Source organism: Dermacentor albipictus, chromosome 9, assembly GCF_038994185.2.
Source record: "Dermacentor albipictus isolate Rhodes 1998 colony chromosome 9, USDA_Dalb.pri_finalv2, whole genome shotgun sequence".
Classification (NCBI taxonomy): Eukaryota; Metazoa; Arthropoda; class Arachnida; order Ixodida; family Ixodidae; genus Dermacentor; species Dermacentor albipictus.
In genome coordinates, this window is record NC_091829.1 from 47,312,000 (window position 1) to 47,589,513 (window position 277,514).

Here is a 277,514-nt window from a genome sequence, read left to right on the forward strand (position 1 = left end):
CTCCGTAGTGCGCGAGGAGTCGGGAAGACGGCGTGACACTTCCATCAGCGAACTCGAGCGCTAGCAACAGCCGTCATCTCATTTAACCCGCAGCTTGGATTGCGAGCTGCAAACATTCATCGCGGACGATCGCAGCAACGAGGAACGAAGTGAACAGCGGCACTGCTCTGCCGATGCGACGCCACGCGAAACACGTGCGCGTTCTCTCTGGGTCACAGCCGCCACGCACGGGACCCTGTGCGTTTCACATCGCGCAAGGCGAACGCGCACCGAGCTGCCGCCACTGCGACTCACCTGCGAGCCTGAGCGCCGACATCCTCTGGAACTCCGGTTCCTCGAGCCACTTGTACATGCGGCGGAAGGTCTCCCTGCCCGACTTGAGCTTGCTCCAGGGCTTCGGGTTGCGCAGCAAGTCCGACAGAGTCCCCTGCGAGCGGCACAACACACGCTGCGCGAAGATGGCCTGCGGAATGCTGTAGCGCTTCAGTTCGGCGCTGATGCGCTGCGCCAGTTCCTTGGTGTTGATCTCCTCCGCCTCGTCGGCGGGACTGGACGCACCGCCGGCGCTCACTTGGGCCGCGTGTTGCTGCTGCTGTTGTTGTTGCTGCTGCTGCTGTTGCTGCTGTTGCTGGTGGGTGACCTGCTGAGTGATCACCGCGGCAGGGTGGATCGCCTTGGTCGGACTGAGCACCAGGCTCGACGACACCACGGACGCCTTGGCTCCGCACACGACCACCTGTCCCAGCGCGTTGCTGCTCACCACTGGCAGCAGTATCCGCGCCGGTTTCGGTTCCGGTTGCGGCGCGGGCGGCGGCTGCGGCGGTTGCGGCGGTGTGGCAGGTGCCGCGAGGTGCGCCTGGGGAGGCGTGTGCGGTGACAGGCCGTTGAGGGCCGGTAGCATGGGCGAGTGCAGGCTCGTCGGCGACTGGGGCGATCCGAGCCGTGTCAGCTCTCTCTGTGGCGCAGAGGATCCACCGTAGGATGCCGCTGCTGCCGCTTCGTATCCGTTCAGTCCCTTGTCGACGCTCAGGCCGTTCTGCGAGTAAGGAGGCGGCGACGGCAGAGCGGAGCCGGCGCCCAGCATGGGCGCTGTGCCGTGCGGCGGGCTCATGTTCATCGCACCGGACATGGTGGCACCAAGTTTGTCGTATTGCGAATAGCCTCCCATGCCCATGGCGAGCGGCGCGAAGCCACCGTTGGCACCTGGATGGTGTTGATGGTGGTGGCCGTAGTGGGAGAACTTGTCCGACATGGTCGAGATCGGAGGCAGCGGCTGCAGCGGCGTCAGCGTCGCGTAACTGCTGCTCGAGAAACCGCCGGGCGACATGCGACCCGGGTAAGAACCCGGGTCGAGCCCGCGGAACTCGGAAGCGTCGATCATGCCCGTCGACGAGGCGGGACTCACGGGGTCGTCGAGGTCGTCTTCGTCGGCGCCGACTTCGCCACACGGCGAGTCGTCGCGCACCGAGAGGTCGGCCGCCTGCAGCAGCTCGGGCGACTGCTCGGAGCCGGCGTCGAGCGGCGAGCGCACTGCATGCCGCTCTGAGTCCTCCTCGCCCTCTTCTATGTCGTCATCCTCCTCCTCGGCGACCACCACGGCCGCCGCTTCTTGGGGGCTGACGGGGGACGCCGCCACCACCACGGCCACCGGGGGAGAGGGGGGCGCCACCTCCTCTTCGCCATGAACCGCCTCCTCCGCGCCCTCCTCCTCATCGGCCCCAGCAGCCGCGGCTGCCGCCTCCTCCGGCGACAGGCAACCGCCGCTGTTTTCGTCCATGCTCTTCGCCTCTCGCGGTGGGCCCGGGCCCGCTGCCAATCAGACCGCCATCGACGCCGCTGGTAGCTCACTCACTTCGCGTCCCTCCCACGGTGCTGCCGGTCGCCGGTGGAAGCCCGGTGTACAGCGATTCCGGAACGTCTCACTCGTGTCCCCGAGCGACGGGTGGCCTGAGCACCGGCGCCATCTTGCCTCTGTGTTCCGCCGCGACGCCGAGCGCAGCGCCGCGGCGCAGCGCTCCCCGTCTGCGCATGCGCCGCAGGGGTGCAACCCGTGCGGTGCTGCCACTGCTGGCATCGCCACCCTTGAACGCAGGCAGGCGCGAGTCCCCCGACCGCCGCCGCCACGGTACGTGTCCGTCCAAACATCGCGCGCTGTGATGGGGATCCCCGAGAACGCCGGCGCTGTGTTTACGCGCGACACGCGGTCTTCCGAAACCACGCGGTCGCCGATCCCTCCTACTCTTCGAACGGCCATCGATCTCCTAATTATGAGCGCCCCGCGCCCGCCGATCTGCCGCGGACAACCTCGCTCACATCCCCCCTTTCACTTCGAACCAAGGCAAGGTCAGGGACGCACGTCAATACACGGAGCGAGAGCCGCCCCTGTAAAGCGTGCACCGCCGCAGAAGGACGCGAGCGACGGGCGAGGCGACTTCTCAAGACGCGCGCCGCGGCAACGGCGCCGCGCTTCCGGAAGAAGCCGACCTTCCAGGAGCCCTAGCTGCGGCGACGCTGGCGCTAGGCCTGCGGCCCCAGCCCCGGCGCGCTCAGAGCTCCAGAAATACCGTCCTCGTCGCTGAATGTGTTTTCTTTCATCGTTTAAACTTTCCTTCTCATTTTGCCTTCGTCCCCGCACCCAAGTGCTGCCCGTCGGAGATCTTGCTTTGTCTGCGGCCGTTATAAAAGTGGTATGTGACTCTCTGCAACTAGAGGATACGAATCATTTTGTCGAACCGGCTACATTTAAGTCCATTCTATTATTCCATAAGCATTATGCCTTTCCTCCTCAAGCATTGCTATTAAACCGTCCAAGGAACAACAAACCGAACTCAAGTTTTCTCAAGAACCAACGCAGAGCCTCCTCGTGCTGAGATGGTGAACTAATGTCGAATCGCTTACAACGGTGGCGCCATCTAGGTGCGGCGGCGCGAAACGAATGGGCATTTCTCCAGCCTGAAGCGTGATAGTCGCTTTTCCCGGTCGCCTCCTCGCCCTCCCAGTCTCGGGATCCGCTTGGCCGGGTTACCGGAGCGACGGCCTTTGCGACCCAAACAATGAACGTCTCCCTCGCTCTCCCGTTTTTCGCCCTTCTCCGGGGGGAAGAAAGGGAGCTGTGTGCCCTCGACGTCTCTGAGGGCGTTCGCGGATGCTGGCAACGTTGCGCTGTTCTACTCTAAACACTGCTGGGACGAGTGGCTTTCCCTGGGCGCGATATTGCAGTATCGTTTTCGCGGAAAAAACCCGCTGTACGTTTGCGCAGTCCAGAACGAAAAACAACATGTGCGCCCCCATATGACTCACCGCAAGTCATGAAGACGCGTGAGAAAGAACTATCCGGGCTTATCACTGAGAGAGAGCGAAAGACATCACCTTTATTGTACAATCGGCTGACTGTTTAAGCCGTCGTCGCTGTTAGTACATCACGATGTTGCCTTGAGGTAGGAAAATTCCCCGAATAGGCTGAATGTGCTGCACGAGAAGTCGTCAGACCATGAGGCGGAATTGTTCAGGTGGAGCGGTCCAACAAAATTGTGCCACTCCAATTCTTCCCTTCGAGTGGGGAGGTCATTATTATTTTTTTTTTTTTACTCTCAGTCAAACATTGGTTCGTCTGCCTTGGATCGTAAGTAGCAACATGCCTATTTAGACAGCAAAGGAAATCGGAAAAATCTGGCTATGTAACATGGTACATTGTTTGCACGATGGCGGGAGGGAGAGAATGAGTGTGCGACGTTGCTGCTCGCAATAGCGGCCTTGCATTGTGTTAAATAGCTACAGTAAGCGTTATGTTTGATTTGATTTATGAGGCAGCCGCGTGTGTTATAAGACAAGTTTCTTTCAAGCTGCGAGTTCATTATTGGCATGCCCTTCTGTCCTAAACCTGGTACGTGCTGAAGGGCGTAAAATATGTCTGCCCCTCCTACCGTTCTACCTCCCGTCAAACCGTATTACTAACATTTGCTCGAAGCTGATAGCATCTTATGTGACGTGCACAGCTTTAATTCAAGTCACTAAAGCTAGCCTACTGCTTTACATATTTTCTGTGATGCCTTTGACGACAGTCGCACTCACAATACCTCGAACACTGAAAAACCAACAGCTTCAAAGCACTCATTCTTGAAGACCTAACCTTTAAAAAAATAAGACACTAAATCTTCAGAAAACAAAATCACCGATCATTTGTCACACAGAATTTGGAGTCACTGGCAAAGTTGAAAACGATAGAAGCGTCTTTTGAGAAATAAGTGCAACCTCCCTAACTTTATTCTTGCACGTGGTAACACCTAATGTGAAAACTATAATGTACACATTATTATTAGCAATGGACAATTCTCTGAAGTGAGAGAGCTTGTCTCGTGAGAAAGCTTCGGTAGCGTTACGCTGCACACAATTAGCTATTCACTCATCCCTTAGGGACACCAACTCGTCACTTCTTGCAGAGTCGTTAATGATGCCGCGTGCGGTTAGTTCCGGGCAGAATCAGGCCCCTTGAGCATTCCTAGGATACTGTCGTCGATTTTGCGCGACGCAGTACTGTTGAATACATGCACGGTTAAGGCAATGCCATCTCGATACACGTCGCTACGAAGCAGGCAGCCGACTGCTAAAAACTGACCCACTTTCCAACCCGTCTTTTTTTTTTCGGTTATCATAACCGAACACCTCGTGACTGTCTCAAAGTTTTCCAATTCTGTTGACATTGTCTACACTTCTACAAATATTCTCATGGGCAACGTGGTGCATGGCACAATATTCAGAATGCCATGTCTGGCCCGGCGAGATGTATAGTCGCAACGCAACCGCACGTAAGATGTTGCCCGATGGTTGCGTGACACGCTGACACACCAATAGGCCCAGCAATGCACGCTACTCAATTGCCACGAGCAGCCGCACATAAGCGCGTTTTGCCTTCTACGTTGCGCGAAAGTTTTTGTATCGAATCAGCCTCGCAGAATTTAGCCGGTCGCAGCCTGTTGTTCTACTTTCAGAGAGCAAGCTCCCACTTCGATTTTAGGCGCACGCTTTCTTGGCATTTGTCACAAGGTGTGACGGTGTTTCTTTACTCTCAGTCGTCTGAGACGCGACATTTGATGTCATGGCTGCAGCATACGAGCACACACACTTCTCTGGCGCCTCTGTGCGTTCTTGCATATTAGCGTCACGTTGCCTTCGACGATCACGCAAAACTGAACAACCCAGAAACAAGCCTTCACGGTGTCCCCGCTAGTCTAACAGGAAGTCCTCGGCTAAGCTTTTGAAATGGCAGCAGGTTATATTGTTATTCACACTGCATCTCAAAGGAAACGCTCTTTACAAGTTTTCTGTTTTCTTTCTTTACGAGGGAGGGAGGGAGGGAGGGAGGGAGGGAGGGAGGGAGGGAGGGAGGGAGGGAGGGAGGGAGGGAGGGAGGTGGATAGGCAAAATTGGTGACGCAAAAAGAAGTTGTTCTCGCTAATTGCTACGAGAAAGAGACCTACCTAATCTAACGCTTCTCGCTCCTGTAAAGTCTCACTGGTGGCACACTCTGTGACTACAAAACAACCGCGCGCGGATTCGATCTTCCTGCCCTCCGAAGGCTTAATCCCCGTCTCACAATTTCGCTGCGACAGGGCTTGATCGCCTTCTTTTACAACTATAGGCCGAGAAATAGCGCCAAAAATAAACAAAGTTACGTGGTTAGCACGGCCTGCGCTTATACACGGACTCTGCGAATTGAGGCTTCCGTACGGGGAACCTGCTCGGTGCAAGAATGAATACGATGCGGGTGCGCGCAGAGGATCATCTGTCGCGGTTGGTCGCAGCTAATCAACCATTCAGGGCTGGTAAACTTGCAAACTTCTGGTGTTTTCGCAGTGCCGCCCTTCCGGATAATTGTGCGGAGACGGCCTGCGCCCTCCCAGTTCAATCACGACCGCCATCGGCGCTTTCGTTTGTAATCAGCCGCGGGGGCGGAGAAACGCTTCTGTTGCCGACGCCTCCCGACACGTCGCATGCTTCTGCTGTTGTGCCAGTTCAAACCGCTCGGGGCCAACTCCGGTTATTCACGTAAAACGCAGAGACAAGCGCTGCACTGATTTTGTGGAATTTCTTGCGCATTTTAGAGAGAGAAAGTTAAATTTTAAAGACTGAAGGAAGCAGAGTTTTTATTTAGAACTTGTAATGGTTTGTGAAAATTCGCGAAAGTTGATAAGTTGCAAACGAAAAAGTAGAAACACGAAGCTTGCAAATACCTAACTATGCACTGAAAACAGGTATCGCAGCTCTGAAAACTGCATCCATTGGATCATCTAAAGCGGGTAAATCTTATATATGAATTTACAGCTTACGTAAAGGAGTCACAATGTTTACGAGAGTTTTGCAAAAGTGTTACTCAGAAGATAGCGGTATGTTTTATGGTAGTGTATAATACATAAATTTCACCAACGCGATATTGTTTTTTCGTTGCCCAGTTACAGAGCTGTAAATTTAATAGCTCAGTTTTATTAATTTTATTTTATTTTCCTGTTTTCGGTAACATTTCTTTAATTGGCGCACTCTCCCATAGTCACAATATTTTAGCTTTTTTCTTTTAAATTCAGCCACCTTCATCAAAATCGGAGCTGTGGACACTGAGAAAAAAAACTATTTCCATGTATTTAGGTAGGAGCTACCGATGTAAAGCTTCGTCTTAACATTAACGGGCCTACGAATAACCCTAGCGTTGTAAGCTCACAGCTGGGTTTTCCTACCACCGCAGGAACTCAAGGCGGTGAACTGCTTGAACAGGCTACAAGGGAGGCGTGAATGTCGCCTAGGAGGCGACAACGTCTTGCTGCAATACCTGCGCCAAACGGGCTGGGGCGGCTGATGCGTCCCGCCTCGTTTGTCCCGCCTCTCAATTTTGCGCTATTGCTCCGTTGTCTGTGGCGCTTGACACATTCCGTACACGGATTTAGGGTCCAACACCTGGAGATCCGCTGAACTGTCCAGAGTGTGCTCCTCCAGCTTCTCCAGCGGACATTCACCACCTGTTGCGGTTCTGCCCTGGTATACGAGCGCTACTTAAGAGAGGACGCTAAGAGCGGCCAAGCAATGAACGAATCAGACAGACTGCAATACAGGCGTTGGCTCATGGGCGATAAGTTCGCTAAGCCACTACTGCAATTTCTGCAGGAGGAAGGCATCAGAGAATTTATCTAAGTACACACCTAGGCCACAGGGCACGCTGAGCGAGAGAAAAAAACAATGGTAGGCTACCCTAATCTTTGACTTGGGTGTCTCTTAATGGCACTCGCACCATGGCGTTGGTGTTCTTTAGGTTAACTTTAGGCCAACGCAATGCACGAACCGAACTCGGAGGCAACTGTTTTCCATTGATTAACCGCTTAATTAACATGCCACCTTCTTCTGTGTGACGTCATCGGTGACGTCATTACTTCCGCTTTCTACTTCCGGGTTTCCAGGATTTTCGCCAAAGTCGTGCTCATGTAGCGGCCGCGTCTCTAAAGTCCACGATTCTGTGCTTTGGTGTGCGGTAATCGGTGATTTATAATTAATCCTAATTATTCCAGACACTTCAGTAACTCAGATTGTAACTAATCTTATGCTCTGATATCATATCCGTAACGAAACCCACAAGTCTTATACTGTACTATTGTTTTCTTCTATTTATGTGTGATTTATTTTGAATTTTCTCCCCGGTCGTCTCAGGAGGTGAACCGGAAGTGCTGCGCAAGATACAAGCGTGTCACTCGATGCTCGTGCCACTAAAAACTGCGCACCTTCGGGGACCATCCAGACAGCTATACAGTAAGACACAGGAGCACACTGAGCAAGTCGAATAGCACGGTGATGCCGAACCGTTCGACCAAGGACAGAGAGCCCTGAAAGAAGTTTTGTCGTTGTCAACCGTCTTGCGCTTTGCTTCTGAATTCCTACAGTTATTCCTATAGTTATTCCTATAGGTATCGCGCCACTTAAGATCTCCTAAATCGAGGTGTTCGGTCGGAGCATTTGCCGGCAAGTCTTGTCTTGTCTTGTCTTGTGTCCCAGACAGTGGCGCATACCCGCCATGGGGGAATGGCCAAGAAGCAGGCGGTTTTTCGTATGCTTAGAAGTAAAGCCAAACTAGATTTAAATAGTGGAGCGTGGGACTAGAACTGTAATTTAGACGTGTGACGAGAATATTGTCAAGAATTTTGATAAAATAAGTTAACGTAAGTAAATGAAATAATAGAAAATATTGATAATTTTAGAAATTTAGCAATGTGTTCTTTTTATCTCTCTAATAAAATTGTGCATTGCAAGAAAAGCATCCCTGTGGCTGGATCCCAGTGAGATCGCACCAAAAGAAAGAATGGTTGGCGAGGTTAGCGATAGCCCAAGTTTGGTGAATGAGTATACTAATAGTTTCCTTTGTCTTAGAAAGCGGCGGCAGGAGAGAAAATAATGCTCGATAGTTTCAGGTGCACTGCGAAAAGAACATAGAGGGGACATAGCGAGACCAGACCTGCGTAAATAAAAATTTAGAGGAGGTATACGACATCTCAATTTTGTAAAAGAAACTTCCAATTCTCTTGAAGGACACCAATTATTATTCCATGGGAATCCAAGATGGTGGAAATCAGAAGACGGTGTTAGCATGGATGTTGCAGAGTTTTGAGATATAGCGAAATTTCTGTACCTAGCCGCGGTGACATAAGCTGGTGTCGGCAAAACAAATACGATAGGGCCATTGAGGGGTGCTCATGCGAGTGAATCGGCCATTTCATTCAAGTGTAACCCATGATGTCCCGGTACCCAAAGCAAACATACTTTCCATAAGTACGGAGGTACCATCGAACGAAATGTTCTTTGAATTCTTGTATCTAAAGATGCAGCTAGTGCTGTACATACAGATAGCGAGTCGGTCACAATAACAGCTAATGGGTCGTTTTGGGGGAGTTTTCGTAACGCTAATATAATCGCTAATAATTCTGCTTGAAATATATGTGTGACATCGGGAAGGCGAAGGGAGCAAGACCATTGTAGAGATTCAGAGAAGATCCCCACTCCTGCCTTCTCATTGCACACAGAAGCGTCAGTAGTTATCACATTTTCAGTGGATAGTTGGTGTGGGTGTCGTGTAAGATATTAATTAAATCTCGCCTTGGTAACAGTTTAGCATGATTCGGAAATATGTCCTCGAACTCAATTTTGAAGTCTGTTAAGGCATTATTTGAACGACAAACTTGGCGTACGGACACATCCAATTGTTGTAACTGTGCTTCCACAAATAATATCTTAGGACTGTGGAATCTTGACCACCATGCCTGAAAAAACTCAGATGGTTCAGTGATAAATGCATATTGCGTACCTCTTTTTATAAAGTCATAAATTTGTAAAAATGTCTGAACCATAATCATGCGGAATCTGCAATCTAGGGTGGGTATATGAGCTTCCTGATATAAAACAGAATGAATGAATAGAATTTATTGATAGGAAAGACAGAGAGGTCGGCCTGAGCTAGTGCGCTCTAGTCTGCTACTCTGTACTGGGGAAGAGGGAAGGGGAGTGAAAGTATTGGGATGGATGATGATGATAAGAGAAGTGGTGAGTGCTTATGTACATGAGACAGTTGCCTCGCTAGAGCCGCTCGTCGAGCTTGGTGTCCTGCAGGAACTTCAACAATACTTTTGTGGCACGCAATAAAATTGCAGTGTCAGGCCATGGACCGAGAATAGCTTCCTCCGACAGTAGTTGTCTGCCAACGCTGGCTAGGAAACTGTCTAACGTCCTTCGCTCCAGCATATATGCTGGGCAGTCGCACAGTTGGCAACAAATCTAGGCAGCCCGAGGCATGACCGTAGAGCTTCTCTTTCTAAAAGTATGAGAGGTTTAATTTTGTAGGCGGGGCCATCGGAAAATATTATGCAGCCACATTCTAACGTCTAGCGTGGCTAAATCTGTTGGCAGTTGTTCTTTTCGAGATCAACATCATGATTATCATGATATAATCATGATCATCTCTCATTCTGTCAGACAACACACAAAAAAATGAATGAAGCCAAGAACGCACGCATGCAGCACATACCTCCCCACTTTATCCTTTTTTTTTTCGACTACAGCCACTGCAACGTTTGCCAAGCCGTATACAATTACCTCTGCGAAATAAGATTATCTTGTTAATGTTTCTTTTTATTTTGAGTTGGTCATTCGGTACCATATTTACACGATTTATTTCTGCTTCAAGTAATAGATACTGAAAAAGAAAATCAAGATCTGCGACTTATTTTACCTCATTCATTCGCTTTACCTTACTTTTGTTATTTTTACTTCTTCGTGGTTATACGAGATGGGCAACCACAATATGCATTTTTTTTTACCTTATGGTCATTTTTTGTATTTTTATTTATATTTGTCGCAGTACTCTCTGCTACTTAGCCTTAGTTGACGGAATCATCAACAACACCACTATCACGCCGAATTTGTCAAGAGAGAGAGAGAGAAAAAACATTTATTCGGACCATCGAGGTGGTTGCTCTTGAGGTCGAGCGGGTGGTGTCCTCATTCCAGGACTCCACTGGCCATGGCTGCTCGACGTACTTGCTGGGCCGAATTTGTCAATTCGCCCGAACGCAGAAAACAGCCTGGTAACTGCACATGCGACGTCGACACCGGTACTGGGGACGACTCAATGTGAGACACAAAGCTAGGAATACACACGAGCGAAGTTCTGTGCGTGCACTTATAGGTCTCGTGTTTGTATGAAGTCCGTTATCATGTAAAGCGCCGTTCACTTGCCGATGATGTCAACCACGCATCTAATTTTCTCGAAGTAAGCTAGAGAGCTAACGCTATTAAGAAAGTGTTCCGAAATGATAAGAGGCTCGCACGCTGATGCGGTATTCTGCCAGTCACATTTTTTTTTTTTTACGCAGTGATGTCAGATGTTTTTTAATTAGGCTACAAAGAAAACCATTAAAATTGTTAGGATCCATAGATTAAGCAGTGCAAGAGCCGCTACTGATACTCTCCAAAGGCCCGCCGCTCATCGGGTATTTATTATACACTACCTGCGCTTCGCACTTACGCAAACAATACACCCAACGAAATGAACGAAGTTGATTTATATCCGCAATAGCTGCGGGTGTTGCAATTACATTGCTGAAAGCTACATAGCACAAGTATGAAGCCGTTCTTTCCACTGCGCGTTCGTAGTCAACGCAACAGACTGCCTGTAGAAATAGGCTTCTGCCTCAGCGACTTGTGCGCTGAGACGGGCTACCAGTCGCCACCGAATTCGAATCAAATCCAACGCCCGCAGTAAGTGCGGTGATAGCCTCAGTTAAATGCCGAGTGCTGAAAGAGACACCACTGAACGGCCTTCAATTCTTGGACCAACCCGTTGGACCAACGTTTATAAAACGGCGATGTCAGTCGTGTGCCGGTTTCAGCAAGCACGCTACATAGGTGTCAAGCTGTTCTTTAAACTGGTTTTTCAATAATAAAAAATTTAGCCATGATCGTAACTAAAAGTGGCGCAGTGTAAGGGCACGCATGCTGCTAGACATCCCTCCCTGAACTGTGTCACGCCGACAGATCCGCACAATCGGTGCGCGCAGTCATTATCGTCCGGGGTAAGTAAAACTTGGAATGAACCGCAGGAACAAGAACAATCTCACACACAGTAGACACAGCACAACACAAGGAGGAGTGGCGACCTTAGAAAACACGCTAACTGAAAAAGCCGCACTTCCTCGAAGGATTCATTGGAGAATCAATCTTGCAGCGGTACGTCACTGCGAAGTCGCGAGAGTTTTTCAGAAGCGCGTTGCAGTCCGCGGCCGCTCCCGCCCACGGCATACTGGAACAGGCTATGCGGCACAGCGTCATAAAGAATGTTATCGGCTCGGTGAGCGCGTCGCCGATCTCTAGTCGGAGCGACGACGTCGCCGCGTCCTCGAAGAAGGCTTGCCTGACCACCTCCAGGGCCGGGAGGTAAGGCAGAAGCGCGCGGTTTGTAACGCCCGTCGTAGAGCAGCTCAAGCGGCTCTCCACGACCTTGCGGCTGGTCTCGCTCACCCAGGAAGGCGAAACGATGCGACCGTCCGCGCCGACCCTGAGACCCGTCCAGTCCAGCGACCGCATCACCTGGGCGGTGAAGTAGAACCCAATGCCGCCGTAGAACATGGCGGGAGTGGCGTTGGCGTAGTACAGCGGACCGGTCAGCGACGCCGCGGCAACGTCTACGGCGTTGTCCAGGTAGTCGTACCCGACCACCAGCGGCGACAGCACTGGAGTGTAGCTTGCGAGCGACTCTCGGAAGTGGCCAGAAGCTTGGCGAGCGAGTGCCCTCCTGCTCCTAATCCAGGTCTTCACGAAGGACTCGTCCTCCGCCGTGCCATTGGGGAAGTCGCGATAGACTCGGCCCAGCTTCTGCTGCAGCCGATTCGGCAGCCACAGCCGGACGCTCAACGCTCGAAGCTTATCCACGGCAGCGCGCCTCTCCGGTTGTGCAAGCCACCACTGGGTGTCCACCGTCCGAACCGCCCGGTCGACCAGGCTGCGCAGCTTGGCTTCCAGCAGCTGCCTCTCGGCGTCGCTGGTGCGAAGCTTCCAGTGCAACGTCGCGACGAGCGGAGCGTAGATCCTCTCGACCTGCCTAGCGCAGAACGCCCCGTCCCAGCCGTCCTCGAAGAGGCGTCCGAGACCCGTATCGACCACGGCGCCGTACTCCTGGACGAATTGCCAGGACAGGTGAGCCACGATTTCGCGCTCCGTGTGGCCGCCGAAGATTGTCCCGATGGCCTCTAGCACCGACGCGTCCGCCACGAGGACGGTATCCCCCATGGCAAACGGCGTCGACTCGTCCGCGACGTTGGCGTTTAACTTGTCGAGCCATTCCTTCGAGGATACCTTGCCCGTGTGGAAGCCGAAATCCGAAATCGCCATGTTCATCGGCACTAGAGTCTCCTTGGCTGCGCTGCGCCAGAGCGCCGTAGCGATGGCTTGTTCAGCCTTTACCACGCGTTCGATGCTCTCTCGAGAAGGCGGTGGGTGCCGCAAGGACCCGTTGGAAGTGCTCTGCGTCGAGAGCGCGTCGCGGTGACGCGTCCAGTATGCGACGTAGGCATCCTTCTTCACCAAGTGAGCGTGCCTGGCCGCGAATCGCTGCACGACAAATCTCGGACCGGGGTACAGTGCCAGGCGACGTGCGGTTCCGTTGGACTTCGAGCTCCGCAGTAGCCGCATTCGCAGCCAGAAGCACAGGTCCCACCTGAGGCAGCAAAACGATGTCATCGTATTCGCGACACCAGTGAAACGGGTCTCGAGCGTTATAGTTCGCGTTGAAACAAGCTCATGAAGCCAACCACTTCATGTGGCAAAAAACAAGTATATATTGTATACGACGTCTTGTATAATTAAGCACGGTTAAGATGCACGCTCCCTCGGAGTGTAACGACAACATAACCATTTGGGGTATTTCTACTGTTTATGGCATATCGTAGGCTTACCTATTTGTCAGCAAACCTACGCATTACTTTTTAGCTTGATGAATAATTGTATACGTGTTCCTGACGCCACAGCGGCAGAAGTTGACCACACGCGAACTAGCCTCCAGGTAAACAATATTATTTACGCAAGTGCCCCCCCCTCCCCCTCCAGTCAATTTGTCTTTCTTTTTTTATTATTCTTCCCATTTCGGACTTGTAGATCCATCCGAGCGTTCGCACCCGCCATGCTTGCTTAGTGGTTATGGCGTTAGGCTGCTAAGCACAAGGTCGCGGGATCGAATGCAGGCCACGGCGGCCGCATTTCGATGTGGGCTAAATGCGAAAACACTCGTGTACTCAGATTTAGGCACACGTACAGAACCCCAGGTAGTCCAAAATTTTCGGAGTTCCCCACTACGGCGTGCCTCATAGTCAGATCGAGGTTTCGGCACGTAAAACCCCATTATTTCATTAATTTAATTTTAATCCGAACATTCGTTCGGAAAGTACATTTGCCGAGGACTTGCGCCTCCGGGTCGACAACTTCCATCTCATGCGCATACATTTTGGATATTTTGTTCAGTTTGCCTACTCTGTCCCCATTTCGCACCCCCATTTTCACGTCCATTAAAAAAACTTTTGCAGACTCCACGACACGGTTTGGTAGAGAATAATTGTTATGAATCATGAGTGTTCTGCAGCAAACGGTCAATGCTTTTGCGTCGTGTCTACCCTATGGGCCTCGCACGCGCCCGGAAGGGAACGAGTGCAGTGTGTGTGTCTCGAGCGTTCTGGGAGCAAACCGAGCAGGGCAGGGTCACACTCGAGCAGACCCCCGCACGATTACAAGCTTAGCTGTTCTTTTTTCCATGCAAATCAATCATTATATATGCTGAAATTATTACTCATTCCTGCCGACCGAAATAAGCGATCGGAGTGTATGTGCCCTTAATTAAAAATTAATACGACAGAGCGTGGGTATCAGGCAAGTCAACGTCAGCCGCCCATGCCGAGCGTTCTCGTGCTTCGCTAAACGGGCCTGGATACCCAGTGCAGTGCATTCCCGTTCTTGACGAGCTCTTTTATGACAAAATTTCTTTCATGACACGAGCGGTAACGCGAGCCGCTTGTTCGATCACTTGATGAACTTGATCTGCGACGCGATGAAAAAAAAAACATAAAAAGTCAAGACGGGAATGGAACCAGCCGACCGGCGCTCCCCTAATCGTAAAACTAAATCAATGGCAGACTGCTCTACGACTGCTCATTCGAGTGGCTCTCGACGCAAACATGTTTGCATATACGCTTGTCCTCTAGAATACATATGAGACTGCGCTTAGATGACGGCGACACCGTATGTTCGATAACGTCGATAATGCGCTTTAGAGACCCGTTATTCTAAGGCCCGGCTGGCTGTTCGTACGCAGAATTCTCGCCCTGCGGCCGTTAACCTGACAGCTAACAGAAAACGTAACCTTCTTTCCCTGGAAAAGACGATGTTAACCAGATGCAAGGATTAAGGCTACATATACAAAGGAAAACCGCATCAGCATCCCGCGGTCTGGGCCTCTGGTCGTTGGATCACCCAGTAAACTAAGCACCCGTCTACAACGTTTACCGTGCCCCGAAGCCACAGTATAGAGAGCCGCAACATACACACACCTGTAGACGAGTCCTAGGAGGACGCCCAGGGCGCTGACGTCGCAACAGTTGTCGTCCGGCCAACACAGTCCCAGCAGGACGATGAACTCCCGGAATTCGTCGAGGTCGTCGGCGCTGGCGCGTCGCCCTCGGTTCCGGCAGCTGCGCAGCAGAGCCAGCGGCTTGCTGGCGACCTTCTCCACGTCGAGACCGCTGATGAAGAGGTCCTCCAGGCCTCCCAGCCACGCGATCAGGACGTCGTTCAGCTGCGACTCGAAGGCTCCTTCTGTCGCGCGACCCCGGCGCGAGCGGCTTCCGCCACCGCCGCGGGGCGACCAGGCCGAGCACACGTAGGCGCCGAAGTCGTGACAAGGGTCCGCGCTATGGTTGAGGCCGGCGGTGAGCAGCAGAGCGTGCCGCTGGCAGTCCCGAGTCTCGCAGGTCCTGAGGCTCACCGATGCGAGCTCGGCTGCGGCCCGTTGTCTGGCGACGCTCAGGAAGTACACCGTGCCGAGTGCGACCGCCACCACCACAAATAACCCACAGGCGGCCGCGAAAAATAAGCCTTCGGTGGTGTCTCGACGAGTAGGGGTACTACTCTGCATCGCAAGATGGACGCTGATGGATATATGCGTGCGTACAGGCAAGAAATTGGGGACTTACGCGTTTATTGGAAGTCGCGCGAGGGAATAGTAGGGATCCCCTGCGGTCAGGTTTATGTGCAAATATGAATGGCGCATACATACTTTTATGCATACGTGAAAGGACTTACGTAATCTACCCTCATCCCCCTCTCCTTGTGACGCACTTCTGCCTGCGCGCTAATGGCCGTATAGCGACACGCATTTCTGCGCTTGTTACTTGTCTAGTGCGCGTTCATATTTTTTTTCTCAATTGCTTTATTTTCTTTCATCATTCTTGCCCGAGTAGTTATTTGGGACTTCGGCATAGCCTGCCCTAAATAGGTCTACGTTCCCATTTTTCTACATTTAAGATAAGTATTCAACTGGTCCAATTGACGCACATCTTGTAATCTACGTGAATCGGGCGAACAGACGCCATGACATTGCTCGTTTTCGGCAACGCGTCCTGCAGCACAGAAGGTATACGTGCCTGACCCGGCAGATCGACGAGACGCGGAATCTACCGCCACGCGACCCACGCCATGCACGCGACCGCGCCCTACACCACCTCCCGTATCGCTGCACTTTTATGCGAAGCATATTACTAGAGCTCAACCCAGCTCCTCAGGCGCGGCGGTGTCGCCTTCAATACCACGTGACACCGTGACGTCACGACAGAGGAGAAACGGGGCTCCAACTCGCGCCGTCGCTCGAGAGCTCAACCCACCTCCTCAGGCGCGGCGGTGTCGCCTTCAATACCACGTGACACCGTGACGTCACGACAGAGGAGAAAGGGGGCTCCAACTCGCGCCGTCGCTCGAGAGCTCAACCCAGCTCCTCAGGCGCGGCGGTGTCGCCTTCAATACCACGTGACACCGTGACGTCACGACAGAGGAGAAACGGGGCTCCAACTCGCGCCGTCGCTCGAGAGCTCAACCCAGCTCCTCAGGCGCGGCGGTGTCGCCTTCAATACCACGTGACACCGTGACGTCACGACAGAGGAGAAACGGGGCTCCAACTCGCGCCGTCGCTCGAGAGTTCAACCCACCTCCTCAGGCGCGGCGGTGTCGCCTTCAATACCACGTGACACCGTGACGTCACGACAGAGGAGAAACGGGGCTCCAACTCGCGCCGTCGCTCGAGAGCTCAACCCACCTCCTCAGGCGCGGCGGTGTCGCCTTCAATACCACGTGACACCGTGACGTCACGACAGAGGAGAAAGGGGGCTCCAACTCGCGCCGTCGCTCGAGAGCTCAACCCAGCTCCTCAGGCGCGGCGGTGTCGCCTTCAATACCACGTGACACCGTGACGTCACGACAGAGGAGAAACGGGGCTCCAACTCGCGCCGTCGCTCGAGAGCTCAACCCAGCTCCTCAGGCGCGGCGGTGTCGCCTTCAATACCACGTGACACCGTGACGTCACGACAGAGGAGAAACGGGGCTCCAACTCGCGCCGTCGCTCGAGAGTTCAACCCACCTCCTCAGGCGCGGCGGTGTCGCCTTCAATACCACCTGACACCGTGACGTCACGACAGAGGAGAAACGGGGCTCCAACTCGCGCCGTCGCTCGCGGCGTCGCCCCCCGCATCGGACGCGGTGAGCGTCGAGCAACGCAGCGTTCGGCGCGACAACGAAATGTGCGCCTGAGCAAGCGCCGCACGCCTGAGCCGACGCCGACGACACCGGCTTTTCTGCGACACGAGCTCCTTAACGCTGTCGCGTTAAAATAAAGGCTAGTATGCTTCGCATCCTGGGCTTAACCTTAGCTAAGCCACAGCCATTTTTTTTACCATGCCATCTCCGAGATAATCGCATCTTAATTGCACTATCTCCAGGACTGGCCCAACTTACTCGGCGAGAAGATGACCTAGCAGACATGCTGAACCCCGGCAAAGAAGGCACAGAAATGAATCGCTTTAATAAAGGAATTATGAACTCAAAGGCACACGTTTGTTGCACTACAGGACACTTAAGAGTCTGTTGTTTCACGCGTAATTCAGTAGAGAACGGGGCCAGCAACCGGCCCATCTTTATGGGTGGTACCAAATGGGGTTACATATAAGGCGATTCGGTGAATGAACGCTATCCTGTGTGCGTGCTACTCGGAAAGACTACGACAGCCACGGTCAGCAATGTCTGGGACAGTTCGCTTAGAAAGTTTGGCGTTAAGAAGGCAATAACAACAGCACCCACCGGCGACGAGCCCAACGACGTCATAGCCGGCGACATCTTCGACGTGCCGCAGGACTCGACCATGGCCCCTTCGGCCGGGTACGGCGATGAAGGTCCGCGCAGAGCCGGCGAAGGTAGCGACGGCGACGGCGAAGGCAACACGGGCAGCGCCTCGCGCGAGCTCTCCGTGTAACCCAGCAGCTCGGACGAGCAGCCACGCCGAGGGTGGAGAATCTCGACAACGGCCTTCATTGTCTCTGGTACGTGCGGACGGCAGCCTGCCTTCCCTCTTCCCTTGCTTGCTCCAAACTTAACCACCACGGCCAAGAAGCGGGCGGCGCAGAAGGAACGGGGGGTTACCAGCTGAACAATTGGAATCGACGGATACGATAACTAGAATGGGCTGGTGACCTATAAGTAAAAGGTATACGGCTTGGTCGCGACGCTCCTTTCCCTTATCTTCTTCTTCTTCGCCTCGAGGCTTTCCGCGCGCGTGTAGGGCGAGAGGTGACGATGATGATTTCTTTAACAAATGACACAAACTCGCTGCGTGGGATAGGCCAAGAGAAGCCATCAGCCGAGCACATCAATTGTAGTAGCTTTTCTTTTCTTTTCTTTTCTTTCCTTTTCTTTTCTTTTCTTGTCTTAACGACACCCACGTCAAGTGGGGAGGCCTTCAGGACATGAAAGGAAATGAGGCAGCAACACGCCTCTACTCGCGAGCATACCAGCCGGGCTTTCCTGCCGCCCCACACAAGGCCGGAGACCAACGTTGCTGACATCACCCTAAACTACTCGGAGGTTCCTTAACACCACCGACTAAGCAGAAGAACGTACCCTTCACCACACAAGGACCTGAGCAGAGAGGAAGGAGTCATCCTCCGCCGCCTACAGACAAACACGTATGTACACGGAATAATCATGTACATATTATATCCTACGCAGTACTCGTACACGTGGCCCTACTGCGACGTCCCAGACACCCTGCGTAACACATCCACAGACCCCACCTCACAAGCTCCACAATACGACTCTAAACAACGACACCCCATAGATGCACAAGAATAGCACCCCAAATCAACGCACACGTATACCACCACTGAAAAGTGGGAGGCCAAGCTTTTCTATGACGTCCTGGTCGACCTACACAGTCTGGTCGCCCAGGCCAAGGAGACAGCCCAAGCCAGAGGGTTCTTGCAGTAAGGAATCCTCCCACCTAGGGTGAACCGGGTCCTTACTCGGATTACCGCTTCAGAAAATAAATGTTTATTTCTTTATCTCCTAATGGGGCTGATTTCTACGAGCCATTGAAAACAAAGAACAATTATGTGAAGCGCAGCCTGTTGGATGAAGACCCGTCGAACACACGGGGGGCACGATCAACTGTAAATCCGACAAAGCTCACCTTAGAGGTCCATTGATTTGTGCATTTTCGTGCTGATCTTGTACGCTGATTGATTGATTGATTGATTGATTGATTGATTGATTGATTGATTGATTGATTGATTGATTGATTGATTGATTGATTGATTGATTGATTGATTGATTGATTGATTGATTGATTGTCCTACGGTGGGCATAGATATGGTGATGATGACGATGATGATCATCGTACAAATGTTAGGAAAAGATGAAGTAGACAGAGATGAAAGAAGACAAATTTGAAAGCGTCGCCATTTCAGTAAGGTACAAAAACAAGGTATGGGAGTCGTACCATGGAACAAAAATAAGCTGCGACAAAGAAATGAGCCACGGCTGTATTCCTGAAATTTAACTGGTCGCTTTGGCTTTGAGCCATTTCCGTTGCAAATGGTGGGTTCTCGATGTCGCTTTCGGTTCAGCGCTGTTTTCTAGCATTGTCAACTGTTGCTCAAACTATGGTCTGTCTGACAGATGAGTGTATTAGGGCGCCGATTGAAAACGCCAGGAGTCCTTCGTAGTTGCAGGCAAATACCCTCTGTTCACCCAAATGAGCAGTGCCACGTCAACGGTAAAGTGGGATGTTCAGTAATTTATCTACCTCAGTAGGAACAAAGAGACTTTTCGCTAGAAGCTTATCGTTTTATCCCGAATACTCCGCACACTCCATAAGAGTGTTGAATTGGGCTGGTGGCAACGCTAGAGTAGACAGACAGGACACCAACAACCGAAGGAAGGAAGGAAGGAAGGAAATCAACTTTATTCAGGTCCTGCAGGCCACGAGAGCTTTGGGCTCTCATGGAGTGGGCGTCTCCCACGACGGAACCGGGAGGTTGAGTTTCCTGGCGGCGTCGTGGACTTGCTGGAAGGCCCAGAGTTGGGGAGCGAGTTCTTCGCTCCGGATTGCTTCTTCAAACTTGCGCCAATGTGTGTGTATATGTATATATATTGTAGATATATACACCGGCCCTAACACATGTGCTGGATGTGTACATGACTTAATTGTGGTGTAGTGATCACGCTGACACCATTTGGCACTTTCATTGGTGGAAAGGCTTCAAAAATTTTGCATTCACGTTTCTCGTGGTATCTACCCAAACCTGCACCCTTGTATCGTATACCAGTGCGCAATATACTATTGGGCACTCGAAAATTGCACATAATCTACCGCGAAATTCGCGCAACAAGCTTTCGTGCTATTGTATAAGAGGGTCAACAGAGGCGACCAAAAACAACGCTGCGCAGCGAAAAAAAAAAAGGGAGAGTTTGCAACAATTAGTTGACTGTCTGAGCGCGGTAATGTACCGGATACCACTTTCCTGCAGACATGCGGATTCGATAAAAGCTTCAGTTACCAGCCATCTAGCTGACCACTGCAAGATATGCAACTGTGAACCCACGCTAGCTAAGCGAAACACACTTAAATAGGCCGCAGACATTGCTCAGTTGCGTCTTGGAAGGTGATGTCACAGTATCACGTCCAATTAAGTGTTCTTGATGTCCTATTTAGGTACTACAATAGTACCGGCGTCTCGCGCATACTTACGCGCTCAGCACTCTAGTAACGAGGAGCTTTGCTCGATGTTCAGACCCTGCAACCGGCGACACAGTCAATGTACAGCTTGAAAAAGGCACCGCGTACAGGCCTTGAGCTGGAGCTTCTCTAGCCAGTCTAGCACAGCCCCAAAACCTCCAATAATTTCAACTTGGTCCTTTTCTTTAAAGTTTCTTGCAAACACTTTCCGCAATTTTCTTTTTTAGGGAAAAGGGGGGATGGGATGGAAGATGATCTGACCTCGTGGCTTGGGTGTTGCAATGCGGGTTTGTTAATACGTAATCTTGGAATACTATAGCGTAGCGCACACAGACGAGGACAGTTCAAGACACTTGAACAGACAGAGCGCCGTGTCTGTGTGTTCATGTTCCTTCTATTGCCCCGGTCTGTGTGCGCTACGCTAGTATTCCGATTAAGGCGTATAGATGTGCTCACAGGTGGCTTGGCCATTGACGCTGCGAGAACCAAAGCAACGCGGGAACGGAAGCATGAACAAGTGAGACGAGCCAAAGAAACAACGTCACACAGTCGTCCTCACCATCGTCGCCACGCTATCGTCATTGCCAACGTCTTGTTGTTACACTCCCTCCGTAGCATTATGCACAATTCAACGTGTCAGAAAGTTTACACGGCGCAGCTACCGCTGGACTTAGACGATGATCGCCCAGAATCTCTACCTAATCTCTTTCTTCACAACCGCGAGTAGCTCTGAAGGCACTAAATGTCTTTATGTGGTATGTAAATTTGTCCGCATAACGTGTACGGTTACCCAACTATCGTAAGGTCCTCGTTGTTCCGTCACTCTCTTTTCGGCTTCCAATCTCACCGACCTATAAGCGAGTAATTAATCCTCACCGCGTATGACAGTGAGCGAAACATCGTATTTATTTGCGCAGAAAAGACACGCGGGGAGGGCGGTATACCATGCACTCACGACTGCCTTGAGCCAGGCTTCCTGGATTCCCTTTATCGCGTCTCTTTGTTTTGAACTGCGCGTTCAGCGGGGGCCAAGTTCCGTCTCTTTCCTAGCCACCAGCGTGTGCGGCATGCATGCATAAAGACCAGCGCTACGCAGCGCGGCAAAAACAGACACACAACGATCTGAGGCGGGCCCTCCTTTGACCCTTATCTTCATCGCTGTGCTATACCAAACCCCGGATGTGTGCTATACAGCAAAGAACGTTATTGCTAGCCGTACCGGAAGCTACACGCATTTTGTTGGCAAGTTTCGTTGCTTTTGCAGTTCTCTGGTGAAGCTATAGGCTACGGCAGTTAGTAAATTAAAGCCGCTGGGAAGACACTGGGAGATTTTCCGGTTGGAGGGAAGCCGATGCTTTGCTCTTTGCGATAGCAGAGAGATAGTGCACAAGCAGAACTAAAGGAGAAGAGAAGGGGGGGGGGGGGAGGGTTCTCTCGAGTTCTGTCTAATTGTAAGCGCAATCTGCGCTTCGAGAGCTGGAACGGCAGATGAGCGCTGTGAAGAGACAGAACAGAAGAAACACGGATACTTCCTCATCTCTCTCTAACACACACACACATACATCCCTCGTTCACAAACTTTCCTTTGCACCACGCGCACCAATGCGTTCCACGAAGTGCCAGCACGGCGACGACTGGGGTAATCTCCTTCCTTTCTCCCTGTGCGCTTCCTCGATCTCCCTTTCCTTCGCTGCGCTAGGCCGAAGGCAAAGCCACGATTGAGCGTCGACGAACAGCCCTAAAGCCAGAGAGCGAGAGAGGCAGCGCTTTCAAAAAGCAAGAGATCGTTGTAACACCACCAGCAGCAGCAGCAGATGCAGCAGCAGCACTAAACAGCGCCGCAAACGAGGCTGTTCCATCCCATCTCTCGGAAGCGTGGCGTATCATTTGCGCCGACACCGAACCAACGCAGCCACCCGGCGGCCTTTCGAGCTTGCGCCGTCGGGGCTACACGGCTTTGGCGCCGTAATTAGCGCGCCAAACCCGCCGATTATCGCTCGCTGCAGTAACGGACTATAGCGTATACACACGCGCAAAGCAGCGCCGGGTGGTGGTTTCCTTGTTGGCGGGGCGCGCTTTGTTGACTCCACTGCCGCTACTCCTGCTGCTGTTGATGTTGATGTCGGCGATGGTGTTCTTGCCGCTGCAGCGAGTGGACCCGCGGTCTAAAGTGGCCTTCTGCCACGCAGCCCCATTTTCTTCCTCCTTCAAAGAACCGCTGCACGAGCGAAGATGAACGTAATGCCCTGGACGAGAAGTGTCCGCTTATGTGGGGCTGCCAGGACTGTCACTGGAGAGAGGAAGTCATCCGTGAATTTCTTCTTCGTTGAGCTTTTAAGTGGCAATTAAAAAAATTGTCAGTTTTCTTTTTCTCTCTCGGCCCGAAGTGCGCACGCGAACGGCGTCAGTTTCTCGTCTCTGCGCGCAACGCGTACGTGTGTGTGTTGGTGTGCGTGTGCATGAGAGCGCCCAGGTCCTGTACTTCATCCTTCGCTCTCTATCTTCCTCGTGAGTGTTTTTTTTTACTACGCTTTTTTTTTCTTTCGAGGGTATATCAACCGGAAAAGCGAAGCAGCATGCGAATATATATCCAAACACACACACACACGCATGCGTATGTTGCGAAGCGGTTAGTCGAACAGTGATGCGGACGAGACGACCTCAGTCGCATACATATTAATTAAAGAGCGCTGATGTGGAGGTTCGCGAAGAGGCTATATGGCTGCGACCCGTTCATCCGAAGTATCACTGTCCGCTGTACCAACCTACCCATGTGCAAGTATACCTATGTCCGCTGCCAGCTTCCACACAGGCCGATATTCAGCTCAGGATGTACCTGTCCATGATGTGTAAATAAACGAGGCTGCCATAATCATATTAGGGTTCCAGTGAAAGAAGTAGCCAAGAAAGGAAGCTCCGTTTGGTCCTCGCTCTGTAGTCGATATGTTTCGCGACGCATAGTCGTCCATGTCGCCATTGTCTTGGGTTTTCGGGCGCCACTTCAGTCTATGCTCCAGAGGCAAGCACTTTTTTATCTTTTTTTTTCGTTCTGTCTAGGAGAAGGGAAGTTAGAAAGGACAAGTATGGAAGTCAACCAGTCGCGCGCTCGGTTTGCTACCCTACGTGGGAGAAAGGAATTAGGGATGAAAAGGAAGAAATAAGAAACCGCAGCCACTAGCATTGAGAGCGCGTGGGGCTGCCCGTAATGCTTAATCATCATAGGCCACTGATGTTAGGCGATTGCAGACACTTATATTTGCCTTGCTTTGTGGGCTTGCGACGCACGGGGCCGTGGAGCGAGAATCTGTTTCCGAAAATAGTCTACGATCTAGCAAACTCTTCTCGGTTAACCGAAGCTAAGGGACGATGGACTGACTTAGTCCTAGAGGGAAGATTCAGTTTGAATGATGGTCATGAGTTGTGATTGCACGAAACGGCAGCAGACACCCCAAAAAAAATGTTTTAATGCATATTTCGATGCTCTGCTCCCGAAAATCCTAACACGCTCGGAGTATTATATGTTCATGGGTTATTAATGTTAAGACGAAGTTACGAGTCAGAAACAGAAACAGTACCGAGATATAAGTTTTCAGTGCGACGCTGCCAAGCACGGAAGGAATGGCAAAAACCCTGTGATGACGCTTAACGTACGTGGCTAGGGTTGGGTTGCGGCATTGGTGGTGCAATATTTCGGACTGGTGTTCTAGCGCGGAATATATATTAATGCAAAGGCGCTCACAACAACAGCATTTTTGTTGTGCTTGCATGTGAAGACCTGGCATGCCTTGCACTAGAACACTAGTTTGTTGCATAACAGTTCCAAACGGTCGCTCTTGCATGGTGTAAGAAATGCTGAGAAATGTCTGCCCTGAACAAAATAATAACAGAGGTATGGCGTACGCAATTCAAGTGACCATGTATGCATTTCAGCAACCATGAACGGTCAAATCAGGCGACTGTGTCCGTTGTGACGTCTGATAAATGCTGAGCACACCCCCATGATTCCATGACTAACAGAAAGCACCATCTTCCGATAAGTACCAGAAAAAATGTCGTCGAATACGCTCTCTCCTAGCAGTACTTCGTGCCGGAAGCGAAATGAAGTATGTACACTCTGCCCTATATTTTATTAGGAAAAAGAAGAGCGCCTGCTAAGGAGCTTCGCTGCTAGATAGCTATATAAAACTCGCAGATAAAAAAGAAAGAAAAAATAAACGATCAGGTACAAATTTAGCATGCTTTCTAAAAGAAAAATTGAGCGTTTGGCTCTCAAGCCTTACTATCAAAACAAAGTAGTGTCGCAAGTTTCGAACGAAAGTACGCAACAGCAAATAATGAAGACACGTTCGGCCCTGAGATGGATCGCAGGTACTCTTTATCAGGCAAGTAAACTCAGCAATGACTGATGTGAAACAAGAAAAAAAGTTCGTAAGGCAAAGCACAATTACGCAGGAAAATTGAAAGGCCCCTTTTTACTCGCTTATAACGCAATGAATTATACAGACAGTGGCACGGCATATGGACGAATCGTGAAACCCCTTGAATGACGTCGACAGCGACGTTCCGGTAAATGGAAAGCAAAGCAAGGCCTACACAGCAGTCGCTCTTCTCTCATCGCTGACCGAATCCCAAGCCTTCCGCCAGCGAAGAGTGGAGAAGCTCCTCTCTGCAGTGGCAACGCTAATCGGCAGAGTCACGAGAATTTGCGGCAGAAAGTGTGTCGCAGGAAACAAGTTCTTGTCGCGAGCTGCAAAGGCCTCGAGGGCTGTCGGCGGAAGGTACGCAGCACGTTTCTCTTTCTCGGCGCCACTTCGAAACCCACCAGCCATACTCCATGCGGTGCGCGCCCTTTCAGGACTACACTCATCGATGCATAAATGATTGGCCCGTACTCCTTTGTAACGCTGCTGCAAATTGGGCTATCCTCCGAAGTGTTGGCAGCATTTACTGACAAAGGCAGCAGCAAAGAAAACAGTGTAAGCGTATCCAGCCCCAAGAAACCGTGGGTCAAAACGTCAAGTGCGGGGGGAGAGGAAGGCTGCAGCCGCGGGTCACGACCATGAGGCGTCAAAGACATTCAAGCCATGGGGGGCTGTCGCTTTACTTGTACAATCGTCTCCGATGGTTCTCGCCCAATTATTACTGCGCTGTGCTCTGCAAAATTCAGTAAGCTTGTTGTGCTGCAAGGCTTTTCTTTAATCCGAAAACTCTCGTTCACAGACTCATTTCCGACTTTATTTAACAAATAAAGACGACGTCCGCTGATTCGGACCCGTGTGTCTTGTAGTAAGAGTCATAGTTGAAGCGATTTCGGGGGAGTGGAAAACGCAGATTTCCGACCCTTTCGAGGGAGCCGGTCTTAGCGTCTTGAAGCAGAAGTGAACAAAAGTGAAAAACAGTCAGTGTCATTCAGAAAAGCATTGCTTCTCTCTTGTCCTCACGAGAGCATCACCCACACAAAGCTACGACCATTATGCTCTCGAAAAAAAAATGATACATCGAGTTGGCTCACCTTTCATGCTTTCCAGCGAGCGCACCCTAGCTCGAGTGCATCAGTACTTTAAAAACAAGGATGTTTTGGTTGAAAGCAACTTTCCAGGACAGCCAAACAACGGTTCTTTATGTCTCGAAGAGGGAGGAAGGATTCACCCCTGGATCATATGTGCGACAAAGTCACACAACATAATTGTGACTGTCGCCATCTGATGTTAGTGATTTTAGGTTCGAAGACACTCGCAGTTAGAGAGCTCGTGAGATCTACTCTTATTGGCATATTCTGCTTTTGCATAAGTTTCATATGTGAAAAGTGTAACTTCCATTAAGCTCCACCCGCCTTTCGGATATTTCAACATAACTAATTCACCAGATTACACTTGTCTTGCTGCACTTGTTTTACACACCATCCCCGGGTAGCTCACGTTGTACTTCGCTATAAAACGCTCGTGCGCTTTCAAAGCAGTGCGACGAACGAGAATTTTCTTCCAAACGTGCCACTGCGCATGTAAAATACTATTTTTGGCCAAAAAGCGCTTTCATCGCCAGCCTGTCTAGCTGCAACCTAATGGTGAGGGTTTTTCCGGTAGTATAACCAACCGGTTCTGTTTTACGAATACTATCACATGCCAAACTGCACTAATTCTTAATGTAAACTATCACCCACCATTGTCTTGTTTGATCTCTCAGCTATATTGCGATATTACTATCGCTTACATTACGCTGATGTCACATTCCCTGCCGTCACTCTTTGCGCGGCTCTTAGCTCTCTTTCGAGTATCTCCGTTCATCCTTCTATCCTTAATGTATACTCCATACTAACAAGAATAACAAGAGTGCAATGATTGTGTATTGCATTTCAAGGATATCGGTGAGATGATACATAAGATCCGCTAATCGACGCCTAGATCTACGCTCCGAGTTCGTCTCCGCGCTATGGTTCCGCTTGTTGGAATCTCAGTAGACTATATACATTTCTCTTCTCACGCATCCCAATGCGGCTCCTTCGATGTCGCCGACAAGCTTAGATAGCCCACCGCGGCTTTATAAACTCAAAACTCCCCAAGCCCCGCATCAGCCATGAGACACTGCCGCGGGGCAAGGCACGTGTACCGTGATCGGGGACCCAGTCGGCTTCGAAATGAAGTAGGTAGAGAGAGAGGGAGAGAGATACAGACGGACATATACGCACGCACGCGCAAAACGCGAGTGGCAAAGTATCGAGGTGAGCGAACCTCTTATCTCAACCTATAGCGTCCAGCCACGCCCACTCGGGCGCTGCATATTTCTCATTTGCCGCTGCACGAGTCATCTGCATAAAAACCAAATCCGAGATTACGTTACGCAGACGCGTGCCGGCTGAACTGATGCACTGGCCAAAATTCCCAAGAATAAAAAAAAATGTAGGGGCAGGCAGCCAGGGACGGAGAGAAGAGCGAGCTTCGGTGGATTACTCAGCGCCCGCTCTTTTGTCCGACGCGTTTCTCGCGCGCGCTCACTCACCGGTGTGCATATGCGCGGACGTACGCGATCGCGCAACCCAAAAGATACGACGAAGGGAACGGAGTGCTCGGCGCTCTCAAGCTAGAGCACGGCGAGCGGGCCGCGTTCCGTTGTCGACGACGGTGACGACCGAGTGCGAGGCGACGGCGGTGGCAGTGTAGGCGTTTCCCGAGCGGGGTTGGCTTTTGTGTGCCCGCCGGACACGCCCACTTCGTGCGCTACCCTAGTGTAGTGTGTGTGTGTCCCCCCCCCCCCTCGCCCTTCCCTGAGCTGCCAGATGAGAAAATCGATGCCCGGTGCGACATCACCGGGCAAGAGAGCCCCCCCTCGATGAGACACGCGTCTACGTGTGTGAACACGCAAAAAAAAAAAGGAAAGACGCGATCAGTCGACGTTCGTCTCCACTGCCGCGACGGAAGCTGAAGCCGTATAGATTTACACTGCGAACCAGGCCTACGTAACGTAGGGAAATGAATAGAAGCCAGCAAACACGGTTAGCCCTCTCAAAGCGAGCCCGAATTCGTGGCGCGACGCGTCTAAAATTAGCCCGAGACAAGTTCTTTCGGGGATTTCACAGTTGCATTTGCGGCTTGTCACTGGAGCTCCACGGTTGTGGTCGTCATGACGTCAATGTCCAGGTCGCCGCTAGTACCGCATACGCGGTCACTTGCAGCTCTGAAGCACCGCCAACGAAATTCGACGCACGTACAGCGTGTGTTCCGGCTGAAGTTTACCAAGCTCTTCTAAGCAAAAAAAAATATATTTAACAAAGATACAGTGCAAGATACGATCTTAAGACCTATAGTGTTTGGTCCTCAGACGTCTGACGACCGGGCACTGCATGTCCTCAAACCAAATCTTGTTCTGTGTCCTTTTTTTATCATTTTCTTTTCTTTGAACAGCTTGGTTAACGCTAGCTGGGACACCCCACCCATATATGTCCAAAGGGGTGCGCAACCTCAGAAAAGTAAGAAACGCGCTAGTAGTCAGCTTCATTAGTCCCCTTATTGTGCGCATAAAAAACAATGAAGCTTGAACCCCAGCATCTCGCCTCCAGCTGCCAACCGGCCCCTCCATGAGCGAGACTGTAGCCTTAGCTATCCTCCACGGAAGACACCAAGGTGTCGCTGTAAAGCCAACGCCTGCAAAAACGTTTGCTGGCCGAACGTCAGGTCGAAAAATCGCGGGACTAGTTATGTGTAAGCAGTGGGCCTCGGCGTGAATGAACGCTTCATGAGTTCTAACCTTGGCCATGCAGCCTATGGTAAGTTCTGAGTACGGACGTCTTTTACTGCAACGGAGCGAAGTTGCACACTTCCTACTCACTATGGCTTGAGGCGGTCACGGAGTGACTGAAGAGCTCGTTAGTAATAGGAATCCCAAGAATGTCATGTGGGAAATTTGGTCCGACTTCTGCTTCCACTGATGCAACTGCAAGATCCTATGGCCTTCACCTGCTAACAAGTAGGTCTGACTTTCCTCATTCCAATGAAGCAGAAAAGGTGGCTCGAAGCGGCAAGAAAGTTTTCTCGCAAGCCAGTTACCTCTGCTCTCATAAACTACCGAGACCTCCAACAATTTTAGGACTTCTAATCAACGCCAAAGGCTGTAATGCAGAAGCTCTAAACAAGCTGGGTGCGCAGGCGAAAAACATATTAAGACTCATAACTAGAATCGCAAACAAAAGGGGGGGGACTCAAGCAGGACAACCTACTCAGGGTCTTCCAAGCTTTCTTCATCAGTCACATTACTTACACGGCACCGTACCTCAAATGGAGCAAAATTGAAAAGAACAAACTCGACACGCTCATCAGGTCCGGCATCAAAAGAATACTCGGTATCCCACAATCCGCTAGCAAAGTAAAACTACTTCAACTCGGAATTCACAATACCACAGACGAATTAATTGAAGCGCAGTTTATTGCACAGATCTCCAGGCTTTCGTAAACTAAGCCGGGAATGAAAATTCTCGATGAAGCTGGTGAACTCCCTATACAGGCACCGCTCGACAGACACCCCTTGTCTAAATTAGCCCGCAAAGGTATAAAGGTTGAGCCCGTGCCGAGGAACATCCACCCAATATATAACGAAGGTCGCAGAAGAGCGCGGGCTAGAACCATCCTTCGACGAATCGATCCTTACGGGGCAGACGCATTCTTCGTCGACGCCGCCAAATATGGCAGCGAAGACAGGTTTGCAATCACGGTCGTTGACGCGCGCGGAACACTTATCAGCACCGCATCAATTTACGCTAAACACGCGAATGAGGCGGAGGAAACCGCGATAGCCTTGGCTCTTCAAGCCGCAAAAGGCCCGGCGACCATTTTCTCCGACTCGCGCACGGCGATTAGGGCTTTCTCGTCCGCTCTAGTTTGTAAACACGCAGCCGACATCGTCAACAGATCCTTTCGTATTACTACGCGAGAACACATTGGAGGTCATACTTTAGCGTGGTTCCCGGCGCACATGAACGATATAACTAACCAAGCGGGTTGCAACCCTAACGAGCGGGCCAACTGCCTGGCGCGTGAATTCACGAACCGCGCCCGAGATAACGGTCCGGCTCTCCCGCAGGATTGCCCCTTCAAAGATAATCTTACGACCTTTCATGAAATTACATCACATTACAGACAAAACAGGAGAAAATTCCCTCCCCCCAGCCCGAAACTGAACAGGGCTCAGGCTGTTACTTTCAGACTTTTACAGACGAGATCCTACCTCACCCCGAGAGCGCTGAGTTGGATAGACCCGAACTTCCCGCAATCGTGCTCCAAATGCGGTCACGCGTGCTGCTCCTTCGACCACATGCTCTGGCTGTGCCCGTACAACGCGGGCTCCGACTTTCATAACAAGTCCAAGTGGGACGCCTCGCTGAAGAGCTCGGATTTCACAAGCCAACTACAGGCCGTCCAGAGGGCCCGCGATTTCGCGGAGAGTCACCACCTCCCTGTCCCGTCGTGGGCGGAGCCACCAACTTGATCGGGGAGCCTTCGGTCCCCCCAATCGAGTTCCTCAGGACACTCTTAATAAAGTTCTTGTCACTGTCACTGTCACCTCCAACAACGTGGAGCCAGTGGAACTGGACGTAAGGAACAAAAATTGCGGATCACGTTTGATCACATTTGAGCTCGGCTGTAATTATGACCTGCGAGATCGTGCAGCGCCTGAGCCTGCGCCCCCCAAGATCTTGGAGGCCGTGCTGTGATACTCGAGAGCGTCATCGTGCTCGACAGTTGCTGGCACTGAGATCAGGTGGATTGAACGAGCTTAGTACGCTGTGGTAAACTACTGGGCACTGTGCAAAGCTCAGCTCGGCGCTCAGGATTGTATTGCACGTAAACAGAGAAATACGCGCTGTCATAGCGCAACTGCCGTAACCTCGTATCATTCTCCGGTTCAAATTTGCACAGTATACCTAAAGCCAACCAGTGAGGTAGCGGAACCCTACTGTCCAGCTAAAGGAAATTCGTACTCTGCCAGATCTTACATGGAATCTCGACAAGGAATAAACTGCCTTAACCAGCTACAATATAGAGTAAGATCAGCACCGTGGCAGTAACCATAACCAGCCACGATAGAGTAAAATCGGCACAAACGCAGTTGCTTTAATTAGCTTCCACAGAGTAAAATCACCACAGAGTAAAGTTGAATTACTCCAGTGCTATACTACGCCCTCCGAATGAGGCAGTGTTGGAGTATATGGAGTAAAGTGCTCTACAAAAAAATTATGCGGATGTCACGCACTGTAGGCATCGATGTAAGAGAATCTTTCTGTGCTGCTTGCTATGAATGACGATGATTAGCGGTTACGTCGGCGGCGAATCTTCAATTTCTTCAGCGTTTAGTACAACCACTGCTTTTGTCTGCGCAGTACAGAACACAGGGCGAGACGTGTTTGCTTGAGGCGTTGTTGTGCGCCATTGTTCATAACCTCCGAGAAGGTTAGTACTGCCATTCCCTCGCATGGCACATCGCATCGCGACAGAAGTGCTAAGCTTTAATTGAATTAAGGGGTGTATGTGGCCAAAACCCCAATACCATCAGGCACGCCATTGTGGCCGACTCCGGAATAAGTTTGCCCACCTGGGGTTCTTTAACGTGCATCTAAATGTAAGTACGCGAACGTTTTTGTATTTCGCAACCATCGAAATGCGGCTGCCGTGGTTAGGATCGAACCCGCGAGCTCGAGCAACGCCGAAGCCGTAAGTACTACCGCGGCAGACGCAGGTTTGTTGATTTGACGTTCGGCCGCTTCCGCTGTGTCGCCCTGACGCCATGGTGAAACAATGAAAGGGGCTAGTCGGTACACGTTCGTGATTGGGTTGCGCTGAGTTTTGCAATGGCAAGAGGATGACGAAGAATGGAACAAGGACGCGGACGGACGAAGCGCAGTCGTCACCTTTTCGCCAGTGTAAAACACAGCGCGCCCGCCATGGTTGCTCAGTGGCTATGGTGTTGGGCTGCTGAGCACGAGGTCGCGGGATCGAATCCCGGCCGCGGCGGCCGCATTTCAATGAGGGTGAAATGCGAAAACACCCGTGTACATAGATTTAGGTGCACGTTAAAGAAGGTGGTCTAAATTTCCGGAGTCCTCCACTACGGCGTGCCTCATAATCAGAAAGTGGTTTTGGCACGTTAAACCCCATAATTTAATTTTTTTTAACACAGCGCAACGTAATCACGAACATGCACCATCTTGTGCGGGCTTGCGTCTGCACGTCCTGCGTGAGTTGTCCGCTTGACAAAATTGCAGGGTGTTTATTTTTCAGGAACAGTAGAACCTTAAACTTAAACTTATCCCGTTTGCACTCAACTGCTGTTGTGTTCTTACGTCACCTTTTCCCTCTCCCGCCCTGCATCCATGTACGCGACCTACGAGCGCAGAGTGGCAAGGCTCTTGTTCCTAGCGCGCCTCGATGTCCCCCTCACCCATCGCGGGGAAGGAGGTGCACATTGAGACACCCTATTATACTAAGACTAGTTATTCCCTCGTTCCGTGACTGCGTCAGTTCTACCCATTATTTGCCTCCTCTCTCTACATCCTCTCTATCATTCTATCTACCTCTACTCTGGTCTGTTGCCCGTTAGTGCAAAGGTGAGCGCTACAGCTTCAGCACTGCTTTTTGCGGGGGCTCACGGATAATTGCAGCAGACAAGAGGGCTTTGTGGCGACGCGATGGAAAAGTCCAAGCGAGTTTCTCGCGTCTCCTTTCCTCCCTGCCACGCTCCTGCCATGTATATGCACGCTCTAAATCACCTGCCGACGCAGCGTGCAAGACAGCGACTGCAGCAGCAGCAGCAGCAACAGAAAAGTCGAAGGAAGAGGCAATGTAAGCTTCGCTTTAACAACCTCCGTATATGTGAAAAGCAGCTACTCCATTGGTAGAGTCACTTTTCAACTTTTTTATACCGTTAGTTTTCAGAGTGTGCTGACGACCTCTTCATGCACGCAAGTTATCGCCCCACTTTGCAGATTACTCGGCTGAACTTATTGTTGCATGTTAACGAGTTTCTTTATCCTTGGTGTCCGAAAGGCGGCGACGTCGAAGCCACCCCTGGTTCGTCCTCTTGGTGTGCCTGGTGGGGCCATCTGAATAATGTGAGCTCTTTTATCAGCCAATAAAAGAAACGACTATTTATTCTGGTCCAGAACTGCAGCTCAATCCTGTTGTAGGTTTTGAAACAAAAATCGTGGATGTTTAATAAATATTCCTACGTGAAGGTACCTCACGTATATCACTGTGCGTATCGTAACAGGGGCGGGACCGGCTTCTCGTATACTTTCTCATGAAGGCCATTCACGAAAATGAGGCCGCATACACACAGCACCTTCAGTCTAAGCGTCCTACCAGTAACACGCTCGGTTTAAACACGCGCCAACTCTGACGGCAGCGGAAGACTATAACAAGTCTTGTTACTTTCCCTTTATTATCAGTGGCGCCGTGCAGTACGCCTTACTTACAACCGTGCTATATAACACGAGCAACTAAATTAATAGGCGTAAAGCACTCCTTTAAGCTCGAGCATGTTGTGTTGGCGCTTCACCCATCTGTCACTTGAGCGGGTAGTAATTAACCACGTATGAAGCGGCAGGCAACTTTGACTGCTTAAGAAGAGCATTCACTAATCACAAATGGAAACAGGCAAACTGTATCCCTCTGTCTCGTGTTTCAGTTCAGCTTTCAGAACCCGTCTTATTCACTACTAAGCCGCGAGTTGAGGCGACTCCACAGGACCACCTCCTCCTAGAAAACTAGTCAGTAGCGTTAGGGCACGCCAACCGACACCGGCGTCATGCGCGTTACAGCGCCTACAAGAAAACTGAACTCTATAGCAAATCCGGACGAGAATATCTTCTTTTTTTTTTCCTACATATACATAACACACTAACTAAAGGTATTACGATGACTATAAGCACGAACAGCTGCAAAGTAACATGAATATATAGCCGACATACTCTTATGCCCATCATCCATGCAGTGCATATATTTTTCCGCAGCTCTGTTTGCCGTCAGACTAGCAATATAGTTACAGGCGTCGTACATACCCTTTCTTCATAAATATCACTCTTCCCAACTCTGCGATCTTTTCACGGGTCACGTCACATAGAAACAGTTGATTATTCGTAACTATAAGTTTGTAGGAGGTAAAACGGACGGCTAAGAGAAATACTAAATAAATTTATACCAATGAAGTATTCATTGAAAAAAATTCTGGCAGAACCCATCTCACAATTATTATCGATGTTAATGTAATTAGCATTTAAGGAGTACTAACACGATTCTTTAGACTACTCAGTTATTTCGTTAAATGAAAGTCCTAGACCTTTCAAGCTTAAAAAAAAAATAGTGACAAGCATCATCATCACCACCAGCAGCAGCAGCAGCCTGTTTTATGTCCGCTGAAGGACGAAGGCCTCTCCCTGCGATCTCCAATTACCCCTGTCCTGCCTGCGCCAACCAATTCCAACTATAGTGCCCGCGAATTTCCTAATTTCACCGCTCCACCTAGTCTTCTGCCGTCCTCGGCTGCGTTTCTCTTCTCTTGGTACTCGTTCTGTAACCCTAATGGTCCAACGGTTATCTAAACGGCGCTTTACATGACCTACCCAGCTCCATTTTTTTCTCTTTACGTCAATTAGAATATCGTCTATACCGGTTTGCTCCCTGATCCAAACCGCTCTCTTTCTGTCTCTTAACATTATGCCTAGAAATCTTCGTTCCATCGCTCTTTGCGCGGTCCTTAACTTGTTCTCCAGCTTCTTTGTCAGTCTCCAAGTCTGTGCCCCATACGTCAGCACTGGTAAAATGCACTGATTGTACGCCTTCATTTTCAATGATAATGGTAAGCTTCCAGTAAGGAGCTGACAATGTCTGCCGCATGCGATCCAACCCATTTTTATTCTTCTATGAATTTCCTTCTCATGATCAGGGTTCCCTGTGATTAATTGACCTAGGTAAACGTACTCCTTCACAGACTCTAGAGGCTGACTGGCGATCTTGAACTCTTGTTCCCTTGCCCGGCTATTCATCATTATCTTGGTCTTGTGCATATTAATCTTCAACCCTACTCTTACACTCTCTTAAGGTCCTCTATCATTTGTTGCAACTCGTCTGCATTGTTGCTGAATAGAACAATGTCATCGGCAAACCGAAGGTTGCTGAGACATCCGCCGTCGGTCCTTACTCCTAAGCCTTCCCAGTTTAATAGCTTGAATACTTCTTTCAAGCACGCAGTGAATAGCATTGCAGAGATTGTGTCTCCCTGTCTGACCCCTTTCTTTATAGGTATCTTCCTGCTTTTCTTGTATAGAATTAAGGTAGCTGTAGAACCTCTGTGTATATTTTCCAAGGTATTAACGTAAGCGTTCTGTACTCCTTGATTACGTAATGCCTCTATGACTGCTGCTATCACTACTGAATCAGATGCCTTTTCGCAATCTATGAAAGCCATATAGAGAGGCTTATTGTACTCTGCGGATTTCTCGATAACCTGATTAATGACCTCGATGTGGTCCATTGTAGAGTATCCCTTCCTGAAGCCAGCCTGTTCCCTTGGTTGACTGAAGTCGAGTGTTGCCCTTATTCTATTGGAGATTATTTTGGTAAATATTTTATATTATACTGGGAGTAAGCTAATGGACCTATAATTTTTCAGTTCTTTGACGTCTCCATTATTGTGGATTAGTATAACGCTTGCATTCTTCTAGTTTTTTGGGACCCTTGCAGTCGATAGACACTTCGTATAGAGAGCCGCCAGTTTTTCAAGCACTGTCTCCTCCATCTTTGATTAAATCGACTATTATTCCATCTTTTCCTGCCGCTCTTCCTCGTTTCATGTCTTGCAAGACCCTTCTGACCTCATCGCTGGTTATAGGAGGAGTTTCTGTATCCTGTTCATTACTGTTTCTAATGGAGGTATCCCGATTCCTCTGGGTCAGTATACAATTCTTCCGCTGCTTTTACTTTGCTGATGATATTACCGTCTATCCTTCAATGCATACATATTGGTTTGTCCGTTGTTTAGTTTTTTTTCTCACCGTTTTCAGACTGCGTCCATTTTTTACTGCTTCCTTAGACTTTCTCACATAATTTCGGATATCCCTTATTTTCTCGTTCTTGATTAGTTTTGACAGTTATGTGAATTCTATCTGATCTCTGAGTTGGACATTTTCATTCTTTGTCGTTTCTCTGTTAGGTCCTTCGTTACTTGGGAGAGCTTGCCTACTGGTTGCCACTTCGATTGCTGCCTCTGAAGCCAGCCTATAGTTACGGTTTCATTCATTACCTCTATGCCATCTTCATCTCTCTGCTGTAAGGCTGCATATTTGTTTGCAAGTACCAGCCTGAATTTGCATGCTTTTACCCTTTCTGCCTCTAGGTTGACCTGTTTCTTCTTGACCAATTTTACTCTTCCTCGCTTCAAATTGAGGTGAATACTTGCCCTCCCTAACCTATGACCACTGCACTTTACCCTACCTTTCACTTCTACATCCTGCACTATGCTGGGATCAGCAGAAAGTATGAAATCAATTTCATTTCTTGTTTCACCATTAGGGCTTTTCCAGGTGCACTTTCTGTTGCTACGCTTCCTGAAAAAGGTGTTCATTATTCGAAGCTCATTCCTTTCTGCGAATTCTACCAGCATCTCTCCTCTAGCCTTCCTAGAATCGACGCTGTAGTTGCCAATTGCCCCACTTTTGCATTGAAGTCGCCCATTACCACAGTATACTGGGCTTGCACTTTTCTCATCGCTAATTCACCATCTTCATAAAACTGATCTACTTCCTCATCGTCGTGACTGGATGTTGGAGCTTAGGCTTGTACTACCTTTAATCTATACCTCTTATTACGTTTGATTGCGACTACAGCTACCCTCTCATTAATGCTGCAGAATTCGTCAATGTTGCCCGCTATATCCTTATGGATTAAGAATCCTACACCGTATTGCTTCTTATCTGGCAGACTTCTATAGCAGAGGATATGGCCGTCATCCAGCAATGTATAGCCCTCACCAGTTCTTCTCAGAGCATCGTTAATGACTTAATCATTTTTACAGCCAATTTCGGTTTCGTTTCCAGGAGTAAACTGTGCCGTGACGTCATGACACAGTAGCTATGGGAGCAGAAGACCGCGACGTTTTGACACTATCTCCGACTCGCTCGGTTGTCCGCTATGCTGCACTCTAAAACAAAATTACACCCTTTGGGTTGTATCTTGCCACACAACGATAAACGTCATCTCTCTTGTCCGCATTTACTTTCTTTAACGCTGCGAGCCCGGTACTTTTCAGTAACGAACGACATGCGCGTTATCAGCATGACATAACATTCCCAGACAGGAAAGCAGCGGGCGCGGTGTTTTCAAGAAAGGAAACGAAAGCAAGGCAGATGACGATTATTGTTGTGTGGCATATATACACCCCAAAGGGTGTACCTCTGTCTAAGAGTGTGGTCTATTGCTTTCGCAACGAGCATCAGCATACGAGGCGACTGACCATGCTGGAACGAGTGTCAAAACGTCACAATGTCCTGCTCCTACGTAACCACATGGTATATAGTGACGTCACAACGCAGTGTCCTCCTGGAAACCTAAACCGTAAGTGACTGAAGAAAAGTCCTTTATATTACATTATTTACGTTGCTCTGCACTCTAAGAAAAGTTTACACCCTTTGGAGTGCCCCTTCGGCCGCACAACAATAATCGTCATCTGCCTTGATGCGTTTCCTTTCTTGAAAACGCCGCGCCCGCTACTTTCCTCTCGGGAATGCTATCGTGCTGATAACGCGCATGCCGTTCGTTACTGGAAAGTACCGGGCTCGCAGCGCGTTTAATCGTCAGGCTGCTACGTTCCCCATCACCGGAAAAATTTTAAGCTTTTACGTTTTTAGCGCACGAAGAGGGACGAGAGACAGAAGTACGACGCGGACACAGCGCTATATGTTTGTTTTATAACACGGCCGTACCCCACACATACATACCGCCAATCGGGCGAAATTCCCTGTGAATGATAATCGCATTAACACGTTTTTTTTACCTTCGCGGTTATTATTATATTTAGGCCGATTACTATAGGCGACAAACTGAAACCACGGCAACCTGCGGTAAACGCCCCGTACAGCTGTACAAGACGGCCTCACGCGCAATGGGCCTAACGTATCACGGTACGTAACGTATATGCCATGCGTAGCTAAAACCCTCAACTGTTGACGCAATAAAAATAATAACACGAGCAGCGATGATTGCGAGGATTAGGCGTCAGGAAGAACCTTACCTTGATTAACGCACCGGCCGCAGTTCCACAGATTGGCGGCTGATTCACATCCTCCGAGTGTTCCCACTTTTCGGAATCGAATGTACTACCCGTCCATCATATCCCCAGTTAAATTATTTCCATAAAAGAAACTTCAAACACGCAACACTCGCTTTGCACTAAACCTTAATTAAGCCTTCCACGACACACATCGATAGTGCGTCAATAAAGAGCCGGCAGGAAACAACTCCGCAAACGAGACACGAAGCAAGCGCAACGACGTTGAAGCCCCGTCAAGCTGCTGTCGTGAACTAAAATCACTCCGGTAATGACGCCGCAAATTTGTGCGCAAGCCCGAACGGTCATCTACACTCTAAGAACAGTTTACACCCTTTGGCTTGCCCCTTCTGCCACACAAAAATAATCGTCATCTGCCTTGATGCGTTTCCTTTCTTTATCGCTGCAAGCCCGGAACTTTCCAGTGACGAACGGCACGCGCGTTATCAGAAGAGGCACTCCAAAGGGTGTAAACTGTTCTATGCTGATAACGCGCGTGCCGTTCGTTACTGGAAAGTTCCGGGCTCGCAGCGATAAAGAAAGGAAACGCATCAAGGCAGATGACGATTATTTTTGTGTGGCAGAAGGGGCAAGCCAAAGGGTGTAAACTGTTCTTAGAGTGTATGCGGGAAGTGCATAAGACCGTTTTTTCGTAGGCGCCGCCATATTGTGAACGCAGTGGCGCCGCCTATGAGCAGCGCCATACCGGCTTGAGTGAAAGCCAGTATGGCGCTTTTGCATGGCAGGTATACGCTCGGCGGCAGGTTCTGGCGTTTGTTTTCGCGGTCGTACGGTCTGTTTAGTATCACGTGCGTCTTATACGCGGTAAACGGTTCTGTGAGACGTGCTGAAGTGGTCTAAGGCGTCATGGCCGGAATTTCTGCTGGCGTTGAGGTGGACGGAACACGCAGCGCGATGTGTGCGCGCATATTTGAGCCTACAATCAGATCAAATGTGTATTTCTGAATGTTCCAATCACTAATGTGACCTTATTGCAGCATTATCCTCTATTTCTAAGCTGCGGTTTAGGAGCAATGAAACATACGCGACGATCGTAACAGCGTGGGTACCGTTCTGCTACGATAGAAGCTGTGATGTTATACTTTGACAAGCGTTCAAACTGCTCGCTACAGGTTACATTGCGTAACTACTTGGTTCGATGGATGAGGTTTCCGCCCCTGAATAAAATAGTTTTGGCAAGTAATAGCAGCATACCTTGCAGTCTGAATTAAGCTTGTCCAGCAAAGGGACTGTTTACGAACTGCGCGAGCGTCCTAAGCAGGGGTAGCTAGGTGCCGGATTACAGATATCTTTGTTCTATATATCGCATGGTCCAAGCATACGGCATCAGCGGTTATATATTTATAAACGTTGTGCGGCGTGACTATTCGAGGTCGTATTGCGGCGTTAGCCCGTTTTCTCTTGCTTTTTCGAGAGAGAGGATAATAACCGAATTTTTTTTTTCGGTAATTATGTTCGTTCCGTTCTCTACGACGCACTCACACGTATTACGGAAATTTTGTCCTGAAAGATAAGCATCGCATTTTTTTTATGCGATCCCTCTCACATATATTATGGCTGTACACAGGCCAAAAAGGCAATGACAAGCGCACAGCTTATATATGTATCGTGCCGGTTCGCCAACCGCAGTGATCGCTGTGTTGACCAGCGCCATCGGCCTCATGCAGAAAGGCTAGCGTAGACATATGGTAAATTGAAGCTTACTAGACTTGAAATGCGCGAGAACGATGCCGGTGCATCACAAATATTTGATAGCGCCTGCCGCTTAGATGTTTCGTCGTTGCCAATTAGGTTGGCCGTGCATGACCATGCGCTCTTATGCCTTATGTTTTACTCCCTATGCTAAGCGATAAGGTAGTGAGTAGATTTACCATTTCATGCTGCTAATACAGAGACACCGTTCTTTTTTAATTAAAACCGATATAAGCAAAACAGTTCACAACACATACACACACCGCGACTGATAATGTACGTACACCGCGGCTGATAAAGCGCGTCACATTCTTGCGATCCCAAGAGATATTTCCGCCTACTGTAGTTACCGATGCACCGAAAGGCTTCCCTGACGACCTTATGTGAACGGACATGGCGTAAATTTCACAAAGTACCACCTAAATCATCTCGAAATCGTTCCGCAGCACGCGACAGCAATACTTTCAAGCAGCGCCGCACCGGATCGCCCAAGCCAGATGGAGGCAAGGCTCTCCGCGCGCCCTATCCTCCTCGCCCGATGAAAATGTCTATTGGGAGCATGATTGGGGACGAGGACTTACAGAGTCGCCATATGTCAGAAGCGCCTCCCTTGCGTAGTATGAGGGATCACGCGGCGTGCTCCTCGTAGGTTTCGCTGGCGCTCAATAAAAACACCACGCAGCAGCCCTCCTGGACATTTATGTAAGTACTCTCAAAACGAGGGAAGGTTTTAACTGTCGATATATTAATTTTGGGGAAACCGAAAACACAGAATCGTTCACAGACGCTATCTCTTTACCGAATACATACAGTGAACGCTACTGCGCGTGGTCGCCGCGATGGAGTCTCCCGAACCGGCTTGTTGCGTGAAAGGTAGGCAAACGCTCAGAGTAAACTATGTGAAATATGTTCTTATAGTGGGCTCTCTGTATAACCAAATGGTGCATAACAGAATGAAGCCTCAATGCAGCGATCGCACGGGTTCAAAGCGACTGACTGCGCGTCTGAATGCATGTCCGCGCACAATGTTTTGCTTTCGCTGTAAAAGCGTTCTCGCACCGTGCCGTGAGGTTTAGGTCGCAGCATATGAGCATTTTACAGTACACTAGCAACCATTGTTGCGTTGACGCTATCAGAACTGTTCAAAAATAATTTCGCTATAGAGACTTCGACGCCTACGGCGACTGTGGTGTGCCATCGCGACGATTCAATCTTCTTTTGTCTTCTATAAATTCTTGGACATTTCAATATTATTTCTCAAGCTGCGTCTCACTGTATGTTTATCGGTCTTCTCAACGTGCGATTTCCCTCTGCTTCTTTTTCGTAATCCAGTGCATTAAATCATAACGCAAACATGACCATATGCTATGCCTTTCTTTAATGCGCGTCTTCCAGCTCCCTTTCCGTTCCAGTGAACTTCCCAGTATCTGGCATGAACAAGTTCATAGACCAAACCGTCATGACATTAGCCGGGCAGCGGGCGCAGGCGAGCGTCTCAGTGCGCGTTTTGTGCTACTCACCGAGCATCCCAGTCCCGGCGCCGTAGCAGAAATCTTTCTCGCGTCAGTGCTTGCTGCATACCAGAGTTGTAGCCGATAGCTTTCTGCCGGTTCTACGTTCCGCGAGCCAAACTTCACGCAGCTCCTTGTCCTGCGGCTGCGTGCAAATAAGGCTGACACCGGGCTCCGTTGCGTACGTCCGGCACTGCAGCACCGAGCAGTAGCCTACCATGTTGCACGTTTCCAACGGCAGCCACTACCTATTATAGTACTTCCAAATGTTGTCAAGCAGACACCCAAGGTGTTAAAGCCTCACCACTTAATCAGAACTGCAGCGAAGCTGGGACATTAAACTTTCGTTTTCAGCGCGCTTCGGCGCTTCCGAAGCAGCCGACGCGGCCGCTGTGTCCACGTGATCCCTCATGCCACGTCACGCTGACGGTGGCGCCAGCTTTTCCAGTGGTGGAGCTCGCCCCCAATAGAAGCTTGCGGCGTCAAAGCGCGCCGTACTCCACAGGTCACACTGGCTGTGCCCGTGACACTGCAGTAGAGCGTACACTTTCCGCCGGCCTATATTCGCGCCTTATCACTCGGTTGCTTAGACCGATGACGATACAATCATGCGGATGCATTTACGATTGAGTAGCGGCGATTGTCGCGCTCGTGCTCTCCTCACGCCCTGCTCGGCAGTGTAAAAGCAGATTCAAACAGCCTACGCGGATTAAAACAAAACGAAAATTGACAGAACGACTGACAAACGTGCAAAAACACTTCGTGCCGCGTGTATCTGCGTGCCAAGGCGCCCGACGCATGTACAGTTTTGTTTCTCGCGGGGCTCGCTCAGGTGGCGCCGTCCAAAGAGCATTGCAGGAGTTTTACACATTGTGGATACTACCAGGGAGCTCTTCGTGGAAAGGTCTTGTAGACCCCCTAACGAGGGCATGCTTTCTGACATCACCTTTTCCCTCTTCCGCTCTCCTGCCATGTAGATTATACGCGTTCTCAACCATCCTCCAACGCGGCGCGCAGGAGTCCAGCAGTAGCAGCAGTGGAAAGTCGAAGGAAGAGGCAAGGAAATACAGGAAATATATATTATTTTAAAAATATCAAACATTTAGAGTGCACCGGGGAAGTTATAAAACTGTTTGCCATATTCCTAATGTTGGAAAAATAAATCAGATGATAATCTCCAGACTCCTCCTAACCCCCACTCCCCGCCCCCTCCCATTCTGCTTTGGCATCCGAGGAATGTGGTCACATTACCCTACTCATAAGGATTAATCAGAAAAGCATCCAATCCTCCAATTACTAAGTTTGTTGATCTTGTTGTTGATCAGCATTGGTGAACGCAGTGTTGTAATAGGAAATAGCTCTTCACTCAGCTATTAGCTAAAGGTTAGCCCCGTCAACAAATTGAGCACTTTTCCAATGAATAGCAGTGTCCATTAAGTGGGGTCACCACGACTTCATCCCTTCCTTCAAGACAAAAGGAGTGCCCAGATGTCACACCCATGCGCATACAGTGGAGCCAATGAAGAACACTAAAGTCCCACAAGTATGTCAGTTTACCACAAGTCAACATATTAAAACAAAATATTGATATCAAGAAGCTAAATTAAAAACACTAAAGAATGCGCATGTACACGTGCACCGACTGCATTGTCTTATGCTCCCTACTTCAATCTTTCGCACTGCATTTGCCTTGCTCAGGCACTACTAATAAAGTATTCCTTGGAAACTCCCATGTTCATTGAACTAGAGTTAATGGGTTGGTTATTAGAATAGAAACTGAGAGCTAAAGTTGAATATATTGAATTTCAGTCAGGTATATCAGTGTGACATTATGAATTTCAATATATTTCTTCGTATTTCGGCTCATTTGGCTCAATAGTACACAAAACCTGCTAAGTTCAGTCTCTGGCTCTTTTTGAATACAAGGCACAGTCCATCTTTATCAATAAAAAATTAACAAGGCCTAGGCAAGTGCAACTGAATCCATGACGTCCAGCAAGCTCATGCAGGAACATTGCAGCAATGTTGCCATCTGTCATTCGTTCTTGCATCTTTTCGGGCTTACCAAACCTCTTAGCAGGGTGGCTTTTTTTTGTATTTTAGAACAGCAATTTATTATTATACAGCTCAAATTGCATAATTCTCTTCAGTCTGTAAAAAATTAACCAACTTGCACCTTCTTGGATGCAGTGGCATTCACACTCTTGGGGAGGAAGAGATTCTCTGGACAAAAGGTGAAATAATCTTTCTCCTAGTTCACTTATGATGTATATTACCTCATTTTACAGGGTCTACGTTTCTGCTGTTGGATGTTGGCTGTTCATTGTTGCTAAACAGTGACCTATTCCCTAAAAAAAAAAAATTGTGGTTTTACATGCCAAAATTACGATCTGATTATGAGGTACTACACTGTAGTGGGGGACTCCGAATTAACTTTGACCACCTGGGATTCTTTAATGTACACCTAAACCTAAGTACACAGGCGTTCTTGCATTTCGCCACTATCAAAATGCGGTCACTGTGGCCGGGATTTGATCCCACGACCTCGTGCTTAGCAGCGCAACACCAAAGGCACCAATAAACAACCATGGTGGGTGGCCTATTCTTTGCACTTGTGCAAATGGTAAAGAAACTACAGTTTTGTGGAATTGAGAGCTGGCACGCTATACGCTGTCCAGTAAACAGTAAAATTTTCTGTACAGTATGGAGCCTTTCATGCATTCTTGATCTGTCACTGACTTGATTGAAACGACTCTGCAATCACAGTGCATTCTACAATGCATTCTCATAAGCACAGAAATCACCTGTCAGCAGCAGAAAGTTGTCATGCTATTCGGTTAGTCAAACTTTCAATAATGCGGCATAATACAACTGTTTTGAGGCAATAAAGAGTCCAGACTGAGAACTGGCAGAAATGAGAGATTCAAGTCCACATACAGTGGTCCCCTCTGCACTGCTGCCTTTTATATCCTTCAGAAAAAATGTGATGATGATGAATATGGTAAGCATTAACAGTATGGACAACATGTGAATTAAGTTTCACACACACACACACAAAAAAAATGTCGCATGATAACTGGAAGTTATGTAATGTAAAGTTTGTGTTTTGATGCCTGCTCCATATTTTGCAGACATGCTCCTTTGTTGCCTTTAAAGATTGGAGATCAACAGCTTGAACAGTGATGTTCACCGTCGGTTTACGTGCACTTGGTGATACATCTTGAGAGCTAACTGTTGCCCTGATGATGGTTGCAGCTTGAAAACTTGTCTACTGTGCAGCACTGGGGCAACTAAGTTGCATGTTTAGAATGACACTCACACTGCCACATAGAATTTGCTCACTTTCCTAGAAGCTTCTCACAGCCTAAGGAAGCTCATGATGCCAATGACGAATTGTAGGTAGTCGAATGAAGAGTAGCTGCTTTACTGGTTACATGGCTTTCCAATAGTTTACTGTCGCACTTAGAATGGCTCCTGCCAAGAGAAGGTTGCACGGATCCTTACTGGCTAAGTGGCAGTCTTTCTTGGGCAGGCATTCTTTCAGTGCAATGTTGTACAGGCAGTCCAACTCATCAGCTCAACTGACACTTTCTTTCTGGGAATTTATCGATGCACCGCTGATGCTCGCTGCTTGAGGAGGGCTTGTCGGTCACGCAGTGCTTTTGCAGCCATGTCACGGTCCTTCTTGGATGGGGTCTTCTTGCGTTGCCGTGCCTGAGCCAACCGTCGCCAGGCTTCGAGAAGCTCATGGTCGGCCACCCGTAAGCGCCGGTTCAGTTCTTGCTGTGCCAGGCTCTCACGGGCACGCCTCAGAAGTGCATTAAGCTGAGCTCCATTTCGATTGCTGATACTCCGGAGCTCTGTTTGGCATCTCCGTAGTTCTGTCATGACCTGCAGTATGAGAACGCAGTTCCATGAAGGATTTATGTCAATAGCCAACTGTTTCAGTGCAACATGTATACACGCACGGAAGACAAACAGAACTGACAATAGGGCTTTTAGGCCAAATTATACTGGGAGTAAAAAAAAAATTCTTCACAAAAGTCGGCCCTTTGTTCTACCATAGTGGTCAGCAAAGCTTGTCAACACACTGCTACAAGCACTTGCGTGCGACTTTGTCTGTATTTTTACCAGTGTCATCTTGCCACTACAGACAGATGAAAGCATCATCAATGTATGCACCAGACCTCCATCCCCTGGTAACTCCACCAGTGTTTGACTATGGTCCACTAGTTTAACGAAAGTGAGTTTCGTCGCAACAGTCATGTCCGGCACTTCCCTTGCTTCACTGCTGCCTTTTTTGGCACTTACAGCTAGTCTGGAGCAGGCGTGATTTGAAGCCACCTTCATATTTCTGAGTGACAAAAATTCAGCAGAGACTGGACACACAGGACATACATGAAAAACACACAAATGCAGCCTTAGCAACAAAACACTCTAGCTTGCCCTGCGGCTGGAGCGCAGTCAGTGATTAGTAAATTGACTAGTTCATAGCTATCTATAGTAGTAGCACACTTTGCTACTTTAAATTTCATATAGGCCCGCACAATGTACCAAACAAAAGCATTGCTCTTTCTCTTTGTTTCAGCAGTCAAATTGGCATGCAGTTGTGCACACTTAATGCAAACTACCGAACAGAGCATTGTAATTAAGGTGTCTGAAATTTAGGCCATCCTAATGCATTGCATTACAGTCCTGCAAGGGTGTCTGTATGATTAACAATGTCCAAATTGTGGATCAGCAACTGTATAGTACAGCTAAACCTCAATATAACAAACTTCAGTATAACGAAATATTATACTTTTCATTCCTTCCTATCCAGAGAGCACCAGGTAGTTCGAACCTCGGTATAACGAAGTGTGTTTATACACGACTTCAATATAATGCGACTTCACTGCTGCCGCAAAAGAATACCAAGAATCCTGCATACATCTTGCAGCCCCTTCCATGTAAGATGAATCCATTGGAGACTGTATTTACTTACATGAAAGATAGTATTTCAATATAATGAAATTTCGATACACCTAGACCTCTACATAACAAAATCGGTAAAGTTGGCACTTCACTTCGTTACAGGGAAATTAAATTTTTTATGCGATATTAACAGCCACCAATTGAATTTTAGTGCACTGAAGAGGCTGCAAAATTTTCCAAATTACAGAGCAATTGGGAAAAGTAAATTTGAATGGCGAAAAAAATAATTTTGTCATATTTGAGTCAGTAATGAAAGATACGGTTTCATAACGTGTTAATGACATCTTCATGCCGGCGGTACAAAGCAAAATCAACTACACTTTCGCATCCACTCCATTCCAGTGACTACAGTGAAACCTCGTTAAACCGTAGTAGGCCAGAGCTTGGAAAAAGTATGTACTAAACGGTAGTACTGTTTAACCAAAATAGCATGAGATCGGCCACTTACCAGTCGAAAACGGAACACGAAATTCAGAGAGAGTGCAATGAAAGGGGAAAAAACATGTAGTATTTATTCACTTCGTGCGACAAAAGTGTTATTTTCGTTTGATGGTGTAGCGGCCTAGCACAACAGCGGCCTCAAACTTACTGAAGCTACTATGTGCCATCTTTTCAGCCGGCCCCCTCTTCTCGCAAACACTCACATGGCAGATTACTTGTTGGCGTTACATGTTCTCCATGCACGTGCGCGGTAGTGCTGCAGAAGTCCCGGGGCGCCTTTTTCATTGCTGGGTGCTGTTCTCGTCACGACAATCGCATTCACGAGGCTGATGTAATGCGCAGCTTCTGGCACTGTCAGGCCTGAATTGCCCATGCTGTCGCTTTCCGTGTCGTCCTCGTCACTGTCGCTAGTCAACACTTCGGCAACAACAGAGGCAACAACGGTGAAAAGTCAAACCTCGTAGCCGACATCTCTTCACGGTCGCAACAGCGCTGCCGAACAACTTCTTCGCATTCCAAATGCCACACACCATAGTAAACAGCAGATCCCTGTCGCGTGCCAGCGCCGACTACTTCGTGTCACGTTCAATAGCACGGACGATGTCTAATTTTTCTTCTATACTGAGCACTCGGCACCTTTTTTTTATCTTAGCTTCGGCATGACGCTAGTCCTTGCTTGCACGACACCACAAGGCTCTCTGGCACGACCCCGAAATGATGTTGATGTTGATGTGGCTTCACGCACAAACGCACAGAGCGCTTGGAGGCCATTGTTCCTATCTCTGAGGCATGTCGTTCTGCCAGGCTGCCCGATGGAGACGACACACCGCCGTGTTTGCGCGACGAAAAGTGGAAACGCTATGTTTAACCGATGCGTACACAATAAGCTGGTACGGTTTATGCAGATACAAAACACATTATGTTCAATGGCCGCTGAGTCAGGGATTTGACGTTACTACTTTCAAAATGAAACTACTGTTTAAGCGGGTACGGTTTAACAAGGTTTTACTGTAATAAGTTCGCCCACAGTGGGACAATGCTATCATGGAAAGCACCAGCAGCGAGAATTGAATGCTCCGTCTGCCTCTCACTTCAATGTGCCTCACCAGAAACTCCACTCATCAGAGACTCATCAGTAACTTCCAGTATTAAACATGCAGGAAGACAGCGCACATGGTGGCAAGCCACCTCGGCACACCCACTTTTACACACGTGGCAGATTACCTCTAAAACAGGGCATGTCGGCTGCGTATGTGCTCAGCCACGCTGACAGCCATGCACAGCCACGCTAGACAAGCAGCCGCACACCAACCTGGCTCCCCGCACTCCCCCCCTTCGCACTTGATTCTGTTACCTTGAGCTTGCTCTCCTACCCGTTTTCCCCTTGCTCACGCAAAAAATAGCACTCTTCCTTCACTCAGCATTCAGCATTCTTCAGCAGTTTCAGTGTAATATAACAGGGAATGTCACATGAGGGTTCCTGTTAAACATGAGAAATACATGGTAACTAATGCAGTGCCCTTTCTATATTCACTGCTAATACAGTCACTGTCAGATTTTTCGGACTCCCAAGGAAGCGCAAAAACGTCTTCAAAATCAAATGCATGCAGAAAACACATTATTTTATAGGTATTTCTTGAATGGAGAAGGTCAAGTTTGGAGTGTCGGATTTGCGCAACTCTGCTAATGTATCATTGAGGTGGCTCTGCAGAGTCATTTATAAAAATAAAAAATAATCTGACAGCGGGTGCCATCAATGTCGCCGGCGTTATCTTGAGCTGAGTCAACGGTGCCTGTTAGTGTATTAGCAGCGGGAAAAAATTGTTGATCCCCTTTTGCACGGTCCTCCGCTTACACATGATTATGTTTGCTTCAATTTCAGCCAGGGTCTTATTATCACTGTGTACTGATGACAGCAACATAAGTGCCCACGTCAACCCGGAGCTCGTAAGGCGTGCTGGCTCTTCATTCTTGGTGTCGAGTCATCCAGATCCACCGTCATTTAATGGATGATTTCATCACTGGTTAACTCCGAACAGAGTTCGCTATCTTTGTCGGCATCGACGAATCCTTCAAAAGTTATCCCAGTTGGATTGAAACGCCAGCGGCGCACAGGTCGTCAAATGCAAAGTCCATGGAAGGAGATTGATCCCACACGTTGTCATTTCCTACAGGCGAGTCAGCCGTCTCAGTGCCGAGTGTGAAGCCAGCATGGAGAAAACAGTTGCGAAGTGTCTCTTGTGTAACCGTCTTCCAAGAGTCCGCAAGCATGCCAACAGCAGACCTACAGTCAAAGGTGTAACTTTTGCCGCTGTCTGAGCACAGCACCATGCAGTTGAGCACATATGACCTGTACAGAAGCTTCGGGTAGCAGATCAGGTCTTGGTACATCAGCTGCAGGACTAATGTGGTGTTTAGCGGCAGAAATTTCACCTGTATAGCCTTTAGGTCTTTCATGTGGCCATGTGCACTACAGTTGTCCACAAACAGCAGAATCTCTCAATTCTGCCATTTGAACCTTCTGTCCAACTTGCAAATGTGCACTTTGAATAACTGCTGTGTTATCCAGGCCTTCTTTTTTGCCTTATACAGTCGCCGACCGTTTATTCGGACCTCACAGGGACTGCGGAAATGTCCGAATAAACAGGTGTCCAAAAAAGCAGATTAAGAAAAAAAAATGAAATCCTTTATTTCTATGCACTTATTCGGGCTCGGCAGTAGGCTTGAAGAAATCGTGAATGCGCCATTGCACGCTGTTCCATTTACGTGCAATCAGGTATGCCTGAATCTCGGAGAGGGTCGTACGGTCACTATAGGCGGCTGAAAGCACAGTCACTGCTTGTAACGCTCCGCAGGCGACGGCAGCATAGCACATGGTGCGTCATCTTCCGACTCAAGAGTCATCGTCCGGCGGTGCAGCAGAAACCTCACGAATTATCTCGCCGTCATCAAGTTCTGCGCATGTCAGTACAGCAGCGTGAGCACCTGTGAAACTGTCAAATGAGACGGTGTCCGGAACCGCTGCACAGGTCTTGGCAGAACATTTTCTGCGTCAGTAGCGTGCACATCGGAAGGCGACAAATCCTAGCCTCCCGGCACCCACTTGCCGGCATTCCCCAGCGCAGTCTGCGTGGGCACTGTCGGCACCATTAGAGACTTGACGCGATGTTTCCGTATGCCGCGTTGGATCACCGAAACCTCGACACAGCACACAAAGCAAACACCACCGTGCCAACACCAGTCACACAAACGAAAAACGTGGCCTGCTCGCAGCATCGTGCGCAAAGAAACAAATCAGCTGCTGGATTGTCTTGACATGGCTTACTAAGCTGAAACCGGAACTGCTGCAGAGCCACTCTATCAAACAAGGCAGAAACGATGATGATGACCGGGGATTTCCAGTAGCGCCACTTCGTGGGGCAGCAAGGAAGCTCCGTTCAAAACAAAAATGGCGTTCAGCAAGTCAAACCATGCACCGGTAAGAGTCGGTGCATGGTGCTCTCGACCGAGTTGGCTCAAGGAGTGTCCAAAAATAAGACGAGAGGTTGCAAGGTGTCCGAACTTTCTGCAGTTGTTATACATTATGGTCTATAAGGAGAATGGCGGTGCCGCGAAGCTGATTGAATAATCGGGCATGTCTGAATTTTCGGAGTCCGGAAAATCGGTCGGCGACTGTACTGAACAAGTCAGGTTGCCCCCTTAAAACCCCTTGGATTCTTCGATTTCCCTATGACAAGCAATGGAAGTTTCTCTCTGCATGACATGATGCTACCAACAAGGCCGGCCGGTCAGCCGCTTTTCGCTGTGGTTGTCACCATGGCAGGGGTCACCAGCAAATGCAAACATTTTCTCCATGAGCATTTTGTAGAACAATCCAGTTTCATCAGAGTTGAAAATGTTCTCAGGCATGAACTGCTGCAACAAAGACTGTAGCTTTCCATTCCGATACTGCGCGACAGCTGAGTCGTCGACAGCACCGCTTTCCCTGCCCATGTTCTTGAACTTCAGGTCATAAAGATTCTTGAATTTTCTGAGCCACCCATTGCTGAACTTGAAGTCCTCGACATTCATTTGAAGCGCGGAAGCTTCCGCCTTTTGCTTCAAGACATAACCTGAGACTGGGATTCGCTTTACGGTCATGGTATTTACCTACAGAAGGAGCGCTTCCTCAAGCTTTGGATAAACACCCTGACTCATTCTTTTTTCGAGCCTCGGTTGACTTTCTGGCCACTTCCAAGATTTTCAACTTGCTTTTCATGAAATCCAAAACTGTTTGCTTCAAAAGTCCGAACTCCTTTCTCACGCTGGCTTGTGACTGGCTGCTTTCAACTTTCTTGAAGATGGTGGCTTTTATTTCCACTATCAGCCTACAGTAAGGATTTGCGTGCTTCGAAGCCATAGGCGAAGATGAGAATGGCATAGTTGGCGCCATTGCTGTCAGCAGCGAATCCGCTCCATGAAAAGCGCAGCACCAAACAGTGGGAAGCTTCAAAGCAAACGTCGAAGAGAGCACAAAGCAGCACAACACTATCACATGATCTATCACAAAGCTAACCAAAATACATGTGGATAAATACAAAAAGCTATGGCCATAGCAATGGCTGGCTATGGCTACCAATGGATTGACTTGTGAGAGCACTGGTTTGAGGTGTCAATACGATATGGTGGCCGTGGTGCTGTGGCTGGCTATGGTTAGCGGTTCAGTGTGCGAGAGTGGGAGGTCGAGGCTACGAGATAATTAAAATAGCTGCTATGGGTGCCGCCTTGGACTTGTGGTTAGGGGTAAAAAGTCAGATAAATCGGATGGCGAAGGGTTTGAACGTCCGAAATTTCCGAGGTTTTTATGCAATGGTTCTATGGGGCACCTGACGGTGCTGTGAAGGAGTCCGAATTATCACGCATGTCCGAATAATTCGGCATCCGGAAAACAGGATGTTGACTGTACTCCCAAAACAGTGCTCACTGGCAGTAATCATGTCAGGGTTGCATTTCTCAAATTCACGACGCTAAGCAGTGTCCGCTTTGATTGCAGCTGAAAATACTCATGCAGAATTCAATGAAAGACAATTTCACTGCCCATTAATTCAATGAGCATTAAATCTTCTCATGCTGTAAGCAGCTGCTGCCACAATGAAGTATAAACCTTACAACATGGCTAGCCAGCAAGGGCTCCTGTGTCAGTGTGTGAAATGTCTGGCACGTCTTTGCAATATGTTAAAAAGGGGCCACAAATATTGATCTCATCAGTGGTACTTCAGCAGTGTCCATGTAGTGCTCCAGAAAGTGCAGCTTACAGTGGACATGGGCTTTATTTTTAGTTCACAAGTGACACGGGCAGCAGCAGACCAACATACATTTGGCCAATCAACAAGCAGCAGTTTTGAAATGAAGAGACAGTCAGAAATTTCGCAAGTGTGATGACTTAGGAAAACCTAATTGGGCTGGTGATTATGAAATATCTGATGCCAACCTGGTCATCTGGGTTGTCAGTCTCGGTCAGGAGGCCGTGCTCACGAAGCTCTCGTCGCACGCGTCGCTCCAACTGCTGCGCGAGGCCGGGGTTCGGACCAAGTGGGGGTCCCAGCTGGTTTTCCTCCAGGGGAGGGCACAAGAGGTTTTCCTCCAGCAGGCAGGAGACAAGCCGTTGTGTCAGGCTTCCCAGGGGCTCCCCGCCGCTGCCTCCCTTGCTGTTGTTGCCGCCCGATGATGGCGTGTCACAGTTGAGGCTGCCCTTTGTCTGCTGTGGCGACCTGGGTACAACCCACCAGAAGTGCAATTTCAAGCATCAGTATCGACCTTTCTGAACATGGAACAAACAGTAACAATTCAAGATGTTTACGTGTGTGTAATTTTGTTATTGTCACGCATTGCTGAAGAACTTTTGCATGTGCATAACTAGGGCACGAGTTAATCAGGATTCACGCAAATTTGTCTTAGGCACAACCACTTTGGTTTTGGCAGTAGACAGCTCTGTTTGGAATTGATATCTTAGGGCAAAAACCTGAACAGTCGGCTATAAATTAAGGAGGTACTGATACTAATGAGAAGCTGGAGAGGGTATAAAGGTTGCCACAGTGCAAGGCTGTAGAATATTTGTGACAATCTAGAGTTCCTCAACCACTAGTGGAATACAGCTCTGGCTGCCAGGAATAAAAAATTACAACCTCGTACTAAGCAGAACAGCCATAGCTAGTGATTCATAACTACATGCATTTGTAGATTGTAAGCCCTGTATAAAAAACCTAAAATGTAATTCTGGCAACTGCAAATGGTATTTCGGTTGTAAGAGGCTTAAATCGGTTCATTTTATATTCATGATTTTACATTAATGCATACTTAAGAGGAAGCTCTAACTTGAGAGCTCCTATATAGCTAGCTACACGGAGACAAATACATTGTTTTCATCAGCAACCATTGCATCAATTCTGAATATGTTTGTCAAATCTGAAAAAAAAAAGAATATGATATCCAGTGCCTGTAGGAAGCAGATTCTTTCATTTAGGCCACACATTTATTCTGAAATATTTAAGAAAATCTTCAAAAAGCTCTACTATTCTGTTTTCAACGCTGTAACTCACGAATAAAAGGCAATATTTAGCAATCTGTAAACTGCACCTAATAATACATCTAAAGGTGACAAAATTCATGCATATACACCACTCTAAAATATACTAACAATAATTTCTGAGTAAGACACATGCAAAACCCTCATAAATGTAACAATTTTACGTAAGCTGTAAATTCACATATCAAATCTGTTTGCTTTAAATGCTCTAACGGATGTAGTTTACAGAATTGGTGATATCTGTTTTTGGTGCAGAGTTACAAATTTGTAAACTTCGCACTTTAATTTTTTTAAGGTACCAATTTTTGGCGATTTCTGTAAAGGTATTCCCAGCACCAAATAAAATTTTGTTTCCTTTTTCTCACAAATGCAACAATTTCATTCAAAGTGGTCAAGTGGTTGTTTCATAAAAGCAAAATAGGTATTATTCACACCTGTGCACTGAAGCAAGACACCTTTATTCAATAAGCTTGGAATTCCACAATGAATTGTGTTTGTGCTGAATGCTAGGCACTCAATCACATTAAGGGCACACTGCTATACAAGAAAACTTAAAGGGGCCCTGAAACACTTCTTAAACATAGTAACAAAACATTGCCAATCTGTTAACAAGACTTCTGGCAACGTGTGAGCCAAACATTGCACTGCATGCAGCAGGGAAATTAGACTTGTGTAAAAACCAGTGAACAGACGCTTGCTCTCATATACGCAAATGGGCATCTGCGATTATGCAGTCCCAGACTGTCTGCAAAGCAACCACAGCTTCCGGTCCGACTAGGCCTGACAGAAGGGTATGCCACAGTTATGTAATTCAGCTGTCGGGGACTGTCCCAAGGTTTCACTTGAAAGCACCATGACTGGAAGTAATTCTCCAGCATGCCGTCGTCTGCTCGTAGCTACTCGTACTTGGCACTACTCAACAAAATCGCAATCTTGCCGAGGTGCTGTTCACGCATAAAGCGCCCGCCGATAATCTCAAAGCTCACGACGCAGTCTGCAAAACACACAAGTATCTAAGACAGAGCGTGTGTACACCATCTACTAATCCCGCATGTCAAAACACAAATGCTCAAACTAGGAGGCAGAAGGAATAATTGGCGAAGCTTCGATTGTGTACCAACCCAGCTGCCAGCGTGAAATAGCCACATGCGACATATGCTTCCTTGCACACCAGCTTCACTCACCTGAAAAGCGGAATCCATCAGCTCTTCCTGGACTGTCAGGCACATAATGTATAGCAATGAGCATAACAGATTTAGCGAGACGTGCAAAGAAAGCAAGCAAGTGTGCTTGATTACTGTGATTCTCTCTTAAAGAAATATGAAGACCTAAAGCTGCAGGATTTTCCTGTCTCATGAAAAGCTCACATGATGGCTCACAAAGCACTGATGTAACAGACATGATAGCTGAGTGCAAAATATCTGTCGTCTAGAATCCACAAAGTACACAAAAGCACACAGCATCTTTCACAACATGGCGGCAAGCACCATGTGCATCTTTTTCAGACAGCTGTCGTCTGCTAGCTGCTTGCGCTGGTCCAAACAAAAGTCTGCTGACAGCTACGGGAGTGTGCGGACAGTCCGTGACTTCGGCTCCGCGAAAAACGAATGCAATTCTTGCAGCTCTTGGACTGGTGGGCAGAGCTTCTAAAGCGGTCCAAGCAAACTGGAATGTGGCACAGCAGTCCCATGCAGTCCAGGACTGTCAGGGACTGATAATCAGAGAGACCCAATGTTGTAATTGAAAGCTGCTCGAAAGCAGTTGGTTGTCCAATGCTATTGGCTGATTTCGTGATCACAAAACCATTCTGTAATGCATAATTGCCAATTAATAGTGTGCAATCTCAAAAAGACAACAAAATCATTTTATCTTCGCACTGCGTGTACCTGCATCTGCTGCGCGTGGCCTCCTAGATGGCAGCGGAATTCTCCATAGTGTAGTGTACCACAGCCACCGCAGGGTGCCGCAACAAGCTTTTTTGCCACCGCAACACTCAACTTTTGCTTCTTGGCTATGTATCTTCCAACGTATTAGCAAAGCCAAAAAAGAGAGACGAAGCCAGGTATCTGTGAGATAACTCCGCTTATAGCTAAAGTATTTGAAAAATTTTTGCGGCTGAGATTCGTGGGACGACGTACTTTAATAGTGAGGCCATTCTAAGGTTTGATAAGAAAGCGTTTCAGAGCCCCTTTAACATGCCTCAAAGAATGAAAAAAAGTGACAATGTGCATTCTTAAAGAATCTCACGGCCACAACAAGAAAAATGTATGTAAATTAGAACAGTATTGATATGTTCCTTGTTCATACGTTTCCCCAGGTATAACGTCACTGAAGCCTGGTCCCAGTAAAGGGTTCATAGATACCTGTATACCAGAATTACCTCTGACATGTCGTCATTCCCGCAACATTCCCACATTATAGGTCAGGATTTTGGCATATAATTAAAAGAAATATATGAAGCGTACCGTCTACACCACCAACATACGCTTTTTATGCATGGCCTTGGTGGGTGTATCTTGGCAGAAATTTCAGACACCTTATAGCGTGCCTATCAATATCGGAGGAATGTTCGGGATATTCAATATAATTAGGGTATTTTCGTGTCGGATGCAACAATATGACAACATTTCACTGCCTATTCTTATGACTGCAAAGGGTCAAAGAGCAAGCGCCGCACAGCACCTCGCTCCCTGGGCTCCACCGCCCGCGGCTCGTGCCCCCTGTGTTTGTTCCTCCTGAAGGTCCTCCTGCGCCCACCGCTGGGCATAGTGACGGCCAAGGGCTGGCACCTTCAGGTACTCCGAGGCCTCTTCCTCACGGGCACGCATCAGCTCTTCCAAGGCACGCACGTCCTCAGCTGTCACCTGCCGAGTGGCCCAAGATGAGAAACAACATAGTGCTGGAATGTGTAAGCCAGACCAATTGGTTTTCCATATCAGGGCTTTTTTTCACCCCATTATCACTGTTATCAATTTGACACTCAGCACAAGTCCCGCCTGCCGTGCTGTCACGTCCCTTGGATACGCAGTTTCTACACGTGCTAGTATTCCAAGATGGCTGCGACGATGATGTCAATACAACAAATGTATGGTCTTAACAGTATACAAGGAACACTTTATGAAAAGGTTCCAGCTTTTTGTAATGCTCTTGGAAGGCCTCGAAGGCAAGGATGTCCTCCAATAAACAGACGCCTTCTTTTAAAAGCCTCAGTCATATTACGAAGACCCACCACGATAGCTTAGCGGCTAATACTCTTGCCACAAGGGCACAGAAAATGACATTAACTTGCTAATGCCTTAAGATTTAATGCCATTCACAGGGCGCCACACGGACATGCTTAGTGTCATTAAAACTTAATTCTATTCATGACGTAGTGTGCACTTGTAACTCACTTGGCCATCAAATGGGTACTCTCATTCCCAATGTCTCCACATTCTGACAATACAAAATGAATTTGTAGCGAAAAGCAATTACTATATTCTTAACTTCCCTTAAGAAACAGCTTTTTTTTTTTTTTTGCAGCACAGTGTGTTCTCACAACCATCACTGCTCACTTGGCCATCGAATGCATCGAAAGTTTTAGCTTCAAATAGTTTGCGGCTGGGTGCAAAAAGGACATTCCTGAAGTAAACGACATAAAATATATCTAGTACTAATGTTTTTCATGCCATTTCTTAAATGTTTGCTCCCGAAATAATTTTTAAATCTGTATTACAATTGGCAAGCAACCTTAACCATTTCACTGCAGCTATTGCCATTGCAACGTTTAATGTCATTAAATATGCACACATAGCAGCGAACAAGGTATAATGGCATTAGGAAACTTAAGGCCTTAGATTTTTAATGACATTAACCTCTCCCATGTGGCATGGGTATAACCCGTTGCACCGTTGAGCTAAAGATTGTGGGTGCAGCAGTTGCAATTTGATGGGGCTGAAATGCAACAAAAAGCTTGTGTACTTAGATTAAGGTGCATGTAAAGGAACACCAGCTGATCAAAATTAATCCAGAGTACTTCCTCATTATGGCATGAATCGCAATCAGATCACGGTTTTGAGATGTAAAAGCCAGGAATTTAGCTAATTAGTCCCATTATGCATTGCAATGCATTTTGCCTAGAGCTGAAGATTGCAACAATAGGGTATCTGAACCTATGACTGTTTATACAACAAAGAAAGATTGCAACAAACACAGGTGAATAATTCTCAGGGTTGGACAAAATTTGAGCACACACGGGCAAAAGTGACAGTTTCTCATATGACTGCTCACTCAAACAAAGACTAGCAACAGTACACGTGATTATATAATGACAAGTAATGAGAACGATTTGTGGCATTTTACAAACTTCCTTTCGTTGCATCCAGCATGGGCTATTAAGTCCTCAGTATGAGTCAACAGCAAGTGCAGACTATAAGATATGATCCAGACAGGATGTATTGAGGCTTGAAATTCTTAGCCTTGTGCAATTCGATGGTGCCATGGCGCATGCAAATGCGCACTCTCATGCACACCCCTATTTAAATAGCAAACGCATCTTTCCCAGAATTGTACAGAATGAATGTTACGTGGAGCCCATACATATGTAACATGTACAGAAGCTTATCTTCGCATTATATTTAGAGCATTTTTATTTTAATATAACATTATATTAACAATTGTAAGAGTAGTAATTACATTTGGCACAACGAAAATGGCATCATGGGAATGTTTTTGCAGTTGTCACTATTTTGCCTTATTTTATATCCATAGAGTTAGTTATACTGACACCATGATAGCAGAAGTCTGCAATAGAATGACTGGCAACTATGCTTGGTTAAATCTGATTTGCCAAATACCAAAGAAAAAAGTTTTTTTGTGTGTGTGTGCATCCACCAAGAAAATGCAAGAAAAGATTACCCTACAGAGCTCTAAAGCTCAAGCGGTGACACACTATCAAAATTCCAAACTATATCAGCCTTAGCACGCCTCTCAAGATAACCTTTCATCGTCCAGACATAGCGGCGAGGTAGCAGGACTAAATAGAAGCATCATAAACTGTACCCAATCATTGAAAGTCTCACGAGAACAATCTATTATGATGGTAGGCACCTAACAGAAAAAAAGCTGGCTTACTTGACCACAGTAGGGCTCCAGGGAAGCCCAAAAACGGTTTGGTGCGTCATTACGTGCTACTGATGGCCCTTCTTCAGAAGTGACACCAGTAGCCAATGTAGACGAGCTCGATGCCACCTGCTTGCGCGGCGGCCGCCCACCTGTGAAAACCTGCAGCATACAATACCAAATTAAGTTCACACTTCATTTCAGCGAAGATGCACACAAAGCAAAAACCCACATTCTGTATCTGATAGTTCGTTCAAAACATTGAATGCCATTGGCACAAATAAGAACACAATCTGGAAGACCTCCTTGCCTTTCCTTTGTTTCTCTCTCTCTCTCTTTCCTGCACAGTCAATAGAGTTATTCAGGCATTCGGCTGCACTTGGCAGGTACATAAAGGCAGGGAGCTGGTACTAGCGTTTCATTTGTGCTGCACAAGCTAAGCACTGCAAACAGTCTAAACTAACTCTCTGATAGCAATAGTTCATAGTGGAATGACTGGCAACTATGATTAGATAACACAAAAACCGGCTTTGATTGGTGCAAACACGAATGCAATCTTATGTGTGCAAACAACAGTAAAAAATTTACTCTATGTCTAGGAGCAGTTTTCGGTTGACCAAGTAAAATACAACAGTCTCCCGATAAACGAAGCTTATTTATATAGGACTGGAACAGGAACTGCCATAGCTTTCACTAGCTCTTGCATAGCCTTTGAAACTGTGGCAGTCCAACGGCCATGTGGTAAAGTAATAATAAACTAACCAAGAAAATCAAATCCGCCTGGAAACTGCCGCTTTTACGTCAACGGATCCTCTGCAACATTCATGTTCCTCAGTATCGAGTCGTGTCTGTTATTGAGTGACTGCACTAGGCACTTACGAAAGTGATTCCATCCATGTAATCATGCGAGATAACAAAAAAAAAAATACTTCGTTTTCTGACTGGTCCATGCACTAAATTTGAAATGAGAGACAACGTTTACCTGCATTATTACTATTTTTTAAAGTCAGATTTCGCCGACCTTCTTTCTTTACCGACGTAAAATGTTCGGTAAATTAGACAAATTAACTGATTTAAACCCCTGTTAACGAGACAGGCATTCCCCAAAATCTGCCACACATTTCCGTCCCCAGTGTGCAAGGAATGAAAGCCCGCACACCATAATCACTGAAACCACCCTCAAATGTACACAATCGCCGCACAGCCGAAACGTGCTTTTGAACGTGCCGCCCTTAGGCCGCCGGTCATTCCCTATATATCCCTAAAAGCGCACTGCTTACCTTTCCACCGTCCCTGAACTTTTTCGACGGCTTGCCATCAGGCGACACTCGACTACGTTTTCCCGGTGCCGACGGTGTGCCACTACCGCCGACAGGAATCTTCTTCTCCTGCCACGAAAGTAGCAGCTGCGTCTCGTGCGCCAACCGCCGGCGCCTCTCGCACACCGACACCAGAAGCGTCTCGAGCTCGAGCTGCAGTGGCTCCAAGTCCTCGAGAGAGAGCGCCGCGTCGCCCTGGGCGATTGCCGTGTAGCGCGGGCATTCCTGTACGTGGTCCACCGGACTCACGTCTGGAAACTGCAGCGGACACTCCTCGGAACCTTTGCCTTTGCCCTTCATGAGTGCACTTCCACCGTCACAACAGTGTCGCTTAGGAGAGAACGCGGAAGCAGTGCTTCGTTCACGGCGTCCCCGCACCGCTCACAAAAATTAAACAAAAAGGAAAAGCGCGGGTGCCGCTGCAACGCACTGTGTGAACCCAGCTCACGGATCTCCTCCTCCTACGTTGGCCATTTGTGCGCTTCTGAACTGGTAGCAGGTCGAAACTGTTAGCGGTGTCAAACTTTCTAATGGCAAGTTGGTCAGTGAGAGAGAAAACGAAGCGCGATACCACACGCAGCAGCCCGAAAACGACTAACGTCCGCCATGACAGGTAGGAAAAAACGTAAGCGCTATATGCTCTGTCAATATACGCGTATTGAAGTAGAAATGTAGGCAGCGCCACCTGTGAGACCTCCGCTCCCATTAATACTTCAAGATGGCGTAATTTTTTTATTTATTTTATTTTAGACCGACAATAGCGTTTGCTGTTGCATTAGTTCGTAAACAAGCGCAGCGCAGACTAAACCAACGCAGCAGTACGCAAAATCTTAGCTTTCGAGATCGCGTCTGCACTTCGGCATTCGTGTTGAGGGCCGCATTGTAACAGGCACAATGCGGCCCTCGACAAGATAAGCCCCAAAGGGTGTAAAATTTTCTAAGAGTGCACTCTTAAAACTGTTGCACCCTTTGGGGTGTGAATTTGTCCCACAACAATAATCGTCATCTGCCTTGCTTGCGTTTCCTTTCCTGAAAACTCGGCGCTCGCTACTTTCCTGTCGAGAATGCTGCGTCACACTGATAACGCGCATGCCGTTCGTCACTGGGAAGTACCGGGCTCGCCGCGTTAGAGAAAGGAAACGCGGGGAAGACGGATGACGATTATCGTTGTGGGACAAGATAAGCCCCAAAGGGTGTAACATTTTCTAAGAGTGTGTACACTCCACTCTTATAGAAAAATTTACACCCTTTGGAGCGTATCTTTCTTTAACGCTGCGAGCCCGGTACTTCCCAGTCACGAACGGCATGCGCGTTATCAATGTGACGCAGCATTAATTGTCGACAGGAAAGTAGCGAGCGCCGAGTTTTCAGGAAAGGAAACGCAAGCAAGGCAGATGACGATTATTGTTGTTGCCACAGAACGATAATCGTCATCTGCCTTGATGCGTTTCCTTTCTTGAAAACGCTGCGTCCGCTACTTTTCTGTCAGGAATGCTATCATGCTGATACCGTTCGTTACTGGAAAGTACCGGGCTCGCAGCGTTAAAGAAAGGAAACGCATCAAGGCAGATGACGATTATCGTTGTGTGGCAGAAGGGGCTGCAGTAACGAACGGCCCGCGCGTTATCAGCACACTCTAAGAAAACGTTTACACCCTTTGGAGTGCTCCTTCTGCCACACAGCGATAATCGTCATCTGCCTTGATGCGTTCCCTTTCTGCGAGCCCGGTACTTTCCACACTTTAAAACAGTTTGCACCCTTTGGGGTGTATATTTGTCCCCCAACAATAATAATCTGCCTTGCTTGCGTTTCCTTTCTGGAAAACTCGGCGCTCGCTACTTTCCTGTCGAGAATTGTGCGTCACACTGATAACGCGCATGCCGTTTGTGACTGGGAAGTGCCGGGCTCGCAGCGTTAAAGAAAGGAAACGCGGGCAAGACAGATGACGATTATTGTTGTGGGACAAGATACGCCCCAAAGGGTGTAAATTATTCTACACCCTTAAAACGGTTGCATCCTTTGGGGTGTATATTTGTCCCTCTACAATAATCGTCATAGTGCAGAACATTTGATGCAAAATTCAAGGACGGTTCAAGAGTCCATGCTGCTGGATTCAGTCAGTCATACACATAAAGTAAAGAAAAAATATATTCAGATATTTTTAGCTGCAGTTCTTCTCAGCTAAGCATTACATGCACGCTGCAACCTCTTCTTGGCATATTTTCAATGTCGGCTTTCTCACTGTAACAATGTCGATCGCATTGCGGCACATCAGTGATCGTGCAATTCGCTCGAAAGTATGTATCTAGCTTCTCAAAGATACTCCTCAGGTTAAAGCTGAATGGCTGAAACTTGCTTTGCCCGACAAAGCCCCGTATAATTTTTGATATGCTGAATATTTGATGCCTAAAAACTGATTTAAGTGGTGGAAAGCCAATGTAGAGCCCACACTACCGTTTTTGATATGCTGGAGGAAGTTTTCAGTTGTGGACAGTTCAAGTTGATCACTGCAATATTAATTACCATGCTAAATTTTAATCAATTGTAATTTCACTGTTTTCTCCATACCAATATTCTCTCTTTTGTGAGAAACAAATGTGAATGAGCTACTTTATTTAATGGGAAATGGTGTTAGTGCTTTGTGAGAGTTAAGCACAATCATTTCTAGAGTCCGAGCCTCAGAAAGGAAGCCATGATGGCTGCAATGTAAACCAACTAGGAGAAAGCAGTTGTAGCAGCACGATGGCTATTTAAAACAACTTGGTGCCTACATGTGAACATGTTGGACTGCAATCGCTTAGAGAAACTCTGAAAAGATCATACTATATAGGATTGTTTCCCGATAGACAACGTCCACAGCATGCCACCTATGTGGAGTTTGCTACTTTGAATGGTCAGAAGCCACACTCAACCACAGTTTTCCAGGAAACGAAGGAGCTCATTTATTTTCAAGGGCCCTGGGCTCTTGTTTTCCGAATTGAAAGGGTTTTCAAGGAGGTGTATGAACAATGATAGTGTGTGGTACACGTAGGTAGTGTATGGCAAAAGACTGGCACACCAGGTTTTGGTGATGGGAATACCCTACTTTTACTTGTTCAATAGCTGTGCTGTACCTTGCACACATTTTGAACTAGTCAGCTTAAAAGGCAACATAATTATTTATTGCTCTGTCAAGGTATTCAGTCTCCATAGCGTAATTACTGATCAGCAGCTATCCAATAGAATACAAACAGGACAAATGTTTTCTGTTGGCACACTAATAACAATATTTTTGTGTGTTTACAAATTTGCAGCAAAAACTACCAGGCAGTCTAGAGAGGTGCTTATTGTGATGTCAGTCATGATTTAGAAACAACTATTAGCAACATTTTGAGACATGTTCAAGGACTACGACTTTTCAACATTTTTGCGTTGTGCTCCTCTTTTTGACAGAAATAAATAGGAGAAAAAGATTGCTGTTCACAAAGATTACATTGCTGCCAGAAGCATTACAAAAGCACTTAAGTTAAACACATCTGCTTGTGGCAAAAACCTTTTCAGACCTTGTTTAAAAACTATGATGTTGGTTGGCACCAGCAATGCAGTCCCTGCACAGTCTCAACAGGCAAGTACATCATGACCAGTATAAAGCATATACTAGAGTCAAACTAAAATGTGCCACTGCAGGCACCTAGAGCCACCGTGGGAATTGTGAGTAGTACATATATTTGTCTATGGTTGGCATGGCTTCAATGGGGTTATGCACTTCTGCTCATTTTTCTCTTAGACTATTCTTCTTGTGTTTTTGTGTTGCAATGTTTCTATGTAGCCAAAGTGATGTGCATTCTCACATAATTTTATTGCACAAATTCCTGCAGCAGCACTAATTATATGGTTATATCAGTATTTTTGACAATGTCAAAAATTTTTGTTGGTGTTAGAAGCTATGACGGAATAAACTTGTTTTTCCCTAGTCAGCTTGAGAAGATTAATTTAGGAGACTGCCAGGGTGTTCAAAGCCAGAGTAAAGAGAGTTAGACAAACCGATGTATAACTTCAATCATTTCCATAAGGCTCAAAGCCACACTGGTGGTTTGTAATTCACAATTATCTATACATAGTACTCATTTGTCGGTAGGATAAGTGGACACTCCCTCACAAATATTTTTGCAGGCCATGCACTTACTCACAGTTGTTGGCACTCGCTAAAGTTCCCACTCATATCCTCTCTTGTTCATAGTCGCTTCCGTTCACACTTATTGGCACACAGCCACAATCACACTTTTATCCGTTCACTGGCGCTCGCTCACATACATGCCCTTGTCCACTCACACACTTCAACGGTGACCCATGTTCATGCCCTCGCCTGCTCAAAATCACTGTCATCAACTTTTCTTTGTACTTGCATTAACCAGCCCATCCCTCCTGTTCATACTGCACATCTGCTCAAATTTATTGGCACTAACTTCCATTCATATTTACGTCTACTCACACCCTTTGTCATTTGCTAATGCTCTATCTCACACCTGTGAAATGGGTGTGAAGCAAATATGAGCCAGTGCACTCGTGAGTGAGTATACCGACCTATGAAATGTGCGTAAATAGTGTGGAAACCATTGAGCATACCTTATTAGTATTATGTTGCTGTGTCCAAGTAAAAGCAAAATGAGAGCGCTGTTGCAGGTGTTAGGTTCATAAGGATAGTAGAGAAAAGGTAAAGTAATTATAAAGTCACCACCCAGGCACTCTGTACAAATGGTTAACCAGTGAAGCTAAAACATGCGGCCCGTGTTTATCACTGGGTTAATCCTGACGGTTCATTAAACGACGACTTGGTAGGCTGCTGGACTATCGAAACGCAGTTGCTGCTTGTGCTCAGCTGCACGAGCCTGTTGTTGTGCCCTGGTTGCAGCATCGACACAGTGTAGACGAGTTCGTTCATGGTTCTGCTTCCAGTGTTGCTGATCAAGAGCTGCCTGCACCTTAGGAGTACGTATGACGCGTGGCCTACCCATTTTTCGGACCCAGCGAGAAACTGCTGTGCATGCTCGGCTGTGATAGAGAGCAACGACATCACTAGTGGCACAGCTAATCCAACACCACCTAGATAGTCTAAGGCCTCTTCACTCTGATCCATGATGTCATGTTATCTGGCCTGACTGCCATCTAATGAGGATGCTCCCGAGTAGGCAACAGTGATTTTGACGTCACTGCTTTCATTACGCAAGCCTTGTCAATAAACATTTCGGGCCAGTTAGCGTGACGTCATGGATGGTAGTAAACAGGCCTTGTGCTATCTAGGTGGTGTTGGCTATTCACACACCACTCTTTCTCACTCTTTTCTTTTTTTTCGTGTATGCGCATGGGGTTGTGCTGGAGACGTTTTCAACATACAGGCGACCAACAGATGGATGGAGAGACGGACGAATAGGCTAGCCATATACAGCTTCTGTAATAGGTGTGACAAATATTACCAGTAAGAGAGTAAGATGGGGAAACCATAGGATGAAAATAACATTATTTTAACTGTCAAGAGCAAATGCAGAAAAAAACTAAAAATAAATGAGCTTAGTGGCACCAACTGCCGAAAAGAGGGTGCTCACAAAAGCTATTTGTTCAACACATAGAGTTTCTCGTAATATGGTGAGAAACTATGGTTCATCATCATCAGCATCATCATCATCAGTCTATTTTATGTCCAGGACGAAGGACATACCCCTGTCCTGTGCCAAACGATTCCAACTAGTACCCGCAAATATTTTGATTCTAATATTCTAATTAACATTAAGAGAAAAAAAAATGGCGCTGGGCAGGTCAGGTAATGCGCAGATTTGATAACCGTTGGACCTTCAGAGTGACAGAATGGGTACCAAGAGAAGGGAAGCGCAGTAGAGGACGGCAGAAGACTAGGTGGTGCGATGAAATTAGAAAACTTGCGGTACATCATCAGCCTATTTTATGTCAACTGAAGGACGAAAGTCTCTCCCTGCGATCTCCAATTACCCCGGTTCTGTACCAAGCGATTCCAACCTATCGCGTAAAATTTAATTTATTTTTTCTGCAGAATATCTTATATAATGTACAACACATTACATAAAATTTGTATGACTGAGCAATTGGACTGAGATAAAAGCACGGTTCACCATCAGCTAGGGCACACCAGGATATGCATTCTTCTGCAATTCTGTTCCCAATTTAGTGCCAGAGAATAATTATTTATTTATATTTACAACAGCAATATATATAACAACTGTGCATGTACTTATATAAATATACTCATCAAGTACTTATGGAAATAAAAATTTTGTATTGTGAGAAAGTATTGCGTCTTTGAGAGGAATGCTACGACGCGTGTCGCCTGCTACGAGGATCTGAGGACGTGAGGCTTTTCTCGCAGACGACAGGCACTTGCGAACTCTCGCTCTTTCGAAAGGCTACGAAGGCTGTCATGATTGCTGAACGTCTTCAAGTACGACGCTTGTGGCCTCCTACGAGTATGCTTCATTATAACTTATATTAACGTACCGCTTCCGAAGCGTTATGGCGCGTGGCTTTACACTTACCCGGCCATTTTATGACACTAGACTACAGCCAGGAAGCAGCAACCTTTCCTACCACAAGTAAGTTTGTGCTCTCAAAGTCCTAAAACACACATTTCAATGAGCACATAAACGAGCAATGCATATACGAACTCCAGAAGAACTTTATTATGCAATGCATAATGAAGCCCTTAATAAAATTTGATTGCCAAGCCACTAGAGGTACAACTGTCTGTGTCTTGTATCAGTAGTGCCTTCTTCTTGCTTTTCTGATCAAGTTTCATAAAGAATGTAACGCTACAGCGCCTACCTAACACACTTAACAAACCAAGGTCCAAATGGTCAAAACATGTTCTTTCACAGTTTACAATGCCGTCGCTTTCTCGTCAGGGCTTCGACACCACACCGCGACACAAACATCGGCCCAGCCGCTGGCCCAGCGCGCTATCGCCACTTCGAGCAACACAACAAAGGCAGAGCGAGAGCTTTGCGTCGCACTGTGGAGCGAAACCAAAACTGCCAAAAAACACTTGTAGACTAGTTCGCCAGTCAACAGAACGTCAATCCGTAGCCTGTACTTCCCATCATTCCCATAAAGTGGTTGAACAATCGCAGCGCCAGATTTCCCTTCACACTCTAAAAACAGTTGCACCCTTTGGGGTGTATATTTGCCACACAACGATAATCGTCATCTGTCTTAATGCGTTTTCTTTCTTTAACGCTGCGAGCCCAGTACTTTCCAGTAACGAACGGCATGCGCGTTATCAGCATGATAGCATTTCCAGCACACGACAGGACAAGAGTGGAGAGCGGGTTCCCCTGCATTTCCAAGAGAGAAACAATTGGAAAGGCCAATTTGGCAACACAGTTATTGTATGGCCTTCAATCACTGCATCAGGCTGGCGGGCACACTTGTTTATATCACGTGACTGCCATGTCCACTTGCAGTGATGTGTCTTTGTCATGTCTGAAGCTGCATTACACTTCGCGTGCGAGTGTTCTAATTTGTGGCACTCTCAAGGAATTGAGGCTTTATACCATAATTATGGAGTTGACAGCTATTAGAAAAAAAAAGCCAGGACGAAATTTTTGTTCAGCATTCCTTTAACCAGACTATGCAACAGGAAAACCAGAATCAAGGCAATAACAGTAAAAGCAACTTATTTATTGCGGTCTTGAAACCACGTGACACCATCTTGAATTGCACTGAATATGTTGCAGATTTCTCTCACAAGAGGCAATCATGGCACAGCTACCAATGTCCATGTTGTCATGACTCGTGCAAGTGACATGCTGGCACAAATGGTCCAGTCCATAGGCCAAGTGCCCATACCTTTCAAAGGCAGCTGGTCAAACAGCAACATATGGTCACACAGTCATCGTGATGACTTATGCAAAGTGCTAAACAAGGTATCCTCCTCAATGAGGCATCGACCATTCGCACTTTACAAAAAGTAACCAAGGCACACAACTGAGGAAATAAAAATGTTGGTAACCATAACACTAACTAGCCACCGATCCAAATAGAAGCATGGACAGCAATTCTTTTACATCACCTATATTTTTTATTATTAAACCTAAAACAGTCACACAAATGCCTGGACATACCACAACCTTTCACACTTGGCTGAGCATGCATTCTTATCTACATGAAGCTCTGTAACAACTAAATTCAGCTGGCCATTATAAATTTTTCTTTAATGAAAAGAGAAAACGCATTCTTGCAAAAGCAGTTATAAACAGTTAAGGATGCATGTTGTACGATGTTATTCTGTCCATCACAGCAAGAACACTTGCAAACGATATTGCACACACCTCTCATACGCCCATTCTGTTTAAGATGCCGAAAATAGTATGTAAGCTCCAAGTAGAACATGTGCAAATTGATTGGGCTCCAGTTGAACCTGCATCGAAGTCAAAGTAGTAAATTACACAGCATGCAAATGTCATAGATACTGTACAAGCAGCTCATACATAATCATTTTCACGACAAACAAACATGCCTAGGATAAATTGAACTTGTACAGCAACCTTAACATCTAGGTTGTTCAACGGCTTCCTGGCAACAATTCACATCTGTGGAACAGCCTTGCGTGCTACCTAGGCACACGAACACTAACACACATCAGCTGAATCATGTCAAAGGGTAGTGAGACTTTAGTTGAAGGAATACCCATTTGCAGGCCACACATACAGGCAGTTCCGAACTTTTAGTCAACACAGATGTTAAGCTAAAGGAGTGCCTACATATTTTCGAGGTTGTAGAAATTTTCCTCCACACTTCTGGCATGTAAAACAACAATGCTCAGCAAGTTTGAAGGTTGGGAAACCACTATAACATACTTTAATACTAAACTTAGCTTGGAAATACCAGACCTGGTGTCCTTGACTATCGTGACACTACAACACAGAGCGTGGTCTGCCAACACCATGTAGAAAAAGAGCTAGATATGACAACATTGCTCATGATAAAGTAAACAAACAAATGTTCTTTTTCTGGCTGGGCTTGCATGTGGCAGCCATGTGGCGCGGAGCCAGCAAATGTATAGCAACGTCATGACATATCCTCCTCCGGGAAACGAAGCCGAAACTGTTTCGTAAAAAAACACATAGTAAATCATGTGCTTGGTGCCCTGTGGTTGTTGCAAGCATTTTTTCTAAGGTTTTAAGGGCTTGGGCGGTAGTTATACAATAAGAACGACAACTCGAAAACATTACGTCAGTACTCTTTTTTACGCTTGTAAGCTGGTCTGGAGTAGCACAAATGGTCACGGGTTACAAATCCAAGTACTATAGTAATACGTCAAAAAGCTCCATTAACACTGGTACGCCAGCAGCAACCATTGCAAGTAAGTGACCACAAAATTTAAAGCGTAGTGCAAAATGCCTCACTGTACATGTTTGAGATAGCGAGTCAGCCCTGATGTGAAGCTCAGCAAGGCCAATATTAGTCTTAGCTTTCCTGTATTCAAATAAAGTGCAGCACGCAAATTGAGCTTTATTTATTGAAGACTGTTACGACTTAATAAAGAGGGCCGAAAATATAGCTTTCACCCCTTCCGCTCTTATGGGTGGAGATTGGGATTTTAACTTGCAGAGCTTAGTTGTGTGCAGTAAGACAATGACACACTTTACATTAAATCGCAGACTGAAATAAGCTGAAGAGAGCTGGTACACATATCGCAGCTATGAAAGCAGTAATGCAAATAGGTAGAAAAAGTTTTGAAAAACAAAAGTAAATTCAGACTTGTAAGCAAATGCGCCACCGAATGGACTTGATATTACATTAAGCATTCTTTAATTACATTAACTATTCTTAGCACAGGTTCTGTACTGCATCAAGTGCTAGTTTCAATCGGGGCTCTAACTGCATCTGCAATAGCAAAAGGAGCATTTATACATAACTTCCCTACATTGTCCATGATTGGCTTCTCAGGTATTTCTGACGCTTGTGCATATTGTTGGCTTGGTGTGCAAATGCCAACAGCTATTTCTAAGTCAGTTCGTCCAGGAACTAAAATTTTGTAGAACAAAGTGGATTAAGCTATTGCAGTGAATTTTAGGTCACGAACAAAAGGTTCCACTTCCTCTCTGGTAACAAGCAGCGACGACTCCAGTGAGCCAAAACTGCAGCCTCCGAGACCATATTGCATGCCACAGACGTAATCATGTGCCTTGATCTTGGAAGCCATGCCAAAAAAACTTGTTGCTTTGGTGCACTGGGGCCATCAAAAAGAAAAACGAATTTAGCTGCATTATTGCGTTACTTTTCACAATACTAAAGAAAGCCACTCTTATCGTGAAAATGAGCAAAATGAGAACAACGTAAAGGTGAGAGGATGCCTCATAAGCCAGGTGACAGTGCCACCATCAAGTTCGCACACCAGCTCACTGTGACATCACATTTTAACGGCACTTGCTTACAAATAGTTAACTATATTTTTCCTGACTACACTGTAGACTGACCACACCGCATTCTTTAAGGAGCCAAAGATTAAACTTGGCAATTTTCAGAACCTTTATTATGCCACAACAACTCTGACTCGAGAAAATGCTCTGAAAGCCTTAATGCTACACTTCAACTACTGGTGCTGGGTTTCCGGCGCAAGGATTCAAGAAATTGAAGTTTTGCCTTCATCTTTTATTTCAGTAACTGACCACTTAAAGCAAAACTAATGGAACATAATGTTTCGAAAGAATACTTATAATTCTGAACTGCTATAGTGTTTCTCTTTTGTGTCCCTTTAAGCTGTGAGGAGGTGCCCTATAAAAGCAGAATGCTTGTAGACTGCTTTCTGAAATGAGCTGCCATAAGCACACCTGCATCATAGCTGTTCCCATGCTTGCTTTCCACAACTCTCATTCGACCTACTATCTGTTCGCATTGTGCGAGGAACTACCTGGTGCAATTCAGGCCCCATGCATTTCCAAAGAGAAGATTAGCAATGATGCACATCCGTTAAATGCTGACTTTCTGCTTCGCATTCAAGTGCACAAGCAGGCATGTGAAATCATGCCAACATTGAGGCTACCTAAGTGGGACAGTTATTGTTTCTTGTAAAAGAACATAGAGTACGTATAAAATAAAGCAGTTGCCTTTAGTGAGACAACACAGCTGGTCAATGCAGCTCATGAAGGACAGTTAAGTTTTAAATTCCTTCCCATATTTCCTGTATTGCCTCAAGTATCATGCTGTACAATTTGGGTTCTATACAGTGCAAATCAGCTATATAACATATGTCACCAGAATCAGGAAAATCTGCGCTATAATAAAAACACACATGCACAGTGTCTGCACACATGTGAAATGCAGCCCAAGTGGCCAGGTATACCCCACCATCATAACATCCAAACAGGATGTTCTGCAATTTCCAGCACTCTTGCCACGAAAGCTTCCAGTGCCTAACTTGTCTACAAAGTCTTTCAGCTTCTACTGCAGATATTCTGCACCAGGTGACTGCATTACAGGTGTGTAGTGTATGATCTTAACTTTATGGTAGAAAAACCAGTATTAAGAAGGACTGCTTTATATCTAGATTTCCACTATATGCAGTTACGTTAGAAAATTACTGCCCACTGAAAACCGAAAGCAACCCAGAACAATGGTCAATAATTATGTCGGCAAGTAAATGCAATAATTCTCAATTAGGCATGGCCACTCCAGTTAGCAGATCTCAGTACTGATGACATCAGAGAAGGTGTCAACGGCATGTTGTTGTGCTAGCCTTCCGGCTGTCTGTTCTTGGCTACAATAAATCAGTGAGCAACGGCCGGGCGGCATGTGTAACGGCACAAGACTGTGCTCTGTAATCAATGCGTTCAGACCCCACAAACAAATGCACGACTCCTGTTTTCTACCGAGGTTGCTACATGTAATCTCACTACTGAACCACAGTGTGTGACAATCTGCATATTTGCAGACCATACAAGCGGCTGATCCCTGGCTTTTGTTGCACCTATCACCCATGAAATCATTACTCAAGCAACTACAAAAGCATAGCTGCACACTTTTGAATCAACGTCTGCATCATCAGCACCATAAGAATGTGCCAAAGCTTAAGTGAGAGTAGAACTAGTGAAGTCGGCATATAGGCACGCACATATGGTCAAATTGCCGGGCAGCAGCGGACATAACAGATTGTCTACCACAGAGCCATCTACCACAGCATTTGCTGATAGTTTAATTAAAACATCTTGAAACTAAGAAATAGGCTACCCACGATGGTAAAAAGAGCATTACCCCACACAAGTAATATAATTATTTTCAGCAGTTGGCAAATCAAGCAAAGTATGATAAGCAATAAGTTCTTCCTATAACAGCTTTTACGTACATGCACTGACACTCTCACTATGGATGCAGCTGGCAAAAGCACAGGTCCCCAAATGATTGTGTCCTCTCTGCAAGCTTGAATGGGGTGGTCATGGTCTAGCTGCGATTGACGCAGGTGTTGACCTCCACAACAAACAGTGCAGAGTGTGCGCACTAAAACTCAAAGCCGAGAACATAGGAGACTTGTGTCCGCTTGTCCGTTTCAGAAAAGCTTAGGCGATAGTATCCCCATCACATGCCATAAGGGTGTTAGGAGGACTACAATGCTAACTATGCAGCGGCAGGTCCTCAATCTCTTTCGTTCTCAAAATAAGAACTTTGTAGCAATCAATATGCGGGATAAAAGCAGCAAGATTGCACTGTCGGTAAAAGAAGAAAGTGGCATCGGTGAAAAGCCCTCCAGGCCCCCACAGAGTTCACAGGAACGGCCCGGCTTACGAAAATGAGCATGCACAACCTCTCGCACAAAAGTGAGTGGTAAAAAAGTATCATAGGTGTAGCTGTTTGGATCCCACTCAAGGAGTAAATGTGAAGCTGGTTCACAGGACTTGTCAGAGAGCTTTTCTCTGGGCAGTTGGCTCTTCACAATATTTCGGGTTTGACGAGGGGAAAACGTGGTACATGAGACAGACTGGAAGCCATGTAACACTCATCATTGTGAGTTGCCGCTTAAAACAGCACACAAAGCGGCTAGCAAAGTCAGTCAGTCATTCAGGAGTGCTGATGAGTCCATTAGATGGGCTTGCTAGTGGAGCTGAATGTACAGTAGTTAGCGCACATTTCTCATGAGGCTGGGCTGCTGCCGACATCCCGAATCCTTTCACTGGTAGATGACATGGAAGAGCATCTCGAGGTGCATGGGCTCCTGTGGCCCGGTAAGCAAGGGCACCAATGCGCAGTCCAGTGGCTCCTGACAGACAACTGGCAGCGGTTGGCCCTGCGCACCGGCCTCATAGCCGACTTGGTCAGGGCCCAACTGGGCACGGAGGCCAAGTGGAGACAGTGGCTGCAGCAAGGTCATGTGTGGCAGCAGAGCCTCGCAGAAGGCCCGAGCCAGCCCCTCAGCAGCCCGCTGGGGGTCCTCGCACCTGTGACACACAGCAAAGGAATTCTTCTTAGACGTCCAGGTTGAGACTGTTGATATTACGCGCTTTTCATTCCACATCACAGGATGGAGTAGGATGATCTGCCAGAACAAATAGTTACCCTTACTGGTGCATCCAAATCTAGACAACATTGAGCTACTCTAATCACGTCAATGTGCATAAAATCGATATTTCATATACAGCCAAACCTCGATATATCGAACACGGATATATCGAATTATTGCGTATATCGAACACTTTCTATATCACATGGAAAATCGCATGCATATTTAATTTTTTATTTCGAACGGGGCCGGATGTAAAATGGATATATCGAACTCCGCCGCCCGGACCAAGTGCGCTCTGTTGACAGGAGGCGAGCTTTCCCGCAACACTCTCGAAGATAGCGGCGGCGCGATGGGCGTTCCGGACTGCTGCGTACGACAGCTGCCCACATCGGTTGCGCCGAGGGCGCCATTTGAACGTAGCGGCGTACACACGCAGCGGCTTGGAGCCAGCACAACCGCCTCGAGCACGCGCGCACGGCGCACGGCGGGGGTAGAGTGACTCTAGGCGGGGGCCATGCGCGCCTGATCGAGGCGGCCGTGGAGCCAGTTGGAGCGCTTTGTCGGTGCTGAGCCACACAGCATGTGCATTGAGGAATTCGTTGGCGGTGACGACAGCACCGGCACAGTGGCGGAGTTTGCTCGAGCCGCCCATCGCCGCAAGCCGCACAGCACGCGTGCGGTCGCGCGAAATATTGCACGTATCAAACACTTGTGCACAAATTTCGGTTTACAATGTGTAAGGTATACACTATGCACACAGTTTAAATCGTAATTTGTGCACAATGCTGGATACGTGCAATTTTTCGTGCGACCGCAAGCGTGCGGTGCGGCTTGCGGCGATGGGCGGCTCGAGCATAAATCGGCCCTAACAGACGTGAGATCGCGGCAGAAGTGACTGCTGAGCGGCCGAACGAAGACGCTGCCGAGGCTGATCCAGCAAGCGCTGATGTTGCACCGCTCCCGACTGCAACTGAAGCTGTAGCTGCTTTGGCCGTTGTACGCCGCTACTGCGGCGCAATAGAAGGGACCGTCTCTTCTGGACCGTTTGGACTATGTTGAGGACGCCGTGGTCAAGCACGCGGTTGCCACTATGAAGCAGGCTACGCTGCTTCAGTACTTTCAGCGAACGAAATAAATACTTTGTTTGAAGCTTCATGTGAGTATCTATTGCGCCACGATTGGTTCATTGATTGATTTGTGCTAGTTTTTGACGCGTTTTCTACGTGATATTATATATCGAATTCTGGCTATATCGAACTATTTTGCGATCACTGCGCTGTTCGATATATCGAGGTTCGACTGTAGTATACCTCTCTTGATTGTGATATGACACCTGTAGCACCCTCCTTCTTTGATATATAAACACTCCATTTCTATTGCACTTGTGATATTTTCTTACTTTCCTTGGCATTTGTAACCTTGTTGCGCCTTATGATTGTATAATAATCCCCCCTATGTAATGCCCCTGAGCCCTTAGGGTATTGAAATAAATAAATAAAAATAAAAACACCTCACTTGCGGCAAGGTGTCTTTTCATCCACTTTCATTGCTATTATTTTTCATCATTTATTTAATTCAATGAGTAAGTACAAGTAATTTCCCTAGTGTTTTCCTTGGTGTCTGTTTGTTGGCTTCTTATGATATGATTAATGAAAATCGGACCCCTCGGTTAACCCCCTTTCTTCTCGTACTAAAAGAATGTGGGCGACGACAGAAGAGAAGGACCATCGAACATGGAAGAAGATTAAATGGTGTAATAAGATTACAAAATCTGTGGCTACAGAGTGGGCTCTATTGACAGAGGGTCAGGGGTGATGAAAGATCTCTAGAAGAAGCCGCTGCCCTGCAGCGGCCTTGACACAGGCTGTTGCTGGTACTGCTGCTTACCCGCCCCACGTTGGTCCTCCGTCACAGGAAAGGAGAAAGAACTCGGTCCACCGAAGGCACAGGCCCCGAGCGCAGAAGTCCGAGAATGCACGCAGGCGCACACCAGTAATGCCCTCCAGGCTGCGGCCGTCTATTGGGCTTTGCACCCTATAACAGCCGTGTCAGAAAATTAGATTAGGGCACCAAATGTGTTGCATCATTGCCATTATGAATGTGGCTGTTTGTGCATTCAAACCTCATTATAATGTCACATTCAGCAGGTAAGCAGTTTCATTCTATCGATTATTACTAGCTATCATATTTATTGAATTACACACTGATATCAGTGAAAAGGTTTCTGTATTAAGGGTTACATCAAGGTTTAACTGCAATTAAAATTTCAAATAATCTGAGTATCTCTGGATTTTCTCTGGACAAGTTGTCAATGTTTCCAGGCTAATGTTGATATCAATCATGTTGGAAAACGAACATAGAATGAGGGACAAAGTAATCAATGGGGATAGGGCATGCATGTGTCCCATCACCCTTCATTTATTTGTTTCTCATTCTATGAGCCTTCTCCACAACCAATACTAACCAGCCAGTTCACTACTACAGCCAAAGACTGATTTTTTGGACATACCCAATAATTTGGACACCTTCACGGCTCCGCCACATACCCTACAAAGCCAATGTTAAGCTGAAATTTTGGACACTGAAACTCTTTGCCATCCGATTTTACAGACCGTTTGCTGTGACCACAGGTCCGAAACAGCAATAATCTAAGCCACCACTGCTGCCATTTTGATTATCTCGCAGCATTGAACAAGCACTCTCACATGCCGATCCGCCAGCAGGCGTAGCCACAGCGGAAATGCTAGGCCTAGTTGCTTTGACGTTTACTACCAAGCTTCCTGCTATTCAGTGGCATGTTTTCCATTGAAAAAAAAATGCGCAACGTAATAAACAGCACCGCCTACACCTTTTTCATTCTCGTAGATGGCTTCAAAGCTTGGGAAGCCGCGATACAGCGCTGTTACGCAGCCAAGCATACACAACATATTAGGGTGATGCATAGTAACGGTGTGAAAGGGTCACTTTTTCAGACTTCCAAATTTTTCGGACGTTTTCGCAGCCTCTACAGAGAGTCCGAAAAATCAGATGTTGACTGTATTCTCAAGGTAATATTGTTTCATGCTAGCACTATAGGAAGACCAAGCGCTCCACCATACCATGTCCTTCGTGTGAAAGAGCCAATGCCTTAAATGAATTCGAGCAAGCGCTGTGCTCACCTGGGACATAGGACTGCTGACCAGGCAGATTACAGGCTTCTACAAAACAAGGATGTAAGTGTCACAAACCCTTTATTCTTTGGCCGGTCATCCTCTGTCCAGATGACGGCAATGTGGCCAGCGTCTTCGCCAGGCGACGCAGGAACCGCTGGAACATGCCAGTCACGCATGGCACGCAGCGCTGTCCGCAGACTTCCCATGCTGGCTGGCGAAAGCTGCACCAGCACACCGTCTTCGACGATGCTGTGCTTGGCTTCCCCTGGACCCTTGAGAGCACCGCTGAACACCACGAATGACGCCCCCGTGCATTCCACGAGGCTTCCAGGACGGGCCTGCAAACAGACGGACAACCTCAACCAACAGGCAACAAGTTTTTATTTTCCAATCAGCCTAGCATTTACATTAGCAGAACAAAAGCACTTGAGCTGTGAGCAGATTCTAGTCGGTGTGGCTCCCTTTTAGAGGTGAAGTACCAGGGACAAGCACCGGCTTTACCTCAGATTATAACAAGCTACAGGAGCTGCCACTCCAGAATATTTTACATGAAACCTTCTTGGTGCAGAACTGCCTAAATTTACATCGTGACACATGGCCGTCCACTCCTGATGACACATCTTGAAGCCAAGCTGTCCTGCTGTGAAAACACTGTCATGGCCACGTCTGTTCAATCAATCTTGGCTACCACAGTTGCCACTAACAATGAAACTCTAGTCTAAACTCTCAACTTTCTAGGGCCACTTTTCAAACTGCACTGAACTCCCTGCATTGTATTAACTGTGTCGCATCCTTAGTGTTCTTGTAAATTCTCGCTAGTGAACTGCTCTATCATCAATACACTCCCTTTGTGTTTCCACTCCAGAGTAAATTTAGGTTGTTTGGCCCAACACTATTTTACCATTACTTGTACAAGCATGGAGAGCTTCAAAAGCATGTGGTACACTACCTGACAAATTTTTCGGACTCAAATTCAGACTGGATGGATATTCCATACTTCATAAATGCACTGTCAGGGTTCCTACAGAGCTAATGCATTTTCATGACTGATTTTTTGGATGAATTTAGGCCCCAACATTTGATTTTCCAGATTAAATTGCTCGTTCTAACCCCCGCTACCTTATCTTGGAGACTGCCATATTGGATTTTCTGCTGACTTGGCTTCCAGTGGCCCACTCTTGAGCCTCCAAGATTGGGAGGTGCATGCTATCAACAAAGACTGTGCATCATCCTTCTGTCTCGGAGGCCATGCCCGCTCTCCCTTGGCTGACAAAACGCTCTAAGGAATGGCACTTTTTCTCCTTTCTTCCTTTTTTTCGGTCAGCACTATTGTCATAATTATTTACTGTAGGATGTCTTTTCTCTAAAGATTTAGTTGCTATTTTTTATGTGGTGTATCTACTGATCAGGTGTGTCTTGAAGACATCGAATCTTTGTACGTGTTTGTGTGGCTTCACATTGGTGTTATCGGCACCACCTACTGTGCCTTCGTAAGAGCCAAGTGGTGCAAAGAAACGTGGCTCATTTCTTTGACCTCCATGGCAAAGTCCGTTGGCAGAGATCACCAACGTGGTGACGCTCTTGTCGACTGTATACGGAGATGACATCATTCTTGCGCAATTCCAAGCAAGTCTGATCGCCTCTAAGCACAGTATGAGGCAGGGCATTATTAGATAACTAAGCCTCTCTAAGCTTAATCAGGGTGTCTACCAAGTTGACATTTCCAAATTCCCTGAGTTTTCCAGGTTTTCCCTGAGTGCTTTTGCAAAATTCCCTGAGTGATGCAGAACTATGTTTTATGTCAAGTCGCGCTGAAACCATATCGCCCTATGCTGTCACTCTCTAGTCAGCATATGAAAAAAAATTTAAAGAAAACCGACTTAATCCAATTTGAATACTAAGGAGTAGTGTTTATGTTATTCAAAAAAAGAATATAAGAGAGGGGTTATTAAAATGCACAGCAAATAAAATGTCTTCGAAAAAATTTTCAAATCGAGTTGGACATTCTCTAGTACAAATAAAAAGGAGATGCATACAGAAGCAAATATTTTCAAATATGAGCTATTTCTATCAACTGATAGCATGCTCAGTGTCATGCAACTGTCCTGACATACTCTCAGCTCGCGCAAGACGCCTCAGTGTTGTGTTTCACTGCTTTAAAGAGTTTATTTTGGTTTGGATGAGGGACACCTGTATCTCAGCATCAGCCAACAATTTGTTTTTTGAGCGCAGGCTCCTTCAAAGAAGCAGTCGCATACTTAATTCCCCGTTCATTCCTCAGTGCGTCGATCCTTTCTGTTCTCTTCCTACTTTCGCCACGCGTTCGCCCCACGGACCATTTGAAGAATGCTCTTGGTCAATTTACAGCCAACGTCCAATTTTTCGGACCCCCTAGGGGCCGCGAAAACTTCCGAAGAATCAGGCAGTCCGAAAAAATAAATTCATGTCTTTTACTGCCCTTAAGGGCTAAAATCAACACATGTACGTCTGAAAAAGCTCTGAATGGCTGTCAGTGCACTTATTAGGCATATCGGTGCTCCTACTGTGACAGGTGAGGGTGGGTGCACACGTGTAAAATTAAGGAATACATAGTGTCCCGCGACAATTGCCCCTTCGTACGCTTGTTACGCTTCACCGCGTTACACGACTGTAATGAGGCGAAGCAGACTTTCGGGAAAGAGCATTATGCAATGCGCCGTGCTTTCCGAGCTTCGAAGACAAAATTATTGCTGTCAGCGGAAAAATGAAGAAACACGGCACCGAACGACAAGAGGCTTAACAGCGAACATCGAAGCAGCTAGGCCTAGCGTTGCCGCAGTGGTGGCTACGGCTGCCAGCGGATCTGCGTGCGAGAGCACCGGTTCAAGGCGGCGAGGTAATCAAAATAGCAGCGGTGGTGGTTTTCATTAATGCCGTCTCGGACCTGCGATCATGCAAAACGTTTAGAAAATCGGACGGCGAAGAGTTCTTGCGTCTGAAATTTCAGAAGTTATGATACATTGACTCTTTGGGGTACGTGGTGGTGCCGCGAAGCCATCCGAGTTATCGGGAATCCGGAAAGTCGGTCGTTGACTGTACACTGGCAACTCCTCCAGCCGACGACGATTCGTTACAAGTCCTGTCTGTTTCTCGAGCCAGCATTACCGAGACTTTTGACCCTATAAAATAATTACAGCTAATTTTCCCTGATAGAAGCACAAATTCCCTGAGTTTTCCTCGAGTTTTTCCAGACTACTCAAAATCCCTGAGAATTCCCGGTTTTCCCGGTTGGTAGACACCCTGTTAATACATATTATTTTTTGGCTGAACGAATTTTTTGGACTGTGATTTTTGTGGACTATTTTTCGATTCCCACGATACTGCTCCCACATGACAAGTTTTTTTTCCATGATTAAGTGATGAGGCCCGTGCTGCGATGGAGACCTGTGCTTTTCAAGCAGCCTACCTGGAGTGCCTGAGAGTGGTAGGTGCCTGCGTCAGGAGCTTGCACACAGACAAGGTGAGCATCAGCCTCGGGGTTCATGTTCCCTGCCAGGGCAAGCACATGCTCGTTGCCGTCCAGGACCCGCACGAGGGCATCGTAGCGGTTCCGGGGCACCCGCACCGTCGTCTGCCGCCCCTCCAGTTGCACCAGAAGCCCCGACAGACTGGCCAGCTGGTACTGGAAGTTGCGGAAATCCTAGCACAGTGAAAGAGAAGGATGACAGAAAAACATTTTCACATAAGGGCATGGATGTCTTTATACTTCACAGTTTGCAAATGTCCACCATGTGGAGTTAGATGTATACAACTATGAAGACTTGAAACTACAACTCTTCAGAGCTGCAGCTTCAGGGCTGTAATCTTTAGAGTTGTAAACACACACAACTCTGAAGATGAGGAGAATGCCCTGTTTATACACTGGAACCTTGTTGTAACGAAGTTAATGGGCGAAGCTAAAATTGCTTCGTTACTATATACATTACTTTGTCCTACTGACTATTGTCCTTTACTGCAGCATATGCCCAATGGTATGCACAACTTTGAGCATGCAACAAATACTATGGCTCTGCAGCCCACTGAACTGCCACGCGGTCGTGTATGTGATGAAAATTCAATAAAACAGCAAAGGACTCTCTGGCGTGTGCAACGCACAACTTTTCAGCACCATGATGTGACAGCTGTTACGATAACGTTCTTATGTCCCAATCTGATGGTCTTTCACTTCCGCTTTTCACTTGGCTTGTTCATATTGTCGTGAAACCAGCGAAACAGTGATGCAGCCAAAGGGAGTGCCTGCACGCTGTAATGCAAACAAAGTTCATCGTGTTTGAGCACCACCACGTGGCACACAACACGGTGTGCCGATGACGTACGCAGCTGGGGCGCTATTCTCGGGTGACCTCCGTGACTTTCGGTGGTAGTTTCACTTTCACGAGATTTCGTAAACCCATCAAAGTACAGTTGACTCTTGTTACAACGGACCCTGATAATCCAATGAAAAGCATCCATTTTATCCGAAGTCCGTAATATCCAAAAAGCCTCACTTTCGAAACTTTCATTGCGATGTCTAACAACTTTATTGCAGAGTGAGTGACGAACGTTGAAAGCTTAAAAAAAAAATTAATAAAAGTCACAGTTTTGCCTGAAAGGCAAAGCATTGATTGTGGTAGCAAATTAAACAACATGAGCGCGCTGGCAGCAGCGAGCGAACTGACCTTCGTGCTGTCTCTCACTTCAACGCGAACTAAGTGTCGAAAGCACACTGCATACACGAAGCTACCGGCACTGGGCACACTTTGTCCACATCGCAGATTGCTTTTAAGATACGGCAGCCGCACCGGAAGCAGCAGCTGCCGGAGTAGAACCACCCTCTCTCGCCTCCCCGCACCCCCTATGCATGAAAAGGTGGCGCGTTTCCGCCCCGCCTTCTTCCCTAGCGCGTGATATTGAGCCGCGATCATCGGCAGAGCCCCGCAAGTCAGGTGTCAGCCCGTGTCAACACGGCAAAAGTATGTTTTATATGCCCGATCTTGAAAAAGGCTGCTAATTTCGTCCGCTGTAACCGATAGCCTGTTTATTTATTTATTTATTCTACATACTTTCAAGACCTGCAGGCGCTACATAAAGGAGTGGTACATACACAGAAAAGGAATGCAGAAAAATGAAAAAAATATTTGTTATATGGCATGGGGAACTGCAGTCATGAACCTCGATGCGTCTGTAAAAGTGGTGACCAATGTGGAAAGGTGGTTCCAGTCATTGCATGTACATTGTCCGAGGAAAAAACGAGTAATAGTACGGGTTCGTACGAAAAGATTGCACAAAAACTTTATGAAGGTGATCGCTGCAGGATGAAAAGTAAGAAGGAGGTGTTAAAAGTTTCGCTTTTAATACCAGGTTGTGGTAAATCTTGTGGAAAAGGCGACTGTATGCACGACGTACTGAAAGATTTGGTATGTTAAGGGTTTGCTTCATGAGTGTTACGCTAGCACGACGAGGGTGATTAGATAGAATAAAGCAGGACACGCGACTCTGAATGGCTTTGAGGGAGAGGGTTAGTGATGCTTGAGGGGGATCCCAGATGGCTGAGGCATATTCTAATTTTGAGCGAACAAGTGTTTTGTAGAGCATCAGCTTTAAAGATGCAGGAACAGTGTAAAAGTTTCTGTGCAGATAGCCTAGCGTGCGACTAGCGTTAGACGTTATATATTCAACATGCTTGTGCCATGATAGATCGTGAGTGATACATAGCCGAGGTACTAGTAGAAATTAACTTGACAGAGAGGGGCGCTATTCATAATATACATGCGTGTCTCAGTATTGTTAGTGCAGCGTGAAATGTGCCTATATCTACATTTATTCACGTTTAATTTCATGTTCCATGCTTTGCACCATATGGATAAATTGTTAAGGTCTTCTTATAGTTTAGTGGAATCAACGGGGTCACCAATCTTATTATATATTACGCAGTCATCAGCAAATAAGTTAATTGAAGACGATTTCACGCAGTCAGGGAGGTCGTTAATATAAATTGAGAAGAGCAAAGGCCCGAGAACAGATTCCTGAGGGACTCCTAATGCAAACGATGAAAAATCAAAGGAACCATTGTTAGCAGTCACAAACTGGGTTCAATTAGAAAGAAAGCCCTTAATCTAAGCTACTACTATAGGATCAATGTTTAGCTGATCAAGTTTGAGGTGTTGTAATTCATGCGTTACGGTATAAAGGGCCTTAGCATAGTCCAAGAAAATACAGTCAACGTCAAATTTATTGTCAGTTGCAGAAAAATCTTCAGTAAAGCAAGCTAGTTGGGTTTCGCACGAGAACATTTTTCTGAAGCCATGTTGATAGGAATGAAAGAATGAATTGGTCTCCAAGAAGTCAACAAGGTGAGAATAAATGATGTGTTCCAAAAGTTTGCAAGGGACGCTTGTCAGTGAAATGAACGGTAGTTCTCGGGAGCATGCACATTGCCACACTTTGGGATTGGAACCATGTTTCCTTTCTTCCAGTCACGCGTTAGCGAAGCATACTGCAACGACTGAGCAAAAATTTTAAAAAGAATAACAGATGAAAACACTTCAGTGCATTTTAATATTTTGGAATCAATACTATCAGGACCACTGGCAGACGAAATCTTTAGGTTATTGATTAGCCCGCTAATACCAAACCAGTCAATTATTATGGGATCCATTACAGGGAAGTTTAAAGTTGGTGCACTAGGTGAACCTGCGATGATATTAGTGATAACAGGTACGACACAAACTGCTCAGAAACTATTTTTCTTTCAGGTCCCTTGGTCCGTAAACTTTTAAAGCTGACTTTACTCTTTTGTCACACAGCTCATATAGAGTGGGATAAATTAAATCTATGTGTCGCCTGTGGTGAAGCTAAACACAAGGCGCAGAATTAGCAAGAATGGAATGATGGCATCGTCTGTCATTGTTAGGGCTCAACCATGGGCCACGAGAGAGAGCAAACTGACAGATGGCACCACATTACAGATTAACCTAGGTGACGCGTACTTATACACTAATTTATTTTATGCTAAACAGAGAGGCAATTCACTCAAACATGCTCAAAAAAATTATTCCACTGTGATATTTGAGCCTCCGCGCAAAATTTAACCACAAACAAGCCAGTGGTTTAGCGCGGAGAGTAATGCATACCTGCATACCTGGCATTCCTGCTTATGCAGCATTCTGTATATGCGTATTCATAGATCATGTGAAGAAAATGGCTATTACTGAAGACAATAGACCATCTGAGTTCTGTCAGTAGAAGTAAGTTACTCAAGTGGTACCACAGCTGCAAGCAGATGTTCATCACTCACCAATAGAACAGTCATAATAGTATGGCCAATTTCAGCATAGACAGAGCGACGTCCACGGATGCTGACCATTGGGTATGGGTACACTGCAAGAGAATAGTGAAACTTAAATAACAATGTGCTCACTACCCACCTCCTCCATTTCAAGTTCAAGCTGGACACAGTTAAATATGCAAAATCAAATGGGCAGCGAGGTCGACCTCGATGTACCTGTCCTCCCACACTACTGAAGGCATGCCAAAAAAGAGTCAGAACAGTAATGATTCACATCAACTGCACTCGAATGCTTCACGCTGCAGCAAAGCTGTCCCTAACACACTTGATGGAGGTCCTGTCTCCTAGTTTGTCTATATCCTGAGCTCCTTGCCTAAAAACTTAGCAGTGCAGTACAGCCCCTACCCCTTGCCACATTATAAAACAGCAATGTGATGAAAGGAATTAAGCAATGTACAGTCAAACCTCTACAACGATGTCGGTAAAATTGACAATTTGCTTCAGTATAATTAAATTTTGTTACATTGAATCTCAACCTTTTATGCAAATAAGTAATGTTTCCAGTGAATTTTTCTTACATAGAAGGCACAACACATTTTCTAAGTTATCAGGAAACCAGAAAAATCAAATTTAATTTAGACAAAAGGTTTTGTTGACTGAAAGTCGAAGACGAATTATATGATTTTGTGCCACGGCAATGATATCTTCACATCGGCAGTACGATGCAAAGCCAGCCACATTTTTGCATTCACACTGCCCCTCTGGGTGATCGTGTTTCCTGCAGTGGGACGGCGCTATCCTGAAAAGCGCTGGCAGCAGCACGTGAATGCTTCGTCTGGCCTCTCGCTTCTATGCGTGTCCGAAACTTGAGATTACACAACCTTCAGCACTAAACGTACAGAAAGACAGCACATGTTGCCACAGCATCTCAGCCCGCCCAGTCTCTTCAAAAGTGGCAGATTACCTCTAAAACAGGGCATGTGGGCTGTGCTTGCATTCAGTCATGCTGAAAGCTTTGCGCAGCCATGGGCATGCTAGAAAAGCAAGCCTGCAGGTTGGCCCTGAATTGCTGCCAGAGTGAAAGAAATTGTTTTGCTACAACTGTTTCTAGCACGGAAAGGGCTGAAAGCAAACCAGCTTCTTGTGTGACAGCACTCACCTTCAAATTCGGCTCCAAGCCTCAGCAGAAGGCGAAGAGGCAGCAGACGAGCCCAAGGCATTTCCATTCGTTGGAGCAGGACGGCACACAGCCATGGAGGGCGGGGAAGAACAAGTCCGTCCAAGCGCTGTCCAAACAAAAAGATGGGAGGAAGAATGTGATGAAGCACTTTTCCACTTCTTTGCTGTCAATAACCTTGCCACTTCTGCCCACTTTGACACTAGAAGGGAACACTTATCTGAGAACACAATCTTTGCCGAATTGGGCACTAAACTTGGGCTAATCTGTAAGAATGCACAAAGCGCTGTTGCTAGTCTCCCTGCAACACAAAAATGAGAACTTCAGATTTGAAACATTGGAAACCTGCATGAGACGTGAGACTGTCAATGTCAATTGCTGGAACTGCCAGCTTCACAGGTGGTTGGCATATACAGTACAATCTCGTTGATGCATTCCCTTTATGTACGTTTTCCCGGCACCAAAATTCACAATAGAGAACACAAAAAATGACCCAATAGAGTTACTCTCAATTTTTACTGGCTCATACATTCCAAAAACACGACTGTTTAGCAACAACGTTCAGTGCCTCACCAAATTGCGATCGTATGATACATTTTCCGGTTGCTAGGTTTCACGTAAATAATAAATTGCGCGGGGTGCGTGCGATCGAGAACAATATGTAGCTGCCCGTTGCGGCAGCTTCACTGCAATACCCACCTGCCTGTCTCGCGTGAAAACGCCGGCGCACCATCAATTTCTCGTTTCAGTACCAGCAAATCTTCTTCGGAGTCGTTGCACGTGGCATTCACAGCTATCACCAACAATCCTATTGTGATAAGCATCTTTGCCTATCTGCTTCACAGCGCGTGGTGTCGTCGGAAGCATAGCGCACGCTTTAAAAGGGCCTTCACCAGGTCTGGCCATTTTGAGCTGACAAGCACAGAGCATACAATGCGCAATAACGATCGTGTCTGCGAAGTATTACATCACTACCCACCGTGAAAAGATCTGAAATCCATTATATAATTATACATAGCAAAACGTCTAAATATCTGGATAGACAAGTTGTGGAGTTGCGTATTTGCTTGTCTAATGGACACACACCGAGTATGCTGCACACATTTTTCAAAATCTATCAATTTGCCTCTTGCAATCGTGTCGTCTTGTGTAAAAGTTTCAGCTTTGCATGTCTTGTCCTCGGTCTATGACATTGAAATGTCGTTTCAGTGTGAATAATTCCACCACAAGCCAGCAAGCATGCACTACATAACCAGTGCCAAGCGATCAGTGTGCAGCTGTGCTCAAATAAATTAATATGGTGCTGCCTTAAGCATTTGTAAAAGACTTCCGTTTGGATGTTCAAGAAAGCGTGCACGACTCAATATGTGGCAGACAATTCTATAGATTCCATGATCCATGAACGGCGTGATATACTTGCCACTAATGCCTGGTGCGAAAGAATATGGATTTCACTGGCTGGAAGCAGAAAGGAAAGAGCGATAGGAAAGGAGTAGAATGGTGCTTCTGAGAATATTATACTGTTGGTCAAGTTCGTTGGACATAATGCGATTTTTCAGTGCAACAATGAGAAAACTGAATAGACAAGGCCAGACGGCACTCTATCTTTTCTATTTAGTTGTTCCACCTTAGCAATGAGTCAGATCTGTTCATGCGTGCTTCTCTGTTGCCCTTATCTCACCTTGGCTGAAATTTCAAGATGAACTAACTATAGCCCAGCCTTTGGTTCTTTTATTTTTTTGCTCTCTCTCTTATGCACACCTGTCCCATGTGAGGCAGCAGGAGGAATCCACCGTGGTCGCTGCTGCCAAGCACCCCCTCGGGAAATGGCAGGCACTGGAACGCTCCCACGGCAGTCGCCGTAGTCATCGTCACACCGGGGGCAACTACACCCACCGGTCGGTGGCCCCCCGTGGCCCCGATACCCTGCAGAGTGGCAAACAGCCGCAGAGCATCCCGTGGGAACTGCGACTCCCCTGGCTCCCGCTCCAACAGGAGCACCACCTCGTCAAGGCCCAGGGTGCAGAGGCCGCGGCTGCAGAAGTTCCAGCACTGGCGCTTCCCGCCACACTCCACTGAACACAAAAAGAAAAAAAAAAAAAAAACCCCGAAGAGGCGAATTAAGTGGAATGTGCTGTAGACAAGCTGCATGCCTCAGCGTGCTGTGTTACAAGCTGTAACTCACACAGCCTAAACAACCGACATCACACAGTTAAGGTAACATGCGACATCTGCACTATGTGGCATTGCAATGACACGTGGTTCATTCACACTGGGCTACACAATGGACGAATGCAAAGCACTTGCATGTTCTCAGCCATGACAAAATTCAAGTACACTGAACCAAAATACCGAGCAAATTTCAATAAACAAAATTCCTACACTGCTGTTGTTGTAAAAAGGACTCAACAACTTACATTTTTTGCTTAAAATATATCTGAATGACAGCATATGGAAAAAAAGAAAAAATGTCTTCTCAAGTGGAAACTGTTTCCATCTTTACGATAAAGCGCGCTTTTTATATTTGTAAACTTTATGCTGTAGTGTCAAGGTTTTATGCAAATTACAAAACTATTTACTTCAACAAAATTACTCGACACTCTTAACATTCACTCCAAGTTTGCTCAGAACAAGAAAAATTGATGCACAAGCCTAGAATGCAGGCTCAGCAACGTGATGCCTTTCAGCAGTAATAAACAAAAACTCACAAAGCAGGAATCCTGCTTTGTGAGGGACAGTAAGCGTAAGTGGCATGACTGTTACACACCTGTGACAATCTTGACCAGCACGTGCAAGTTCCTTGTGAGTGCAAATGCCACAGGCTCCACATTTGGATCTAAAAAGAAAGCAAAAATTGTCTTGCATCATAAACAAACTTTTGTGTACAGCAAAGACACAAATCTGAAGTGCGCTTGTGCCCAATGCGTTTGCAAACAGTGAAACTGCAAGCAAGCCTTCTTTGATAGTGCAAAGTTTTCACCAGAGTGCTTGCGCTGCAGGGATACTGTAATGAACTTGTTTTCTTGGAGAACTCATTTCCACAATTATCATGAACAGCTTGCCATTAAAGAAATATCGGCTTTCCCAACAAATGACACATCATAACGTACATCCATGCCTTCCACTTAACAAAATTTAGTGACCATAAATTATTCTGAAACATAATACTGGACTGAAAACGCAGAATATTTAGCTCACTCCCAGAACTCCCAGCCTTTTAAGAGCACAGGAGTGACAACACTGAAGATGTCCCTAAAAAACCTGTTTCATTAAAAATTGTAAATATGTATGCTACTGTAAACTGGCATCACTTCACAAGGAGGCAGGTTAATCAGCTATGCATTTCTGGGCAAATATCTTGTTGTGTTTTGCTTCTTAAATATTAAAGTGTGTGAATACTCAAACACCAAATTAAATCAACTAGTGAATGTTTGAATCATTAGATTCGTAAATCAAACATCTGTTATTCGATTTTTCAAATATTCAAAATATTCTGTGTAGAGACCCACATCTCACGTCGTCCTTGATGCTGCCCAAGGGGGGGTCTCACTTAGTTTTTGGTGCAAAAGGAGTGCCGAGCATGCCGTAAATGGGCTTCCCCTGAATGCTGCTCTGTTAGCACAAGGTGCGTCTAGGCCGTCAAGACCGATAAAAATGATAATGCAATGCGGACAGAGAGAACAACGACCGATGCACTGCGAATTTCGTAAAGTGCAAAAGCACATGCAAAGATCGGGCCGATTAGCCGCTGATAGGCACGCAGATTATCTAACCCACATGTGTGATCTCAGGACCAACCACTCATGAGTCACCCGTATGAACATATTAGTAGCAAGCATTCTGGGATGGGTTGGGGCTTAATACCACATCGGCCAGGGGCAAATTTTGATAATTGCCACACTGCCTAGGACATTAGGCCTAATCGGCGCTGCTTTATCAGGCATCAGCAATTAAAGTCACAGTTCAGTACCAAATCAATGCAGACCTATTTGCGTCAGCCCCGTGACACTCAGAAAGCTGACGAACCGCCTCACAGATGAAAGCAAGTGCATGGGATGGCAACAAAGTTTTCATGGCCGCTATCTTTGCCACAAACCGAACAGTGGCCTCTTGTTCTGGACACCGTTCGTAGATGAGCATTGATCTCTTTTTGTAGCTCCGAGCAACCCGTCACAAGACTAGTCTTCTATTTAAACAGCAGGTGTGAGAATGTCATGAGCCGGTTGCATCAATTTGTGCAGACAGTGTATGAACAGAAAGGGCGGTCACTTGAGGTCACTTGCCTTCACCATTCAGATTTCAGAATCTTTTGACAGGTAGCAAATTATACCGAACTTTACAATAAAACGGTGATGATGGTGCCTGCTTTTTACTGTTGACACCAGCTACACGCGGGACAGTGATAAAGCCACATGATGTGCAGTCCTTTTGTCTACAATGCAGATTGGCCTTATGATAACCCACTTGCTGCAAAGTTGGGATATACCAATTGGATTTTAAAGAAACACTGGGGGGAAAGATAATAAAAAGGGGAGACAGAGAGATACTTCCTATGCAATAAATATAAGATTGCTGCAGAACACAGGTTCACTATTAAACTGAGAACCTCATTGGTTTTCAGTACAGCAGAATGTGACTACTTAATTCATTAATTTTAGAGGAAAAAAGAACACTTGATTCTATGCAACATAAATTCTTTTGATAAAAGAAATATGTATTTTCCAGAACTACATATATTAGAAGCGAGCTGTAATCAGTGCTGGCACACTAATTTAGAGCTCCCTTTAATAAAGAGCAGACCATGCTGTATATCTCAATTTGCATTTTCCTATGTCGCTGAAGCCTTGCTACTTCCTCATTTTGCAATGCTAGGAGATTGCGGAGCATGTGTAGCCCCGTATTCCTTTAAACAAAATTTGTAGGCATTAAAGTGTGAAATACTTATGGTAATCAATATTCGATTAAATATTTTCTCCTGATTCGATATGATATTTGGTTTCAAATCTACTATTCAGCATTCGCACACCTCTATTAAATATAGTTGATGCCAACGTGGGTAGGCATAACAATGATTCTATTTCAATGATATTCCTTTTTGCTCATCAGTGGTCCAAGCAGCGCCCAGGTTATCACTGAGATTGACTTGCCATTAACAGTGAAATTAACCCTTTCAGAGTCAATGACAAAACTATACGGAGCCGCGAACAAGAACAAAATGGTCGATGCCGTATATTTATGGCGCCGTCTGTACATTTAAAAAGTGCACCTATTTCCTAACTTTTTCTTTTCTGGCATGTGTTGCCACGATGTGGGAATACACGTACAGGAAATTTTGTTCTCGTGCCTCCCTCTCTCTGTTTTCGTTGCATGGTTTGTTTTAGAGCTAGTTTGCTCCGACGCGTGTATATGCTACCGCTCGCGCGTTGGTGCGTGCGCGGGCAGGCAGCAGTTTAGGTTTTGTTCCGCGGGCGGTTTCGGCTTCTTGTGCTCGCAAAACTGATGGCTATCTCGTTGCTAATCACTCAAAGGGCGACCGCCTATCTCTCGCTCATTCTCACACCCCTGTATATGCTCACAGGGGTGCGCATAGGAAGGATGCTGCCGTGCATGCGTTTCCTTTTCTTTTTTTCTCTTTTAAAGACGCGCGAAAACTAATTGCCTCTGTTTTGTGATACCGTAAGATGAAGATTAGCGGAAGTTTGTCACACGCTTTGCTTTTTTGACGGGCACACAACCAGACAGTTTTCTTGAGTGCACTCACCTACGCAGTTCGATTACGCTGTGGACGTAAATAATAGTGTAAGAGCGGGAACATTTGAGAGTTGTGAAATATTCTCGCGTGCACATTTTATAAGCCGTGAACTATGTGTATAACAATGCATCAAATTTTTAATACTTATAAGTTTATTTCTTTTTTTTATTGTTGTTATTCATGAATAAACAGTACATATAGACCAATGCAAAACATTTTTTTCTCACTTTACGATCACCCGAGGAAAATTGTTTTTTTTTTAAAGTAGGTTCCTCAGAAGAATTGGAATCTGCAATAAAAAAAATCAACCCTGGGCAGTCACATATGGAAAAAAAAAAAACGACCCTGGAAGGTTTAATACAATTCAGTTAAAGGAATAATTACATTATAGAGGCAATGCAACCAGTGCTAAAGAGGGGCGAATTTAAATTCACTGTTCTTTTCAAAGCTGCGCATCATAATATTGCACAAATTAAAAGCCTGCATGAGAAGTTTGCATGGGGGCAATCAAGATCTCTCCCAACCTCAAAAGTGAGGGAGCTTTTTTTCCCTTTATTCCAAGTGCTTGTTTTGTCTTACCTTGGAGCACAATCATCAGGTCATTCTCGTTCTCGAGCTTCAGATCTCGCTGTGACACTGTAAATTGATAATACACGATTATGGAGAAGGCGCTGAAAAACGCACCAAAGATTTAAAAATAAATAGATGAGATAAAGATGACCATCAGCTCTTATGCCTCTTTGCAGGTACAAGTAGAAAGAGCAATACAATATAACAAAGCGTTAGTGCTACCGTCGTGCATATATGCAGTGAACCTAGCAATTACTATTACTGACTCCCTCCCTAAGGGCAGATATGGAGGTATTCTTGAATATATGTTTACCTTATCTGCAGTTCACCTTGAATGGAGTGCAATGAATTATTGAGAAATTAGACAATGTCTACCAAACTGTTTAACTTGGGAATTTGTGTCATGTTAAATTTAGAAATATTTGCCTGATACTAATGGCAAGTGTAGGACCATTGTGTTCTTATATCAAATTGCAACTGCAAGTAAATTCAGCAACACGTACAATACAATATACAGTACCACATCCATAAAGGTGAAATTTATAGCTCTCCTGGCATGGCCTTGCCCTCACTCTTCTCATGTAAAGACTGGCTTCAGAGTTGCTCCAAGGCAGACGCGCATCAATGAATGATTCCACTTTGTGGGAATACAACATGCCAAAAATAATTTGCCCCTCACATAAAAATGTGCAGCAAATTGCAATTTTGCTCACTATTTTGCAAACAAGCAGCCGCAAGATAAGCTGCGTGAGTATTCCAGCTGCAAGCAGCGATCTCTCATTGTCAGAGTGAAAGGCTATTGAGCTATGCCATTCAAATACATACCTCAGATCTTATAACATACCTATGTGTGGCAAACACTACTTTACCAGCAAACAATGGCATTGCACATACTGCTGTGGATTTAGTCCTACGTGATGCGTAATATGAGGGCGAATCAGAAAGTCTTTGTCCCTACTTTTTTTATTAGCCAAAATGAAGTACATACAGGTAATTGCAAATATGTGTGCTGTTCTACATACCTTACACTATTTCTCCGCACAGTACCCACAGTGGCTCAGACATCTGTCCCATCGAAGCACTAAATTTGAGAAATGTCATTAGTCAGCCACGCACACAGCTTCCCCAAATGCTCATTATCATGTAAGTCGCCACGGCATTTTGCAAACTCAAAACTCCACCACCTCACACTTCTCAAAGCAAGACACCCTTTCTCATACATTGCTGCATTTCCCTGTGGATTTCAATGGGTGTTCGTCCCTTGTTCCATAACAAATGAGTCACACCTCATTGCTCGTATGCCGTGGACAGTGAAGCACAATCGCCATCTTCAACAACTGACAGCAGTGCCGTGCCGCGAAGCTACTAGCAGATAAGGCTGGGCCGGTCCAAGAACGGTCCCCCACTGGGAATGGATATGTTGACTTCACATTTAAAGCTGTAACTTGGCTAAAAGAAAAAAAAAAGGGGGGGGGGGCAAGGACTTTCTAATTCACCCTCATATTTATTATTTGCAACAAATACTGTATTTAACAGCTCAATAAAAAAATATAATTTTCTTGACGTTCCCCTCTCTCGCAACTGGAAGCACACATGACCTCTGATCATCAATTCTGTATCCCGATTGTGAACACAAAGGGCTCACCACTGAGTGCTACTGGTGGTAGGGAGCCTTCAATATCTGACAGGACCACCCGACGCTCTTGAAGCAGGCCCTCTGCGGGTCCGTCAGGGCAGCTGAGCTCCCGAGGTGGGCCCGGCATTGCAGAGGGCATCACTTCATCTGACAAGTCACCACCAGGCCGTATTCCATCTGAGAACATCACCTGTAAGCCATACATCAGTGCTTGTAAAAAGAGAGAGGGAGAAAACGAAAAGGAAAGAAAGAAAGAAAGAAAAAACACCATTCCTAGTAGACAAGCTAGAGAAGACATATTTGCACATGATTTTTGCTAACAGTCAAAATATCGATAATTCGAACTCGAAAAGGCCCAAAAATTTGTTCGAATTAAAAGGACTTGTTCTTGAAGTATTTGTGCACCATAGCATGTCGTCAAATATCGCAATGCACAAGCACACAGCGAGCAAAGACCACGAAATTGCCCACGCTGGCCAATGCTCGCTTCCCAATAACGGCAGAAAATGATACTTCAGGGAGCGGGATAAGCTGGCGCCGGGCCGGCAGGGCTGGCAGCGCTGGTGTGGTGGCATGCACACACAGAGACCGTCGAAAGTGAAAGAGTTACGAGGGAGTTGAGAGGGAGCGTGGGAGGGAAGCAGATTTGCTTTCCCGCCAGCTTGATGGATGGCACTAGGCTTTACTGCCACCTAAGACTGCCACCGAAGCAGCAAAGTTGCCGAAGCCAGACTGGGCCTCTGCTGCTGCTTGCCTCTGCATGCTCGCATGTGTTTTCCTTCGTCTGCTGACAGAACGGCTGTGTTTACATTCTTCATCTTGCGTTCTTAATGCAAGTCTTGTCTTATCGAGATGACGAAGACACTGCCGCTGATCATAATCATGTTGGTGTGCTCCTTTCTGTTGTGGCGTCGCCACGTTCAAAAGACAAAGAGAATGAGGTAGTGGATGTTGCCTCTGCGTCCTTGTATTCAGGGTCTGTCTTGTACAGAATCGAATATGATGCACTGTCGCCAACAATCTTTCCATCGGGACGTCTCGGTTTAGATTCATCATTGTAAAAAAAAACAAGCACGAGTGAGACCAAACCAAGCCAACTAACACAAGCATGAGCTGACACGAATGAGAAACAAGCGGTCTGGATGAACCAAATGCAAGTACAAATAGAGCGGTCGGGTGGGTCCACATGACACCATTTCTCACATGTACGTCACTGTAAGGGCCTCATTGGTCTCCTCACTGTAGGCTCTCATTGGTCTCCTCCACTCGCGACTTGCTTGTTGCCGCGAAAAATTGGCCCAGGATTGATCCCTGCCTAGGTGCACATTTTGCCGCTAGAGTGGCTCGGGCATTACGGCAAGACGCAGAAACAGCGACCTTGCCTTAAGAGATCAAAATTTCTGCCTTGTATTTTTCTCTCTTTTTTTCTTTTTTTCATGCGGCGTTGAGGGGTCTCTCCTAAGCTTTTCCCCTATGGCAAGGCAGGAGCAATGCTGGTTGGAGGCACCGCCGCAAGGATTTGGTGCACTGCTGAAAGCATTGTCAGAGCGCGGTACGTTGGAATTAACTGCCGAAAATGCTTGCGCGTTCGAATTAACGGGCATTTTCTCCCATTGGCATACACATAACTTTGGTGGGACCACAGTATCAGTTAAAATAAACTGGAAGTTCCAATTAAGCGTGTTCAAATTAATGGGATTTGATTGTATTAATACACATGAATAAAACAACAATTTTTTATAGAGTTAAGGGGTTATAATTTAGACAATGCACAAAAGAAAGAAAAAGTACACACAACAATTATAACAAGGACCACTGATATGCACTGTGACCATATAACATTTTCAAATGGCATAACGCACCATTTGCTATCCGCACATGTGCAAATGGTGGTGATGTTTTCACTAGGGTCTTGTTTGTGCAGATGATACCATGACACAGTGGTCGTAGTTCTCTTAGTTCACAGTGGTCAGCGAGCTGTTAATGACTCCTTGACACAAGCTGCGTCATGCGACAGGAGCTGAGTTGGCTTTTATTTTTCGAAATCGCTGTTGAGACCAGTGGGTTTCTACAGTCGCATGCACGGTGACCGTCTAGGGTGCAGTCACCTGTGAGAAGTAGTGTTGGCGAGTAGTGGAGCCAGCAGCAAGCCCGCTAGCTGTTCTCTACTTTCGAAGAATTGTTCATTTTGTGGGGAATCTGGGTGCATGCTGGATTTGCAAGACGCAAAGCACTCGAAGAAAGGATCAGGTCCTTCACACTTGCTCTCTTCTCCACAGACAGATTCATGTGGTCGTTGTGCTCAGTCCAACTTCCCTCAAATACTGCACTCTTTTCACTGAGTGCTCCGGGAATGCAACTGGCAGCTGCAGCAGAAAACCTTTGCCTATTTGTCTCATGTGGAAGTGTGTGTTCCAATAACACCAGCCACTTTCGTTCATACTCCTTTAAGGTATCTCTCAAGGTGCTCACCATGTTGTCCTCAAGTTGCTTCATTATATCCGATCCCACAGCTGCCACCAATCATGCACGATGATGAGGCTGGCTGTCTATCATAGTTTATTTATGGCCATTCTTAGTAAGTGGCCTGCAATCTTAATGCCCTTGTCTGCCTCACTTTCTCTCTGCATCCACATTCCTTTGGAGCCAAGTTGCTGATGACGCCGACTGTGGGTTGGCCCTTTGACTTCTATCTGTAACAATATTGTGGTAGTGGCTCAAGCCTTAAAAACTGCTTTGTGCATTGTACTCTTTGTTGCACTGTTGCTTTGCTGCTGACACATGAATGCAAAGCAAAAGTGCCTCAATACTGAGTGGTTGGATTTCCCTCAGAGCCCAGCTGTTAAGTGGTTGAGCTTGCCACATTTGGAAGTGCCTAATGGGGAACAGGCGGTGAAGGTGCCATCTCAAGTTACATTAAAAAGCCTGCTCCTGAAATATATATCATGCAAGATTCTGTCACGACTCCTTTTACAATCCATTCTTTATGCCTTTTGCCAATGCCTTTTGTCAATGCCTTTTGCCAATGCCTTTTGCCAATGCCTTTTGCCAATACCTTTTGCCAATACCTTTTGCCAATCGCTTTTGCCAATGCCTTTTGCCAATGGCTTGCACATGTTATTCTGTGCTGTTCTTGCTGAAATGAGCTACTCAGAACAATAATTGTGGGCATGCACGTCACGTGTGCCCCTGATTATCACACTGCAGCATTGCTCAATTTCTAGCGTTGTGTAGGTGTCTGGCAACACCATGTGAGTGGGTCACCAGTTGTTGTTAGGAAAACAAAGTACAAATGGAAATGACTGACCTGCTTGGGGGCCTCTCCATCCGGTCGTGGTCCCCGGCGTAGCACGGGAACTAGGACCGTGAGGGGTGGCGACTGCGCTGCTCCGTGCAGCGGGGGTGGACCCCGCGAGCAGTAGGCCGCTGGATTGGCTGGGCTTGGACCACCAAGCCGTTCGACCGCAGCCACTGCATGTGCCCATCAACAAACATTACTAGGCCGATCAGCTGGGACTAATGAGAGTAAGAAAGAACCAACTGATAGGCTAGTTGATATTGAATTATCTGATGTGTAGTGCAAACTGGATAAATGCAAGAAAATAGGGAAGACAAAGACATGGTGCTACTCACAAACAACATGCAACAACTTACAATAAACTGTCAGTTGCTAGTAGCGCCGCGTCTAGGTTAATTCTGCTGTCTCCTTTGTCACATCCGTGCCATGCGTCACATAAAACTAATGGGAAGTGGTGCAGTCTTCTTCCTTAAATACTTCACCTATTTGTAAGAACACTTCAGGTGAAGCGCACTAGCTTATCGCTTAGCAACAGTGACCCTGACGATGGCGCCAGTCCCAAAACCAGTTGCCGAACAAGTTACTGAACACAATTACACAAATATCTCTTAGTTTAATGCAACCATCCTCTGGTTTTGGATACAGAAAAGCTCATCAACTAAGAGTGTAAATCAACAGTATGCATGACTCATTGCGATACTTAAAGAATTGGCAAGTCTTGTACAGGGGAGCCTGTGCTTAACCTCAAAAAGCGCACTTAACCTCCTCTGGTTGCCAGATGCAAATGTATGACATACCAATCACAAGCAGCTGAGTTCGTAATGGGACACATAAGCAAGAGAAAGCTAAGTACAGTACTTCCGTTAATTGCACCTTGATGGGACCGAGAAAATTAATCAAATTATCTGGCAGGTCGAAATAAACAAGATGCAGAAAAGACACCAGAACACATCGCCTGATTCAGTTATCAAGATTTCCCCAGATTCTAACATGCCTCTAAATTAAATGCAGGCCCACTTTCTACGTGTCCAAAGTAAAAAAAATAACATAGAACCTTAAATAATAACTCAGTTGAGTTGGTAACCACTTGTAAGTACCTCTGTGTTCACATCCTTTCCGACTTAACATGGAACCATCATATTAACCTTACTGTTACATCATTTAATTGGTCATTAGGTCTTTTAAAACGTAACTTAAAGCATGCCCCTTCCCACCTTCGATCACGTGCTTATGCCACTCTAATCCGACCTAAACTTGAATATGCCTTGGCAATTTGGGACCCCCATCAAGCATATTTAATAAATAGCATTGGATCACTGCAGAACTGCAGTTTGTTTTATCTACTCCGATTATTCACATCATACCAGCATCCCAGCATTAAAGAAACGTGCTGGCTTTCAAGAACTATCTCTCTGCCATAAAATTGCATGTTTATCACTTTTTCACAAATTTTATCATCACTCAGCTTTCATAACTACTTTTTTTGTTTGCCATCTGCTATTTTTGAGAGACACGACCATCCTTTCAAAGTCAAGCGCTTGTTATGTTGTTCATTTAACTCACATTCATTCATTCCACACACTATAACTGAGTGGAACGTTTTGCCTCCCTGTGTTGCTACCACCACAGATCACAATAAATTTCTAAATCTACTATCTGCCTGTACTACAGCGTAATCCTTGTGTAAACTGTTATCTATATGTGCACTGTATTTCTTTGTTTTATTCCTTATACTTCTATGCTGATTCTTGTTGTTTATTTCAATACATTTGTTTGTAGGTTGTATAGCTGTTATTATTAGTGTCACGTGTTCTTTTTGTTGTTGTAATTGTGCCCCCCCCCCTCTATTTAATACCCTCAGTTGTGAGGGCCTTTAGGGGTATTCTGAATAAATAAATAAATAAATAAATAAATAAATAAATAAATAAATAAATAAATAAATAAATGACATTAAAGCACCTAAACAACGTCGAAATCTAATGCGCACCCGACTGTTTAGCAAGAAAAATGGTCTAAATATGTGCCCCACTACGGCGACAGTTTCTTTAGGTCACCTTCGCCGCAATACATCACCGTTATGCGGTAAAGCATACAAATGCCGCAAAGGCAGTATTGGTATTGTGTCCGACTGTGCAGGCAATTACCGACCCAATTTTCTTGGGGGCGAAAAAAAAAAGCCGGGTGTTAGAATCGGCTAAATAACGTAATCAAGTCATTGTGAGCTACACTTTTTGCTTGAAAATCTTAAGGGCGGCTTAAATTTGGCGTCTTCAACAGGAGGTGACATGCGTTCAACGCATTCACGGTCCCAAGAGCTCCGCCGAAACAGACGCTGCCACTAAGTGGTCGCTATTGGGGTCACCGCAGGGATCAGGCGCGTGCGTTCCGACTGAACAAGTACGAATTAACCTGCAAAGGCTAATTTTACTATCAAAATAACGAAGGTTTGGGCCGATAGACATGCATGGGACCTTCGGCCGGCATTGAATTAACCCAAAGATCGAATTAATGGAAGCCTATTGTACTAGCGTCTTATGTAGGCACCTAGCAATGATGTACTGTATATTTGCCCAAATCTAACACAGGCCTTTTCTTTAAGAAGATTGGTACGAAAATTGCTTATGTGTTGCAATTTGATAGAAAAATGAAACTGTATTTACAGCTTTTGCAACTGCTTAGAGTCAAATCCAGCATCACTGCATTGTCATCACAAGATGGCAATGATGATGCTCTACATTCAGTCTTTAATTGCTGAAGCTCATTCACATGCTAAGTTCTGTTACATGCTAACCCAGTGGTAACAAAGCTGCATCGCATGTTTTAGGCGTTCTAGAGACTCCATGCACAACATGACAAATTGGCGAAGTGGTTAACCCAGGCGCGGGCAACCACACTGTTGGAAGCTCTCGCAGAGTCATTCAATAAATGTGAAATGTCAAATGCAATGGACTACCCCGCAGACGCATCATCAGCAGAAACAACACATACAATTTTTTTCTGCTGAATAGTTCAATAAATACCAGGTCCCATCAAGGTCGAATTAATGGAAGTACACTGCATTAAAATCTTCAGGTCATAACAGAAATTATGAAGTCATGAATGGATCATAACTCTCTGAATAAACAAAATTGAAAGGGCATAAGAATGGAGCTTGCTTACCCCTCTGTAGAATGGTGAGGCAGGGAAGGCAAACACGACCTTCCCGGTTCTCCAGGCAGGGCAGTGGTGCCTTCTGGTTGCAACACGAGGAACACAGCACCTGCGTGTTTAACCTTGGGTCAGAGGAGACCAAATATTGAAAGGCAAACTAAATATAAATATAACCAGAGTGCTGGGTGCATTTCTTCTGGCTGCACTCGCATGTGGCAGCAGTAGCGATAACAGGAATGGAGCAAGTCAACACATAACAACATCATGACATGCCCGCCTTTCGTGTGTGCTGAAATAAGGTTCACAGAATAAAATATTTTAGTAACTTACTTAGGGCATTATAATGCTTAATAATAACCAAAAAATTATCTATTTTTCTTTAGTTATAGCAAAATTGCTAATGCCTGCCAGCATGACTAATGCATAAGTGAAAAAATAACCTCATTTCTGCTGCCACTCCGGAAGTATTAATTTTTCATTGTTCAGATATCTGGTTGTGGTTTGGAAGCAGAACAAACACTTGCCATGTTCCATGATATAATAATACTGCGGAATTTTTCACTGAAAACACTTGTGGAATTCGCCTATCATAGGATGTACAAGGGTACACCAACTTCAGGTTCATTTTTTTTTTCTTTTGCATACTACATGCAGGTGTTGCACCAATCTGCAATGTCATGTTGGTAGACTGTGACATGAAGCAAATGGTGTTCCGCTAAAATTCCTTTGAAATTCCTTTTTAACAATCAAAGCACTAAACTGACAAGGTGATCTGAAACAATGAGAAGCAGGCATAACAGTAATGGGCAAGCTGTGCTCATACAGGAGAGTTACGGGTAAAATAATTGTTTAACTCAGATGGGCTAGTACAAAACATGACAGTTAATAATCTTTTTCCCATGCACTGCTGATAACAAAATCAGTAGACATATTTTGTTGAGATGTTCTTGAAGAAACCAGATATTGCAATAAATAATGTATTGCGATAAAGCAAGGACAAGGAAGAATGACAGAGATAAAACTGCAGCTGTGGTGTTAAGTCTAAGAAAGAAGGAGAAATCATATGGAGAAATTCTGGACATATGTATTAAATTTTCCTTCTCTGCCACCATATGGAGCATGAGCCCTACCACTCCTAAGACTCCAAAACTTATAATTTGCAGGGGTAAGCAACCAAGAGACTTACATGGATGGGTCACTGAATTTGACTTATCGACAACACCATAGGAAACGTGGCAAGAACTAACAAACCAGGGGCCTTATTATTTCTTATTTCTTTTCATATGATTATATTAATTTCATATTGTCTGTCTTGTTGAATCGACAATCTCAGGGATAGCAGGAGTGTGGCTTCGTGCGAGCCATTATGAAGGACAAAAAGAAGGCAAAATGAAAAGAACGCATAGTTACACGATATGGGCCCAGGGCCAGAATCAATAAACTTGCATTTGTCTTATCAAAATACTATATATCTTCAGCTGTTCAAATGAATACACTACTGCTCGAACGAGAGAGCGAGAGCGATATATATATATACACACATATATATACAGTATATATAAAGGCAGGCAGGTTAACCAGAGGGGAAGATCTGGTTAGCTACACTACTCTGGGAGGGGGCGGGGGGTAGTGGGAGGTAAACTGATAGGAAAGTAGAGAGAAAGGAAGAAAGGGAGCACAGATACACAATCACAGTCGGTCACTATCACCACATACTATCACCACACAGCACAGTGGTACTTCTAGCACTAAAAACATCAGTTCAGGCTACAGCCACTTGTCCAAGTCTGTTGTCCTCAAAAACTGCAAAAGAGCCCTCGTCGTTATCCACTGTGATGGCTTGTGATGTTGGCATTCTAAAATTAGTTCAGCTGTTAAAGGTCTTTTTTCAACATGTGCTATTGCGATTGCGAACGATGATCTCTGTAAATTGTTGCGAGGACAGTCACAGACAATGTGTTGAAGAGTCTCCTCACTACGTCATCACACGAGGCGCTGTCGGCCCATTCGATTTGAAAAACAAGAAATGTCATAAAAAGTCACTCCCAGCTGAGTGCATGAGTTGTTCTTAACGAGTACAAGCCCATATCAACATTTTTTCTAAATGAAGCGACTATACTTAAATAAATGCAATTAAGCAAGTGCGATAATGTGCTTTAGTGGCCCAGCCTGAGATAAATGAAAGCAGAAGCTCTAAAGACATTCTGTGATTCCGCTCTGTGAAGTACTTTCATCACTAATCATTATTTTCTGCCCATATTGCAATAACTGCAATAACTTCCATAGATTCAAATAGTTCACAAGTAGTTTAAGCATATGGATCCTTTACATAAAAGACACTGTTGATGTATGTGTGATATGTGAATATGCAGAGGATATAATGCTATGGAACAGTTATTCCTATAGACTAAAAGAAGGCCTACTACATTTGAAAAGACGACGACATAACCTTGCGTGGGCTGTTTGTTCTGGGCATTGCTACATATGCCTCTGTAAATGCACCAGCATATATTCTTTCCATTGCCTCTTTCTGCGTAAAATTTTCTCAATGGCTGTTCCACAGTTCAAGGCCTCTTCGTAGATATTAAAGAAAGTCGGTGCTTCCACCAGAAAGTCAGGTACTAATTCCTCGCATCCAGAACTTCTGTGCTTGATTTATAGAGTGCACTATTTCAACACAGCCCCTTGAGGCATATTAAAGTGCAATGGAGAAGGAAAACAATTACAAGCAGCCATTCTCCAGAGTTGTACCTGCTATCGATGTCAATGGCTCACAGTTCAATAAAGAATACTGACAATTGTCTCTTTTTTTTCTGACACAGATACCAAGAAAGAGCAACAATGTATGTTCCCATCTATACAGCCACACAAAAACTGCCATCGCAGCCTTCGCTAAGTGCCTCAGCACTTGCTGTTTAGATCAGGAACATATATATTTTGCATATATTTTTCTTTATTTCATACCTACCTTGGTTATTGTTGTGAAATATGGGGCTTAACATATAAAACTTACTTAGCACCTATACTGCAGTAAAAGTGCACCCTAAGAATAATAGCATTTTCCTTTCTTCATCACCCTAGTAGCATTCTATGTATTGACACAAAATACCCAACAACTTCCCCTTACCCAACACTATAATTAACTTCCCACGTGCAAACACAAGGCAAGCAACTCACTTTACTTAAACCGTCATTATCGCAGCAATTTCTATGGTGAACAATTATGAGAGTTCCTTGTTTATATAAATTGGAACACTGTGCCTGTGGAAATAAAAGTAACAAGAAACTTTGACCTTGCATGCAAACACTTCTTCTTGTCTAGTCAAATGTAACAACTCTTCCTTAGCAATTTAATACTTGTTCATATAAACAATGTTCTTTATTCATTGAGCAAATATTTACATAGTTGACCTATACATGCTTCTCTGTATTGGACCAGGTACTATCCCCTTAGCTATTGTTCCAACTATCTTTGTGCATATTCCTTGAATTGTTTAAATAAAGCTTATTTTTGATAGGTTGCGTGAAATGATGATAGCTCTCCCTCAAGCAAGGCATGTGGATATCTGCAGTGATAAGAGATTACTGCCTCTAGACCTACCTATTCTTTTTATGATGCACTGGCACCCACTGCTATCAGCTGCAAGACAAAAGCAGCATTCTCTGCAGCTGTCATGAATGTCACAGTGATACAGGCCGACAACATGTGTTTTCCAGGTTATTGCTCCTTGACTCACTGTGAATCCCGCAGGAAGAAACCAAATGGCTGGGTCTGCCAGAACCATTAAGCCTGAACAGCAGCAACACCTCATGAAGTTTTCCAGCGAGAAAGCCATGACAGAAAGTAACAATCTTGTAAGAATAAATTAAGATAAGCATGTCGCTGCAGTACCAACGGCACAGTGAAGTCCTCTTGCTTAAAAAAACAATGTAATCATAAGGAAAATGTGAATTGTGACAAAAAAAGGTATTAAAAGTCTCCACACTGCAGGAGTTCAAACATAATGTAATCCCCCTTTCTCACTGTGCTGTAATAACCGTCAAGTTATTCAACTGATAGACATATATAGCTTGAAGCCACAGCCAGGCTACTATAAAAAATTACGGATGACAAAGTGCCTCCAGATCAATTCTGATTATGTAGTGTTCTTCAACAAGAATCAGAGTATGAGTTCACAGCCAGTTTTGTATTACGACTTCTCCTAGCTGGTATGAGCGTGAGCTGAACCCACCACCTCAGGCTCAAGCAATGGCATGCCATGCCACTAAGTCATTACAGCAGGCAGCCTAAAGAAAAAAAAATCCACACCCCTTTGTTATTGCATTCCAACTGTTGACAGAACAAAAGACACACAAGCTGTCAAGGCACTAGTCAGCCGATTCTGTTCACTGACAATAGAAACACGTGGCCTAAAGATAAGCAAGAAGCAGTCACTTATCTGTCTGTGCACTTGTTTAGCCACAGCAAGCTAATGCTTGAGCAACTAATGCAATGTTGGTTATGTTCATGTTTGTTCGGTTCATGTTTGGTTGTTCATGCTTGTTCGTGTTCAGATGGGTTCATGTTCGGAACCCATCATGTTTGCACATGATGGGTTCTGGGTGGATCATGACCAACAAACAGCAAGGAATTACACAGTATCTGGCAAGACATCTTTTCCAAGTTCAACTTCAGTAGGTTTCCCTCAATTATTTTGGCAAAACTGCCATAAATAAGCTGGAAACGTTAATGCGGCAGCCACATGGAACATTACTCTGAAAACATTTTCAGTCTGTTGATGCCCAGTGTCATCGCCAATTTCCACAGCACAAATAATTGCACTTTATGTCTGCAAAAGCGCGCTTCATATAGCTACATACTAAAACAGAAAATGTGTGCAGCATGTGTTTTCATCCTGATAACACCAAGGTTATTATGCTTAACAATAAACAGGCATGCAGGTGCTACACACTGAAGGTACATCACCCATTAAAGCCTAAAAAAATAAAAACATCTCCAGAGCAATTTTGTGCCACCTTGGATTTTACAGAATGAATCACATGCATGTATAGCTGTCTTCCACCCTATTCATTCCTAAATCCGATGATTCACATACAGTGTGCCAGATGTCAACACATATCTCATCGTCACGTAAGTGTAACCCTGCTCACGTGACAAAATCAAAAAGCTTGAGGAGCAATTGTGGGATGGGAATAGCTGCGATATTTTTGAAACAGACTTTGTAGAGCAATAAAACCATATTTGTAACGGCTATCTACAGGTCTGTAGCAAATTCTTGCAATGTAATGTAATGCAAATGCCTAGCTCTCAGCGCCTCTTGGAGAGCAGCTGAAGACCCAAAAAGATACAACATAATGCAGAAAAGTATTTTCTTTTGATGAGAAGTTCGTGCAGTTGTCCCCTACAACCAGGTGGCTTCCAAGGGAAGCAGGAGTTCGAACTGCCTGTTCGGTGACAGCATATAATAGCTTTTCATTTGAATGCTGGCAAACTATCTTCCACCTGCATCTAAAATGAACAATTGTGCATGCCTTGGAAATTTTATTTTATTACTATTTTATTTTTCCTATTCCTTAGCCACGGAAGCTATGGGTGAAGTACTCTTATGCCAGTCACCTTGTTCACCCAAAACAAGTTTAGTGTGTCTCCAACATGCACCTTTATAGACTGTAGCAACTGCTGTAGTACATATTTGTAAGTAAATTGAGGGATGTAATATGTTTGAGTCACAGATAAACTTGGCTTATCATACAGAAATTTTGTTTATGCGCATACAAAAAGCAAAAGGGAACCTTGAACAAAAGTGGCAAAAGAAGCCAAGTGTCAAATTAAATACTATACCGTTACAATGGAATGCACTTATTTAAAGATGAAGAGGTAAATGACTGCTGCTGTGCCAGCACCTAGCCACTTCCCAGAAAAGCATACTTCATCCTTCTTTCCTGTCCCTCAACTTTAGTGTAGCAATACCGTGTGTTTCAGTGAAGACTGCCAAAATTACCTAAACGTCATCTGTGGCAGGGAGCACAATTCTAGTCCTTGAGCTAGATTACTAAAAAAGGCAAACATTATTTGCATCACAAATATGTAATTTGAGATCACGTTACGTCCACAAGCTGTAGTTGTAACTGCACCACGAGACATGCAGAGTGATACTTCTGTGACCACAGTATTTTGCGTAGCTTCTGCAGCATTGCCTGCCAAGCATGAAATCAAGCATGGAAAACAGCTAGTACATCCATAACACTGGCAAAATGACGCACCTTTCCGCAGGCTCGGCAGTGGTGTCGGCGCTTGAGCACAGTGAAGCGCCCAAAACACAGCATGCACGCGGGTGCCTCCTCGTCGGGGATCCAGAAGGGCTTCACTTTGCCCAGCATCTGCTCCTCCTCGCTCAGCGGTGGCAAGAAATTCTGCTCGCCTTCGCCTTCTTCTTCCTGCAGCAGCCGGTCAAGCTCTTCATCGGTGACGTCAGGTACTGTGTCAAATCCAACCACGGGATCTTCGTCTAGGCAGCGGGCCTCACTTATCACAGTAGCCTCGTCCTCGACTGAATCCGCAGGGACACCCTCGGAGTGTGAAGTGTCGTCGGGTACATCTGTGGATGGGCCCGTTGAAGCAGATGACACTGGAGATGATGAGGCAGATGAAGCTCTGACTGGAGAAGCAGGCAACACACCAGGAGGAGCAGATGACGACCGTGGTGGGGAGTAGGAGAGCATGGCAGGATCAGGTGTCCGCACTTTCGGTGGGGAAGCAGGTGGCGTTGCTGGTAATGCAGACGATGCTTCAGATGGAGATGTTGACAATGCATCTGCATCTTTAGTTGCATCTTGTGTTGAAGGCTGCATGCAAACCTGTTGCTCCTGAGAAGCAGCAATGTTGGCAGGGCCGGGAGACTGGAAGGCAGGCTGTTCAGATGTATCACAGCCTGGCACTTCTGCTGGCTCAGCCAAAAGGACATCATTTCCTTTTGAAGGTTGCACAGAAGTAGCTGGATCGGTTTTATGGTTGTCCTGCAAGCACAAATCACTAACAGGGCCTTCTGACACTACTGTAGGAGCTGTTTCGTCTTTAGATGCTGGAGAAGATAGCTGCAAAGTGTGCCGTGCGGGACAAGTAGGACCGTCAACAGTTTCCTGCTTGGTAGCATTGTCTCCAGATGCAGCTAATAAAGGCTGAGGCCTCTGCTGAGGAACAGGAACTACTTGTGAATCTGGCAGTCTGCTAGATACCAAGTCAGTGCTTCCTTTTCTAGAACTGCTGGAGGCCTTGTTAAGGTCAATGTCTGGGGGACAGTGGTCACTGTCGAGCAATGAAGGAGCATAGTTTGTTTCATTGTTTTTTGTTGAACCATCATGTGGAAGCAACTTTGTGCCATCTGCATCTGGGATCTTTGCATCGTCGGGAGATAAACTAATGAGTGACTGTAGCAGTTCAGCGGTCTTGTGCACTGAGGTATCCCCAACGGGACTCAAGGTGAGCAAATCAGGGTACTGAAAGCTGTCTTGAGGAACTGAACTCTTTGGAAGCACTTCACTGAAAGCACCATCATCAGAAACTCTATTTGCATTTGCTTCAGATGCCGCAGGCAATGTTTTTGGTTCCCCACGTAACACTAACTGTTCGGCTGCAGCATTCGTTCCCAACCTTGCTTCATCGCCGCAACTACTCACTTGCCCATTGTACATAACACCACCATCACTGCTGTTGCAGACATCAGCCTTGGAAACAGTCCCGCCACAAACATTTGAAACAGTGTTGCCACTGGGAGCCACTAAAGGCGGCAGTTGTGCTGAAGAGTAGCTGGGCAACTCAACTGAGTCTCTTAAACCACCGGTTCGGTCAGGACCACTGACTTGCACTGGGACACACACATTGCGACCAACGCTGCATGCACCAGGAGAGTCAACACATTCTCGTAAGTGACCAGCTGTGGCTTCCAAAGGGATGGACGGTGAAGCACTCGAGGGTGTGTGCACAGGGGCATTTCTGACACCTTTCTGTGAGTACAATGATGTTGTGGTTGAGTCGAGCACTGTTGCCGGACTGCCGTCCCAGAAGAATGCCTTGCCGCTACTTGCTTCATCGCTGTTCGGCTTCTTAGAGTCTGTTAATCCCTGTGCATTGGCAGAAGGCAGGACCGGAGGAGGCACGGCACTGTGGTCCCCATTTTGTCGTGGCACGTCTCCACGACACTTGGGGATTGTCTGGGTCGATGGTCTAGGCACTTCAAACTCGTGAAGTTGTGCCTCGGGAAGCTTTTCCGACAGCAAGCCTGCAAGAATCAAACACCACAGATTTATTACCCTTTCTTTTCAGAGTTCACCAACTGATTGAAGGGGGGCTTAATCTCCCAGAGCAACATGTGAGTGCCTTAACAGAGGGCTCTGGATTAAAGGCCAACTACAATAAAATTTCACCTCGATTAAACTGGCTATGAATCAGTAGTATTTACTGCCAAAACAATCTATGCAAAGCTGCAGGGCTGGTAATTGTCTAGCTTTCTTGTTAGATGCCTTCAAATAGCACGTAAAGAGATAACAAATGCAGCTGCTGGTTAGAAAATATGATGTACATCCCATCACGTCAGCTTCGAGATTTTTTAACATGCTGCAGGTAGCCACTGTGCTGCCTAATCTCAGAAGGTCATGCTTAGGAGCTGCGCTAGTTCTTAATGTTTGGGGTCATGTGGTAATCTGGCTAGTGGTAATGGCAGTGTTTTTCTTTTTACTTTCAACATTAAGAACATTATTTTTGCTAGCTTTTCCTTACACTTTCTATGCTGCTCTACATCTATGCAACCTGAAACTAGGCTCTTTACGCAGCCCCAATTTCAGGGCTGTTGGCCTCTTAATTTTTAACAAGTGGGGTTTCTTAATGTACAGACAAATAGCAGTACACAAGCATTTCCGTACTGTATGCAAGCCTTCGGAATACGGTTGCTGCAATCAGGAATTTAAACAATGTCTTGTTGTGCATGAGAACATCATTGCCACTGGAATTTAAAGCCTACTCTTTGCAGTTGGACGACTGACTCGGGGAAAAATGAGGGGCTCAAGAATGTACAAGCATGGAGTGTTGGCCTCCGCCTACTAACTAAAATGTAAGGCGTGTGTGAAAACAAATTCTTAAAAACTAAACGGAACAGCTGTCACAATACCAAATCAAACACTTTTTTAATGCTGGCCATTAATTCTCGAATTCTATCTGAATATTGAACTTGAACTGCGCTATGAAGCAATGAGTCCCAGGAGTTCCTTTTCTTTTTTAAGCTGAACACATCTGAAAGTGCATTCTGCCCTTGGTCAGGTTTTTCACTTTTGGATCTACAGAACAGAGCTTCGCAAACATGAGTCCACTGACCTAGATAATGCACTATGGCAGACAATACGTAGAATACCAGGTACCTTCTAGAGAAACTCCTCAACTTAAGAGGAAGATTTAGCTTGGGGTCAACAATGATGCTGCCAATTCAAATACATGTAAAATGCAGAAATGCTTTTACAAGAAAACCGCTCGATCGATTTGAGTGAAAGTTGTTGCATTCGAGAAAAAAAGTTAAACATTAGTGACTACAGGAAGCAAAATTTTGATTTAATGTCTGGAATTGTTTTAGAAAAAATTTCAAAAAATGGTAAGTTAAAAAAATTGAATAATGAAGTTTAAAAATCCATAATTATTCATCAGAACCTGATAATGCAGTTCTGTAAACTGCATGTGTTAGCATCTTAAGTGGACAAACTTGGCATGTGTGTGTGTGTGTGCGAACATCCTTTATATGAATAAAATATCTTTGATGAATTTCATACAGTATATATAAGGGAAAGTCTTACTCACATATTAGCGGTGAGTACCAGAACCATGTATAATACACCAATTTTGTCCACTTTAGATGTACTATTAGATGCAGTTTAAAGAATAGTGATATTGTTCTTCAATGCTGAGTTGTAAACCTGATAGTTGCTTTCTTTTATTTCCAATTTTTATGAATAAAAAAACTGACAATTAATTGAAATATAGCATCTGCTTCCTAGAGTCACTACATTTTAACTTTTTTTTTGTAATGCAGACAATTTCATAAGAATGATGCAGTCGCTCCTGAGAAAAATTATTTATCCATATTTAGACTGATGCTTTTCCCAAGCTAAAGCTTAGTCTTAGAAAGAATGCAGGGCAACATGTCGTTTTCCATGTGCCTTCACCTACGTATGTGTCTTTAACCCTGTTCCTGCTTGAAAAAGAATACCTAAGAAAGAAGCCAAATCATTGTTAATTGCAGATAATCTTCAACACAGTTGTTGAATTCATTACCAGGCCTTACAGTGTATTTTTCACAGATGCCTCATCTACAGCTTGACTGTCTAATACAAAGCTATCTCACAATATTTGACTTTGTTATGTCATTGTACATCCGCATTTGAATGTGCAGGTGTTCAATTGTTGCGTTTTCTTGTTCTGTTATTTTCAAGGAGTGTATGATACTTGAAATACTTTAAAGTCATTTGCATGTAAAGCCACTACTGTGAAACTTGTATTTGCTTATTTTATGTATTTCCTGCTTGTCAGACTGTGTGTAGAGGAAAAGTCTTCTGTCAACTTATATAGACTCTAGCGAACAGTGATAGCGATAGCAGTGATAACTCTTCCTGTATTCAAACCGTGTTCTGTAACAGAAAGAAATAAAAGTCAAAAAAGGAAAAATTGTGAGTACAGAGAAAGACTGTCCATAAAACGACAGAAAGCTGAGCTAGTTGGTAAGGATTCATAATGCAAAATAGAAGTGTTCGGCGTTCGTGTTGTCCACTTCTCTACTCTTGTGTCCTGTCTGCACGCCTCACTTCTATTTTGCTGTCCATAAGTTTAGGTCTTCAGCTGTGCAGGAGGGTGACAGTAGGGTGCATAGGCAAGCTGGTGCTTTTTTTGCTAGAACAGCAGCTTGGGCTTGGTTTTCCATACCGGTGTTAACAGCAATTGTAGACGGGGACACGAGATGAGAAGACGTCACCACAGGCGCTGACTTTCAACAAAATTTATTTGAAAACGTTAATTTGAAATCTTTCACATAAATGTTGTTGAAAGTCAGCGCTCGTGGTGTCGTCTTCTCACCTTGTGTCCCCGGCTATGCTTTGCACTGTTAACACCAGGATGCTTTATTCTTTTTTTTTGTAACAAAGAAATGGTAACAAGGCAAATTAACTGCACCATTTAAATCACCCACATAAACGTTTGATACCTGTACAATAATTGCTGCCGGCCGTAGCCTGATGGCTGGGACAACTCTCCCTTCTCATTTCAGGGTTTGCCATCAGCGGCACTACTATGCAAGAGATGCACAGTAAACTTGTGGCTATAAAGCTACTGCCATAACTAATTACTATGAATATTAAGCATAAGTAAAGTTTTAGGTCTACCAAAATGCCAGTTAAGGGCATGGAAATTGGTGTGAACAAAGGCAGGAAAGTTGCAAGGGTTGTCTTGTTTTTATGTCTGCAAGGTTACTGCCAGCACCATCAAATGACACCATATATTTCTGAACGCTAATGAACACTCAACAGGTGCATACACTTAGTCTTATGAATCACTGAAGTTTGCAAACAAATATTTGGTAATGGCATTACAATTATGAGAATTCAAAAATTTACTTAATATTTGGAAAAATAATTACAAACTTAAGTTGAAGGCCTAAAGTTCGTCAAATTCAGATGCATGAAAATGAGAGGCTTAGCATTATATGTGCGAAGTGACTAAACAGACTTGCTGGTGCAATTATTGTTGCTTAAATTCACAAAATTGTTGTGGCACATGGCCAGGAACTCGCAGTTTTCTTTCTCAGTCTGTGCCACTGCAGCGAATAGCCCCAGCATGGCTAAACTGACGATAGCAGGTAAGCTTGCATTATATGCATCCCTTGTATTATACGGGTGTCACATGGTACACTTTTGATTGCGATCAAGCCTGATATGGATCGAATTTCTTGGTCACGATTGGCTCTTTCGCACAAGCTGTGGGAGGGAGCCAATCGCAGTAAAGAATTTGGTCCAGATCTGGCTCGATCAGGATGAAAAGCACGGCGTGTGATGCCCATATTAGACAACTCAAGACTATGTTGTTCTGTTATTAATGCCAAGGTGATAAAGGCGTTGCACAAAGATGGCTGTTCTTATCCTATCTGTTGCTGAACTTGAAAAGTAGATGCTTTCTGTTGTTGCTAGCTCGATGGCCAAATTCTCAACTTGCACACAATATTTCAAGTATATTCAAGAACCAAGTAAAATCAAATAATGCAACATTGTTTTGAATAGAAAGTTATCAGTATTCAATTTGATATAGGGAAGTGGTTAAATATTCATATGTTCCTACAAAATTGGTGAGCATCTTTTGCAAAATGAGAGGTTTAATAAGTGGTTTACAAGTTATGATGAACTTTTAGATATCGAGATCACTAGCTTACTTCGAAAACTCCATAAATCATTGCTAGGATCAACAATCCTACGAAGGTGACAGGGCAATTGCATTTTGCGCCATCAAAATAAGAGGCACCTTGTCAATAGTACAAGTGTCTAGTGGCGTCGGTTTCCGCAAAACCTCATTCAGTTTTTCAATCTCGCTACTAGGAGTGTCTCTGCAGCATTTCCTATTATCTCTTCACCTGTAAGTGGCTTTCAACAATTTTTTAGAAAGCATCTGGTCCAAAGCCTCGGATTACGCCACGAGCTTTCCTGAAGTAATCAACCTTGGTCCAGTTGTCAGTGATAAGATACAGGGCGCAGGGGCTTGTCAGGTGGCCCGAGGTCAGTTCAACAATTAGCGAGATAAGTATGTTGGCGAAAGGATTAAGGAACACAGCGACGTTCGCCGCACTGCTGTCTGATGCCGCTAGCAACGTTGGCCGCTACGAGGTCGCGCAGGCATGTCGGCGTTCGAGCTACTAAGGGCGCAACCAGTAGCAGTAAATTTTTTAATTTTTATTTCACAACACAGCAATAGAGAACCGAAAGACACTCCCCGTTAATCTGTCCCAGCTTAGTAAGTCACGCCTCCTAGCCGCCTGCTATCAACAAGCCCGCGAATGTCGTGAGAGTCTTAACGCCCACCTTCGCTTTGCTCAAGCTCGTCAAGCACTTTGTCTAGATCCACTGCAAACTTGTCCATCGCTGCCTGGCATCCATGCCACGTTTCCGGATCACTGTAAAAAAGAAATTAAAGGGGGAGGGCGCGAGGAGCGAAAGAGAAACGAGCTCACAGTTTTGTAGAGAGAGGGAGATTAAAAAAAAATTGTAACAGCAGGAACTTCTCAGCGCTCTGTCGGCGGCTTACCTCTGCTGAAACCGGCGGTTGTATCATAATTCAATCGAGTCTCTCTTCGAGCACGTCGAGTCTCTCTTCGAGCAGTGTTCCGTAAAGCTGCCTGCGCGTCTACAACGCGAACCGGCAGAATACCAACACGGCACTGGTAACGACGTAGCGAATACACTCCCGCGGTGATGACGATCACTGGGCCAGTACACAACACTCCACACGTCTCCAACGTCCGCCCGAGCGCTCCGTGGGCGAAGGAAAATAACCGCGCAGCGGAGTCGCGTACGACGGACACAGGACTTACAATAGAGCGCACAAAACGCCTAATCCCAAGGGCGGGCAAGTATCGAGCAGTCGAGGCACGGGGAAGAAATTTTATCACAAATTACAACAGTCAATACCACTAGGTACTGTCGACAGATACCACCACACTGGACTAAAAATGTATACCGAGTGTATCCACGCACGCGAACAAACAAAAAAAGTTTACTCACTCTCCGCAGCTCTTCGCTGCAAGCCTTGTAGCGCTGTAGTCGCTAACGTACAATTATTGCCACAACGGCATCGTTACCGACATCAGCTTGATATCACTGACGATGCACATGAGTTCTAGCATGAGTTCTAGAATGATTCCAACTGAAAGTCGAGAGTTGGGCCACTGTGTGTTACAGCGTTTCAGGTTTCAGCATAAAAGCAGCGGAAGAGCCCACAAGTGCTGCCGCAGTTGGGCATGTAGGCGCGCTATGGGTGGTACTGTGGGACGGTGCAGCCAAGTGCAGCGATAGAAGTGCGGCAGTTGAGTGGAGTTGCAAAATTGCGGTGCGCTTTTGATAGGCAAGAAAGAGACGAACACTGCTGCTGATTTTCGTTTTCGTGAATGCCTCGAGGATCGTCGTCAGCAATGCCGCAAAGCAATAACCTTGCGCCCACCGTTGCAGTTCACTTCGTGTGTCTCTGTGCAGGTGAGTTATAAAGCTCCCTGTTACACCACGCCTTGAAAGTGCTTACGGACTGTTTGCGCTCAGCGCGGATGTTTGATCTATCTTCTCGCCGACCGTCGTGCGCTTGGGAGGCTCCGATGGGAACTTTATGACTGCCGGCCTGCGCGGCGATCGCGAGCTAATGCCAACTTTCAGCTTTCGTTCTATTATTTCTTTTTATTTAGTCATACTGTTGGCTCGGAGGCCGTTACAGGGGTGGGGTACAGCACAGAAAATGAAAAACATAATGTACATTATACACAATGCACGCAAATTATACATAAAATACTGCTTTTGAGCATACATTCATAAAAACCAGGATTTTTTTTTTATTTAAAACAATTAAAAGGAAGTCGAGCATAGCGCGAACAGGTTCCGCGTCGCATTTTCGTTGGCTATAGCATCGGGGACAGTGCGCTGCTCCTGATCACGATCCTTTAAAAAAAAGAAAGGAACCCTCGCTGTTTCGGTTTCGTAATTGAGAACACGCGCTCGATTACCCGTCAGACCACCACGAGGTTTTTGCATTGGTGCGTTCGGGCGACTGTACGCTACCCTCCGTCTCTAAACGCTGTGCGATTCATAAATAATGCAACCTTACAAGGACAGCTGCCCAGAAAGGGACACGCCTACGATTGCTAGAGCAGCGCTGATTGAGCCGGAAACAGATTGTATGTTTTCGCAAAGCGCAATTGCCAAGGTAGAGAGAACATATTGAAAAGGAAAAAAAGAATTGTTGCGAGTTTATAAAAGTTAATGCAGTGCTCGCTGTATATTCTTCGATGGGGATCGAAATTTCAGCGTCTCCCATAGGTCGGTAGACCATATGCCATAACTGACCATAACTGACCTTTTAAAAGGAGCGAATCGGGGATGGAGACATAATCGCTGCTAACGCAGGCGTGCGCTAACGGTCACACACACTTAGATAAAAACACAAGAAAAAAATATGGAACAAAAAGTGCAGCGATGAAAAATAACTGGAAACAGGAACACGTTGGTGGAACAGGACCGTTATATGGAACAATGCCTCAGTTAGCGCTGTATTGGGAACTTCTTTGAATATGATTTATCTGTGCTTTCATTAACAAGTTATGTCTGTAAAACGCGTAAAACTGTGGGTATCATACAGTGCACTTAAATCGCGATCGAGTCCTGTGGGGCTGCATCGCAATCGAAAGTGCTCGTGTACGTGACACCCGTTTCAGTGATTGCTCACGTAAACCACGAGAGTTGTCGAAGAGGTAGGTTAGTTGGTTTTAATCGAGACCAAACATAATGCTCTAACAGGTGACATGAGAGAGAGAGAGAAATAACTCGTTTTCGTGATCTTTTCGGCTAGATCAGTGCTTATATATATTCAGCCAACAACGGCACTATGACCTCAAGGCACCAACACAGTATATTATCGATGCGCCGAGCTTGACACTTCAAAATGCTAATTTAAGCCCGAGAAACTTAATGCAACACCCATAGTAGAATTTGTGGCACACTGAAGCAAAATTTTATTTACAATAGGCCAGCAAACCGATTACTAATTTAATAATTAGTATGCTTATTTATTGCTTGACGTAAAGGGCGTAAATAAAGTTCAAGTTGATTAAAAGTATTTGATCTTTAATTTTTGTGGGGTTGACAATTCTACATTTCAATGTTTAATATAGCTTAGCCTCCCTGTGCTTTAAATTCATGTTAATGTCTTTAAGCTTTCATTGGCTTCGATCATTGCCTGTTGGCTTTGTATGGTTGCCCAGTGCAATTTAATCTAAGAGGCACTTAGTGCCCCTTAGATTATATATATATATATATATATATATATATATATATATATATATATATTGAAGGCCCCTCGCCTTCGCTCAGGCCCGAAAAAAGCCCGGAGTGCCGTCTTCGCTGCCTTCTTATCGGGCCGCTCCCTTCCCGGCAGTCCCCGCGCGAGTTCTTACGATAACACGATCGGTGCGCATGCTCCATGCGACGAGGCGACGAGTGCCGTTGTGGCGCGCGTTTCAAAGGCTTCCCCCGTGCGCGCTGCAGAGAGGGCCCGACAATATATATATATGTATATACCACCAGAGAGATGTAGGAAAAATTGTTTACAAATCCTTGGGAGAGTCAACTATTTGGTATGTTTTGACCATTTATGGACTAGCATCTTTTTATAAATGAACAACAACAGATAACATGTTACTCAAGAAATTATATCTTTTATTTCCTGTGGAACTTTTCAGGCAGCTCTCTAAATACATTAAATAGCTCTGTATTACAGTTAGAAAATTTTAATTCAGACATTCTCGATCATGTCTAAAGAGTGAGCTGAATAGTTCTGGACAGTATTTTTACAGAAGGCTGCTAAACATACTTGTCAACGACAGAATCATAAGCAACATAATCACATCAAATTAGGAAACACAATAGAGCTAAAGTGTGAAAAATGAAGCCAGAACATTACAGATAAATAATGGGTGTCAAGTCATTGAACTCCATATTGAAGCGAAAGAACTCTGTTAAAAGGTCACCTATAGTATTGTATACATGGCACCCCAGAGGAAAAAAGATACCTTGGCCATGAGGCCCCACTGGTGGAAGCAACTATAAATTTGACTCATTTGGAAGCTGAAAATGAAACTGCGCATATATTCCAATTATTTGGCATCGCCACTGAGGAAAGTGTACCTGAACGGACATGGCTAAGCAAATCCGATGCACTGATGAAAGTGTAAAGAAATTCACTGTTTCCAGGACGTGGCATACAAGATTGACAAGTGTGTGAGCAACATGAAGGATGCATTTTGTCTCTCTTTTATTCAAACACACATTGACACACACACTGCACAAACATGCGAGTAGTCACTTTAACACAGTGTAGCTGACTGCTGACTAACAAGCAATGGGTCCCATTACAAAAGCCTAGAGCAACCTGAAATATAAAGCGTTGATTTGTCAACATCTTTTGAGTGTGATATCCTAGCAGCTAGTGACCACATATAGAGCTTACCTTTTCTGTGAACAATGAACAGTGGGGAAAAATATACCATAAAAATAATGGGCATAAAATCTCCACAAAAAGCAAGGAAGAACTTGCTACCCTTGGTAGTACTGTTTATTTGTGAAGTCTTGTGAAGAGAGGTGCCATTAGGTTTACCATACAGTTTGGCTCGGCAAACTCATAGCAGGCGTATTTTATTATTTAAACCTGTGCTACAAGAGTGGAGTTGCACTTTCCGAAACTGGAACTATATGTTATATTATGTGTGCATTTCTGATCCCCCAAGCTGCGATTCAGCAAGGACTTAACTGTTTCTTTTTAGTTCACTTTTAAATCATCCTCGCGTCTGTGTGTGTTATTTTTTAAAAATGCATTCAGTCTTTCAAGTAGCAGCTATCCAGTTTGAGGATTAAGTCAAATAGGATGATCAATTTGACGATTGAGTCAATTGGCTATTCAGTATTTTGGGATACTCCTTGTTTGAACATCTCCCCGTAACATCCCCACACCCCTGCGAAAATTGGTAAGCACTTATTTACACATTATACATTAGAAATGTAGTACAAAGGTTGATGGTACACGCACAGTTTAACTTTAATTAGCGAGAGCAACTAGTGTTGCATAGAGCTGACTTGAGAAATCAATTAGCAAGGCACAATTTTTGTGTATCCATTTAGGCTTTTCTTGACAGATCGCACTGCACGGATTGACATCTCCATTGTCAGTTTGCAAAATACAGGACACGTTGCTGTGATTCTATCGCCACTTTCCTGCTAGCTATCCAAGCAAGACAAAAGTTCACAGGAAGATGAAGGCATGAAGCAATAAAGTGTGGTTAAACAATGAATGTCGCTGGAGATGTTGTGGCACTCCTTTTCTGTTAGCTGATGGCAGACTTATTGTCTTATTGCTTTATTACATTTATTGCAGCAACCTAAAGTTGTCTTACTGCCTTATTACATACTCACACATCTACATTGCTTGTCTTTATTCAGTGACCATTTCTCACCAGCAACCACTGTTACAAAGCTGTCACTTGGCGCAAGACATGCTTTCATGTATTGGAACTTTCTCAAATTGTTGTTGCCGATTTTATAGTGAAAAGATCTTGCGTAATCGGATAACGTGTTGAACATGAATCATGGTGTGCTGGCCCGGCTACTGATAGCGAAAACACAGGAGTCGTGGTATCGCTCTGCGGAAAGCCCCATGAACTCTTGCGGCACAGGCACAATCAAAGCGATTGGTGAAAAGTCTGACAAGTTGTGTCCTATGATGAGCCGTCTACTGAGACTTCACGAGATTCCTGTGGTGGCACTCCGCGAAGCGATGTTGTGAGCTCCGGCGTTCCCGCTAGCAGTGGCTGCACCTGCACATTCTGGATTGTACGTGAGCACCAATGATTATGGCGGAATGTGCGATGGGTCACATATATATATAGCTCACGCACTTGACCCGTACATCAGATTTCACCGTCTGATAAGTGTGCTCACCACTATCGTTGTGCTTTCAGTCGCTGCTTGTTTTCCTGGGTGCGAGTTTGCCCAATAATGAGTTAGGTTTGTGACTTACGGTTTCGGTATTGTCTGGTTCATCACCATGGCTACAGTGTGACAATATTAATCTTTTCCAGTTGGCATACCTATCCTTGCCCTCTTCCTGGCAGGAAAGCCATTTAAACGTGGCTTCTTCTGCGATGATGAATCGCTGAGGTACCCGTTTCGTGACTCCACTGTGACATCACCAATGCTCTATTCCTATGGCATCCTCATACCTATTATCGTGGTGAGTGCTGTAAATATAAGTTCCTTGCTTACTTTTGAAAATTGACAAATTGCACCGAACATATTAGAGTGGCAATTTGATTGAAGAATTCTGGTGCGTGCCATATCGCTTGCCATGCTTAAACAGTTATTTTATGGCTTTCTTTTTTTTTTTGCGAACAGGAGGAATATTTCTTAATTTGATATGCACTTTTAAATAGTGGCATTTGAAAAAACAACACATCTTCTGCACTTTCAACAAGTAGCGAAAGAGCATATTTTAATGCTGCTTATTTGTTTTTAGGAAAGAAAAAGCTTTTCTGAGAAAGCTTGCAGAGTGAAAAATGTGAATTAGAAGTAGATTAGTTTACAGTGACATAGCTGGGGAAGCTGTTCAAAAACAATGGTTTGTGTACTTATTGGTACAAGGAAAGGAGCTTGTCATTACTTGAGAAATGAAAAAAATGTCTAATTGCTGGCATGCTTACATTAATCATCCAAGCTGCAATCTCATCAGTGCCTTAGGCAGATATTTATGTCTTGCGTGCTTCGGTTCCAAGCATATGAGACGCAGCGTACTTATCAAAATAAGGTCAAAGAGCAGAAGCTTGCAGAAGGTAGCACTACATTAAGACAAATGCACACAAGCAACAAAATGTTCTCATGTCACATGTTTGTTTGCTTTTCTCACTTTTTGAGGCAAGGCTGACAATGGTTCAGATTAGAAGCTGATATTATGGAAAGGAAAAAAAACTAAAAAGAAATCTCGCAGACTCTTTACTCTAGTGTGTGAACAACATCTAATTGTGATAACAAAAGGCTATAGCAAGCACTTCACAATGAATTTATGTCATTTACTATGTGTTGACATTCTGTTGAAAGGCTTAGAGATTGATTATTTGCTGAAATTGACAAGTGTTCGAAGTTCGTTATTCATGACTTGAAGAATCTTGCTGCACACACAAAAACAGCTGCAATTTCATGATCACACATAGCACTCCAATGTTTGCAAAACACCAAGCGCGAGTCCTCCATCGTTGCAGGCGGAAAGTGGCACCCCTCACTGCTGCTTTGTGCATGTTCCAAACTGCACAACATGCAGTCTTTGTGGCAGTGCAACTGGAATTGCCGACAGCTCACATCACGTGAAAGGGGTGTAAGCAACTTTGCCTATTCTAATGAATTATGGCAACACCCAGAAGAACAAAACACAGATTTGACCACTCAAGTTTTACAAACGTGAGTGTCCGAGTCAAGAGGCATACAAACTGTATGTCTCTCAACTCGACACTGTGTCTTGAATCTAGAAAGCAGAAGGTAGTGCTGCACCTGAAGTGAGCTGATTGATTGTGAAGCCAAAACTTTATGAACACACTCAATTATTTACCAGAGTGCTCTGGCATGAGGAAGTGCTTCTCCATAGACATTGCATTGCAGGCATCATCGGGGCATGTTACTGGAGCACAATGCCTAGTTCAGCCTAGGAAGTTGTCTCCTACATTTGCACCTAGGAATAGCTTCAAGTTGAGACACACTTGGAAAAGGTCCCAATTCTTTTTTTTTTTTCTTTCCTAAAAGGCGAGTTGGCAAGCTTAGTTGGAAATCGTGGATAAAGATGCAGCAGTGACGAATGTCTTAGGGGCTTGGGAGGGAAGGCGGAGGCAGGTGTGTATCTAGGTTGGGTGGCTTGACAAGTTTTGCTGCTACATACATTTTTGCTTGCATTCTCCTTTCTGTGAAGATAAGTGTGCTGGAGGGAATGCGAGCCATACTGCGTGTGCACGAGCTGATCGCCACGAGCAAGAAGCTGCTGTTCAAATGGAAGGTGCCATCGTCACTACAGGTATGAGTATTGTATTGTACACATTGGCATAAACTTTTCGGAGGAACAGAGAAGTTCACGTTTTTATGTTGAACATTTATTCTGCACTATCAAGAAATAAACTTTCATTTGTCAGTGCACCTCATTATTGTCTTGCTGTTTTTGTTGTCCTTCAAATCCTTTGGTGCCATTTCCAAGCCATGCAAGCCATCCTGGAGTGCCTCGCTTCCTCACCCAAGCTAATTTGCCTGAAGAGGACGTGCAGGCATCGTAAATCTCCCTTCGGGAACCCTCAGTGGCCTATACTCTTTCTGTTAGGCCATGTATAGGTGCTGCTTTGTCACTTCTTTGCCAGGCATTACAATCTCTCACGGAATTTGTTGAGAGTACAGGGCAGGCTAGACCAACCCTTCTTTAACCCGCTGCCTTAGTCCACCGCCAGTGATGGAACTATACTATTAGCAGTATGGACACATTGTGCCCCCTCTGCTTTAACTTCTCGTTCTCATCTTTGACCAACCTTTCCCTCAGTGGTGCACTTGTAAATGTTCTCTGTTAAGTTCACCTTGTGAGAGAAGAGTAGATGCCTTTTGCTCTAATAGAATTTCCTACTGTATTAGTGCTAATGGAATCGAAGAAGCGTATTGGCATTACTGCACAGAACGTTACATAAGAGGCATTGACTGCATCTTCTAGCACCTTTGTAGCATAGCAGCCAGAAAAGCAGCTGGGCTCGTTGGTTACTTATTTTCAGCAAGTAACATCAAGCACCTTGTATGTATAATGCAAGAGCAAACACAGGAAACCAGAACTATCTATATCCCAAAACCCCTCCTCCCATACTCTGGAAATGACTCGCATTCTACTGGGTAATCGCGAAGAAATTACACGTACACCTCTGCGATGCAATGATGGTCAGCTTCAAGCAACTTCATGCTTGAATGTTTTGGTGAATTGAAGAAAATCTTCCACATTCTACGTATCAAAGTGCAAGTGTAAGTGTGCACTCATCGTCAACAAGCGATGCAGGTGTATAGGTACTGAGCATTGCTGCCGTAACACCTATGCTGAAGAATGAAGAGACACGAGGCACTACTACTAGAGCTCTTCTGACCACTGACTGGGGTTTGGTGTGACCAATGTGCACATACTCAGCAGTCGCGATGTGGCATTTACAAAAGCCGTGGTGGTTTACCTCCTTTTGGTTTCACTTCCAGTTTTGGTTTGCAGGTGCTACATGCATATTGCACTTTAATCCTTCTTTGCACCATGCTTCTCATGCTAATGGCACCTGGCAGCACAACACATTTTGGAACACAGATGGCCATAACTGTATGTTCTACACATATCATTTATGTAGTGCACAGATATCAGCAGTGCGGAATACTGGCATCAGACATGCAAACGACATATAGGTGCTGCAAAAAAAATTGTGCTCTGAAAAATCTCAAAATAATTTCTATGCTTTGTGTATTTGCAGCAACAATGTTCTCCTTTGCTGGTATTTTAACATGGGCTTTATTTACAGCCTATATTTATTCAGAAAATAGTGAATACTGAAAAACAGATATATGACTATTGTGCGCTATGCTACATTCAGAGCATGTATGCAAACATACCTTGTTAGAATGATTAATGGATGTAACGAAGTAATTGTCATTCCTTTTGCAATCTGTTTAAATGGATACAGTGAACCTTTCTTCTTTAGCTCTGAATGAAGATTTGCTAATAATTTTGTGTTGATTGGACCTAAGTGTGGCGGCACACTTGCAACTCGTCTGAATCAGCAGTTTAAAACTCCCACTAGCTGTCGACCTTTTGGAAACGCTTAGCCCATCGCACCAAGCAATGTCGAATGCATGTGGTAGTTGCTCGGTGGCAGCGCGACGAAAGAGCCGTTGTCTGGTAAAGAGACGCTTTATTCAAATGCCGAGGCATCTGTCCGAGTCCAAGCCCGAAACTCCGCTCTCCCTCACACCACCAAAACATGACTTTTTAAGCTCTCAGTTGCACAAAGTAGTCGCAAACCAGCTAATTACACATGCGAGTTCACATCATTGCAACCAACAGCGCAACCACCTTCGTTACTGCACATGGCATTGGTGGAAACAGTGGCGCACTTTACAACACGCCAGGGGATAGGATTGCTCAAAGACACGTGTCATCTCCCTCTCCCCTACATTAGGCTCCAAGTATCAGCCCTTGATGTCCTCCCCTTTTCTCCTGCAAGCGGCCGCCACGCAAGCTGCGAGAATGTTTGCATAAAATCACGGCTTATCGACTCCATGTCTGCCGGACAGTGGGCTGCCCTGCCAGTAATTAGAAAACTCTGTCCCCTGTGCAGCTGTGGACCGGTTCGCTTGAAATCCACACACCATAACTGGGACCCCATGGCGATGGCACACAAAAGCATCCATCGGTCGTGGGCGGCTAAGTGGTGGTAAAGCTACCGCCATTTTCACAGGCATCCTCAGAAGGCGCACGCAGATTCCAAATATTGACACTCAAACCGGCTGGGCAGTGTCGCGTCGCCCAATTTCAGTGACCGAGATGGTCGACGAGAAATGTGGGAAGCACACGGGCATTAGCGGTGGCGGCGACCTCAAGCACCCTTACCTTTTAGCTTCATGCCCGTCGCCCCGAACGCTCCCCTTCAGCTTGGATCGTTTACCCTTTTGTTCCAAGCAAGGGTGCAGATCTAGTGCCTCTTCTACGGTGCACCCACTAATCCGATTTCATTTCACGCGTGGGTGTTTGCCGCGTCCCCTCTTTGCAGAACCCACCTGCGTCCTTCGTTTACGGTTATTGGCAGATACAGCAGCGTGTGAACTCGTCCTGTGCTTTGCTGTAGTCACCTAGACTGGGTCACACAACAACAGCAAGCCCAACTCCCTAACCTCAAACTGACTGCGTTCATGTCACCTAGCAGGATAATTTTGGCATCATTCCCAAAACTCTTAATATCAGCACTTAGGCATTCTGCTTACTCTTTATTCTTCTCTTTGACTTTTTTTCCTGTACACAAATATGTTTCTCCCAGCCAAGTTTTCTTTCCACGCATTGTGCATGATAACGAAAGATGCTCTTGACATTTTGACTTTACTCTTTTCCATTTAGCTTCCTGATGGATGAGCATTCTGACTTCTGCTCCCTTTCCTTCTGATTGAGTTCTGTTGCACCCTTCCCGTAATTCTCAATCACTGGCGGCTCTTCCAAATTTCTAAGGTACGTTTCTGTAACCGCATACACCATTGTTTGTTCTCTATTTAACTGCTCCTCAATCTCTACCCACTTTTCCTTTCTTCTGCCACCTTGCATGTTTATGTAGGCTATTGCATGGTGAGCTCTCTTTCTTGTTTTCCTCCTTTTTCTGTTATTGACGACGAAACAATTCTGAGGTTCTCCTAGGGGACCTTCTTCTCCATTGCTACCTACTCTGGCCTCCTGAGCACCCGTGGGGCCCCCCAAAAAAGCAACTGCATGACCAGCAAGTTGCCAGCCCACTTCTTGTCCAAGCCTGTGATTGAACTAGATCCCGTCTCGTTGAAAACCGTCGTACGTTCCCACTTCCCTGTTTACTTCTACAACCTCAAAACCCCTCTCTCGGCTCTGTATGGAACTGTCGCGTACAGGCACCTCTGGCACCATGCACACCACAGTCTGCATCTGAGGAGACAGCTCATGCAAGTCATCTACCCCCATCACCAAGCACTGAGCTAGTCCTGTCCCTTTTCTGTTTAGCATGTCATTTAGCCCACCTGCTACTATGGCAAGGTTGCGTCCTTGGGCATTTTCTGTGAGCTTTCCTTTTGCTCACTCCACGACAAGACCTAATGTACGCCCTGGAAATGTCCCTACCACTACTCTTATGTTGCCTTTCACCCTCTCCACAATTGCCTATGAACACCTAGCCAGGTTTCAGCCGCCGGCAATTATCACCCTTTCACTGTCTCGTACTAGCGTGGCCTCTCCCTGCTTCCTTTTGTCATGCTTTTCCAGGTGATTCGTACTTGACAAGGGGCATGGACCCCCGTGTTCCTGCTTTCCATTTTATATGTCGCCATCAGTGCCCTCTAGTGTGCAGCTATAAGGCTTATATGTTAGAGAGCCCTGTACAGCTACTCTACGGCATTCTAAAGCCTGCATAGAATACTACGCTAGCAGACGACACGTGGCATTGTACTTCCCATGCTCACCGTACTAAACCATACATTTTCAGAAAATTTCACAGCCACATCTAGCACACATATGCCAAGTACAGAGCACCGTAACTATGTTACCATGCCCTCCATAACTGTTGCTCCATCCGGTGTCGGTAAGCTTACTGATGGACTATGCATTCATTCTGCTCCCGGATACGATTGTATTAACTCGAAATTCTTAAAGAACACTTCATATTATTATTCCATCATACTATCCAAACTTTCCCAGCAATCCCTTGACCATTGTACACTACCTAATGAGTGGAAAATAGGCAAATTGATTCCAGTGTATAAATCCGGCAGCAAAGCATCCCCTAATAATTATCGTCCCATCTCTCTCACCAGTACATGTTGTGAAATGCTCGAACGTATTATTTTTACCAACCTGGTCAATTTCCTTGTATTGAACTCATTTTTTATGTCAGCACAGCACGGTTTTCGGAAATCTTACTCCTGTGAAACCCAATTAATATCGTTTACACATGCACTACACCATATTCTTGACAAATCATCACTAGCTGATTGTATATTCTTAGATGTTTCAAAAGCATTCGACAAGGTGTGTTACAACCTATTACTTCACATAGATGGTAACCTTTTGAAATGGATTGAGTGTTTTCTTCTCAACCGTTCGCAATTTGTTTGTGCTAACAACATTAACTCCGGTTTTACAGAGGTCCGTTCAGGTGTTCCACAGGGTTCTGTCCTTGGGCCCCTACTGTTCCTAATTTACATTAATGATCTTCCCTCGCTTATCAACTCCCATGTCCATCTGTTCGCTGATGATTGCGTCATTTTCAGAGAAGTTGCCAATGCTAACGATATTGAATTACTTCAGTCAGACCATACCACTATAGGGAACTGGTGCAATGAATGGTTAATGGAGCTCAATATTAACAAATGCAAAGTCATGCGTGTTTCTAGGAAAACATCTACAATACCGTCGTACTACATTAACAACATGTCGTTGGAATCAGTTTCTTCATATAAATATCTTGGTGTTTACATCACTTCCAACCTAAGCTAGTCTCTTCATACTGAGAACATAATTAAAAACACTAATCGCATGCTTGGCTACCTACGTCGCAACCTTTTCAACGTACCTACTAATTTGAAACTTTTGTTATATAAAACTTTAATACTACCCAAACTCGAATACACGACTCCGGTATGGGACCCTGCTCATGAAAACCTAATCACTGACCTTGAGATGGTTCAAAATAACTATGTTTTATTCTTGCTAACTACAACTGCACAGCGAGTATAACTAACATGAAATCTAATCTTTGCCTCCCATCGCTGGCATCTCGCAAAAAAGTTTCTCGTATTGCCCTCTTCCACAAGTTGTACCATCACCATACTCTACGAGATCACCTCATCCCCCATCCAATTGATGTATCCCGTCGCATTGATCATCAGTACAAAGTCGGCATTTTGTCATGCAACACTAAAAGTTTTTCACAATCATTCCTGCCGCGAACCTCACGTGACTGGAACCATCTTCCCGCCGAAGTTGTAGGCCTTATTAATTATGAACAGTTCCGTGAAGCCTTAGCTAATATTGTATATACGGGTGCCATTTAAACACTCCTGTAACCAACTGTATTTGTCTTCTTCATTCTTTTGTATTTACCACTCCCCCTCTGTAATGCCCTTGGCCTTGAGGGGTATAATAAATGAAATGAAAAACTCTCCACCGTGCACGCACTAATTCAAAGGCATCTGTGTTTGTGGGTATGAGGTACACAGTGTTTATGTGGGTGAACGTGATAGTTCCTTGCAACGCGAAGACAAGGTTTTGGAAAAACACTGCTCGAGTTGCTGGCCGATGTATGTATTTGTGTGGCCACGGCCACACATGCATACCCAGAAAGCGTACACACGCAAAGTATAGTAATGCTAATTATATATATATATATATATATATATATATATATATATATATATATATATATATATAAAGTCAACAAAAAAGACAACGACGGCAGCATAGAGGAAATTACTTGTACTTACTAAATCAAAGAAATGATAAATAGATGGTAATGAAAGTGGATGAAAAAAGAACATTTATTCTTAATGAACCACAGATGAAGTGGAAATTGGGATATGATTAGAAATAATGTGATAGCGATAGTGTAATGATATTAATTAGCAATAAACATGCAGTCACGATTGTGGTATCATACTTTACTCAGTGTCCATCCTGTTTCGTTCACGCTGTACGTAAATATGCTATAGTCATCCTGCGAAGGGTTTCTGCCGCATTATTATTATTTTTTTCCCATGGCAGCTACTGTGTAGAGATGCTACCTCACATTACACTGCCTTCAATATAGACCCAGGTCGGCGGTAGAAGGCACGTGCCCAGCGTTACGTGTTGTGTAACAGCGACAAAAGCGAGACACATGTTTGCGGCCAAGTTCACGCAATGCCGCACACGTCTCGATGTCATGCCTGCACTGGACTGCGAGGTACAGCCGTGCAACTGCGGTAGAAAATGACGACCCTTCAACTATGTATAGACAAGAAAATGACGCAGATACAATTACATTTGATGGGTTTTGTGTAGCTTATTTATATACATAGGGGCAGACAGCGTCACGGCAGGCTCGAAACAGGCATAAGTGCATTTTCTCTGCTGTCACTTGTCGTTCACATGGCATACCAGTAACCGCTATACAATTACGGTTGACATCACGAATACAACAGGAAAGTTCAAATGACAGCTATTTCTGTAATAGGAGGATTTGGCCTGACTCATAGTATTACCGTTGTCGCATACCTCTGCAGTCAAACGAAGCCACGCACACCTCTGGTTGCAATGAACTCTAGCTTTCCATGCGTACTGGGCGCAAACATACAGGTGACGGCATGCTATTCGTGAACGTATCAATATATATTTTTTATTTAGTTTTGTTGACGAGCAAAAACTGTGCAGCACATGCACCTACTAGCCAATGTTCACTGTTGCACACAACATCGCTGGGTGTCACCAGTAGCACTGCTAGTATTAGTGTCACAGGAACACTGTGCTGTATACCGTCTTTAGGGCAGTAATGTCTGGTTCCACATGGAGCGATCTTGCAATACGTTTATCAGAGCTGCAATGCGATATCTCATTTCAGTGCACCTTATTGTGGAAGACTAAATTATTGCTTGCGTAGGCGTATACAGTTGAATTCAGTGAAAATGTGTTTGAACTCATTACTCTGATTATTATTAATAATCATAATAATCATGCATGCAGACCACTGTGGCATGCCTCATGATACGCGCTGTCATTGGTTGCCGCCCACGCCATTCACACGATTTTGCACGGAAGTTCAACACTCTAAAGGGGTCGGCGCAGCTTACTCGCTGCAGCTGCATGCGATGTCGCAAGTGCGAAATCGATAAATACGCGTCAGGTTATAGGGCTGATGTCTTTGCTTCTCGGCCAGTTCTGCATAGGGGAAAGATGCAGTGGAATTTGAAACTCGAGGCGCAAAACCCTTATCTCAAAAATATTTGCTCCGTTGAAATACATGTTCTCCGTTAAGCCTTTGTACTGACACATGCTTCACACCTATCAGATATGTCGTAGTGAAAAACAGTCGTGCTTCTGCAACATCACTTCATACGAGATATCATACAGATAAGCCGTATTCTTCACAATCGCCATTCATTTATGGATCACGCGTTCCTAGATACTTCAGCTCGGTGCGCGCTCCTGCGTGCAGACATGTGCGATGGCTACAGTACACTGATAGCATTGTGCGAAGTGTTGCAACATACACTGATGCCTCCCTTCTGCCTGTGTCTGCTAAGTATCAAAGGTAAAAAATATCAACGCTGGCATTCTTTTTACTCCTAAAGACGTGACTAATTAGTCGAGTTTTGTCTCTCTCCTCCTTTTTTTTTTTTCACCAGTGGACAGGCATGTACCCAGCAGGGGGGGGGAGCCCCCCACTCCCCCCGGAAATTAAGCGGCAACGCCCCCTTCCCGTGCCACGACTTCTCACACACATTGCTAAAGCGCCGCCAAATCAATTTTGAGACTTGACAGCTATTCGGCGCTCGACAGTTTGCTGCCTTTTCACTCCTTTTGGCTCACAGTAGTTATCGGCATCTCCTGGGGTGTGAAGGCCAGTTTTCTCATCGATTCGGTGCCCGCGCGATTAACTCGAAATGCGTTTACTTGTCACCATCTATTCCAATGCTCACGTGCATCGCTGTTGCTTCATTAGTTCGCCTTTGTTTAAGCTGACCCAATGGATCGGAAATGGATTCAGTTCATAGTCAGCTGGCCTGTGTGCTCGTGGAGTGAGTTGCGACCGGAGACAACGCCATTTGCGGATAACTTTTCCTTTTGCTTCATTCACTGGCAGATCCTCGGATCCATATATCCGTGATATAAGTTAGATAAGGTGGAAAATAAAATCATGTGAAACAGCGTTCATGACCAAACCCTGCAATAACTGTTAAACCCATAGGGAATATGAATATCGCCTGTTACCACATCTGGTTTTTCCGTAAGTGTGCAGGACTTTTCATGCAAAATTGAAAACTGGAAACAAGAGTCACAAGGAGTTGAGAAATTAAGCGATCTGCTAAGGGAGAGAGCCGAGGCAACAGGCAAACAGGAAGAAAAAACGAAAATTAACAAATTTAACCGTTGCTTGTGAAACTGGTCATGGATCAACATCTTTTTATTTAAAAAGAAGTAGAGAAAATACTGCCAGAAGTGGGGAATGATTCCGTGTGTTTTGAATGATGCTTCTACCATTATCAGTCAAACTGCCTGACATAGCCACTTCTTAGCTATGCTTATGTGGGTGTTTTTCTAACCTTCCATGGTGGGCGCAGTACGCCTAGAACTGCAGCGTCCCGCGCTCTATGCAGTTGTACAGGACTGGCAGCCACGCATTGTTATGCAACTTCCGAAATAACAATACGAATCGGTTTTGGCACTTGGTAGAGCAGTAAACGAGGGGCCCAAAAGAACTGTGATTATTCCGCAAATATATATTTATCTGTATTTCTTCCAAAGCTAACTAAAAAAATAACGCTACTAGAAATCTTTATTTTACACTTTCACTTGTTTACTTGTTCTTGGCCCTGTTTTTCCTGCGCTCCTTTCCAGTGCGAGTCCATTTGATGTGGTTCCTTGTTTGTCAAGGAAAGGAGAGGTCTATTTCACAGGCTTATACCTGTGAGATACACCTTATATGATTTCTCATCTGCGGGTTTACGCATTTTTATGGCGGACGGTGGGCATTATTCACAATTATACTAGTAAAGGTACCCCCCCCCCCCTCCCCTCATTTGCACAGAAATGTTACCTTGGGTTGGGCCCAAGGTAAGGTTAAACAGTTGCACCCTTTGGGGTGTATATTTGTTCCACAGCAATAATCATCTGCCTTGCTTGTATTTCCTTTTTTGACAAATCGGCGCTCGCTACTTTCCTGTCGAGAATGCTATGTCACACTGATAATGTGCAAGCCGTTTCTGACTGAGAATTACCGGGCTCGCAGCGTTAAGGAAAGGAAACGCGGGCAAGACAGATCACGATTATTACTGTGGGACAAAATAAGTCCCAAAGGGCGTAATTTTTTTAAGAGTGTACACACTCATCACTCTAGAAACAGTTGCAACCTTTGGGGTGTATATTTGCCTCATAACAATAACAGTTATCTGTTTTGCCCGCATTTCCTTTCTTTAACACTGCGAGCCGAGCACTTCCAAGTCACGAGCGACATGCGCATTATCAGAGCATGACAGATCACTCTCAATAGGAAAGTAACGAGTGCAGCATTTTCAAGAAAGGAAACGCAAGACAGATGAATATTACAGTTGTATGGCAAATATGCACCCCGAAGGGTGTAACTGTTCTTAGAGTGATGAGAAAAGGGTGTTATGGCAACTCAAAGCACCCATTGTATGGGTGTTTTGGTTTGTCGAGGTGCTTTTTTCCTACACACACTCTTAAAAAAGTTGCACTTTTTGGAGTGTATATTTGTTCCACAACAATAATTATCTGCATTGCTTGCGTTTCCTTTCTTGATAAGTCCACACTTGCTACTTTTCTGTCGAGAATTCTGTGTCGCGCTGTTTGTGAGTTGGAAGTACCGGGCTCTCAGCGTTGAAGAAAATGCGGGCAAGACAAATTATGCTTACATTGTGGGACAAGATAAGCCCCAAAGGGTGTAAATTTTTTAAGAGTTGGGTGCGACCTAAAGACTAAGTAGAATACCCTTAAGAGAGTAAATCAGTTTACAGCTGCAGCTCATGAAACCTTTGCTTTGCATTGGTTCCCACAGTGCATGGGTTCTGCATGTATATATATCTTTTTTTTTATGAGAGAAAAACAGTGGTTGACTGGAGCAGCTTTGCCTATGACCCCCTCATGAAGATATTATTTGTGGTGGCAGTTTCACTGAAGCAGTGGTATTTGTTTTGTTGCCCTCTGTTAAGAAGGCAGTATCCAAAGCTTCAGAGCTGCAGCAATGCTACAAAAAATTCAAGCATGGCTTGGCAACGTTTCTGATTATTTTTGGAGTAGTCATGTAGCTTTTCATGGATAATGACACAACATAGCAGCGACTATAGAGCTTTAGCGTGTCTGTAACCACATTAACCTTTATGGAAATACCAAATTACGGTAAATGTGAATGGCTGTAATAACTATAGTAGCGACATCTTGTGACGCTTTGTCCAGCAATGTGTGATACGATTTTGTGTTGTGTGGGCATGTCCTCGTCAAAACAATGTAAGACAACATAGACTGCATGGAGTAGATTGCATCGCTGCCGACGCTTTGTCCAGCAATGTGTGAAACGATTTTGTGTTGTGTGGGCATGTTCTCGTCAAAACAATGTAAGACAAAATAGACTGCATGTAGTAGATTGCATCGCTGCTGACGCTTTATACCGGCAGATAAGTAGAATATAGTTGGTTATATAATGATTTTGTCTTTTCTTGTTAAATACTACACCACAAGATGGCACCATCAACCCAGCCACTCATGTTTATGCCCTCGGTAATCGAGCATCCCGTGAAGTTGTTTTCATCCATGTGCGCTGCTTCTTGTAGGTCCTCTATGTGCTGGTCGGTGTGTTCCTGATGGGAGCAGCAATAAGCCAGCTTCTCACGGACATTGCCAAGTACACCATCGGGCGTCTGCGGCCACACTTCTTTGACTTGTGCCGGCCTGTCAACCTGACGGTCCTGTGTGCAAAGCCGTATACCTATGTGGAAAACTTCACTTGCGGCAGCAATGCAACGGAACACCAGTTAAAAGAGATGCGACTCTCCTTCATGTCAGGGCACTCGTCTTTCTCGGCCTACACCATGATGTACACAGTGGTGAGTGTACCACAACATTTGGAATTGGTGCCGCTTGTGACTTTGGTGTTGCAGATTTAGGGATTGTGTGGCGTTGAAAGACATAGAGTATACTAATGTCACAAATGCTTGTAAAACAATAGGGTGCTATGCTCAGCCATTCTTTTAGTTGCTGGCTGTTATTAAAGTAACGTGACAGCATGAGTTGTTGACCAGCCATGAGATGTTAGGCTGCCCAATGGGCCAAATGGTTATTAAGGTATACAGTTGAAAGTTTAGAAAGGAGCATGTTCTTGTGTTACCAACTACTACGATAAATGGGAAAGGGAAATGAGGGGCCCAACTTGCTGCCAGTGGGAACCGAACCCACAACCTCTGCACTACGGATGCGTTGCATTTCTGATTGTGCTACAGCGGTGGCTCTTCCAAGTCCACTTTTTCAGTATTTATGTATGTGTAGGAGATCTAGCCCGGGGAATGTTAGCCAGCGCTACACAAGCCCATGGCCGTGAGTTGCACTGGCAGACAACTACAATACCTGACAATCCTCAAGCAGAGTTTTTGATGAAAACTAGAGTTGCAGTATTGCAGCATGCAATGCTGAATGTGCTCATGTGGCTGGCAAATGTGACTGGTTCTTCTGTCTTCACCTGTCCCCTTAAAAGCTGGTGCCTCATCAAAAGAAAAATTTCTTTCGGGCAACAACCAACCATCGAACCCTGCCTCCAACTAAACAGTGACTTGTAGTGCTGCGTATAGTAATGTTGCCACTGTATAAAACCACCGTATTAATGAAAGGTAATAGTATGCGAGTGCGTAGTGGCAGAGCATGAGCTGTGTATGCCTGCAGGCTGTTTGTAAATGCTTGAATGCATTGCTCATTATGTGGCGACACAGCGCATTTGTAGCTTGCAATGAAGCTAACAGTGTGTGAATACGCTTGAATGGCAGTATGACTTGGTGCAGCAGCTACTTGGCCAAGTGAGCAGGCACCTGTTAGCAGTTTTTTGGGTACATGGCCTGCATAACTGCTTCAGAATGAGTAAACCATTGTTCACAATGTTGAGTGGGGTGTGCCTTCAGGTTTGCCAACAGCTACAGGCTTTTACAGCTCATGCTTTGCTGCATGTTTGCACATTCTTGCATTTCTGGTGACTGTAGTCTCGGTGCACTGTGTATGGTTGAATTGCACTTGGTAACAGACAACAAAGTAGTTTGAGCATACAAAAAGCGGCATTCATTGCTCTTTCTGCGCAAGCAAGCTAGCTGATATGCAAATAATGACAAATTTTTCGATGAGATATGCTGAGGAATTGATGTAGTTCACTTTGCCACACAAGGATATAGAGCAAGAAATGTTCAGCCATGTCTGACACCTAAGTTGTTTGTGGGTGTGACCATGCGAGCAGAGGTAAATCCAAGTGATTGTATTCACCTTTGTTATTATCACACTCCGGAATGCACAAATGAGTGTGCGGTCAGTGTGCATGCACGCACCGTCACAGAGCAGGAGGAAGAAGCCTGTTCCTCTCGGGCTCGAGTTATCTATGCTATCAAGTGGAATTCTGATTGGCACACTCGCGCCATCTCTCGTCATAGCTACCACAATTCCACCATCACGCATGTGTCATTTGGATAAACCAAACAACAGGAAATCAAGGTTCGTATGCAAAAGATGAACATCGGGTGACATGAAGGAGTCGAGTGACACCACAGCTGCAGCCAAAACTTACGCATATTGAACGCACTCACCAGTCACGGGCTGTAATTGTCTAATTTTTCTTCTTGTTTCCCAGCTGTACATCCATGCACGGATGCCATGGCGCAATTCTGTGGCCATGGCTGCACGTACGGTGGTCCAAGTGGCACTGCTGTCACTGGCCTGGTACACAGCGCTCTCTCGCGTCTCCAACTACAAGCACCACTGGAGCGATGTGCTAGCTGGTTCAGCCGAAGGCTACCTGGTAGCCATTGTCGTGGTGGGTTTCATTTTTTACTCACGTGTTCTGGACGGAAGCAGAGAATGCTTTGAAGCACTTACTTGTAGTGGCAAGCATGGAGGACATGGGTTACGGTGCATGTCACTTGTGGACATTATTATTCTTAAGCATGAAACAATAGCGCGACACAAGATGAAGGAAAGAGGCACAAGACAGAGTGCTCTGTTCTGTTCCTCTTTCCTTCGTTCTTTGTTGCGCTGTTGAAGTGATCTGCTGTGTGACAAGATGTACCAACCAGCCCGAATTATCACGCTGCCATGAAACACAAAAAATGTCCCAGGGGTGCCCAGTCATGCTGGTTGGCACGTTTACAGAAATACTTAAGGGTTAGAGATGCAGGAAAGAACCTAAAAGTGTGGTGTTCACCTCGAGGAACAAGTTATTGCACTTGCCACAACTTATGTGAAGGTAAGCACAAAGAAATGACAAGCAATAAAAAAAAAAGCATGTGCTTACTATGCATACCAAGGGCAATTTAAAGCAATTATGCATGAACCTTCCTATTCTGTGTTTGTCTGTATTGTTGATTGTTTCTTTGTACTCGCACGTGGGGTAGCTTGTAGCATATCATTTATAAGCTTGCAATGAAAAGGCACCAGTGGGTTTTCTAGTTGCATTCTTGTGTGCCTTATACGAGTCACCCCAAGCGCTTCTGAGCCTGGCAAAAAGTAAGTAGTTACAACAATGTAGCAAACATTACAAGGTACAAAACACTTTAGCCAATATGTTTGACGTCCTTATTTCATTGTGCTCCAGCATAATTTCCATGCATTGTGTCGTGGCTGGTGAAAGATGGATGTGCATGCCTTTTTTGCATGCTGCATGTAAATTGCAAGTCACCACTTTTGTAGCAGTAAAGCCATAGGTTATTGAATAATGAAGGTTCTTGGAGGTACTGATGTGAATAAAGGTTGTGTACCTGTTTGCCTCACTGAAAGCAAGGCAATTTTACTATAAGGCAGTGCTTTTACAGCACATGGCAGCAACTGTATTGCATTGTATTGGCTGTAAAGGATGATGCAAAGGAAAAAAATAAAACAAATACTGGCAGTTGTTACCAGAAAGAGCACAACACCTCCTTTATTTTTAAGCAGTGGAAACATAAAAGCGACAAATGAAATGAGAACCCATGATTCTAGATAACTTGTCAGTTTGTCTACAATGGTCGATGGTACAGGCTGGAGCCAATGAAACTTCTCTTTATTCAAGGTCCCTGATGAAAAAAAGTTCCCTTGTCAGAACATTGGCGCTGTCCTGCAACAATCATTGTTGAAAAACCGACAGGGTAGGTAATCTAGTATCATAGGTTCTCATTTAATTTGTTTCTTTTCTATTTTCGCACCTGAAAAAGAAACCTGCGAGCCACACCTGCGAGCCTCTGTCTCAATCAATTTTTAAACTTTACCTTAGAGCCTGACAGAAATGTGGCCCCCTTTCTGTAGCTGTTGGTACACAGCTGACATTAAAGGAAAGTAATGGGTAATATGACCTGGGCAATGGGCAATATGTCAGGGGTGTTTGCACAGTCTCAGGGGCCACGACACGTGTGAACTTTATTCATTGCCTGTAGCATGCTGGCATACTCAACAAATTTTGCAAGGCTGGCATCATGGCCACCAGGGAGAGGTTGTGTGCAATGCGGCAGTTTAGCAAATGTTGCTAATGTAGAAACATTCATGGCAAGAGTGTATGCATTTGTTAAAAAGAAGAAAATCGCACATGCTTCAAGCATTAATACACATACAAACCTCCTGAGCACTGGCGTAGCAACAGGGGGGGCCGGGGGGCCGTGGGCCCCGGGTGCACGGGGCCAGCAGGGGGGGGGGGGGGGGGGTGTCATATACGTCTGAAGACACCCGAAAATTGGCGATATCCCCGCCTCCCTCGACTACACCGGGGGGGGGGGGGGGGGGTGACAGAAGAGCTAAGGGCCCCGGGTGCCAGACAACCTAGCTACGCCACTGCTCCTGAGAAAGGCACACTCAGATGTCATTAATCACTCTGGATTTACTGCATAGAAAAACTTGTGCAGTGAGTTGCTGTGCAGTGTCCCCAAAAAAGTAATTGCAGAAACTTTCCCCTTGATGGTCTCCCAGCACGAATGAGTAGATCAACATCTTATCTAAGAACCTTCTGTAAGATAAGGGAGCATTCAGTGCTGTGCCAGCAGGTTTGGTGCTTTTGCTGAGAACATGAATGTTTCTTTTTTTTTATGCTGTACACACAAGGGGCGTAATCAGTATTGAACGATCGCATTCGGAGAGTCACTTTCGCGAGGTTTTACAACACTCGGCACTGAACGCATTGAAGTAGATGGCCAAAAGCGTTCCTAGTGCTGCGTGAAAACAGCCAGCTTGGTACCCTGCCATTAATGCTGTTGGTCGCATACTCCGACGTGTCCCGTGCTTGGTCACGTGAAATTTCACGAGAGTGATTATATCCCCAAAGTCAGTGTTAAAGAACGCTGGCTTGGCTTTAACTGCATCAGTGCTGCCTCTTGCATCTACTAGAAAATGGCTTTTGTTGAAAATATTAAGAAAGAAATTAGCACGGCAGCTGATGCAGCCCGTTTCAAACGCATATGCGCAGTGGGTGATGTTCTTTGGCTCCTCGTGTCACCGCCATACCAAGTTGACTCCGGATGTCGAAGCTATGTCTGTGTCCCAGAAAAAGGATGACTACGGCACAATCTGAGCCCCAGGACTTCTCACTGCACATTCAATTTGCAATACTGTGGTTTTTTAGCTAGTGTGTAGACTCAATTTCAATTATCATGTGTGATAAGGTGGGGCACGCTTTATTTAAAGGGACACTAAAGAGAAAATTAAGTTTAGTTGTATCAGTAAATTACACTTTTACACCAAAAATGGCACTCTCACCATAGGAGGAGGCCTGGTCAGTCACAGAATACACAGAAAAGAAACGCGAGAGGCAACGCCACTTTGAAGTTCCTGTACCAGCTTGCCTTGATGTCATCGATTTTGTCAGCACCTGCTGAGGCCTAGTTGGTATTTTACAGATGTGGGCAAACAAATAAGCTTTTCAGAAAACGAATTAAATATCAACAGAAGTATTGAATATCGAATTGAATATTGAATTGTCAATGGTGATGCATATATTTACAGCAGGAATATATTTATTTTGGTATAGTTAAGTGCCAATGCCTGTAGTGACTAGGGCAAGAAACACAGCTATCAGATACAAAGAATCAATTTTATTTTTATTTATTTATTTTTTTAGTACATACTGCAGACCTTTCGGTCCAAGCAGAGGGGCAATAGAACGTATACAAACAAAATAGAACAAATTAAGAACAAACAAATACAAATTTATACAAATTTTAGTCGCACTGTGTCTGTAAACTGTCGTTCCAGTCTGATACTGTTCTGGGAAAAAAAAGAAAATTTAAACGTGTCAGTTTGAGCATAATAGGGTGTTAGTGAATCCGGATGATGCTGTCTTATTTGCCGTGCTATTGCAGGTGTTATATAAGTCGATGGTTTAATTTCAAGCCTGTTGTTGAGAAGAAGGGAAAGTAATTCAAGTCTTAGCAGCTTTCGGCGTGATTCAAGAGTAGGTATGGAGTTTTCTGTCATAATTTTAGAGGGAGAGTCCAGTCTTGCGAATTTATTAAATATAAACCTGACTGCCTTTCTTTGTATTTTTTCAAGACGCACAATATTTGATTTAGTGTAAGGATCCCATGATATACATGCATACTCCAACTTTGGTCTAATAAATGTAAATTAACACAGTAATTTCACATTAGGAGGGGCATTTTTCAGTTTGTGTCTTAGGAAACAGAGTTCGCAGAAAGCAGAAGAACAAATATCATTAATGTGCATGTTCCATGACAATGTGGAAGTCAAAGTAACACCTAAGTATTTGTAATTGTTAGTTTCACGCAGAGCTGAAGAACCTAGCGTATAAGAAAAAGTTAGTGGGCTTTTTTTACGAGTAACACGAAGAAATACGGATTTATCAGCGTTAATAACATACCCCATTCATTACACCACTTTAATATGTTATTTAAATTCTTTTCGAGGACAGTCTGATCATTCTGACAAGTTATATCACTGTACAAAATACAATCATCAGCAAACAGTCTAATTTGCACACCCAGGAGTTATGGTTTTAACAATGTCATTTATATACATTAAAAACAGTAAAGGCCCCAAGACACTACCTTGGGGCACCCCTGATGTGACTGGGAGAGTGGCCGAGCTATGTTCACCTATTGTAACGTACTGAGTGCGTTTGCTTAGGTAAGCAATAATCCAGTTTATGAAAATGTCAGGTATGCCAATAATTCTAAGTTTGAAGATTAATTTGTCGTGCGGAACCTTATCGAAGGCTTTTCTGAAATCTAAAAATATTACATCTATTTGGCCATTAGTGTCTAGAGATAAAGCAAATGAATGAATCAGTGATACCAGTTGTGTTACAGTCGAATAACCCTTCCTGAAGCCATGCTGAAATTTTAAACAAGGGATCACTAATCGTCATTAAAAGAACCTGTACGAATAGCCTCTCAACATCTTTAGAGCCTGGTTATAAACAAGCTCTACAAAAAAAAAATGGCTACTGTGATTAGCTTTTCAAAAACTCTAAATAAATTATTGCGAAAAAGACCTGAAAAAAAAAAAGCTGATAAAGGACTTGTGTGCCATTTGTACATGTAAAAGGGCTCATTACACAGAAGACATCACAAGCTGTAGCATAAGAGATAAACACTGTTACCTGACTAGACTTCCAAAAACACAAAATGACAGACTACAAGCGATAATCACAGGTTGTCATTTCTGCAAAACCAAACGTGCCTTTTGAATACTAACATAAATATACATAGCAGGCTATCCTGTGGAAGCTATGGAAGTAGCTTTAAGAAATTTTAAAAATGGTTTGTGGAAGATAGCACAATTCTAACTTTTGAACTAAAAATCATTTATTGGGGCAGACATTGCATCCACACAAAATGAAATGCGTAATTGACTAACTAACGCAGGTTTACTAATTAATTTACAGCACATATTGCACTTTACAAATTGTGGCTAGTCAGTTCACAAAGCATATCGACTTGGAAGAAATTCTAAGGATGGCACTTGTTTCGAGATATGCACCATCAACCTTGCTTAAACACGCACTGTACTTGCCCTTACCTTTTCATTAAAATGTTTTACACATTGAAGCATGAAAGTAACTGGAACGCCAACGTATTTTGTCGACCACTTTGAAAATTAACGATATGTGCTGTATGTGCGATATGTGCAATATGTGCTGTAAAGTAATAAATTAAATAGTTAATTAGCGCAATTATGTCAACTATTCAATCAAGCATTTTGATCTCCCATAGAGGTAATGTCCACCTCACCAAGTAGTTCAGTTCATCGGTTACAATCGTGCTACCTACCAAAGGTGATTTTGAAAAATTTGATGCATTTAAAGATGGTACATTCCTACTGCTACTTGCAGATGCAAGGTTATGTCAAATCACATGATACTTATGCACATTTCTGCTTTTAGTGGGCAGCATACTATGTTTCGGCACAGCGTAAGTTGTGGCTGCTGGTTGCAGAAGTATGTTACACCACTCGTATGGTGGTAAATAAGTTTAGATTTCAGAAGCCTTTCGTGTGTAATAAGTACGCCATGTTTTGTGACGTAGAAGTACGAGACCCAATTTTACCTTGAATTACACAGCGCGTATGTAATGTCTTTCTTTCCATATGTGATGTACTACTTTTTGGTTATGGATGCAGATGGCGAGCTCTAGCCTTCGTAACATAGCCTGCTATGCAAGAAATGGATAGTTAGCACCAGATTCTTTTCGAAACTACCAATATTTGCCCACCCCTAGTTTTTTTTTTTTTTTATTGGTAAACATGGACCACATCATGTTATAAAGGGGCCAAAGTCACAGTGAAGTTACGGAATCTGAGAACATTTAAAGCACTGCAATGATATATATGCAAGAAAATGCTTAAAAATCCATGACGTCACACTGGCATAATACAGGCACTGGGGTTTTAGCACGAAATTCAAGGAACGGAAGTTTGGCTTTTTCTGTCTATACTTGCAGATGACTTTTCTTGGCAATGAAGTAATAGCTACAGGGGTGGAGCTTCCGAACAATTGTTACTACATCATATAGCCCCAGCTGAGCTTGACAGTGCTTGCAGTTTCCTGGAGCAGATGTTAAATCAGTGTAGCTTCCACGCATGATAATCTTGCATTAGGAAAGTTGGAAAAATGGAAAAAGTAAGTTGGATTTAACACCGAGTGGTGCATTTTATGCCTTAATTTTAATGAGAAATACAATGTTCATGCTTTCTGTTCCGTAGCTTAAGCTACTGCAAACAAAAGAAATTTGGAGTCTTAGTGCAGTTTCTATTCAGTGTGCTACTTGTGCACAATCTGCATCTGTGGCTTTCCTTTCACTGTCACAGAAAGTTGTCTGCCTGTGTAGTAATGAAGATGTTGCAAGGAAATTAACAAAAATCAAAAGTTTTGAAAGTCTACTGTATCAGTCTACGTCTATACTGATTTATGGTTTCTCTTTAGAGTCCCTTTAAGTACTGTATACAGGGTGATCATTTGTAAGTCTAACGGAATATTTAAAAATCGCGCCTGTGAAAGAAAGCATAATTCTTGTAATTGAACTGTATTATTCAAAGAGACGAACAGCATTATCGCGAGAAATCGACATACATATTCAACTAATTAAGGGAGGATGTGGCACCAAAATAGCATTTTCTAATTTTGTTTGAGTTCCCAGACATCACCAAGTCTGGTTGCAATCTGCACATAATTCTGGCTGTGGTGCCCTTGTCTACAAGCACAAACAAGGGCACTGGACTGCTCTAAAGCTGAAAAAAAAAAAGTGAAGACAATTCGAAGCAATTGTCACAGAGGAGGTTCAAATTGAAGAAGAGGGTCAAACCTATGCAGCAGGGCACCTTGATTAATTATTTTTGTTCTTAAAATAAGATTACATGTTCTCAAATCGTTTAGCTTGCTTTTTTCAGTTCACACTTTTTGGCTGAACAAAACCTGTGGGAAGGCTGTCATTTCCAAAATGCTTTGCCAAAACCTGCTTTCAAAGTAGTTTTTGGGCTAAAATTTTGTCGAGGACAAGGCTAGGTATTTTTTATATCACTAAATTTTCATTAACACAAAGAATTATTACATATCTGACAAATAATGACAATGCAAAAATTTGAACTTAGCCTCAAAGTGATGACAGTGTTACAAAAATGCAATGAAAAATATGCAACTGGCTTTATCCTGCACTATAACCCCCTAGAAACTAACAATAACAACCAGTGTGCCTTCATTGTTTTTGAAATGATTTTTCCTAAAGTGACATGCCTAATTGGTCCTTATGACAGCCACACCTTTTTTCTATTTGATCTGTATTAATGAAGTTTAGAATATGTACTCAAAACAAGATACATAAAGCTAGAAATTTTTGTAAATATTCCTGTAAACTGCATCCCCTTAACAAAAATTGACTAATTAACTTTATAACTAGTTACCTTACAGTACATGTTGCAATACACTTATTGTAGCCATTGAGTTTGCAAGATATATCCACTTAAAATGAATTTCTAGGATGATACGAGTTTTGAGATACGATTTCCCAAAGTGTGGGACGAAATGCATGGGTGTTCTAGTTACATATGTGCTTCAATGTATAAGAGAGCGTCTTGTTAAAAAAGTAAGTGAAACAACAGTGAATTTTTATGGCGAGTTTGATGGCACGTACCTACAAACTGGTGTCATTCTGGAAATTAATTTCAAGTGGATACACCTTGCAAACGCACTGACTACAATTAGTAAATTGCAATATGTGCACTAAATTAATTAAGATTAGTGATTTTTGTTAATTAGTTGAACATAAGTTTCGATTTCTCATGCAAGTAATGTCCACCTCTATCAATAATCCAGCTCAAGGACTAGAATTGTGTTATCTGCAAGAGACAATTTTTAAAAGTTGTGTAAAACTTAAGAATGATACATCTGACAGGTTCAGGTGGCATGCGAGTCTCTTGCTGAGGTTCCCAAAACATTTGCTTTCTCAAAACAGGTCTTTTGCTGTCTACCACCCACATGCAGGCAAAGGGCTCCTCTTGCTGGACAGATTCAGCTGCCTGGCTCCAATGTCACAAGACATGAGCTAGCAAATCTTAAAGGAGTTAAGCATGTTTGATGTCGCTAGACCTCAGCTAGAGAAAGAAACCTTTAGTTTAAAGGGCAAAAAATTAGGGAGAAGGCCTTTTTAACCGTTGCGCTGCTCCTCATTTGGCATTCGTTCAGCGAAAGATTATTTCAATCTAGCTGACGATCAAATATGCTTAGCTATTTGCAGGAGTATGCGAAAAATAAGATTGATATAGAAAACCAGAGAAAGCACAAGTCCTGTGTATGCGTGCTCCTATTTTGTTTTGCACTGTAAATGTTTGTGTTGGCCCACTTCAGCCCCATCATTGATGCTGTCACAAGAATGACAGAAGGTGCCAGTGGCAAGTCATTTTGCTATATATTTTGAGTCTAAGTGAAGCCCACCCCATTTCTTGGGACCCCACAGCCTTAAAAGAATTTGTGTGAATGAAAGCACCCTCTTTGAATTTGAATGTAGGCTGTATACACTTGAACCAATATTGTGTCAACATTTGCAAACATTTTAATGTTATCACTCTATCGTAACAGTGCCGAGTATCAGAACACTAACTCATACAACAGCACTGGTGATGACATTTGGTGACATTGTGTTCAGAGTGGAATGTACTGGGACTTGCTCTTGCGTGGCATCTTTTGGTGAGGACAGGTTTAGTATTACAGTAGCTTTATATGGTTGCCAAAACCTTTATACCAGCATTGTGAAGGGTAGAAAAGACCCAGGCTACTATGCCGACGAAAATATAGATTTAATAAAAAGGATATTTCGGCTCCCACACAGGGGCCTTGTCCACTAGTAAAAGTGCCATACCAGCACTTCGTACCAGCAGACAAAAGCACATGGCCACATAATGAGGACAGCATTGCAGCATGTGCTGCTTGTTGGTACAGCTGACGCATTCTGACACAGCTGCACGTGGTGTCGTCCTGGTATCCTGATATAACAGTTACACTAGTATGTCCTGGCTAAGAATCCCAATTATATGCAATATCACAAACAGGCTCGATGGAACAAAAAGGCAGCTTTTTTTCGCGGGATGTTGAGAGCAGGAGACGCAAATGAAGCAGTAAAATGAAATACACCTTGTCATACACAAAGTGAATGGTATGAATTGGTGTAGTGATGGCAGGCAGCATTCTACTTTGCTGACTATAAGTTTCATTATGTTTAAAGTGCATTAACCTGCTTGATTTATGGTTTATAAGACAAAATTGTTTCTTGCTGGCAATCAAACGTTATCTTACTGGCAATCAAATGTTGCAGCGACAAGTGATGTTCTCGACACTCCACTCATCATAGCTAGCACTGAGCTTTCGTGCATTTGTGCCACTTTAGTAGCATAGTGTATTGCAATGGAAGAATATTAGTGTTAACACCATAGAATACATGAAGTAATAGTACCCACTAACCAAAACTGAAATGGTACAAGGTTGTGCTATTGCCTGTTTTTTGGCAGCTTGTACATTTACAAACATCCCACTTGACTAAGGCTACGCTCACAGTCAAAAACCTTTGCAAAAAAATATGCCATTATTGGTGTATTATGTGATACACCAATAACAGAACACTCACTTTGTTGTGATACTGCTTTAGACATGAAATTACTCGTATTATCACTTCAATTCAGTTACATGATTCTATTGTGAAATGGATGAAAAAAAAAATGTTTTAGCCTTAAAGTGAGACTTGTGATAAATACAACAAAGCATGTGAGCAAGAAAAGTAAGTTTTTATATAAAGTAAGCTCTTGCATTGAATGCTTCCCAAAACTGCATCTAGGTGGAAGCTTTGCCACAATTTGATGATGTTGCTTTGCGAAAATGGTTACTAGCGCCACAAAGATCTGTAAGCTAGTTGATAAGTTGGTCCTTTTCGGCTTCCATCATCAGCTTAGTTCTCTGGTGCTCCCTCAGGTGTACACTGGTTCTAGCAAAGCAGGCAGCTTAAATACTTCAACAAAATGGCAGTTTACTCCCTGCAAGAAACTTAAAATTATAAGCTAGGAGCATCAGGAGCTGCAGAGGGTAAAGTTAGGTAAGACCTAGCCTATATGATGAAATATATTTGCAGCTGGCTCATGCACTTCATGACAAAGGTATTTGACTTCATTTTCCCTGAGTAGTTTTGCTGGGTACACAGTCTTGGCTGTGTAAAGTAAAGTAAAGTAAAGTAAAGTAAAGTAAAGTAAAGTAAAGTAAAGGCTGTGAGGTGCTGTGTAAAATGGGGTTGCGTAATTGGAGGCTTCCCGTCCTGTTGCTGAAAGCAGTGAAGTGATATATCGAGTGATAGTATTATTTAACATCGGCCTTAAAGCCTCTAAAATTGTGATAAATGTTGTTACATTATTTAAGAATGCTGGAACTTTATTGTTTCAGGCAGTCTGCTTAAGCTTTCAACCTGATTGTTCAGTTGAAAGCTGTGTTGGTGCCTTGACATTTCCTGTGTACATATAACTAGCCTGGCAAATGTGTGACATATTGAAGCTGGAATTTGTTTTATGTTCCTTGCTTATTTTTAATGGTGTTATTCTCACCTTCCCAATTCCTTGACAATTTTGCACACATTGCTGATACAACATTTCTTTTTGCATGCTGATGCACTGGCACTATGTACTGTACTGTGAAAATTAGCTGAGACAATTATTTTAAAGCAAAACTTTCTGCTCCTACTTTTTTTTACTTGCTGGAAATACTACTTTGAGTCAATGTGACAAGTGTGTCTGTAAAGTTGAAATCAAGTGCATTTTTATGTGATTAATTACCCATGGTTCCAATGTAGAAACTCATCCCATGTAAAGTTTAATGAAACGCTAACAGTTTGACAATGCTGTTTGTTTATGTTAGCCTCTTCCAGAAGCAAATTCTTAGGTTCAAGTGTTAATAGTGGATTTGGCTAGGCTGCTCAGCTTCTAATCTTTTGTTTGCTGCAAGTAGATGTTTTTCATCTTTTTCCTTTCTAACAGCTTCCAACAGTCCTTTTGATATGACTCCTTACACTTCTAATGTACACTGGTTCCTTCCATTTGAAAGCCATTTTCTGTTTGTTGTTGATAAACTTGACAAGTGTTGGTCACATTTAAAATATGAAAGCATTTCTTTTTTTGCCGCACATGAACTGAAGTACTTTTCTCTCTCTCTCTTTTTTTTTGTAATCTGTATGTGCCATGTTATGCTCTTGTTTGAAGTGAATCGTGGTAGTGCCTGTACGAAGCACTCAATTTTAACTAACCCGCTAGTTATGCTCACAGAAAAATGGAAATTGTTGAAGGATATGCTGTGATGTCTCATTACCTTAATAATGTAGTCATGGCGATCAGTTAATTTGCCTTTGCTGAGGAATACGTATTCAAAACTGAAATGTCTGATGTCTGATTGAATTTCCCCTGCATTCCCACGAAATGCTTGTTTTACTAAGCTAACGTATACTGCATTACTTTAGTTGCTTTTTGCAGCTTTTTGAAATTTTTACGTGTACTGCTTTATTTCTTGCATTCTACATTAGAAGCCACATGATGCCCATGCTATGCTTTGTTGTTTTGTCCTGATATTCATGCATTTGGAGTAGGAAAGAAAGCTTAAGTTAACGCAATGTACATGATGTGATGAATGCGCGCTTTCCCACTTTTCTGGACTTCAACTCAGACTAGGTAGCTTTATATTGCAAAGAAATAAAGCAAGCTTCCAACCATTAATGTGATTAGTACATGGTCTTTAGCAGATTGTCACAATAAAATGAATGTAGTAATTTTTTTTTTCCTTCTTATAGCACATATATGCAGGTGCTCTGCAGTTATGTTTCTTCATAGTTATATATGTGTGAAAAAAAAAGGTAGAAGAAAAAGCTGGCAATAAATAAACACCCACCGCAAAAAGTTGTCTTATTTGATTTTATACTCCACCACCATCTGCTTTAGATGTGATTTCATTTTCTTATATTAGGAGTGCCTCCCTGAGAGAGACACTCGTTGCATAATTAGCGAGACATAACAAATATTAAGTGGAAGTTACATGAGTAAATTGAATTCTGGGATGTTATGTGCCGAAACCATGATCTGATTGTGAGGCACACGGTAGTGGGGTGGATCCGGATTAATTTTGACCACCTGGGGTTCTTTAGCATACACCCAATGCAGAGTAAACAAGCATATTTTTGTATTCCACCCCCACTGGAATGCGGCCATGCGTGACCGAGGTCAAACTTGTGACCTTGAGCTCAGCAGCACAATGACGGGTTATGCTGGTGAATTACACAGCTTATACACTGCAAAGCATTGCTGCCAATGCAAGCTCGGTGAGCCAGAGAAAGTGTGCAGAAGTGAAAGTCTGGTGATGACATCACAAACTCCCACAACAGCTTCCTGTGGCATTGTGAATTCCAACACCTTCTGCTCACCATTGGTCAATCGTTTACCAGTACCAGATTGTATTCAGGAGTAAGCAAATACTCAACCTAGCAACTGTTGCAAATTTTTCTTCAACTGCAAGAACAGCTGAGACAGGTAAAAAATGCAGTAAAATCTATGATGTCACACGAACATCGCTGGCAGCATCGTCTGACAAGTATGTTCTGCCAGGAAAGGCTAATGACAATTTTAATGGATGCTCTACCATTCTAAACAAATTTCATCGTCAACCTGTTCTGACCTACTTCAGGATGCAGGCTTCTCCCAGCAACCTCCAATCACCCTTGCTCAGAGTCAACAGACTCAATACACTTTCATAACATCATCACTCAGTACAATACTCCACTACCCCAACTGTGCTTCTGTTTCCTTGGCACCTATTCTATTGCTCTTCAGAAACTGTTGGTTATCTATTCTATGCATTAAAGGGGCCCTGAACCACATTTTATCGAAGTGGAAAAAGGCATCTCAAGTGGAAATAGGCTATTTCAGAAATACTTTGCCACAAAACGTACTTCAATGCGTTCAGCAGAAGCGAAGTTACTGGTAATCAAACACGGCCTCCTCTGTACTCCCGTTTCTTCTTCACCGCCTTGCAGTGCGAAGGCTACAGCGCATTGTGGCGTGCCCACAATGCTCCACCTTCTAAATGTCACCGTGGTGCGCAGTTCAAATTTCATTTTGGACGTAGACGCCACGACTTCCGCCTTTGCTATCTATGACCTGCTAAACATAAGCCAAATGTAGTTTTTCTCAGCAAGCCGCAGTGCACTTAACCAGTGGACTCGTGGTGGCACCCCATGGTGGCCACGGTATCTACGCCATGTACCTGACCACGATGTCAGCTATCGGCCAATAGCAGCCGTCTAATGGAATGACGAAATAGTATGTCTGATGACCAAATAGTGCGTCTAAAAGAGAGTGAGGACACGGCCTTCTGTTGAAAAAGAAAGTGCATTTGAGAGAAATGTGACTTCGCGATCCGCTTGCAATCTCCACGTACTGCGTACGACAGTAAAGCTTTGCTGAGATGTTCACAACAGTGTATCCTACCCGTGGACTATGTTATTTCACCAAACCTGAGGGTTGGTCCAGGGCCCCTTTAAACGGCCTGTCCAATTCCACTTCTCCTTAATCCCTACCTCTGCCACCTGCATTAAACCTATAATCTATTCTGCTATTTTCCTATCTCTTAATGTTACAACTGTCATTTGCTGTTTCCATAGCTTTCTTTCGCTTTGCTGCACATTTCTTTGTTAATTCTCCACATTGTGGTCCCATAGTTTAGCATTGACAGAATACAGCAATTGCATACATTTATCTTTTTCATTCAATCTTCTGTTAAAAAAATGCTTATCAAAGACTTTACCAAAGACTTATTTTCTTTTGAACAATGGCAAACGTCAGCACAAACACATAGCACTCATTTTGAATGCAAACAGATATTTCGCATAAAGTTTGTATTTGAGGCCGATAATGGCAGTAGTATGAATATTTAACATAACATGGTCAGGATGGCAAATAATAGCTGGCTAGCTTCTGTTAGTAGAGTGAAGGCCCTCCTGTTGCACTCCGCATGATCAGCTCTGACAAAAACAAGAGCAAGTCCCTGCCTTGGCTTTTTTGCAGCTAATATGATGGTCAGGCCATACAACAATGACAGGCAGCGTTTGCGGATGTACACAAGGTTGGGCAATAGAAAGGCCCACCTGCCCCGAGCTGCGTGCATGCTCACCGAGATGGAGTGGTGTCACATGATCAAACTAAAAAATGACAACGTAGCCAGCACTTTCAATGATGGAGCTCGCATGTTATGATCAGTGACAAAAAGTGCTGCTGTAGTCTAAAACACTTATAACTATCTGTGACTGTACAAGCAGAATTCAAGCCACCAGGAATACACGTGTACTTGAAACAAATGGCTCAGAACAGTGTATTTTAGTTGCTCATGCATTCGCCATAGCACTAAGAAACTTGCACCACCTCACTACTGGATTGCTATGTACAGTTTCTTGCCCACCATCTCGGCTACATTCTAGTTTGTACTTGCTGGCTAATCTGTACCACATATGCAGATGGCACGTATTGCTAGTATACACAAAGCCAGCAGGTGGCCGGGGCAGTAATGGCAAAAAGAGTTGCCATACAGATACTATGGTACAGATGCTATGGTAATCCACTGCCCTATAGGCGCAGCATTTCGTGGGAAGATGTACCATACAACCAGCTGGATTTCCGCACAGTAATGTAACACGACTAAAGCTCTTCGTCGGTCACTATGTGACGTGTGTATTGGTGTGAATATTAGTCCAATGAAAATTAAAGGATTGGCTCCCATACCAAGCACGTGAAAATGTCAATGCCTGAATATGAAACGTTCGCTACAAGGCCTCCTCTGTGGGTTAATCACTCAGCCTTAATCGCATGCACCTGATCGCATGCAAGTTTACTGTATTGTACTTTCAAAGTTAAACTTTCAATAACTTCATTTGGCCCCTTCAGTGCCACTCCATTATCCTGATCTTGGAACAAAAATGGCCACATTCTTTTACTGTGGAACTCTTTACACAAAATAATATGGACAATAGCTTAAGTGTTTGTTTATACAACATATGAAACAGTTCTCGCAAAAGTGAAGCTTTACAGCACTGTACAGCAAAATGGAAGGAAATGCAAAATATTGTCAATGAGAAAATGAAAATTGTAAGAAAATATGTATCACTCACAAACTGAGCTTGTTCTTGGTCATTTTTACCAGAAACATTTTTACAGAAAAGAATGTGGCTCATCTATGGCACGGAAAGGGTTAAAGCCCAAGAGTGTATAAATAAAATTCATTAATTTTTCAATTGTTGTGTTTTGGGTGTATGTTTATATCAGAAAGTTGAGGACTGTCATAATCACAAGGCAAGTTCATTTTGTTAAATGTTTCTAAAAGGCTTGCGCTCAGAGATATTTTCCAAGAATTTCCCACTAAATGGGACTAATTTTGCATTCCGAGATGAGAGTACTAGTTCCAACACACTCTGAGTGAGGCAGCTTGTTGTATAATTATCTTATCTTTTTTGCCAGGCATGAGTGACAGTGCAACTGCTGTCAGCTCCACCTTGCTTTCAAGACCAGCACACTATGCATGATGCAATGCATTGCTCTAGGGCAAACATCCACCCGTACGCAGCAAGAAGCTACAAAGGAAACCCACACGGGTTTCTCAGAAACAAAGCTTCGTAATTGAAGAAAAAATTTGTTCTGGTCCAGGATTTGACCAACACCTTTCTTTGGCAGTCGCTCTACCATCTGAGCTAACCAGGAGGCTAGCAGATCGCTGTGCGAGGGCGAATTAATCGACAACTCAAAGCACAAGGACACTGAATATGGCAAATAAATTCTTCGGAATTCTGCAAAGTGGAGGAAGGTTTATGAAAGGAAAAGTTGACATCTGCTCGTAAGTAGCATGAACTTATAGAAGAAACCCACACAGGATTTTCAGAAAGAAAGCTGAAGCAACCTGACGACACTCATAACAAGCTATAACTCACAGTGGCCTAGCTTGTTTGACTGAACTCATTCACTGTTTGTGTTTCGCAGTGAGTGAGTGAGTGAGTGAGTGAGTGAGTGACGAAACTTTGTTGTGAACGCCTGCAGAATGGTTAGCCTTCCCCTGTTAGGGAGGCGTTACCGTGACGCGGCCATGACGTCTTCGCGGCGTGTGGCGCCTCTACTTCGGCCGCGGCCGCACTATTCCCTTTGGTCGACCGCGCCTGCCCCTCTTTTGGGGTGGCAGCCTCCCTCCGGTTTTGCTCGGTCGTTGCCTTTCGAGTGAATTAAAAAATACGGAGATACCTGAAAATTAGCGATGTAAAGTGTGCATTACCTTGATAATGTAACTTCACTGTACGGGAATGCTGACTGTTTTTTACAACCAGTTGATTCATTGATAATGCAGTAAAATAACTAAGTTGCCTTGAAGAAGACAAGTCCACTTGTCGAAACGTTGGCTCCTGCTTTTACCTTGTTCTCGTTTTGCTCATCGTCTTGAATTTCCATCTCCCGTATCCCCCTGTTTTCCCTAAGTTGCATAACACTTTCAACAGAGCAGGCGCCAAAGCCAAGGAAGTGTAGAAACACACATTGTTTGCCTAAGTGCCTGTCCCCCGTTGAATGAGAGTTGAAGCTTTGAGCACATGTCATGCAAAAATGTGGCATTTAAGGGCATTATATAATCAGCTCACTGTAGCCAGCGCATTTGATTACCATAAAATTGAGCCAAATCAATAACAGGGAAGCGCCGCCATGCACATTTCGATGTGTGCTGCCAACCACCCATCCATACTAACGTGGTGATGCTGCCACCCGTAGCTCGATCCCACAGCGTATAGAGGTGACCTTTGAAGGTTTAATAAACCAGTCTTGTCCATTCTCCTATGTGTATACATGTCCATCTGTGCCCCTCTCCTCACAGCTGTGTGAAACATTGCCTGTAGTTGTACTCCACACCTGGCTGACCATTTTTGTCTCTACTTGCATGCAGGTCTGGGGCATCGCACCACTCTTCAACCCCCATGGCGGCCACCTGATTACGGGAGGTAGTGAAACACCTATCAGAACGGCGTACCAAACGGATCTACCCCTGAACTTGAAAAGCAGGAGGTTTCATGATGTTGGTGTGCCCTAACTGATGCCCCCTGGTTAACTGTCAGCCCAAGAGTAGCAACTTGGTTTGAGGGAGGCTCACAACTTGGTGTGGCACGGCTGCTAGTCGCTACAAGGACTAGGCCAGTCGGTGTCTATTCGTAACAAAGGGCAGCAGCTTAGCACACAGAATGGCACAGCGGCGCATCTAAGTCTGTTGCCTGCCGTGTTGCTACCTTTTGTTCTGTAGGAATGATGCCTGGGGCAGTGAAGCCCCAGCAGGCAATGGGCATGCACTGTTTGGCTTTCACCACATCACTTGATTTGCCTGTGAGATTAAGTACGGCACAGCAGGTCTCGGGCATATGTTGTAGAGGAGAGGGTGCTGTTGCTTGTAGTTTGCAACAGCACAGCCCAGAAAGCAGTGTCCAGCTAATGTAGGGTGTGGAAGCTGCCATGTTTGACTTTGCTACAGGCATAAAACTTTATTCATCATTTTTTATTCATCATTTTTTGAAATGGCCCATAAATAAATAATGAATACAAACTTCGAATTTGTGGTGACGGAGCATACCAGCAATTTAAACATTACTTTTATTTCACAAAGAGTTGTATTGTTGGTGTTTTTAGTAGGTAACTTGGATGTCTTCAGAAGCACTTCTGACATTTTTATTTAGCACTGTATAATAGTTTGCTCGTCATTTCGATCTCTTTTTGTTACATTGCGCTTTCACATGTGATTGGTGGCCATGGTGACTTACACGCTTTGCTATTTTTAGTGAAAATCGGGTTAGGCAGGACTGTAGATAATTTAGACATCTGTAGATAGTTTAATCAGAGTGATATATCATGGGAGAGATTTCTTTACATAACACATTGATATTTTGCTTATTTTTTGCCCTTCATTGTTCATCGACCTTGCCAATACCTCAGTAGGTCACATCGCACTGTCACATTTGATGGCCTGCCTCAGCCACCCGCTACGGGGGCTCAGCAGCTTTAGCTGTGGTAGCATTCCGATGAGGCTGGCTTGCAAAAGTGTTCATGTACATCTGTCTAGGAATTCCTTCATAGCCAGCTTTGAGATGTAAGACCCGAACTCAACTCTTCAACTCTCCATCAATCCTAATTGCTCTTGTGAGCATACTATTGCCATCAAATGAAATGCAAGCAGTGGAGTGTGTGCCCAAAACATAACTGAAGTACAGTGAGCGCCATCACCAGAGACAAGCACACACATCCGGTTTGTTTGCAGGGTGCAAAGATGCTTGCCCTATTGTGATAGTTTTGCTTCTATTCTTTGATTTTCTTTGATTTGAAAGTGAGAAAATTGACAATCAAAGAAAACAAGCAAAGCTACCCCAGTAGGGCAAGCATTCTCGCACCCTGTGGGCAAACTAAATGTGTGCCTGTCTCTAGTGATGAATGGCCGATGACATGCATTGTACCTTCAGTTATGCTTTGGGCATGCACTCTGCTGTCCACATTTCATTTGACACTGATAGCAGCTTTTGTCCAAATATATTGCTCAGGCAGAGCAAACCCTACAACTTCAGTGTGTCCCATTACATTGAGTTGCTCACCTTGCGTACTAGTTTTCGCTTTGTGCACTCAATATAATGAGGCAGCTAAAGGTGACCATTGGTTGTTTTCTGAGAACAAGTTTTCCTGCATCCTCTTGCTGCATTTTTTATAGTTTAAGATTTACCAGTACTATGAGCATGAGATTATTTGCGGCTACAATCGGTATGAGTGCCAATTGTGGCCGCAGTCTTCAGAGACATGGATTGAGTTTGGTTTCAAAAACGCTAAAGCGAAATGGACGCAGCATTGATGCTACGCTCAATCACCTCGCGGCAGAAAACACAAGTTGTGTCTGCAATATTGTGGAAGTTTTGCTGCGGCACATCCTTTATATTGAAATGTGTAGGAAAAAAATGGCTGTGGCTTAGCTAAGGTTAAGCCCAGGATGCGAAGCATACTAGCCTTTATTTTAGTTGTTGAACCACTGTTTAGCCTGGTGAACTGCTGTTGCTTGGCTATATTTGGTTCGGCTAGACGAAGAAACAACTCATGCATTACTCTGCTTCGCCTTCAAGAGTGGAACGCGACAGAGTTCCTGTCGACCCGCCAAGGGGTGTAAGACAATGGGCTACGGCGCAGCGACTACGCGCCCCGCATTAGACGCGGTGAGCGTCAAGCAACGCAGCGTTCGGCGCGGCAACGAAATGTGCGCCTGAGCAAGCGACGCACGCCTGAGCCTTAGAAACAGCTCGTTTCTAAGGCAACACCGCATTCATTAGAGGCGCTTTTGTACCGCTTTGAAGCATCGTACTCGTGGCTCAGTGGTAGCGTCTCCGTCTCACACTCCGGAGACCCTGGTTCGATTCCCACCCAGCCCATCTTGCAAGAGTTGAGCCAAAGCCACCTAGAAACAGTCTCTGTAGCACGCCGCAACCTTCGCTTCTCATTCCAACGAGCAGCTCTGTCTCCAGGAGGCATCTCACCTCGTGAGTGTCTAGCAGAGGCAAGCGCAGCTGCTTATATACCGCCGCGAGCGACGGCGCGAGTTGGAGCCCCGTTTCTCCTCTGTCGTGACGTCACGGTGTCACGTGGTCAGCCTTGAAGGCGACGCCGCGAGCGACGGCGCGAGTTAGAGCCCCGTTTCTCCTCTGTCGTGACGTCACGGTGTCACGTGGTATTGAAGGCGACACCGCCGCGCCTGAGGAGCTGGGTTGAGCTCTAGTAATATGCTTCGCATAAAAAGGACCTTCAGACCCCAAGTAATTGATTGAGCTTGACGACATCAGGAATGAAAGTGCCTAATCCACACCGCAGCTAGCGTAACCTTGTTATGTTATAGTGTATGACGTGACGTTACATACCCATAACTGTCCTGCGAGTCTTTTCACTGAGGTTACTTGCAGTCATGTGCTGCGCTAAAATGAAGCAGTGTTTTCACTGCCGAACCAAATTTAGATGTTAAAACACGATAAGAGGAATTATTTTTTTGAGGATAGTGCCTTCACAGTTCTTGGGTTCAGTTTGGGAACACATGGCAGCAGTTGAGCATGAACTACGGGGAAAGAAAAGGGACCAGCTGTTCGAAAAAATATACCTCCCTGTTTGTTCCAAACAGAAGCATGTGAGAATAATAAAAAAAAAACTACAACATGAGGCAAGGTTGAAGACCGTATTGGTTATGGCGACTGAAGCACATAGCGCACAGAAATGTACACAGACCTGTCTCTGTTTTTCTGGTCTGAGCTGCAGTGGGCATATCTGGTAACATGGAAGTTAAACATTTCAGCGCTCGTCTTGTTGAGCTAATTTATTATGAAGTCAATATCATCTCCTACAAAATGTTGGGATTTATTGAACTGAATGTTTTGGGGCAAAGTTGGCTCCTGAATTCCTGAAATCTCCAAAATTTCTTCTTTTCAGCATTTGTTGTAAAAGAATTACACAGGCACAAATAAAATTGTGAGTGGCAAACACCTGCTACAATTTTAACTTATATGCAAACAAATGTCACTAGACTTGGTTCGAAGGTCACCTGAAAGATCACTTTTGCAGTTCAAATGTATTTGAATCGCAGTGTGCGATTTAAAGCTTCCTAGATCTAGACCTAATTTGTCGTCATAGTACTAGGTAGCTGAAGTGCTTACTTAAAACTTCAGTATAGCCAGTTCAGTGCTCATTCTGGATGAACACTACAAATTATTTTTGGCTGTTAAGTCCAAGACGGTTGCACTTGGTGCGCTAAAACTTTTGCTCCTCTCACTTGGTGGTATGAATTGTGGTGGTTCCTTTTCTGCACAATGTTTGATGTCATAGCTGACTTTGGTAGCAGTATTAAAAGTAGTCATTGCTGTTAAACTGTGACCAAGCTAGTTGAGCACTTGTGTATAACCAATAGCAGCATGTTGCTGAGCACGAGTTTACAGGCTAGTTAGTTCGACATACTAAGGAGCACTGAACGTATCAGCTATTTCGCAGTGCCCTTTGTCTTTCCTGTGCTGCTGCCTTAGTGCACTTAGTGCAACATATAATCTTTAATGGTCAATGTTGAGATTATTGAAAGTGTCACAACGATGCTTGGTGCCACAATGATGTTCAGCGTGCTGGTGTTTGCACATCTCATGTAATGTTGTACTGCAAGATCTGCTTTCAGCACCAAGCTAGGTGCCTTAGCTGATTTAGCTGACAGTGTTAGTAAAGTATAGAGTGCTTCAAAACAAGGTTGCTGAATGTTCTCTTACTGTCTTTTATGTGCAATAATCATATAGTCACTAAGATAAGCATGTTTCATACTTATAGAACGCACATGCCATGACATTTAGTAAAAATTTGAAATTAGAAATGTATGTGCCTTCATTTAGAGTCAAACCATTGGCTCACTGATTATTACTTTGTGATAGCCTTCGTCATGTTGAGCAGCCAAAGTACTCTGCATATGCTTGTCATTTGCCAAATAAGAGATTGCTTCTAGATGCTTGTTTTCGCGCATTGTGTCTGACCAACTTGCACAATTTCTGTTGGGTTCTCCAGCAGCTGTGGCTACTTGTCAGATTTTATTACTTGGCTGATTTGAATTGTTGCTTGCATGGTGCATGTACTCTCTAAAAACAATACTGAAACTTGTGTCTGTGTTTGGAATGCACACCGTTACAAGAATGACTAAAGCTGAAGAAGTACATTAGCTGCAAGTGACAGCTTGCTGGCAACAGGCAGCATGAAGTGAAATATAACTGTTGCCACAGAAACGGTACTGGTTGTTTTAACCAGCTAGCACTTTGTGCTCACCTGGCTTATAAAAGAATGTTTTACTGCTGATTATACTTGGTATTGCTGAACAATACATAATCCAATTTTGGTGCTCTCTTGAGTGCAAGCTGCGGGGAAAGAGAAGGCACTAGCTGTTCGAAATGATACTTGCCTGTTTGTTCCAAACGTAGACACAAACCCCACCTGATGTCATAAATGTGTAAGGGCTTAACCGCATGAAATTAAAAGGGCTGAGAAAAAACTGCCAACTCCATCTCTCTCTACAGGAACCGTTTCTCCTGAAGAAGAGCTCTTGCGAAAGCATGAATCGCCAAGTCATGCAGCATCAGTGTAGAGAAGCAGTGGTCTCACCATTCCACGATTTGGGATACTGATATTCACCTTCTCGGCACTTGCATGAACTCTATTGTCGCAATCACATAGACATGCTGGCTTTATGATTTTTTTGAATGTGCTCACATTTCCTAGCTGCTGTTGTGGTATTCCTTCTGTTGCACGTAACTGAGTTTTGTCAAGCATTTTTCACAAAGCTCTGGTGCTGTCATCTTGATAGGCCACTGAGTGCCACTAGAAGATAACAACCAAGGCCAACAGTTCTTACCACATAGTGACTCAGTGCACTCATAGTAAGCTTTAAAGGGTTCCTAACTGCATCTGACATTTTGAGCAAATATTAAAATAAGCACGCACAGTGTAGACAGAATGCTGCGATGGTCATCTTTCATGAACATGGCAAAGCTACACACTGCTAGAAAGTTAAAAAAATAACTGTGCTTTTCTCCGGTCTTTTCCGGTCTCTTTTTCACACTTCGTGAAGCCAACAGGGTCATGCACATCGCATCACTAGGGCAAAAGCTATCGATTGGTTTCTCTATGAGGAATGTTAGTTCTGATCTGACTGCCAGGCAGCCGCACGCCCGCTGTTCCTTGTCATCTTGCTTGCCTGTTGTGTGCAATCAATTGATTTCACATTGTGTAGCATGTTTTGCAATGTGTGTGCAGTGGCAACAGCATGCAGCCAAAAAGTATGGAGTCATGGCAACCAGAAGTAGATGGTGCTTTCAAACTAGAAAAAAAGCGCCAATGTGACGTTCGGTCCCAAAGTAAAAATTAAATTATGGGGTTTTACGTGCCAAAACCACTTTCTGATTATGAGGCACGCCGTAGTGGAGGACTCCGGAAATTTCGACCACCTGGGGTTCTTTAACGTGCACCTAAATCTAAGTACACGGGTGTTTTCGCATTTCGCCCCCATCGAAATGCGGCCGCCGTGGCCGGGATTCGATCCCGCGACCTCGTGCTCAGCAGTCCAACACCATAGCCACTGAGCAACCACGGCGGGTAGGTCCCAAAGTAGTGTCCACATGTCTCTTAGAGAAGTGCAAAGGAAAGAACGGCCCATAGAGACAGTAGCAAAGCTGAGCAAGAAGCCGCTTACTCGCCTTTGAGCTCGAAGTAGTTTAGGGGCCCTTTAATGTCATGTCATCGCTACTTTCTATCGTGCGGCCAGTGGCCAGTTTTTGTCTGAAATTGCAGTGGCAGAGAGATCCCAAACTCCCCAAGCCAAATGTTGTGAGCGATAATTTTCACAATGGCCAATCATCTTAGCTGCACTATTGCGACTACTGTGAGTGCTCTACAGCTCTTATATGTGCATACATTAATTTATTCTGCGACATCAAAGCATAAACATTTTGTAAAGGAATGCACACAAACTTCAGGGTCAACAAGTGTTCAGCACCAGAGGGTACAGGCCAAATAGTCAGCATTTACTGGTGCTACCTGTTTACCTTTCTATATTGACAGTGTAGTTTGCTGCAACAGCAAAGCAGAATGTGTACTGCACCACAACTACAGTGTAAACGTCTGTATAAACCTTATATAGCATTTTCGCATTGTCATCATGGAGTGGCCTTTCACCTCCCACTGCCATCGAAGTTGCATGCTCTGTTACCACTTTCTTTAACCAGACCTTTGCTTCACTTTCTTTAACCAGTAATTCACTTAGGAGCAAAGTGCAACTTATGGGGCTCCGGAGCAGACTGCCGTTAGTTGCATTATATATGCATCCACAATCACTTTGTTATTGTTTTGCTGCAAGAGTGCCCAGTTATGTTTAGCTTTGACATTCCACTTGTTCTGAACCAGTTTTACACAGCCTGAGCTGCTTTTATTCGTGTTTATTTTGGGAGGGCTTCCTACTTGTTTGCCTAGGCGAATGTTGAATGCTAGAGAACACCAGGCAGTTGAAATTGATCCTAACTGTGGCTCTGGGAAGTAAAGCAGCGTCAATCATTTTAAAAGAGCGCTCCACCACACATTAAGCTACCACTTTGCTTTTGTTGGCTGTGCAGCATGATGGCTGTAGCTGCTTTTAATGTTCATTGCAGATTCAGCTATTTGGTGTCGCACCATTTTTGTGTGAAGCAAACATTTAATGAAGACACAAATAAACAAACACACGAAATTTTCACACAAGAATGATGCAATGTAGAAGTATTTGTTTTAATATGTCCGAGAAATTGAGACAGTGCTGACTGCACTACACAAAGCATCAGCTTTTAGCATTGCCATAAAGGAAGCCATCTCATTTGCTTAGTATTTATGTTTTAGCCAGTTCCTGTAGATCATTTTCATCTTTAAGCCTGTTCTTTCTCCGAGATAGTGCCTTCACGATTGAGTTCAGAGTTATCACTACCTCAAACATCTGCTTTTGTGCCTAGGCAATGAAGAGAAAACCACACATTTCCAGAAAGTACACTTTTGAAATATATATATATATACATAGGTCGATTTATGTTGCATCTTGTCGCTCTCTGATGCGATGAATGAACAGGAATTATTCTTTAGGCTTTATAATGTCAGTGTAACCATACAATAGCAATGTAAACACAACTTGAGGGACTCTAGAACACTTGCTTGATGCTAGATTGTCTTGAATGTATTTGAACTAGATGTCTGGCCCACCTACAACCTTTTTTCTTTTTGCGTGGTTATGCGAGTGCCTTGTCTCCATGACGGTGAGTTGGTCGACACCACAGTTTTGCACACAAAATCTCCACAAAAAGATCCGTCATGCCAACATGACAGTTTGATGAACATTACTATCATGAGAATTATGCAGTCCTTAACACAGCTGACTTCAAGCTACCTTGCGGTTGGTCGTAAATAAGCTGGACGCCACTTGATTACCTCAAGTTTGTTATATGTTTAGCTTGATTCACCTTCTGAGTGCCGCACCTTTTATGTGCTGCCATTCAAGTTGAGAGTATATGAAAAACAAATTACTTGATGTAAAAATATTGCTTAGATTTTGCTACTCACATGTAAAAAGCAAATGTCAGCTATCCGATAAGATGAAAGCTCCGCAATGAACAGCTTGATAGAACATGGTTATGACAGTGCATAATGAGGACGGGACACAGAAAGAATGCACAGAGGTCAGACGCCAGCATCTGTCCTCTGTGCATTTTTTCTGTGTTCTGTCCTCAAAACGCACCATTATAACCATGTTCCATCAAGCCAGCGACCAACTAGCCCATCTAAGCCTCTTAATCTCAATGAACCAAGTTCAATCTGAATGCTAAACATTTCATGGCTGTGACATGGCACAGTGATGTGAATGAGAAAAAAGCGACAAGTATATTCTTAGATAACTACTATCATCAGTAGGATTTCTTTGATAAGATTACAAATGCTAAATGTTATATATACAAGCCACAAAGTGCCTCCGTTTCAACAAACATGGGAACGATGGGCAGCACATGAACTCGTTTAAACTCTGGCTTTTCATTTTTGGAATATTCTTGTGGCTTCCTACTTTAACTTTTTGCAGATAATTTGTGGCCACGAATTCATTGCACGTCAACAAGTAGTTTTAGAAATATGGGACAGAAACCACCGGGTGTAAAAAAAAATATGCAAAAGGCAAACAAAGCAGTTGGAGTTTTTGGTACACAAAGCCACTCGGATACACTATTTATGAATCTCCTTAGTAAAGCTCACTTCCCCTTTCGGAACTAATATTCTACTGTTTTCAGAACAATGCAGTTAGAGTTAGGTCACATACTGTGGGCATTATTGCGCACTGATTTAGACACAAGTACTTTTAACCTATTAATGTGCACCTATTCAGCATGCACGTGTGCTTAATGGTGTAAAAGGTTTGTTCTCCTAATTATCCAAAGGAATCAAGGGGTAAGGACAAACTGGGTCTTAAGCATCATTAACATATATAGGCACATGTATGGCCTGGTGCGAATATTAGTGCAGGCACCAAGCACATTATGACCGGTTTCGTTATTAAAGAGGTACCAGAAGAAATACATCATCTTTTACATACATCTTTACATACATCTTTTACCTTATGAGAAATAACTGGCCAATATGAGGCCTAATCGATATTACAAAAAAAAAAAGTTTTCATCCTCCTATTAGTGCTTCAATAGAGGTGTTTTCCTCTAAAGGCAGGCAATCCTGTACTCACGGAAGCTACAACCAAGTCGGAAGAATCCATGTACTAGACCCATAATTGCCATTGTGGTTGGATGACTGCAGTAGTAAACTTGTATAAAACAGTGTGTCATCATCTTTCTGTTGCCCAGGAGAGATGCCTTAATGAAGTTCGTTGATTGAACAGCTATTTACTTTGTTTACCCACCCCTAATGTTCACATCACTAAAGTGTTACTGTAAGAACATCAAACATTATACCAAAGTTTTTTTCATTAATGGGCTCAACACAAGTGGTCAATTATGTCTGTAAGAGAACCGGCTAACACTGCAGAGTTATTATATATATCAAAGATTTTCTTTTTGTATGGAGAAAGTGGTGGCCTTACAAATAACTTATGGTGCGAATGTAACTTCAAGTATATTCACTAGACATTGGTTTCTTTTTGATACTTTTCATATTGTGTTTGCAACATAGGTTACATAGCAGTGATAACTTTGTTTCATTCCTTGAAATAGCTTTCCAAATGCAGCTACCTGTTCACAGAGGAGATCCATCATAAATACAGGTCATAAACAGAAGGGAAACTTATTGTTAACCTTAAAAACTCTAAACTGCTTGTTTTGTTGAGTGTGTGTGCCAAAAATGTGCCTTGAAAAAAAGAAGTGTGAAAAACATTTTTTTTTTTTTTTAATGTGCACTGCTGGCTTTGCTTGCAATGCTTGTATGCCCGTTCTTGCAAATAAAACACTGCTCTTTCTTTCCGCCAAAACTGTCTCTATGTTCAATGCTTACCTTTTTTGTTTAAATAATGGTGTATGTGCAATACTGTGTTTTATGTATATTTCTCTGCCTCTCTTATCAAAACCTGCAGAGCTGCTAACCTGATGCATATTGCGACAGAGGAGATACGGACAAACAGTAATTCTGGTGGCTAGACTGTTTGACAATATTTCTCATCAAAGCATGCAAAACCCTTTCTATGATGATTTACTATGTTCTACTCATTTCACTCAACTAGCTGGCGCATAAGTGCTGGCAACGACATAATTCTCGTGATTGCATTTCTGGCATTTCTTTTTCTTTTTTCGTGATAGGGGGCAGAGCCACACAAATGTGTTTTTCATGCATCACCGTTAAACATGGCCTCACAAGACATCTTTCGCAGTGCGGTGGTTCCTTATCATGTCTCCTGTGTTGGAGCACATGTCAGGTTAAGATCTATGTAATGATCCAGGCTTGGACAGTGCAATAAAAACAAATTTGTTTATGCATATTATATCAGTTTGAAACAGTCACCACCAATGCATTACACAGCTAGCCCATGCATACATGGGCTGATATCGGGACTTCTCATCTCTCTATTTGGCGCACACTTCTTTACACAACACCCAAGTTAAAGGATTTCCATGGTTGCTTACAAAATGGAAGGGCATGGTAATCCTGCAAGGCCTCCTTGATATTAAGTGCACGCATTGCGGCACAATACAATTAAGTGAGCAATCTGAGAGTTGTGTGGAGTTGCTTTCATAACTAAAGGCCAAGCAACGCACCTCTAAAAACCCTGCTGACTTCATCAGAGTCCATTTACAGTGACCAAAGGAATGTCAACTAAGGCGTACAGAGCAACAATTGAATGTTGGAGTAAATTCACCATGCTTGACGTTTGGGCTTCAGTCTTCAGAAGGACGGCCACAGCACTAATAGTAGTGTACAGTTCATTGCACAAAAAAAGAGATCAGACCTGGGAGCCCACAGGTGCAACCTTGTAACAAGTCTTTTCACTGCTGCACAGTGCTCTGCAGTTTTAGTGAGGCATAGCTGAATGAGGTCATAGTGCAGGTTTGTTGCGTGCAAAAAGACGTAACCTGTACCAGAAAGCCAATATAGTGGCTGTTCATATGCTCTGGGTTCACTGGACCTGCTCGTGCAGTGATGCAGGCCAATAAAAACTGACAGCTCCATACACTGGACTTGTCAAAAGCGACTTGTCTAGGAAGACGACAAGCTGGTCAACAGTGGCAACCACATGCCAGCACTGCATGGGTGAAAAGCAAGAATAGCCTGCATTTTAAATTTTCTTGAAGATATGCTTGCGAGTTCATCATGTTCACACAGCGGCTGGTTTCACCACAATGTGTGAGCTGGACTTTGATGGACGATGGCATTATCAAAATTCAGCCACTCTGCATAGAAACATTTGTTCAAATGTAAGGTGCCAGTACGAGTGTAAGTCCTATGCAGTGCAATTTTTAGCTGACCACTGCACTTCCTGAGCACTGCATCATGTAAGATGCTATGTGGCACCCTTGCTCTCTGCGTGCCTGGGGAGTAGTAGTATTAGTAGTAGTACTCGCATTTCTGTGCTCAAGAACTGCCAAACAGCCCAAAGCAGCTCATTTCTCCTTGCACATCTGCAGGCAGTAGGTCGCAATAAGTACAAGAGTTGTGACTCTTCTCTCTTGAATGGAGCACTTAAGCCTGCCTAGGCTCTTGTTTGGTTAGAAACGCCTCCGCTTACCACGTCTTCATGAACGCAGAGCGGAGAGTTTAAACTTTGTCAGCTGTCGCTGCAGAATGGAGTTGCTTGACATCTTCGCACGGGCTGCGGAAGATTCGTCGCACATCACCTGCACCACGCCTGAAACGGTACTTGGCCATCTCGCCATGGCATGCCCCTTGAACAGGAGCTGTAGCCTTGGCATTGCACCTAGCTGTTGTCAGGTGCATTATGACACACGGCAGCCTTCTTCTGGTCCCTCAGTTACAACAGTGGTGGCAGCAGCCATCCTGCGAGCCTCCATAGGGCTGCTGCGTTGAACCACCCCGTTGGAGGAAGGTGTGTCCGAGCCACGACCTTGAACTTGACGGAGCAGTCCCACATAACCAGGGCTGCAATGAGAACAATGAAGGCACCAAGGTGAAAAAAAGGCACACAATACGAATGTGAAAGTGGGTACAAATAACATGGAGCAAAAATATCGCACGGGACCAGACAATATGGTAAACAAACTCACAAGTGCCTGTATGTACTCTGACTAACTCAATCCTCCAGAGCAAAGATGCTGTTAAAGAATGTCAACCAAACTATCTCAGCAGTAAGTATCGAGAAACCACAAAGTCAAACTAGATTGGAAGATGGTGCAGCTATCAAAGAGAAAATGGACCACTTGTACTGACAGCGAGGAGTTAAACTGTGGAAAAGAAAAGGAAATTTAGAAGCAAAACACTTTTTGGCATTGCAGTTTTTAAGCATCAAAAGCAGCTCACCATGATGCCAAAGGATGTCAACACCTTGCCCAGGCCACGCCACTGTAAATTTCGTTCTAAGACGTTCCAGTTGTGTCCACAGTACAAAGGACATTGATAACTGGCACATTATTGTGCACAGTAAGATGCCCATCGCTGTTCTGCGCTCTACCAGTTGCAGAAAACGCTCACAGCAATACGCAAGCAATCTGCTTCAGAGAACCAGATCATACCATAGAATCACAACTAAATAAGTGCACAGAATATAGTGAAGCATTTGCAAATCTTTAGGTAGATTTTGAGCATTAGCAAATCAGACATTTATGTCTTCTGTAGGGTGTGTGAACTGCTTTATACAGCTGCACAGTCTTTGATAAGTTGCTTGAATTAGCATACATCTGCAAAGGGTTCTTGTTTTCAAGCAAAGATGAGACAAGCTTGAGGTCCATAACTATTACAGCGCAAAATATGAAGATGAAATGGAGACCTGACAGGAGAAGACTATATGCTGTAATAATTATGAATCAATAACAACTAGCGCTATACACTATTTCCCTAATAAGAGCTTGAAATGCACCTAGAGCTGTCTTGCCAGGTTGAACTATTTCGATTGAGCGGTGCTTGGCTTCCATGTTCTATGAAATTAAATAATACTTAATGAACCGGGCTTGTATGCTACACAAGAGGGGTGAGAAAAATGAGGACCCCACATGCTGCGGGAATGGACGTAAGCAGAGCTTTCTTTGCTGTCTGCCTTAATGATAATTATGGCAAATGTTACATTTCTTCAACGTTTAGTACAATACCAGAGTGGTGAGTTGACGTTAAACGTTACCTTGCATGCACCACTGCTGTTTGTCTGCGTAGTGCACAAAACACACAACGAGACGTGTTTGCTTGAAGCATTGTAACACACCATTGTTCATAACTTCCAAGAAAGTTAGCATTGTCAGTGCTTTGCATAGCACATCACATTGTGGCAGAAGCGTTAAACTTTATTTGAATTATGGGGCTGTAAAAAGGCCAAACCACAATCTGATTATGAGGCATGCCATAGTGGCAGACTCCAGATTAATTCTGACCCCCTGGACATTGTTTAATGTGCATCTAGATATGTACGTGAACATTTTTGTATTTCAGCCCCGTCGAAATGTGGCTGCTGCGGTCAGGATCGAATCCGCAACCTCGAACAATGCAACAGCCGCAAAGCTACTGTGGCTGGCACAGAAGTTTTGATTTGATGTGCTTCCGCTTTCATATTGTCGCTTAAATGCTATGGGGCTTCAATGCAGTTATGCGTCTGCACAGCCTGCATCAGTTGTCTGCATGACAAATTTGCACGGTTTTTATTTTTTAGAAATAGCAGAAACACACCGCATGGTACCTTAAACTTAAGTTTATACAGTTTGTTTATAACCACTGCCACGTTTATAGTAGTAATGTTTCCTTGTATTCTTACGTCGCCTTTTCCCTCTCCTGCCCTCCACCCCATGTATGGGATCTGTGAGCGGAGAATGACAAAGCTGTTATTCACTCGTTCCGTGACTGCGTCAGTTCTACCCATACTCTGCTTCCTGTCTACCAGTCTATCTACCTCACCTCTGGACTGTTGCACGTTAGTACAAATGTAAGCGCTGCAGTTTCCGCAATGCTTTTACAGGGGTCACGGATAATTTCAGCCATTGGAAGGGGATTGTGGCAATGCCCAGGGAACTCCAGAGTGCATTGTGACAACCGTTGATAGAAAGGTCCAAATGAGTTTCTCACATCGCCTTTCCTCACTGCCACACTTCTGCCCTGTATATGCATGTACAGTCGAAACCAGCGATAACGAAATACTGCAACAACGAAATTCTCATGACAGTGAAACATTTTCGTATCCCCGGCGAACACCCATAGGATTCAATGCATTTCGTACCTCTCTGCAACAAAATGTCGCTGTACTCCAATCCCACATCAACAAAATTTGCTGGAACGTAACTTCGCTTATTGCGCAAAGCTAGCAGGCTCCAAAATGTGCTCAAATGCGATTGTTCTGCACTGAAATTGCGTAAAATACCACCACACTACACTTGTGTAGGTGCGCCATTTTCGTTCACAAAAACAACCAAGCGCCGGAAGCGATCAGTGTGCTGGAAACACATCATGGCCGCCATCTTGTTTGTTGATAGCCCATTTGAAGCGGCACCATGAGCGGCACGCACGTTGCTACTAATATGTGAAGACGGTGTTTGTACGCCTACCAGGCAAGATCGTAGATCGTTGTTCGAAACGTGCATTCAGTTTGTGTTCCCCACAGCTGATGACTTGGTGAGGCCTAGGCCAATCGCATGAGACAAAACTGAACGCAAACTGGACACGCGTTTCGAACAATCTCCGATCGCAGCAGTGCATTGCGTAATGTGCGCCTCGGTGAGAAAGGTGCAGCAAAAACAAAGAAATCCTCGTCCCACCTACGTGGAATTGTTGATGGCGCTTGAGATGGCGGTCGTGGCATATGGAGTGTCGCGCATCGGGCCATGATTGAGCGATCGTCCCGGTATACGCATCCCTTGCTTCAAGAATGCTGGTTTTGGTGCCACCCGACAGGCATCATGTGTGGATTCGGCGCCGGATATAGATTTGCACAAAAAGGCCGTTATCTCGATCGTGTGTCTTCGCGTACACGAGATACGATCACTTTTGCGATCGGCACCGGCGCTTACGGGCAACAGCGTGCACTGGAGAAATGCTGCTGCATGCGCTGTTGCTCTGCGTCCTGTGCTAAGTTACGCAAAATCTCGCAAAGTGATCGCATTTCCGAAAGCAGTCGACCAAAAATACTGTGCTACGGCAGTACTGCCATTGCTGGTCGACGCATGCGGCACACTTTGTACTGTCGGCAATGCGGTTCTATATCCTCGAGCAAAGCTTGCAAAGTAGGCTAACGGAATTTGGACAGTAAAAGGGCGCGATCGGAGACATTTTGTTCGATACGCGTTCTGTTCAGTTGCTGCAACATCACAAAGTTGCAGTATGCAAAATTTGTGACAGCGGGGCGGAGAGAGCAGCCAATCAGGAAGCGGTGACCTCCCGGGAAGTTTACCTCCGTCGTTTGTCGTCTGCTTGCAAACAGTATACTACAAAACCAAATGTTTCTCGTCTTCCAATTGAATGAAATCTTTATCTGAAAAAATGTATTTTTTCTTCTCAAGGCCAAACACGTTTTCAAATAGTAGTATGTGTGACTACTGCAATTGATAACTATTAGGTTCTTTGCGTCGTCCCTAGGTGGTGTCGCGCACAGCGAGAAGGAAAAAAAAAAAAAAGAAACGACGGGAAGAGTGGCGCACTTTTCAAGAGGCAGCGACAACATCCCAGTGGCTCGCTGGCACCGATGATGTTGTCGATTTCTCTGTACAACCAACGAATTATTTGTTTCGAGAAACAAAAACGACGCCGGAATTCACTTTCTGCCATTTCTTCAAACGCGTTTCGCACCGCCACCCGCTCTCCTCCTTCCTCTAGAAACGCCAGCGCAACAACCTAAGTTTCCAACGGAAGCGCCATTTTCTAGAATTAAACTATGAATCGGGTTCAAACGTGACATTCCGCAGCCGAAAAGGCCGCCTGTTGGATCCAATCCAATCCACCAGACGCGCCATGCGAAGCCGTATGATCGCTCCAAACTTCTCAACTCCCGTCGCGTTTGGACGAAATGCTTGGTGGGCGGATGATTGACAGGAGCTTCGACGTCACCAAAAACGGGGCGGCGCCCCGTGGCTGGCGACGTTGGCGCGGAGTAGGCCAATCGTGCGCGCCGGTAACCGAACGAACGCGCCGAACAACCATCTCCGATCTCACCCAAGTTTTGTTCTGCGATGCATTACCTATCTGTGCTGTCTCTTTTCGCAACAACGAAATTCTTGCGAAAGCGAATTTTTTCACATTCCCCACCGATTTCATTATTGCGACGTTCAACTGTATACATGATCAGAGTGTGTACGTACATGCACGCTCTGATCCAACTCCAAACGCAGTGTGCAAGACAGCAGCAGCAGCAACAGCAGCAGCAGTGGAAAAGCAAAAAAAAAAGGGCAATGAAAGTGCCAATAAAAAAAAAATATGCAGTTATAAAATGGCTGGAGCCATCGCTGTGTACCATTCGGCCAATGCCCACTGCACCAGCTTGTCCAGTGCATCCGGAGTTGCCACCAGGGGTGCTACCAGGGTGTCACCAAGCATCAGAGCCAGGGGTAGAGCCCAGTCACAGCACCGAGACTGCACAACAAGCAAAACACATTGGCAAAAAGAGGCTGGCCAGGTTGGGAGCAACAGAACATCACTGCAAGTTTACCATATTTGAGCATGTATAAGTCACCCAAGGCGAATTGTGCATATGCCTTACATAATTAACTGCTGACAGAAACATTGCAATCCATGAAAAAGTAACCTGCCACAACACTAAGCAAGGTTCATTTTGTAGGGTAAGTCAACATCACCTTTACTGTTGCTCCCTGCTGAGGTGTGATCCAGCATTACTGCAATGTGGAACACATTTATATAAACAACTTTACAATTTTAGTGCCTTTCCTGGAAATAACAAACTAAATTGCAGTAGCCTTTTATACCTTGTGGTTTTCAAGTATAATAGTAAAAATTTTCAGAACACTCATGGCTGCTGCAGTGATTTCGAATTAAGCATGTTTCACATTACTGTTTCATTTGCTCATCACTGTACACAATTATATCGTGAATGTGGGGGCCAAATGAATGAATGAATTGAAAAATCAATGAACTGAATATGGGGGCTGTTGTGACGCGAAGCGCCAACTGATAAGACAAGACGATGCATTGACGGGGGAACCGCGGAACTGCCTTTATTCTGATGGCAATCGCTTATATACACTTGATATAATTGACAGCGCCCCCTATACACAACACATTCCCCCTCATTAACAAAAAAAGAAAGGAAATAAAATCAATCCACTTTCGCGCACTCACTTCATATCACATGAAACGAACGACGTTCTTACTGTCAGGTAAGCTCGTAGTCTTGATATCGTGCTGGCACTCTTCTTGTTCGTTCCGGCCTGGTGCGAGATGGTGCTGTGGTTGTGGCCAATTGCGATCGAGAATTGGCTTGCTGATCGGGAACCTCTAGAATAGACTCCGTTACTGTGGGCTGTGCACCGTCACAATGGCTGGCGCTTCCCTCGATGTCTTCTGATGGCACCATTTCAGATTGATTCTCGATGGTAGTAGGGGTATTTTGCTCCGCCATCTTCCCTATGTGAAGATCCAGGTCGCAGGAAAACCCCGAGGCCGCACTGCGTTGCGCTGTAACTGCGTCAGCTAGTGCCTGTCCTGTCCCAACTTTACCAATTACTGTTAGTTTTGATGCGTTCCATTTTGTACCGTTTGCCAGCAAAAACGAATTCGTGCCCACTCGTCTCTTCACCTGGATCGGCAAAGAAAACTTGTGTTTCGTCTTTGGTCCGCCTTGCTTTATTTTTACGAAATCTCCTGGCTCAATGGTAGACGCTCTGGCACCTCGTTTTTCATCGGTGTACTTTTTTGTTCGTTGTTGCTGCTCCTTAACGCGCTGTTTCAACTTTTCCATGGCGGCACGCGGCTCCTCGAAAAATTCCCTTTCTGGGAGGCCAACAACATCCAATCTTGTTCTGGGTCTTCTTCCATGCAGTAGGTAAGCCGGTGACGCTCCTGTAATTGCATGTGGGGTGGCCCTGTAAACACCCAGGTAGTCCCAGATTGCCTCCTTCAGTGGTCTTCGTTCCAATGCCGCAACCTGAATATAATCCTTGAGAACGCGGTTGAACCTCTCAATCTGACCATTGCATTGCGGGTAGTACAATGTTGCAACACAATGCTGGATTCCCCGATCTCGTAAAAACTGCTCAAAACATGTCGACATAAACTGACGCCCATTGTCAGTCACAATGCTTTTCGGGTACCCTTCTCTCGCAAAAAGTTCCAAAAGCACTTTCACTACTGCCTGTGCAGTGATTGTGGACACAAATGCCACCTCGGGCCACTTGCTGTGGTAATCAACAATAGTGATTGCAAACCTGCACTCCGGAGGGGCTCGCTCCATCGGCCCAACGATGTCGATTCCCAGCTTTTCCCACGGCTTCTCGGGCCACTTTACTGGCTCCAATGGGGCCATTACAGTTTTTGCCGATTAATCTGATGCTTTGCAGATAGCACAATTGCTAACCAGCGATTCCGCATCCCTGTCCATTCCGGGCCACCAGTACTGTTCCCTTAACCGTTGTTTGGTCCTTACAATGCCTGGATGTGATTCATGTGCCATCATGACCAGCCTGGAAGTGAGTGTCGATGGGGGAACGACCCGTTCCGCGCGAAACAGTAGCCTGTCTATCACCGACAGCTCTTCTTTTATACGAAAAAAAGACCTTAAATTTCCAGCTAAACAGCCCTTTTCCGGCCATCTGGACGTAACATGCTGCGCCACCCTCATTTAATAATGAATCATCAGCTGTTTCTGCTTGCAATTCACTCTTAGTGATCATGCTGGAAACCACAGCAACTACTTCCTCCACCGGTTCGTCCTCTGCAGAGGTCAAAGGTAACCTAGAAAGTGCATCCGCAACAACATTGGTGTTCCCCTTTGTGTACTGCACAGTGAAGTTGTATCTCAAAAGTCTAGCACACCAGCGTTCAATACGCAGTGGGCGTCTTCCAACCCCATTTGTGGACAGCAGTGTCACCAAAGCCTGATGATCAGTTCGTAAGACAAACCTGCGGCCCCACAGATAAACGTGCCAATGTTCGCAAGCCCATAAACATGCCAGCGCCTCTCGTTCCCCGGTAGAGTACTTGCGTTCTGTAGGAGTAAGTGTCCTCGAAGCGAATGCCACTGTACGTACTTCTCCGTCGACTACCTGCTGGAGCACAGCTCCCAGTCCATATGCCGAGGCGTCAGTGGTCACTTGTACAGGCAAAGACTCATTGAACATAGCCACCACCCCGCATGATGACAGCATCTCCTTGATCCTGCAAAAGCTCTCCTCGGTGCTCTGATCCCACACGAATTTCTGTCCTTTACGAAGAAGTCGTCGCAGCGGCTCCACCACCTCTGCATAATTGGGAAGAAAATGTGAGTAATAGCCTACGAGCCCAAGGAAAGACCGCAGCGAGACTACATCGGCAGGCGTTTGTGCTTTAATCACAGCATCCACCTTTGACTTGAATGGGGCAAGACCACTTGCACTCACACGATGACCCAAAAAGGAGAGTTCCTTGACAGTGAACAAGCATTTCTGATTTAGCTGCAGCCCCGCTTCAGCGATCCGATGCAATACCTCACGAAGGTTACGGTTGTGCTCGTTCTTAGTCTTTCCAAAGACTATGATGCCGTCGATATAAAACAACACGCCCTTGCAGCCTTTCAAGATTTCTTGCATCATTCGCTGAAACGCGGCTGGTGCCGATGCGAGGCCAAAACACACTCTGCGGAACCTAAATAAGCCTTCGTGCGTAATAAACGTCGTTAATTCGCGACTATCTTCGGCTAATTCCACTTGATGGTAGGCTGCAGCAAGATCCAGTTTCGAGAACCATGCTGCTCCGCTCAGCGCATGCAACAGTTCCTCAGTGTGCGGCAAAGGGAATCCATCAATCCATCAATGAATCCATCTTTGTTCGGCTCGTGTAAATCGACGCATAGACGAATAGTTCCATCCTTCTTCTGCACAACCACTATAGGAGACACCCATTCCGCAGCACTGACCTTTTCTATAATGCCTGCATCCAATAATCTTGCCAGTTCAGCCGCTACCTTCTCTCGCAGCGTCAGGGGCAAACGTCGAACCTTCGCTGCTACTGGTTTTACATCTGTATGCCGCTTCACAGAATGTACGAAGTTTTTCGCTAATCCCAACTTATCAGCGAAAAGAAAGGAAAACTCACATAATTCAGGAGGAAGCGACTGGGGGCTGACCGTGATTTGCAAGCACTCCAGTGTAGAACCGATGATGTGCAATTGCAGCTGGTGGACCCCATCCAGTCCTAGTAATGCCATGCCTTGGGGAACAACGTAAAATCGAAGGGAAGCCGAGTTGTTCCCGCGTACAACTCTGGCTGTGAACCATCCCAAGACCGGAATTTTCTTCTGTGAAAAATCCCGCAGCGTCGCTGAAGCCGCAGTCAAAGGAAAGCTGTTGGCGAACTTGGCTCGATAAACGTGGTCTGGCAAAATATACACCGACGACCCAGTATCTACCAGCAATTGAAGTGGCTCGTTCTCAATAACGACGTCAACGACCAAAGTCCTTCGTTCCACTTGTCTGACCGCCAGTACAGTGAGCACGTCCTCCTCGCTAGCGCCGTCGTTTCGGACCGTCCGCACGTCCCGCTCTGCCGACCTGCCACAGACCGCTCGAAAATGTCCCGTTCTGTGGCACTGGGAACAACGTTTCCCCCGTGCTTTGCATTCCTGTGAATTAGCTAGGTGCCTTGTAGAGCCGCACCGGTAACACTTGCGCACCGGCGTCATTGCCGCGTCGCTGTCTGGACTTTTGCCTAGAGATACATGCTGCACGATGTCCGTTTGTGAGGACCCTTGGTCATAGATCGCAGCCCCCTCCGCTGCCTGCTCGTACGTCTGTAGCATTTCCACTGCCTCTGCGAGCGTAAGTTGTGACCCCTTCACGAGCAATTTCTGTCGCAGCTCAGTGCTCCGTACTCCGTCAACAACCCTGTCTCGTAGAGCCGCTTCCAAAAATTGCCCGAAGTCGCACATCTTTGCTAACTGTCGGAGAGCACTGACGTACTCTCGTATCGGCTTGTTCGGCAGTTGCCGACGTAACGTGAATCGACGTCGCTCGACCAGTACGTTGACGGTGCTTGAGAACTGCCGCTCCAATAGGCTCAACGACTCCGTGTAACTATCCCCTTCACTTGCCTCCGCCCTGTCTTTTCCTGCTGGTTTGCTTGTCTCCGGCCCGGCTTTTGTCGTGTCTGACGTTCGTGCCGGCTCTGGGCCCAATGTGCGAAAAACACGGCGTCCCTCGACCCCAAGACATTGCAGCAGAATGGCCTTTTTCCGTAGTGGCAGTTGCGCGTCCATCCCCGTCGCTTGAAGAAAATTTGTGAAATCATCGCGCCACTGCTCCCATGGAATTGTCGCATCTCCAGGAGTCTCCAGGAAAGGCGGTAATGGCGGTAGTCCGTACGCTGCCATTTCGTAGGTGACGCCCCTTGGAACAGCACGGAGCCAGGTAAGGGAAAACAGTTCGTCGCTAGCTCGCTAGCTTCGCCGACTGCGCCAGATTGTTGTGACGCGAAGCGCCAACTGATAAGACAAGACGATGCATTGAAGAGGGAACCGCGGAACTGCCTTTATTCTGATGGCAATCGCTTATATACACTTGATATAATTGACAGCGCCCCCTATACACAACAGGGGCCAAATTTTTAAGGTCTCTACTTTGTAAGATACCTACGTGTTGTGGGGTTCTCACCCGTGCTCTTGGGACAAAGGAACGACAACACAGTAGTGCAAAAAATCACAAGGGCATTTATTGCACCTTTCATAGACCAATGACTGCAAGTCTAGTTGCTATCCACAAAACATGTTGATGGGCGCGTGACAAATCTAGGAAGTCCGACCCACCGCGACCGGATAACGAGCGAATATGTTCGCCCCATGCTGGACACCAACGCCTGGTCGTTCGGCGGTACGGTCATGCGAATGGTGCAACGTTCGAACGAGGCCTCACGAGATGGTCTCGCAGAAGCATGGATCGGCGCACGCGTGGAACGTCAGCGCCACTTGCCGACCCCGAACCGAAGAGGAAGCGCCTTCTCCTTTCCGCGCCCAAGTAACCCCGCCGTTAGGTGGCCTTAGCAGCGCGACACGCGCGCCATCTCTCATACTGCACTTCAACCAGACTGACTGCCGCGGGCATCAGGCCACGCGGCGAAGCCGGATTACAGGAGACGGGAGCTATGTGGGAAAACAACGTATCAGGGGATGCGTGAGTCGCACATCCCCACAGTGTACAGTATTACAATTGTAGTATAAGCTTATGTTATGTACAGCAACCACAGCCAAGGGCTTGAAAGATCCCTTAGCTATTTGTGATCTATGAGCCGTGGAGTAGTAACACCTGCAGAAGCCTAAGGCTGGCACATAAATCTGCTCTGAACCATGTCTGCAATGTTGTGTAGAAACAAACAAACAAATATTTGTTTGACTGTGGTTATGAAAACAGCATGAAGCATGCTACAGTATTGCCATGGAAATTTACTAAAAATTATGAAAGAAAGAACGAAAGAAAGAATTCTTACTAATAGGAAATTTCAGCATCGTAGCCTTCTTGAGGCTGCAAGAGTGGCAATTGGAGTGGTAAAGAAATATACTAAATCGCTTCATTGCACAGTGCAGCCCAGCTTTAACAATGGCCCACACGTTTAATATGCCGTGTAGTACAAAATATACGAAAACTACAACCACAGTTATACATATAAAAAAAAAAAGTTGCAGCAGAACCTATCTCACGACGACTGTTGAATGGATCAATATAGCAACACAATGTACTGCCACCATCAAAACAAGTTATACATGAGGCATGTATTCCCGTGGGACTCCTCTTTCACGCATCCCGACGAACACTCAGCACCATCTAGAGCCACTGCCGCAAAGCCTGTGCCTGGCCACCCAAACCCATGGCCTGCCAGTGTGTATGAACAATGAGAAACGCATCAGGCGGCAATCTGGCTCCTCTCTCGTACTTCTTTCGGGACACACTGTGCTATGTAGTGGCACTGCCAAGAAGTCCATGCATAGCCTCCAAGACCAGAAATGTGGCGTGCCGTTGCCTGCAGATGCTGAGAATTGTCCGATTGCTTGCAGCACGCTCACTGGCATATACTCAGCGACCCAAGGTGGCGGGTGGTACATTGAAAACGGCACATACCCGCTAAAGCATAAGGTTGCTGCCCTTGAGGAACACTTGTGACGTGCATTTGTGTCTGCTCAGCATTGGATAAATTTAAGGGATCTTTTCTGTCGTTGTAGATTCATTGTAGGCACATTCCCAGTGGCCCACACCCAGTGATCTAGTTACCTAAGTTGGCATCAAAGACTTTCATTAAACCTTTCAGGGTTGATTTTTTTCGCCATATGTGACCGCCCAGGGTCGATTTATTTTAACTGCAGATTCCAATTCTTCCGAGGGACCTATTTCAAAAAAATGTACCGTAATTTTTCTAGGGTGACTTTAAAGTGAGAAAAATATTTTGCATTGGTATACATATATGTACTCTTTATTCATGAATGACAATAAAAAAGGAAATATACTTAAAAGAATTAAAAATTTGATGCATTATTATAGTTCAAGGCTTAGTATATGCACATACGAGCATATTTCACAAGTCTCAAATCTTCCTGCTCTTACACTAATATTTACGTCCATAGCCTAATCGAACTGCATAGGTGAGCGCACCCAAGCAAACTGTGTGGTTGTGTGCCCGTCAAAAAAGCAAAATGTGCGATAAGCTTCTGCTAATTTTTATCTTATTGCCCACCCGAGGTAATTAGATATCACGAGTCTCGCCCCAAAAAAATAAAAGAAAAGGAAACGCATGCATGGGGTCATCCTTCCTATGCTCATCCCTGTGAGCACTAAACAAGCGAGGAACAGGTGGCCGCCCTTTGATCGATTAGTAACAAGATAGCCATCAGTCTTGCGAACGCGAGAAGCCGAAACCACCCGCAAAACAAAGCCGAAACCGCCGCCAGCGCCCGCGCAAGTACACGAGCCGTGGTATAAAGACACGCTGGAGCAAACTAGCTCTAAAACAAACCATGCAACGAAAACAGAGAGAGGGAGGCACGAGAAAAAAATTCCCTGTATACCCACATAGCGGCAGCACATGCCAGAAAAGAAAACATTAGGAAATTTGTGCTCTTTTTAAATGTACGGACGGCGCCGTAAATATACGACAACGACCATTTTCGACTTGTTTGCGGCGCAGTATATTTACATCGATGACCCTGAAAGGGTTAAACAGTGGCACACGCCTACTGGCACATACTCAGTGACCCAAGTTGACATCGAAGAGGTTCATTGGAGACCAGCACAGATCGAGGGGCACATACCTAGTACTACAATTCAGCGTAAAAGAGTTTCTTCAAACAGCGGTACCTACCGAGTACCGTGTCTACAGTGACTAATGTCGGCATGAAAGAGGTTTGTCGAAGAACAGCACCTATGTCACATTGCCACATACTCAGTGGCCGAAGTTGGTCCGATGGTTGGTTCTGAACCCTGTTATTTCCGCACAGCAGCCCAATGTGCTACCCATTCCACCACTGACAACCCAGTGACCCAGGTAGGTGGGAAAACAGTTTGACACAAACATAGAAACATAGATACAAAGACAGATAGCCCCTGAAAAATGCATGGAGAATCCAAAGAATGCTAACTAGGGGTGTGCGAATATCAAAATTTTCGACCACGAATTGAACATGAATACTTAGCTAGGAATATTGAAACGTATATTGAATAATGATATGCATATGCATTTATTACCAAGTTGGTTTATTTTAACATGTTGTAAGATTGCAATTACATTGTGATTGGTAAAAGAATTAAACTAGTAAGATGTTATACTAAAAGATTGTGTACTGGGCTCATGTTAGCTTTGGAAAATTGAGTAATTTCTGCTAGTTGTCTGTTCTCACCCAACCTGTGCCTTCTTATACCACATCAACGTCCCGTAAACTCGGAGCCATTTGACCCTCTACCAACCGCCGCTCATCGCATTTGCTGTCAAGCAATAAGCTCTGGATTCAGGGTGGCACTTGCGAAAGAGTGCAACCTTGTTGGTCACAAACTTGTGCCCCTTGCTACCGTGCCCCTTGCCACTGAGCTCAGATGTCCAGTGCCTGAGTGCGTTTTACACGTGAAATTTCGCCATCAGCATGAAATTATCGCAAAATTCTCCACAAAATCAGATTGACTTTGCTAGATTAGATAAAAATAGACGCTAAGAACCATGTTTGCTCCTGCACAGCCAGCAATGTATTCGATTTTGTTTCGAATATTTGTATCCCATCGAATATTTAAAAATTTCTAAATACCCAGTTTTCAAATTGAATGTGAATATCTGAGATACAACATCCGATAATATTCTAAATTTCCGAATATTTGCACACCCCTATTGCTAACGCATTAGAAATCTTGCTCACCTGTCCCAGTATGTGTAGCAGGTGCCTGGCCTGGGCCTCCACTTGCGGCGAACCTCGGAGCTCGGCAGCGCTGGCCGCGTGCAGTCCCGCCTCCTCCTCCTCTAGCCACCAGCTTTCTTCTGAGGTGCTCTCTGAATCAGCTGGCGAGCCACGCGTCACACCCCCTTCCGTGCCTCCATTGCGAAGCTGTTGTCCCATGGAAGTAGGCGGCGCGGCTTCGTCATCTCCTGCCCCACCAACTTGGGTGGCCCCAGCTGCTACCGTGACGGGACTGACTGGCATCGGCCACTCAAAATCTGCGTGGACTGCCTTGAGTGCTGTGACGAAGTCTTCCACCTTCGCGGCCCGCAGTCTGAAAATGCCGTGCCATTGCAGGGAGGCAGCAAGTATTGCTACCAAGATATTACAATAATGGTTCTCCTGCTGCACCTGTTTTATCAAGAGGCCACTTATTCCCACAATATCAGAACCAAAGCAGCTCTTTTTACTGAGCGGGGTGACATCCTCCAATACTAAGAATATATGGTTTTCAAGAGATACCATATTTATTCGACTATAAGGCGAGGTTTTTTCCAAGAATCTCTAGCCTCGAAGTCACCCTCCCCCCACCATATACGGGAATTTTGCCTTCAGGTGTGGCTTCACGGCATCGCGCGCCGCGATGCCTCCAAATGGCACCCTCGCCTTATAATCGTGACCACGTTATAAACGAATAAATATGGTATGCAATTTTCAGTTTTGATTTGCTCAGCGATGTCACCTTCTGGTGTTGAAAAAAATTGTGATATATTACCACGATTGTAATCTGTCACTCTAGCTATACAATGTTAACCTTTAGTGTCTCTTCCAGAAGTTAACGGGGAAGCAATTGGCTCTGCAAACTTCTGTCTGGAATTGTCTATCGACAGATTAGCAGTTCCATACTGAGGCATGGGTGTCTAGCTTGGCCAAATTCACACTGCAGCAGACAAAACTGTGCACATTGTTATACTAAGGGCCATGGCCAACACAAGGCTGCTACTGCAAAGTTCTCCAAGCATATTCCGCATCATAAAGATACGATCAACTTCACATGGGTTCTTTTCACCTATGTCGAAATTCTAAGGTGTGCTTTGACATGTCAGCATGCTCCAGATAGAGTTGACTGTACTGTAGTGCAAACTCACCGTTCCTTCTCAAGGAAGCTCTGGAGTGGGAAGTCAAGGTGTGCTGCAAATGAACCAAGCTTGCGCAACTGTCCTGCTCCCAGCAGCTTGCGGGCATGCCGTGTCAGAATGACTTCCATGAACACTTGATTCACCGTGTCCTCATCTCTGAAAGAGACACACGAACATTTTTCTATGTTCTCTTGCAGATGACCTCAATGACCACTGGCGTCATTATGCGATTTCAAGCTTAACAGTTAAGTTTTCTTAAGCTCAGCATAGTGCTGTGAAGAATATGTTAATGTTCAAAGAATTAGGCGCAAAATTTTAGTGCACCCAACACTTTTGATAGGACCTGCGTACAATGCAGTCAAAAGGTGTAATACACATACATTGCACCTGCTAATGTGCAAAGTTGCGCATTGTTAGGAGAAGCTGTTTGTGTTTACACCACGTTAACTTCAACATAGCCTACTCAACAGGAAAAGTGAGAAGAACATAAGGTCCATGTCAAGCCAAAGCTGTTGTCTGTGCTAGAACGCTAAGAACTATTTTGGACAACCTAGTACTTGATACTTCACTTGTTAGTACAGTAGAATCTCATTAATATGATTTGGAAAAAAAAGAACACGAGCAAAAACGTACCAACCTGAAAATGTACAATCTGTAGTAAAAAAAAAAAAAAGAAGGTCGCAATTTTACCTGAAACGCAAAGCATTGATTGTGACAGCAAATTAGTGGACAGCTATATGAAGCAAGGATAGTAATTTTATCAGCTGTATAAACTTGTGAACATAGGCATACCGACTAAATTAACAAGCATGGTGTCATGCACACACAAGCAAACATGAACAGATCTCACTCAAAGACCGCAGAAACTCGCTGTCAAAACGTTGGAGTGAGGAAGCGCAGCAGCAGCAGCAGCAGCAAGCAAATTGACTTTCGTGTTGTGTCTTGCATCAACGTGAGCTAAGCTGCAGAAACACAGCACGCAGCAGACTGTGTCCCTGACGCAGATGGCTTTCAAGATACAGCAACCAGGGCGGGTGTGCATGGCTACCCGGGCCAGCCGGAGTAGACGTGCACCCCATCTTTACCTAACCCTGAAGCCTCATGCGACGGAAGATGGTGCACTCCCTCGCGGCTTCCCTCCCTTGCGTGTGCGAGATTGAGTGATCACTGGCTCACCCTAACACGCTTTCACTTGCACATACAGCATAGGGTGTGTGGCGACAATTTTATCACCCTTGGATGTTATATGGAACCTCATGCTGACGCAGACGGAAGAAATGCACCTGGAGCATCCATATAATTGCTATCTCAATAAAAAAAAAATTTGTGGGATCAATTGTAGTTGTCATACACATACTGCGAAACATTACGTGAATTATTGCAGCACGAGACTCCAACATGCACTCAGCTGATGGGGCCTGGGCGGCGCAAGACTCGCATTGTCGTTTTTGTGGCTTCAGCAAGTTTATGCATGCGCTCCTTGAATTTGGCCTGAGTTGACAGCTTCTTCAGGCGGGGCATTTTGGTGTGAAGTACAAGGATGGGAGAGCAACGAAATCATGCTGGTGGGCAATGCAAGAATATGATGCCCCTAAAGCGAAACATGAAACTTCATTTGGGCAGGCAACTACTGTCCGGAAGCTGCTGTGACAGGCACCTACTGCTCTCGATTGCACTTGCCTCGTGCCTCTTTTTGTTAACATGGGATCCATCAGCAGGAAATGTATCATACGATCAAAGTTTCATGATGTACTGAACATTGGTGCCGAAAGAATGTGTTTCCCGGGAACATATTAGTAGTAACAGGTAAAAAAGAAGTATAACTGCATTGGGTCATTTCCTGTGTTCTCAATCATGAATGTCTGCTCCAGGAAATCGCAAAGAAAAGGATTGTATCAGCGAGGTGTTCTACTGTAGTTACGGCACAAAAAAAAAAAATGGTAAGGATTGATGTATTAACCGAAACAAACGATGAAGCAAAGATTGCATGAGATGAACAGAATAACACAACTTTTTTGACACTCGCAAAATATGCATGGAGATAATAACTGTAATGTCACATAAAATAGTAACTAACAAAAAGAACAAGAACTAAAGAAACTCAGTGCCTTTCCACTCTGTGAAAAAGGATGACCAGCGAAGCTGTGTATGTGGGCCCTTTAATGGCGAACTGCACCTCTGCCGCGGGTCGGCCCGGCATTGCACTATCTTCAGGATCGGTCCACGTGCGGGAGTGCTTAACGCCTGCTTCACATTCGCTGCGGGTCGGCCCGGCATTGCACTATCTTCAGGACCAGCCCATGTATGGGGAGTTTTGTGTCTATACACGGACACGATGCTGGGGAAACTAGCCCTTAAAAGCTTCGCTGTAAAAATAACGATAAACGTGCAATCACCGCCATGCAACAATTTTGACTAACACCACAATCAGTACAGAAGAGCGAGTCAGTGTTAGCCACAAGTCAATCCTGCTGCCATGATGACACATGTTCATAATTAGATAAGTATAGTAGAATCTTGTTAATTCAAACTCAAGGGGGACCGGAAAAGGAGAGCCCCTTGAAATATAATGCCAGATCAATTGTGTGACACAAAACACAAAATGTGGCATGCACTGCTTTGCTTGTTCCAGTTTGGTCCTGGCTTCTGCGCATTTTTGCTCATCATTCTTACGGCACATGACATTATGGTAGCAAGCGATGCACTCAACCTTTGCCTTTGGCACAGGTCTGTCTGAAAAGCGGAGCATGGGAGCAAGAAATTTAGTTTGAAATAACTGTTGCACAGCTTTAAGGGTTGGAATTCATGGGAAATCTCTATTCAAATACAGTCAATGACCGATCTCCCAGACGGCCAATTTTTCGGACATGTGCCTTAATTCAAACGCCTTCACGGCATCACCACATACACCTTAGAGTGGATGTATAAAAATGTCTGAAATTTTGTACACCAAAAACCTTTGCTGTCAGATCTTCCGAACTGTTTGCCATGTCCGCAGGTCCAAAATGGCATTATTCAAAGCCACCACCACTGCCATTTTGACTATCTCGCCGCCTCAAACTGGCGCTCTTGCCCGCAGATCTGCTGGCAGCTGTAGCCACCTCTCACGACGCTATGCCCAGCTACTTCGACATTCGCTACCAAGCCCCTTGCAGCTTGGTGCCGTGTTTTTCATTAAAACAATTCCCCGCTGTTAGCAATGGCACCGACTCTGCCATTGTAATCCTCGCCAATGGCTTTGAAGCTCAGAAAGCACGACACTTTGCATATTGCCGGTTTCAGAAAGTCAGCTTCGCCTCAATAAGGCAACATTACGCGGTAAAGCATATGAGAAGTATTGTGGTGAATAATACCAAAAGTAACAAGGGGCAATAGTCACAGGACATAGTATGTATTCCTTAAATTATACACGCATGCACCGCCATCTCCCATCACAGTACGAGCACCGTTATGCCTAATACGTGTACTGGCAAGCCTTCAGAGCTCTTTTGGACATGCCTGTGGCAGTTTGAGCCTTCAGGGGCAGTAAAAGCCATGCATTCATTTTTTCGGACTGCCCGATTTTTCAGACCTTTTCACGGCTTCTAAGGAGCCCAAAAAATCAGACGCTGACAGTACACAGGACTCTCCTGTGACCAACTGAGCGATTCGAATTAGCATTTCTAGTTATCAGGATTCTACTGTATCGATACAAAGTACTTTGTTGCTAGAATAACGCGTGCATCCTTAAATTTCTACCATGCTATTTTTAGCCAATATGCAACTCACGTTGAAGGACCAGCCGAGGGTCGCGGAGGTGAGCAGTCTGCTTCAGGGTTGATGGCGCGCAAGAAGCGCACCAAGTCGCGTGCCAGGGTCCAATGGGCACCATCGAGAGCAGCTCCCAGCAACAAAGTAGCATGCTGACGGCTAACGAGCGGCACTTCCAAGTTCTGCAGGACCTGCACCATGATATGTTGTGCCTCAAGCTTACAGATATCTCTCTGACCTGTTAGGCAATGTGTAACATTTGTACAAGTTTGCCTTTATTTCTGGCCATTTAGAACGCGTTTGTATAAACAAACCGAAAACAACGAAACTTTATTTCAGCTGAAGCTTAATTCGTATAGTAAGTAATTAACTGGTAGTTGGCTTTCTAATCTATGCAGAACAAAAACTCCCTCCAGAATATTAAAAATGCCACTATAGATTATTCGACAAGTTTCCAGCATATAATTAAAATTTGGGGGCATCAAACTCAGCGTAGCATATATGATACGTTGGAGATTACCACAGCATTACCACAATGGAGGCCTTGAACACCCTCATGTAACTTCACTATTCAATATGCAGTGAATGCTAATTCACATTTTCTAAACAGGTAATTAGAACTTCACATGAAATGATCATATACCTGGGTGTGTATGACTGCTACAATAAACATATTGAATGTCATTTGCATGTAACAGCTGTAAATAAATCACTTTTCTTTTCTGCAGTCCACAAACTTTTGCTCCTGGGCAGGACATAAACATTACTTGTGATTGTCTCTTCACAGCAACAAAAAACTACAGTTTCACCCACAATGCAAAGCAGCAATGCGACAGCTGGCACTTTTTTGAGCAATGTCGATTGGAGTAAACATTTGTGGATGTGGGTGAGCAATCTCATTATGAGAAGAAAAAGTTCTTCACTGTTGACTTTAGTCCATGCCATATTTGTTTGTGGGAGTGGATTCCCCAACGGTGGAAAAATGGAGAGAGCATGGCCTTTTCTTCATCCTCTTTCCAAGCCTGCCTTTCACTTCTTACCGCTGGACTCATTTAAATATGTTCGCTTCTGTCTGATTTACGGATAATCTGCAGAGCAAGTTGTCAATCATAGCACATGAACCAATCAAAACACAGGCAGCACAATCAACTCTGCAGGCAAAGTACTTATTCTCTGCTGTGGCTTCAGTGGAGTGGCTCAGAAATAAAATCTTCTGAACGGAAATGCCCAAAGTCCAAATCCTCACAAAGCACTACACATTTTTTTCTTTAGTTCATTACAAACTGACAAATCACTCTGTGATTCTTGCAACAGATGCCAGCAGACATTGAGGCGACTAGGAGAGTGACCCCACGTGTAAAACAACAATGAAGAAAAGGCGTGATAATGGGAGAAAAGAAACTGACTTGCAACACTGCGAGGCAGTTAATTACCAATTTTTGTTAGTCTTTTCAGAGTAACTTAAGCAGCGGCAAAGTATTTCCACCTTGCTGTAGAGCTCATATGCGAAGACGACGGTTGTCTTAAGGTCATAGCTCTTTTTAAAAAAAAATATGTAATGTCTAAAAAAGACACCCTGGCTTATAAATAACTTCTTGTGCTTTTTATGCCTGCTGTGACCACACAAAGATGAAATTTACCATGCTTTTGCTGAAATATTACATTTGATCACACACATTTGGCGATTTAAAGCATTTACAAACAATTAAAAAATATTTGTATTTACGAATTGCTACTATTTGATTCAGAAAACCAAATAGAATATGACAATATTCAATTCATCATTTGAAAGTTTTGGATGTTCGCACACAGCTACTGGCAAAACTTTAGCCGAGAAGTAAGATGCATGATAGTACAAGGTGATCAGGTAAAATGTTTCATCCCTCTTGGACCATCGCATTACACGGAGATAGATGCAAGACCTTTAATCTAACCTTGTGGAGAACACGATAAAATCAGATGTCAGGGTGTTTGGCCCAGTCTGCAAGAAGTGCGAGCTATACCAGTAAATAGGAGGCGGCTGTGTCCAGCTGTCCTTGCAGCAGGCACTCCTGGAATAGGTCCTTGGGATTCCCCACGGATGCAAACAAGTGAGGCCACAGGGCCAGCTCAGTTTTGCGGGCACACTGCACTACCGTCTGGAGGAACACTGGGAACTCGCGGATGAAGTCAATCACCCGTGGAAGCAGCGCATCTGTGCACAGAGAAGGAAAGATAAGGTTAATTCGAATTGCCCGCACTTTGCGAACTGGTTCAGGAAGTGCCGCACTGTACGATTGGTTTCAACAGTGAAACACAGCGTCGTCTACACATCATTGTTTGTTTGACATAGCGCAAGCTCATGCAGAAGGTGCTGGGCTCATTTTGCAACAGCATGGAACTGGCACTGAACCACAATGAACCATTCGTGAAGAGCGAGGCAAATAGAATACACCTATAATTTCGGGTTCACTGCCATGACCTGCAAATGAAACATTACACACAACATGGTAGCCTGCTTTCGTGTGCGTTCACTTTCACCACTGCTGCGGCGCTCTGTTTGACACTTGACTGGCTTGCTACTCAACACTCCAACCATTACACGAACTCAGCGTGCGGCAACTGCACAGCATATCATGAGATAGAAAATTCAATTCTCATAGTGCATAAAGGTGCCCAAGCTCGATACTGTCTGATATACTTCTTTTGGCACACCTATAATCCCATTCTTCATGAACGAGAAGAAAGGGGGTTATAAGTAACTTAAAATTGCTCGTAATAAAAGATCAGGAAAACACAAAAGAGACACTGAACACCTTCCAACTTGCCCAATTTACAGTGCTAAACTAGATTAAAAGCCACCCTTGCTGTGGGTAAATGCTGGCTAACTCAGTGTCAATGCACATAAGCTGGCAAGCTTTCTTTTGCTACAGACTTAAATATGCACTAAATATCACAAAGTCAGCTTTGACGTGTATACACTCCGCACAGATATCAAAGCAAACAATTATTTCTGCATTCAAACTGTGAGCCCTCAAGAGGGAAAACTTCACTCACCGTAATATGTTATGTAAGTTCTTGCTTTGAAAAATTCACCTCGTTGACTTTTCTTTTATTGCAAAGAAACAAGAAAAACTGCTCGATTTAAAAATACAGTTAAACCTCGATATAACAAACTTCAATATAACGAAATTCTCAATATAACGAAGTATTTAGCTTTTCATAACTTTTTGTGCATAGAACATGGACAAAAATGGACAAATGTATTCAGAACCTCAATATAACGAAGTGTGTTTGTATGCGATTTCAATATAACAAATTTCACTGCCGCCGAAATGATGTCCCGAAATGATGTCATCTCAAGGGTATTTTCAAGTGCAGGAACAAAAATAAGTCTGGGAGAGCCACATCAGGATAGTAGGGCAGCTGGGAAACCATGGAACCTTTGAATTGGCCAGGAAGCACGGCACGGCATAACAATCTTCGTGCACAGTTTTTTACATCTGCAAATTATTTGTCAGAATTGCGTGAACAGTACTTTTTGAATATTTAGTGTCTGCACAACTAAAAGGACACTCAAATGATGGTCTGAGTCCGAAAGATCTCTCATACGCGTCACATTTTTGTCGGTGATGGTCGCTGATGGTCCACTAGTGTGGGATTCACTGCTGACCTTTTCACAACTTTCTAAAAAGGCTTTGTGGCACTGGTAGACTTGACAGTCAGACAAAAAATTATCACCAAGTGCCGTCTTTATCATAGGAAAAGTTTCCACTGTGGACTTGCCGAGTTTTCACACAATACTTGATGGCAATCCTTTATTCCAACGAGCGCTGCATTACGGCTTGCATAGGAAATGAAAAGAGTTTCATGGAAAAGCCTGTTTTTACTTTCCTGGAGGTTGCGGATGGCTGAGCGACCGCGCCTGGGTAAGCTAACTTCCCCCTCCACCAATCCCAACTGGTCCTAAGCACGCTGCAACGTATGGTTGCTTCACAATATAATCACAGACATTACTTTTCAGACAAATCCTGTATATTATAATGTCCCCTTTCATATTGGTACACAGAGTACATTAGAATGTAGGAAAACATAGGTGTATTCAGGTGTTTCAAATGATGGTAGCACAGTGAGTATATTTAGGATTATAAATAGGGCAAAAAAAGAAAAAGCAGAAGAGAGGACACATCACTGGCAGAGTTGAGCTATCTTACTAGAAACTCCCCTTTACAGCTCCAGGCAGCAACCTACATGACTGATGCCATCTGCCATTGAAATACAAATGAAAACTTGCTTAGGTTTGTTGTTGCTTGTTGTCAGTTAAGAAAGCATGCAAAGTAGAATGTCGATTTACAAAAGCACCAGTTAAAAACAATATTTATTCGAGTATGCTCAATGTGATACCTCCAGAATTCTTTTTCTCTCCTGTCTGTGGCACTTTACAATTATTTTCTTTTTTTCAGCTGGTGACATGACAATTGGCAGACGCCGACAGTTTCCACATATCAGAGTGGCCAGATTCTGAAACATGGGTATTGTGAACAGGTTCGCAACTGATATGATTAAAGGACTCTAGCCACTGGTAGAGACTGGGCACACAACCCAGGCGCCATCAGATTGGCCTGCAGAGGCAAGTCAATTAGAGCATGATCCAGAGTGTGCGAGTGCAACTTGAGGCAAGAACAAAACCGAAGAGCAAAAAAATATATAAATAAATAAATAAATAAAATAAAAAGCAAGAACAAGTGCAGTCCAAAGCTATGCCCTTACATTTTCTATCAAGCAGATCAAACAGCAGTAATATCTCGTTAATAGAGAGGATTGAATAATTCAGACTCATTTCCTGGTCTCATCACTTTGGATGTATATGACTGCAGACGAGATCATTCAGATGAACCCCAGAGTAACCGAGCTCAAAGTGGCACCAAAGTTCAACGCAACAAAGCAAAAGTGGTGCGGGCGATGCTAGCATCCAACCAAAACGAAATGGAAAAGCTCCCATTGCCATAAGGATCAGTGGGAACAGTACAGGTGTGATACCATAGAGGAAGGAAATAAGTGATCTGTGCTTTCTTATTTCAATTATGGCCGCTCACGGCACCACCTTGGCCATATGCCTTTAGGACTGCATGGTCATGATGATAGAAACACCAGATTAAACTTCAGTGGTTGTGGTGGGCACTGCTTTCCTTTTGATTCAGTGCAAATCGTGCGGTGTCACAATCAGTGCAGAAGCCGTCGGGGATAAAGGACAATTCTGGCGCTGCTCATGCACTGGCATGAAACTTGCCAACCAGCTCACGGGCAAAAAAATATCCAGACTGCATGCACAGCTGTGAAAAGCACGTACATTCAATGAGCTATTTATCGGACAGCCGATTTTTCAGACATGCATGATAATTCGGACACCCTTCACGGCGCCACCACATATCCCATAGAGCCAGTGTATGAGGACATCTGAAATTTCGGACACTGAAACCCTTCGCTGTCCGATTTTCTGAACTTTTTGCCATGACTGCAGGTCTGAAACGGCATTCAGGGTCAATTATTTTCATCGTATGCGACCGCCCAGGATCGATTTCTTTTATTGCAGATTTAAATTCTTCAGAGGAACCTGTCTCGAAAAAAATATTTTGCATTGGTATACATGTAGTACTGTTTATTAATGAGTAACAACAACAAAAAAGAAAATAAGCTTATAAGAATGAAAAACCTGATGCATTCTTATAAAAATAGTTCAAGGTTTAGAAAATGCACACACGAGAATATTTTGTAAGTCTCAAATGTCCCTGCTCTTACACTAATATTTATGTCCATAGTGTAATCGAACTGCGTAGGTGATTGCAATAAAAGAAACTGTGGTTGTGTGCCTGTCAAAAAAGAAAAACATGTGACAAACCTCCGCTAATCTTCATTTTATCGCCAACCAGAGGCGATTCGTTTTCGCAAGTCTCAAAAAAAAAGAAAGAAAATGCATGCACGGCGGCATCCTTCATATGCGCACCCCTGCGAGCAATGAGTGCGTAACAGGTGGTCACCCTTTGAGCAATTAGTAACGAATTAGCCATCAGTTTTGCGAGTGCAAGAAGTCGAAACCGCCAGCGGAACAAAACTCAAACTAACCGCCGCCCACCTGTGCATGCGCCAATGCGCGAGCGGTAGCATATAGACACGCTGGAGCAAACATACTAGCTCTAAAACAAACCATGCAACTAAACTGAGAGAGGGAGGTGCGAGAAAAAAATTTCCTGTATTCCCGCATAGTAGCAGCACATGGCAGGAAAGAAAAAATTAGGAAATTGGTGCGCTTTTTAAACGTACGGACGGCGCCGTAAATATACGGCATCAACCATTTTGGACTTGTTTGTGGTGCCATATATTTACATCATTGACCCTGAAAGGGTTAACCAAAGGAACTGCCACCATCATTCCCATTATCTCACAACCTTCAAGCAGTGCTCTTGCATGTAGTCCACTGGCAGACATGGCCACAGCGGCAATGCTAAGCCTAGCAACTTCGATGTTTGCTAACAAGCTTCCTGCTGTTCAGTGCCATGTATTTAATTGAAAAGATTCGCTGCTTTCAACAATGGTGCCAATTCAGCTTTTGTAATCCTCTCCGATGGCTTCGAAGCTTGGCAGGCAAGTATGGCAAGGATGGAACGCTGCACTATGTGGGATCCTAAATATTTGCTTCGCCGCAATACAGATGTGTTACGCGGTCAAGCAGACGCAATGTATTGCGGTAAAGCATCCAAAAGGTGGGAAGGGTGGCCACTGTCACGGTACACAGTATGCATTTATCATACATGCGTGCACTTGTCGTTCTTTGTCACAATACAAGCACCGATAGACCTACTAAGTGTACTGGCAGGCCTTCAGACGTGCCTGTGACAATTTGAGCCCTCAGGGGCAGTAATAGGCACGCAATTAATTTTTCAAACTGCCCGATTTTTCTGATGTTCTCGCAGTCCCTAGGGACTTCAAAAAATGGTAGATTGACTGTATGCTTTAATGAATATGCATCTTGTGCTGCTACCAGACTGCAAAGACAGTTGTAAGGCCCTAACTACTGTGAGAGCATACCAGACACGTGAACAAAGAACTGAAGCTTCTGCACTGATTTCCTTAGCAACTAAAATAATGTGAACAAAGTGAACATTCATTTGTTGTTTTCTTGGGCCATTTAATAATTTGAAATTTAGTTAGTTCAAACTTCTTTTGAGTTCAATGAAATTCACAAATTAAGATTCTACTGCAGCCCAATCTTAAATTTTATTCAGTCAATGGTGCCCTTACCTGGGATGGGCTCGGACGACATGGCCTCTTCTTCGAGCACCTCATGCAGCAGCAACTCCAGCGAGTGGTGGAAGTAGGGGAGCTCGGTACAGCTGCGTGCTATCTCCCATGCATGGTAGCCCAGGCTGTAGCAAGGTGGCAGAAGGGCTCGTACTGACACCACACCTCTTAAAATGCCCATATTCTTAAAGAAAACTTTGAAAGCTTTGTACTGGCTATGCTGTTTTGCCATTAACATTAAAATCCTAAGATTTCCCAAGACTGTCCCCATTGTGACAACTGGCCACCCAGCTTAAAAAAAAAAAAACACTGCAAAGCATGAATGAAATAAATGATTGAACATTTCATACCCAGAGCAAATACTACAATACTTGCACAACCATCACGGCACTTTTATTTTTTTGTTCCCCTCTTTCTTTTCATATAATTATATACTAGCTTAACAAAGCACTCCTTGTAGTGTTTGGAAACATGCTCCAAATAAAATGCAAGTTATCTAATGGTCCATGCATTACGTGGTCTGCTGTGTTTAAGAACAGTGCTATAGGGACTGAGATTAGGTCCATTACAACAATGTGTGAGACAATGAACAAGAGGCCTGAGAACGGTTCGGACCGACGGCAGGAGCCGAAGAACTTTTTTTATTCTTCTTCTGACCTCGCAGCTCACAGCACGAGACACACACGCTGGAGTGTGCCATATATATAAGGCCACCACGATAACGATGGCTGCTAGAGTGCGAATGCAAAGCACATAAAGACATAAGTATTTACAACCAAAGCAACTGCAGCGCTAAAACGCAAATAAATAAATAAACAGTCAAACCAGGATATATTGAATTATTTGTGTGACAAACAGCTGTAAAATGCCCTTGAAAATGCTTGTACAAAATATTTATTTTATATATAAAATTATTGATATATCAAACTGTTTCACAATCTCCTTCGAGTTCGATATATCCAAGTTCGACTGTATGCAGCAGCGAGCAAAAAGATGTATATTTCTACTTTTTCAGATGACCATTTCACGTACAACTGCTAAAAAAAGGAATAAAATACCAGTTTGTCTTTCACTGAATTGGCAGCTGTAAACACCTTACAGACACCAATGGCTTTGTGTAGCACCTCTGCAGCCTCAGGGGTGTGCAAATATCAAAATTTTCAAACATGAATGGAATACGAATATTCAGCTTTAAATACCCACTGAATATAGTATTGAATAATCATACGCACATGCATTTATTAAAAAAATGTTTGTTATTTTAACATGATAAAACATCGAAATCACATTGGCAACAGCAAACAATTAGACTACCAAGCCATTATACCAAAGGATTGTGTATTTGACTCAAGTTAACCTGGGAAATTTAGTAATTCCCAAATATTTATCCTTTGCTGCAAGTTTAAAATAAATTTTTGCTCCCCAATGTATAAATTACCAAGCATTATGCTACCTAGGAAAACCTAGATAGAGAAGCACATATGCACTCACTTGCGGCAAAGTAGCTGGCGCAGAATCAGGTGCAAGTAGACTTGACTCTGAAAGACAATGACAGCAATATTTTACTAGGACAGCCACTGTGCTAGGTAACAACTCTCAGTGTGAATAGAATTGTTTAAGATCCCTTTGCAAAGAAATAGCCACCTGTGTGCTTATATTGTACTCGTTTCACACACAAAATAGGATGCATATTACATGCAAACTTTGCCCTACAATGCCACTTTGCAACACATCCCTTAGCATTGCTGTGAAGCCACACCGTGCTTCTACAGGGAGCAATGATTAAAGTAGTAATGACTGAACACTGCGAAGAGAAAAAAAATTTACGCAGAAACTCCTTTGGGAGTCGTCTAAGTTTGTGTAAGCATTGTGCTACTTGCTCATATCTACACAGCATGGTGTCATTATCAATGTTATGAAACTTGATCCGACCAGTACAAACGACAACGACTGCAGCAACACAAACTGCTGCCGAAGGCAACGCAAGGTGAATTGATGACGCAAGCAAACTACTGCAGGTAGTGGCGCCAGGTGCGCTGACGACGTTCCAATCATTATAAGCTGTTATCGCTCTTTAGTGCCGTATCCATCTGCGTCGAACCATTATAAACTGTGATCAACCACACTCTGGCAACGGCTGCGTCTTGCGTGGCCATGAGGGCTGTACCTTCAAAGCAATCTGTGATGGCAACAGGGAGCACTGACTGCTAACAGCCTCGTGTGCTCTGTGTTCTTGCCGCTGCGTTCACAGTGAAGAGAGACGCGCGGGCCCCAATCCTGAAAGCGACCTGCTATGGGGACTCACAGCAGTAAGTGCTGAGAGCTTCGTGTGATCTGTGCTCTCGCCACGTAGTTTGTGCTGAAGCGAGAGGCAGCCCGAAGATGAATTCATTCATTGCTGCAGGCGCTATTTTGAAAGCGATCATCTTATGGAATGGATGAACAGATGGACGATTTTTCTTGTTGGGTAAGCATAGAAATGCTTATGCATTTAAAAGCAAATGTATATGGTTTGGTCACTCCTGGGATCACAGCTGTACAATCTGTACTGTGCCATTCACTCCATAGACAACCTAAAAAGTTCACAGTGCTCAACGACTGAAAACTGATACTAGGAGTGTGTGGCTGCCGTCCCTTTTTTGCACCACCGGTCGCCACTAAGGACAATAAGAGTTGATGCATTCTTGTATTACATGAAAGCGAGAACCTTTGTGATGCACCATAAACTGCATTTTGCTCCCCTCCCCCAGCGAACACCCAGCGCCCACCAGTGGCGCAACGGTCCAAGTATCGCATTTCAATTGTTGAACATTGTACATAGCACAATCTGACTGGCCACAGGCAACTGGTTACATTATGTTTTTGGCTGAATGTATATCTGGTCAAGTTCAAAATGCAGCTGTAGTAGACACACCACTCAACCATCATACCAAGGATAAATTTACAATTCCCCACTTGCCAACACATCAACGCTGCTTCTCAAACAATTGCTATGACTGCAAGATTTATGACAGCAAGTTGTGACCACCACAACTTCAATGTCAACATAGCCTTGTAGAAAATTGTACAATTTCGACTCCGAAAGAAAAAGTGTTACGATCGCTGATTTTTATTCAAGTCACTCAGCAAACAACTTGACTTACATCAATTAAAGCTTTGAAAACAATGACACTGTTAAATGGCGAACTTACTGACTTGGAGACAACGCAAAGGGGGAATGGATCAGTGCCGCAGAGTGATGTGTCACTTTCTGCACCCAGAACCACAGCCTCCTCAAAGAGCACGGCTGAAAGAGAGAAGACACAGTAGCACACAACAAAGCCAATGAAGCAAATATGTTTTCATGATTCAGCAGATAAAGTTAAGCCTTCTGATGAGCTAATCATGTAGGAAAATTTAAGGAGTCGGTTCAACAGGTTAAGACATAGCCTGTATAATACAGCCAAGCTTTGATATAATAAAGTTGCATCTGACACAAAAACATTCTCACTGTACAGTTAAACCTTGATATAACGAAGTCGGTAAAATTGACAATTTGCTTCGTTATATCAAAATTTCATTCTAGTGGAATTCGACATATTACACAAATAAATACAGTCGCCAATCGATTTTTCTTATACGGAAAAGGGCTGCAGAATTTTCTGAATTATCCGGCAATTGAATAAAGCAAATTCGAATCAGAAAACAATTCATTCTGATAAATTTGGGAGTCGGCGACGAATGATGCTGTTTCATGCCACGTACATCGATGATATCTTCTCGGCGGTACTAATTAAGTGAAGCCAGCCACCCTTTCGCATGCACTCCGCCCCCGCGGCTGATAGCATTGCTTGCACTGGGATGTCGTTATCAGGCAGGAAAAATGCCGGCAGCGGCGAGTGAATGCTTCGGCTGCCTCTCGCTCCAACAGGTCACCAGAACTCGAGATTACGCAACCTCCAATACTAAATGCACGGTAAGACTGCTTACGGACTGCTTATGGACTCTATTCCAATGGAAGGGAAGCGTAGCAGGGGGCAGCAGAAAGTTAGGTGGGCAGATGAGATTAAGAAGTTTGCAGGGACAACATGGCCACAATTAGCACATGACCGGGTTATTTGAAAAAGTATGGGAGAGGCCTTGCCCTGTAGTGGGCATAACCAGGCTAATGATGAAGACTGCTTGTCTGCGCTCGTCCTGTGTTCCTGCTTGTCCCTGTGTCATTTTTTGCGCTATGTTTCCCAGTCTGTATGCTTACATAGAGCCATGCCGTTTCCGCACAACCACTCTTCGCACGTGCGGCAGATTATCTAAAAAGCAGGTTGCCCGGCTGCATATGCGCTTAGCCGCGGTTACAGCCATGTGCAGCCACAGCCGAGATGCGTGGCAAAAATCAAGACGCGTGCCAACTTACACCCTTTAACCCTCAGCCCTCCGCCCCCCTCGCGCGCGCTTGATCACTTTACTGCGAGCTTGGTCACCTCCCCCTCTTTGCCTCTGCTCGCGTAGGAAGGTGGCACTTGTGAAGCCACCATCTTTCTTGTCTCGCCCTTGCACACTTTCACTCGTACCTAAAGCACACAGTGCACAGGGCGCTATAGGGTCTTATCACCCCTGAAACATGATGCAACTCCATTTCAGCAGCCGCGTGATTTGAGAGGTGCACTTGCAAGTAGCTGCTTGTAATTCAATCATTCGACCATCTGTGTCCATCTATTGTCTCGGCATTCCCTTGCGGCAGCAGTGAAATTGTGTTATACTGAAACTGCATACAAACACACTTCATTATAGCGAGAACTTCGTTATATTGAAGTTCATGATATCAACATTTAACTGTATCTGGTAATTGTTATAAGCATATATTCATTACTTGCTAATACTGATGTTAAAAATACTGGATTCATTTTCATTGTACCCGTGTTCGTTATGTCAAAGTTTAACTGTAGTATAGGGACATTGATTACAGCAAAGACATGGCATCAAGCTATAGCCTGTAGATCTTTTTGTGTATGTGTGAAGAAGCCCACATAATGTATCACATCGACCACTTTTTTCATGTAATATTGAAGAGATGCCGCAGTCACACGGCCTTAATTACTAGTTAGGCATTCCCTTTAAGAGTGGACCATTCTGTACATAGACAGCCCCTAAATAAAACGCCCTTCTGTAGTAAGATATAAACAAAATCAAAAGACTGAAAGGAAACAGAGCTTGATAAAATGCAAGGTGCTGTGGCGGCACCTTGCTAGGGAATTTCAAATTGTCCCCATTGTTTTGTTTCCTTGTTTAATTTGGTCTTACAGTGAAGTCCTTTGCTGTCAAACCTACATCAAAGGCACTATCTGCATTCTCCTGCTTACCGAGGGGATAGATATGGACGGCGATAGGCAACATGATACGCTTGGCCATGAAGGCATGCTTAGCGCCAGCGGTGTCACCTGGCAGGAACAGTGGCAGCCATACCTGTTTAGGAAGATGGGAAAGGAAGTCAGCTTGGTTCGACGACCTGAAAAATTAGAGTTGTACAATGTTGCACAGCATTGTACCAACATCAACAATACATAGTAGAACCCGCTGATATGTTCCTAGTTCATACGTTTTCACATGTATAATGTCGCTAAACCCCGGTCCCAGCAATACTCTCATAGACACCTATGTATTAGAATCCCCTTTGATAGGTTGTGATTTCCGCAACATTCCAGCGTTATACATTGCAACATTGGTGTATAACTACAAGAAAATATCAATTGTACCGTCTACAACTGAAAAAATCTAAAAGAAAAACGTCAACCGCACTAGACACCCTGGCTGCGCACTTCCGACTACGACCAACGTGTGCTTTTGACGCATCACAGCTTTGGCAGTGAGGTCTAGACATAAATTTTGAACACCTTACACCGTGCTGTTCGACATTCGGATTCAGCCTGCATGACTGCGTGCCAATTTGGCCACAGAATCGAGCAAAAATAGCGATGTGTTGGTTTTGATATGTTGCTGGCATGGTCATCAGTCATATAGCCGGCGCCTCCTTGAAACCAAAACTACCGAAGCCTCCCTGGTCTAGTAAACACCGAACATGCAAAAACTGCAGGGCAAGCCATGCCAAGCTGCTTTGTGTTAAAAGGCTGCATTGGCTGCATTTGCTGTTTCTCGTGAGAGTTCCGCGTGCGCAGCATTTGCTCATTTGCCTGTTAAATAGCAACACGGTCCTGGCAACTTCTTCAAGAAGTTTCAAGTGACACCAACTACAACCACAATATGTGCACCAACGAGTGTGACGATTAAGTGAGGGAAGCACGGGACAACGACAGTTGAGAAGAAACCAGTGATCGTTAGGATATCACAGCTCAGTCGACTTCTGTTATGTTGCCAAGGGATGCAAATTCAGTGCATGCATTGACTGTACTTTCATCTGTTTGTAGCGACAGCACAATAATGGTCATCAATGTCCAAAAGCTATCCTGGCACTGTGATAAGATAAGTGTGCATGACACTGTGCCATGACTGCCATCACTTTTCGTTTTAATGTTCAACTGCACAATCACGCTAATTTGAGAGCATGTTTGCGTAATATGTTTCCCGGGCATTAAATTTCTCTCTTGCGGTCCCATGGAAAAAGTATTAGAGGAGTTCTACTGTAATTAAATCCCAAACATTGTGCAGGGTTCTACTTTTCATGGGTCTGAAAGAAAAACGAACTACAAACACAGTGCAACATTACACCATGTATGCAGTGAACTCACATAAACTGAACTGTTTAAGACTGTACAGCCACTATTTCTCTCTGAATTCGAAACAGGAACTGAAGAAAATATGCAACATGAGAGATACTCAATGAGTATGAGAAACTAAACAGATCTCATGTAATAAATTCTTAAATACCAGTTGGGTGTCCTATTTTATATTATAAAGTCTTGTAATGTGATCACGATCAGCTTTACACAGAAACAAAAGGCACAAGTGCTTGTACAGGTGCTGGCGAGCTGAGGATTCAGTCTGTTCATAGTGCATCCCATGGCCTCTTAATGCACATAAACAGCACAACATAGCAGAAAAGTTGTTTTATAATTACACTGTTTGCCCCTATTTGAAGAAAGTGAGAGTACAGCAAGGTTTCCTTGTAGCTTAAATGGTTCTCTTAAGCTTCTTATCTTGGAAGAAGTTCTATCAAGAGCAGAGAATACACTTGCCTAAAGCATGGCACTGGTCATACCTGCATGCCATGGACGCCACACGCAATCCACAGTGCTTGAGTCAGGTGTGGCATTCGAGATTCAGGGCAGCTCTCAGCCACCCAGACCTGGAAAAGCCCAGTGTTGAAAACATAAGCCTAGCCTGATCAAATTTTTTGTACCATGAACAGAATCATAAAGAGTGAAAAGACTCATTAAAAGAAAATGGTCAACAAAAGCAAAAGTTGCGAGAGCTAATAGAAGCACAGAAGAATTTGAGGCCTTCTTCTCTGTGGAGAGATGTATAAGATAAAAAGTGAAGACAATACAAATATTGGCAACTCGCAACCTCTGCATGTAACCTTCTGTGCTCCATCAAGACAGCCACCTAGCTGTCAGGTAAAGAAGTCCACTCATATCGGGCAAGATTCACAAAGGTCGCATGCTCCAGTTTCGCACAGTGCTGGTCAGTTAAGCCACAGCTGATTTTAAATGTGTTTCTAAGTACTGAACTTGGCAAATATTCATTCATTCATGCATGCATGTATTGTAGTGCACCCTCCTGTGTTGACAAAAAGGTGTAACAGGTGCAGCAATTGGAAACTAAAGAGATATCAGATTTTCCGTGTCACAACTACATGTCTGGTCTCCCTAGAGCAGCACCAAATTTACACCAAATTTACATCATGAATGCCTACACCTCACCCTCTCGACGCAAAAGGCAAGCACCGTGGGGGCGCTCCACTGGCGCAGTAGTTGTGGTGCTGCCCCTCGGGGTGGAGCTAGTGGGGGCGGGGCCGAGGCAGGGTCCTGCTGCAGCAGCACCAGCCGCCCAGCCACATTGAGCAGCACGGCTAGCTTGGATGAGGGGCCTCCATGCGCCCCACCCAGCTGCACTAGGGTGGCAGACACCACACACAGTGGGTGTGGCACCAGGGCAGACAGGTCAAGCTCTTGCAAGCGCTCCAGGCCTGCACCATGTGCATAGACAAGAAGGAGGAGGCAATAAAGGGGTATGCCAAGATAACAAAGCAGTGGCGGATGCCATTGTACGAACCAGATGGCTTAATTGGCAAGGAACTCTCTTATTAGGCTAATTGGTATGGCTGCAACATTTACGCACACATGATGCAACCATCATTTTATTTGAGGCTCATTTGAGGCCTCAAAAATAAAAACAAGCACATTACAGCAACGAAAGTGCAACCTGCTTTCATGTAAAGCAACTAAAGATGTGCACCTGCACTTTCAATAAAACATTCCTTGTAAACCTGGGCTTAGATCTTTCATCAATACCCTTCAGCATGGCACAACCTAAATAAAGTAAGGGTTGTGACCAATGAGACCCTGCTGCTACAACAGCTCTGTGCTAGAAGTTCTGTCTCATCGAGTCTTTTTCCGGTGCTGTTTTACGTCATTCAATACATAAGCAAACAGGTTTGTTCAGTTTGCTCACCACTGTGGCTGATGCGATGGAGTGCGAGGCGGCTGTTGGAGGCAAACACGAGCAGACGGTCTTCGGAGAGTGCAAGCTGCAGCACCTGAGCGTCTACCCGTAGAACTCGCACAAAGGTGTCGTCCAGTTTCGAGGATCGCGGGTACAGGCGCACCTGCGTGCACCAAAGGGTAGACACTGATAATGCTGTTCACAAAGGTGGCGACAGAGTAATACTGCTAACCAAATTAACCCACATGCACATGACTTGTGCAGGGCACCAGCATGGTAAAACAAACATTGGCCACCAGGTCTCAGAGAGCAATGTGGTTTTCACTTACCTGTGGCACTGCCCATTCACGCTCGCTGCCCACTCGTGAATCACATTCCCTGCCCACCAACAGCAGATATGATTGCCCTAGCTGTTATGTCACAACCAATGAAAGGGGCTATTCCACCTAGTGTTGACAGGCCTGGACGCCCCAGCCATGTCAGCACGGTTTGGTTAAGTCCGATGGTAACTACACTTCATTGTTAAACCGAATAGGAAGTGAAAAAAGAGCAATAGATCCTGGGCAAATTGTAGCCAATGTAGAAATGTAGACCGTAAACATTACATAAATCTGTGCCTCTCAATATCCACATAGACAGAATCAATGGAGAGACATCAAAGAATAGTGGCATTTCCTAGCCAACCCCAGGAAAGAAACAGAGAGCAAGAGAATAAGCAAGAGAATAAGGGACTCTGAACCACCTTTCTTTGAAGCCTCAAAGACACCTAGGAACAAGTACGTTGTCTCCCAAGAATATTTCACCGAAATGATTCTTCAGATAGACCTGGTACTAGGAGCACAGTATTTACCTTTCCCATTCGCCCCCAACATTCTCCGTTATGAAGGAGTGGAGCGATGCTGGTGCATTACCTACGCTGTTACGTTACTTGGCTTCAATTATGTGTTTCTTCTAAATCAGTGGAAATTGATGGGCGCTGTTGGCAACACTTACTTCTAGTTGCTGTTAGTGTAGTAACATTGGTCTCATCCCTTTGCTGTGCTTCAGAATATTACAGTGCAGCTGCTTTTTCTCATACCAAGTAGCATGAGTAGCCTATGGCTTATCTCTATGAAGTCACATGACTTATCTCTATGGAAGTCACACTTCAGAGGCTCAAATTTAACGCTGTCTTTAGGTTCGCTCATGCGAGTATGTTGGCAGCACACACATCAGCTGGGTGATGGATGCTGCACCGCTGCCTAAAAGGAATTCCTAACATAAAGAGCTTCGACCATGATGGTAATGCACCTCGAAAGTGTTCAACTCGGGAAGCAAACAACCTGTTCCCGTCAGATGTGGGTGCTTGGGCTGGCTCACATTGTCATGCCACATCACCACCCCCAGAGACCAATCAGAGCGTGTGGTTTATGTCTTGATGGCAAGAGGGCTCGTCGTAGCATGCAGCGGTGTCTATGCTATGCAGCAGGCGCAGCTACGCACAACTGCACTGCGCAATGTTTGCTATGTGTGCAACAAGGCTGGAGTGCGTGCTTGCACTCGTGTGCTCCCACTTGTTGACCATGCTACATGGCACTGAATGCCTTTTTCCTGCAGGGATATACAGTCAAATCTCGCTGATTTGAACATGCTTAATTCGAACTTCCGGTCTATTCAAACCGGTACTGTGGTCTCGTCAAAGTTATGTGTATTCCAATGGGCGAAAACACTCGGTAACTTGAACGCGTAAGCATTTGCAACGATTCATTCGAACATTATGCGTTCTGACAATGCTCTCAGCGGTGCGCCAAATCACACGGTGGCGGCGCGTCTGACCAGCATTGATTTGGTTGGCTTGGTTCGTCTCATTTACGCTTGATTTACGTTTGTTTTTTTACAATGATGTGTCTAAACCAAAACATCCCGATGGAAAGGTTGTTGGAGACAGTGCGCCATATCCGATTCTGTACAAAACAGATCGTGAACACAAGGATGCGAAGGCGACACCCAGTACCTCATCCTCCTTATCTTTTGAACACGGTGATGCTGCAATGCTAGTTGTGCACAATGCTAGTTGTGCTAGTTGTGCGAAATTAGCAAGACTCCATGGGTACAACCCTGATAAGCAGTGTGACTAAAGTTTTCATTCCAACGTGGGCAGATGCGGCCAAGCATGAGCAGATAATAATCAGCTTCTTCCGGAAGTACGTAATAATCTGAAATGCAGATTTTTGCTTACTTTTGCCTGTTTAGTCAACTGTGTCAATCAATACACATAGTAACAGCAGAAAAAATCACACTGATCCAAGCACCCTTCCTAATTGATGCCCACTATCAGCCAATAGCAGCCATCTGTGGGAATCTGCTAAATGATGAAATATGGCTTCAAAGCAGGCGAGGAGAAGGCCCCTGTTTGAAAAGAGGGTGTTTGAGAAAAAAGTATTTTCATGGCACGTTTGTGAACTCTACGTGTTGCATCTGTCTGCAGAATTTGGCAGGGATGTTCGCATAAGGTGTATGCTATCTGCAGACTTTGTTTTTTCATCAAGCCTGAGGGCTACATCAGGACCCCTTTAAATGATGGCTGTAGACCTTGGGAATGTGGGCAAGGGAACAGGAAGATGAGGCTCGTGCTTTAACAAGTGAGAGCTGCTGAGAGGGCGCAAGTAAGAAACCTAACTCTTCAAATGGCTGTCACCTGTGATGAAAGACCTACGACAAAAAAGCGTGTGATAGTTGAAGCACCATATACATTGACCTTTACTACATACAGTAAAATCCTGAGAGATGCCAAACCCCCGAAAGATAACGCACCCTTGTTTTTCGCTACATTTACTAGCTTTATAAAATAACATGTGCTAGTTCCTGTAGGTACCCTGAAAGTTAGCTCACCTCATATTTTCACTCGGTTTTCTCTCAATTTTAAGTGGGCTAAGTCTTGTGATCTTACGGTACACAAATGTACCAGCCGTAAGTCAAAAAAGCTACGACAGCAATAATGTCAATTTCTGCTTAACACCTTACATGTTCTAACTGTTGAAAGGGCGCATGCTGTAATAAATTTTACATTGAAAACATAAATACAAGTGTGACCCAACTACAGTTGAACCTCACAATAATGAAATCAATGGGGAAAGCAAAAAAATTCGCTTTCACAGAAATTTTGTTAAGAAATGAGACAGCATCAACAAGGAATGCATCGCAGAACGAAACTTTAATGTAAAAATTCCATTAGCCTACTTAAGCCTTGCTCAAGGCTATAGAACCACAATGCCGACAGGACAAAGTGTGCTCCATGTGTCGGTCAGCAATGGTGGCACTGCCACGGAGTGGTATACTCAGTCGATCGCTTTCAGAGATACAATTACTTTCGCAAGATTTCGTGTAACTCGTCACTGGACGTGAAACAACAGTATTCTACGCATTCAGCAACGTTCCTCCAGTGCATGCTGTTGCCCATAGAAACCAATGCGTCTGGTCCCGCATGCGAACGTGGTCATAACTCATATCCCCAAAAGTGATCGACCGAGAATACGGCTGCTTCAGGTAAATCTACGTTCACTAACACCAAATCTGTACATGATGCCTGTTGCAGTAGTACCGCAATCAGCATTCTTGAAGCAAGAGGCACTTATTCTTACATGATCACTCAATCATGGCTGGATGCTTGGAAGCCCATGCTACGGCTGCCACCTCAAGCGCCATAAATAAGTCCACGTCGGTGGGATGCGGATTTCTTTGTTTGAGCTGCACTTTCCTCTCTGGGCTGCAGATTATGCACTGTGCTAGGTACACAAGAGCCGTCGTCACACGTCAGTAGAGTCATGCAGCCATGCCATTTGAAATGGGCAATCACCAACCAAGACGGCGGCCATGATATGTTTTGGCACACACAATTACGTGTGGAGCGTGGTTTTTTTTGTAGTCAAGAATGGCAACACCCATGCAAGCGTAATGTGATAGTATTTTACACAATTTAATTGCAAAGCAAAAGTGTTTGAACACTTTTTGGAGTCTATAAGTAGGTAATATGCGGGGCAATGTTGCAGCCAATTTTGTTGATGTGGGATTTAGGTTCAATGGCATTTCTTTGACAAGAGGTAGAAATGCATTGAACCCTATGCACGTTTACCAGGAATACGAAAATATTTTGTTGTTGCAAGAATATTGTTGTTGTGGGTTTCGAGTGTAATCTAGTTTATGTTCAATAATGCTGAAGGTACATCCACCAGCAGTGTTAAATGAGTAATGGCACAGGATGCCACGAGGATGAAACGCACCTCATCAGAGCCGTTGCGGAGGTTGATGCAGCCAAGCACGACGAGCGACTCCCACCAGAGAATGCCACCAGTCACCACAAAGTCTTGCTCCTAAATGAGACGTCAAAAATGACACCACATGTTAGACGGACACCAAAGGCAGCGATTGAGTGTAGATAGAAATTGCACTCATGAAAAGTCACTTGGTGCCTGTTCTCCTCTAAGAGAGGAGTTAGTTGCGGAGAAAATTGCTATCAAAGCATGTCCCTTCAATTTTAATAGCCCACAAATAAGAAAAGGAACAAGCTATTTCCAATTGCTTTTGCTTCAACTCCACGGAGTATGCAAAAAGCAGCCTTAAAAAGTAACGCTTTAAAACCATGGTGCGTGCTGGGAGAACTAGGCCTGTTGAATAGAATCGCACTGTACAGTACAAAATGCTGTTTTCAGAGCTGCTCTAGCATATTTATAAGGTTGCATGCAAACATTCACGGTACTAATGGAGGCATTGAGTCAGTTTCAAAAGTAGTCTGCTTATCGTAATCATCATCATCAGCAGCAGCAGCCTGGCTATGCCCATTGCAGGGCAAAGGCCTCTCACATACTTCTCCAACTACCCCGGTCATGTGCTAATTGTGGCCATGTCCCTGCAATCTGCTTATACATATACCAATCGAAGCAAAAAATAAGTAAAAGACCTGCCAGAAAGTTTTAGACGCTTGATTGAGCTTCGCTTGTGATCTCCCTTATACATATCAATGGGATTTGGTTAACTACAAACTATGGTTACCACTACCTAAACAGAGCCTGGTGATCATGACATGCTTGTACCTTTCATGGTAGTACCTCCAACTAAACTTTTTTTTAAAGAGATCATGCTTTAATGTGGAATAACATACTGCACAAGGACAGATGCATTTGTATAACTGCACTGCTGCTTGGCTGACACCAGCTATAGATTCCATCCTGCTGCCACATTACTGTAAGACAGGGTACTACACAGTTTCTTTTTTTTTAGTTCAACAGTTCTTTTTCCCCAAAAAGTTGCATAGAGCATAAGCACAATTTGGCCTGTTCAGGATTACCTGAAGAGGTGAATGTTACTTGTACGACAAGTATCAAAGTTTAGTAATTACCAACTTTCTTTTATTCACTTTAGGACACATGTTGCAACTGCTAAATCGAAGCCGAGCAGTAGTGAAGTCACGTCTACACAGTAGAAATCCTAAGACGAGCACCATCTTTATATGCTCGTCCTCAAATCCAGTTAACCTGCTACAACAGTGCATTTCTAAAGACTATTTTGGGGGCAGATATCTCAAAAGTAATACACAGTAGTGTATGCTATCTGTGGACTGTGTTTTTGAACCAAGCTTGAGCGGTGGTTCAGAACCCCTTTAAGCCAACATGACTTTAACACAGTGTTGGCTTAGTTTTCAGTTTTGCGATTTCAACATGTATTGTAAAGAGAATAATTAAAAAGTTAATTGGCTCATTTTAGCCAAATTATCACTGAAAACTTTCGTGCTGCTAATGTCTGCCTAGCCACATAGTCTAACTGTGAAAGTAGCCGGAACCGAGATACATATAACAGGTTTTTTTTGCAAGTGTTCCACATAAGAAAGAACACCCAGCACACATATCTCGGTATTGGCAGGAATGCTTACCTGGGTTTCATTGCCGAAGAACTTCCATTTGTTGTGTGCTAGTGAGCAATGGGCAAAACCTCCTCGGCCAGCGACTGCGACGTGGTGGCAGCCAGCATCTATTGCAGAATACTGTGAGGTACGCAGGAAAAAAAAAAGAAGAAGAACAAGAAGAAGAAGAAGAAGGTAAGTTTCCTGGGTATCCAAAAGGACTTCTCGGGCATGTTGGTACTTAGATTTCCTAAATATAGTTGATTGTGGCATGAAATACATCTTGTGAAAAGGGACAGAAAGTTTGGCGCATCACTCTTTTCTTTTTTCTGTCCCATTTCATGAAATGTATTTCGTGCCACAATTAAGTATGCTCAGGAAATTCCTGAGCATCCTACCAGAGAAATTCTAAACTCATAGCTCTTTATGCACCTCCTTGTGGTCAGCCTTACAGGAGAATTTAAAAAATGATGCAATATCAAAACACTAATAACAGTTCTTTTCCTTTGCTGGAATATTAATCATGTATCAACTGCGAATGCGCATATAATAGCCACCCTCCCATAACAAATGACTCTGCAATCATGAATGGAAATCTAATCTCATTAGGACTGCACGACCAACACCACCGTGGCTATCTAGAAGCCATTGGATGCCATGTCATAATCATCCTCACATTCATGTTGTTAATGCAGTTGGCCAGTGAAGGTGGATGGTACGACATTGGGTCAAGCAAAGACTTGGAGCATGTCACCAAGAAAAAGTTATCAAAACTCACTACAATGAGTCTCTGGTTTCCTAAGGTGCCACATATAATCCCTGTTTAGTATTGAACTCTTAGCTAGACTTGGAGCATGTCACCAAGAAAAAGTTATCAAAACTCACTACAATGAGTCTCTGGTTTCCTAAGGTGCCACATATAATCCCTGTTTAGTATTGAACTCTTAGCTAGTCCAAAGTAGACAGTGTCAAATTCTAATGTCATGAAAAGCTAGCACAGCAACTTCAATCAGTATTTTGTCTTGCGGCTTTTCAGGCTTATCAGAATTCCATTGACAGTAAGGCTGATGTTTCTAGTGTTCCGTAAGTCTAACCACCAATCCATCTAAAAATTTCACTTGAGCGTCCCTCTAGGTCAAAGGTCAAAAAGTCAAGGTAGGACGTTGCGTCACATCACATAACAGGGGAAAAGAAATGGTGCGAGGATTTAATGCCACAAAAGAAAAGCATGGTAGCTAAAACTCAGGTGAGAGCATTATTTCTGTTCCGCCACAGCTGCAGGTACCAACTCACCCGGATCGGCCAGTTGGCTGCCAGGTACGTGTGTGGAACCTGCAGACCAAAAGAAAAAAGATTAATTAATTAACTGCCCTTGTGACTGAGCCTTTCATTTGTACTCTGAATAGCAATGCATGAAACATCATTTATGGATATGCAACAGCACAGGTGTTAAAGCGTCAGATTGTCTTGTGCCTTTCTAATGTAAATCTGTTGTGACACATAAGGAAATCAGCACATGTGATGCAGAAAGTAGAAAGTGGGGTGCTCATTAACATGAAACATGAAAGTACACAAAAGCAAGTGTTGTATGGTTCTTGAAGGAGTGTTTGAGAAAAGCTCAGAACCAGAAAGCATTGGACATTTAGTTCACGAGGCCTCATCTACAATTGAATGCAGCAGCACAAGGTGATCTGCCTCCTGTCCAGGGACCTGGTGTTTGTAATGGCCTGGCCTAATGTGCTGGTCCTAATCGCTGTCTAGACATTTCCGACACAGGCCATTTAGCCGCTCTATACTCTTCTTGCAGCAATGCCTTAATTCACTCAAAAGCACAATGCAGCTAGATATAATAAACAATACATCTTGATGCTCCCGATACTGGTGACACATGCTGGATCTATGCCAGTCTATGCCACTCACATGTGTGATATGGCGGAATATGGTCATACAGCGACGTCAACGATGCCATTGTCAGCACGACAATAACTAGTGCTATCTAGTGGCAGCTTGCGGGAATTAACAAACATACAGGCATGGCCTCTGAGACAGCGGTGGTGCCAGTGCAATCTCAGAGGCCATGTATGCAGGAATATGCGAGACGGTTAGCATAACTTTTTTTCAAAATTTTAGCGCTCCAAAGTGGGGGTGCAGTCCTTACACAAGGGCAAGCCTTACATGAGTACATACAGTAACTTACAAGCTTTTAAGCTAAATAATTAGCTAATGGGTATACCTGAGACAAATGTTCATTCAGTAAACTGTTCAAGGATCGTGAAGAAAAAGCTGTATATAGTTATTCTCAATTTTAGTGCCTCACCAGCTCCACTGTCCAGTGTTTGTTTCCTCGGCACCCATCCTGAGGCCATGGTGTGTCACGATCGGCCAAGTCGGATTCCGAACTGACCAACACTCGATCGGAGCCTTGCAGTAGAACTTGCCGAGCACCACCACACTGCATCCGTGGTGGCAAAGTATAGGTTGCCGATTTAAAAAGCACGGCAAAATGTGAAAAGGTCAGTCATTTGCGTGCCGAAAAGCAGCAGAAATAAATGCAGAGGCAGGCATAACTTGACAAACGGGGCGAGCCAAAATCGTGACAATGGGCTCTGCACTTTTACTCACAGTTCCAGGGTTGACAGTGGAGGCACTCTTGACAAAGTTCATTAGCATGACGCTGCGCTGCTCGGGGTGGTCACTTGGGGAAGCCACCATCCATAGCTGGTATCCTTCAACGCCCCATTCCTGCAACATGTACAGTGATGGAAAGTGCAGCATGGGTCACAGTGACGAAAGTGGAGTTTCAATTGCTAACACTGTTACGCATGATGAGCGCATGTCTTGAAAAGTAGGGACTTTAACCAATTTTCAATGAAAAAGGAATAGCTTGACTTTTTCTTCCCGAGGACCTAGCAACTTTATTATGTCAGCCATTAGAGAGTACAACATGCACTGAAGAAACTGCTTTTATGACTTCACTACAGCTTGGCCGCAGTTTCATAATTGCAACAGTTCAAAGAGAGTGCTCAGCCCGTAAGAGCAACATGTGCCCTAAAGTGAATAATAAGAAAGTTATTTAGTGAATCTAATTAGACATTTGGACATTGCAGTTTATTATGCAGATAATTTCAGCTTCTTTTAGAAGTGCACCTGAAAAAGCATACCAGCACTCTCTACCATTGTCGATGTTTAAAAAAAATCTGCTTGCAAAAAAATACGTGGTGCAACTTACACATTTCATTTATGCAATTAAGGACTGAAATTTTTGTTCAATGGAGTTTAGTACCGCTCCTTTAAGTCAAGGTATATAGCAGGCAACTTGACGCTGTGCCATACACTGATTTCCTGTTTGGCTGATTCAGCAATATGTGCACTGTTTTCATCTTTATTCAGATATACAGCCAAATCTCAATATAATGAACAGATATAACAAATTATTGATATAACAAAGTAAGCTGAAGTGTTTCTTGCCAATATCTGCATGTAAAAAGCTTATAATGAATACAGTTACCAATTGATTATAGTCAACGGCCTATTTTTTTTTACATGCATGATAATGCGTCCAAAATTTCAGATGCCGAAACCCTTCACCGTCCAGTTTTCCAGACTTTTTGCCGTGAGCGCATGTCTGAAACAGCATTAATCGAAGCCACCACTGCTGCTACTTTTATAATCTCACAACCTCAAACCAGCACTCTCGGACACCAATCCACTGGCAACCGTAGCCACCACCGCAGCAACGCTAGGCCTAGCTGCTTCGACGTTCACTACCACGCCTCCTGATGTTCGGTGCCGTGTTTTTCATTGAAAGATTTCGCTGCTGTCATCAATAGTGCCGACTCCACTTTGGTTATTCTCCTCGATGGCTTCTAAGCGAGTAAAGCCGGCAAGGACCAAGCGTTGCACACGTCGAGTTTCCAAAAGTCAGCTTCGCCGCAATACCGAAGTGTTACACAATGAAGAATATTCTATGTATTGTGGTGAAGCATACCAAGAGTGAAAAGGAGCCACTGTCACGGGACATGGTATGTAGTCTTAAATGCCATTACCTGTCATCTGCCATCTGCCAACACCTGCCAACTCCTGTCATATTACGAGCACTGATACACCTAATAAGTGTACTGGCAGGCCTTCAGAGCTATTTCGAATGTATGTGTGGTGATTTGAGCTTTTGGGACATGCTCGATTATTCAGAAAGCTTTGCGGCACTGTCACTTGCCCTAGAGGCATAACATATAAGTACAACGGAAATTTCAGACACATTGCAGTGTTTTGTCTAATAATTCAGCGCTTGCGTTCATTGCCATGTGTTATTTTGGCCACCAAGTTGAGCAGAAAAAGAGATGTTTCTGTTTTGATACATCGCCACCTGTCGTGGTGGCTAAGGCTGTAGCATTGCACTGCTAAGCACAAGGTCGCGGGATCAAATCCTGACCACAGCAGCCACATTTCAAAGGGGCAAAATGCAAAAACACTCAATGCATGTCAAAGAACCCCAGGTGGTCAAAATTAATCTGAAGTCCACCTTCACTATAGCACGCCTCATAATCAGATTGTGGTCTTGGCTCATAAACCCCCAGAATTTATTTTTCTTCTATACACTGCCAGTGCCACGTCAAAACTGAAAGTAAAAAAAGCCTAGTCAATCCAGTAGTTGGTGACCTTGCCTTAACTATGGGACAAGCCAAGCCCAGCCGTTAAGTTGCATTTTCCAGAATTGGGGTTTGCTGTCTCCATTCTGTGCATTCTAGCTATACATGTGAAATAGTAACATGGTCCCAGGCAACCTCTTTGACTACTCTTTGAAATTTTTGTCACTCAGAATCATGAGGGAGCTTCAAATGGCGCCAACTCAACCTTACCCACTGTGGTGGTGGCTTGTGCTAAGCACAAGGTTGAAGGTTCGATTGCTGGCTGCGGCAAACAAATTCGATGGGAATGAAATGCAAGAATGCTCGTGCACTTTGCTTTAGGCGCACTTAACTTTTTAGCTGGGGCATTGTTCACTTAAGAACGACCATACCTTGAAGAGTATCTTTTCGACATTTTGTTTTAAGCAAGAAAAATTATTTTTTTTATGAAGCATCTATATATGCATGCAACTAGGCTTTTTCTTCGTTTGTTTTATAAATACAACTACTCCGTCATTTTTAATGGTACATTTAACTATTTTGCATTTTGGACGCATTAACTAAATAAACGTGAGCCAGCGACACAGCCTACCATGACTGTCAAATGTTGCTGGGATAAAGAAATGCAAAGCTTGCCACTGTGAAAATGCATACATGCCAGAAATTCAAATCTTTTCCAGCCAATAGGAGCATTTCCTTTGTGCACACAGTAACAAATCGTAATGGCCGTTTTTCATCGTTTCGCATGTTTCTTTTGCTTTTAGCTTTGCGCAACAAAATACAGCACTGCTGCTACCTGAAGCTTCGATCACTCCTCTTTAAGATGGTATCAAGATGGTTGCGCTGCATCAAGGGTTAAGCCGCACGATCCCAGTGCGATGGCACCTCCTCAAGCCAGATTTTCCAGCCAATTTTTGTTGACAGCATACAAGAACAATGTGACTGTCTCAGCTTCTAGTTAAGATTTCTTTCTTATAACTGCCTTACATGATGAAAAAACACTTAGGAATCCCAGAAAAAAAAAAGAGCTATAGAAAATTCTGATCAAATTGACTATTCCAATAGCGAAGTCCTCCCTCAAAGGGGTGGGTAGAAAATCAAAGCAGCAGACACCCATTATGGCAAGGACCTTGTCTATATTGATGCTACCAATGGCAGTGCCACTCCATAACCATGCGATTATGGCATAAAACAACGCTAAAATACGTTCCACAAACATATAATTCGTTCAACTTTGTGGCAACAGGTAAAAACAACCAAAGTATCAAAAAGTAAAAGCGAACTAAGTAGAAAAAAACAAAAATTCAGAAAGCTTGCAACTTGGACCAGTAGTGCATGTCAACAAATTGGAATGCATCATGTAACCGCACAAACAACAAAGGACAAAGAAGGAAACACACAGGACAGGCGTGGAACTATCAGTTCAAAACCAGTAACTCCCATCATTTCACGATCACAATAGCCGAGTCATTGCCACACTGACCAGAGCATGGATGCAAGCAGGTGGCCCACCATCCCAGTTGAGGGAGCATGCAAGGAGGGAGCCAAAGACACTCCACAAGGAGAAGCCACCACGGGCCCAAGCCAAGACCAGCGCGCAGCCATCAGGGGTCCACTGCAGCTGTGACACAGCCCCAGCCCCCGACTCTGGGAAATCCTTAGGCGACAAGCAAAGCCGATGTGAGGCCACAAACTGGCCACTGGCTTCGTCCAGGTAGAACACGGCACCTTGACCACTGCACAGAGATGTTTGACCCTTAATTGTTGAAAGTATTTTGATGCTATGGAGAAAGCCTTAAGTGTCAATGTGGCTCAGTTAGCATCAGAGTTGTCTGTGTTTCTCAAGACAAAGAACACAGTTGCCAACCAATTTTTCATACATGGAGGGGGCAGAAAATGTTCAAATAATTGTTGTCAGTAAAAAAAAAAGGAAAACCTTAACAAAAAAGAATCCATTCTTTGTATTTTACAGGACTTTTTACCGTACTTACTTAAAAAATTTATTGGAAGGATTTTGCTCAGTATTGTGCTCCAGTGAAGTGACTTCTACTAGAAATGTGATGGTTAACGCTACCAGCGTGTCTAGCATTCATCCTTTGTGCAGTGCGGTGTGCATTGTGCATCGTCGCGATGCAGCGAACTGCAGATATCACATATACCAGCGCTGTGTCGGCAGCACAGCGCTGGCAGTTTATGCTGCAGTGTGCAAATTCAGCTCTGAGCTTTCTGCCATTTTGTGTGAGTGCATACGAACTTGAAAGGGAGTACCTCGATGCTGGTCTGGGCTATCTAAGGCTCTATCGGCGATGAAGGTTGCTGTACTCACTGAAAATATATATATATATATATATATATTTTTATGTTTGCCCTGAAAACACAATTTTTGTGGCACAGTTATGCATTTTATTAATGATTTACCATTAGACACAGCATACAAGCAGCAGCATACTTGTAACAGCAAGGACTAACAAGTAATGCATTGTTTCTATATGACAGTGACCATTCCAGTGATCTTCCTGTTGCTGATTTTGCCTGCTTCAAGAACTTGTCTGAATAAACTAGTTTGAAGCAACCATCTTTTTGGCAAATGGCATCATGGGATTCTTGACAGTACCATTAAATCATCTTTCTCGTACACACTTTTTCCAATATTGCATCATCCCATCAACCTTACTTGTAAAACTTGACGCAACGTGCGTAAAATCATAGTATAAGCCCAAATTCATATTTTTTTAGGAAAAATTTGGTAGAGATGGCAGGTACGAAGCAGAAAGATGGGCTAGTGCCTCCACTGCAACAAGCAAAGTTACCTAATCTTGCTCCAATACTCTGGCGCCATTCTTTTCAAGAGTCACCTTGGTCCATCATTTCACCTTAATGTATTCATTGTTGCAAGTCAGCTGCAACATTTCGAGAACAAATAAAAGCAGTAATGGCAGTCCAGCCCCAAAAAAGAAAGGAAACATGATCCAGAGACTCACTTGGCAAGTCCAATGGCGACCAGCCTGTAACGATGATTCACAGCAGTCACCGTAGCTTCAGTGACATCAGGTATCCAAACAGCATGCGCATCCTGTTAAAAATATACATTGGCCAGTTAAACAGAGATTGCCAAGGGTTTAGCCCTTCACAGTCAGGGTACATATAAACTTAGTTTTACAATATAGGCTAGTGGGGCAAGACCCTAGATGTCACAAGTTATTTCAGCAGTGCTTGCTCATAGGTAAATTCTATGCAGTGAATGAAATTGCAGTTGCACAAAAAGAAAGAAAGAAGTAAAAATCTACAATGGGCCCAAAATACATTGCAAGGAAGGTCTCAGCTTTAGTGCAATACCACACAGGAGCCTACATAATTTATTTGCTAGGAAAAGATAAAAGTCAAGTGCTGTCATAATTACATAACAAATCTAAATAACGAGCACTTAGAGCTAAGTCCACTTGGATATAGCAATGTGGCAGCCACTTCACCTGGCCACAAGTGGCTTTGTCTAAATATATATTTGAAAGTAATGAGCCATACATTACAAAGACCATCTTTAAAGCAGTCGCCTTACCCTCAAATTTAGCACTCTCAATGGCTATGAGGCTGCATACAAGGACTTATTGGCCAGTTGCTGTTCCTAAAGTCACATACTACTGGACGCCAGCAGTTAAAAGGATGTTCCACTTCTGCCGCCTTGGTCGTGAGCGCTGCTGGTTAAGACTCCCAGGGGGACCGCCACGGTAGCTCAATTTTTGGTAAAGCAGCGCAGCACAATGCGGAAAATGTGCATTTGGCTCCCACCTGTGGCAAGTTGTCTTTTTGTTAACTTTACTTTCCACTTAACTTGTTAGTTCTACACTCTAACGAAACATAATTAATTTCCCTTATGGCCTCTCTGGCAGATTCCTCATATGGTTGAGACTAAAAAAATTAAACCCCTCAAATCCCCTTAATCTTGTTGCTTAAGCAATATATTATCATTTACCTTGATACATTAATAAATGAAAAGTGAAAAAATCAAAAGGTGGAGCATGTCATTAGTTTTAAATAAATGCTTAGGTTTGACCCAGAATGATTCAAGGACAGCATGCCGGTGGTCACCTTGGACTCAAATTCAGGGCTGGAGCTCAGGACAACTGCAGCACGGCCATTCCGAAAAACAATAGCCAGTCCACCAAGCAGCGGCAGGTACTGCACATCTCGCACCTCCAAAGAGCCCCTGTGTGGGCTTGGCCCTGTACACCAAAGCAAAGTGTGTGACCGGGTTAGTTGGTAATCCATTGTAAAGAACCGCGCAACAGTGAACAGAGGTCTGACAGAAGAAACAGACACAAATGGTTGCGTCTGTTTTCTTGTCAGTCCTCTGTCCACTGGTGCACTGTTTTTTACAATGGATTACCTTGTAACCAAGTTAGGGGAGGAATGAAGTGAAAGGGGTGGGGTAGGGGGATTAACATATGCCTTCCAAAAACATGAAAACACAATGTCTTTAAATTATTAATTGCTACTACCTACGATTGTACTGTCAGCAATGCTTCAAATGTGAATAAAGCATGTGTTTTCAGGTACGTGCAGAGCTGTCCAACTATAAACACCAGCTACAAGGCTTCAGGACTGGCTATAATGTGCCTCAGCCACCGCTTTGTGAAGCAACAATTTCCCAGTGCGCTGTAGGGATGGCGACATCCAGTTCAAAGCTTCGTTATCTCAGCTTATGTGCATTTCATGCATAGTGTTGGCAGTACCAGCAGCTGCACCTTATGGTTGAAGTGCGTTTTTGTCTATTGTTGTTGTTAGTATGATGGCATCAATAGCAAGTGAAGGGCTTCAATATTAGAAAGTCAGATGCGGTAGGGTGCAAAGTTTGAGCCAAAGTTTCACTGGCTATTGGTGCCAGTGTATTAACAAGAATGAGAATTAAGAATAAAAGCAAGAACATGCTACAAGTGTAAAATACTGGTACAAGAACAGTAAACACAATGCACAGATGAGTGTCATTTGCCCACAGATGCACCTACATTACTAAGGTGCAAGGACTGCAGTGAGAATGGCATAAGAGTTTCTGTAGCAATAAGTGCAAGCATCTCCTCACAAAGCACAATACATAAGTTGGTGAGTCCAAATGCCGATGACTCATCACTAAGCTGTGCTACATGTGCCGACAGCAACGCACTCCACCGTTTGCATATGAATATGCCCTGATAGTGCTTTTAATTTTTAATGAAGTTATTGCACTGCAGTATTGTACCCACTCCTGCTATAGCCATAGATAGAGCTACAGTACATAAAGTAATATGTACTCCCGTCACACAGCAAATCTAATGTCATTTACATCTAACAACATTCACTGATAATGCCACTGGTTCGCTATCACATGATAAAATGTAATGACATTAGCTGAAAATAACATTTCCAAAAGAATAAGCTCGCTAAACTCATTTGCACTTATTTTGGAACCAAATGTGCATCTTCAACATCAGGAGCCTATAGGTTAGCTTTGCAAGCAGTACATGCTTTTTTGTTGTTCAACAAAAGATAACTATTGTCCTGTCGATTTTATTAACAAGTTATTACTTTAATGATGTTCAGGTGCATCTCAGGGCATAATTACAGAAAGCTACTCTCAATCCAGTGATTCGATGGCCGTCTTTGGCTTTGGCTGTGGCAGTCGTGTTTGTTTCACTGGACCATCAGGCCCGGCCACTTCGATTGCCTTGATGTGAATGGACGCGTTTTCCTATGACACGCGCCAACGATGTGGGTATTAGGAGCCCGCATGCACATTAGAACGACAATGACATGCAATTGCCATTCTCATTGCTCCTCAGCAGAGGTAGTGGACGCTCCCGTCGTGCTTTCCACCATGTTGCTTGCCTAATTTTTGGCTTGACTTGACTCAACTTGGTTGGCAGTGTCAACCAGTTGGCAGTGACACAGAAGCACAGTGTGAAAGGGAGGATCACGTACTCCAATGACATTTAGTATATTGGAAAATAATTACTGGACGAAAGTAGGTTTGATGCTATTTTTGCCTCTTTTTTTTTTACTATCATCACTGTCATCATATTAAGATGACATTAGTTTGGGCCTTGTGATAGCGTGTGGTCATAATGACATTAACCGCAACTAATGTCATTTGTTGGAAATGACACTAGATTTGCCGTGTGGCAGTGGTATAAGTGACTAACGTGGAGCTTCATAGATATTTGCTATCAGAATACATCACACAACTCTTCAGTAGAGATTCCAAATTACGACAGCATTTACACACCGGAAATGAGCATACAGTACTTCCATGTAACCTTCAAGACACCAGCTTGCTGGACTAAAAAAGACACTGTTCGGAAACAAACACCATTTCCCTTTTCTTAATTTACACAGCCTACACAGCGTAAGCTGTAGTGGGCACATTCCAATAGCTGTTTCAGTTGGCAATGTTGTCTGTTGCCACCAGTGTCCATCGCAGCTATCACCAGAAAAAAAAAAAGAAGGATACCGCTAGGATTGAACCTGGGCCCTCTGGGTGGGAGTTAGCTACTTTAACACTGCACCATGCCAGGGCTTGCTGGCTGCTGTAAAAACGTGCCCTATATGTGCGTCCTAGTGTATAAGGAGTCATGCAATGTGACATGTGCACCACATAGTGTCATATGTGCACACTTTACATTGCATTTATATATTATTGCACCAGGTGGCATGCGATGCAACAGTTGCATAGGTAGCTGTACAAGTAGTGGTAGTTTGTGTTTCCTATCAATTATGTGGCTCCTACCCACTGTAGGGGATTGGCCAAGAAATGGATGGATTGTTTCGAGGAAGAAAAAAAGAAAGGTTAAGGAGATGTATACAAAAATGATAGAATGAAAAAAGTCGCAGTTTCGTCCAAAAGACAAAGCATAGATTGCAACAGCAAATTAGTAGACAGCTACATGAAGTAAAGATAGTATGTAGTTTTATTGGCTGTATAAACTTGGAAACATTCACATACTAACAAAATTAATAAACATGGTGTCAGCACGCAAAGGCAAACATGAACACACAACTCTCGATGATTGCGAACACTCCCTGTCAAAATGCTGGCGTGAGGAAGTGCGGCAGCAACAGTGAGCGAAGTGACCTTAGTGCTGCCTATAAGCTTCAATGCAAATGTACCGGTGAGAACACAGCAAGCACAAAGGTATGAGCCATAGGCGCACCTACACCTAGCAGATCGCTTTCAAGGTAAGGCATGCGACCGTGCACAGGCACGCAATATGCAGCTGTTGCGAAAGTAAACAGCCACCCCCCCCCTCCCCGAGAGCATGCGTGCGACAAAAGATGGCATGCTGCCTCCCCGCTTTCCTCTCTTGCATGCGTCTTCACTCGCATATACTGTATGTGGCACACAGCAGTGGTGTTATAAATGGTGACAGTGTTTAGAAAAACAAAATAATAAAGCAAACATACGTCCAGACTATAGATACTACAAAATCAATGGATAAGGACACAGGAAGGTTGAGGAAAAATAAAGGCACAAAGGGATTATCCCTTTGAGGGTCGATTTTTTTCGCCATATGCGACTGCCCAGGGTCAATTTTTTTTTATTGCAGATTCCAATTCTTCTGAGGGACCTATTCCGAAAAAAAAAAAAAATTAGCGTAATTTTTCTAGGGTGACCATAAAGTGAGAAAAAAAGTATTTTGCATAGGTATATATATACTGTTTACTCATGAACCAAACTTGAGACAGATAATGATGTTGTCTATGGGTATAGGAAAAGAAGGGAACCACCAAAGGGAAGCCATCAGTATTCACAGCTGGTCTACCTCCCAAGTACTGACCTAGTCCAGCACTTGGGAGGCAGACCATCTGGGGAGACCAAAGGCTGAGAATACCAAATTCTGAGAACATTGTTTAGTAGGAACATTGAACACTGGCTGCAACAAGAAATGCTCACTAGGTGCAGAGGGTGCTCCACTGTGGAATGGCACATCGCGAAGATCGAGGGTCAGCTCCTGATGCAATGCAGCATCCCATCCAACGCGCAGCATCAGACCACTGCCACAGCACAGCAGGAGCTCTTCCGCACCAAAGTTGAGCACACTGCAGAGACAATGTAAAAAGCCACATCACACCCATTGAAGCGTAAAGTTTTTTTATTTTCCCCCTACAGGTTACTTTCCTGATGTACATTTGTGCTCAGTGGCGTGAGAAGGCAAAAGAGTTTCATGTTTTGGAAAGGGTGCGTAGAATGAAAGTCAAGGAGAAGGTAGAAGACCAAACACACACGCAGGCTACAAATGAGCATTTACTGAAGCACACATAGCAGGCACACTCGTCCCGTCTTTTGTCTTCACTTTATATATACTATTTGTATACAGTTCAACATACTTTTTCCAAAACAAATGAAAACCTACTTACCCCCTCACTACTAGTCCTAACTTAAAAGAGTTTCTCAGCCCACTGTTCTTCTTGACTAGCCGTCTCTTTACAGAAACAAAGCACAAAAGGTAATTTCATCGCATTTAACAAAGTCAGTAGCACAGAAAGCTTACTAAATACCTTTTTACAATCTTGTTTAAACTTTCAAGATAGTTATACATTTTTCATCCCCGAACATTCACTCGGTTATGTTCTCCACATTTCTGCAATGGTGACAGTGCCAGAAAGTGTAGGATCTCACATGCAATGCTGCACAAGTTACTGGCATTGTATTCTGTGTTGCATGAATTAAGTTTTGAGTTTAGCAGAAGACTGCCATAACTAGGAATCATCATGACAGGTAAAAGGTAATGACAAAAGTTTGATGATTTTTAACTTTGTAAGATATAAACTTCTGCAAAGTCTTTCTTGTATTTCTTTGTGTTCTGTTTAAGGAGTGAAACCTTAAAAAGAATTGTATGGACTTTTTTTTTCTTTTTTAAATAAGGGCACTTAGCAAATTGAAAATTGACCAGACTGAATCAATCTGTTTCAAAACCTTCATTGCTACACCACTGAAAATCAGCATGTTCTTCTGAAACATAAGGAGCTGCCTATGAATAGCAAAGCTCTAGGTTAGGCAATGTTCAATTAATGAACCATATTTTGAGATTTCTTTTATTAAGGAAACAATAAACTGCTTTTCTCAGAGCATAAAATCTTCGTACATTTTGCTTCTACTTCAACAAAGTTGGAGGTGCATATGTAACCGTTACACATTCCTTTAAATTATATTATTTGCTTCATCACAGGATACCAAATTCAGTTTTTATGCTTTTGAATGGATTGCACATAATATTATACGGCATGATTATAAATATTAAAAAGCATGTGAACTTTATATGAAGAACAAATGGCCAGGCTGTAGCATAACCGTTATCACAAAATCAGGTTGGCATTGTCACATGTTCAAAACAGCATGCAGAGATGATGATACGGAGACAAATGCGAATCTACTTGTGTCTGCAACAATGGCATGTTTTTTTCAAGCAGTGCAACTGTATACACGTTTTAATTTTTGTCCACATTGCTAGTGAACTTGTAGCCATTCAGGCCTTTGGCTACAAGTTCAGCTTTAGTATATAGGTATCAATCTTAAAGCAGCAAAAGGCATACTGCCTAAGAGAATTGACAGAGCATTTCAATTATCAGGAAAAAGAAATACAGTAGAACCTCACTGATACGATCCTGTTACATACAATTTCCCGGCACTAGTGTTCGCAATCGAGAACACAAAAAAATTACAGTGATGTTTCACTTTGTGAATGCAGGTTACGTGCAAGCATATGGGTGCCATTCCCATATAACTGTAATCATATGGACTCTCGAGGCACATTTCTGCCATTGTCGTCCCTGCAATGTTCCGTATAAAGTGCAAGGGCACTAATACCGTCCCCGCGTGCCATATGCTGTATGCATGCACGAGTGAAAGCATGCGATGATGAGCCGACGATTGTGGCTTAATCTCACGCACGCAAAGGAGGGAAAAGGGAAGGAAGCGTGCCTCCTTCCTTTGCACGCTGGGCTCTGAAGGAAGGGGAGGGAGGGGGGGCAGAGAGGGGCTGGGCTTGGAAACAGGTTCCACGCTGTTGAGGAGTTTCCAAGCTGTGATGTCTTGCCTGACACACCCGTAGTGTCGCAAGCTGCCTAGCACATTCCTCGGGAGCCTCCTGGGCACGTGAAACCCGTACCTTTTGCCGGACTTGTTCAGCTCGTGCCCGGTGCTTGGAGACAACTTCAGGGTTGGTTAACTCGTGGTCGGCCTGCTGCCGCTTGCGTTGCTGCTCTGTCCTTCTCGCTCGGCGCTCGGCCACTCGATCACGAGACGAATGCGGTAGAGCCATAACGCACAGGCAAACCGTAGCAATTGCCAGAGAAGGTCAGTCTAGCGCACCTCCACCTACCCTCCTTCTCCACAACAGCTCACCCCGTGTCTCCGACCCCACTTCGCTGAATGCCACCTAGACTTTCCTCTAGGTGGCATTGCTTTGCCGTACTCTCAGAGCACTCCTTCATACTTTCTCCAGTGCGCGATTCTCTTCTCCACCTCCAGGTGCCTTCCTTCTCCGGCACTCGCTTCCTTCATGTCTTAAACATCGCATCATCGATTTCACTGGCAAGTCATGTATGCTCGCACCTAAAATGACCCAGTACAGTTACGCTTTCTTGTTTACCGGATCATACATTCCCAGAAAATGATTTTTCAGCCCCAACGTTCAGGACTATGCCAAAGTGGGACTATATGACATGTTTTCCGGTCGCTAGATCACATGTAAACAGGAAAATGTGCAAGGCACTCGTGATCAACAACAGTATACAGCCGCCTCCTGTGGCCGCTTCACTGCAATACTTGTCCACACGTCTGATGTGACAACGCTGGCACACACTCAGTTTCTGATTCCGGTACCAGCAAATCACCTCCGGGGTCGTCACACACCACATTCATAGCCATTGCCGGCAACCCTATTATGATAAGCATCTTCACCTGTCTGTTTCACAGTGTGAGGTATAGTGCCGTTGATAGTGGACTGTAGTAGTAATAATCCAAATGCGCCGCCGTTCCCTGCTGCAGGCCGCATGATATGAGTGTCACGTTATACTTTCGGGGCATCGGGCGTCGCCCACCAGCTCGATTTCGTTTTGGTTTTCTGTTGCCGTCTTAAAACACTACTTAAAAGGAAAACAACACAAATGTGTTCCGGGCTACCAAAGCCCAACTAGCCCGACGGCATCTTGTGCCTCGTTTGCAACACTTCACATTATGGAGGTGTCAACTACAGTTGAGTCCATCAATTTTTTAATTACTTTGGATGGTACGTTTTCTCAATTAGTACGTTTTTTTTTTCTTGATTTTTTTTTTCCAGAACACATAAACGAGCTTTTACTCTAAATGTGTATCAGCATTTCTTCAGTCACAATGTTTGATTATGAATTTTATTTTCTGAACACGAAGCATTGACATTCCTGCAGTTTTGATGCAGTTCTTGTTTGTTTTTAGAATTCTGTCGAACTTTATACAATGTGCGAACTTCAACCAATTATGTATATAGTCTTTCACATGCTTCTAATAAAGATTAGCTGCAAGTGCAACACTGTTGCACAGTGGTCTTTTTCTTTGTCTGTGTTGTATCTGTATTCTTGTGCTGTAAGTTCTAAAATGCATTTCAACTAACAAGTACAAGTCTTATTGTATGTTTGCCTTGTATTATGGGTCTCTAACACATTAGTTGAACTGACTTTACATTTACTTGTTACTTTACACAGTATTTGAAACACAACCTACTACACACTTACCCGGCGACATCAGCTGAAGTTGAAAGATGAGATGTGGGTATCAATTTAATGGGCAGCACACGGTCTTTGACAAAGAGCTCTGCACTCTCCCTCTTGAGGTTGGCTTGGCTGTAATAGTAAGAACAGCACGCGATGTTAGTGAACTGTGTCAGTAGAAGGATGCAAAACAGTTGTCACACATGCGATCACCAGAGGCACAATTAAGCTTCCCACACCAGTAAAACAGGCCCACTGAAATAATCAACTGATGAGGTTTTCCCAATTTAAACATTTAAACAGGCTGAAACTAGTGACAGCAAAGTAAAACAAAATAAATGTAGTTTTGCAACACAAGGAAAAAAGGTAACGAGGGGGCCTAAAGTAATAGTCACTCTGATGCATCTCTTTTAAAACCATGCAGCATGCACATATGACAGCTGCAGTTTAAACTGATTTACAACTCACTTAAGTTCAACATTTAAAGTGAACTTTGTGTCACCAACCAGAGCCATATATATTGGCAACCTACACTACTAATCTGTAAATTACCTACTATCTTGCTTTTTTATTCCGATGGTATACAATGCAACCGAAAATTTTTAAGTTGCACTACTTGGTGCAAATGATGACCTTTGCACAGATTCTGTCCTGACAGCCTGCGCAGCCATGACTGAAGCAGAAAACAAATGGAAATTTCAGGACGAATCCAACATACGACGGCAGGTCTATTCAAATAAACCAAGTTTCTCTAGGCCTTCTACACCTATTTAAGGTGCACTTCACCTAGGCACTTCGAGTCTCAAAGGTGCGGCGGCACCCCCTACACCCTGTCCTCGGTGCATGGGAATGCAAGGTAACGTGCAGTAAGGTGCCGCCACAGTATGTTGCACCCTTGAAACTTGCAGCAACCATAACTTGTACCACCTTTACATTTTCGTTAGTGGTGCTATGCACCTTCTCTGAAACGAACAAACCTTACAAGTCGTACCAAATGCTGCATCCAACAAGTTCCAACAATCAAAGCAGTCACATGTTTTTGAAGCTATGTTGCACCACGTCTCCTAACATAGGAAGTTTTAGCATAATGCTACTGCTGACCATTACCGTTCACAGCCACCTGACAGACAGCAACATCACTGTGAATGCTAGCTAATTCACATTTCCCTGCTAGTTTAAAGTACAGCAAAATTTCACTAGGCCACATGAGGGCTGGCAGGTGACTAAGGTCTTAATGGTAATAACACATTTCTTCTTTCAGGAAAATTAAACAAGCAAACATTATCTTAGCCATTTTTTTTTTGTCATGCAAAAATTTAAAACAGTGCAATTAGCTGACAATACAAATTGACAGCAAAATGACATAACTTTGAGACTTTACTGATAACTCACTTGCTGTCAATTTGTTCGAACAGTGGTGGTTGAGATTCCTCAGTGATGACTTGGTACATGAGTAGATGGCCCTTGAATGTCTGTAAGCAAAGTATTGCAACTTTTGTGACAGGATGAAATGGCACACACATCAAGAAACTAAAGTATGAGGAGGAGGGAAAAATTGAGCGTTCCGGTATCTATATTTCAGAAATGTGCGTATTCAACTCATTGCAATATAAGCTCGAGCAAGGGTTGACACTGATTGCATATTCTTTCAGAACACTACTGGCATTTATTTGATAGAAAAGAGTTCATTAACAGTAATCACAGTAAGACAAACTTTCCCATTTGAAACACTGCTCACAGACTGCAGCACTATTGACGCAAGTGCAACGTTAAGAATTTCATGAAATTTTCGTACACTTCAGCTGTCCTTGTGCAAGAAATTTTGGCAGGACTTACTACATTGCATCTTGCTTACTTTCAAATGCAATCTTTCTTTATAGATAAGCAATGACACCTAGATGTGCTGGTGCTAAATATCAAGGTGGTGGCATGACCTGTCATTCATTTCTTTCTCATTTTTGGCTAGCTGATACTCGGCTCCTGGTAGCAGGGACCTATTTGTTATTCCAAAAGTCAAATCAGACAACCTCGCTTAGTTTATTCTCGGTAGTGTCACTTTAAGAAAGCCACAGCCAAGGAAAGGCAATTGTAAGAACGACAATTTAGTCTAGATTTTGATGAAAAGTCGTCTGGCAAGGGACGCTGATAGTGGAAGCAATTGTGGACAAAATACAGAAATAAAATATGTATATCAGCATCTTGGTGCCCAGGCTACCTAGAACAAGGCACCTATAAGGGCACCAATACGTTTGTATATAATTTATGTCTGTATTAGTGAGCATGCTTTTTCTTTTACTGGCAACACTGTAGGTTGCTTGCTGCATTTAGATGAATAACGCTGAGTGGAGTTGTTCATGGCACACTTAGCAAATCGATAAGTACTTCTGACGCATTCAAAAAATGTCTAAATGCCACTGTAACATCTCAAAACAGGTACCACTAAAATAATCTGCAATGATCAGTCACTTTTTTCATTTGTTCTTTTACTGCATCCTGAGAAAATGATCAGTTATATATAGGAAATTAGTTTTACGGAAACCCACAACGTAGAATTATGATCCACACATAAGCAGCATGAAGCTGCAAAGGAAACCCATATGGGTTTCTCTGATTCACAGCTGATGAAAAATCTGTCCTTTCCCAACAATTGCTTGCCCTTTCATAAATGGATCACCTGTCTGTAAAGCATGCTACCCGCTGTGGTTGCTCAGTGGCTATGGTGTCGGGCTGCTGAGCATGAGGTCGCGGGATCGAATCCCAGCCACGGCGGCCACATTTCGATGGGGGCGAAATGCGAAAACACCCGTGCACTTATATTTTGGTGCATGTTAAAGAACCTAAAGAACCCCAGGTGGTCGAAATTACCCGAGTCCTCCACTACAGCGTGCCTCATAATGAGAAAGTGGTTTTGGCACGTAAAATCACATAATTTGATTTTGTAAAGCATGCGACGATGAATATCTTTTGTGATGGCTCAATGGCTATAAAGCCTATCAAAGAAGAGGTCATTGGTTCTATTACAAGCCACAGCAGACATAGTCCATTGGAGGCAGAATGCAAGAACACTCATGCAGTTGGCCTTGGACTCTTCAAGGCCAACTACAATTAAACTTTTGGACTGCATGAAAAGCCTAGTTCTGGATAATATGGATAATAAAGCAGCCTGAGTGCAAAATTGTACGTTTTAAATACAAGTGGATGCATTATGGAAAGCTTGCTGAAAGAGAGGTTCTCGATGCTGAAAATAAAAGTAAAGCCACCATTACTACCCTCAGGAAAGGATGCAGAACCTAGAACCCAGAACGTTGCCTAACCTCGGAGGCATGACCTCCGAGATTAGGCAATGCCCATGGCGTGCCAAAAGTCTTGAAGTCAATGTTCCAAGATTTACATCATATCTGCTAGCCACAAGGTGTATGCGTAGTCTGCTTAGGTGCTATTTAAAGGCAGTTTATAAGAAAATTGGACACTTAACAGCCCAGAGTCTTTGTCGTGATTGCTTTAATAGCATGTGCTACTCATCTATAACCGATTTAGTGAACTAACATTTTGTTAAGGTTGGCCTTTAGACTTGAATGCACCAACGAACCTTTGGGGTTCATAATTATTTTAAGTCCTCCACTGGGGTGTACCTCACAGCTTACTGTGCTTTGACATAGAAACACCTCAAAATTATTGGGAACCTGTTAGCTGTTCCTAAGAGTCAATGCAATGAGCAAGGCATGATGCACCCAATTACACTCACAAGGACGGCCAGCATGGAGGAGTCCCGCTTCCAAACCAGCCGTGAGTTGCTGCCATGCTTGCTGAGTGACTCGCTTGTCCGAACATGAGATGCAATCTGGACACAGAGCTGCCAAAAAAAACAAGAACCAGGAGGAGAAAAGTTTGTGTCGTAACACACAGAAAAATAAAAAAGTTGCAGTCAGGCCACTGGCACTTAGTGATAAGTGATAAATGATAACTGATCTAAATGGCAAAGCATATCCTATTTGTGTGTGTATGTGTTTTGTCGATCACAACATTTCAGTCTCTGCCAAAGCAACTGCAGTAGACACTGCTTGAATGGAACTCAAAGGAAAGGAAAAATGTATTCTGTTTATTCAAAGTTTCATTTAAGCGAAAGACAAAAAAAAATCAACAGTCATTTTACTAGAAAAGCATCCGAATGCTCCGATATTGCTATGGTGAAAAAAAAGAAAAGGAAAGACGTTACTTTGCTCTGTTTCTGATATAGTAGCTTTTCTTGTGCAGGGTTGTATTCACAAGCATAACGATTCCTAATAATTATCCGCAATTCTTGCGTTTGTAATAGCGCTGCAGACTTTTAGTTGCATCTCTTGCCATCAGGTGCGAAACAGTACCGCACACTAGAATACTGATATCAATGTCTTTCGCATGAACTTCACTGGTATTTTCAACTAACTCCAAAGAGCAGGTAAACGGCACAGCTTGAAGTCTCTTGATGAGGAAGAGAGTCTTGAAGACTCTCTTCCTCATCTGGGATCGTTACTTTCCTAGCAAAGTCCTCATGATGGAAACACCAGTTGCAACTTCGACATCATTAATTAGTTTTACCATTTCTGCAACTTCATGGATTGGATTTTCTTCACTGTTTATCGCATCACTATTTGACACGTTTGTCAACCTTTCCTCTTCCATATGCCAATAAGGTAGGTGGCAGTTTCGTTTAAGTTTCGCTCAACCAGAATCCAAGAAAAGGCAGGTTTCGTTTAACCCAAGTTTGTTAACATTGTGTCTATGGGCAGCCAACCAAATCTGATACATTGTTTCTATCGTTCCATTTATCTGGCATTTCCATTTAAGCACATTAAATTTATCTGGAGTCCATTGTAGTTCAGTGGGGGTATGTTAAAGATCCCCTGGTGGTCAAAATTAATCCGGAGTCCCCCACTATGGCGTGCCTCATAATCAAATCGTGGTTCTGGCTCAAAAGCTCAACAGTCCTTTTATGCTGCTTCAATATTATGCACTCTATCCAAAAAATGAAGCAAGCGATGTGAAGCTCATAAACCCAACACTCCTTTTATGCTCATTCAACATTATGCACTCTACCCGAAAATTGAAGCGGGCGATATGGAGCTCTTATTGCAATATACCACCATGCAAAAGGCAAGATGAAGTTGTCTTGAAATGATGGGGTAACATAATTTTGCACTCCTTTAGTAAGCAGCAAGCTAAGGTATGCTCAGTTCTCTTTAATGTACTTTTGTACGGGTGCAGAAAGCACTATACAAACTTTAACATAGGGTGCTGTAGAGATATTTGCATAATGCACTGCTTTTGGTTTATTATACATATATTTATTACTTGTTTATTTCATGTGAAGTAGGTCAGGTCATTACTATGGTAGGTTTAGCCTACTTGGGTGCATCATATGAAGTAACGCAAGACGTGTAGAAGCTTTGTCGAGTTTCTGTTCTCTCAGCGTGCTCGTACAATAGTCCGAACATGCAAGAGCAAATGCGGACAAAAGGCTTCCAGCAAGGTCGAGAGCTTTTGAAAAAGGAAAGATTTGCAAAAGAAGTCTCATTTATTGACGAGTAGTGCGGTCAAGAATGCGATTAAAACAGAGGAACACTAATGCCATTGTCACGCGGCGTACAGAATGTCCACCGCTTTTTGACAGTAAGCATTATCTCGTGACGTACAACTTCCTTTAATGATTGTCATGAAGCATTCTACGGGAAAATTGAAGTCCGCTGTGACAGTATGCTATCGTTAGTTCACAGAGACAACCAGTAGACGTGGAACGCCCGGCCGGAACTTGCCCCTTTTTTGCTCACCTTCTCGAGCCAAATGCCAATGCTGTTCTCGGTGAGAACAGCAAACAGTGTCCTGTTATAGTCCGACGCGATCCATGTCAACGTCGAACTGGCATCCCTGTCAATGTTGAGCACTTGAGGCCACCGGATCGGAAAATACATGAGGGTGGCAAGGGGGAGGACGTGTCTCTCTTGGAAGAACGGACTCGCTCTGTCACCGAAACACACTCAGCCTTCGTGTCACGTCCCACCGATTGCCATGCAGAGACAACGATCCCTTCATGACACACAGCATAAAGCACGAGGTTTGGGGCCCAGTGAAAAGCGGCAGCAGTGTACAGACAGAAGAAGCAACAGTTTCAAGAGTTTGGAACATTTTCCAGGCATCTTACGCAAGCCATCGAATTCGGAAGCAAAATAACGGCACTGAACAGATAATCAAGCGAAGCTGGAACTTGGAGCGAAGCTGCAAGTCAAACCGGAAGTAAATGTAGAACGCATGACAACGATGGTGCTGACATCTCGCGCAGTCTACAAAAGCCTTCAAATGTTTGTTCTCCAAACTTTCATAAAAAGTTACACTTTACTTTGAGACATCGTTTTATTGAAAATAATGATTACACAGGCCGTGACAACAAAATAATTTAATGTTTAATGCCATTTATTTATGACGTCACAGTAGGTGCTGTCCATGGTGATTTACAAATTTATATAAATGGATAGATGTTATGAGCGTCTTCTTTGAAACGGAGCGGTGGGTTGCGCTATCAAGCTCTTGTTACTATGCTGCCTAATATCCTATCTGGGTTAACCAATGAAAAAGAAAACAGTATGAACTACCACGTTCAAATTTTCTGATCCCCTATTGCGAACTGTGTTTTTGTACTTCTCGTGTGGATGCGCCCTCTAGAGATAACGTGCGCATCTTAAAGGCTACGCTTTTGCTGGATGAATTCGCTGCGAGCCATAGAGTTTCTAAAAATACCCTAGAGGGAAATGTGGCGCTAGTGTCTACGGGGGTTCTCATGAGCGTCGCCTCAACCTACATGGGAATGATGGGAAGTACAGGCTTCGGATTGACTTCGGTCTTTAGACTAGTGGCGTTTGCTTCTGGCGCAGTAAACAACGCTATACTCAAATATTATCGCGTAAAATTTAATTCTATTTCCGCAGTATGTTATATGATGCACAACACGCTACATAAACTTTGCATGACGTTGAGATGGAAGCATGGTTTACTATGGTTTGTCAGCAGGACACGCCAGGGTATGCATACTTGTGCGATTCTGTTCCCAATTTAACGCCAAAGAATAATTATTTATTCATTTTTGCAACAGCAAAACAACCGTGCATGTACTTATATAAAAATACTCATCAAGTATTTCTGGAAATAAAAATGTTGTATTGTGACAAAGCGTTGCGCCCTTGAGAGGAATTCTACAAGTGTCGTCTGCTACGACGCCTGCTCGCTGCAAACGCGAGACTTTTCTCGCAGACGACAGGCACTTGCGAACTCTCTCGCTCTTTCGAAAGGTTGCGTCGGCTGTCACAATTGCTGAACGCCTTCATGTAATTTTAAGCACATCTGCTGCCGTGCTACGCAGGACGCTAGTGGCCTCCTACGAGTATGCTTCATCATATCTTATATTGGCGTACCGCTTCCGAAGCGTTACAGCGTGGCTTTGCGGGTACCCATTGTGCGACACTAGACTACAGCTAGGAAGCAGCTATCTTTCCTACCACAAGTAAGTTTGTGTTCTCAAAGTCCTAAAACACGCATTTCAATGAGCACATAAACGAGCACATAATGAAGCCCTCAATAAAATTTGATTGTCAAGCCACTAGAAGTACAATTGTATATGTCTTGTATCAGTAGTGCCTTCTTTGTTCTATTCTGAAGTTTCATAAAGCACGTAACGCTACAGTGCCAACCTAACACACTTAACAAACAAAGGTCTAAACGCTCAAAACATGTTCTTTCAGCGTTTACGATGCCGCCGCTTTCTCGTCACGGCTTCGACGCCACACCGCGACACAAGCATCGTCCCAGTCGCTGGCCCAGCGCGCTATCGCCACTCTGAGCAACCTAACAAACGCAGAGAGCTTTGCGTTGCACTGTCCAACTGCAGGTTATAGCAATTGCGCTTGGAGCGAAACCGAAACTTTAAAAAAAATACTTGTACACTAGTTCGCCAGTCAACAGAATGCCAATCCGAAGCCTGTACTTCCCATCATTCCCATGTAGGTTGAACGATCGCAGCGCCAGATTTGCCTCTAGGTATACTAATATGAAACTCTATGCTGCGAGCAATTTTGGGAGCCGAAACACATCACAAACCCCGGGTTTTAAACATGATTTATAGGTGGCGTACAAAATTAAACGTGAATGACATATTTGTGGCTCTCTCTCAAAGTCGCTTTTGCCGAATTGAACCAACAAAAGCACAGCCTTTAAGATTCGCATTGTAAATTCGGTGGGCGTAACTTTATAACACTATGAGTTTATTAATAAAAATTATTTGTGTTTTTTGCTTTTTTTGTAGATATATAGTACTGTAGTACATTAGGCAAGGGCTTGGTGGCGCAACCCACCAACCCACCACGTCGTTCTAAGATGCTCGTAGCATTTATCCATTTATCCATGAGGCGTGGAGATGAACACCACCTATTGCCAAAAGTAGCATAGCCTCGAAGACGTTAAGCACCTTTGTCATCTCAAAGGCTATGCTTTGTCCAAATCCACCACAAGTTATAACGATTAACAAAAACTAAATCTTTAAGGCAATGCTATTATAGGCTAAATACGCCTAAACACGCTGTAACGTTCTTGACATTTATTCTTGGGCCTGCAATGCGCAAATGTATGGCTACATCCCCCTTAAATTGCTCTGAGAAAGTTGTCGCTCTGAGATGCGATGTTCCAGCCTGGACGTCACGTGCCAGCTTGGGTTAAGCATCTCAAAGGCCATAGGTCTGCAACAAGAAGAAAACTTCATGGAGGAACCAATGGAGGAGTTTTTCTACTACTTCCACGAATGAAGCTTGAAAGCTCTCTAGCAGTGCTGTGTGTGTGTGAGTGTGCGAGGTGGAAGCGGAATCGCGGTGAGCAGATTCATTATTGCCTGAATATACAGAAAGCAGCATGGCGGAATACAGCCGCAAGGTTCGCTCGAAGAAGGAAAAATCAGGCGAGACGATCGCGTACAGCGAAGCTGCCATGCGGCACAACGGCGCCGTGCTCGAGTACTGCCGCACATCGCTCGCCGCATTGTCGGGTTGCACGGCAGGCATTTTGGGTCTGACGGGCCTCTGGGGTTTCCTCTTCTACTTCGCCACTGCGCTGGCGCTGTGGCTCATGCTGGTGCTCCGCACAATGAACACCTGGCATCGTTTCCTGCGCAGCCGTACTACATTCCTCACGACAGGGCTGTTCGGTGGCCTCTTCACCTATGTTCTCTTCTGGACTTTCTTCTACGGCATCGTCCACGTCTACTAACGAGTCTGTGCGGCCACCGGGAATGAAAAGTGCTGCTCTTTCCAAAGTCGTGGATATCTGGCTCGATAGCAACTGCCTTCCCCTTAGCTTGTCTGGCGTGCCGGATGAGCATTTAGTTGCACAGCAGGCGCTGTGGTGATGCATCTAGGAGGCACTGGCGGGACGCTTTCACCACATGTTGAATGCACGGGTTGACGCTGCAGCGGCAAGCTACACACTATGTGACCCGTGTAAACGACCAATGCGCGATCATGCAGCTCATTTGTTGAGCTGGCGTTGCGTGCTGCCCCCACTTTACGAGGCGGAGTGAGAAAGCTACAAACGGTCCTTTGAAGCGCCACTTCCCAACAGCTACCAGTTTTATTGTCATTTTTCTTCAAACAAAGTCTGTTTACATGTGCTGCACCTTTATCAACATGTTAGTGTTGCAGTATTGCACGTGTGCGCTTTACCGCGATTGTTTGTTCTTGGTGTTGCTTAGCTGGTGTTTGTTTATACACATTGCCCGGTGGATTGCATTAAAGATGTTCGGCTTGTAGCGGTGGTCCATGTTACATTTTCTTTGTTGTAATTAGTTATACTGAAGCATTTAGCTTACACTCTAAATGCATAAAATATTCCACGTACGTATACAGGGCAAGCTGGAGTGCAATGTCTTGGCCTTTCTTTTTGTGCAAGTGGCAACACACGTTATGTTACATCAGAAGGTTGCAAGCTGCAAGCAGAAAAGTTGGCTTTCAAGTACCATAAATCGCATGCTTGTAAACTGCAGGGTGCTATGCTCTTAATGCAACTGCAGAACCATATTGCTCGCAAGTTCTGAATACATAAAAAGCCACCTTGGTATTTACATCCTGAGGAAAAAATATTAAAGCAAGAATTTTACACTGAGCCATATAACTTTGCACGATAGATTGCATTGGCTCAAGCATGTTAAGGCAGGAATAATGTAGAAATGCTCCAATCTGTTTTAATTCCAAATCTGTCAGCCTTCCGTGATGGGCCAGAATGGCTCTGGAGGTTATGGCCGTGTCTGTACAATTGGGAGGACCGGCCACAGTACGGGAGAGTTGGCAGGTATGTAGCTATATCCACGTTTGTCATATCGAGGCTTGACTATATCGTTCAACTACAGCAGACTGAGAATAAGGGAAGCTTGCAACAAAATTGCCAGTTGGCAGAGTAAGCACGCGTTTATTGTTGTGAAGAGCCCCATTTAGATTGGCTTGATCTTGAAGTGCAGGCCAATGAGGGAGAAGACAAGGCATTTGAGGTCCTGCACCAGGTAGTAAAAGCAGCGCAGGCCCTCGGGGTCCTTGCTCTGGTTGACATCCACCAGTGAGCCGATCTTGGACGTCGTGAAGGACACGTGCTCATCGCCCATCACAATCTCCAGCTCCTGCAGAACCACAAAGAGAGGGGGGGAAGGGATGGCATACAGTTTGTGCACACATCACAACTGCAACATTAACCAATCGACGATTATGGAGGGCTTAGATGCTGCTTAGACTGGTCTTCAAGCTGTCTAGTTTCAAAACATTCCAATCCAAAATCATATGCTGACACTAAGCCTCGTTAATTCAAGACCACTTAACTTCAGCCTGACCAAAGGCCCCGGTCGGCACCCATACTTTTCTATGGGCCAAGACTCGTTTTTTCAATCCTGAAATCGACTCTTGCCAGACAATTCGAGCTTGATCGGTCAGCATGCAGATGCCTGATCTTTCATGCCCTTTCATGGCTGATAGTGAAAACAATTATGACCCAAATGCTGCAGTGTCTGCCTTGGTGGCACCAGGGCACAGTGGATGTGCCAGAGACATGCATATCTCTCGCCAAAAAAGACTATTTTCAGTCTGCTATCAGCAGAGTTTCACGTACAATGGATGATTACTGTACTTACCTAATTCTAACACAACATGTACTATCTATTGCAAGAAAGTAGAGGATATGCGAAAATCTGCAAGTACGCTATCAACACGCCTTGTTTACCTAACCATGATGGCGGACCTCAGGTTAAAATCATAATTAAAGTGCCAACATGTGGTCTGCTGACACCAATCCTGCTGCCTTTCCTACCTCGGATTATCAAAGCTTTGAAAACATGTGTCTGGTTTAACAGTGCTACTAGTAGTAGCTAGTAGCACTGTTAGTAGCTAGAATGTGACTCTTGGTCAGAACAAGTTAACTATGTGAGGAAGCCTGCTTGCAGAATTTCGCATAGCATCTACGGGTTCGAAAATTGCCCACACTTTGCATTTGGATACAAAACAGAAACAGTATGCTGGTGTTGGCAACACCCTATTTGTCAGAGTCAGCGTTGTTATAAAAGCTCAATCAAAAAAGGAGTTATTTCACGAACTAGGCTTGCAGCAACAGAGCCATCTCGCATGTTTTCAGCGTGTCGGTGTAATATGCCACATAAAGAACTGGCAAAGGAGCTAGTAGTCTGGGCGTAGGCTACCATCCCATTTGCAATGGTGGTAGAGTCATTAAAGAAATCCGAAGCATCAAATGCAGTCGAATGCACGGAGGACATGTGGCACACAGTGCTGAAGAGCTGTCTGAGAGTAAAGGTAATTCTGCAGGTAACTCTGCCGCACTTCCTTACCTAAGCTCTCAACTTTTAAGAGCCTCCTCGCTGCTGCAGACACTCCACAGGCCTGCTGGATGTTTGCTCCTATGATGTCTCAATCTCAGTAAAACCCCTGCCTAATGAGCCTATACTTCGTCTAAGACATTATCTGCAACGCTATGGAGGCTACAGAAACTTATTGCAGTTCGCACTTAAGAATATTTCCATGTCTTTTACCGCAATTGTGCGAAACTGTTCATTGTATAGGCTCAGAATTGAATGAAAAAAGTTTTAATCCTTAGAAACAAACAAACTGTGATATACGGCCGTGAATGCGTTGTTTTAAATGAATTGACTTTTTGGGTTTTTATTTGCAGCCCATTGCGGTGGCCTCACGTGAAAGCTTGCATGAGCATAGAGGGAACACGCAGTGGAGCATTGACGAAACGTGCAGAGTGACAAATTTTGGTGACCAAACTCCTCACACAGCTTCCACAGCGTTGCACCTAACGTTTTAAATTTGAGTATAGCACAGCAGCCATGCACATGGTGCGACAACCTGGGTCTATATGCAATGATTTGCAGTGCACCTTTAGGTAAATATATAGTGGTGCCATTGGCAACTTGATTTCACAGTTTCTGATGCATCATTTAGGAGAATGGGCTAACCTGTAAGCTGTGTAGTGTGAATGAGCATCGCATCCTCTACACACCGCTGCTTACTCTGTTGGGCCTAGCACAAGCAAATGTCCATGATGTAAAACCCAAAAGCTATGTAATGAATTCCTAAGTCCTTGTGGGAAGCGGCGTGAGAGCTGGCCACATTAGCTATGTTTCAGGTAGGCTGGCTGGCCATAGAGCCGCAGGATCTCGAGCGGCCAATTGCACAGCCGCTCAGGTAGAGTGCACCAGCGTATTCTTCTCTTGCGCTACCTGCGTGCGAGCCATCTTCTTTGTCAGCTTTGGAGGCGATAGTTGCGCGCCGCTACACCCTTAAGGACTACTGATTTCTTTTTTAGCGCAACTACAATAGCTCAATTATTTTTGATATGCCTTAACAACATCATTAGAACACCGAGCACATTATTAGAACATAGTCTGTAATTATTGTGGGAAATCTAATGTAATAAAAGGAATGATGAGAGAATGTATATTGTTACGGTGGAAAAAGAGAACAAGGTCGTTGACGGTGAAGAGGACGAGGTGGCAAGAGCCTCTCGGGATTATCGGCAGCTGTGTATATATGCTTTGCAAGTACACCATGTAAATAGTTTTATACCAGTGACATCTTGGTGGAGGTGCTGGGTATGCGTTTTCCACGGAGCTCTACAGCGGATGTCTCATCCAGCCTGAGACCATGCTTCCAGCGGAAGGCATCTGCAGCTGCAATGCCGACTTCGCATACCCAGTACGTTGCTCTACCTCAGCCGCAAGACCCAGGCAAGTTCACCGGCCTCGATGGTATCGACGTGGAAGAATGGTTGAAGATATACGAATGCGTCAGCAAGGTGAGCAGGTGGGATCCGACCATAATGCTGGCCAATGTCGTGTTCTACCTCGACAGAACACCACGAACTTGGTTTTATACACACGAGGAAGAGCTAACCAGCTGGGACTTGTTCAAAGAAACGCTGTCTGAGATTTTTGGTAATCCGACCGGTCGACAACTAGCCACCAAGCAACAAGTCGCCACGCGTGCCCAAACTGCTACAGAGTCATATATCTCCTACATTCAGGACATCTTAGACTTCTCTCATAAAATCGAAACGTCCATTCCAGAGGCGGACAAGATTGGACACATTATCAAAGGCATCGCCGATGGTGCATTCAACCTTCTGGTCTTCAGAAACTTATCGACTGTCGATGCCATCATAAAGGAATGCTGCCGTTTCGAGCAGGCGAAGAGTCGCCGTATATACAATCAGTTTACACGGCTTCCAAATACTCCAGCGACCTCTTCCTGTACCGACCAATCTAGCTCGCCACCACCTAGTGAAAATGTGACCCGAATTGTACGCTGCGAACTCGAAGCAGTGTTTCCTGCCTTGCCTCAACAGCTGTCTTGGAACAACACTGCTGAGACGATAGTGCTGATCCAGTCCATGGTTTGTCAGGAAATCGATACCATGGGTCTTCCAAGCGCCTGCTCCTTGAGTCGCCCTGACACCCACCTTGCTCCTATGCCTAGGTCCTATCGCAGTCCACCTCACGGTGTCCGTTATCCCTATGCTACCGGAATCCCTCGGACTGGCATACACCTGACAACAAGCCGATCAGTTTCTGCTGCGGCCGAATTGGTCACGTTTCCCACTACTGCCGGGGCCGTGGGCCATCCCCCCCCTCCCCCCCCTCCCCCCCCCCTCGAAACACCTTCTGGAATTCACGTTCGCCTCAAAGTTCCTCACCCCGTCGCTTCTACGATGCTTCAGACGCTACTACCTCGACTCGCCCTCACCTCAGCGTCGCCAGCCGCGTCCGCCCGAGCTTCACTGCTCGCCATCGCCAACCTACCCAGAACTGTCCCAGCAGGAAAACTACCAATGTTGTCAAGAGGGCTTGTCAAAAACCAAAATGTGACAATTACTCAGGATGAGCTGAGGTCATCAAGATCCCGTAGAGAGTTAACAGCTACCCACCATAAAAAACACAGGTACTGGAACGCCAGTGCCCACAACTTTCTTTAACATGCCTTTACACTCTCCTAGTTTTGTTTGCATCAAGTAGTAACATAATAGCTAGGAACCAACTAGCCCAAACAAGAATTTTCACAGATCACTTACCTGCCGTCCAATACGATCTGGGTGAGGCCAGAGCCCATCATCTTCACGCATGATTTCAGAGTCATCAATGATGCGTTTCAGCTCTTCCATGACACACTTGTGAACGTAGGCCTGCACGTAAAGTGTACCCAAAGATCACCATCACTTCAATAGATCTCAGTTTTAAAGACTTACTCAAATCTTTCCAGCCAACTTAGAGGTTGGAAGTGGCTCACCGTGCTGCTTATGGCTTGGACAGTTTAATGCGCTAATAAAAATCAGGGTCTCTGGCAACTATAATGGTTCAGGTTCTCGCACAGCACTAACTATTGAACTGCACATTAGAGAGACCATGAGGTAGGCTACTATGGTCGGTGACAAGCTACTGCTTCAGTTCAAGCTCTGCCTACAAAATCACTGTGCATGTGCCCTTTGTATTTCCCTATTCTAAAACAAAGCTTCTTAGAGATGCTAATTTTGAATGTCCACCTCCAGCATGATGTCATGGAAGTAAGTGAATGTAACTGGCTAGGACATTCATGCAAATTCTTTTAGCTGGACAGTTGGCTTCTCTCTTTTTCTCACAAGTGACACCCAGTGTACATAGCGCCCTCTATAGTTTTTGTTGTACACACATTCATGCAGGGTTTGGAAGCACAGCTATAGTAGAAGGTTGTTCAGTCTATCAGTGATTGTTCTGGAACCAAAACGTCATATCTAGCACCGAATGACAGAACAAGAACAATTAAGAACATCACTAACCACCATATAAAACAGAAATTTATCGCTAATCATGTATCAAGGTAGGGAAGTTTTTATGAAAGAGTTATCAGGTCTATTAAGCCGACACTGAAGAAGAGCATCAGAAAGGAGTCTCCCATGGAGAAACAGCTGCAAAGAACCGTACAACCGTAACTGAAATAGAAGTGGTGATCAATTCACAGCCATTCACATATGTATATAGCGACTGTCAAGATCCGGAACCTCTCTCCCTATCTCACTTTCTCATTGGAAGGCAATTTTCAGCCCTTCTCGACGTAACACTCAGTGAGATCCCAGCAGATAGCTGCCGGATACTGCTCACGTAGAAATAAAAAGAAAGAATACGATGAAGTTCCTAGGAGTGCTGGTCCAAAGAATAACTTTCAGAGTTAAGAACAATGCCCAGCCCCAAGTCAGCAACCTCGTTCAACAGAATTAAGATAGGCGACCTCGTCCTTATAGGCCAGTCCAGCAAGCCACGGCAACTATAGAACACTGTTTGAAGAGAGTAGCTCCATAGAGGCAGGAATGGCAAGACAAGATCCTGCAACTTGGGACTACCGGTTGAATCTACCATTAAGCAGGCCGGTCAAAACCTGCACCCGCTGGAGTTCAACTTTTAGTGAACTTTTGTGAGCGGGGCAGTTTGTTGGAACAAGAACAACAAGAAAGAAGACGAAGGAGTTCGCATGCGTCAGCCCACGTTCAACAGCAGCTCAGAGTCAGGCCTGCAGTTTATTCTTAATAAGTGCATTCTTCAACATGTTGGAAGGCTTGATTTCCTACAAAGCCTGTGCACATAAAGCCTTTCTTGGAATCGAATCTGTATAACGAATCTCGGTTCTCTCATACTGTACCTAGCATTAACATTTGCATGCATATACAAGAAAAAAAAAAAACTTGAACGTAGGATAAGATATGGTGCATGGTGAGCGCAGTGCTCTTTTTCTGCCTGATTAAACTACCAAAAAGTAGACTTGACATAACTACACACATTAACACACACAAATTTCACCAGTAATGATTCGTGGTAACTAAAAGGAGTTGCGTACACATGCTCCGTTAGCAGAAATTTAACTATCGTGGCATATTCATGATAGGCATACAAGCACACTGTCAGGATGTCCTGGTTCTCTGAGAAGTATGTCAATCAGCAGCCCCTATATCACGATATACTCAAGCATGCTAAAAGCACCACTTTCGTAAGAAACAATACGGCCTATGCATTAGCAACGATTACGAAAGCTCGCTGTGTTTAACTTTGTGCTGGCATTTCGCTGTGACACGCAGACGTAAAAATGTACAGCGGCATGATACGCACACGCAAGCTAAATAAACAGGATTTACAAACTTACCTCTTTCCGGATCATGGTGTCGTTCTTGTAGTTGGAGTTGTTTGCGTACCGCAATTTGCCTAGAATGTAAACAATGAATTTGGTAAGAACAGAGAGTAGCGCTGGATACAAAGTGGCGAAGCCGATTGGAATAAAAATTTGTATATAACCTGATGATCGGTAAGAGTTGTTTACTTCATGAACAGAGCCCAAGTTTCATTAGAGCGGATTGAAAGCGTACGTCAAAAGTGTAATTATGTTTTTTCCATGGAAGCTTCTAAAGAAGACGACGTTTCTTAAAATTACGGTGTGGGACGCTACGCACCGACAGATGTGTGACGCTGAAAAGCATCAAACAATAACTAATACGCTGATCGAACGCTGTGGAAGCACCAAGTACCGACTGATGATTTCGTGGTTGGTGAAATGGCCACGGAACTTCCATCACATGCGCGAATTTAAACGACCGCTCGGCAAAGTAATTAGCGCTACAGTATTTGGACAGTGACACAAAAATGTGATCTCTGCGCACATGGGTAGCAGAGAGCGTCGCCTCCAAGCCGCGGGCACGACGCTTTCGAAGAGTATTACGAGCGGGTACGTACCATCTGGCCTAAACTCGAACTCAAGGAACTCGTGGCCGAATTTGCCCTTGTGACCGACGTAATAACGCAGGTAAAAGTCCGTGGAAGTCATCTGAAGTTCTTGCCGTCACAACGTTCCACAGACCAAAAAAGCCTCACAAACTTGCTACTGTGGGCTCAGTGCGTTCTAATGTGTACCCATGTGCGTAACTACGAGCTCGCAAATCCACAAGCAAAGCTGCATCCAAAGACGACTAAAGAGACCGCTTCTTTTCTGCGTAACTGATGTTAACTCTACTTACCATGACGTATTTCCGGCGTTTACAATACGTGCTAATCTCAACAAGCTCATACCGCCGCTAGAGGCGCCCTCATCGATGCTGGAGAGTCACATCTGCACGGCTGCTACCATAAAACGGCAACCAGACCGCAAGCCGCAACACTCATGGCAACACCGCTTTCAACCCTGCGCAAAACGAAAAAAAAAAAGCCAATAAACGCATTTCCATCAACACGCCGAAAGCGAGTTCAAATTTTTGAAACAGGCACAAAGACATGTTTATTAACACTGTCCAATTTAGTAAGGGAAAAGACTTGATAAATGCTTTAGTTCTTTGCCAGAAGATAACGCCACAGTCATCAAATACGTATTCTGAACCCTAAAGCAAGTACAACATTTAAAGCAAGCTTGTTCATTACTAAGCTTGTTTGTTAGAACCATGCAATTAAGTAACAAAAAAATCAATAAATAGTTTTTTTTTTAAAGCATAGGTAGCGCTACATTTAACAAACTCGTATCTTAAATCCATAAGCGAGCTCAATTTATGAAACAAGTGCTACTAAGCAAGTTTCTTAGGAACATGCAATTTAGTAGCAAAAATTATTAATAAATGGTTTACTTCCTCGTTAACAAGTAACGCTACAATTATGAAGCCCGTAAAAAAAAAGCGAATTATTTTTTTAAACATCCGCTACTAAATATGCTGGTTACGATTGTGCAGTTTAGTAGCAAAAAAATATCAATAAGTGCTTTATTTATTTTCCAAAAGGTGACGCTAAAACAATTAAATTTGTATTTCTGACACGAAAGTGTGTTCATTTTTGAAGCTGGTGCTATCATAGAGTTTTTCACTATGTCTTCTAGAGGGAAATCTAGCGCTGCTGCGCTGTGGTATGGTGTCGCTGTGGTATGGTGTACTGTAAAGAGGATGGTGTACCATACTAGGGCGAAAACGTGCCTCTTCTTGCAATGACGACCGGGAGTGCTGGCACGCTGATCTACTGCAGCGCCACCTGTCGCTCTAGCCTGGAGTCATTGCTGGCAAGAGGAAAATTAATGGTGCAGCCATCGCTACTAGATAGTCTAGTAACGTTGGGTGTAGCACAGGGCCTCCGGGATCGGCAACTATGTTTGTCGCGGAGGTCATGCATGTACGTTTGGAGCTCGCCGATTGCTTGCTGTAGTTTTTCCTGCCGCGTTCGCACAACCTTTATGCGCCCGGCAAACGCTGGATTTGCAAATGTACTTTGAATGTGTGTGTGTGTGTGTGTGTGTGTGTGTGTGTGTGTGTGTGTGTGTGTGTGTGTGTGTGTGTGTGTGTGTGTGCGCGCGCGCGCGCGTGTGTGTGTGTGTGTGTGTGTGTGTTTGACGTTCCTGCATAACGATCACAACAACGGGCTTCTTTAGATCGGGCACATCGAGAGCATTGGCTGTGTTCTTTCCCTTCGACGCCCTTTTACGGAGAAAAATATCTAAACGTTAGCGGCTGCATTTGTAACAGACAGACAGACAGACAGACAGACAGACAGACAATGAACTTTATTTGATCCTGAGGAGCTTCAGCGGAGGCCCCTATCGGGGACCCGCTGAAGCCGCGTCCAAGTCGGGGCAGGAACGCCGTGATGTTTCGCCCTTTCTCGGGCCCTCTGGATTGCCTCTAGTTGTGTCTGGAGCGATGGGCTCCGGAGTGCCTCTTCCCAGTCGGCTTCGCTGGAGAGAGGGCCGTTAGGTAACGCGGGGCATTGCCAGAGCATGTGCGCTAAGGAACAATAGATCTCATTACAGTCGGGACAGCTCGAATCGACGTCTCTGTAGATACGGCTGAGAAAGCCCAGCGAAGGGAATGAGCCCGTCTGGAGCATTCTAAGTAACACTGTCTGAGACCTGTCTAACTTCGGGTGAGGAAGAGGATAGGCCCTTCTGCTAAGCCGATAGTGAGATGTTATCTCGTGAAAAGTAAGGAGCGGATCGTTCTGCTGGATTTCATCCTGTCCCCATAAGGCCTCCATGCCGCCGGGGCGTGTTAGATCTCGCGCACGGTCATGGGCAAGCTCGTTGAGGTTAGGTATGTTCTGATGAACGTCCGCACCCATATGGGCGGGAAACCAAGAGATGAAGTGAGTGCCAGGGTTTGTTCTCTTTTCCAGAATGGAGGCAGCCTCGTGGGCTAGGTTACCCGATTCGAAAGCTTTGATGGCCGCTCGTGAGTCGGTGAAAACGTTGGTGCGCGAGGGGTCGGTCATGGCCAGGGCTATGGCGACCTGTTCCGCGACTCCACTTGAAGCAAACCTAACCGACGCCGAGGAGCGTAATTCCCCTTTGCCGTCAATGATTGCCAAAGCGAACGTGCTAGAGTTGCCGTACTGAGCCGCGTCGACAAAGACAGTGGAATCCTGATTCTCACTGGCCTTCTGTAAAATCGCCCGTGCTCGGGCTTTTCGTCTCCCTACATTGTATTGCGGGTGCATATTCCGAGGGAATGGGCTGACCACAAAGGTTGCGCGTGCCTCCCTGGATAAGGTGATTTTCCGTTCATTGAGTGTTCTTGGAGCCATGCCGGCCTCGTCTAGGATGCGTCTCCCTGCCCTGGTTGACGAGAGCCTGACTACCTGAGCGGTGACCTGCGCTTCGATCACTTCATCAATGTCGTTGTGCATACCGAGTTTGTTTAACCTGTCCGAGCAAGTGCTTACTGGTAACCCCAGTACCTTTTTTATGCTCTTGCGCATGAGAATGTTCAGCTTATTCTTTTCGGTTTTGGTCCAGTTAAGGGCCGAGGCTACATAGGTGATGTGGCTCATTAGGAAAGCGTGATGGATCCTGAGGAGGTTGCCTTCACTTGGTCCCTTCTTTCGTCCGGATACTCTAGCAACTAGTCTTAGCATGCTCTCGGTTTTCGCCGTGATGCGCTTGAGCGTTTTGGCGTTACATCCACGCGCGTCAATCAGTAATCCTAGGATTCGGATATATTCGACTTGAGGAATGGGCTGCCCGTTTCTCGCAAAGAGGGATATGGGAAGTTGGTTTAGGGGGGTGAGCCCCCGAACACCTTGCCTGGCTGGCCTGTAAAGTAACAATTCAGATTTGTTTGGTGATAGTTGGAGGCCTGTGTCTTCCAGGTAGGACTCCGTTGCGTCTAGGGCTGATTGTAGCGAGTGCTCTACCTCTGCAAGTGATCCTCTGGGGCACCAAATCGTGATGTCGTCTGCGTATAGCGAGTGGCTTATATTAGGAAGGGATTTGAGCTTTTCTGACAAGCCCTTCATGACTATGTTGAACAGTAAGGGGGAGATGACTGCTCCTTGGGGAGTGCCTCTGGCCCCTAGCGCGAACTCATCTGACTTGAGTTGTGCAATCCTGATGGTGGCTGTTCTGTTCATGAGGAATGATCTAACAAAAGCCTGAAACCTTGCTCCCAGACCTAGGCTGGCCGTGGCCTGCAGGACAAATCGATGAGATACAGTGTCAAAGGCCTTGGTCAGGTCAAGGGCTAAGATGCCCCTAACATCCCTAGTGCTGTTATCGAAAATTTGCTTCTTAAGGAGTAGCATTACATCCTGTGTGGAAAGGCCGGGCCTGAAGCCGACCATGTTGTGCGGGAACAGTTCGTTGCGTTCTATGTAATCCGATATCCTGTGCAGAATTGCATGCTCCGCTACCTTGCCTACGCAAGAGGTTAGCGATATCGGCCTTAGGTTGTCAAGGTTTAGGGGCTTACCCGGTTTCGGGATAAGCACAACCGAGGCCGCTTTCCACTCGTCCGGGACGCACCCATTCTCCCAAGTTTTGTTGACCTCTTTCGTTAGCAGCTCAATTGATCTATCATCCAGGTTCCTTAGCAGTCTGTTTGAGATGCCGTGCGGACCTGAGGTCGACCTGCTATTTAAGTTGTGAAGTACTGCTCTGATTTCGGACTCCGTGAAAGGGTCATCGAGCTCCTTTACCGTGTCACATTCGATGTTGGGATATTCCTCTGAGTGTGCTGCGCCTAGCGGGAGATATCTATTGGCTACCTCGTCTAAAAGCGTTTGTTCGGTTCCTCCTTCTTGTTTGTACCTGTGAATGAGGCGGCACAATGTCTGTCTTTGATTGCTTTTGGTTTGCGTGTCATCTAGCATGTGCTTAAGGAGATTCCATTTTCCGCCTGTGCGCATGCGCCCATCGACTGCTGAACAAATTTCATCCCATTCTAGCCTAGCTAACTCGGTGCAGTACTGTTCAATCTCCCTGTTAACAGAGCTGTATTTTTTTTCTTCAGTGAAACCTGGCGACCGCTTTACTGGCTGATACAAAATGAAAGGAATCCAGTGCTACCGACCAGGCACCATGTAGGTGCTCTTTCCGGGCTTTTAATGCTCGTGTCTTCCGCAATTCTAAAAACATATTCGTGCTCACCGAACGAGCAGACGAGTGTTTGTTTCCTGCAACCGAAACACTGAGCCATTGGCTGAGCAGACGATGAGGAACACTGCATGATCTGTGGTCGGAAACGTGTAAGCATAGACGGCATTATTGATGTATGTTAACAGTTTGTGTTATTTATTTTATGCAAATTATAGAAAATTCAGTTCTGTTTTGAGAGCGTTTTAGTTTATAAATGCAGAAAGTACTGCACAACATGTTTAAATTTCGCGCGCTAGGCACGTTGGTCGATCACAGCGCGCTGCTGGTGGCGTCATTGCAGAAGCGTCCCTCAGTTCTCCCATTGATTTGTTGTACAGAGCATAGAGTTTCCTACGTAGGAAACTCTATGGTACAGAGGATAGACTGCCCCATTTCATACACTATAAGTGTACCAGAGTGCTAAAGTGTAGAGCATGGTGTAGATCATAGAGTTAGAAACTATATGGTGTAGATCATAAAGTTTGCTACTATGTGGTGCAGAGTGCATAGAGTTTCCTACAAAAATTACTGGTGTATGAAACTCTACGGAGTGCAGTAGACAAATACATCAAAATTGCATTTAGCCGCTCTTTCTGCGCATGCGTGAGCGCAGTAGTTGCGAGAAATAGATAAATGTGGGGACTTTATGTTCTTGACATTTGTCTTGATGTTGTTTGTTCCGTTCATCCCTAGCGGAGCTGGCAGGCAGAATCGACAATATGAGCGGCTGGCGCGGCGAAAAAGCCGTATCCGAGGCAATTTTGTTGCGACGGTATCGTATTAAATTCTGATAGTCCCAGGAGGCCACGTTTGCAAGTGAAGTGTCTCCTCTATGGTGTCTCCTCGGATGACTTTAATGGCAAAGACTTACATCGTGCCTATATATGCATTGTTCATTAGTGTCGTTGAACGTACCGCACACTTCAGGAGATTCGCGGAAACGGAAACAGTCTATGAATTCAACTGTTTGTACTCTGTATGTGAAAGTAAGAAAACTGAACGTCGCTAAGCACTTTGTTAGCCGTACATCACAGCTGTACATCAACAGTGTCAAGGCATTACGCCACGCCAATGACGAAAACGAGGCACATGTTAAATTAAGAAAATTGAACGTCGTCATGCAATATTTCAGAGCCTTATATAGACTCTTGTGAAAGCTGTACACATGGTACAGGTTCGCAGTTATTCCGAGGCGCGTGTGCGCTTGCATGTAATTAATGGACGCGTACCTGATTCCCGTTACGATCTTGGGTACGGGGCGTGCTAGGAGGGCGAAACAAGAGCTCAAATCACTACAGCCGCGTCCGAAATATCTCCGAGGGCCTGCCAACACATTTATGAGGTGTATCTGTGTTTGCACCGCGATAAGATACGTGACGGCGAGGGCCGCGAGTATCGCACTATAATCAGTACCAGTAGGCCCTTTACAGTCTTGGTATGCTTCACCTAACACCGATGCATTGCGGCGAAGCTTACAGTAGGGAGCCGGCATTATGCAGCTCTCGAAGCTGCATCTCAGTGACGGCGAATAGAAAACACGTAAGCATTAAAGAGCTTTTGCCGATCTTTACATCTCTTTATTGAATGTAAAGGATAACGCACGCTTACGTCTGTGAGTTAAAAGCTGGGCACTTGCAGTGTGCAAAAAATAGAAATCTTTGTTTATGCAGGTATCCATGCATCATGCTCTTCTAAGAAACTGCAGTTCAGTTGTAGCCCTGTGGAGCTGGATGCCGCCTTATAGAAACACCACAACCGGCTCATCAGTCGCTAATTAGGAGCTGAAGAGAACACTAATGCTGACATTACACTTCATTGTTGGTACTTGTGGTTAGCCCTGCAGTCACAAAGGCATTGCACTAAACATTGAGACAGTGTCTTAATACGCCGCGCTTACGTGGCGAACAGGAGAACAAAAGGCGAGAACGATGTTTTGAGACGAGGCAGGAACGCCTTCATCTATATGTTGTTGCGACGCCTGTTTCTTGAAGCTCGACCGGCGTTACAATTGGGTAGCGTGGCATTGTCGGCGAGCTGCAGGTGTCCGGTACACCATAGCGACCAGGCAGGGACGAGACGATTTCTAGTGCGAAACTTGCACGTTTTATTCAATCGTAGGGGAAAGATGAGAAGTAGAGAATGATCGAATGAAGTGAAAAAGTACATTGCGAGGCCCCTTAAGTAGGCCCACGAAAATCGTAGGCGGGATCTTGCTCACGTCAACGTCACGTGACAGGCACTGCGTCTGGTTGTGGATGGGCCGCTGATCCCCTTTCCCGGGTGACTTTTGACGAGCTTGCCTCCGCTGGTGGCAACCCGCGGGTCCTGGGGCTCGTAGGAGGCTGATCCCTTCTCATCTAGTAGTCGTTGGTTCACGGAAAGGCATCTGGTTGTGGATGGGCAGCTGATCACCTCTCCCAGGTGACTTTTCACGAGCTTGCCACCGCTGGTGGCAACCCGCAGGCCCTGGGGATCGTAGGCCCCTTCTCTTCTAGGCGTCGTCGGTTCGCGGAAAGTGCTTTCACGCACACACACAAAGGGGCCTGTAAACACTGCGGGGCGTCCGCCAGACCGGCGACCACTCGAGATAACCATAACAAATTGGGAATCCACCCTCCGTTTCGATGAGGCATGGTGGTTGAGCATCCTTTTTGCCCGGGGTGTTACACGTCAACCGTAACACTGTGTAGTGAAATCGTGTTTATTATTCTTCTTGACTAAACAAAGGATTACTTATGATTAGAAATACAGATAAAGATATGCGGGAAATCGTAAAAGCAAGCTTCATTGCAAAAAAGGTGCTAAGTGCGTCGACGCTCCGTCGATTACTCCAAGCAGAAAGGAGACTGCCTATCTGGAAAATGTTGGGTTGCGTGCGCGATGATTTCCACTCGCTTGGCCGGTGTAAGTACCATGATTTTCTGAAATAAAATCCAGTTGATAGTTAGCGCACGTCCTGTCGTCTTTATTGTCCAGTGATATGACTTAAATTGATGCTATTCCTCACGTTATTGAATACAGCTGCCCCATATTAATTTATACATACAATATTTCTCCTATTCTAGGAATATTTCTGGTTGAAATTAAAAAGGCAAGAGCTGTTGTCCTGCATGAATCAGGCTCTAATTATGTGCTCAGTAACTGTCGAACGGAATCAATATTACTACTTCTTTCTACCAATTTTTCTAATGGGCAGTAGCGAGTAACGTTTTTCAAGACTGGTGCGGTATTTCAATAAACCTGTCGCGAAAGTTTGGCTCCGTGAACTGCCACTGACGAAACTTTTGTAAGAGAGGCTTCAATTATATTGTGTACCGCACGATGATGTACCAACGCACGTCTAGATTTGCTGTTTTGTTCTTCAATTTGTTGTTCAGTTACGTTCCACTCGTATTTGTACTCTCTCCTGTCGTAACACTGAAAGAGGCTGCAGTATATGAAAATATTTGGATTACGTATCTAACTTGGCGATAAGGCGAGCTCAGGTTCACTGATATCATTCCAGCAATGTCATGTCAATTTTTGTCCACGTCAAAGTTGTCTGCGCCAATTGGTTCTCCACAGTGATTTGCGGGCAATGCTTGCTTCATTCGGATATTTGAAATGTGCGTTTCTTTCCTCCGTTGGAACCAGCCTCTGACGTATCTGAGAAATTTCCATGGCAGCGCTGTACAGCCCCATATCCTTGCTGTCGTATCCAGTTCTGCACAATCCCATCGTCAAACGTTTGCTAAATCATCATCATCATCATCATCACTATAAGCATGTTTTTTTCTGTCCACTGCAGGACGAAGGCCCCTCCCAGCGATCTCAAATTACTCATATCTTGCGCTATCTGATTCCAACTTGCGCCTGCAAATTTGCCAATTTCATCACCCCTCCTAGTTTTCTGCTGTCCTCGACTGCGCTTCCCTTTCCTTGGTACCCATTCTGTAGATCTAATGGTCCACCGGCTATCTGGTAATAGCCTGCCCAAATACATTTTTTCTCCCAGAATATCGGTTAATCCCCATTTGCTTTCTGATCCACACCTCTCTCTTTCTGTTTCTTGACGTTACGCCAAACATTTTTCGCTCCATCGCTCCAGGCGCGGCCCTTAACTATAGTTCTCGAGCTTTTTTGTCAACCTCCAAAGTTCTGCCCCAAGTGTTAACCCCGGTAAAATGCAATGCTTGTACACTTTAGTTTTCAAGGGTCGACAGTGACAAGCGACAACGATTATATATATATATATATATATATATATATATATATATTATTTGTAGTCCCGTAGTGCTAATCTCTTGCGCGTTTCATGAAATTTGGAGAAAGCTACGAATCTGAGAGCGCTGGAAGCAGGCGCTATTGATACGACGATAATCTACGACGACGGACAAAGGGTGATGCAATACTCGCGTGGTGTTCCAGTCTTGTCCCTCTGTCGCACGCATTAACCAGTAAACGCACATCGCACAAAGCGTAAATTGCTGTGACGCACTCTATGACTATAATTTTTTTAGTACAACTCCCGAATTTGCGTTGCAGTTCTTTCCGGTCGCGCGTGTCGCCGCAGGCCGCGGATTGTGCGCATATCCTTCTTTGGAGACCGAATCGAATATAAAATCTAGTAGCGCGAGAAACGAATCGTATCGAATCATTTCCGAACAATTTTCAAACAATGAACAGCCGTTTGCAACAGAAAAGTAAAGCGATCTTTGCATCCTAGTGTACTATATTCACGGCGTTAGCAAGTTCCTGCGATTGCAGTGCGTACAACAAACTATGGTTTACTAAAAGCGCAAATAAAACATTAGTAGCAAATTGGTTGTTTATTCGCATATCATGACTCATTGGTGAGATCGAATGCTGGCTGTTCGTGCCGGAAAATTCTGACTCCCTAATGGACGTAGATTGGTTCACTAGACGGTACTTGTCGTGTTTTATAGGCACCTTGGCCGCCGGAACGAACTTTAACGCACTTTCGCCGCAATTTATCGCTTGATCGCGCACCGTTGGCGATTTGAAATAGTGAAAGATTACTCGAAATGCATTCCTATTTATGAATGACGCCCTATTCTATTCGGTTGAATTGTTCGAACAGGATCGAATACAATAAGACTTCGTTATAACGAAGTCGAAGGGGGAGCCAGAATTAGTTCGTTATGCCCATCACTTATTTATATCCATTAATACATGCACTGCAAATACGAATCTCACCGGGGATTTCAAGGGGAATTTCACTTACTTCGTTATTTCCCGTTTCGTTATAACGAGGTTTCACTGCAGTTAGCCCAATATTCGATTCGTTCTTTCGAAAGCTTCGAATATTGGCACGCTCCTACACGGTAAGCGATCGCGACATTGTGTTTTGCCTTCACTCAATCAGGGCTCGGACGACGCGCGGACAACCGCGTTCGCAGAAACGTGTACATGCTTGTACGTGAGCGGACTCAGTGGGGGTGGATGAGGCGTCCACCGAAGGCTACGTACCTCACCTCTATCACGTCGTCGTCCCGCAGTTAATTCGCCACCGCGCACAGTAAACTCTGTGACGCTTGCGATGGTTGACCTTGATACCTTGACAGCCTCACCCGCGCACTCGCCGCTCCGATGACTTTTGTATGCGCAGTAGCGAAAAAAGGCCTCCTTGTCACGGTCACACAGGTGCCTCGTCTCTCTCGCTCTTTTTTTATTTTTTTCTCAGTTTCCGTTCGCTTGGAGATACGGCCGTGTCTGGTACTGTTCGTGGCCCGTTGCTGTACCTTTAGGGTCTGCCGTACCATATCCGCTGTCGATCGCGGTTTGACATTCATTATTTCTTTTCTAGAGCCACGAATTTGTTCTCATAGACATGCAAAAGCGCTATTAAAAGCAGTCATAAAGTAGCGCCTGTTTACGCACTCTGAACTGCGCTGACTTCGGACCAAGTCTGAAAGGTTTGAAACGTGACCCGATTAGCAGTCTCAATTACGACGCCGTATACGTGCGGAAACTTACTAACTGGTTCAGCAGTGCACGTCGCTGCAGATTTCGAATACACGATGCTCTAAGCCGGTGCAAGGCACAGATCTTCTGGCAAACGATTACGCTCTTGAGTACTGTCCGAACTTCAACTCTGCAATTTCAAAGTGCCCCTTAAAGTCGACAGCTTTATATTTACTCAGTGAAACGCCGTTAATTAATAATGCTATTGGCGACAACCGCGCAAATTCGCATTTCCTTCGCAGCTACGAATTTTGGTCGGTAAAATGCAGGTCCGAAGCACGTTTATGTGAAGCGAAGATTTCGTGAAGCAGTCGATGGGTGCCTTAAAACTAAATGCGATTCGTACAATTGCTTTCCTTGTGTTCCCGTGCAACTTGTACTCAGATGCAAAGTTTGTGCGCCACATAGGTCACAATTTTCAGGTCATGCAAAGCTTATATATGTTCATGCATTACAGTATTCACAAGCTATGCCGAAGTGCCCAAACAGCCGTAAATATATGCAAACGCACACTGAGAGATGTCGACGTAGCGGTGAGTGAGTGAAAAAAAAAACTTTATTTCGAATCATAAGGATTGGCGCCCGGCGAGTTAATGAGCTGAGGCACCCGCCGAGGTTACGGCCAAGAGTTCTTGTCTCCCGGTGGCCTTGACTGCCCAGAGGTGGTCTTCCCGGTTCGCGAGCTGAGCAGCGCGGCCTGCCATCGCGCGCGGAGGCTGTCGGTGGAGGTGTCGCTCTCATTATCGAGTATTGGTCCCTGGCATTCCCATAGCGTGCGTTCTAGCGTGACTCCAGTGGCACACAATTTGCATCTATCTGTTGTGCATATTTCGGGATAGATAGCGTGCATTATAGTATCGGACTCTTGTATTATTTGGTGTGTAGTTGTCGCCACTGCATGGACAACTTGCGATCTGTTGAGTTGTGGATAGGGTGGTGGATAAGTGCATCTTAGCATCTTGTAATGGTTGGTGGTATCGTGGAACTTGGTCATTCCGTCTTCCCATTCCCATACCTCGGAGGGCCGCGTCGATGGGTCTACGTTCGTCGCAGCTCGGAAAGTGAGTCCTCGAGCTGCGTTGTGTGCCGCCACGTTAGGGTTGTCCTCTCCCGGTATCCATAGGATTTGGACGCAGTGATGTCTCGAGGAAATATGCGACGTTTGGTCTCGGTCGAGGAAAGAATGATTAGGATAGGTGCACGCAGAAAGAAGTACGACGTGAAAGGCTGAGAAGGTTGGCTATTATTCGCTCGTTTCATTCCCGTATCTTTGGCGTCATGGAGACAGGCGCGCGCAAAAGCGATGCAAAGTGACGCACGTGGCAAACATCTCGCAGAGCTGATCGTCGTTGGTTCAAGAGAAGTATGGATGCGGTTGTGGTCTTACGGTTAAATCGCTTTTCTGTTGCGTTGGAAGCTCGATCTCAGCCATGGATCCGTAATTGTTTTATTTTCTCTACCCGAGCTATTCAGCGAGACACTGACATGCAGGAGCAGCAGAAAGCCATCAGCAGAAGCCAAGGAATTCAGCATTGTCTTAAGTGTTCGCCAAGTCTCTAATTTCACGAGGTGGCCTTCGCAGAAACACGCAGGGATAACAAGCTTTATTTCTGAGGAACCCGTACGGTTTTCACTAAAAGAAATATGCCGCACATATGTTGGATGACGTGTCCTTTCGCGATACTGTATCCCGACTGCCCATATACCGGCAATTTCCGCAGAACTTGTTTGATTATCAGCTGCCTCCGGGCCATGCATACGCCGCGTCATCAGCGCTCTTCAGAGTTTCTAATGTGCCACGATCGGCGTGAAAAATGTTTGGGATGCCGGTTCTGCGAAAAGACCGAATTATATACGCACATCTTTAGCTTGAAGTCAGCAAATCGGTATATCACTGATCGCGTACTCGAGTGCACGGATGCCATTCCGGACAGTAACGAAATTCCGCCATATTTGTGTTTAAAACCAATAAGAGAGACCGCAGCAGTCCCTTGAGCCAATCGTAACAGAGCAGACGGTGCATTTGAAGATGCGGTGTAATGCGACAATAACCAGGTATCAAATTTGAAATGCAAGCCCTGCGCCCAGGCTTGTGAATTATACAGTTTATTTCTCACATTCTGCGCCCTCCCAAACTTATGACGACAGGGCGGGTCGCGCTAGACTAGATTCTGGGGTTTTACGTGCCAAAACTACGATCTGACTACGAGGCACGCCGTATTGGAGTACTCCTAATTAATTTTGACCACCTGGGGTTCTTTAACGTGCACCCAATGCACGGAATACGGGTGTTCTTGCATTTCGCCCCCTACCGAAATGTGGTGTTGCGACGCCGGTTACTTGAAGCTCGACCAGCGTTACTTTTGGGTAGCGTATCCCACCGCTGCCGACCAGTTGTTGCGACGCCTGTTTCTAGCAGCTCGACCGGCGTTACCATTGGGTAGCATGGCGTTGTCGGCGGGCTGCAGGTGTCCGGTACACCATGGCGACCAGGCAAGGACGAGGCGATTTCTAGTGCGAAACTTGCACGGTTGATTAAGTGGTTGGTGAAAGATAAGAGACTGAAGTGAAAAAGTACATTGCGGGGCCCTTTAAATAGGCCCACTAAAATCGTAAGCGGGATCTTGCTCACGTCAACGTCACGTGACAGGCACTGAGTCTTGGTGTGGACGGGCGGCGTATGCCTTTTAACCGGTGAGCTTGCCCAGGCCCACCTCCGCAGGTGGCAACCCGCAGGTCCGGGATCGTAGGCGCTTATCCTTTCTTCTAGGCGACGTTGGTTCGCGGAAAGCGTTCTCCCTTAGAGTTGGACAGTTTGTGGAAAGGGTTCTTCTAAAGTCGCACAAACACAAACGGACCTGTAAGCACTGCGGGGTGCCGGCGAGACCGGCAAACCCTCGAGACAACCATAGCAAATTAGGAATCCATCCTTCGTTTCGCTTAGGCATGCACACACACGAAGTGACCCGTAAGTACTGCGGGGCACCTGCCAGACCGGTAACCACTAGAGACAACAACAGCAAATTAGGAATCCATCCTCCAGTCCGGTTGAGCAGGTTCCCACGAGCATCCTTTTTTCCCGGGGTGTTACACGCCAACCGTAACAGCGGCCGTCGCGGCCGGGATTTGATCCCCCGTCTTCGAGGTCCTGTGGCGCTCTTATAAGGCACGACTGTGGGTTCCAGGGGCAGGGGGAAAATTTTTTCAGGGATATTATTTTTCATTCAAGAGCGCCATGAATGAGGTTAGGCCCGCATTTTTAGACTATAGTATCTTAGGGATCGGCCTACATTTCCAGACTGCACCATCTTCTGGATCGTTTCCCATATTTGGTTATACAGTTAGATAGCCGGAAGAAAACCGGTCTGACAGTGACAGGAACTCCAATATTAAATAACCCCATGTGATATTTTATTTATTTTATTTATTTATTTTCAAATACTGCAGCTCTATTCAGAGCTATTGCAGAAGTGGAGTAGAACAAACGCAAGAAACAGAAAAAAATAAGGCAGTTGAATATAACAGATGAAAAAACGATAGCAATCTTATCACACTAGTGCTTCTACAAAATCAGACAGTGCCAATTCACGAACAGAACCGGGTAACTCGTTCCAGCAGTCTACAACTCTCGGGAAATAACTGTGTTTGAATATGTTAGTGCGCGCAAAGAGAGGCTTTAGGTTGAGGGTGTGACGACGTCTAGTTGGAAGAGCACTGGCATACGCGATGTAATCATTAGCGGATAGTTGACAATATGAGTGAATAATTGAATGTAATAGCTTCATGGAATCGATATGCCGCCTTGTGCATCCAAGAGATGAATTCAAAGAATTCATTGCGGATGAGGGCGAAAAATCAAGATTGTATCGATGACAAATGAAACGAACAGCCTTTCTTTGTACCGATTGAACTTTGTTAATGTCGCATACTTTATACGGATTCCAGACGCATGAAGCGTACTCTAATACAAAGCGAATGAGGGCTTTATACATTGGTAATTTAGTGCGTTTTGGCGATTTAGATAATGTTCGTCGCAAGTAACCTAATTTCCTTAGTGCTATAGATGTAATGTGATCAATATGCTGGGACCACTGCATGTTGTGTGTGAAGATAACCCCAAGTTATTTGTACACCTGCGCCGGGGAACTATTGTGTTATTGAAAGCGTACACATGCTGTGAAGGAAAATGGCTATTTGTAAATGACACTACTGCGGTTTTTTTTAAAGTTGACGCGCATCTGCCAGTCCGCACACCAGGTGCAAAATCTGTTGAAGGAATCCTGAAGTAAGGCGTGATCACTAGAAGAAATTACCTGGTATAGGACGCAGTCGTCGGCATAAAGACGGACTTTTGACTTGATATTGCTGGGAGGGTCATTTATAAATATTAAAAATAACAAGTCTCCCAGAACGTAGCCCCGTGGAACAGCTGATGTTACATTTACAGTTGAGGACGAAGTGGAATTAAATGAAACGAATTGAGAGCGAGAGTTAAGAAAACCAGCTATCCAGTCGATTAGTCGAGGACTATTTAAAATGACGTTTAGTTTACTTGGTAGCTTGTTGTGTATAACCGTGCCGAAAGCTTTGGAAAAGTCTACAAATAACGCATCAATTTGATTGCCAATATCAAGATTTCTAGTAATGTCATGTGAAAATTCCACCAGTTGTGTTGTTGTGCTGAAACCACGACGGAATTCATGTTGTATGTTAGAGATAATTTTATTCGATTCAAGGTATTCTGTTATATGTTTGTTATGATATGTTCTAGTAGCTTTCCGGAATTAGAGGTAAACGATGTAGGCCTATAGTAAGAAAAAAATTGCTTTTCACCAGATTTATGCAGAGGCAGGATTTTGTCTAGCTTCCAAGACTGAGGGACGATGCCTGAAGTCAAGGATTTGTGAAAGATGACCACCAAATAACGGGAACACCAGAGAGAGTATCTTACTAGAAAGCTGTTCAGAATATTGTCAGGACCAGTGTACTTCTTTGTGTCTAAATTGAGAATCAAGTTAAGGATGCCGTTTTCACTGACTACCACACCGCCAATAGAGAGCTCAGGATTAGTATTTGTCAACGGTGGGAGGAAGTTATTGTCATGCTACTGATTGAAAGTAGACATTAAAAGCATTAGCTATATCAGAGGGGTCTGAATTATCCGTGCCATCTAATATAAAGGAAACTGCAGCAGCTTTAGTTGGTGTGATAGAAGTCCAAAATTTGCGCGGGTTAGAGTAATAATCCTGTTAGTTGAGCTTGAAAATAAAAGTTCTTAGCTGTTTTCATTTCGATACGCAGGTCTTCCTTAGCAGTGTTAAAATGAATGATACTGTCAGGGTTACATGGCTTTTTCAGTCGGCGCAGACGACGAACATGACGTGATATTTGCAGCATGCTGCGATTCATCCATGGAATCTTAGGATTTCTCTATATGTTACACACAACAACATGAAGCCAACAGACAATAAGCTCGGGGAAACATACGAAAGAATACCTGCGGTTTTAATTGAAATGTAGAAATAATTCGGTAAAGGGAAACGAAAGTGGACAGAAAATCATTTTGCTGATAGTGAGAGACGAATCCCCACCTTTCGCATTACGCGCGCTATATGTGTACTACCAATTGAGCTACAGCGACGGTTGTTCTTCCGTTCACTTCCTTGGGTCCACTTCGAAATTTCGTGTACGCGTGCAAGATCTGACCCAGGGAGCGTTAGCCAGCACCGCTCATTAGCATGACGGATAATGCAAACATCCTGTTAACCGCAAGAATCACGATGTACTTGGACTTATAAGAGCACTCGTATGCTACCTGGCGGCATCAAGGCTGCCAGAGTCGAGACCAATTCAATTTGCGATTAACATTCTTATCGTTTGTATGATTTACGGGAACATGTGGATTTTATATGGAATCCCCGTATGTACACTCAGTTACCCCTGAGGCTGCAAGCAGATCAGAGAGCTCTGTATCACATTGAGCGTCTGCACCGCGCATCGAATTGTCAATCGCTCCTTGATCGTCTGATTCACCGCCCATTATCTCGCATGGGAAAAATGGCGGCATTATTTATGGATATCACTACCATTTCTGAACATGCTGCTTCAGATACGTCTCCGCCTCCAAAAGGTATCACGAAACACGTATTCCCCATTTTCCTCACAATCCCTGACATGCATAAAAAGTCTGATATGGCTGTTTCGGCAATATTTCAATTGGCTCAGTCTCACTTGTTCGAAAAGTTTCCAGATTATCTTCAAGTTTTCACGGATGCATCTGTACACAACGACGGTCAAGGCGCCTCTGCAGCTTTTTTTACTGCCCTTCAACAGAAGTACGACGTATCTTTCAAATACCTCATCCAACTTCGTCAACAACTGCGGAACTAGCAGCGATTAATGTTGCACTGAAATACGTGCCAGAGGAGTTAATTACATCGAAGGTTGTCATCTTTACGGACTCCCGTGCTGCCCTTAGCAGGTTACAACGCAGTGAGCTTGATTGTCCACTTGTGCGTAGCATTAATGACTCTGCGAGCAAAATTACATCACGTGGGGTATGTCTCGTTGCTCAATGGATACCTTCACACGTAGGAATCGCCGGCAATGAAGAGGCTGATCGGCTCGCTTCAAGTTGCGTTCATAACAACTGTGACTGCCCAGAAATTACGTGCAAGCTTGATGACGCTCGTCTGTTGATTCGTCGCCACCTACTCAAGCAGCACCCAGATCAGCGCGTCGCAAATGGAACGTTCTCGCCCCGTGTTCGTGGTCGAGGCTTGCCTCGTCGCGCTAGAGCACAACTGCTCAAGCTGAGGGTTGGTTGCGTGAACGTGCACGAACGTTTATACAGACAAGGGCGTGCGGAAAGTCCATTGTGTACGTCTTGTGGCTGTTGCGAGACACTTCAGCACCTTGTACTTGAGTGTCCCGCTTTCAGTGCGCAGCGCATGTCACTAGTGAGAAACTATCATCTCCTTGGCCTGCGGTGTGTGACACTCGAGGAATGTTTATACCCCAGTGGCTGTGCATCTAAACGTGATCAGGCCCATCGCGCCCTACTAACCTTTATAGACCTAACTAACTTAGGTTCACGTTTGTAGCATGAACATTCGACATTCAGTTGTAGCGTGACCTTTAGTGACCGGCCCTGCTGTGTGTGATCAGTACTGTACCCTAACGCTTCTTCCTTCGAAGATGGGAGGTGGCGGGTTCAAACACCTTGTGTATATTGTGAACCGGTGATTATGTGCAGGTGATTACGTGAAACGGTGATTACGTGCAGCTTCACTTGGCGTCTCATCGTGGAGAACACAATCAGCCGCATAGCCATGGACGTGGTTGATAATTGTGGAGGCTGTTCGACGCGGCGTCACTTTAATTCCGGCTGCAGAGTTCTACTTTAGTCTTTAGATTTGTCCTGTTGCAGTGTTCTACTTTGGTCTTTAGATTTGTCCTGTTGTTCTCCTTTCCTTTTTCCTTTTTCCTCCCCTCCTTCCTATCTTCCATTTCTGTGTTGCTGTCGCCTCCCTTCAGAAGAGTAGGCAGGCGTTGTGCCCCTTCCGGTGGCAGTTGCCAGCCTGCTCCTCGCTATCCCTTTCCTGTTACCTGTGTATATGTGTATATGTGTGCAAAACAAATAATAATAATAATAATTTTATATGGAATCCCCGTATGTACACTTGAGATTAGTGAATACGGAGATTATGGGACATACAGGTTTCTTCGATGGCGCTCGATAAAAAAAAAATATTTTACGAAAGTTTCTATTTAACAGTACACTTAAAAATCCCTGGCACATACAGGGCCTAACGCTAAAAAAATTTTGAAAGAACGAAGTGAATTTAACGTTACACTCGATGTAACAAGTTCTTTATAAAAACACACTGTAAGTCTATTGTGGTCAGAATCCCCTAAATATATGCATTGCACACCGCGAAGAGAAGTTTCTACCGAAAGCAAAAATTGTCCGTGCCCTCACGAGTAGGCTCAAGAAATCATGTGGCCGCAGAGCACGGCATTTCTCAAAACACGCTGTCCAACAATTTTGAAAACGGAGGGTAGGGAGTATTATTGCTAACAAAGCCCGCGCAGGCACTCTTTTTTGTCTCACTCAGTTTTTTTTTTTTTGAAAGCGACAGCTCTTAATGAAGCTTTGTGAATAACTTTAGCGTGCGCATGCATTTCCGTGGATGTGTGTGTCGACTTCGTGATCACTTTCTATGTCATATCTCTCACACCTGACACCTTGAATGTTGGGTGACAGGTATGCCAAACCGTCAGCCACATACATACATATATATATATATATATATATATATATATATATATATATATATATATATATATATATATATATATATATATATATATATATATATAACTGGTTCAAACGACTTCGACATAACGAATTTCTCGATATACCGAAATAATTCTCGTGCCCCATAGACTCGGCTAAATCGAGTCGCAACAGGTCAGGTTCTCAGTGACCACTCACCACGAAAATGCGACGACGTCAGTGCATTAAAATAAAGTATGCGTACATAAACTAGGATCGACTGCAGGAAATCGAGCACGCAGCTTCAGACAATCATATTTCGATCAATACACCGCCCAATAAAACAATAGCAATAAGCCATTTGTTTCACAATAATAACAGAAACAAAACCACATTTAGGTCGACTGCGTTTTTTTTTCGAGGAAACCGCCGCTCATCGGGCTGCGGCCGCGTTTCTTCGCCACTCTATAGGTTTTTCAAAGACCGCTTCGCATACGAGGTCGCGCCGCGCCATCTCAAGTCACCCGCTTCGTCGTGAATACCAATCAGTCCGCGTATATAGTCGAAAATTCCGTACGACGCGCTCTCGGTATATCGCGGGTCGGCACAGCACGCGGACTGGCAAGGTTCATTGAGTTCGCGCGGCAGATTCGTGCTTACGCGAACGCTATATCGCCACGGGACATCTTTCTTCAATGAATGAAAAGAGACGCTCGCAACTCGAGAGTGTCCTTCGGGTTGTCTGAGTGCTAAGCTCAAACGCTCAGCGTAAAGGCTGTTTACGAGTCTGTTCAGTTTCGAAAGTGAGTCGATCGCATGGCGATAAGGGAAAACGCCGAGGTCGTCGGGGTCGCTGGAGGAAAGGTTTCTCGAAATTGTCGTCTGCTAAGTTTCTGGAGGATACGCACATGCGAGAAAAAAAAAGACTAAAGCATATAGCCGTGCTGGTTAAATGATGTCCGGCGATTAAACCGTACATGACTCGCCACGGCGCTTTCACCAGGTGTTGCCATGGCGTATACAAACAAACGAACAAACAAACAAACACACAAACGTGGAACGTCGTGACACGATGGTCACCATCATGATGGTCGGGACATCAGGACGGAGCGAGATGCAAACGCGAACCATTCGCGCGAAAAACCCCGTCGTTTTCAAGTTCGCCTTGTTTCAAGGTCATCCGAAAAGACTCGCCCGCTTACGCCACGCGTGTCGTAAGAGCCGCCTCGAAAAACACTCTGGTCTCATGACGGGGCCAGAAAGCCCCGTCTGCCGAGAACAGACGGCTCTACTTTGTCGTTGTTGATTTTGGTGCACTTTGTTTTCCATCGCTCGTCACCGCTCGAAGACCAAGCGCGGACGTCGAAATGACGCCAGGGAGACCGTTCTCGAAACGACCGGGCGGCACTTAGCAAAGCCTCCGGCAGAGAGGCCACTAGCCCGCGAAACTGAACGGGGAGTGATTTATTCGAGACGGGTGGGTTTTCGATGTTCCGCTCTAGAAGTGCTTATTTTTACGTTTTCGTTTCGGCCGCGCGTCCGGTTGCGCACCATGGACCAAAAAGCTCTGGCAAGGCGTCAAGTGCGTCGCGTCCGTGTATGTGGCACAACGGTCCGGATAGCATTCTGCAGTTGCGTGCACTGCGTAGACACCTGCGCCATTGGGAAGACATCACCGGTTTGACTTTACATTTGGGAAAACCGATTAATTGCTAGGAAAACGTGGTCATTTCTTCTCATGTTATCATAATTTAGCCCCTGAATGATTTGTACTCTGAGAAATACATTATGGTGACAAAACAGCATCCTATCTATCTATCTATCTATCTATCTATCTATCTATCTATCTATCTATCTATCTATCTATCTATCTATCTATCTATCTATCTATCTATCTATCTATCTATCTATCTATCTATCTATCTATCTATCTATCTATCTATCTATCTATCTATCTATCTATCTATCTATCTATCTATCTATCTATCTATCTATCTATCTATCTATCTATCTATCTATCTATCTATCTATCTATCTGTCTGTCTGTCTGTCTGTCTGTCTGTCTGTCTGTCTGTCTGTCTGTCTGTCTGTCTGTCTGTCTGTCTGTCTGTCTGTCTGTATCTATCTATCTATCTATCTATCTATCTATCTATCTATCTATCTATCTATCTATCTATCTATCTATCTATCTATCTATCTATCTATCTATCTATCTATCTATCTATCTATCTATCTATCTATCTATCTAATCTGCCTGCCTGTCTGTCTGCCTATCTACCTGTCTAATCACCACTTTAATTAACAGATGTTGCATAATTTAATTTAGTAGCATGGGCTACAACGGCTTTCTTGTGGTGTTGACGATCTTGCAAACACTGACGGCTAAGGCGTATACTACAAGTACTGATGAAAAGTCTATATCCAGTGCTTGTAAGCCTCCGAAAGTAAGTAGAATGGCTCGTGCAACGCCACTATTTAATAAACTGGATCCACAGGCGTTATTGGCCTCCTGTGTGTTAGCTGCTTCACAGCGTCGACGAGAGGCAAGCGCTGTTGAACACACTTGGCGAAACCTCACATACTTATGTTCACGTCATATAGAAACCCCTGTCATATACGTCTTATAGAAACCACTTCCAAACCCAACGCTGCGCCATCATTCACCACCAAGGAGTTAATATGGGACGTTAAACCAGTTCGATTAAATAATGGTTGCATTAAGAGAGAAATAGCAAAGTACGCATTAACTAACTTGACATCACCACAAGCAGGCGTACAAGAAGAGAAAATTCATATATTTTCAAGGTTGCTTAACACACTGGCTGAAGCAGAAGTGATTTGTAGATCTTCTCGCCGTTTACAAACAGTGTTCTCGAAAGGCCGCCGCTATCTGAAAGAGGCTGCCACATTTCTCCGACACGAAGAGACAGATTGCACACTTCAACGCCTTCAAGTACTTTTATTCCTCTCGCTATCCAAGATTTTGTTACTAGCTTGAGGCAAGGCGTATAGAATGTATTGGCCAACCTCCTCGGCTCCTGGTTCGCTCTACATGCACTTACGCACACGACAGATATACTCCAAGTGGTAAAGGCTTTCGCGCACTAATACATTATTGGCCCATACGAAACACCTATCCAACTAGGACTCGCATTATGATGCGTTCAGATTCACTGCTGTCAACGATGATGCAGTTAAACTGCGACCAACTTATAGAGGTTGTGTGGACGCGTGAACGTCAAGTCACCTGTGGCGAATATCTCGCTGCAAATGCCCTTAAACCTTATGTCCTTTTTCGTTTTATCCACATTTTCGCGTTACTAGCGCTTTAGAGCTGCCTAACATGGGCGAAACTGCATGCTCCTCCTAAAGGCATTGTCAACGTCTATGCAAAACATTCCTGTGTGCTGCGCCTTTGTCCTCGATTTGAATGGCATATTATTTAGTTCTTGTCATTGCCATTAACATATCCTCATCACCACCCCATTTAGATCCACTTTAGAGCGAACGTATTCGTTGAAAATAAAGGATCACATGTTACCTCTTTCCTCTGACGGCAGAGTCCACCGTTTGCCTCGAAATTTTGTTATCTCATCACATTGCATAACCATCCCGACCCTCGACTGATTACGCTTCAGCACCGATTTGGTAACTCTAACGGATTGCCATTATACCTGTGCTACGGAATTACATCACCTCAACAACTCCAATTCTTCCGCCTAATCTCAGCGACTATATCGGCAACCGCGGTTTGCTCTCTGACACTGAAGTGACACTGCCGTCTTCCTATCTGTCTCAACGTAAAGTCTGTCACCTTTAAAGTCAAACTTTCTCTACCTCTTCTCCCCATTTTGCGTAAGCTGGGAGAGGCGCTAAACAAGTACGGTCCTCCCCGCGAACTTGAATCTGAAAGCGAATCTTAAGCGAATCTAAAAGCTTCGCTTAAACAGATTCCCACACCGCGTGGGATTCGCGTAAGGTGTCATAATTATTATTGTTATGGCAAAAGAATAAATTTTCACGCACACACACACACACACACACACACACACACACACACACACACACACACACACACACACACACACACACACACACACACCAAAATGGTAAGCTAAATGTTGGCTCATATTAGTCTCTAAACCACATAGAGCAGCTAATGGAAACGCGCATGGTATTTCAACGGATTATTCGATTTTCTGAAATTTCATATATTTGTACACAACCGTGACACAAGAGCAAGGCACAAGACCATGACACAAGATGTACAGAATCGTTATCTGTTTACATAAGTGTAGTACTTTGTGCCTCATACACCTCTCATCGCCATTGTTTCTTCAACGATCATCAAACATCGTCCTCGTGACATCAATGCGTGTACGCCTCACAACGCGCATCCACCCGATCAGGTGTTTGCGTTTCACCATAGCTGTGAGCGATGTTATGCATAGCCGTACGCATTACTTGGCACTTGTGGTCTGTGCGGTACGTACACATAGACACTTACACGACGTCGCAAGTCGCCTAGGACGAAAACAAACACTCGAACGCATCGCATTTAGTTTGCACATGTCGGAATTTGTGTAATGCGAAGATGTGCTTTACATCTGCGTAATTTTCTTTTTATTCCATCGTTAGTTGCGAGGTCTTTATATGGCGTACAAGTTTCCTCTTTTAACTTCACGTTTCGGTCACGTGGGATGATAAGACGCATTGAAACTTCATAGACTATACTGTCGATGACGAAGTTATAACCTTTGCGTCGTCATGCTCGCCAAAAAGCAACTGCCGTGCGAGAAGCGTATGCTACACACTCTCGAGCCGTGAGCTACGCTGCCCATAATTCACCGTTGGCATTGCGGTGAAGGCGCTCACGCTGTTTGCGCGCTATACGGGACCTATTATCGGCGCGGGCTCGTGGTCCGTGACTTCGCAAGACCTTAACCTCTATACGCGGCGAGTGGCGCCACTCGGGCCCCTCCGCGATTCGCCAACTTTTTTTAACACGTGCAGGTGGCGAACACCTTTTACGGGGTCGACCGCGGTGAAAAACGAGTCTGCTGGAAACGCCTCTCCCTCTCTCTACCCAGCGTCTCGTCTTCACCCCATCCCCTCCTTTCTTCCCCCTCCAACTTTGTACGTCTGATCCTCTGCAGTGATGATGGTGGCATAGTCTCTCGAACAGAATCACTCGCGACAACGTAAATGTCACGAGTGACTATGATGCGTGTGGACGCACTATTTAGGAACCTTGTTACTATTACGCACAAGCCACAAGTCGCGAAAGTGTAAAGGTAACGATAGATAGATAGATAGATAGATAGATAGATAGATAGATAGATAGATAGATAGATAGATAGATAGATAGATAGATAGATAGATAGATAGATAGATAGATAGATAGATAGATAGATAGATAGATAGATAGATAGATAGATAGACAGACAGACAGACAGACAGACAGACAGACAGACAGACAGACAGACAGACAGACAGACAGACAGACAGACAGACAGACAGACAGACAGACAGACAGACAGACAGACAGATAGATAGATAGATAGATAGATAGATAGATAGATAGATAGATAGATAGATAGATAGATAGATAGATAGATAGATAGATAGATAGATAGATAGATAGATAGATAGATAGATAGATAGATAGATAGGATCCCTACATGGGAAAGCTGTCGGCAATCTATGTGGCTTTGGTTGGTTCTGTCGACTATCTACGTGGTCATACGTGGCTTTGGTTGGTACTGATGATGATCGCTACGTGGAGACTGTGAATGACTGCGGCGATCCAGTTGCAATGTCTCCAGCTGTTGGATAATGAGGAGGTCTGCAGAGTATACTTTAAATCAACTGATCATCTCTTCCTTGAGTTTCTCCCACGATTCGTTGTTCTCAAGGATGTCCGTGAGGTAGAAGCGAAATGCCTCGTCGGTTACGTATTCATTGAAGTTGGCGGCCATATCCCGTTCCGACCGTGATGCAGAGGATGCATGGAACTCGAAGAGGAGGAACCAAACTTCCACGGGCCTATCGTTCACTGATCGGGTGTACTTTGGTATGTCCAAGGTTTTCGATGACGGGATCATGACGCTTGTCGGTGTAGGTGGTCGATCTCTGCGCTTGCAATTCACGGCGTGGCACGGAATACTTCCATGTTGATGCGCGGCTGATGAGGTGGCTCTCAGGTTTTTATCCTGTCTACTAGTGTGACGTGAGCAGGAGGTTGCGGACATAGACAAACTGTTATAACTGCAGTGTTCTTATCATTTCTCAGTTGAAGTCCACAGCTACACGTGCCAATCTGGTTGCCTATCTTACGTTTTCTTACTTCCTTTCCCTTCCCCTCCTTCCTTAACCTGTCTTTATATTCCAACGTACACTGCAAATAAACGCCCATTCTTCCAGCTTGTCAGCGTGTGTGCCTGCCTCGCCTGCGTCAAGCGCAGCGTCCGACTTACGATGTAACAGTGGCGACGAATATGTTTGCCTACAAACATATATATTTGTGTACAGATCCTTGGGATCGCATGGCACGTACCCACCCTGGGGGATTGGCCAAGAATCGGGTAGGTTATAGTAAAGTGCAAAATAAGTCAGAATTTCATTATAGGCAAGCTATAATCGAAAGATAGAGATTGTAGAGCCTGCATGATTTTATGAAACTGAACATTCCACCGGTCGCCCGAACACTGCCTTTTTATTCTTCGTCTTCCTTCTTCATCACTACTGAACTGCACCGTCCTTTTGCGGTTCGTCGCGTATATATTAGAGCGCGAACGGGTGTAGTTAGTAGAGATTAAGCTAGTTAAGATTAAGAGGAGGAATTGGAGAATAACAGTTCGCGCAGATTCCGGAGAAGTGGAAGCGCAGCAAAAAACGGCCGAGGATTAGATGTTGCGATAAGGTTACGAGATCTGCTGACACAGGATTAATCCAGCTGACGCAATAGTGGGGTAATTTGGGGACATCGCCGGGAGAGACTTTCGTCCTGCAATTGAGATAAAATGTACACGCTGCTGCTGGCGATGATTATGATCGCCAGCGGGAATCTTGTAGCTTACAGTGACCAGACCTCCACTCAGATTTCGGCTCTAGTGTATATTAGGCGCCGAAAGAAAGAAAAAAAGAAACAAATTGAGGCGCGGAAAACCGAGATCTCTTTCAGGCATGCGTGCGGAGCCCCGTGAACGAATATGATGGTGATTGCGATTGCGTCAAAAGACGTGACAAGGCGAAGATATGGAAGCTCGTGTTCTGTGGAGCGATCGTCACGCGAGCGCGTACTTGCAATACTGAAGTGCTGCTAGTATTCTGAGAACCGCTGATAGCGCTGCGAGCGGCCTGGCGACGAACCGACAACTTTGTATGATGATGCAACTTGCGCTCGCTATTTCTCCGCGCGTTGGCAGATGGGCGACGTCGCGGATCGTTCTCGAAAGGGCGCGCAAAATTTGTATGCGCGGTCGCGAAACCAAGAAGCAAAACTAAAAAAAAACACAACGAAGGAAAGAAAGCTGCGATGGCTTCATCGTGTTATCGTGCTAGCCGCGTCCGACGAGACTGCACCTGAATTGTTTCCTCACTTCGCGCAAAGGCTGCAATTAACATTCATCTGTAGTGTTATACGACAAACGTCATACAGTGTGTACGCCACCTCGATCATGCCGTGCAAACTTTTCTGCATCTACCGTTCACACCTGAGTTGGTGCCTCAGCGAAGCCCTGGCGAAGTCATAAACGATCACGCACACGAAATATTACTATAGCCGAGGCTATTCCACACAAATGGCCTAGTACCTCTGACGCTCTGTTGTTATTACAAGTGCCAACTATAAGCTCGGCCTCTAGCTTTCTTAACGACCGAGGAAGCATAACTTCCCAAGCGGACATTACCTTGCGCGACATAACGCGGTGTGGTGTTAGGTATAGTATACAAAGTTTCACTAATCAACTCCACAATTATTTAGGGCACAAGTTTTGGGCACAAACGATTTCGAGCAGAAGTGCTGTGTGCTCAGCACCTGTTTCGAGCGGTGTACGCCCTGAAATTCGGACGCTGTGTACCTAAACCACTCCCGTTGATGTTCTAGTTTTCAGCACTAAGGAAAGAACGCAGTGCCGATAAGTATTAACAGCAACAACAATGTATTTCGCCACATGTTTTGAGGACGTATTCCTGGAGTGGCAGTCAACAGGTTTGCTCCTTCTTGCCAGCCTTTCCGCAATTTCTCTCACTGTTATCCTGCACTGTCACAAGCTGCAATCGTGTGTCTGTGCTATTTTGCATAATTCTATTAACTTACGCTGATTCGTTATCCGTTTCTAGTCGCGCACCACGCAGGTAGGGAGGCCGCTTACTAAAATGTCATGCTAACGTTAACAGGACGCCTCAACAGAACGACGAAAAAAAAAATAGTAGCTGCGAGATACGCAGCTAAAGTATACCTGACTCGCTTCATTGTCTGAATGCACTAAAGGTTGACGGTATAGCGGGATCTAAACAGCAATTGACAGTCCCAGCCACAATCCGGCAAAAGACTGCATTCAACCTTGCAGGTTACAAGTTCATAACTCACGCTTGTAGGTCGGAAAGAATGAAAAGCAGTACAGAGTGCATGAGTAGACAAATTAGCGCCATAAAACCACAGTATACTAGCCGTGATTGCTTAGTTAGTGGCTATGGTGTTGGGCTGTTAAGCACGAGGTCGCGGGATCGAATCCCGGCGACGGCGGCCGCATTTCGATGGGGGCGAAATGCGAAAGCAACAGTGTACATAGATTTAGGTGCACGTTAAAGAGCCCGAGGTGGTCCAAATTTCCGAAGTCACCCCTCTCCGCCCCACCTCCACCCCCCCCCGCCCCCAACACGGCGTACCTCATAATCAGATCGCGGTTTTGGCACACAAAACTCCATAACTTTTAAAACCACAGTATGGTGCTACCTGTCCCTGTCATGACGCAGTTCCCCACAGAGCCAATAATTATCCTGTTTGATATACTTACTCCAACTGGGAAAAAAACCGTGAAAAATCAGAAGATGGAAAGAGGTAGGAGCGAAGTCGAAGTGTATCTGATGCCAGTCGACTAAGTAGCTTGACCTTTGGACAGAAGAGATTACTAAACACTGAGATATTATGCACACAAAAAGAAGTAGACACCAGTGGCGCCTGGGAAACGGAAAATCAGGCTGAAAAAAAAAGGAGACCTTAGCAGTGCTAAGTTTGAAACGTACATTGACTTCAAAACAGCTCAGAGGAAAGAAGGATACGTACAACACAAATGAAAGAGAACAGGAAAGGTACAGAAAGGAAAAGTAACGCAGAAGCAGTGAAAGCAGGGAACCAAAACGCCAGCGGCGAACACTGTTTGTTGGCACGGCTCCGGAGGAAAGTTATACAGCAGGAACAGCCCGGCGACTTACTGCAGAGGTGGCGAAAGACACACGCACATTGCACAAAGCAACCAAACGTCCGCTCGCCCTGTAGTGGTCCACTTTATACACTAAACTCTGTGCAAACATTTTTTTTTTCGAAATGTGGCATTGCTTTGTTTCGTACGAAAAATCGGTCAACGCGCGATCCCTTAAGAAATGAAAAATAAAGAAAACGAAGCCTACAATAAATATTGCCTTTGTTTGACACGGTGTTTCGGAGAATACACTTTTTCTTTCTCGGATTTTGGCGATGCACCGAAAGCAGCCCAGTTTCGGCAATAAAAAAAATAAAGTTTATTTTGCTCGCTCCCTTGTTAAATAACAAAGTCAATTCAATTTAGAGGCGGAAAGGTGTGACTGTGCATGCTCTGCTAACAGATTTTTATTATTGCCGGAATAGCGCATGGATTGCCACGGGAGGAGGAGGAAGTAAACTTTATTGCTCTAGAAAGAGTAATTCAGCGGTCGGGCCGGATGTCTTCATCTTCTATTGAAATACGCGAAACATGACCCACTCAAGCTTTCGCACTTGATCGCAGATGGCCTGGGTTCTTAAGAGGAAGCTTTAGCTCGGGTGCGCCTATCTAAATACATGTAACAGGAGAATTCGTATTTCTCAGAAACCACTGCACCAAATTTGACGAGGTTTGTTGAATTGTGGGGTTTTACGTGCCAAAACCACTTTCTGATTATGAGGCACGCCGCAGCGGGGGACACCGGAAATTTCGACCACCTGGGGTTCTTTAACGTGCACCTAAATCTAAGTACACGGGTGTTTTCGCATTTCGCCCCCATCAAAATGAGGCCGCCGTGGCCAGGATTCGATCCCGCGACCTCGTGCTCAGCAGCCCAACACCATAGCCACTGAGCAACCACGACGGGTGACGAGGTTTGTTGCGTGTAAAAGAACAACCTAAAATCTAGTGATTGCTGGTTTCAAATTTTCGATTTATATAGTCACTGTTTTATTAAAAACTGGCAAAAATCGAAAATTTTCACAAAACAAAACTATCACGTTTACAACTCTGTAACTAAGCAATGAAAAATAATAACTCAATTCTGTGAATTGCATCTAATAGTACGTCTAAAGCGTACAAAATTGATATGTTACACATGAATGTAAAACAAATTCTCTAGAATAATATGGAAATACAGCTTTTGCGCAACCCTTGTACATGACGTAAGAAATTCATATATGATATCAAATGACATATCAAATTTGTCCGCTTTGAATGATCTAATGGATGCCGTTTAGAGAAGTGCGATATCTGTTTTTGATGCAGAGTTATTAATTTATACACTTCGTGCGTCTATACTTTTTTTTTCAAACTTTCAAATTCTTGAAAATCATTTTTATAAAATTGAGGCCCTAAATAGAAATTCCGCTCCCAACAGTCACTAGAATTTAACTTTCTCTCTCAAATGCAACAAACTTAATTAAAATCTGTTCGAGGGGTTATTTCAGAAAAGTGTTTTTGCGTTTTACTTGTATTTGAAGAGGCCACGTCGGAGTTGGGCCCGGGCTAAAGCTTCCTCTTGAGTAAAACAGCGAACTTTCTTGCTTTCATTGCCGTTGTTATACTCGCCTTCAAGGCACGACCGCTGCGCTGTGACGATGCACACTATCGCGAAAGAAATCGGCCTTCTGAAAGTGAAAACGAAAAAGCGAGGCAACAAAATCGTTAGAAGCAACAAGCACAGCAATGTTATTTCGCTACGGTGTACGTCTTATTGCACGATTGCACGAGATAAAAATACAGAATTAATTGATTGCATTAAACGCGATATTAATGTATTCAAGAAATGGGGCAAGTGGTATTAGTAGGAGACATGAATGCGCACATCAAGGATTTACCGGATATACTGATTACAACGGTTCTCTAGTGCTGTTCTGTAGAATTGGTACAGCGCAAGATAGAAAGGAAGAAACAAGCCGAGCAGGCCAGGTGAAAGAACAGAGCACTGTGCTTTGATATGGTCGGCTCGGCTTGTTTCTTTCTTTGTATGTTGCGCTGTACCAATTTTAGAATGCAATACCAACTCGCCCAATCCTCAACCCTAGTGAATCTCTATATAGTGCTGGTTCTGTGCGATGAACAGAACCTTATAGTAATTGAGTAGAAGAATAAGTGTTGTGGATAGGTAACGTGGCTATGCGGAAACGAGTAATCATGTATCGACTACGCCTTAGTCTTACAGCGGTCTACGAACGATAGATAAACACGGTAAAGATAGGCTGGGCAGCGATCACAAATGAGTAGAATTTGGGAGGGATACCAACGCAAAACACGAAGCAGTAACAACAGGATGCTTAAAAAAATGAATGAAAAGCAAATATCAGGTCACAAGAAAACAGAGAAGAAAATGGAGGCGCTCGTTACAGCACACTGGGAACTTACTGGTAAACGATATCCAGCAGGAGATAAGACAGACACGGTAATATATATATATTGTTACATTAAAAAGAGAAAGCCACACAAGTGGTGCAACAAGGAAATAAAGCAAGCTATAGAAGAGCGTAAGCAGGCGTCTGGGAATCACCTAGAAGCCAAAAAGTTGGGATTACACGAAAAAGAGCTGCTCCTCAGTTGGAACAAGTACCGAGAAAAGGGTGGTGCGTGAGCTCGTACAAGAAGAAAAAATGCACATGTGAACAGCTGGGTGCATAACATTCGCAAAAGAGACAAAGGTTCCCCAAAAAGATTGTGGAATCATATAAAAGCACTCGCAGCTCCAACTAAAAGCTTACAAACAGCTATGAGAGAAGAAGACGGTAAGATCTTCGAAGGTGACTATGCGCTGCGTTACATCAGAGAAGTTGTTAGGGATAACTTAGGCAAAAAAAGTAGCATAGTTCCGACTCAAACAGATCTCGCAACAACAGAGTAGCCTGAGGGATAAAAAATTTGCGTAGAAAACATTTACTGGGAAAGAAAATGAGGAAGAAGAATGTCCGTAATAACGCGGCCGCAGGACCCGATGAAATCGCAATACAGCTAATCAAACACCTGGGTCCAAAGAGCAAGGTACTGGTCACTAACGCCACAGAGCAAATGATTAAAACGAAGAAAATTCCGGTTAGATGGCGTGAAAGCAAGATAAACCTCATCTACAAAGGCAAAGGTGATAATGTTACGACGAGCTCGTACAAGCCAGTTACAGTAACGTCGCTGATATGTAGTATAGAATGGCAATGCAAGCCATAAAATTAGAACTGTCGAAGTGGGTGGAGAAAAATTGTGTACTCGGGGAGCTAAAGAATAAGTTCAGACAAGGCATACGCTTAGAGGATAATATGTTTATATTAACTCAGTGCACAGAAATTTCTGTAGCTCATAATAGACCTTTATGGACAACATTTCTAGATATTGAAAGTGCCTACGACAACGTGAAGCTGCTGAGGGAGATCTATAGAGAAAACCGAGTACAAATTGTATGGGAAGGCCGATAATGCAATGAAGTGGTGAAGATTCACAAAGGACTGAAGCAAGGACATTCTCTGTCTCCATTGTTCACGCTTTACGTTAAGGGCATAGAAACACGACTGGAAAACAGTGAATCAGGGTCTGATATACCCTACATTTGTAATGGGCAAATGGTGCAACAGAAGTTCCCTGGATTAATGTATGCGGACGACATAGAGATACTTGCTGACATGCAGAGGATTTACAGACTTACGAATACGTATGGCAACATAGCTACAAATCTAGCCCTTAAGTTTAGCGCAGGGAATTCAGGAATGGTGATCTTTAACGAAGGGACGAGTAATTACTTGGAATGAATTGAACAGCAAGCCATATCCATAGTCAAGCAATTTAAGTACCTCGGCGTATACATAAACGAAGGAAAGACTTACTCAAGCGCCCACCATGATAATCTGAAAATAAATGGGAAGCAGAATGCAGCAATGATGAAACATAGAGCACTTTGGGGCCACAATGAATATTGACGCGAAATAAGTTTGCACGTGATGACACGGGACCTTTAAGGCGAGAACGACGAAGTTCGTGGTTGCGCGCGCGCTCTCCGAGGACCAGCCATCACTAAAGGCAGACGTTTTTTTGCCAGTCTGTCGGTGGTAAACTGTTTGAGTTTTAATAGCTGGGTGACATTTCTGGTGGAGGTGCGGGGTATGCTCCGGAGATCTTAACATCGACCGGTTCGCGGGATCACGAAAATAGTAGTGGTGCCAGCACTAACATTCGTGAGCCATTCTGTGCATAAAACCAGATATCTTCTTGTCAGGGTTGGAAGTTGACCAAAGATCGGTAGACCGGTCGGCTTTAGGAGCCCACTGTAAAACCAGAAATGAGACAGTGCAATGTGACATATGGGTTGGGCCTTTGTTGGAGCCAAAGAAGCACGGGGCAAAAATTTTTTTAAAGAAAGATTTAGGGACATGGATCAAAATAAACGGGCGGTTAAAGCGCACAAGTCTGTACCTGAAAAGCGTGGACACAGAATACAGGAAGAGGTCAATGAAATCGAGGGTTCGACGGAAGCCCGTCTGGTCGGGATGAAGCATTGAAGAAATAAAACGAAGGACACCGACCAACGAAGAAGTGATAAAAAATGAAAAAAATCTAAAAGACGTTTCGGCGTCGCTACGGAAGCCTTGTTCACAATGGGATGACGGAAGGTTCATGGAAGCTTATGTATGCTTTAGAATGTGACGTAAGCAGCGCGTGTATGACGGGGGGAGGGTTCCCTCATTTCGATTAAGCGTGTGACGTGTTTTTTGTATCTCCAGTGAATCCAGATACAGACGCGATTTTTGGTTTCTTTCTTGGCCGATAATTCTCGAGCGATCCCAATCGATATTGTGGCCCGTTGCATCCGTGTGCTCGGCAAGGGCATTCGACACTGTACGCTTCTTTTCGACATCTTTCTGATGCTGCCTCAGTCTCGACGCGATGGACGGCTGGACGCGATGGACGGCTCTCGTTCAGCGTGTACCGTAAGGACACACACACTGGCCGCTACCTGAACTTTCAATCCGTTCATCCAGACGCTCACAAAAGGTCGGTTGCTGCCTCACTGCTCAACCGTACGAACCGCATTTGCACCACAGCAGAAAGCCGTTCCACTGACTTGGACAACGTGCGAGGTGATCTCTCGGCAAGCGGCTACCCCACATCCTTTTTGACTGCTGTGGAGCGCCGTCTGTCCAATCCTGCTCGTCCGACCAATCCCCGACCAAGAAAGCGTGCTGCCATACCTTACGTTCCAGGGATAAGCGAAACCCTGTCTCGCGTTCTACGCAGTTATGACGTTGAGGTGGCGCACGTGCCCGTATGTAAGCTGAGGCAAGCGCTCGTCGGCGGCAAGGACAGGCTTCCGAGAGAATCGTTTCCCGGCGTGGTCTATAAGATACCCTGCGCAGATTGCGACTACGCATACGTCGGTGAATCGGGCAACTTCAAACAGAGACTGAGGCAGCATCAGAAAGATGTCGAAAAGAAGCGTACAGTGTCGAATGCCCTTGCCGAGCACACGGATGCAACGGGCCACAATATCGACTGGGATCGCTCGAGAATTATCGGCCAAGAAAGAAACCAAAAATCGCGTCTGTATCTGGAGTCACTGGAGATACAAAAAACACGTCACACGCTTAATCGAAATGAGGGAACCCTCCCCCCGTCATACACGCGCTGCTTACGTCACATTCTAAAGCATACATAAGCTTCCATGAACCTTCCGTCATCCCATTGTGAACAAGGCTTCCGTAGCGAAGCCGAAACGTCTTTTAGATTTTTTCATTTTTTATCACTTCTTTGTTGGTCGGTGTCCTTCGTTTTATTTCTTCAGGAAGAGGTCAAGAAGGCAAGTACACAGTTATTGAAAGTGTAAGCAGACAACCGGGAGTCACCAAAAAGAAAGTGAGAGAAACAAAGTGAAATGGATACAAATAATGTAAAGAAAAGAGACCACGGATATTTACGAGAATGGGAAGAACGATATTGCAAGGAAAAATCCGTATGATAACACAAAGGGCAGTGTCGTGCTCTTTGAGGCTCTAGCTGGTTGCCTACGAACAAAAAAAAATAATGAAGCAAATATTGCCAACAAGACAACAAGATGAGGCGTTGTCAGCTCCAGCAAAAATCCGGAGATCACTCAGAACATCCTAATGGAATGCGAAGAGCTTCACCCACTGAGAACCGTAGGTGAAGTACACCTTCCAAAAACGCTTGGAGCTAAAGTCTGCGGAAGCATTAACCAGTAAGCAATTGAGATAATCAAGATAGTTTCAAGTATTGGTGAAAAAAAAGCGGGGAAGAGATTGATACGACCGGATCCGTTAAGCGGTACAAGGCAGATGGAGAACTTTTGAGGAAGAGAAAAAAAGTATAAGGACATCTATACAGAAATGCTATAATGAAAAGCAGGTATAGCATTCATGTATAGCACACTTGATTAACTCAAGCGTGCTAGGTGACTATTTGTCACGGCCCCGTTTGAAATAGGATGCCAATAAATTATCATCACCGTAAAAGCATGAGAGGAGCAGGGACCCGGCTCATGCGCCCTGGCGCGCCAACGGTGCGATCTCGGAGGCCACGCAAAAGACTCGCGGGGATTTCGCGGCGGCGCCGCTTGATGGCGCAGCGTATTCAGAGGAAAGCGCGAGCGAGGAGTGCCACTGCAGTGCACGCCTCACAGATGACGCGCTTCGGCGGTGGCAGTACTCTGTGTCGCCGCACTACTTCAATGCTTATCGCACTGCCGTCGACAGTCATTGCAAAGAGGTGCGTTCTGCCCAAATTTTTTTAGTAGATCCATAACATTTTGTTATTGTGTGATCGACAAGACATTCTTATGAAATCGCGTGCGCACACGCACGTAAGCAGATAGCGTCAAACTCTGAAAAACTCAAGGCGCGCCGGAAATAAGTACCAAATAGTTTGATGTGTTCAGCCACAAATGAGTGGAATAACGTGCTCTACATTTTGACAGTAATTCTCAATGGGGGCAATGCGCGAATCCACCAAGCTATAAATCTCAATTGGCCGTGGCTTCTCCACGTATATGGTGCGGACCACGGCAGAAGAAGCACAGCGAAAAGCTCAGCTGTGTGTCTCATAAATAGAACGTCGGGCTCGCCCAGACCGACGCATGCAGCATCGCATGCAGCAGGTCGCCGTCGTACAGCCGGAGAGACAGGTGCGTGCTCTTGAGAACGAAGTTCGCCGACATTGTTGTCAAGGCCCGCTCCGAGAACAGGCGCTTCATGAGATGTATCTGCGACTGCGCTGCGAATTTCCCGTAGCACTGCACGTGGTATATCGTTTTCTTGAGTATTTCGGCGACGTTCTCATCTCCCTCTTCTTCATTCTGCTTTCACACTAAAGAAGGCCGCTGAGCGATCCTTTCTTACGAAAAACAAAAAACTAAAAAGTCGTTCGATTTGTTTTCACGTGCGGCTTTCAACGGTGCACGAAGCACATTGACGGGCTATTCTCACCGTCGCGTTCGCTTCAAGCTCTCGCGAGAGCTCGATGCCCTCTGGGACTACGAAACACGGCAATGCGGATCTCGTCTCTCGTCGCTGCATGCGGCTTCGAGAAACACCGTAGCGTCTTAACAGGTTCGCATGCACGCGCCTCCAGAGCGAGTGCCAGCGTAAGCTCACTGTTGATGGGGAAAGCCTTCGCCCAAGCCCCTTCAGCTATACGGACTCGAACTAAAGGTCCGTTGTTTCAAAACGGAACGGCAGTTCGCTCCCATGCAGACCGCCACCGGAAACGAGAACCACACTGCGGCACACAAAGGGTCCAGTGAACCGCGGCAGACGAGGCGCAGACAGCGCGCAGACCGGCTGCAGAGAAACGGGGCGAAGAGCACGCGCAACCGAAACGTGCAAATAAACAGACCTGTCGAACGTATTATCCCACTTTTGCGGAGTGGATGGCCTACGGCAAACAAACACAGATCTCGACGCCAGCAGCGAGCCAAATGTCAACACAAGGCGATGTATACTGCCTGGCACGATCGGCGAAGGCTCGCGAAAGGAGGTCAGCTTTTCGGAACTCGTCGTCATTTTGCGGGGATGCTTAAAGGGACACTAAAGGTTACTATTAAGTCAACGTGGACTGTTGAAATACCATCACAGAAACCTCGAAACGCTTGTTTCGTGCCAAGGAGAGACTTATTTTAAGAGAAAATGCGTTCTGAAGCGTCCGCGTACCTCTAGCGCAGTTCAAATCGCCCGCCCTCCGATCGAGGAGAACTGACATCATGGTCTCATAGTGACGTTGCGCCATCGGTGAGTAGAACGGCGTCCGCAGACGGCGCTACGGCTTTTCTGCGCAAAACGCAAACGCGCGGCCAGAAACAGAGCCAAGACAGAGCCGACAGCAGTGCGAAAGCGGGAGTATGGTGGCTAGCAGAAGGAGGAACGCATTACGTCCCACGGCACACGGAGAGTCCGTTTTCATTAAACTATAGGCTGCGGCGAGCTCGCAGCGTGGTCGGCTTGGTCTGTGAGCCTTTTCGCACTCGCAACAGGGCATAAAAAAGTGCGAATCGACGCAAAACTCGGCCTAGAAACGTGCTTCGCCACAGCCAAGCTGGCATGACCCAGATGTCGTTTCCCGCACCGCCACCAGGCACCGCTACTATACCGCAATACGCCCATAAGCTGGTACTTCATTCTATGACGCTAACTTCGACGCTCGTCGCAATATTGGACCCTGACACCGACAGATTGGCTCGCGATGGTGGGCTCAACTTCAGCGATTTGAGCACCGACGAGCGCAACCTGCTGCTGAGGGCTCGCACTGCCGGCGTCGTTGCGTACTACGACGGTGGCCTCGACACCGGCTCTCCGGAGCGGGAAAGCAACGAGGGCTTCCCACGACATCACATGGACGTGGCATTCTCGCTGCTTGTTCCAAATGAAAGTTTCGCGAGCCAGCAGAACCCTCACAGCACGACGCGATAACGAAAGTACTGAAACTCCAAAGCGTGCGCGGCGCAGGGTCGAGCGCGCAGAGTCGAGCGAAAACGAAACCTTTCGAACGCCCATATTACTGAAGGGCAACGTCAAAATGTTATTTTTTCTTAGAATCGAATAGACGTAGACAAGTAGCATTTTTTCCGTTTTATAATCGAATGAAATGATATTTTTAATACGAGTAGTTGAGTATTAGTAACATAAATTACGGGGAGACCTTACGTCATCGGTTTAGTACCGGAATGTCGCTGGGGGGTCTCAAATCGTGTCATGCATTTACCTCAATTTCTCGGTTACTAAAGCTCTGTTCGCGATTATATTGACGCCTTAGACGTTCTAGAACATTGCTCTACCACTTTAACTTGACTTTCTGGTAACCTTTAGTGTCCCTTTAAATGGCCATTCGAAATTTTTTGGGCATAGAAGCATTTGAAATGACGGAAGAGGGGTTGGGTGAGTAGGGCGGGGGGGGGGGGGTTAAGTTTAGCCTGTAGGGATAATGTGCGCACCGTTTTCTTGGAATTGAGGTGCGATGAAACTTGCGATAAAAAAGATACCGCGCGCCTTGGTTAAGCCTGTGTGTATTGTAACACGGTATTGCGGTGATAAATAGCATGCACTGGGCGAATTAAATGGCTGCTGCTTACGATATTTTGGTGTACACTTTAACTGCGTCCTTTCCCGCCTTCGTTAATTTTTCCGAGTCCATATATATATATATATATATATATATATATATATATATATATATATATATATATATATATATATATATAATGAGAAGCCAACAAACACTTGCACCAAGTACAACATAGAAGAAATTGCATGTGCTTAATAAATGAAATAAAGTAATGATAAATTAATGGAAATTAAAGTGGATGAAAAAACAACTTGCCGCAGGTGGGAACCGAACCCACAACCTTCGCATGTCGCGTGCGATGCCTACCAATTGAGCTACCGCGGCGGCGTTTCCCCATCCACTTTCTTGGGTATTTATGTGTACTAGTAGAACCCTGGGAGTGTTAGCCAGCGCCCCCACTCACAGACCTTGACGGCGGACGTGGAACGTCTTTTTTGCCGCAGGCGTCACGAGAACGTGATCTTTTCGGGTGAAGGCAACTGGTCAATAAACCCACATATGCTACCTGAAGGCATCAATGTCGCCGGATTCGAGACCCTCGTTATATGATAAACGAGAAGAAAGGGGGTTAAACGAGGATCCCGATAATTATTAGTCATATAATGAGAAGCCAACAAACACTGACACCAAGTACAACATAGGGGAAATTGCATGTGCTTAATAAATGAAATAAAGTAATGATAAATTAATGGAAATTAAAGTGGATGAAAAAACAACTTGCCGCAGGTGGGAACCGAACCCACAACCTTCGCATGTCGCGTGCGATGCTCTACCAATTGAGCTACCGCGGCGGCGTTTCCCCATTCACTTTCTAGTGGATGGGGAAACGCCGCCGCGGTAGCTCAATTGGTAGAGCATCGCACGCGACATGCGAAGGTTGTGGGTTCGGTTCCCACCTGCGGCAAGTTGTTTTTTCATCCACTTTAATTTCCATTAATTTATCATTACTTTATTTCATTTATTAAGCACATGCAATTTCCCCTATGTTGTACTTGGTGTCAGTGTTTGTTGGCTTCTCATTATATGACTAATAATTATCGGGATCCTCGGTTAACCCCCTTTCTTCTCGTTTATATATATATATATATATATATATATATATATATATATATATATATATATATATATATATACATACGTTTCTTTCTCTTTATTTCGCAATAAGACATATGACACACAAGAGGCCTCACACGAAATGGCACAATTCAGTGCAAACGCTGAATATAGCCGGCTATCGACAGTGAAATTTTACATCTCGGAGGCACATGTGACACGAAGTGCAAAAACAAAAAGTTGCAGCTTCGGCCAGAACGCGGGTACGTGAAAACGATAGCTGACGCTCGTTGCGGCGCTGTGCAGCATCTGCCGCGGCAAGCACCCGCGGCTGCACTCGGCCGGTGAATAAAGCTTCCCGTCACTGTCGGCCACAGTCACGTATTGTATGTCTATTGGCCCTCCGGTCGAATACAGCTTGTCCGAACACAGTACGTAGTATGACGCAATGAAGAGTCGCAGGACCGGGCCGGACTCGTTATGTGCTTTCCGGCTGAGCCCGCGTTCGTCCGTGTAATTGTGAACAGGACGCGGCAAGGCGCCACGCCTAACACACTAGTGCTTCCCTTCAGTAAAATTAAATTATGGGGTGTCGAGTCTCGAAACTGCTCAGAGCACCGTAAACCAATTTTCACCTTTAAGGGTGCCTTCTCTCTAGACCTCGCATCCTTACACCCTTGAGATGTGCAAGAGTGTAAGGGTGCGATTATAGGCCGATTTGCACACCTAACAACCCGCAAGGGTGTAACGAAGGTTACAGTGTGGATTATGAGGGACGCCGCAGTCAAGCGCTCCGTATTAAATTTGACCGCCTCGAGTTCTCTAATGTAACACTCAAGGCACGGTACACGAACGCTTTTTCACTTCGACCCCTCCGGAATGCCGCCGCCGCCGCCGAGAATCGAACCCGCAGTGAACGTCATAGGAACTCAGCCGCCGAGGCGGGTCACGATTCATCATGGCGTACTGGCCTGCCAGGAATGTAGAGATATGCGTGCCCACACATCACTGGCTCAAGTGGAGCGTGGCCAACTCGCCAGTCAACTATATATACGACTGACTGAACGCTAGGGCGGAGCCTAGGCTCCGACTCCCCCC

General features: G+C 44.9%; 8 protein-coding genes across 18 annotated transcripts in view; 2 read left to right on the plus strand and 6 right to left on the minus strand.

Moving 5' to 3' along the window:
- LOC135916176 (hepatocyte nuclear factor 6-like) overlaps nt 1-38,953 on the minus strand; it is a 207,113-nt gene extending 168,160 nt beyond the window's left edge. For 5 of the 8 annotated variants that reach the window (XM_065449440.2, XM_065449438.2, XM_065449442.2 and 2 more), the window contains exon 1: nt 295-1,968. In XM_065449440.2, the coding sequence (XP_065305512.2) occupies nt 295-1,777 (1,483 nt within the window). In that variant the 5' untranslated portion in view covers nt 1,778-1,968. Of the gene's footprint in view, nt 1-294; nt 1,969-38,611 lie in introns of those variants that run through there. The other 3 variants (XR_010568866.2, XR_011508579.1, XM_070525651.1) reach the window with 2 other exon arrangements.
- LOC135916175 (endothelin-converting enzyme 2-like) lies at nt 10,455-18,352 on the minus strand. Its single transcript, XM_065449437.2, has 3 exons — nt 17,911-18,352; nt 15,117-15,694; nt 10,455-13,237 (listed from the first exon to the last, which is right to left on the minus strand). The coding sequence occupies exons 1-3, from the start codon at nt 18,139-18,141 to the stop codon at nt 11,695-11,697; spliced, it is 2,352 nt and encodes a 783-aa protein (XP_065305509.2). The 5' UTR covers nt 18,142-18,352; the 3' UTR covers nt 10,455-11,694.
- Nucleotides 38,954-44,770: 5,817 nt separating the features above from the next.
- Nucleotides 44,771-60,897, minus strand: Ada3 (transcriptional adaptor 3). Its single transcript, XM_065449443.2, has 5 exons — nt 60,232-60,897; nt 58,964-59,113; nt 56,534-56,715; nt 52,757-53,036; nt 44,771-45,762 (listed from the first exon to the last, which is right to left on the minus strand). Exons 1-5 carry the CDS (start codon nt 60,568-60,570, stop codon nt 45,475-45,477), a joined length of 1,239 nt encoding a protein of 412 aa, XP_065305515.1. The 5' UTR covers nt 60,571-60,897; the 3' UTR covers nt 44,771-45,474.
- Nucleotides 60,898-67,932: 7,035 nt separating this feature from the next.
- Nucleotides 67,933-113,562, minus strand: Sara (Smad anchor for receptor activation). Its single transcript, XM_065449444.2, has 15 exons — nt 113,134-113,562; nt 112,911-113,002; nt 106,077-108,091; nt 99,822-99,921; nt 96,672-96,835; nt 93,374-93,554; nt 91,738-91,794; nt 88,174-88,242; nt 87,168-87,481; nt 85,389-85,515; nt 84,239-84,321; nt 80,369-80,602; nt 76,999-77,261; nt 75,659-75,805; nt 67,933-73,706 (listed from the first exon to the last, which is right to left on the minus strand). Exons 2-15 carry the CDS (start codon nt 112,966-112,968, stop codon nt 73,439-73,441), a joined length of 4,080 nt encoding a protein of 1,359 aa, XP_065305516.2. The 5' UTR covers nt 112,969-113,002; nt 113,134-113,562; the 3' UTR covers nt 67,933-73,438.
- Nucleotides 113,563-113,809: 247 nt separating this feature from the next.
- LOC135916180 (putative phosphatidate phosphatase) lies at nt 113,810-161,419 on the plus strand. Of its 4 annotated transcripts, XM_065449447.2 has the most exons (8): nt 113,811-114,077; nt 118,718-118,869; nt 120,589-120,690; nt 131,943-132,215; nt 133,991-134,173; nt 151,307-151,361; nt 156,462-157,290; nt 157,541-161,419. In XM_065449447.2, the coding sequence occupies exons 1-7, from the start codon at nt 113,993-113,995 to the stop codon at nt 156,527-156,529; spliced, it is 918 nt and encodes a 305-aa protein (XP_065305519.2). In that variant the 5' UTR covers nt 113,811-113,992; the 3' UTR covers nt 156,530-157,290; nt 157,541-161,419. The 4 variants fall into 4 exon arrangements, with proteins under 4 accessions (XP_065305520.2, XP_065305521.2, XP_065305519.2 ...); XM_065449446.2 differs by having other exon boundaries at nt 151,307-157,290; XM_065449448.2 differs by lacking the exons at nt 151,307-151,361; nt 156,462-157,290; nt 157,541-161,419 and adding an exon at nt 142,281-146,233 and having other exon boundaries at nt 113,810-114,077.
- Nucleotides 161,420-161,898: 479 nt separating this feature from the next.
- Nucleotides 161,899-226,391, minus strand: Rich (Guanine nucleotide exchange factor subunit Rich). The gene is made up of 26 exons (XM_065449445.2): nt 225,924-226,391; nt 223,862-223,969; nt 221,509-221,588; nt 220,141-220,248; nt 216,323-216,468; nt 212,488-212,621; nt 211,383-211,474; nt 209,885-210,137; nt 206,396-206,515; nt 206,091-206,225; nt 205,067-205,105; nt 203,804-203,914; nt 202,158-202,247; nt 197,908-198,061; nt 197,157-197,422; nt 196,493-196,579; nt 194,640-194,742; nt 192,492-192,586; nt 190,792-190,838; nt 189,301-189,425; nt 184,026-184,216; nt 182,041-182,213; nt 178,282-178,428; nt 177,116-177,467; nt 168,038-168,156; nt 161,899-163,539 (listed from the first exon to the last, which is right to left on the minus strand). The coding sequence occupies exons 1-26, from the start codon at nt 226,062-226,064 to the stop codon at nt 163,377-163,379; spliced, it is 3,579 nt and encodes a 1,192-aa protein (XP_065305517.2). The 5' UTR covers nt 226,065-226,391; the 3' UTR covers nt 161,899-163,376.
- Nucleotides 226,392-228,869: 2,478 nt separating this feature from the next.
- Nucleotides 228,870-229,936, plus strand: EMC6 (ER membrane protein complex subunit 6). Its single transcript, XM_065449425.2, has one exon. It carries the CDS (start codon nt 229,045-229,047, stop codon nt 229,396-229,398), a length of 354 nt encoding a protein of 117 aa, XP_065305497.1. The 5' UTR covers nt 228,870-229,044; the 3' UTR covers nt 229,399-229,936.
- A 629-nt stretch (nt 229,937-230,565) lies between these two features.
- On the minus strand, nt 230,566-237,666 carry mago (mago, exon junction complex subunit). The gene is made up of 4 exons (XM_070525068.1): nt 237,434-237,666; nt 236,850-236,908; nt 234,754-234,864; nt 230,566-230,797 (listed from the first exon to the last, which is right to left on the minus strand). Exons 1-4 carry the CDS (start codon nt 237,522-237,524, stop codon nt 230,615-230,617), a joined length of 444 nt encoding a protein of 147 aa, XP_070381169.1. The 5' UTR covers nt 237,525-237,666; the 3' UTR covers nt 230,566-230,614.
- Nucleotides 237,667-277,514: the final 39,848 nt, after the last annotated feature.

Coding starts and splice junctions, on each gene's coding strand:
- Sara (XM_065449444.2), bottom strand. CDS start 112,968: ATGGACAAGTTTGCAGTGGATCTAGACAAAGTGCTTGACGAGCTTGAG. Junction 85,516..87,167: donor TGCTGCCTCACATGGGACAG/GTGTGCATAAGA, acceptor TTGTTTGGACAG/CGCTTGGACGGACTTGTTCT. Junction 75,806..76,998: donor GACCGGCCAAAGAATAAAGG/GTTTGTGACACT, acceptor CGGCTGTTATAG/GGTGCAAAGCCCAATAGACG.
- Rich (XM_065449445.2), bottom strand. CDS start 226,064: ATGTATTTTCCGATCCGGTGGCCTCAAGTGCTCAACATTGACAGGGAT. Junction 223,970..225,923: donor TTGGCATTTGGCTCGAGAAG/GTGAGCAAAAAA, acceptor TTTTTTTGGCAG/CTCTGTGTCCAGATTGCATC. Junction 216,469..220,140: donor ACTTCAGCTGATGTCGCCGG/GTAAGTGTGTAG, acceptor TTGTCTCTGCAG/TGTGCTCAACTTTGGTGCGG.
- Ada3 (XM_065449443.2), bottom strand. CDS start 60,570: ATGAAGGGCAAAGGCAAAGGTTCCGAGGAGTGTCCGCTGCAGTTTCCA. Junction 56,716..58,963: donor TGGAGCCCTACTGTGGTCAA/GTAAGCCAGCTT, acceptor GCCACTCGGCAG/GTGACAGCTGAGGACGTGCG. Junction 45,763..52,756: donor CTGACAACCCAGATGACCAG/GTTGGCATCAGA, acceptor CTCATACTGCAG/GTCATGACAGAACTACGGAG.
- LOC135916175 (XM_065449437.2), bottom strand. CDS start 18,141: ATGAAGGCCGTTGTCGAGATTCTCCACCCTCGGCGTGGCTGCTCGTCC. Junction 15,695..17,910: donor CGTCGTTGGGCTCGTCGCCG/GTGGGTGCTGTT, acceptor CTTGCGATGCAG/AGTAGTACCCCTACTCGTCG. Junction 13,238..15,116: donor CTCCTAGGACTCGTCTACAG/GTGTGTGTATGT, acceptor TTGCTGCCTCAG/GTGGGACCTGTGCTTCTGGC.
- EMC6 (XM_065449425.2), top strand. CDS start 229,045: ATGGCGGAATACAGCCGCAAGGTTCGCTCGAAGAAGGAAAAATCAGGC.
- mago (XM_070525068.1), bottom strand. CDS start 237,524: ATGACTTCCACGGACTTTTACCTGCGTTATTACGTCGGTCACAAGGGC. Junction 236,909..237,433: donor GTTCGAGTTTAGGCCAGATG/GTACGTACCCGC, acceptor TTTACATTCTAG/GCAAATTGCGGTACGCAAAC. Junction 230,798..234,753: donor CAGATCGTATTGGACGGCAG/GTAAGTGATCTG, acceptor GTGGTTCTGCAG/GAGCTGGAGATTGTGATGGG.
- LOC135916180 (XM_065449446.2), top strand. CDS start 113,993: ATGCCTCGAGGATCGTCGTCAGCAATGCCGCAAAGCAATAACCTTGCG. Junction 120,691..131,942: donor AGGTGCCATCGTCACTACAG/GTATGAGTATTG, acceptor TGCTTCTTGTAG/GTCCTCTATGTGCTGGTCGG. Junction 134,174..151,306: donor ACCTGGTAGCCATTGTCGTG/GTGGGTTTCATT, acceptor ACTTGCATGCAG/GTCTGGGGCATCGCACCACT.